The following is a 288,358-nucleotide window of genomic DNA, read 5'->3' on the forward strand; positions in this document are numbered from 1 at the left end:
TTCCTATCTGATCCCTATGATTGTAACCACATGGGTACGTATGGGGAGAAAGAGGGAGCAAGCTATTGAGTTGGATGATCAGCCATGATCATAATGAATGGCGGAGCAGGCTCGAAGGGCTGAATGGCCTTCTCCTGCTCCTAGTTTCTATGTTTCTATGGTATAATTGAATTGATATCAGTATGGCTCACAGGGGGATTTTCCACTGCTACCCACAACAGCCTTGAATTGAGCAGAACAACCATGTTGCCTGCCTGATGCCTGAAGCCAACATCAGGATGTCCGGGGACCAGAGCTCATTTATACCTCCCGAACTAGGTGCTCAAAATAGGCTCAGTGGGTGAGTGTTGTCGGGTGGGGTGGCATGGGTCACACAGGGATCAACTTCAGTTTGCAGTACTTTTGTGGGACCAGGCTCTTATCCCTGCCAAGATATTTTTAGACTCCACAGAATTAATAGGTACTAATTTGATGGTGCGGCAGTTATTAGGTTATGCGGCTGTGACCATAGCAGCAAGGTCAAAATTGGTGCCATACTGCTGATGACATTTGACAGGCCCTGGAAGTTTGAAGTCCTAATAAGAAGAATTACCAAAAATAATTTAAGGCTATGTTAGGCAGCATAGCATTGTGTGCTACTGTGGTCAGTTTTGGATGGATAATTAAAGAGAATAACAATGGGCAGTATTTTTCCAGCTGAAAGCTGGCAGGAGTGGGGGCGGGGGAGGGTCGGGAGAATAGCATTCTCACCGCCGGGGGTATTTCCCTGGGGCCAGCTGGAATGTGGATTAAATGTCGACTGCATTGCATCAGGCAACAAATCTGCATATTTATGATCCAAGTAGGAGACATTTAGAGCGCTCGCCGGCATTTTGCCAGTGGCTGGGCGGCCCACCCACCGCGAGCGTTGGTCGTCAGCTTAATTTAGGCAGCCTCCCTGCAGCAGGCCAGAGGGCCCTCGGAGCCAGAATCTACTCCCCCTAAAGAGGCCTAAACATTGCCGCCAGAGGGAATCCCCCCCTGTCAGAGGGGCCTACCAGCTTGGCCCCTCTAAAAAATTGAATTATTTTCACCCTTTCGAAGGCTCCTCCATTTTGAGGTGCCTTCACATCCTCCTATCTGCCTCAGCATCACTCACCTCTCTCAGTGGGGCTGCCGAGGCTCTCATGCTGTCAGCCCTGTGATTGGGCTAGCAGTATCGGGAGCCCGCCTGCCATCCCTAATAGGACACCGAGCTTGGAGGCGACTAATAGGAAGCCCCTCTGGGAAAACCAACTCCCCAGGTCTGGATCCCAGAAAGCGCGGACTCAGGACCCACATTTGGTTCCGGCGTCGGTGACACAAAGCTCATGGGACAATCCTGCCCAATAAGATTAGACCTGTGTTTCCATATGTTAATTTGTTAAACCTTTGTTATTTTACGATGAAGTTATACTGTGTTGGATGATGATACAGCTTTTCCCTCAGTATCAAATATTTCCAGGTTTATTGGGGTACAATTAAGTGCTTCCCTTACACTGCCCAGAATAATGTCGCTGGCTTATGTTTCGAAGCCGATGCAGTGCCACCCAAAAAGGGGTGAAAATTGCAAAATAAAACTTTCCTCAATCTCCTTGCCATCATTGTATCCAGTGTAATTTTGGAGAGAGCCTTGAAATAGATGGCTCATATTCTCCTGGCAACAGCTAAAAGGGGAAGATATAAAAGGATTTCCCTGAGTTTTTATAAACCATAAGGTTCTGAAATTCATGAATTTTATAAACCAATTAGGTGACACAACTGCCTCCTGAGGCCATTCAGAAACGGCTTTCTTCCTGCAAATGAGGTCCATCCCTTGCTTCTGTTAATATTTATCTTGGTTATAATGCTCCTCAAAGAAGATACAATTGAAAAGATACAGGTTTCATTATTTACTTTATTTACTTTTTAAATATTAAGCCACTGGATTGTGGTCCTTAGATCAGAGAAGGTTAAAGAGAGAATTAACGGAGTCATTAATGAAGAATTTTGATGGAGTAAACAAGGAGAAACTGCTTCCAGTGACAGAAGAGCTGATAACCAGAGGACACAGGCTTAAGGTAATCAGCAAAAGAGCCAGAGATGAGCAGAACATTTTTTACGCAGCGAGTTATTATGATCAGGAATGCACTACCTAAACAGTGGAGGAAGCAGATTCAATAGTAACTTTCAAAAGGGAATCGGATAAATACTTGAAGGGAGGAAAGTTGCAGGCCCATGGCGAAAGAGCCTGAGATTAGGACGAAGTAGATAGCTCTTTCAAAGGGCCAGCACAGAATGGCCTCCCTCTGTGTTGTAAATTTCTATGATTCTATGGTGTAACTCTGTCCCTTTAACTGGGATTATAATCGTGACATGAAAAAATACATTTTTTGTATCACATTTTGACTAGACTCCATGTCTCTAACTCTCAGACTCAAGACTTTCATCTGTAATATTCACATGGAGTCTTCCGGGTAAAAATAAGATCATGGGAAATACGTCTTTCTTCACATTGTGCCTGTATATATTTAACAGAGGATCATGCATGTGCTAGGCATCATAAATCACAGAGACATTCACAGGAAGTATAGGTTAGTTCAGAGTGAAATACAAAATAACACCCCTTTGGGCAATGAAGCTCAGTTCCCCACACAATGTCTGTTATAGTTATTTCTTGGCCTGGGTTGCTTAGGGCATGCTCATGGTCAGCCTGGAAGTATGGTCTGCTCAGAGCAAAGTCACACAATAAAGAAGTATTTGATGTCTACATTGATCAGAGTGCATTGCCAGGCACATATTGCCAAGTAATTATAAACAAATTGCTTGAATTCCCTACAGATTAAAAAGACCAAACTTAAATGACTTAAAAATGTTTTAAAGAAATCCTAAAAGAATAACTGGGTGACAGCATTTCAATGGAGTCTACCACAAAGTCAATAGCCGAGTTTTCCCTGCCCCTTTGAGGATGGCATTGGAGGTGGGGTCTGGGGGAGGGGAAATCATGTGATGGCAGCACTGACCTCCGAAGTCATCACGTTGGGTCCAGGTTGGAAGCTACATATATTAACACACAGGGCCCTGTTCTTTGCAGACAGAAAGAACATGTTCACACAGTGCGCCTGTTTCAGCTAAACAAAATAAGTGATAGCCATTCACTGACTCATTCCCCAGGCCAATGTCTTGACCAATCAGAGCCAAGCTACTAGGTTTAAATTTCAAACTATGCTTGGCAGTGGTCAGTCACCATCAAATAGTGCATACTCCATGGCAACGCCACTACCAATCAGAGTCCACTTGCCAACCAATCAGCACTCTCTTCTCATACAGTATAAAGTTGCTGTTTCCCCCAACATTGTTATTTTCTTGTGAATTGTCCTGACGAGTGCAAGAAAACAGAAAAAATATTTTTCAGCAATACTTAAGTCCAGGGCCTTGGGCAGGGAGGGATTGGGCAGGTTAGGGAGGGGGATGGGGGTGGTGGGTTTAAGGATGCAGGCGGGTAGGAAGAAAGAGCGGGTTCTACCATCAGGATACATCCATCAATCGACAAAGGGCAGCTCCCGAAGATAGAACACCACCCCCCCCTTCCCATCCTTTGAAGAGATTATATAAAAAATCAGGCTGCCCACTCCCGCCCAACTACACACGCCAAACATTTTATGGCGTGGGCAGTGTATTATCAGGGTCACTTAGCCTGGTAACAAACATAACTGACTTTTAATTATCTGTTTAAATATGGCAGGCAGGCTGTCAAATTTCAGCGCCCACCTCGCCCTCATATTATGGGTGTGAGCTCGGGGATGGGTGGGGAGGTGCTGGGTGGGCTCCCACCCTATTTTACCTGTCCCCCCCTGAAAACGCACCCAGCGAAGGCAGGTAAAATGCAGCCCATTCACTCACTCTCACACACACATCACTCACTCTCACACTCACTCACTCACACTGTCATTATTACACACTCACTCACGCTCACACACACAATCATTCACTCACACTCAGGCATTATTACACACTCACTCATGCTCACACACACACTCACTTGCTCACAAACACACTTGCTCACTCACACACACATATACATGCACTCACTCAATCTAACACTCACTCTCACACTCATTCACTCTCATACCCACTCTATCTCACACACACTCTCGCCTGCACACACTCACTCACACACACTCATTCAAACACTCTCACATTCTCTCTCTCACACTCACTCACCCTCACACATACTCACTCACACACTCACTCACTCTCATACACACACTCTCTCGCGCACTCTTACACTCAGTCACTTTCACACTCAATCTCTCACTCTCACAGTTATTCTCACTATCATTCACTTACTTTCATACACAGTCAGACTCACACACATCCACTCACTCACTCAATCTCACACTCACTCTCGTGCACAACCAATCTCTCTTACACTCACTCACTCTCACACTCACTACCCCTTACACACACTCAGTCACTCTCACATAGTCACTCACTCTCACCCACACACATTCACCCAATCACACACTCACTTTCACACTCACTCTCACACATACTCATTAACCCTCACAATCACTCACTCTGCCACACTCTTTCACTCTCACTCGCTTACTCTCACACAAACTCACTCTCACACTCACTCACACACACTCACTCTGATACTCACTCACTCACACACATTCACCCAATAACACATTCACTCTGACACACACTCACTCACTCTCACACAATATCATTAACCCTCACACTCATTCACTCTCACACTGACTCACACACACTCACTCTCACAGACACTCACTCTCACCCTCATTCACTTACTTGCACACTCACTCAGTCACTCACACCTCACTCTCATTCACTTACTCTCACACTCATTCGCAGGCTCACTCATACACTCATTCTCACACAAACTCACTTACTCTCACACACATTCACTCACTCCCTTACACACACACTCACTCTCATTCATTCACCCACACACTCACTCACTCTCTCACACACTCTTACAATCACCCTCACACTCTCTGTCTCACACACACTCATTCTTTCACACATTCACTCACATACTTACTCTCACACACATTCACTCGCTCACACACACTCACACACTAACTCATTCACATACATACACACACACACACACTCATTTTCACCCTCACTCTCTTGCACACTCGCTCACTCTCACACACTCTCACTCATTCACACACTCTAACACTGACTCTCACATTCGTTCACAATCACACTCACTCACTCTCACACACAATGACTAATGCACTCTCTCACACTCACTCACCCTCACGCTCACTCACTCTCAGACTCACTCACTCTCACACTGTCTCACACACACTCACGCTCATTTTCACACACTCTCACAAACTCACTCACATACTTAGTCTCACACTCGCTCACCTTTTCACGCACTTACTCTCACACACACACTTACTCTCACACACATTCACTCACTCACACACTCAGTCACTCTCACACTAACTCACTCACATATATACACACTCACTCTCATTCGCAAAGACTCACTCTCTTGCACACTGACTCTCATGCAAACATTTTCACACTCACTCACTCTCACACATAATGACACACACACTCATTCGCCCACTCTCTCACACTCACTCACTCCCTTATTCTCACACACATTCACTCACTCACTTATTCACACACACCCATTCTCACGTACACTTACTCTCACACACATTCTCACACACACTCACTCTCACTCACTTACCCTCACACATCACTCTCACACACACTGATTCTCACATTCACTCATTTGCTCATACTCATTCGCACATACACTCACTCTCACACACACTTTCACATTCACTCTCCCTCACAAGCACTCACACTCACACAATCTCACTCACTCACTCTCACATACACACACTCTCACATTCACTCACACACACTTTCACATTCACTCTCCCTCGCATGCACTCACTGTCACACAAACTCACTCTGACACTCACTCTCACACACTGACTCTCACACTCACTGACTCTCACAATTACACATTCTCTCACACACTGACTCTCACACACCCTCACTCTCACACACTCATCTCACTCACTCAAACTCACGCTTACTCACTTATTCTCATACATCACTCTCACACACACACTCATTCTCACACACTCTCTCACACAAACTAACTTACTCTTACTCACACTCACACAATCTCACTCACTCGCTCTCACATACACACACACTACTCATATTCACTCACACACACTCACATACTCACACTCACTCACTCTCACACATTCATTCTCCCTCACATGCACTCACTGTCACAAACTCACTCTGACACTCACTCACTCTCACACACTGACTCTCACACACACTCACTCAGTCACTCTCTCACACTCACTCACCCTCACACTCTCACTCTTGCACTCACTCACTCTCACATTCACTCACACATCTCACTCACTCACTTATTCTAATTTTTCACTCACTCACTCACACTGACTTATCCTCAGACATCACTCTGACTCACTCACACTCACTCATTCTCACACACTCTCTCACATGCACTCACTGTTACTCACACTCACACAATCTTAGTCACTCTCACATGCACGCACACATTCACATTCACTCATACACTCACTCCTACAGTCACTCACACTCTCCAACAGTCACTCACACTCGCTCACTCTTGCACACTATCACACTCACACTCTCTCACTCTCACACGCACTCACTCAACTCACTCACTCTGACACTCATTCACTCTCACACTCACTCTCATACTCACACTCTCTCTCATACTCACACTCACTCACTTGCTCTCACACATCACTCTCACTCATTCTCACACATTCACTCACATTCTATCTCACACACTCACTCTCACACACCTTCACACTCACACACACTCTCACACTTACTCACTCTCACATCTATTGGAGGAAAACTTAATGGACTGCTGTTAGACCCCCTGCTTTGAACACTGATATCTGTAACAATGATGACAGTAGTCTGAGCCTGCATGGCAACAAGCATAGATCTCACGACCCCAGTCAGAGCTTCCACTGCAGCACTGAGACATTGAACAGCTTCTGCCTGTGCTGCATTAGAGGTCGAGGCACAGGCTACCAGATGCTGTGTAATGGCTGAGCCCACAAGTGTTCTCATGAAGTTGGTCTCCACTTCCATGGTGGATAGGATGGGCACTGTGCCAAGTTTGAGAGACTCCTCCATGCTCCTTGACAGCGAAACGGTCTGCCAATGCATCAAGCATCTCAGTCTGCATGTCCATCAATGTTCTCCTGCACACTGCCCCATTGAAGTCCTCATCTCAGTCTCCTGTAGCAGAACATGTATGCTACCTTGCCTCTGAACTTTCATTCCCCCAGCCTAGCTGCAGCCCACTCATGTCCAATAAAACAAAACACATAATTTACACAGTGCCTGAGCTGGTGGCTGTATATCAGATCAAGTGATGGTACTTCTTCACGACAACTCAGCTATAACTCTTGCCCTTCCTCAGACATCTGAAAGTAAGTGCACGCTCTGCACATGTGGTGATGCGTCAATGCTCTTCAGCGATGAAGACAGCACTGGTCGAATTCCTCCTGGCGCCCCTTCCCATTGGCTGGTCCTGGCTCTGGCCATGTAGGATGTGAGATGGCCATGTAGCCCATGTTGTGCGACCAAGGCCCTCCTCTGGCAAATACTCTCCTCCACCACCTGAGGTTGCAAGAAGATTGGAAGTATGAGATCCACAAAGTGAACTGCGTGAAGAAGGCAGGCAATGATCTGAGCACCTCTGTTGGCATGGCCTTCATTCTTCAAGCAGCTGCAGTTGACCAATGGGAGTGCATGACCTTCCCATGGACTACACCCAGAACACTTCCCATCCTACATCAACCTCCTCCCACAACAACCTGACCTCCTGTTGGGTAAAGGATTCCCAGCGGCACCTGATCTCCAGCAAGGTAGCAGTTTTTTAGCAACCAAATTGATGGACACTAACACTCTGACCCTGCCACTGGACCTGCCCTGATTCAAGATTGACACCCATTCCATGACTGTACGCCCAGCATGTATGGTGCAGCTGCCTCCCTTGGACAAATAGACCAGACGACTGCAATGAAAGACCCTGCCCTATGGGCTGGAACGTTGCCTCCTTCGCTCACGTCCTCCCCTCTCAAAAGGTTCCAGTGCCTTGCTGTGCTGCCTCTTAAGGATCCGAGCATAAGCTCCAACTTCTTGCCAGCCCAGCTGTTGGGCCATTCGAGGGCCCGAGCACCACACTCTCCACCCCCGTCTGGCCCTTTCCGCTACCTTCCCCTGCTAACGTGCCCTGTGCTGCCAAGTTAGACAAAGACAAAACCTCACCTCAAATCCATATATTGAACAACCTCATCTGGTGCATGCCACCTTTGAGCTGTTGGAAAACAGGAGGAACGGCTTTCCTGTGCCCCTCTGACTTAATCTTGAAGGTAGGACTGAATTTGGTGTGCTTCCCAATTAATGAGTATTCATGGCATTAAGTGTATTATTGGCGGAAACCTGCCACAGGACAACGTGAGGCCCACACGCCACATACACGCTGCCGACTTCACTGCTGCATCTCAATCGCCAGCGGGAAATTGAAATTTCAGCTCCTACCCAATTCAGTCACCCCACACGCCACGTTTCACGTCCTTGCAGGCTCCATAAAATTCATTCCCCATGAGTCACAGAACAAACAAAATAATAGATAGTTTCTAGGCTGGGACCTCAGGATCCCATGCCATTTATTATTTAAACTTGCTAAAAAAATTGCACTCAGGAGATGTAACCACAAAAATTTAAATTACAGAACAGATGTGAGAAAACATGTTGTAACAGATTGGGAAAATCTTTTATGAAAAGGTTAAATGTGGTTTAGTCTTCTTTGTTTGAGTTCTTATTTCATGGTAGCAACCCTGAGTTCACCATTCAATGAACCACCCTTTTAATCAATGGAATATTTTAATGCTGCTCGGAACTGAAATCCTCACATTGTCTGTGTTGTGTTATAAAGGCTAAAGGAAGAGTCAAGTCTACTATGTTACAAGTCAACAGAAAATCGGGGTGACTTTATTAAATGTGGAGGAAGAAAGAAGCCTGCAAATTTTGGGAATCTCAAATGAAAACTGTAAGGGTGGTATTTAATGGCTGCAACAAACAGGCTCTCACCCGCCCGCTGGGGAACCGGCGAGAGCCCTGCGTCATCTGCTTTGGGGAAAACCTGCCACATTAAATGCCCAATCAGGCATTCAACTGGCCAGCAGTGGGTCTTCCCAAGAATCAGGGGGTCCCCTGGGATGGACGACCCACCCACTAAGAACTGCCAGCCAATCAGAGGCCAGCGACTCTTCAGTGATTGTCAGCACCAGCGGGGAGGTGGTGGCTGCTGCCAGTACTACACCCACCCGAGGCTCAGGATCACCACGAACCCAGGCACAGGTGAATAATGGCAGAAGCAGGGTTCACGGGGTAGGGGTCACAAGGGAGCAGTGGGGAGTGGGGTTAGCAGCGAGTGCAGAGGGGGTTGGCTTTCAGTGGGCCTCCTTCCCAATGCTGTGTCTCTCAATCAGGCATTGAGTGCCTTTGAACAAGGGATCCCCGGGAAGCCCACATTTCCAGTCTCCCTGTATGGTGAGTCCCCTGCCCACCATTGGGTGAATACCAGCAGCAGACAGGATGAGGCCCTCAAGTGGACATTAAGGGCCTCAATTGGCAGCAGGGCAGGAAGGCTGTCTTCGGGCTTAATTGGGGCAGAGGTGGGAAGGGGGCAGGGACCCACCCGCCACCCTCCCGGCTGTTTCAATTTCCCCCCGCTACCAAACTTCCCACAGGGGTGGGCGTTAAATTCTGTCCAAAATATGGGAACCGTACAACCAGCTCCTTTTTACAGAAAAGAACGAAGCTATTGTGGTCTTTATAGACCATTGTCTCTGTGTTGGCTTTCTGCTAGAACAATTTAAAACTAATTTTGCAAAAGACCATCAGCACATGAAAAGAGCATTAAAAGTTACTGCTTCATGTAAAGTGCGTGGAGTAAAATTTCACCTCCCCCTGGGCAATAATCTGGCGGAGTGGATCACCCATCTGATTTGCGTTCCATTGGGTGGGTCCTACAAAGGGTAGGCCATCTGCTCCACCAGGTTGCCAGCCAGGAGGTGAGGATGAAAATTTAAGCATAAATAAAAGCAAAATACTGCAGATGCTGGAAACCTGAAATAAAAACAGAAAAAGCTGGAAAAACTCAGCGGCCGGAATTTTACATCTTGTGGGCAGGTGCGTGGTCACCCTAATGGGTGTAAATTGGGCAGGATGACGTTGGGTGAGTGTCCCGACGAGAACTCGCGTGATGTTTCGCTCAGTGGGCGCTGACAATTAAGCCCATTAACGGCCCAATTGAAACCAATTTTTCGTGGCCCGTCCAACCTTACGTTTGGTGGATGGGCCAATCGGCCAAGCAGGCTTTACATTTTTGATGAAACCTCATCCAAGGACGGAATGAAATCTCCGTTAGGATTTAAAATAAAAAGAAATATCTGGGGACTTTTTTTTTAAATGAAGTATGCTTTCAGGTGCTTGATTGTGCTGCATGGACATTTTTTGGAGCATTTTTGCACTTTATTTTATTATTTGGAGGCCTGCAGCTCCCTGAGGCAGCTGTCTGTCTTCAGGGAGCTCAGTGGGAGTGCTCACCAGCACCCACAGTGACATTGGGGCCCGCCCTCTTCCTGCCTTCAATGGCAGTGCTGAACCTTTCTCTGGGCACGTTTCATGCTAGCTGGCTGTTGATTGGCCGGCCAGCGTAGGAGCGCATTCACAGCACAATCTCGGCCGGGAGTGGGTTTTACGTCCGCTTCCAGCTGTGCCGACTTCGGGCACACACCAATGGTAAAATTCAGGCCAGCAGGTCCGACAGCATCTGTGGGCAGAAAAACAGAGTTATTGTTTCGAGTCGGCATGCCACTTTTTCAGAGCTTCCGAGGCTTCAGAGATGAAAATTTTCCCCTGCAAAGTGATCTTAAGGCATCTCTGCCTTTGTAGCCTGTGTAACTCTTGCACAATCAGATTACGTCAGGGCAATAGTTGCACCTGCGGAAGTATAACAGGAACAGAACTTCAATCTTCCACTTTGCTTTGTCATTGACCCCATCCCAAATACCAAGGATGACTTCTTTTAAATATTTAGCTGGGTGCTCATGCCTGTGGTATCATAAAAGGTGCGTTGGACCCATAGAAGAGGCAGAACCTGGAGCAGCAACCTGCTCCTCTGGGAGCGAGGGCCCAGGGCATGAATTAGGCTGAACAGAAAGGTAAATCATTTTTAAAACTTCTCGGTCCTGTAATATCTGGCTTATGCATACACAACATTTAGTACTTCCAAGATCTGTTGCTATTCACCCTTGCAAATGCAGGGTCCTCTATAAACTAATTTCACCAAATGTAGGACCCACTGGGCCTAAGAGGGTTGGGGAGGAGGGAACAAAGGTATCGGGGTAGGGGAGGGAGGGGGGGTGGGTTACGTTGGCAGTGGGGGAACAAAGGTGTTGGGGGGTGAAGTTGGGAGAGGGAACGAAGGAACGAAGGTGTTGGGAGGGTGAGGTTGGAAGGGGGGGAACGAAGGTGCCGGAGTGGGGGTGAGGTTGAGAGTGGGGAAAGAGTACAGGGAGGGATGGGGTAACAGGGGAGAATACGTCAAATAGGGAGGAAGGTGTAAGGGAAGGAGTTCGGAGGGTGGAAGGAGTTCCAAGAGGGGAAGGAGTTGGGGGGGAGGAATGTCCAGGTGACCATGCAAGGGAGGGGTCTGTGGAGCCGATGACTGCATCCTGGGGAGGGAACTGAGGGTGGGCATGGTAGGAGGGAATGGTGAGAATGACAGAGGGCAGAGTGAGGCGGGAGGGAGGGAGGGTCAGTGTGCAATGGTAGCGGAAGAAGGGACAGCGAGGGTGGTTAGTGGGGACTCGGAGGCAGACATGGACTCTGGGGATGGGAAGGAGGATGTTGAGGAGGTTAATATGGATGGGGGTGTGATTTTCTGGAAGACAGGAACATGCACGTTCACCTGGACACCCCCGAAGGAAAATGATGCTGGCTGGTATGTGGCAGTTGGAAGGTGATGCCAGGGGGGGGGCAACAGTAATGGGGGAAAGGACATGGGTGACTGGGGGAGGAGAAAGGATGGGGGAGCTGAAAACATGCTGTACCAGTACCATGCTTGTTAAATTGAAAGTGAGTGAAGCCTCGTGTTGGGTGGGAACAGGTGCAGCATGGGAGTGTGATCATTGAGTGGCGGAGATGCAGGTCAGCTCAGATAGACAACTGAAAGTGAAACCCAGCAGGCAGCATTGAAAATGCTCAGGACATTGAGTTGAGTGTGAACCATGAAGGATTCGCATTGTGGGAGAGTGCTGGTACAAGGCTCCGAAAGGCCCTGTCCAAGGAAAAAATTCTCCCTCCAGAATCACTCATGGGCCGACTACGTGCAGCTGAACTGCTAGTGGAGAGGGGGGGATGCAGGGGGATGACTTGCAAAGTCTGTGGATGAAGCTGAAAGACACCATTACACATTATTTAGTGAAAGTGAATATATTTTCAGATTATAAAGTGACAAAATGTGTTCACTTGTGCAGCCACTTGTGATCAGAATTTCTTAACTTTTCTAGGCCTACCACTTTAAGGTGATGCCCTGACATCCGCAGCAGGGGTGGAGACAGTCTGTGCAATGGTTAGCCCTGTTGCCTCTGATGCCTTCGGTGTGGGTCCTCTGGAGAGCTGAGGCCTTGGGGGCTCTGGTTTCCTTTGACTGTCCTCCTGTGGACCAGCTGCTCCCTCTGCAGTGACAGAGGATGAGGTTGAGGGGGTCACAGGCAAAGGGGGCTTGGAGGGAGAGGACAACCACTGCGATTCCTGAGTGGATGACCTAGGGATGTCCAGCTGCCACTCGTCCTCCCTTCAGATGCCTGAGGGCCCCAGCTTGACTCCTTGAGGGGAAGGAGCACCTGGAGAGACAGTTCCCCCTTGCATTGCCACTGCAGGAACTCACCCATGGCTACCGCCATAGAGTGCAGTTCTGCGTGCATCTCCGCCTTCTGCTGGACCAGGGTCTCTATGGCATCTGCCATCTTTCCCATGATGACCTCCATATGCATACTTGTGGGCACCACTTCATCAGAGAGCAGGCGGACACACTCCTCCAACTCAAGTTCACTCTGTTGAGGGCTTCCAACAACGCTGCATGATGTTTCCCTGTTTTCTGCTGACTCTCCAGGATAAGTTGGAAGGCCAAAACCAGAGGCTCATCATCTGACTTTGTCCTCACAGATTCCTCTTCCCCAGCAGTCCTCCGAGTGCCGGTGAGCTCAGCTACTGCTGTGGACACATGTCCGTGCGGTGACCACCAGATTGTGAAACCCAGCCTGCTCTAGATCTAGGTCCCATTGAGGTGTGTGTCTCTGTGCTGGTGCAGGATGTGGGTAAGCGCGGTGACGGGTCTTCCAGGCTGCTTATTTCCAGCTCTTCAATGGAGGAGGAGTCCTCTTGGCTGGAGGTGAGGACATGGGTGGAGATGAGGGACTGGCTGGCTGAGGATGTCAGTCGCTTGGCAAAGCTCCCTGTGAACCAAAGTAAAGATAATTAGTGCATGGCAGCAGAGTCAAAAGCAGGAGAGAGAGCACTCACAATTGTGTTGAGAGAGGGATGATGTGGTGCAGGATCCTCACGTGACTGTTCACTGCCGACATCACCATCGCCGCAGGCACGGTCCACGACCTCACCAGTCAGCGCGATGGCACACTCCTCAAAGCAAGCGAGGAGCCTAATGTGGACCACTCCACCCCCGGTCTGGGACCTCTCTCTGCTGATGTGTGCAGGCTTGTCCTGCATGAAAACAGATGGAGAATGTATGAGCAGGACTCATGGCACTGCATGGAATGTTTGTGTGGTGAGCGGAGCCATGGGCCAGATGAGGACTTGAGCTCCAGAGGATATGAGTCTGATGGAGATGTGAGGGTGTGTGTGAGAGTTAGTGGTGTTGTCCCTTGAGGTGTGAGATCCTTGTGGATGTGAGATGGGTTTGTGAGTATGTGAGTTGAGAATAATGAGAAGAGTGACTTACCCTGGTGGGACGGAGATCATCATTCATCATCATTTTGCACTGGGTGGTTGTCCTCTTTTGCAGGACGGTGGCACTAACCACTGCTGCCACTGCCTCCCTTCCTGGATTAGTGATGTTGCTGCCCCTCCTGCGGCCATAGCGAGGGTAGAGGACATCATGGCGAGCCTCCACGGCATCCAAAAGGTGCTCGAGGGACGCATCACTAAACTGGAGGAGTCTGCAGTCTTCTTGCCTTTCAGGGCTATGTCTGTTTGCAGCAGTCCTGGTCTGGAAACACAGAGGTGCGCGTAAGGCTGCACTTTAAATATGGCAACCAGCATGATGAAGCAGCGAGGTGACGGCGGGCGAATTGGATGCCGCCCGCCATTGAAATGGCATGTTTCCTGGGAATGGATGATTAATGAGGCAGGACTGGGACAATATGGCGTGAAAAGCTGCCATTGTGGCCGCAGATAAAACATTCTTTTTCCCAAATCTGGGACGATTCTGCCCCTAGTCTCAGTTATTGAGTCAAGAAAAGGAACTTGACAATCAGTTCCAAACACAAAAGGAGAGAAGAGTGAGGATTAGTCACTGCAAGTCACTCTTGCACACCTCCTCAGAAGGGGTCCCAGAACACAAAGAAAAGTACTGAAGCTCTCAGTCGGTGTCGGGGAATTCAAGCAGCATATAAAATTGCATGAAAATAATTATTTAATTCATAATTTCATTGCTACTGCAAAATATTCTTTTTGTTAAATACTAGATCATCTTCTGCAAAAGCACCTAATGATTATTTTTCACAGTTACAGCTGTAAAAATGTTTAGAAACAGATTTAGGTTGGATTATTCAGAACTAAACCCATGAAGATTTTCTTAGGCAATTTCTTGACACAGTAAAAGTCTTTTGTAAATGCTGCAGAGGTTATCAATTTTCTCATTAATTACAACTGAAGACTTTCAGGCAAGGCTGAGTGAAGCTAATAGGCATGTTTGATTTGGGCAGATTTGGTCTGCAGAGACATAGCAGACAGAGATACTCTGTAGCTCCTTCATCCTGAACAAGATACCCACTACATCATATATATTTAATATTTTTTGGCGGTGCCTGGCCCTTGAGAATAGTAAGTTTTGCTTGTGCAGGTGCTCTCCTGTTAAGTGCCTGCCTGTGGATGAAGTAGCATTGGTGGGTGGTAACATTGACCCAGCGGGCAAATCCCATGGAGTACATGGTGGGTTTGCAACCAATGCCAAGAGTCACTTTCACTGGAATAGCTGCAGGTTCACAACTTGATGGTGAATCCTACTGTTATTTCTGCAGGACTGCAAGATGGCACACAACTATTACTAACATATTGACCCCAAATTACCATGGTGGTTTGCACCATTTCTTCAGGGACTCAGATTGAGACAACCCCTGCAGATGTTCACCCTGCCTCTATCCTCTATCAACCCACATTCATAGTTCTTTGTTGGCATAACGTATCAGTGCCAAACTCTGTACCTCCTTTTCACCATCACTGTGATCTTCACTCATTATGTATCTGTGCCACTGGTGCAAAATTGGAGCTGAGATGAATGTTATTCTTTAGGCATCACAATTGTATAAAGAAGCCTAATAATTTGTGTCGACTATTATTATTTACACTATCATGCACAGTCAATCTGTATGGTCACAATAATGTGCCAAACTATCAAAAACACCAAGGGTTTGTTTTTATATGCCATTTTATTGGTGTAAAACAGTCCAGGGCCCTTTAGTGTAACAAAACAAATTTTGACACCAAGCCACATAAGGAAATAAAAGCAAAATACTGCAGATACTGGAAATCTGACAGCATCTGTGGAGAGAGAAACAGAGTTAACATTTCAAGTCCGTATGACTCTGCTCTGAAGTAGAGCCATAAGGACTCGAAATGTTAACTCTGCTTTTCTCTCCACAGATGCTGTCAGACCCACTTAAGGAAATATTAGGTCAGATGACCAAAAGCTTGGTCAAAGGGGTAGATTTTAAAAAGTATCTTAAAGGAAGAGAGAGGGATAGAGAGGCGGAGGGGTTTAGGGATGGAATTCCAGAACACAGATCCTTGGCAGCTGAAGACATGGCTGCCAATGGTGGAGTGATTAAAATAGAGGATATACAAGTGGTGAGAATTTGAGGAGAAAACAGAATTTATGGTTAGGATGGAGCTGCTGCAGTAGCATGTAACTTTCCCTCCAGAATAACTCAAAACATTTTTTGCTCAATTGGAAAAATTGCATCTCATTATGCCCCCTTTCCAAGTGGAAAACAGGGACAAAAATGAATAACTTTACAAGACCATATCCTGCATCTCCAAGGACATGTCCAAGAGCCATAAAAATGTCTGGGATGTACAGCCACCTACAACAGGCATTAGGGTCCCTTGCCTATGCTAATGAGGAGCCTAATGCCTGTTTTTGGACCCCTCAGGAAAATTGAACTGCCCTGAACACTGGACTTTCTCTGCTGAGGTTTTGCCGACATGCATGGATAGTGATGTTAGCAGATTTGAAAGGGAGAGGGTCATTACCAGAGGAGAGGGATTCATTAACAAGAGCAGCTAGCACCGGGACCAGGAAGGGAGTTGGATGGCTGTCAGCTTAATGGGAAAAGGGCCAAGGGAGCAGGAATAGACAAGGTGAGCTCAGAAAGGGCATGAGGGGGCATAGGAGAGAAACAGGGGAAAAATGTGAGTTCACAGTCAGGATGGGGGGAAGCTTGGGGAAGTTTGGCTTGACCTGAACTGTTTCCTCTCCATTGCCTTTGTGCTCCTTATTACTCAATTTTGTTTCTTACCTTCAGGCAGATATGATTAAATCTGCAGCAACTCCGCTGTAGTTCAGTACTGGAAAATTGATGTGCTCTCAAACGAGAACTGTGCTGTAAAGAGATTTTTTTGTAATATTGCTTTCATGTTTGTAGTAACTGAAGGTACAGTCTTCCCTACTGTCTATCAGGGAGTCACATGACTGTTCTTGGAGACTCCAACTAATGAGCCCTAAGCACAGATAATCCAGGGCAGGGGGACAGCGCATGGCTTTCTAGTCGAGGACCTAGATCAAGCATGTAGCTTCTGAAAAATTCTCTCTAATAAAGTTCTCTGTTTCAAGTAGAAACCTGTCCAGTATGTCAAATTATTACAATGTTATAGCCTCTAATGCACTAGTACTTGTGTATCATTACTAGTACTTGTTTATTCAGTTTTACTTGCAAATCAAGGGGACTTATTTCACCAGTCCTTTCAGCCAGAACTATGAGTGGAAGGAGTCTTCCTTACTGAACATGATTTCTAAAACCATTCTTGAGTTATCCCAGTTACATCTATCATAGTTTTTGTTCCAGTACAAAGGCTGTCAGAGTACGGCAGTCACTTTTTAGCAATAATGTAAAGCCAAAGCAATAACATTTTATTTGAAGTAAAACAAAACAGGACAGGAAAATAAATCTGAAATGTGAAGCAGGCAGTTTGTTAAGGTCACTGAAGCTTCACTACTTTTCAATGCTAATTAGTGCCAATTATAAGGCCAGTTTGGTGCAGCTGTGGACACATGCCTGCAGGGAATATGACTGAGGACAGCCAAATTCATTTCACTCAGGACCCTTAATAGCCATTTGAGAGGGAAATAGAAAGATGTTCATATTCATTTGGGCTTGATTGAAACTCACATCCCTGAGTTGAAAAGAATTTTTTTTTCTCGATTTTCCCACTTCTCATATTATCTTCTCATTCCCTCCCCCAAATTATCCTCCCACATGTTGCTGTCATGAGGAAATGAAATAGGACACAGGCATAGCCATGCATGTTACTAAGGCAAGACCTTGATGACTGCACAGGAAATGCACTGTGTAATGGGAAAAGTTAATGCTTCCTCTTTCCAGCTAATAATCCTGTTAAACTGATGACACTACCACAAGGCTAAAAGCTCGTTGTTCAGGCTGGACTCTGGGGTTTGTTGTTTGGAAAGCCGATCAGAAAATCCAATCACATTGATCATCCTGAGGGTCTCCCCGTATGGATAAAGCGTATATCATTGTTCTATAACACTGGGAAAAATAGACACATGCTCACCACAACATCACCAGTGGTTGATTATAAGCCATAACCCAAAGCAATCTGTCTAATGCCAGTCAGTAAATACATACTTCACCCACAGTCCAGCAATTTATCAAATGTTTCTTCCCTAAAACAGCTATGTAATAAACAAAGCCTCTAGGCTGTTTTCAGAAAACAAGGGCTCCAGACAGAACCTGTACATTATCCATTCTGATTGACATACATCCAACAAATGTTTCACCCATGTATTTGTTGAGTGAGGTTGCCTTTTGCCAAAATTGTAACTTTTTGAACTAGTAGTGATCATTGTAGGGTGAGACTCACTCTCCGGTAAGTGAGACACAGGCCTGACATGAGTCTGTAAGAACTGAAAGTCCAGTGAATCATCTGTGATCTCTTGGACTATTATAATAAATTGTTGAATGCAGGAGAAAAACTAGCTCAATGAAATTAACTGTGCACACCCAGACCAACCCAAGAAAGATTAAAAATAGATCAAACTCAGAATGAGAAGGCAAGTTAACATCAAACCCCTCAAATCTTTACAAAAGCCAATGCCCCAAGCCTCCAAGGCCATTCTCTATGTCAGAAGAGCATTTGAAGTCCAAATGGCCCAGTTGAAACCTAGAGACCGCAACCAAGTTAATTGATCCCCAAACCATTGTGCTTAATGATTACACAATCAAACAAACACCCCAATGTGTCAATGTATATTGCTGTGAGTACCATGTACCATACTGTGTAGTGGCCACAAAATAAACAGAAGTATTTTGTGAACTAATGTAATCAAAAACATTTTTTTAAAAAATTGCAACATATCTAAAAATTGGCAATATTTTAACTCCAGCCTTAAATGGCAGCCATTCCAGGAGAGTTATGCTGCGATAAAGAAGATGGCAGCCCACACCCTCAGGATATTTCCATCTCTGTAAACATGCAGCGCTCTTTCGATTCTTCCTCACAATACCACAGCTGGGCAAAATGTAAGTGATAAGAAATTAGCCCAAGGTTCGATCACTTTGAGTTTTGAATTCAGCTCCTCTCTCACTTCAAGTGCCTCAAATTGTAGTTTTAATAATTTGTAAAAGAGATTAAATGACTTCCATATGGCACAAGAACCGTGAGTGTTCCATCATGCACAGAGGGGGGAACATCAGCTGAGCAACAGCTGCTTTCTTCTTGTGATGTCACATCCCCCAAAGCATATTTTCTCTTTTCTAGAGATATTTTTGTATAGAGGCTGTTTCTTGTACAAGTCTTTGGAAGCTGGTTCATATGTTTATCACAGATAAACTTCCGTTGTAGTTTCCATGACAGTCGTGACAAGGATGCTCTTGGCAGCTCCAACACATCCTGAATGAATGCAGCTGAATGATTTTGGCACAAAATAAATGGAAAAAAAGATAACTTAATCACTGGTCTGTGTTCTACTTTATCACCCACTTGGCAACGCATTTGAGCTATTGCACAAGGTTCCTGAAGACCACTGAGCGAAAAAGACTCATTTCATTCTCCAACTGGCCAACGCTAATTACGAACTTCCTTTTGTTAGTATCGCAGCAAAGTACTAAGTACACTAAGCTTTGTATAAACGGAAATAAGAATACATATACTGGGTCACAGGATATTGAATTGATGCAGAAACCTAGGTTTTCCGATTGGGTGTCAGTCTAACTGGAAGTGGGGTGGCGAAAGAATTGCACCTGCTGACTGTTCAGCCCACCTATCTGCCCAGATTCAGCTCCACATGAATAATGTGGACAAGCTCCAGGTATGGGAAATGTTTGTAACTAGGAACTTGCTCTTTGGTGGGCAGGAACTTTCCTGCTGCTGCACAATGCAAAGTTCTACAACAATGGGCCGAAGGACCTGTTTCTGTGCTGTATAACTCTATGACTATGAGTTTAAAGTGGTTGGCATTGAGGTTTGCAAATTTGAATATAATCAGCTTCTAACAAAAATAAACTCATGGGTTCCAAAATCCTTGAGCCCACTACCAAGAAGATGGTGCAGGTTGGAGCACTGAAAGCCCAGTGAGGACAAAAATTGGGGTATGACATGTCTCAAATCCAAAGACTTGTGTCCTCCAATTTTTGCAGAGGTCTGGGCTGTGCAGAATTTCTGATTGCCCAAATGTGGCCCATGATTTTGGAGAAAGCATGGCCAAGGGGAGGTCTTTCCAATGTCAAGAACTTCCTTGAATTTCACTCCTCTAATGCCCACCAATCCAGTTGCTGGGAACAAACACAACATACGGAACATCTTGTGAGGGGTGCGCATGGAGGGAGTAGAGTCCATGTGGGCCTGGAAGACCCTAGAAATGCTGCCTTACAATTTCTAGGTTTAGCTCTCTGATGAAGCTGGCCAATTAGATGGATAGCTAAACTTTGGGGGTGGAAATGCCAACAGCTCTGCCAAGTGGTCATCTGACACTGTATATCTGCTCACTTCTTCTCTAGCAGGTTCCCAAGTTAGAGCAATATTGGCCCAAGCACTCGCTGGCAATATTCTAATCAGCTGATGCCAGCCTGACAATGGATTTTCTCACGGGGTCAGGAGGGTCTGTTCCATTGCATGTACTCCAACAAAACAGGACTGAGGGTTCTTGGCTAATTTCTCAAAGGAGTGCAGGAAGCAGTCCATGTCCATATGCAGCAAGACCTGGACAATATTCAGGCTTGGACTGATAAGTGGCAAGTAACATTTGTGCCACACAAGTGCCAGGCAATGACCAGCTCCAACAAAAAAGAATCTAACCACCTCCTCTTGTCATTCAATGGCATTACCATCACTGAATCCCCCACTAACAACATCTTAGGGGTTACCATTAGGGGAAACTGAACTGGACCAGCCATATAAATACTGTGGCTACAAGAGCAGGTCAGAGTCTGGGAATTCTGCAGAAAGTAACTCACCTCCTGGCTTCCCAAAGCCTGTCCATCATCTACAAGGCACAAGTCAGGAGTCTGCTGGAATACTACCCACTTGTCTGGATGAGTGCAGCTCCAACAAACTCAAGAAGCTCGCCACCATCCAGCACAAAGCAGCCCGCTTGATTGGCACACCATCCACCTCCTTCAACATTCACTCCCTCCATCATTGTCGCACATTGGAGCACATCTACCAGATGCACTGTGGCAACTCACCAAGGCTTCCTCAACAGCACCTTCCAAACTTACAACCTCTATCATCTAGAAGCACAAGGACAGCAGATACATGGGAACACCACTGCCTGGAAGGTCCCTTCCAAGTCACTCACCATCTTGACTTGGAACTATATTGCCATTCCTTTACTGTCGCTGGGTCAAAATCCTGGAACTCCCTCCCTAACAGCACTGTGGGTGTACCTACGTCACATGGACTGCAGCAGTTCACTTTCTCAAGGGCAATTAGGGATGGGCAATAAACGTTGACTTAACCAGCAATGCCCACATTCTGTGGACAAATTAAAAAAAGGAAAGACATACAGCAATTGACAGCCCTTGTTACATCTCTCGCGAGCTTCATTTCCATTGACTTCCATTGGTCCAACGGTAGAAACAAAATGGAGCTAAAAAATCACCTAAAAGAAAGGTGTCTGTCAGATTCAATTGACCAGAAATTTTGATTGAGCTCTGAGTGGAACTGGGACAAATCACCCAAAGGGGAAAGTTGGAGAATGGGGAGGAATCAGTCCCAGTCTATTGGAGCAGCTGAAGAGTTTTCCAGTGGGCAGGATGAGGGAAAATCTTCTGCGTGCACATCATTTCAACTAGGGGCGGGGAGGGGAGGGTGGGTAAATGGTGAAGGTTGGGGTGGTATCTGCAGCTATTCCTGGGATTTCTATCAAAGTTGCCTTGGCAGGCTTCTGTATAACTCACACCTGAGAACTGCCGTAAATCCTGCTGAGGCCCAGGGAAAGGCCCTAGATCTTTTCCAAAGGTGATTGATCCAGGGGTAGAATGATTACATTAACGTTAGCAGCCTAACACTCCCTTAGGAGCAATGCATCAATTCTGATGCCTCCTTACCTTCAGGCCATCGGGTTCAAGGGCCGCCAATCAACCATCCAATTTTCCAGGCCACTGTTGGAATGGGATGAAGTGGGAGAGGTGGTGGAACCAGGAAAAGCATCTACATATACAGTCAGACAATTTTAAAGTATACTTAAGGACAACATGACAGATGCTCAACAGGACAATGGTGCTCTGAGCAATAAATTGTCATTAAAGCAGTTTCAAAATTCCCACAAATCATTCTCAAATGTCACACATGGTATAGATGTCTGCAGCAACTGATCTTGCGCCAAGGAATACCAGCTTTGAATTCTGATTTGTGGTTAGAAAATATTGTAAATAGAACAAAAACCATGAAACAAGTTGACCTAGCATCATAGTTAATGTTGCTGCAGATTACCAATTGTACGTCATTGTCCTTTTCCAAAGGTGGTGATGTCCAGCTGTTGGTTATTTTTCTAATGTTGGCTTTGCTGTGAAGCTTCGGGTTGATCTCAGTTTTTACATTGGCGGTGTGAATAAATCCTGCCTTTGGCACCCTGGGCTCTACCTAAACCATTGCAGATGACTTGCTGGAACTGCTGCAATGTTAGGGAGTAATGAGGAGGGCTGCCCTCCCTAATGAACAGCAATTAGCATGCCTGACATTGATGACACACTACCCGCAGGAGCTTAGAGGAAGCTAGATCATCTTAAAAACACTGTCAGCAGGCTACCTTTTACCAGGTCATCTGGCAAGATGGTACACCCATGATAACCTTCCTGCTTTGGATTCTGGAGGGATCGGGTAACCCTCCAGAAATACATTCATAAACTTGTAGAACAGAAATAACAAGCTGGGCGACTCCTGAACGAAGCTGCTGAGCAATTAAGGCAGTGAAGGGAATAATGAACCACAGACCTCTGTAAGCCCCGGCGGGGGGGGATGCACCTGAGGTGATGGTCTGGTGCCATTTTTCATTTGCCATACACATAAGCACACAAATGTCACAGAACTAGTTTACAGGTACTAACTCCCCAGGCAGATTGCCAGTGAAGCTGAGGCATATTTTGGGCCATTGAATTGCTAGTAGTGCTAATCAGATGCATCCTGGAATCAAGGGAGTGACGATGTGGGAGCAAGAGGAAGGGAGGGGGAGTAGTCAAGAAGGAGGGGGTGATTGGGAGGGAGGGGGAGATCGAGGAAGAATGGACAATTGAGAAGGAAGGGGATGATCAGGGTGGGAAGGGTTAATTAAGAAGATGCGGGCAGGCATGATCAAGCAGGAAAGGGGCACAATTGGAAGCGGGAGGTTTTGCTAGAAAGCCGAGTTGGGGCTGGCAAGGATCTTCAGAACTGCTGAGGGTGGGAGGAACACCTCCATTAGTTGGTTTTCAGTTCCTGCGTTTATTGTGATAATGCTCCTCCCAGTCGTCTAGATTTTATAATCAAACCTGCCCCTGCACTAATGTAAATAAAACAGCTGAGAGTAGAAAATAAGCTGGAGTTCCATTCCATTGGAATTTCACTTAGTTCAGTATTCACCCTAATTCCTGGCTCTCGTGTTGTATTTAAGAAAAACAGTGGATTAGATGAGAGAAAGGCACACAAAGCCACCCAGGGAAAGCACAGAAAGACTATGTTGTTTTCACTTTGGGCCTGTACTGAAATAGAATGTTCACGGTCATGATTATTCATTAGAAGCTACAGTCATGCAGGAAAGGGGACTTATTCACTCCATTCACAAAGGGGCCCGGGCTGGTGTGTTGTTATGGTGGACTGCCTTTATTGGAAAGTGCGAGAGTGGAGGTAAATTGATGGTCAAAAGCAGACCTGACCCTGTTACACAGAAGGGAGGGATTAAGTGATGAGATGTGTAAATCCAACTCTTCTTGAATGGTAAAGCTGTGAAGAACTATAATCATTTGTGAAGCACACTGCAGAGCTCCCCCAGACCGGACCAGGCATGTGAAAACATGCCTTTCAGACCCCAATGGCTTCTCAATGGCCACTCTTGGAAAGGCATGTGGCCTGTTTTTAGAACTCTGCTGCTGTTGGGACAGTCTGGGACAAAAATCATCCGGACCTGGAGATTTGTCCACTTTTAAGCCTGCCAACACCTCCAATACCTTGTTACTCCCTATATCAATTTGCTCAAGAACCTCACAGTCTCTCTCCCCAAGTTTGATACTCCTGCTCCTATTTTCTCTGTTTCCCGCCTGCCATGTCCAGCTGCATTTGGATCCATACTATCGGCTCAGGGAACGTCCTCCGTGGCAGCCTTCCAGGGGCTGCGTGAGCTGCTTTTAAACTGGCCGCCGGGTCGCCATTGGACCCAGCGGCCGACAGGCCCCTGCTCGGCCCTTCCCAGCCAGTGCGGAGCCTCATTTCACGCTGGCTGGGCCTTAATTGGCCCGCCAGCCTGAAATCACGGTCGGGGCCCAATCACAGGCGGCGCTTCGTTTCGCGGCTGCTCCCGGCCCACCCGGCGAAGGGAAAATCCAGCCCCCTGTTTTTATTTCAGGAGGCCGCCTCCTAGAAGATTGTGATGCCGACCCGGGGCTCAGGATCCCCATTTGGGCCCAACGCAGGAAAATTCTGCCCATTAAGTATCTCTTGTCACAGAATTTGCCTGAGCTGCTGAGCATTTCCAGCACCATCTGGTGTAGTACAGGAATACAGGTCACAAAGGTTCTCTTTTAGTTTTAGGTTTTCACCATCCGCAGTCTTTTGTTTCTGACTGAACAGAAACATCTTAGAATTTAAACGCCAAAACACCTGGGTCTGGTGTTCCACTCCTGTGTGTCTGCCACTGATTCTGGGTGCAATCCACTGCCAGGCTGGGGGATATGTCAGGCTCGTGTTCATGGTGGCAGGTGCCGCACATTTTCAAGGACCTCTGGGTGACCAACTCCTGGGGTGGGTGAAGGGGTGGGGGGGTGGGTGGTGGAGGGGGGGTGGTGTTTAAAGGGGGCAGGGGTAGCAGGAATATTGATGTTGTGCTCTTTCCAACTGATTGTTGAGAGAGAGAACTTGTTCCCTAAGTTCAGGCGAGGAACTGAAGGATCCTCGCATCATGAAATGTTCTACCTGAATCAGGAACTGTCTACAATGACAGAGAATGAGATATTCCTTCAGTCTCAATGAATATAACATTCATACATATGAAAGAGTGAGGCATTCTACACAATGAGAGTGAGCAGATGCAGTTTGAATGCTATCCTTAGTTTACAATTTTGTTTGGGCTGAGCTGAAATTATTGCATTTTCTCATTTCTCATGTAAATATCTCAAATCCTTATCCCAAAATAGCAATCAACGCTCTACAATTTTAAGCTACTGGCATCTAGTAAGAATATCTAGCTCACACATGCCTGGTATGTTCCTTACTTTTTTTTTAAATAGACTGGGATGACTATCATTCATTTGTCAGAATGAATATTATACTTTAATATTTTGACATATACAACTGTTTAAATGAATTGAAATATTTTCCAAAGTCTATCTATATCTATCTTTCCCCACTCTGATGTTAGATATCTGATAATCGTCCTTTGTCACTGCCAATAAAAGCAGGAAACAGAAAAGACATGCAGATTTGTTTAGACTGGTGATTTTTTTTGTGTGATTTTAGCCAGCGCTGTATCTGATCTATTTTGCAATAAGTAGATATATGTCCATTTAACAACTAGCTATTCCATGTCTTGAATTCAAGTGGCAATTCACTTTTTAAAAATAAACTGGGTGAAATATAACCAGTAACTGAATGGATTGCAGAAAGCGTCAAACTATCATCATTGTTTGTTACAAACCATTTCAAAGGGGCAATTGTAAAATCCACCATTTAATTTACCACTTAATACAACCTTCCATGTTGAAAGAAGTGCAAATTGTATTCGCTGATGGCTCGACTTTCCAGTGGATGCCACATCTTTGCTGATTTTAGCATGAGCAGCAGCTGGAATACCTAGATCTGCCCCATTGCTTCCATCAAGGTAACACACAAAGACAGGTTCCTTAAGGAATGGGCATACACAACAGTACAGCCTTAACATGTTCCAAATAACGCCCCATCTCCACAAATAGCAATAAAGCAAAAGGGGCAATAAAAACATTTCTAAGAAACAGCAACAGGCAAAATCTGATAGAAGGGTAAACCTTTATGAGAAAAGATACAACAATCTAGAAGTTTGGTTAGACAGGTTTTCAGGCACTAATTTAGAGTGGCAAGTGATCCCTGCGACTGAAGACAGAAGCCAGAGGATCACTAGAAAGTCCTTAGGCCTGACCCGAATCATTGCAGTGAGCTGCAGGCGCTGTTGTCCATTTACAAACAGCTCACTTGATTGAAGAAGCAAAACTCGTGCCACCAGTAGCGATCCTCAGATACCTGCTGGGGTAGGACAGTGGAAGAAGAGGGGGCCAGTGGAGGGAGAGAGATAGGACAGTGGAGGAAGACTGGGAAGATGGAGGAGGAGGAGGAGAGTGCAAGAATGGAAAAGGACATTGGAGGGGGCGCTCCTGTTCCTCATCACTCCATCTGGAGTTTTTAAAACTTAAACTTTTGGTGGCAGTCACTAGCTGGACCCAAATCCATGGCTGGAACCACCGAGTGGACCAAGCCCAATGTCCTCCATTCAGGGCAGCCCAAGTTTCCTGAGGCTTCCTAAATAAAGTGTTTATCCGATGCTCTAGGTGGTTACCCAAGCTGCTTAAGAATTGATCAATCTACTTTCAGGCCTGATGTTGTCTCCCCCCCCTCCCCCAACCCCCAAGTGTCTTTGGGGCACAAAACATTGGTCTGTAAAAATGGGTCTCATCGTGCCCCTTTATACCTGTAAAATGATCAAAGCTCCATTTTTCACTCCCACTTAAGGGAGTCTCCTATGCAGGTGACGAATATCTATAAGTTCTGTTGAGGCACATTGTGGAGAACAATGCTCACTATTCATGTCTAATGCATGATAAGTGCACGGCCTCTGTGCACCAAAGCTTCCTCCGAGATGTATTATTGTGCATTCGGCATGGGGACGTTGAACAGGCCAGACCACAGCACCTCAGCACTAATAGTGGTAACTAACTTGCATCCAAAACCCTCATTTCCAAACAACACATGAAGATCTGCATTGAGGGGCATTTATTTGTATTCTTCCAAACACATTACATGACTTATCACACAATAGTCAACAGAATATTGATATAGCTTTACTACATTGGTCACAATGCATACAATAAAATCAAGACATATGATCATATTGATTCATCATAGAAAAGTATTTGATACATAAGTTTCTAAAGTATAAAAATGTTTTGGAAAAAAGAAAGCACACACCATGAAAAAATGTTTAGCATTATTTTCAAGCATTAGCCAAAACACTGGACACAATACTATAGTTTAAAGTAATTCTTCCTTTTGTACTTTTAAATATAGCACAAAATTCTTGAATGATAATATTAAAACTATTTGAATAAAATCTAGATCTGCATCTGGTTAAGGACCCTGCTAAGTATAAAATATGTAAGGGAACTTGTTGAATCACTGTGGCTAATGCCTAGAGAATAATTTGGGGGATTCAAGTGCCAACAATGCACTCCAGGTTCATAAAATTATCTCCTCCCCTCCCTTCGGGGAACAAAGAGCAATGCTTCTCTTTGAAAACAGCAGGTAGAAATGAAAATTAAGAGCATATGCATTTTTCATTTTATAATCATTGCTACTAAGCTGCCACCTTTGGCAGGTACAATGTTTCTAAGCCAGGGATCATCAATGTAGACTGACAGAATGTTCTCCAGGCCTTTTGTGTGCCTTCTTGCAACCAATCTGTGGGATAACACAATTACTGTCAACTGCTAAATACTGCTGTTCTTTCAAAAACTTTGGCTGCTGGATCCTTAAGGGAGTGACTGCAAGAGAGTAACAAGTGCAGGTTGCATGTTCACCAGGGAGGTATTCTTAAACCAGACGCTGTGTTGGGATAAACAACAAAATTACAATACATGTTGCTTCCTATAAAATGTTAAATTTTAGTTCTCATAATGCCCCTTTTCCTTTCAAATGCTTTGGTGAATTTTGTGCTCGTCAAGGTAACGGAGATTAATGTAGGGAAATGAAACACTTTCTCATTTCAGGCACTCTGTCAGCGTTAAGCACAGCTCAAGATATAAGCATATCCAGCTGCAGAGTAAAGCTCCTTCTATTCTAACCCAGCCATTGTGCCTCAGCACTAATTTTAGCAGAGTACCTCTGCTGCAACAGTAACATTCTTTCTATTTTCTTCATCAGTTTTTCTGGTCTCCCAGAAATGTGCCTAAAGCTGCACTGCTCTTTTCACACTTGTTTACAATGTATCAGTTGTAATTAAGTAAGAACCCATTGTGATATATATTTTAGACAGATGGATCTCGATTTCAGCTCAATCTAAAGGCCCCTGGTTCATTCCCAGGTTTCAGCACCATAAGCGGGAAGTAGGAGCTGGAGTGGGTCCTATTAGGGACAAAGAGGGTGACATATGCTCAGAGTCGCAGAGCAAGGTTAGGATACTTAGTAAACACTGTTATAGAATGCTCATTAAGGAAGAGGAGAATCTGACAAAGTGTCAGTAGAAGCAGACATAGTAACATAGAAACATAGAAAATAGGAGCAGGAGTAGGCCATTCAGCCCTTTGAGCCTGCTCCGCCATTCATTATGATTATGGCTGATCATCCAACTCAATAGCCTGCTCACGCTTTCTTCCCATATCCTTTGATCCATTTCGCCCCAAGAGCTATATCTAACTCCTTCTTGAAAACATACAATGTTTTGGCCTCAACTGCTTTCTGTGGTAGCGAATTCCACAGGCTCACCACTCTCTGGGTGGAGAAATTTCTCCTCATCTCAGTCTTAAATGGTCTACCCCATATCCTCAGACTGTGACCCCTGGTTCTGGATTCCCCCACCATCGGGAACATCCTTCCTGCATCTACCCTGTCTAGTCCTGTTAGAATTTTATAGGTTTCTATTAGATCCCCCCTCATTCTTCTGAACTCCAGCAAATATAATCCTAATCGACTCAATCTCTCCTCACATGTCAGTCCTGCCATCCCAGGAATCGGTGCTGCACTTCCTCTATAGCAAGAACATCCTTCCTCAGATAAGGAGACCAAAACTGCACACAATATTCCAAGCGTGGTCTCACCAAGGCCCTGTATAATTGCAGCAAGCCACCCCTGCTCCTGTACTCGAATCCTCTGGCTATGAAGGCCAACATACCATTTGCCTTCTTTACCGCCTGCTGCACCTGCAAGCTTACCTTCAGTGATTGGTATACGAGGACACCCAGGTTTCGTTGCACATTCCCCTCTCTAAATTTACAGCCATTCAGATAATAATCTACCTTCCTGTTTTTGCTACCAAAGGGATAACCTCACATTTATCCACATTATATTGCATCTGTCATGCATTTGCCCACTCACTCAGCTTGTCCAAATCACCCTGAAGCATCTCTGCATCCTCCTCACAGCTCACCCTCCTACCCAGCTTTGTGTCATCTGCAAATTTGGAGATATTACATTTAGCTCCCTCATCTAAAACATTAATATATATTGTGAATAGCTGGGGTCCCAGCACCGATCCCTGCGGTACCCCATTAGTCACTGCCTGCCATTCGGAAAAAGACCCGTTTATTCCTGCTCTTTGTTTCCTGTCTGCCAGCCAGTTTTCTATCCATCTCAATACACTATCCCCAATCCCATGTGCTTTAATTTTAGACACTAATCTCTTATGTGGGACTTTGTCGAAAGCCTTCTGAAAGTCCAAATAAATCACATCCATTGGCTCCCCCATCATCAACTCTACTAGTTACATTCTCAAAAAATTCCAGTAGATTTGTCAAGCATGACTTCCCTTTCGTAAATCCATGCTGACTCTGTCCGATTCTGCCACTGTTTTCCAAGTGCTCAGTGATTAAATCTTTATAATGGACACTAGAATTTTCCCCACTACCAACATCAGGCTGACTGGTCTATAATTCCCTATTTTCTCGCTACCTCCCTTTTTAAATAGTGTAGTTACATTAGCTACCCTCCAATCTGTAGGAACTGTTCCAGAGTCTATAGAATTTCGGAAGATGACCACCAATGCATCCACTATTTCTAGGGCCATTTCCTTAAGTACTCTGGGATGTAGACTATCAGGCCCTGGGGATTTTTCAGCCTTCAATCCCATCAATTTCTCCAACACCATTTCCCTACTGATACTGATTTCTTTCAGTTCCTACATCTCACTAAACCCTGTGTTCCCCAACATTTCTGGTATGTTATTTGTGTTCTCCTTTGTGAAGACAGAACCAAAGTATGTATTTAGTTGGTCAGCCATTTCTTTGTTCCTCATTATAAATTCCCCTGTTTCAGACTGTAAGACATTTGTCTTCATCAATCTTTTTCTCTTCACATACCTATAGAAACTTTTACAGTCAGTTTTTATGTTCCCTGCAAGCTTACTCTCTTACACTATTTTCCCCATCTTAAATCAATTCCTTGGTCCTCCTTTGCTGAATTCTAAAGTGCTCCCAATCCTCAGGTCTGTTGTTTTTTCTGGCCAAATTGTATGCCTCTTCCTTGGATCTAGTACTATCTCTAATTTTCCTTGTAAGCCATGGTTTGGCCACCTTTCCTATTTTACTTTTGCGCCAGGCAGGAATAAACAATTGTTGCAGTTCACCTATGCGCTCTTTGAACGTTTGCCATTGCCTATCCACCATTATCCCTTTAAGTAACATTTCCCAATCCATCATAGCCAACTCACATCTCATAGCATCGTAGTTTCCTTTATTAAGATTCAGGACCCTAGTCTCAGAATCAACTACGTCACTCTCCATCTTGCTGAAGAATTCAATCATATTATTGTCGCTCATTTCCAAGGGATGATAGCACAACTAGATCGCCAATTATTCCTTTCTCATTACACAATACCCAGTCTAGGATGGCCTGTTCTCCAGTTGGTTTCTCAACTTATTGGTCCAGAAAAACATCCCGTATACACTCCAGGAATTCCTCCTCTACAGTATTGTTACTAATTTGATTTGCCTATAGTAGAAGTAAAGGATGCGGTGAAAACTGAGAGGGAGGAGGTACTGAAAAGGCTGGGCTAAGCTTAAGAGTGGATAAGTCACCTGGTCCAAATGGTTTGCATCCCAACTTGCTAAAGGAAGTGGGGTGGAGATAGTGGAAGGGCTTGTTATGATCTTTCAATCATCCCTAGATGTGGGGGAGATGCCAGAGGATTGGAGAGTGGCAAATGTGACACACTAATTCAAGAAAGGCTGTAAGGACAGTCCTAGTAACTACAGGCCAGTTAGTTTAACATCAAGTGTCTGCTGATTTTTTTTTCTCCTGATTGTTTCTAAAACCTTACCCACTATTGAAGAGGTTCGTGTTAATTAAGGGCAGCCAGCAGGGATTAGTAGTCAAGCATGATCTGCCTTTTAACCTAATTGAAATTTTGATGAATCACAGAATTGTTACTGCGCAGGAGGCGGCCATTAGTCCCATCATGTCTGCACTGGCTCTCCAAATGAGCATCATGACTTAGTGACATTCTCCTGCTTTTTCCCCATGCCCTTACTCAGTTTCTATTCAAATAATCATCCAATGCCCTCATGAATGCCTCAATTGAACCTGCCTCCACCACACTTCCAGGCATTGCATTCCAGACTCGAACCATTCGCTGTGTGAAAAGTTTTTCTTCACATCGCATTTACTTCTTTTGCAAATCACTTTAAATCTGTGTCCTCTCATTCTTGATCCCTTGATGAACAATTTCTCCCTATCTACTCTATCCAGCCTCCTCATGATTTTGAACACCTCTATCAAATCTCCTCTTAGCCTTCTCCTCTCCAAGGAGGACGGTCCCAAACTCTCCAATCTATCTTCGTAGCTGAAGTGTCTCATCCCTAGAGCTGAAGTGTCTCATCCCTAGAACCATTCTTGTAAAGCTCTTCTGCACTCTCTCCAATGCAATCACATCCTTCCTATAGTGTGGCACCCAGAACTGTACACAATACTCCAGCTGAGATCTAACGATTGCCTTTTGAAAAAATTCAGCATAAACCTTCTCTATTATGGAAGGAGGCTATGAAGGAAATGTAGTGGGGGGTTGTTTATATGGATTTTAAGGAAGGTGCTCGATAAGTATCACTTGAAAGGCCGGTTAACAAAATTGAGGCTCAAGGAATAGGAGGGCCAGATTCAGCTTGGATAAAAAAATTGGCTTAAGCAGAGAAAACAGCCAGCCGTGGCAGATGGTTATTTCTTAGAGTGGAGGGTGATCGACAGTAGTGTTTCCCAAGGGTCAGTGCTATAACCACCGCTTATTTGTTACATATCGGTGACTTGGATATTCGAATACAGAGTAACATTTCAAAATTTCCAGATGATACCAAACTTGGAGGATACTAAGACTGCAACAGAACATGGATAGGCCAGCAGAGTGGAAAGACAAGTGGCGAATGGGATTTAATATAGAGTAATGTGAGGTGATACATTTTGGCAGAAGTATTAGGGAGAAACAATATAGACTCAATGGGCTGGATTTTATGCACTGTGGCTATTGTTTTGGAAAGCAGAGGGGCTTCTAAAATCTAGCGGGTGGGCCTTCCCGCTGCCTACCTGCCTGCTCTGGACCTGTCTGAAATTTTACAGGGGGTGGGGGGACAGCATTGGATGGCCCCAATTAATGGCCACTTAAGGGCCTCATCCCTCCCGCACCGATATTTCACCTGCTGCAGGGAGAGGCCTATGCTATGCAAGAGGCCCAGCAGCTTTCACTGCACACGCTGCTGTTGAGCAAGATTTGGGAGGACGGCGGGGTGGGTAACCTCCTTTACAAGTCCCCGAGGCCCAGAGGTGCCCTCCCACCCCAGAAGATCACTCTTTCCCCTTTACCCAGCAATGTGGAAAATTGCCCAGAAATGTCCCATCTACAAAGATCAGGACAGATCCAACCCGGCCAATTACCATGCCATTAATCTACTCTCAATCATCAAAGTGATGGAAGGGGTCATCGACAGTGCCATCAAGTAGCATTTACTCAGCAATAGCCAGCTCACTGACAGTTTGGGTTCTGCCACGGCCACTCAGCTCCTGAACTCATTACAGCCTTGGTCCAAAAACAGACATAAGAGCTGAACTCAAAAGGTGAGCTGACAGTGATTGCGCTTAATATCAAGGCAGCATTTGACTGAGTATGACATCAAGGAGCCCTACAAAACTGAGGTCAATGGGAATCAGGGGGACAACTCTCCACTGGTTGGAGTCATACCTAGCGCAAAGGAATATAGTTATCTGTCTCGGGACAATTTTTAATTAATTAATTTACGGGATGCTAGGCCAGCATTTATTGCCCATCCCTAATTGCCCTAGAGAAGGTGGTGGTAAGCTGCCTTCTTGAACCGCTGCAATCCATGTCATGTAGGTACACCCACAGTGCTGTTAGGAAGGGAGTTCCAGAATTTTGATCCAGTGACAGTGAAGAAACAGCGATATATTTCCAAGTCAGGGTGGTGAGTGACTTGGAGGGGAACTTCCAGGTGATGGTGTTTCCATGCGTCTGCTCCCCTTGTCCTTCTAAATAGTAGCGGTCGTGGGTTTAGAAGGTGCTGTCGAAGGAGCCTTGGTAAGCTTCTGCAGTGCATCTTGTAAATGGTACACACTGCTGCTATTGTGCATTGGTGGTGGATGGACTGAATGTTTGTGGATGGGATGCCAATCAAGCAGGCTGCTTTGTCCTGGGTGGTGTCAAGTTTCTTGAATGTTGTGGGAGCTGCACTCATCCAGGAAAATGGAGAGTATCCAGTCACACTCCTGACTTGTGCCTTGTAGATGGAGAGGCTTTGGGAACTCAGGAGGTGAGTTACTCGCCGCGGGATTCCCATTCTCTGACCTGCTCTTGTATTCACTATGGCTAGTCCAGTTCAGTTTCTGGTTAATGGTGACCCCCAGGATGTTGATAGGGGGGGGATTCAGCGATGGTAATGCCATTGAATGTCATGGGGCGATGGTTAGATCAACCTCCAACAACCATAACCATCTTCCTTTGTGCTAGGTATGACTCCATCCAGCGGAGAGTTTTCTCCCTGATTCCTATTGACTCCAGTTTTGCTAGGGCTCCTTGATGCCACACTCAGTCAAATGCGGCCTTGATGTCAAGGGCAGTCACTCTCACCTCACCTCAGGATTTCAGCTCTTTTGTCCATGTTTGAACCAAGGCTGTAATGAGGTCAGGAGCTGAGTGGCCCTGGCGGAACCCAAATTGGGCGTCAGTGAGCAGGTTATTGCTAAGCAAGTGCCGCCTCATAGCACCGTTGATCATCTGTCCCATCACTTTACAGATGATCAAGAGTAGACTGAAGGGGCGGTAATTGGTCAGGTTGGATTTGTCCTGTTTTTTGTATACAGAACATACCTGGGCAATTTTCCACATTGCCCGGTAGATGCCAGTGTTGTAGCTGTACTGGAACAGCTTGGCTAGAGGCGCGGCAAGTTCTGGTGCACAAATCTTCAGTACTATTGCCGGAACATTGTCAGGGCCCATAGCCTTTGCAATATCTCATGTCTTCTGCAGTTTCTGGATATCACATCGAGCGAATAGAATTGGCCGAAGACTAGCATCAGTGATACTGGGTACATCCGAAGGATGCCAAGATGGATCCACTTGGCATTTCTGGCTTAAAATTGTTGCAAATGCTTCAGCCTTATCTTTTGCTGGGTTTCTCCATCATTGAGATGGGGATATTTGTGGAATAGCCTCCTTCAGAGAGTAGTTCAATTGTCCACCACCATTCACAACTGGATATGGCAGAATTGCAGAGCTTAGATCTGATCCATTGGTTGTGGAATCGCTCAGCTCTATCACTTGCTGCTTATGCTGTGTGGCAAGCAAGTAGCCCTGTGTTGCAGCTTCACCAGGTTGACACCTCATTTTTAGGTATGCCTGGTGCTGCTCCTGGCATGCCCTCCTGCACATACTGAAGCAGCTCATTTCCAAATGCAGCAACACTTGGACAATATCCAGGCTTGGGCTGACAAGTGGCAAGTAACATTTGTGACACACAAATGCCAGCCAATGACCATCTCCAACAAGAGAATCCAACCATCACCCCTTGATGTTAAATGGCATTACCATCACTGAGTCCCTCACTATCAACATCCTGGGTGTTACCATTGACCAGAAACTGAACTGAAATAGCCATATAAATACTGTGGCTACAAGAGCAGGTCAGAGGCTAGGAATCCTGTGACGAGTAACTCACCTCTTGGTTCCCCAAAGCCTATGCATCATCTACAAGGCACAAGTTAGGAATGTGATGGAATACACCCCACTTGCCTGAAGGAGTGCAGCTCCCACAACACTCAATAAGCTCGATACTGTCCAGGACAAAGCAGCTCTCTTGATTGGCACGTCTTCCACAAACATTCACTCCCTCCACCACCGACGCACAGTAGCAGCAGTGTGTACTATCTACAAGATGCACTGCAGGAATTCACCAAGGCTCATTTGACAGCACCTTGCAAACCCACAACCATCTAGAAGGACAAGGGCAGCAGATAGATGGGAACATCTGCAAGTTCCCCTTCAAGCTACTCACCATCCTGACTTGGAAAAATAATCAGCATTCCTTCACTGTCACTGGGTCAATATCCTAGAACTTCCTAACAGCACTGTGGATGTACCTACACCACATGGACTGCAGTGGTTCAAGAAGGTAGCTCATCACCACCTTCTCAAGGGCACTTAGAGGTGGGCAATAAATGCTGGCCCAGCCAAAGCCCACATCCTGCAAACGAATAAAAAACTCTTCATTGAACTAGGGTTGATCCTCTGGCTTGTGGGAGGGTATGCCGGGCCATGAGGTTACATATTGTGGTTACAGATTCTGTTGCTGCTGATGGTCCACAGCGCCTCATGGATGCCCAGTCTTATCTGTTCAAAATCTATCCCAATTAGCACAGTGGTAGTGCCACACAACATGTGAAGATGAGACTTTGTCTCCAAGAGAACTGTTCTGTGGTCACTCCTACCGACACGGTCATGGACAGATGCATTTGCGGCAGGCAGGCTGGTAAGGTAAAGTATGTTTTTCCCTCTTGTTGGTTCCCTCACCACCTACCACAGACCTAGTCTAGCAGTTATGTCCTTTAGGACTCGGCCAGCTTAGTCAGTAGTGGTGCTACCGAGCCACTCTTGGTGATGGACATTGAAGTCCCCCACGCAGAGTACATTCTGCACATTTGCCACCCTCAGTGCATCCTCCAAGGGATGTTCAATATGGAGGAGTATTGATTCATCAACTGAAGGAGGGTGGTACGTGGTAATCAGCAGGAGGTTTCCTTGCCCATGTTTGACTTGATGCCATGAGGCTTCATGGGGTTGGAGTCAATGTTGAGGACTCCCAGAACTCCTTATATACCATTGTGCCGTCACCTTTGCTGGGTCTGCCCTGCTGGTGGGACAGGACATATCTAGGGATGGTGATGGTGGTGTTTGGGACATTGTAAGGTATGATTCCGTGAGGATGACTATGTCAGGCTGCTGCCTGACTAGTCTGTGAGACAGCTCTCCCAGTTGTGGCTTTAGCCCCCAGATGTTCGTAAGGAGGACTTTGCAGGCTCGACAGGGCTGGGTTTGCCACTGTCGTTTGCAGTGCCTAGGTCGATGCCGGGTGGTCTATCCAGTTCCATTCCTTTTTATCAGCTTACTAGGCCATTTCAGAGGGTATTTAAGAGTCAACCACATTATCGCAGATCTGGAATCATACATAGGCCAAAGGGGCATTAGTGAACCAGATGGGTTTTACGACAATCGATTCATGGTCATCTTTAGATGTTTAATTACACAGATTTTTTATGGAGTTCAAATTCCACCATCTGCCATGGTGGGATTCAAACCCGGATCCCCAGGGTATTACTCTGGGTCTCCGAATCACTAGTCAGTGACAATACCACTCCGCCACCACATCAGTTCCTCAGGATAGTGTCCTAGGCCCAACCATTTTCAGCTGCTTCATCATTGACCTTCCTTCCATCATAAAGTCAGAAGTAGGGATGTTTGCTGACGATTGCACAATGTTCAGCACCATTCACAACTCCTCAGATACTGAAGCAGTCCATGTTGATATGCAGCAAGACCTGGACAACATTCAGGCTTGGGCTGATAAGTGGCTAGTAATATTTGTGCCACACAAGTGCCAGGCAATGACCATCTCCAACAAGAGAGAATATAGCCATCTCCCCTTGACATTCAATGGCATTACCATCACTGAAACCCCCACTATCAACATCCTGGGGGTTACCATTGACCAAAAACTGAACTGAACTAGCCATATAAATACTGCGGCTACAAGAGCAGGTCAGAGGCTAGGAATCCTGCGGTGAGTAACTCATCTCCTGACTCCCCGAAGCCTTTCTACCACCTACAAGGCAGATGTCAGGAGTATGATGGGATATTCCCCATTTGTCTGGATGAGCGCAACTCCAACAACACTAGGAGCTCAACAGCATCCAGGACAAAGCAGACCATTTGGTTGGCACCCCACCCACTACTGACGCACAGCAGTAGCAGTGTGTACCATCTACAAGATACATTGCAACAACTCCCCAAGGCTTCTTCAACAGCATCTTCCAAATCCATGATCTCTACCATATAGAAGGACAAGGGCTGCAGGTGCATGGGAACACCACCACCAAAAGCTCTCTCCAAGCCACACACCATCTTGACTTGGAAATGTATCACTGTTCCTTCATTGCCACTGAGTCAAAATCCTGCAATTCCCTCCCTAACAATGCTGTGGGTGTACCTACACCATATGGACTGCAGCGGTTCAAGGCGGCAGCTCACCACCACCTTCTCAAGGGCAGCTAGGGATGGGCAACAAAATGCTGGCCTAGCCATTGACATCTACATGCGTGAGAGAATAATTGAGAAAAAATGTTAGGTGAGGGGATTAAGGGATAGGGAATCACAGTGAATAAATGGAGTGGAAATATAGAGCAACCATGATCTAACTGAATGGTGGAGCAGACAAGGGATTGATGGCCCATGTATCTGTTCCTTTTGGGTGAAAGTAAAAGATCTAAAGCTGAGCTTTTTGGTCAAGCAGGACACCAAAACGGTGCACCTGTGGGTTCAATCACAGCAAGCAAGGAAGGAGGAGGCTAAAGAAGTAATTTCCTCTAGGAGCTAAATGAGATGGTTTTTACCAATATTGCTGGTGAAGGAAGAACATTGTAACCCAAGCTTGTTCAGCAGGCCATATTCTCGCTTGCCAAGGGTTTCCATCTGGCCCGCCAGCCAACGTTCAAAATACACCTAAGTAGCAGTGACAGATTCTGTAAAGAGCTGTTCCTCCAATCACAGGCTGTTTCTCTCCCACATTTGGTGCTGATAAGCTCACTAGAAGCCTCTCAGCAGCAAACGCCAGAGAGAAAAATCAAACAGCAGCGAGCAGCGTGACAATGAGTGACAGCGGTCAGCCAGAGGCCTGGCGCAGTAGCGGTCGTGAGTCTGGTTGGGTTGGAGGTGAAAAAGAGAGGTTACTGGGCGCAAGAAACTGCACGGGGCCATCAGCAGTTTGGGGAGAGAGGCTGCAAGGGAGTGTTTGTCTGCAGAGTGAGGAAGGGGGGCAGAAAGGGACTGCGAGGAGTGTTTGTTTGCAGAGGGGTCGGGGGATGAGGCTGTGAGAGTGATTGTTTGCAGAGGGTTCAGGGGGTGAGGCTGTGAGAGTGATTGTTTGCAGAGGGGTCGGGGGATGAGGCTGTGAGAGTGATTGTTTGCAGAGGGGTCGGGGGATGAGGCTGTGAGAGTGATTGTTTGCAGAGGGGTCGGGGGATGAGGCTGTGAGAGTGATTGTTTGCAGAGGGGTCGGGGGATGAGGCTGCGAGGAGTGTTTGTTTGCAGAGGGGTCGGGGGATGAGGCTGTGAGAGTGATTGTTTGCAGGGGGGTCGGGGGATGAGGCTGTGAGAGTGATTGTTTGCAGAGGGGTCGGGGGGTGAGGCTGTGAGAGTGATTGTTTGCAGAGGGGTCGGGGGGTGAGGCTGTGAGAGTGATTGTTTGCAGAGGGTCGGGGGATGAGGCTGTGAGAGTGATTGTTTGCAGAGGGGTCGGGGGATGAGGCTGTGAGAGTGATTGTTTGCAGAGGGGTCGGGGGATGAGGGTGAGAGTGATTGTTTGCAGAGGGGTCGGGGGATGAGGCTGTGAGAGTGATTGTTTGCAGAGGGGTCGGGGGATGAGGCTGTGAGAGTGATTGTTTGCAGAGGGGTCGGGGGATGAGGGTGAGAGTGATGTTTTGCAGAGGGGTCGGGGGATGAGGCTGTGAGAGTGATTATTTGCAGAGGGTCGGGGGATGAGGGCGAGAGTGATGGTTTGCAGAGGGGTGCAAAGAGGCTGCAAGGGAATGTTTGTTAAGGTGGTGGAGGAGAAAGAGGCTGCGAGGGAATGTTTGTCTGCCAGAAAATGAATTGAAACTGATATGTAATTGCTCTGACAAATCCTGGATTATTCTGTCAATTTCCTATAAGCAACAAGCACTGAATTGAAATGCCGAGTTTCAGAACAGCAGGAAATTCGTAGATTTAATTTTCTTTATTTGTTTTGTTCTTTATTCTTTCTTGGGATGTGGGTGTCACTGGCAAGGCCTGCATTCATTGCCCATCCCCAATTGCCCTCGAACTGAATGGCTTGGTAGGCCATTGCAGAGGGCAGTTAACTGTGTCAGTGTCAATCATATTACTGTGGGTCTGGAGCCACATGTAGGCCAGACCAGGCAAAGATGGCAGATTTCCTTCCCTAAAAGGACCTTAATGAACCAGATGGGTTTTTAACCTCAATTGATGATAGTTGTTATGGTCACCATTACTGAGTCTAGCTTTATATTCCAGACTTATTAACGGAGTTTAAATTCCACCAGCTGCCATGATTTAAGCCCATGTCCCCTGACCATTACCCTGGGCCTCTGGATTACCACTCCAGTGATATTATTACAACATCTTCCCCCATTTGTTTTCAAATTGCTGCTGTGTTTCTTTTTTGCTTACGTCGGACTTGCGCCCAAGTTGCACCTTCCTTTGGGTTGGAAAACTCCACGGGGCTGCAGGGCTGTGAGCCTGGAGTTACCAGGTTGGAGCACTGACTCTCTGGGAGATTATTTGGGCCAACCCTGCTGTTTCCTAGCAGAAAGTGCTCATGCAGAAACGCCGACAGTCTGTCCTTCACTTTAATTCCCATTGAGAGCCACTGATAGTCAGTCTGGGCTATCAGATACAGATCAACAGTTTTAAAATCAACCTTACTGGCTCGCTGTAGTGAGCCAGCTCAAGTGCTGGACCTGTCAGCAGTGAGTAGGGTGTTAACATAAGATATGGCCATGTTAGGCCAGGAGTTTCATTCTTTTAAAGCTTTTAAAATGGAATTAATGTACCAATGCAGTTGGATTCAAATCTAGTGTTAGATTGGTCCAGTCTTTAGAGAACAGCAGAAGAGAAAGAGGAAAATAAAGAACTTGCATTACAGCACCTTTCACCATCTCAGGACTAACTTGTATGAGTCCCACTCACCCATCACCCCCTGCTCTCATTGGCCTACAATCGCTCCCGATCAACCAGCTCTTGGATTTAAAAATTCTCATCAAGCTAATAAATTCATCTTCACTTTTGAAGCTGGTTCATAAAAATGCACATTTTTTGTTATTTTGATCGATAGCAAGACAAATTTCTAATGCCTTATATTTCCAAAATTTACTCACTGGCCCATTAAGTCAGAACAAAAAACTGAAATGTGGCCGCTCATGCAAAAAGATTGGGCATGCCTGTTTATAATTCGTGTACCAGGCAACTGAACAGCTTAGCAAAAACAATGGACATGGAGAATTAAGACTATTAAGACCAGGTCATTGGTACGTACGTGAAAGCTAGGCCCATGTTCGTGAATGATGTCACTGACAGACAGCATATAAATTAGGAATAGGAGGTAGCAGGTGAACCATTGAGGGAGATAGAAAGACTGAAATAAGGCAGTTAAGGGTGGAACCAAAATAGGTTGACTGCCACAGAGGAGCAGGATGGAGAACTCAATGTAATGTAAAAATCTATGCAGCGGCTGAGAAGGGAAAGTATGCTGTGGTCAGTCATGCAGGATACCATTTCAGAGACAGCGGAATATCCTTGATTTGATCCCTGTATGCAGAGTTAACTAGGGTTCGAGAAAGAAAACAAAAATACCTAGGGTTCACGTTCCTGAACAATTCAGCACACTGATGGGATGTCCACATGTGTGGCTATCCAAAAGGATAGGATAGTATTCAGCTCCAAAACCCCAACAACCTGCAGCACCAAATATTAAGGCTTAAACATGAAGGATCACCAATTAATGAGGTAGCAGAGAGCTGGTAACAGCAATAGAATCATAGCCCAGTTGTACGTCACTAACTTTGACAGGAAGAGAAGAGAAAATTATAAGCAAAGTGTAAGGAATTGAACTGTCTGTCCATCAATGGACACTGTGTTCTTCTCCAGATGGAATTGATTTGTATTGTCCCTATATTATGACAGGAGGTTTCTCACTACGAATCCATTATGCTTGCATTGGGAGTATTGGATGTTCTCAGTCAGTTTTGTCACTGGAAGTACTGTTCTAGTGTCTACCTCTGATATGCTCACCTTAACAAGCTTTCCCACACAAAGGGGCAGTCCATCTGTATCTGACTAACACAATGTCGTGACAAAATATTAACCAATAAACAAACAAACAAACAATCTGCAAACCTTCTGCTATGCTGCCTTTGATGTTCTAGTTCATGTTCTGCCTAAACTATGAGAAACTGGCAATTATCTCAATCAACATGTTTCCTTAGAACTCAGTGGTACGACACAAAAGGCAGTTTCAAATGCTTTGGTCTCCAGTTGCACTGCGTGGGGCTTGTGTCTGCCCACATAATGTCTTAAAGCTGCAACATCTTATAGTAAGATACTGTCTGGAATTACACTTAGTGTAACAGTAAGAAAAATATATGGAAAGTGCTGAAAGATTCACGAGTATTTCAGGAAAAAACTGATAGTTAGTTTGCATTCACTTTAGCAGCTCTTTCCATCATCTGCATTCCCCTTTCAAAACATTTTACAAAGAATTATTAGGCCAAAATTCCTGACCAAACACGTGGGAGGACAAGAGGCTGAGCTATATCAGGTGGTTGGGGGAGGTGGCAGAATTTGGTCTGACACCCAGTTTCACTAGGGCTCCATGACTTCTCTTCTACCAATAAACAAACAGTTGAAAGGCATTTCTTGCATCCACCTCTTCCTTCCTGACTTCACTAACAAGAGGCAGGACTGAAGGAAGAACATTCCCTGAAAGAAACCCTGCTAGATCCATGTTTCTGGTGGTCAGTTGGTAGTATGCCCCCTTACACTTTTGCGACCAGGTGATCCTAACGTTGGTTTTCTGACAGGAAATTATTTGCCGCATGAGAGAAATGGCGGCATTTTCGTTTTTAAACCTCCACTCCTCAACCGGGACACACCCTCCCCAGGCTCCAATATTCTTGCTCTCCCACAGGGTGGGGAGCACCATAAGTGCTGTGAAAGCCCATTCCCTTTATGTTAATGACTCCATCCCTGGGATTTGGAACAAAATGCCGTAATTCGGGCAGCAGTGTGATGAATGCACCATTATCATCACCATCCTATTTCCCTCTTTTTAACTCAATGGCCTTACAACTACACTGCCATTATTAGTGCATGAATTCATTGTGGAGAGTGATTTGCAGTCGGATGCTCCCAATGCAGAGCGATGGAGTGACATTTGCAGAGAGTACTGGAAAAAAAGTTGTAAGTGCTGTGGCTCAGTTCATAGCACCCTCGCCTTTGAATCAGAGGGTTATGGGTTCATGTCCCACTCCCAGAAACCAAGAACTGTGATTGTACTCGAAAAGAGTTGCAATCTGTGACTGTTGGTAACTCGAAAGAGTTTTCATCCATTTATATAAAGTCCCCAATTTCTCAGCTCATGCTCCTTACAAGTACCTCTGGCATGTTGATATGAATTGCTTCCCTTGTTGTTTTAACGGGTGTTAAAACTGTTGGATTTGAGTGTTCATTTGCTAAAAATGTGCAATTTCAAGGCCAATCTATCTAGTTCAAGTAAGCTTTGGATTTACCTGATACATGCATGATGCAAACGATAAGGGGCGTGTGATGCAGTTTGATTAGCTGCTTTTTAGTGAGTGGTATGAAAAACACAATATAAGCCACACTCTCAAAAAAACTTCAATTCACAAAATAGAACCAATTACAACCCTCAAAAAAAAACAAATGCGAGAAAACCTTTGAAGGTTATAACAATCCTTCATTTTGATCATTTAATTCTCCACCTTCTCCACCAGCACCTTGGGCAGAATTTTGCTCTTGGCGTATGACTCAGTGGGGGCAGCCGGGAAGCTGAGCACTGCCCGCGATCAGCACCACACCACGATTTCATGCTGGCAGGCCAATTAAGGCCCGCCCAGCGTGAAACGCGGGCAGCAGTGCTCAGCGCTGCCTGTGTGGGCAGGGGGAGGGGGGTGAGCAGGCCAAGCGCGAACTGTGCACTTGCACGCGAGAGAGCGCTGAATAATCCCTCTGAGGCACAGAGCTGCCTCAGGGAGATGAAGCACTCTTTAAAAAAAATAAATAAAAATGTCATAGAGTCACACGAGGGGACATGTTTTGTCACATGAGCAGGGACATGTTTTTAATTCAAGTGTAAAATTTTTATTTGCAAAGGCCTCTTGGCCTTTTCGCCTGCCAGCCAACCGTAAGGTTGGACTGGCAGTGTAAATTTGAATTTAATTACCTTTTTAATGGCCTTACCAGGCCTTTTAATTGTTAGCGGGCAGGCTGCTGACTCTGGCGCGCGCCCGGCGAACAAAATATCGCGGGACTGCACGATGACGTCGGGACGCTTTCCCAATGTCATCATGCGTCATTTTACACTTGGCCAGGTCAGGCGCACAACTACCCGTCGAGCTTAATATTCTGCCCCTTGCAACTATTTTAGGGACTCCTGCCAAGGAGCTGTTGATTTCTCAACCTCCTTGCCATATTTCCTCAGGGGACCATCAATAGTCCTCCTAGATTTATACCAGCCTTGAGCATTTTGTTCCCTTCCCTATACATAGATCGGTGCAGGGACAGCACACCTTGGTTCCCAGCTGCACTGACATAATACAAGAAGTAATTTTACACACACACATGAACCAAACTACTGGCAGAAGTGGTTAAATCGCTTCAATTATTAAATCATATATTCAAGAATAAACCTCTAAACTATTCCATATTGTTGCATTCAAAATTCTTTCACACTTACTGGGACTAATGCTTCATCTGACAGGGGAAGGGCTACGGCTTCGGGAAGACTGTAAAACACGTGATAAAACGTCAGCTCTCAATCTTGCAGCTGCAAAACAGCTGTACACTCTTACTGCATGAAACAAGAAATTATTAATGAAAACACAAGGAGCACAGTCACCCACACAATACAGCTCAAAATTGAGCCAAATGACTTATTATAGTTCTTAGCAACACTCAGTGGAGCTGCCTCAAGGATGCTAGGTGGACAACATTACCAAGTTAACCCAATATTGACTAATCCTATTATTTACACTGGGCATTATGGATAGGCCTGATGGCTAAAAGAGGCGATACTTGATGTAATGTTGAAAAGCTGCATCACAGATTACTACAATCTGCAGCAGAATAATACAGCTAGGAGTGTTGTCTGGATCCATCATTTAACTGAAATGGTTATCTCAAGGATTACAAAATAAAAACAGAATTACCTGGAAAAACTCAGCAAGTCTGGCAGCATCGGTGGAGAAGAAATCAGTCAACGTTTCGAGCCCTCATGGCCCTTCAGCAGAACTGAAGCATAGTTTCAACAAGGGAGAAATATAAATTGGTTTAAGGTGGGTGGGGGGGAAGAGACACATTGAGGGTGTGGTGTGAGCAGATAATCAAAAGATGTCAGAGACAAAAGGGTCAAAGAGGTGTTGAAGGTGGTGGTCTTTGTCTGAGAAAAGTGCTAATTAAGAATGCAAGACAGGATATTCAAAGTACAGCTCTAGTGGGGGTGGGGTGGAAAGACTAAAGGTTTTAGTTTTAGATTTAAAAATAATGGAAATAGGTGGGGAAAGAAGAATCTATATAAATTATTGAAAAAAAAGGCGGGTGGGGGGGGAAAAGAAACGGGGTGGGGATGGGGGGAGGGGGAGTTTAAGATCTAAAGTTGTCGACTCCCACAGCTACCTCGACTACAGCTCCTCACACCCCGCTTCCTGTAAAGACTCCATCCCATTCTCTCAGTTCCTTCGCCTCCGTCGCATCTGTTCTGATGACGCTACCTTCAAAAACAGCTCCTCTGACATGTCCTCCTTCTTCCTTAACCGAGGTTTTCCATCCACGGTCGTTGACAGGGCCCTCAACCGTGTCCGGCCCATATCCCGCGCATCCTCCCTCACGCCTTCTCCTCCTTCCCAGAAACATGATAGGGTCCCCCTTGTCCTCACTTATCACCCCACCAGCCTCCGCATTCAAAGGATCATCCTCCGCCATTTCCGCCAACTCCAGCATGATGCCACCACCAAACACATCTTCCCTTCACCCCCCTTGACGGCATTCCGTAGGGATCGTTCCCTCCGGGACACCCTGGTCCACTCCTCCATCACCCCCTACTCCTCAACCCCCACTTATGGCACCTCCCCATGCCCACGCAGAAGATGCAACACCTGCCCCTTCACTTCCTCTCTCCTCACCGTCCAAGGGCCCAAACATTCCTTTCAAGTGAAGCAGCATTTCACTTGCATTTCCCCTAACTTAGTCTACTGCATTCGTTGCTCCCAATGCGGTCTCCTCTACATTGGAGAGACCAAACGCAAACTGGGCGACCGTTTTGCGGAACACCTGCGGTCTGTCCGCAAGAAAGACCCAAACCTCCCTGTCGCTTGCCATTTTAACACTCCACCCTGTTCTCTTGCCCACATGTCTGTCCTTGGCTTGCTGCATTGTTCCAGTGAAGCCCAACGCAAACTGGAGGAACAGCACCTCATCTTCCGACTAGGCACTTTACAGCCTTCTGGGCTGAATATTGAATTCAACAACTTTAGATCTTAAACTCCCCCTCCCCCCATCCCCACCCCGTTTCTTTTCCCCCCCCACCCGCCTTTTTTTTCAATAATTTATATAGATTCTTCTTTCCCCACCTATTTCCATTATTTTTAAATCTAAAACTAAAACCTTTAGTCTTTCCACCCCACCCCCACTAGAGCTGTACTTTGAATATCCTGTCTTGCATTCTTAATTAGCACTTTTCTCAGACAAAGACCACCACCTTCAACACCTCTTTGACCCTTTTGTCTCTGACATCTTTTGATTATCTGCTCACACCACACCCTCAATGTGTCTCTTCCCCCCCACCCACCTTAAACCAATTTATATTTCTCCCTTGTTGAAACTATGCTTCAGTTCTGCTGAAGGGCCATGAGGGCTCGAAACGTTGACTGATTTCTTCTCCACCGATGCTGCCAGACTTGCTGAGTTTTTCCAGGTAATTCTGTTTTTATTTTGTTTTGGATTTCCAGCATCTGCAGTAGCTTTTAGCTTTTTGTTTTTATCTCAAGGATTATATCAGCAATACAAATTAAAGCCAGATAAACTGTTGAATTGGTCATGGTCCAGGTAATCTGCATTAATGCTTATCCCCTGTGGATATTCTGCCCCCAAGGTGGAGTGCCGTGCCTTTTCAGCAACTATGATTTTGAGGGGTCACACAGCCAAGCAAGTGCAGGTCACAAAATTAGATGCATGGCACTTAGCAGCTAATGAGAATACCTTCATTTTAGAAACTGCGTTGGTGACTAGCACTAACATCAGTAAGGCTCCTTGATCATTTTAAAGATCTCAATTAGATCACCTCTCAACTTTATAAGTTCAAGAGAATATTAAAATTATACACCTTGTCCTGATAATTTAACCCTTTAAGATCTGGTATAATTCTGGGGAATCTACACTGTACCTCTCCAAAGCCCATATATCCTTCCTATCGACTTTGGCAGAAAATGTGTACTTAATGTGGCCACTCAATGGGATATTGGAAAACCTATAGGTAATATGTGAGATTGTTCAGTTGTAATGATACTGATACATTGGCTGGGATTCTGTGGGGTCAACACATGTCTGGTCCACCAGTTGGAGAATAGGCAGGTAACCCCCGTCAGTTCCATGGCAGTGGCCTGATGGAATCAAATGCTTTCAGGCACCTAAGTCATCTTCAGGCCTTCCAAGTGTCTGAGGTCCTCAGCAGGGGAAATCCTGCTTGGCAAGAACTGCCGGCCAGAGACTGACAGCTCCTCATACTACCAGCACCAGCAGGGGCAGATGGCAGCACTACCCCTGCCCGAGGCACATAATTATCGTGGGATCCTAGATCAAAGGTGAGCGAAGGCAGGATGGGGATCAGGAAATGAAAGTTGCAGGGGAGGGGGCAAGGGCGAGGGATTTCTTTCAGTGGCCGCCCCACTATTTGATGCAAGGATTCTCGATTGGGTAGGGTGCCTAGTAGCGGACCTGCCCGCTGCCACCCCGAGGTCTGCTGGCAAACCCAAATTGTGTTTGCTGGACAGCCTTCCTAGGAGGCCACCACTAAATTATGATGGGTTCAAGATAATGGGTGTCAATTGGCTCATTACTGAGCTTAATACACATGCTGGTGGCAGCTGCCAATCCTACGTCAGCTCCTTCCACCCTTCACCTTTATTGGGGTAGCTTTTGGTGCCACCGGGAGACTGACGCGTGACTGGCCGCCATGTTTCCCACCACAACGGGCTACATAAAATCCAGCCCATTAGTTTTTGTTTTAAAAACTGTGTAGAAAAAGCTGTAAGTTATCAATAAAACATTAATAGGTAATGCAATTCTAGCTTTCTTGGTATTTTTAAACACAAAACAGTAAATTTATTGCATTCCAAAAGCAAATAATAGTTTCCAATTCTGGGTTTTTTAATTGCAATATCTTAAAGCTAACACATTAATGGTATGGCACTGCATGTTGGTGCTCCAGCACATTGTGCTGACAATGATGCTTTACATGGTTAATTCCTGATCCCAGTTGTGCTGGCATTCGAGGTACAGAACAGAGATTAGGGGCTCAATTTTTGTGGAGGAGATGGGAAGATTAAGTCAGGGGGCATGGGGCACACGCATGAGGAGGCATTAAAAAGTTGCCATTCTTTGTAAACTTATCTGTCAAAAGGCTCCCAAATCCAGACTATGGTTCACGCTTCCTCCGAGGAGCCGTGAAACACAAGGCCTAGAAAAGCTGGTCAGACTCCACTGGTAATAAGGTGCCTATTCCCTTAATTGAGCCGGACAGGTTGGGAGTGCAGGGTACGGGCTTACCACCCACACCTTTATCCCACCCCAGCGAAAATTGATGGAAATGGAAATGGGTGCAGGAATTCCAGAGTTGGCTCCTGCTTGCCATTTTTAAATCTCACCCCACCTCCATTCAGATATGGATGGAGGCATGAAATCCGGGCCTAAGTCTCTGCATACTGGGGAAGAGGATCCCAGTCCAATCCCTGTCCAAAGCAGTGGTACAATTCATCATCTACCCCCAGCAATAGCCAAAGTAAAATTAAAGAAAATAGATTTAAAATCACATACATATTTGTATTAACCATGGCTGTAATGCTTTAGTTTAAAAGCGGTTAGTCTACTATCACTTTGTATTGTTAGAGTCACAGCTAGAGACATTTCAAAAGAACCTACCAGGCCACGGGTTGGACTGATAGAACGAGAACGAATGGGACTGGAACTTCTGCTTCGGCTTTTACTTGGCGACCACTAACTCAATAAAAAAGCAAAGATTACCAATAGAAATGAAGCCTTTTACCATAAGTTTAGAATAACTCTATCATTCTACAGTAACTGAGTACAATTCCCAAAAAATTACCATTAAAAAGTATGTCAATGTCATATGATTAAAGGGAGTATTTTTATTTTGAGTAATCCCCAATTTTATAGAAAGAAATACACACAAAGATTGTATACTTAAAAATAACTGGGTCTCTTTCCCCATTCCCCCCTCCAAAACTCAATCAAGAGGCGCTACTTTGAACCCAGGGGAATCTATTGAAATAGTAGAGGCCACAGCTTCAAACCAGCCTTAAGAGCTTATTTGGAAAACATACTAAAGATGTGGATGTGGAGTGCACAGTGCAGTTTCCTAGGCTCGCAAGATTAGACTACTAAACAAAATATATTTTAAAATATTCTTTAATGAATGTACTGGATACAAAGTTCTCTAGATTCGGGGAAGGTCTCCTTTAGATTGGAAGATAGCAAATGTAACTCCATTATTCAAAAATGGGAGGGAGACAGTAGTGGGACACTACAGGCCAGTTAGCCTAACATCTGTCATAGGGAAAATGTTAAAAGCTATTATTAAAGAAGTTATAGCAGGGTGCTAGGATAAGCTCAATGTCATCAGACAGAGTCAACATGGTTTTGTGAAAGAGAAATTGTGTTTAACCAACTTATTGGAGTTCTTTGAGGAAGTAATATGTGCAGTGGATAAAGAGGAACCAGTGGATGTACTGTACTTAGATTTCCAGAAGGCATCTGATAAAGTGTCACATCAAAAGGTTCTTGCGGAAAATAAAAGTTCATGGCATAGGGGGTAACATATTGACATGGATAGAAGATTGGCTGGGTAACAGGAAGCAGAGAGTAGGCATAAATGGGTCTTTTTCAGGTTGGCCAGATGTAATGAGTGGTGTGCCACAGGGATCAGTGCTGGGACCTCAACAGTTTACAATTTATATGAATGACTTGGATGAAGGGATGGTTGCCAAATTTGCTGATGACACAAAGATAGGTAGGAAAGTAAGGAGGCTATAAAAAGATATAGATAGGTTAAGTGAGTGGGAAAAGATCTTGCAAATGGAGTATAATGTGGCAAAATGTGAAATTGTTCATTTTGGCATGAAGAATAAAAGAGAAACATATTATCTAAATGGTGAGAGACTGCAGAGCTCTGAGGCGCAGAGAGATCTGGGTGTCCTAGTGCATGAATCACAAAAGGTTAGTATGCAGGTACAGCAGGTTATCATTTACTGTTATCATTTACTGTGAGGGGAATTGAATTCTAAAGTAGGGAGGTACAGTGCACTAGTAAGATTACAGTTGGAGTACTGGTCAGCTTATTTAATGAAGGATGTAAATGCGTTGGAAGCAGATCAGAGAAGGTTTACCAGACTAATACCTGGAATGGGTGGGTTGTCTTATGAGGAAAGGCTGGACAGGTTAGGCTGTATCCACTGGAATTTAGAAGAGTAAGAGGCGACTTGATTGAAACATATAAGATCCTGAGGGGTCTTAACAGGGTAGATGTGGAGAGGATGTTCCCTCTTGTGGAAGAATCTAGAGCTAGGGGTCACTGTTTAAAAATGGGTCGCCCATTTAAAATAGAGATGAAGTGAAATTCTTTCTCCCAGAGGGTCGCGAGTCTTTGGAGCTATCTTCCTGAAAAGGCGGTGGAAGCAGAGTCTTTGAATATTTTTAAGGCAGAGGTGGATAGATTCTTGGTAAGCAAGGGGGTGATAGGTTATCGGGGGCAGGTGGGATGCAGATTTCAGGTTACTATCAGATCAGCCATGATCATATTAAATGGCAGAGCAGGCTCGATGGACCATAGGTCTACTCCTATTCCTTGTTCATATTTGTTTTAAGGAGTGATATCATTATTAGGCTAGCAAGCATCAGATTATTGTTTCAAAAAGCAAAATTAATTGTTTTTTGAAGTTATATGTTGAATCTACTCACTACCTATCAACTATGACAACAGAAAAGTATAGATTAGGTGAACAGCAAGTATGTAGTACATGTGACCTATATTTCATATGGGTCTAAATGTGAGCTGTGCGCCAATTTGGACAAAGAGTAGTTAACCCAGTGAATTAGAGTCATTTCAGCCTCATATTGTTGTTTTTTTCTTCCCCCACCCCCCATTAGACTACTGATAATTTTAAGTAGAGGGGAATTGGCCACTTTATAGTCAGATTGTTACAATGATGCACATTTATATCATGTCATTAACATAGCAAAGTGTCCCAAGGTGCTTTACAGAAACGATTATCAAACAAAGTCTGACACTGATCCATATTAGGGGATATTAAATCATGTGATCAAATCCTTGGTCAAAGAGATAGGTTTCAGTGAGCATCTTAAAAGAATAGAGGTAAAGGGGTGGAGAGGTTTGAGGAAGGAATTCCAGAGCTTAAGGCAGCAGATGGAATAACCAATCATGAAGCAATTAAAATCAGGGATATAAAGGAGGTTACAATTGGATAAGTGCAAAGATCTTGGTAGACTTGCTGGCTGGAGGATATTAGAGATGAGGAAAATGGCCCTGGAGGGATTTGAACACAAAAATGAGAATTACAGCCCATAATCGGCTATTCCTTTTTAACCACCAACATAGGTTTCCCAACTCACCAGAGCTCCTCTTTTTGTGAATGCTTCTCCCTTAGCAATGACAGTGTCATTTTCTATCAGGGCTGGCCAGAGGTGATAGACCACCAGTGGAGCGGTGAAATCAGAATCATAGCTGCGCCGATACCTGAAGGGATCAAAAAAACGTTTTGTCCTTTAAAATTTCACAAGCAGTCAAAACTGTGCAATAAAACAGAATCTTACAATAGATCTACATAATGAGCGCTTGTGAGGAAACTATATTCATGTGTAAATTCGATCTTGTTGTCATTCCGTATGCCTTGTGCTGAATGTTTCATTGCGATTCAATCTTGATCCAGTTATAGCACTATCGCTCAGGTCAGGTGATGGTGCATTCAAACAAGCTGCAGTCCAGAAACTGGAACGTGTAATCCAGGCTGGCACTCCAATGACATATTGAGCGAGTGCTGCACCGTTGGTAGTGCCGATTTCAAATGATATTTTAAACTACCCTAGCAAGATTGAAGAACAGCAGGGCAGCCCCAACCCCCCACTAGTGTCCTGGCTAGATTTATACCCCAGCTATCACCAGTAAAACAGATCATCTGTTTGCAGACCTTGCTATGTGCAAATTGGGTGGTATATTTCCCTACATTACAGTAGTGACTACAGTTCAAAATTACTTCAATGGTTGTGAAGTATTTTGGGATGTCCTGAGGTCGTGAAAGGGCAATTCTTTCTTTTGCTTCCTCACTATTTGAGGTGGTTAACAGCAATTTTAAGAAATGAACTTGCTTCTGTCCAGTTTTGTATAGCTGTATTTGAGAAAAGGCTACTCGATCAGACCAGTTTCGCATACAAATACTTTGCACTGTGTCCTACTTTTGTACAATTTTAATTTCAATTCCTTAAATATTTTACAATTTGTATCTTTTTTTCCATTACACAAATACATAAAAGTGGTCATTTACCAACTGTGCCTTGCAAAAAAAATGCCAGCACATCAGAAAGTTACCTGTCAAATCCCATCATTTTTCACTCATTTCTGAGCAAATGATTAATTTAAAGTAAAGTTGTTAATTACTTTGTTACAATACAAAACAGAGAAAGGTTGTGACTCAAAGTTTTGGTGCACTTCTTAACAAAACTTACTTTTATGCTTAAAAGATAATTACGAATTCTGGGAATCTGAAATAAAACCAGAAAATGACAGAAATGCATGGTATGTTAATTAACATCCAAAAAAGAAAAGGGAAAGATTATATATTGGGGCCTAGAACTTAATAACCTTCCTTTATCTTTCAGGTGTTGATTAATCCACTGTGAATTTCCAGCAGTTTGTTTTGAGTTTTGATTTTAAATTTGGCCTTGCAGTGGCAGAGCAGGAACAAAGTGATACCGAATTCTGTCTCTATCATTTTATTATGGTTGTTAGTTATTTCAACTCCGGAATGATGCTCATGTAGTCATTAACCAAAAGACTAAGCCAGGAGATTTCTCAAGAGTTTTGCCTGCTAGTGTTACTTTTTGCAAGAGCAGAAACCCCTTTTCTGCATGTAAAGGCAAGTAAAGAAATTCAGGTTCATATCACCCATATCTATTTAAACAACTGAACAGGCTCAAATGGCTAAGTCTGCCTATGGCATAAAGGGAACTGGTGACAAATTACAGAGATAAAAACAAAAAACTACTGCCGATGCTGGAAATCCAAAACAAAAACAGAATTACCTGGAAAAACTCAGCAGGTCTGGCAGCATCGGCGGAGAAGAAAAGAGTTGACGTTTCGAGTCCTCATGACCCTTCAACAGAACTGACCTGCTGAGTTTTTTCAGGTAATTCTGTTTTTGTTTTGGATTTCCAGCATCCGCAGTAGTTTTTTGTTTTTATCTCCGTGTTTAATTGACTGCCACTCCTCTTCAACAAATTACAGAGTTGGACAAGTGGCTGTTTAGCCTTGTATAAAGTGAAATATACTTCAAAGAACTTGAGGACTTAGATCATCATGTACAAAAAGCTCATCTGGTGCAGTAGTGTAGCGGTTTTGTTACTGGACTCATAACCCTGAGAGCTGGTCCTAATTGAGCAGCTCCATGTGCTAAACAGCCTACTCCTGTTCCTATCCTCTGAAGCCAGGTCCATGGGATTATTTTTTCAAGGCTCCACAATGCTGTCAATTTTCTGCAAGGAGAGTTTCTCTCTATTTAGCCTACAAGAGAAAGCCTTCAAGTCAGCAGTCCACCAAATTCCAATACGAATTATAACTTGAGGCCATAATTACCAGTATCAGGAAAGACTGCTGCAGGCTGGGATTCTCTTTCTAGGAAAGCAAAGGCTGAGAGGCGATCCCACAGACCTTGGAGAGTTCACAACCAGGCATACATGGAGGATAGTCCAACAGGGAATTCAGGAGAAACACAGGTCGTGTAATTCAATGAATACAATAATAAATTCAAATTTATGTAGCACTTCTAATGCTGTGCAACATCCCAAGAAGATCTGCATTTATTATTTTTGCTGTGATTCGTGATGATAAAATATTTTTAAAAGTGAGGAAGTGGATTTAGATTTTAGAGACAGCAAATTTAAGGGGACAGTAGCAATGTTACTGGACTAGTAATCCAGAGGCCCAACTAATTCTCCGGAGACATGAGTTCAAATCCCATCATGAGGGAACTTAAATCCAATAAATGGAATAAGAAGCTAGTCTCATTAATAATGATCATGAAACTACTAGGTTGTTGTAAAAACCTATCTGGTTCACTAATGTCCTTCAGGAGAGGAAATCTGTTTCCAATATCACTTCTCTCCAGTATCATTGCAGACAAAGTAATAGTTAGGTTAATGCATTGCTTTCCCCTTTTTAGAAGAAATAAAGGCCGAGAAACAATTATTGGCAATATCAGTGGATAAATATTTACATTAATATGAAACTCCTCTGATTGCCATTTTTGGAAGAACACAAGAAATAAGAACAGGAGTAGGCCATATGGCTCATCCAACCTGCTCTGCCTTTCAGTATGATCATGGAAGGGTGTTAACACAAATGAAATAAATGGGTTAACACTTATGTTATAGTGGCCGATAGAGGAATGTCACACAAGTCCATTAAACCTCTGTCTGCTGATATCGCTGGTAGAGAAATATAATTGGGATACGAAACAATGGTGAGTAACTAGGTTAGATACCACTGATTGACCTGTAGCTCAACACATTTAAAGAATTCCCATTGAATGTCACAGCACCGATTGCTTTATGGAACATAAATATAAAAAGCCAAAAATAAAGTTTTAAAGACAGGTTGTTACCATCAGCAAGTTACTGGAATAAATTCCAACTACACCAATACACTAAATATGTACTATGAAAATGTCAAAGTGTCTCAAAACTATCTAGAAGCTTTCTTGTGGTGCCATTGTGGTTAAAATTATGTTAACTCCTCCAGGCTCTCTCCCTCCCAAAATGGGGACAATCCCCCTTCAATTAGGCATTATTCATGATTTATGGATATAAACATTTCATAGGAGCAGGAGTAGGTTATTTGCCCCTCCATGCCTGCTCTGCCATTCAATATAATCATGGGATGATCCTCTATCTCAACACTGTACACCCGCATTCTTCCCATCCCCCTTGATGCCTATAGAAACATAGAAAATGTTGACATTCTTGGACTTCCTACAATTATAACATCTCTGGTATGATATGCTAGGTTTGCTTAAAAGACTTGCATTTATATAGTGCCTTACACAGCCTCAGAATATCACAGCCAATGAGGTCCTTTTGAAGAGTAGCCAGCACTCAACGGTGCGGAAACGCAGTAGCAACTTTGAACAATGCTGGGTTGCTTAGCACACACTTTTTCCAGATGTGTAGGAGGAGGCAATTTGCTCACCACAAACACTAGTTTAGTTCATTGTGATAAAATGGAGGGCACTCTCACTTTTTCTCATTGAAAAGTTCACCATCTGTTGTGAAGGCAACGTCAAGCGGGGGCTCCAGCGTCTGCATGGCAAAGGCTACACGGCACACATCACGGATAAAACTGCTGATCATTATAAAGTCAACCTCAGGTGGGAAGGAAATCTTAGGATTGACACTCATGTTGCGGATCACATCCTGTTGAAACAAGTCTTTTTTTAAAAAAAACAGGCCATCCTATAGTTAAACATGTCTCATCCAGTATTATATCCCACAAAAATACTGGTGAATTAAAGTGAGACTTTCAGCTATAACATCACAGTTGACTTTAAGCTAGTTGAGGTCAGTGGCTGCCCTGCAAGTTTAGAAAAATTCACCAAACAAGTTAGAGATTCAGAACATAAGCCTGAAACTTCTGGTCGGCGTGCGGGAGGCTTGTGTCCCGACGCCACCGCGCGTCATTCCGATCTTCAGTTTGGTAGGCATGCACCGGAGTCGGCTGTGTGTCCGCTAAACAGTCAAAGGCCTGTTAAGGCCAATAATCACCTAATTAAACTGATTGTCTGGGCTGCCCGTCCAACCTTAAGACTTTCATTGGGAATCGATATGGAACTCATTGCCTGAAAGGTGGTAGAGACAGAAACACTCAACGCATTTAAAAAGAACACTTGGATATTCACTGGAGTGGTATAACCTACAGGGCTATGGACCAAGAGCTGGAAGGTGGGATTAGGCTGGATAGCTCTCCTACTGCAACAGGTGAGTGTCCTCCAGCCAGACTATTCAGCCTTCTTTGTATTGTGGGTACAATAGATGCAGCTTTAGTGGAATGGGTGCCCACTAACGGCAGTCTATGAAGTCAACGGAAAAGAAAATCGGCGTGGTATAAAACCGACCGCTAAAGCACTGTCATCTATTTGGCACTACTGCCCAAGATAATTTCACCCCGCCCTGTTTATTCATAAAGGAACTCAAGTCTGCTGCCATACTAAAAGAAGAATCCTCTTGGTAAGGGGAAACACAACAAAGGACAGATATCAGTCCAAATTAAAATCAGAAATAAGACAAGCTCATCATGACTAAATAAACAGGCACTAAAGATTTCTTTTCATTCCCCTTTTCTTTTGTGTGGATCAACCTGTAAAAAAAAAAAAATTCTGCTTCAAGACATTAATTAAAATGTATGAATGCTAAATACTGGCCATGTAAGCAAATCAGGTTAGTATTTGGTTTCGTTTAATGTATTCCAGCTGCAAGTTTTTCTCTTTAAAAATCGAGCTGCATCATTACTAATGTATATGGACCATGATCTGAAAAGGGCTGAGGGTCGATTAAGTTTGTTGTTTGTTTTCAGCGAATTGTAATAGTTACAGACGTGGGTCTGGGTATTCAAGGGTATTCCTGTACAGATATTTTCAGCTCTTGCAAATATCCAAAAATAAATGCTAGGATATAAGTTACCATCGCTGATGTTGCTATATGAGTGCATAACATTTCAAATTCCTCCACTATTTGATGGAAGCAATAATTAACACCTCTGTTAAAATACTGAAGGAAAGCATTAGTTATTCTGATCCTACCTTATGTTCAATAATCACTTCTATTTTCTTAAGCTGATATTTATGAGACCAACATAACAAGCATAAGAAAATTTTTCTGAAATATTTAGGGCAAAATTTTTAGTTCAGTGGGCAGGTGCACGCTGGACCCGACCGAGCGTGAAATGACACGCATTGACATCAGCCAAGCATGCCAAATTCAACACGTAGTCGCATGATAGTTCAGTCGGCGGGCACGTGCCAGAGCCAGCAGTGTGCCCGCTGACAATTAAAAGGACTATTAAGGCCATTAAGTAATCAATTGTCCTGAATTTTTCACTGCCAGTCCAACCTAACAGTTGACGGGTATGCGAAAAGGCCAAGCGGCCTTTGCATTTTTTTGGAAACCTCATCCATGGGCGGGATGAGGTTTCCAAAAGAAATACAAATAAAAACTTCATTTTGTAATTAAAAATATGTCCCTGCTCATGTGACAGAGTCACATGATGGGACATGTTTCACTAATTTTTCTGCTCTTTATCTTTTTTTAATTCTTCACCTCCCCAAGGTAGTTCCGTGCCTCAGGGAGATTATTTTACACTCTCTCACATGCATGTGTGAAGTCCGCGCTAGGCCTGCTCGCACTCCCTCCGCCCCGCACAGGCAGCGCTCAGTGCTGCCACTTGCGAATCACGCTGGACGTCACAGACTGCTGCCGATCATGGGCAGTGGTCGGCTTCCTGACCCCGCCCCCCCACCGCAGATCCCGCACACCAAGAGCAAAATTCTGCCCTTAGTGTTTCTAATCAACATAAATAATAAATATTTTAATATATGTTAAACGAAAACTGAAATTGAAAGATTCAAAACTATTCCAACTCTTTTTGATTTCCAGTATAAGTAAGTGGGTCAAAAACAGAAAATGTGGAAAAACTCACACTCAGCAGGTCTAGCAGCATTGTGGAGAAAAAAACAGAGTTAATGTTTCGAATCCATATGACCCTTCTTCAGAGCTTCCTGTAAGGACTCCATCCCATTCTCTCAGTCCCTTCGCCTCTGTTGCATCTGTTCCGATGATGCCACTTTCCAAAATGGCGCTTCCTTCTTCCTTAACCGAGGTTCCCCACTGTGGTTGACAGGGCCCCCAACCATATCCGACCCATCTCCCACGCCTCTGCTCTCACACCTTCCCCTCCCTCCCAGAACCATTGTAGGGTCCCCCTTGTCCTCACTTTTCACCCCACCAGCCTCCACATTCAAAGGATCATCCTCCGCCATATCCGCCAACTCCAGCATGATGACACCACAAAACGCATCTTCCCCTCACACCCCCCGCCACCCCCTCAGCATTCCATATGGGCTGTTCCCTCCGGGACACCCTGGTCCACTTCTCCAGCACCCCCAATACCTCATCCCCTTTCCATGGCACTTTCCCTGCCCCTTTACCTCCTCCCTCCTGACCTTCCAAGGGCCCACACACTCCTTTCAGATGCACCTCCTTCAATTTGGTCTACTGCATTCACTGCTCCCAATGTGGTCTCCTCTACATTGGGGAGGAGACCAAATGCAGACTGGGTGGCTGCTTTGCGGAACACCTTTGGTCTGTCCGCAAGCATGACCCAGACCTTCCTGTTGCTTGCCATTTTAACGCACCATCCTGCTTTCATGCCCACATGTCCGTCCTTGACCTGCTGCAATGTTCCAGTGAAACTCAAACTGGAGGGACAGCATCTCATCTTCTGATTAGGCACTTTACAGCCTTCCGGACTTAACATTGAGTTCAACAACTTCAGACCATGAACTCTCTCCTCCAAGCTCACCCCTTTTTTATCCATTCATTTTTATTTTTATCCCCTTATTTTCATTCATTTATTCATTGTTTTATCCCCTTTTTTATCTCATCTATCCCATTTTCTATCGTTTTTCCCCACCACTGCTCCCTCCCCCTGTCCCATCCCCTAAAGGGCCATCTGTTACTTGTTCCATGTTGTTCTTTCACACAATGTTTACCCTTGTTCTGCCATTATTGCATTTTGCTTTCTTACCTTTACGCCGCTATCAGCATCTTTGTTAGCACTAACCACTGCCATTAGCACTCCCTTTGTCCTTTAGTTCATGACATCTTTGTCAATCTCTCCTTTGTACCCACCTATCGCTGACCTTCTATCCAGCTTCACCTGCTCCACCCCCCTTAATCAGTATAAATTTCATCACATTTCCACTTCCCTTTAGTCCTGAAGAAGGGTCATATGGACTCGAAACATTAACTCTGGCCAGGATTTTCCCCTCAGCGATTTGGGGGCAGGGCCCGCTCACCGAGGGGAAAATGACGCAGGATGACGACGGGAGGAACCCCCAATGTCATCCCGCCCCATTTAAATTTTTAGGAAGGCGGGCGGACAGCAAAATCAGCTGTCCGCCCGTTGACCTGTCAATGGCCAATTGAGGCCATTGACAGGTTAATTAAAGTAAGTAAAAACCTACCCAGCCAACCTTAAGGCTGGCAGGCAGGCCAGGAGCCCCAGCGGGCTCCAGATTATTCATGAAACTTCATCCACTGGTGGGATGGAGTTTCATGTCCGTTTTGTAAAAAATTAATAAAGTTTATGTGTTCTTTATTAACATGTCCCATCTCGTGTGACATTGTCATGAGGGGGACATGTTAATAATTTTTTAATGTTTCTATTTTTAAAGTTTTTTCTACTGTCAGCCATCTCCCTGAGACAGGACTTTGCCTCCGGGAGAAGTGCACTCTTTCGTGCGCATAGCACTTCCCGTCAGGGATGCCGCTGGGTGGGCCTTAATTGGCCTACCCACTTAAAATGGTGGTGGGTCCCGTTTCAGTGACGGGCGTCAGCTGTCCGCCCGCTGCTGAGCCGGTGGGCCCACACGCCATCCGAGGCAAGATTCTGCCCTCTGTTTCTCTCTCCACAGATGCTGCCAGACCTGCTGAGATTTTCCAGTATTTTCTGTTCTTGCTTCAGCTTTCCAGCATCCGTAGTAATTTGCTTTTATATAAGTAAGTGGATAGCATGGATTATTCAATTTAACTGGATTATTTTAATATGTGACAGCCTTCTGTGTCATAACACGATGGTTTGCACCATGGGGTTGGACATGAGGCCGATAGCCTAGTGGTTATGCTACTGGACTAGAAAATCAAGACATTGCAAGTTCAAATCCCACAGGTTGTGAACCTAAAATTATCTTAAACAGTAGTGAAAAGGCGTACACATAATAAATTGAATCAATTATACAAACAAGAGTCTACAGCGCACTTGACACATTTTTCCAATGTACTTTCATTCATACATACATTAATGCTGGACTGGACATCATAGAGATCCAGGTTGCGAATGATATAATCCATCACAGTTTCATCCAATGACTCTGGCCCAAGGTGAGAGGGAGAAAGTGTTTTCCTTACACGCAGTTTGAATTGTCGGAAAGCCATTTTGGCTGCTTGGAATGCCTCCTATGTTCAATGGGGAAAACAATCAGGTTAGAAACAAGAATTACCCTGTACCTTTTGATGTTTTATAAGCTGTTCCATTTTTGGGATATTTGCCTTAATGGGTTTTCATTGCACATCACTAATTCAAGCTCACAGTCCATTCTGGTCTGTTTGCCACTTAAGTTGCATTTCTTCTGGGGATGATAGCACACAAGAAAAATGGTGTGTGTTTCATTTAAGGAGTGAAAACAATCTTTATAGCATGGCCCAAAATAACTTAAATAGTTGGAGAAGGAATTTTTTCTGCTTATTCCCTCTATGCTCAGTAGGAAAGTGTTTTACTGTGTACATGGTGTGGTACTGAATAACAGAGACCAAGTCAGTCAAGGATTTAATTCCTGGTTTGTGCCAAGTTAACTAATCTCAACTGGTTGGGTACTAAAGGCATGATAAATCACTATCCATCGGCCAGGATTCCAGCTCCTGACTGTTATCCACTGTTGGAAGTGTGTGTGTTGGTAGCGGCATAGAAAAGAGTATTGAGCTTGGCTGTCATGACTTGCACAGAGTGCACTCCATGGACACTCGTGCCTAGACTTAGACAGGGAGAATGGTTACTGGGACGAAGTACTGGAAAGCTACCACCACCCACAAAGCCATATATAGAGTTGCCACTACCAGTGGAGGAAAACGTTTCAGCTCATTATATTGGTTCCAAAACTTGAACACTTCCCTCCGGGTTCGGGAACTCCAGTTCCCGCCAGACCTCGGGATTCTGCACAAGTGCTGGTCGGGAACTGGCCGCACGTGTGCAGAGTCTTTTTCTGTTTCCATGTCTCCTGCGCATGCGCTGGCTGGGGGACAGCCATAGATTCACAGTTAGTGGTTTTTCTCGTCTTCAGGCCGGGAACCAGCCCTGCGCACGTGCACAAAAGGAAGAAAAATTGTGAAATGGCACAAAAAGCAAGTCAGGTGACCTGGAATTGAAGTGCTATTTGAGAGGCAGTGTCTCAGGGAGTAGGACTTAGGAAAGAGACAGAGAGGAGGTCCCAAACCAAGGAAGAGGTCTCAAACTAGGGAGTGGGGCAGAAAGAGGTCCCAGAAGACAGTCAGTTCCTCTGGATTCTTACCTTCTCTTGATCTTTTCATTGAGAACTGTCGGCGTGACGTTAGCCGTCTCAATTTCTCTGCTCCTCTCACCCATTCTAATCTGTCTCTCTCTGAACTCACTGCACTCCGTTCTCTCAGGTCCAACCCCAACATTGTCATCAAACCCGCTGACAAGGGTGGTACTGTTGTTGTCTGGCGTATTGACCTCTACCTCGCGGAGGCTGAGCGTCAACTCGCAGACACTTCCTCCTACCTCTCCCTGGACCATGACCCCACCACAGAACATCAAGCCATTGTTTCCAGGACTGTCACTGACCTCATCTCCTCTGGAGATATTCCTCCCACAGCTTCCAACGTGATAGTCGCCCAACCTCGGACGGCCCGCTTCTACCTCCTACCCAAAATCCACAAACAGAACTGTCCTGGCAGACCGATCGTGTCAGCCTGTTCCTGCCCCACGGAACTCATTTCTCGTTATCTTGACTCCCTTCTCTCTCCCCTTGTCCAGTCCCTTCCCACCTACATCCGTGATTCCTCTGACATCTTACGTCACATCAACAATTTCCAGTTCCCTGGCCCCAACCGCTTCCTCTTCACCATGGATGTCCAATCCCTCTACACCTCCATCCCCCACCAGGATGGTCTGAGGGCCCTTAGCTTCTTCCTTGAACAGAGACCCGAACAATCCCCATCCACCACTACTCTCCTCCGTCTGGCTGAACTTGTTCTCACACTGAACAATTTCTCCTTTAACTCCTCTCACTTCCTCCAAATAAAAGGTGTGGCTATGGGTACCCGCATGGGCCCCAGCTATGCCTGTCTCTTTATGGGGTATGTGGAACATTCCTTGTTCCAGTCCAACTCCGGCCCCCTCCCACAACTCTTTCTCCGGTACATCGATGATTACTTCGGTGCTGCTTCATACTCTCGTCGGGACCTGGAAAAATTTATTAATTTTGCTTCCAATCTCCACCCCTCCATCATTTTCACATGGTCCATCTCTGACACTTCTCTTCCCTTCCTTGACCTCTCTGTCTCAATTTCGGATGATAGACTGTCCACCAATATCCATTGCAAGCCTACCGACTCCCACAGCTACCTTGACTACAGCTCCTCACACCCCGCTTCCTGTAAGGACTCCATCCCATTCTCTCAGTTCCTTCGCCTCCGTCGCATCTGTTCTGATGACGCTACCTTCAAAAACAGCTCCTCTGACATGTCCTCCTTCTTCCTTAACTGAGGTTTTCCACCCATGGTCGTTGACAGGGCCCTCAACCGTGTCCGGCCCATATCCCGCGCATCCGCCCTCACGCCTTCTCCTCCTTCCCAGAAACATGATAGGCTCCCCCTTGTCCTCACTTATCACCCCACCAGCCTCCGCATTCAAAGGATCATCCTCCACCATTTCCGCCAACTCCAGCATGATGCTACCCCCAAACACATCTTACCTTCACCCCCCCTGGCGGCATTCCGTAGGGATCGTTCCCTCCGGGACACCCTGGTCCACTCCTCCATCACCCCCTACTCCTCAACCCCCACCTATGGCACCTCCCCATGCCCACACAGAAGATGCAACACCTACCCCTTCACTTCCTCTCTCCTCACCGTCCAAGGGCCCAAACACTCCTTTCAAGTGAAGCAGCATTTCACTTGCATTTCCCCTAACTTAGTCTAGTGCATTCGTTGCTCCCAATGCGGTCTCCTCTACATTGGAGAGACCAAACGCAAACTGGGCGACCGCTTCGCAGAACACCTGCGGTCTGTCCGCAAGAAAGACCCAAACCTCCCTGTCGCTTGCCATTTTAACACTCCACCCTGTTCTCTTGCCCACATGTCTGTCCTTGGCTTGCTGCATTGTTCCAGTGAAGCCCAACGCAAACTGGAGGAACAGCACCTCATCTTCCGACTAGGCACTTTACAGCCTTCCGGGCTGAATATTGAATTCAACAACTTTAGATCTTAAACTCCCCCTCCCCCCATCCCCACCCCGTTTCTCCCCCCTCCCTTTTTTTTCAATAATTTATATAGATTCTTCTTTTCTCACCTATTTCCATTATTTTTAAATCTAAAACTAAAACTTTGTTAGTCTTTCCACCCCACCCCCACTAGAGCTGTACCTTGAGTATCCTGCCTTCCATTCTTAATTAGCACTTTTCTTAGATAATATCACCACCTTCAACACCTCTTTGATCCTTTTGTCTGTGACATCTTTTGATTATCTGCTCCTATCACTGCTTGCTTATCTCCACAATCATCCCATCCTCAACTTCTCTCTCCCCCCACCTCCCCACCTTAGACCAGCTTATATTTCACCTTTCTCCTAACTATACTCAGTTCTGCCGAAGGGTCATGAAGACTCGAAACGTTAACTGATTTCTTCTCCACCGATGCTGCCAGACCTGCTGAGTTTTTCCAGGTAATTCTGTTTTTGTCCCAGAAGACAGTCCCAGATAAGGGACAAGGGCAGAGATCAGAAACAAATCCTGTTAAGTAAAGTTGAGAGAAAGGAGCAGAGGAAAAGGCTCCAGGTTAAAGAAAGAGCTGCGAGGAGCAGGCTTGAAGTGAAGTGGGCTCGAGAGAAGTCCTGAAGATCTGAGGGGGCAGCCAACCAAAGGCTGGTGACACCATTCTGCAGGCTGTAAGGGAATAGGTACCCTTTTGGAGCAGTGGTGTTCTGCTTGGCACAGCCAGAGATCTGAAAACGTGCTTGGAAGGTGAAGCTCGAGTGTGCTCGGAGATCTGGGGGTAAGGAATCTCAGAAGGTGAGATTGAAACCCTGGAGCTTGATTCTTGTTGAAGCTGACCAAGTGGGAGCGATGTTTGGAGAAAATTCCAAGGCGAGTTCTTCGAACATAGAAATTGAAACCCTCATGAGAAAGATAGAGTTCAGTGAGACCGGTTGGCTCATGGTGTGACAAGCATCAGGGTGGGTTGTTGAGAGATCCATAGAGTTTGCTTTGGTCGCATCTGTCATTTAATTTGGAATGCAGTGCGTCTGACCACATGTACTGCATACTTACCCTGAATATTAGAGTATAACATAGATATGGTAAATTGTTTTATCTTTCCTGATTTGTATGCGTCTTTAAAGAGATAGACTAGTGAATATTTGAATCACATTCTAGTGTTTGTATTAAGATTTTTCCAACCTTTTTTGTCTGGTGTAATATAGTTCATTTTACTTGTTTAATAAAAGGTTTTATTTTGTGTGTTAAAAGCTCATCAGCAAACTCCTGTGAATTCGATCAGTAACTTACCTCCATGGCTTCTAAAAAAAATAAAAGTTAGGATCTATCAAGCCAGGTTTCACTCTTGGATCTGACTTGTCCAGTAGTAACATCAGCTGTGATCATACCAATATAAGTATAGCACTATAGCTGTTTGCCCTTTTATTGAAAGGCTATGGAACAACTGTGTGTTAAAAAGACATTCCTCAGCAACCATAGCGCCTTGACAAGTAGGAGACCCAAATTAATCAATTCCATTAGGAGATACAATATTCTTTCCTCTGTCCCCTGAACCCATCCATCATTATTTTGAGATGACATCCCGGAACTAATGGATGTGCACATCAGTTCTGAAAGCATTAGGAGGCAAATAGTAATGCTGGGTTACTGCTCAGTTTGAACATTTTCTAGGACATACCCAGCAAGGAAACTGCCTGAAAAACATGTTTGCATGGCATGGAAATGGTGCAGGAAGAACAACATCCCCTCCCACTAGGGATTCTGCCATATATATCTGTGCCAGTTAGGAGCTGCAAAGACAGTGCTGCTTCTTATCTGGAAAAGGACATCAGTAACCTTCAGCAATTTCCACTTGCCTCAGGCAAGTATTTTTCCCCCCATTCTTTAATGCAGCAGGGCTGTGAATGCAGTGGAAATTTGGCTTGGCTGCAACTTCTGTCAGCAGAAAGCAGGTCAAAACAGTCATCCACAGACCAGAGGCAGTGCACATGACCTGTCTCTTAATTTAGAGCAAACACCAATTCCCAGCCAGTCATCCACCCAACACTCCCCCAATGTATTAACCTGGAAATATGGCCAGGTTCATCCAGAATTTAAGTCAGGAGTTTGCAAACAGTACACAACCCAATTTATGGTTGAGTAAGAAAAATTGAGGCTCCTCATCTATAATATTTCAGAATATTCCATCTGCCCCCCCCCCACCCCACCAACTTCTTTTTTATGACCCTTGGAAAGAATAAAAATTCTCTATTTATTTTGGTTTATACAATTGGATTGTCATGCATCTTCTATCTTATCCTAGTTAACATATACTTTACATATCAACTACTTTCATGGTTACAAAGCTTCAAACGGTGGCTTAGATTGTGCACTAGTGGAAAACTGTACATTTGGCACAGATCAAAAAGTAAGAGCTTTCCTGTTGCAATGCAAAACAGATATCTTTCCTGTGCTGTTGTCAGTTTAGGATAGAATCCTTTCTTGAGGAAAAATAACTTCTGTTGCACAATTACAAATCTGATCTTTCGTTACAGCAGCACTTTCCTTTCTGCACTATCCCCTTATCTTTACTTTAATGAACAATGAGCTACTCCTGCCTCTCACTAATATACTAGCTCAGGTCCTAGGCTCCAAACTTAAGCACCACACTAGTTCCCTAAAGGCGCAGAGGTGAAAATTAACGTTACCCATACTTCAAAAAAACCAGCGCTGGATGCAGAGAAACTGCTACAAAAACAAAAACAGAAATACCTGGAAAAACTCAGCAGGTCCGGCAGCATCGGTGGAGAAGAGCACAGTTGACGTTTCGAGTCCTCATGACCCTTCAACAGAATTGTTTTGGATTTCCAGCATCCGCAGTTCTTTGCTTTTATCACAGAAAAACTGCTGTCTGCACTGCCATCCAGTGCTAGAAAGTGCCACTGCACTAAATATTATAACATGACCTGAAAGAGGCCATGTCACCCTACACAGTTGTTGGAAAAGATTTTTTTTTCAGCTTATAGACAATGAAGCAGTTACTTGCACCACAAAACCATCGTTATAGCATGTGTCATGAACATCTAAAAGGTGACACTGGGCCTTCCCAATCCCAAACTGCCAAAAAATATAAAATTACACAGGAGTTACGACACAGAAGCATTAAATTTAGTCCAACTTGCCTATGCTGATTTTTTATCCTCCACACAGGTACTAGTCCTAATCCAATGTGCCCAAATCCCATTATTCCCCTTTCCTCCAAACACCTATTTATTCTAGTTTTAAAACTTGTCATGTTCTTGGCTTCAAACTGCTAAATCCAGTAGTGTATTCTACAGCCTCACAAACCATGTAAACATTTCTCCTGCCTTCTGTCCTAAATATCTTTTATTATATCTGTCCTCTAGTTGTAGAGTCAATGGAAACAGTCTTTTTCTGCCTATTTTGTACAAAATCAGTACCGCATTTTCAAGTCTTTCCTCATATTTCTGACAACACAGAAATTCAGCAGGTCTGGCAGCGCCTGTGATAGAGATACAGAGCTAACAATTCAGATCAATGATCTTTTGTCAGAGCACGTTATTTTATGACTTTGGTGAAGGCCGTTTCAGTGCTGTGGCAGGAATAGCAACCTGATTACAGGTTCATTCATGTAATTGCTGGAAAGATGGGCACAGGTTTGGGTGGTAAACCACACATTTAAGAACTTCAGAGAGGAAAGGTAATGAAATCAAGTAGATGAGTTAAATGCAGGCATTTGACAGGTGCCATCTCAAAGGTTACTACACAAAATAAGAGCTCATGGTGTAGGGAGTAATATATTAGCATGGATAGAGGATTGGTTAGCTAACAGGAAACGGAGATTAGTGATAAATTTTCCAGGTATTTTTATTTTTGTTTTGGATTCCCAGCATCCGCAGTTTTTTGCTTTTATCTTAGTGTTTAATTGACTGCCACTTCTCTTCAAGGAATGCCTACCTTGAAGGAGTATTGCTCATCTGTCCGACAGGATTTCCGTCTCTGCAGATGCTGTCAGACCTGCTGAGTTTTTCCAGGTATATTTATTTTTGTTTTGGATTTCCAGCATCCGCAGTTTTTTGCTTTTATCTTAGTGATAAATGGGTCAGTTTTGGGTTGGCAAGATGTGACATGTGGAGCACCACAGATCAGTGCTGTGGCCTCAGCTATTTACAACTTATATCAATGATTTGGATGAAGGGACCGAATGTATGGCTGCTAAATTTGCTGATGACACAAACGTAGGCAGGAAAGTAAGCTGTGAAGAGGACATAAGGAATCTGCAAAGGGATATTGATAGCTTAAGTGATTGGGTGAAAATTTGATAAATGGACTATAATGTGTGAAAATGTGAACTTGTTCACTTTGGCAGGAAGAATAGAAAAGCAGCATATTATCAAAACGGAGAGAAATTGCAGAGATAAGGTACAGCAAGTGATTAGGAAGGCAAATGGAATGCTTTGTTTATTGTAAGGGGAATGGAATATAAAAAGTAGAGATGTTTTGCTACAGTTGCACAGGGCATTGGTGAGACCACATCTAAAGTGCTGTGTACAGTTTTGGTCTCCTTATTTAAGAATGGAGATAACTCCATTAGTAGCAGTTCAGAAGGTTTACTTGATTGATTCCTGGAATGATCGGGTTATCTAATGAGGAAAGGTTGGACCTATACCCATTGGAGTTTAGAAGAATGAGGTGATCTTATTGAAACATAGAAAATTCTGAGGGCACTTGACAAAGTGGATGTTTCCCCTCGTGGGTAGACTACAACTAGGGTACACCGTTTAAAAATAAGGGGTCTCCCACAAGGGTCGGTAAGTCCGTGGAACTCTCTTCCCCAGAGTGTGTTAGCGGTAGGATCAATGAATATTTTTAAGGCAGAGGTAGATAGATTCTTGACTAACAGGGGAGCCAAGGGTATCTGGGGTATGCAGGCAAGTGGCAATGAAGCCACGATCAGATCAGCCATGATCTTACTGAGTGGCAGAGCAGGCTGGAGGAGCCAAATGGCCTATTCCTGCTCCTAATTCGTATGTTCGTATGTCTCCCAAGGTATTTACCAACATCCTACATTTAACTCATCTACCTAATCTACTTTATTACTGTTCTTTCAACATAAATAATAGGGACATAGGGACAGGAATAGGCCATCATAGTACCTTGAGCCTGTCCCACCATTCAATCATATCATGGCTGATCTGTACATCATCTCCATTATTCACTTATCTATACCATTTAATATCCTTACTTAACAAAAATCTCAGACTTGAAAATTCCAATTGTCCCAGCAGCCACAACATTTAGTTGGAGAGGATTCCAAATTTCTACCAGCCTTTGCGTGAAAGGTGGTTCCTGATTTTCTTCTTAAATGACCTCACTCTAACTAAGATTATTTCCCCTTGCTCTCAATTTCCCATTAGAGGAAATATTTTCTCTGCATCTACCCTATTAAATCCTTTTAACGTTTTAAACCCCTTGATAAGATCACCCTTCAATCTTTTCTATGTAAGGGAATATTGAAATGATTGGAATTGTCATGTAGCTGGTTTTGGACTGAGCTTTTTAAAAAATAAATAACAAGATTAGTTATTGAGTAAACAAAGTCCATAATGCAGGGCACTACCTCGGTTGAGAAAGAAGAGAAAATATCATTTGAATCAAGAAGTACTAATCAATGATGCCTAGCTTGGGATATTAAAAGCGGGAATTTGACCCCCAGGTGATTCTTGGATAATCGTTGTTTGTATAAAATCTGAAATGTTACAAGCCTTTAGTACAATATGTATTGAATTATAGAATTGTTACAGCACAGAAGGATACCTTTCAGCCCATTATGTCTGTGCCGGCACTGTGAATGAGAAATTCGCTAAGTGCTACTCCCCTCCACCTTTTCCCGTACTCTTCCTTTCCAGATAATACTGTAAAGTAATTCCCTCTTGAATGCCTCAATTGAACCTGCCTCTGCTCCTGCCCCTTTAGAATTATACACTTCATTTTATATCGTATCTCTGCATTCTTCCTACCAAAATTAATCACTTCACACTTCTCTCCACTGAACTTCATTTGCCATGTGTCCACCCTTCAACTTGTCTATGTCTTTTTGAAGTTCTACACCACCCTCCTCAGTTCACAATACTTTCAACATTTGTATCATCTGCAAATTTTGAAATTGCGTCCTGTACGCCAAGGTATATATCAAGGTATATACATCAAGAAGAGCAAGAGTCCCAACACTGACCCCAGTGGACTACAAACGCTCCTCCAGTCTGAAAAACATCTATTAACCAGTTTCCTGTCACTCAGCCAATTTTGTATCCACATTGCTACTGTCTCTTTTATTCCATGGACTTTGCTCACAGGTCTGTTGTGTGGCACTGTATTAAATGCCTTTTGGAAGTTCATGCACGCCATAAAAACATTACCCTCACCAACCTCCTCTGTTACCCCATCAAAAAAGCTCCAGCAAGTTAGTTAAACACATTTTGCCCTGAACAAATCCATGCTGATTTTCATTCATCAGCCTGTATTTGCCTATTTGGCTATTAATTTTGTTCCGAATTATTGTTTCTAGAAGTTTAACCGCCAAGGTTTTTCTTTTATTATTATTCTTTAAGGGACCTGGGTAATGCTGGCAAGGCCAGCATCTGTTGCCCATCCCCAATTGCCTTTGACCGAGTGGCTAGTTTGACCATTCAGAGGGCAGTTAAGAGACAACCACATTGCTGTGAGTCTGGAGTCTAGGTCGAGGCCAGATCAGGTAAGGATGGCAGTTCCCTAAAGGGCAGTGAACGAGGTGGGTTGTTACAACAATTGACGATAGTTGTCATGGTTACTATTACTGAGACTAGCTTGATATTCCAGAATTATTAATTAAATTCAAATCCCATCAGCTGCTGCCATGTTGGGACTTGAACACATGTCCCCAGAGCATTAACCTGGGCCTCTGGATTACTAGTCCAGTGACATTACCACTGCACCACCATCTCCCCCTTACTGGTCTGTAGTTGCTGGGCTTATCGTTATACATTTTCTTGAACAAGGGTGTAACATTTGCAATTCTCCAGTCCACTGGTGCCAACTCTGAGTCCAAGGAAGACTGAAAAATTATGGTCAATGCCTCTGCAATTCCACCCTCACTTCCCTCAGTATCCTTGGATGTATCTCATCTGGTCCTGGTACCTTATCAACTTTAAGTACAGGCAGCCTATCCAATACTTCCTCCTTATCAATTTTAAACCCTTCAGTGTCTGAAGTACTTCCTCTTTCACCATGACCTGGGTAGCATCTTCTTCCTTGGTAAAGACAGATGCAAAGTATTTACTTACTACTTCAGCCATGCCCCCTGCCTCCATGCGTAAATCCCCTTTTTGGGGCCTCTAATCAGCCCCACTCCTCCTTTTACCACCCTATGCCTATAGAAGACTTTCGGATTTCCCCTTTATGCTGGCTGCCAGTCCCTTTTCATACTCTCTCTTTGTTTCTCTTATTTGCTTTTTCTCTCTCCCCTCTGAACCTTCTATATTCACTCTGCTTCTCAGTTGTATCATCCACCTGACACCTGTCATAAGCACACTTTTTTTTCATCTCAATATCTATCTCTTTCATTAGTAAGGGAGCTCTGGATTTGTTTGCCCTACCTTTCCCCATCATGGGAATATACCCCGTGTTTGAACTATTTCTTCTTTAAAAGGTAACCCATTGTTCAGTTACTGTTTTTCCTGCCATCCTTTAAATCCAAAGGATCTAGCCCAGATCCATGCTCATCCCATTGAGGTTAGCTCTCTCCCAGTTATTATACTCTGCATTGCTTCTTTATCCTTTTCCGTATCCAACCTAAACCTTATGATACAATGGTCACTGTCCCCTAAATATTCTCCCATAGATACCTGATCCATTTAGCCCACCTCATTCCCAAGAAACAGGTCCAGCAATCCCTCCCTTCTCATTGGACTGGAAACATACTGAAGAAAATTCTCCTGAACTACGCTAGGAACTCTTGCTCCCCTGCCCTTTACTCTACTACTATCCCAGTCTATATTCAGATAATTAAAGTCCCCCATTACAACTATTCTACAATTCTTGCATCTCTCTAATTTCCTTGCAAATTTGGGGAGATTTCAGAGAAATAGTCAGTGAAGGTGAGGCAGCACAGAGTTTCGTTCAACACAAATAAATTGGAATTGCATAAAATTTTATAGTACAGAAACAACAAAAAAGGTCTATGCCATTGTTTAGCTTCCTCCCACCTTACCTGCTATCATCCTATGAGCATATTCTTCTATTCCTTTCTTGGATACTTATCTACTGCTTCCCCTCAAATGTATCCATGCTATTTGCCTCAACTCCTCCCTGTGGTAACAAGCTCCACATTCTCACTACTCTAAGTAAAGAAATTTCTGAATTCCCTATTGGATTTATTAGGGTTCTCTTCTATTTTAATGGCCTCTAGCTTTTGACTACCCTACAAGTGGAAACCTCTTCTCTGTGTATATCCTATCGAACTCCTTCATAACTTTAAAGACCTCTATCAGGTCATCTCTCAGTCTTCCCTTTTCTAGGGGAAAGAGTCGCAACCTGTTTAATCTTTCCTGATACTTGTATCCACTCAGTTCTTATACTATCCTTGTAAATGTATGCACTCTCTCTAGTGTTTCTATATCCCTATTGTGATACGGAAGCTGGAACTGTGCACAGTAAACTCTACTTACTGTTGTGGCAATGAATATTATTTTCTGCACCATCTCTAGATCATCAACATAACGTCGAAGGAGATTTTGTGCATTCAGACATTCATTGGCATAAAGATCATTGAAGCGGGAAACCAATCAAGCGTGACGAGAGGCACTAGTCAGTTTAGTACTGGTCGGTGAGTGACTGGTCACATGGGGAAAAAGAGATAGGAGAACGACGTCCTGAGATTCTAAAGGAAAAATAAATCACTGGCATTACTACATAAGTTAGGAAGCAAGTAATTCAAAATATAAAACATGGAACAGAACTTTGGAATTAACATTATAAAACAACTGTACCTATTATTTTCGAGACAATTGCCAACTCTCGACTGTGGATGCAGGAAAAGAAAGAAACCTTAGACAACTTAGTGATCCTCTCCATCTTCTTCCATGGTCCATGGTAAACTGGGAGTGTCTCAGGATGTACATATCATGGGAGCTGCCTGGGTACCGTGCACAGGCTTTCAGAATCTGTATCCTGTAGCCACACACTATCTGGACATTCATGGAGTGAAATCCCGTTTTCCCTTTGGAATTCTTTAAGTCCTTACATTTGGCACAGCAGATGTTCACTGCTTAATTACTGAATTAATTTCTTGTTGTATGTTGAGCAGCTATGTTAATTTCCAGATATCTGTTTGCATCTCGCCAGCTTTTTAATGTGCTTTTGAAGGTTCCTATATACACTGTGGTGCTTCCTTTTACCTTTCATACTGCAGCTTAGTAGAGCTCATTTCATGTTTGTTCTACACTTGCTAATCTTAGGCATGTGTTTAACCTAAGTGCTCAGCGGTGAAGGCTTTCCATTTGCCAGCAACTGTGTCATCTTAAGCAATCCCCTAGCCAAGTCATTTAAACCATCCTCTCAATCTTGAGGCAAATAGCAAAGATACATTTGAGGAGAAGCTAGATGAGTAATAAGAGGGAGAAATGAATAGAAGAAAATGCTGGCAGAAGTTGATGAAGATGGGTTGGATGATGCTTGTCTCCAGCTTTAAAGCCTAGTTGGGCTGATTGGCTTGCACGTTAGATGTCATTATCAGATGGTCGTTACTTCTGTAGCTTCTTTGGAACTTTGTGAACTAACTGGAAACAAACTGTGGCCCATTTTCTGTAGAGGTAGCCCCCAGCAAACCCCATTTTTTAAACAACTTGTTCAAAATATCAATGACTGAACTGGTGGTTATGGAATTTGCTGTAGAAATATCTGGCCATTTGCTATGTAGATTGTCAACAACAAACAACAAACACTGGTTGTTAGAGGCAGTGTGCACTTTGGTCATTGGGTCGTTTGTAGAGGAGTGAGACATGGGTGAATATATTTTTCACTGAGTGTACAAGCTATGCAGTTTCTAATGCATTCTCCTTTGCAGTGATCTATAGCTGGTCACCAGACTGCTTCATGGGATGATTGTTTCACCTTAACAGCACCTGGCTGTCCTTTGTGAGTAAGATGTAACACACTTTGCTGTAGCACTTTCAGGGTAACTGTCGAGTTCCGAGTGCAATATGGTTATCATCAAACAATGCGAGTTCATTCTTACTCTGTAGTACAAGACCAGTTCTTCTTCTATTTTGTGAGGCCACTCAGTTACTGGCTTACTTTCCGCAGAATGCTATCTGTCACTGATTTTGCCTTTAGCTCCGTTCGCGTCACAAGGTTCATGGTCGTACGTGAAATCACTGCAATCATGTCGCAAGTTGCTTCACCATCGCTAATCCTGTCTGTGATAGTAGTACAACTAAGCATGTCAGCCACTTTGTTGTAGTCCAACTAATTTGTGACAGCTTTAAAGCTGGACACAAACATCATCCAACTCCTCTTCATCAACTTCTGTCAGCATTTCCTTCTATTCCTTCTTCCCTCTTTTTAGCCATCTAGCTTCTCCTCAAATGTGCCTTTGCTATTTACCTGCAAGTTACTCGACCTTGAAGTTGTACTGATGAAGACGATCTGACCATATGTAGATAGGTACAGTTCGATGACCAGATCTTGATGTGGCCAACAATGTAATCAGTGCTTAGTGATAAAAGCAGAGAGTGAACTATCGAGCATAGAGGTACATGTGCCAATGTTCACAAGCATAGATGCAGGTTAGTGCTTCCCTCCCTCCAGTAGAGTATTTGTGTTCAGTTTCTGACAATGATCACAATGCATAAGCGATTGGCCATTCGCTTCCTTCAATGTATCACAAGAGTACAGCTCCTATCGCATTTTCTGATGCATCTACTGTGACATACATTTCCCCATGTGGGCTGCAATGTCAAGGACTGATAGAGCTGCTATCTTTGACTGTAATGTTTAAAATGCTGTTTGCTGTGCGCTTGTTCATTCCCATTGTGTATCTTTACATAGCAGTGTTTGAAGAGGCTCCCAAATCTGCGTATTTAGCAATGGATTTGTGATAAAAGTTGGTAGTACTGAGGAATGATGCCAACTCTTTTGCATTAGATGGGGTCAGAAGCGCATGAATGGCTTTGACATTGTCGTGTGTAGACTTTACTCCAGCTGCTGTCACTCTATACCCGAGAAAGTCAATCTCAGATGCCACAAATGCACATTTGACTTTGTTGAGCATCAAATTGTGTGGTGCAAGCAGAGTGAGCACTGTTGATAACCACTGATTGTGTTCTGTGTTGTCCCTTCTATGGACAGCAATGTCGTCAAGTAGGTTGAGCATCCCTGAGGAATCAATCTTCTGGAATGCGCTAGGTGCTGAACTTAGTGCATAGGACATTCTGCGGTACTGGAATACACCTTCATGAATGACAAAAGCTGTAAGATATCAGCTTTGTTCCACTAGTAGCATCTGAAGATAGCTTTGTCACCTACTGAGTTTTGTGAAGACCATGAAGTCATGAAATGATGTTGATAGCTCCTGGATTGTAGGATACTTGTCTAGAATGATTGCTTGTTGACTGCCTTAAAGCCAATGCATATTCTAAGTTTGCCATTTTTGCATCGTGAAATGACTAGGTTCAATATCCATGGCAATGAGTCGGTTTGCTCAATGATCCCATCTGCTTTTGTCACTGTCACTGTGGCATTGATTGCAAATGGCAACCACCTCAAATTATGCAAAATCAGCAGAATTGACATGCCAATGTGCAGAGCATGACACCATCCCCCGATCTCCCCAAATCTGATAAATAAGGAAGGGTACCATTTTGTATAGTCTGTGTCATCGATCACAATAATGTGTGCTTCGGTAGGGTCTTCAAGTTTGAATCCAAGCTTATCGAACAGGTTTATCCCCATAAGGGATTTGCCTTTGGCTATGTGGAACATGAACCTGTTTAGGGTGACATTTTTGTAGTGTACTGGAACTGTGATCATTCACAAAACTGGAATAATAGTCATTGTAAGCTTGAAGAGCATTTGTCGCAGGAGAAAGTTGTGAAAAATAATGATGGGAGAGTTTGTCGCTCAATATAGATACTTTCGTGCCAACATCGATGAGAAGCGACATTGAAATGCCCGCAATCTCGACTGATTGTTCCTTAAAATGACCTGATGCTTTACCATCCGTGATGGTATACACATGCTGTACCTTACTCTCAGGAAGAGGCTCCATCACGTGTTAAACGGATGAAGTCTTCTTCTTTGATGATCTGTACATCTTTGCAAAGTGGTTCCATTTTAAGTAGGAGTTACACTTTTTCCCTCTAACTGGACATGGTGTTGTGCATCGATGACAATTTGGGCACATATTTGAAGATATCTAACCTTCACCTTGTAGCGAAGCACATGCTGATGAGCCTGCTGAGGTCTCTTTATCTGCAACTGAAACTGAACTGGATTAGCCATATAAATACTCTGGCTACAAGTGCAGGTCAGAGGCTAGGAATCCTGTGGCAAATAACTCACCTCCTGAATCCCCAAAGCGTGACAACCATCTACAAGGCACAATCCAGGAATATGATGGAATACTCTCCACTTGCCTGGAGTGCAGCTCCAACAACCCTCTAGAAGCTGATACTGTCCAGGGCAAAGTAGCCCACTTGATTGGCACCACACCCACAAACATTCACTCCCTCCACTACCGACGCACAGTAGCAGCAGTGTGTACCATCTACAAGATGCACTATAGGACCAAGGCTCCTTTGACAACACCTTCCAAACTCACGACTACTATCATCTAGAAGGACAAGGGCAGCAGAAACATGGGAACACCACCACCTGGAATTTCCCCTCCAAGCCACTCACCATCCTGACTTGGAAATATATCACCGTTCCTTCACTGTCGCTGGGTCAAAATCCTGGAACTCCCTCCCTAACAGCACTGTGGGTGTACCTACACCACATGGACTGCAGCGGTTCAAGAAGGCAGTTCACCACCACCTTCTCAAGGGCAATTAGGGATGGGCAATAAGTGCTGGTCTAGCCATGAATGAATAAAAAAAATTATTGCACTTGAGCCAACTGGGCAAACTGTGTCTGTGACTCTGAGTCTAAGGATGCATTTCCATGTAATCTCTTTGAATCAGCCATGGTGGATTTGATTTGGACTGCTAAGGTTGTGGCTTTTTCTAAGATGAAATCATCATCCTCCAGGAGGAGACGTTCACTAATTTATGAAAATGAAGTCTTTTCATTTAGTTCTTCACAAATCAGATCATTAGTTAATCAAATTTCCATGTAGAAGCCAATTGCCACAATGCTGCTGCATATTGTTTTATGGACTCACCATTTCCCTGATATCTCTTGTGGAATGTATATTGTTCAATCAACATACTTTGGCCTGGAGTATTTTTCGAGAGCACCTACTGCCATATTAAGAATAGACGTGTCTTCTGTGAGCTGACCAAATATTCACTGGCCTTCTGCTCTGAGACAATGTATGAGTATCACCTTTTTTCAGGTCACTGAGACATCCAGAATGTCCGTCTCCATAGTTTGAAAGTAGGTTGCGAACTCTGAAACCCATGAACCATAGAAAATAGAAGCAGAAGGTCATTCGGCCCTTCAAGCCTGCTCCACCATTTAATATGATCATGGCTGATCCTCTATCTCAATTCCATACTCTCTCCCCATACCCCTTGATGCCTTTAGGGTCCAGAAACCTATCTATTTCCTTCTTAAGTATATTCAGTGACTTGGCCTCCACAGCGTTCTGTGGTAGAGAATTTCACAGTTTCACCACCCTCTGAGTGAAGAAGTTTCTCCTCATCTCAGTCCTAAATGGCCTACCCCGTATCCTGAGATTGTGACACCTAATTCTAGACCCCCAGCCAGAGGAAACATCATCCCTGCATCCAGTCTGTCCCGCTCTGTCAGAATTTTATATGTTTCAAGGAGATCCCCTCTCATTCTTCTAAACTCCAGTGAATACAGGCCCAGTCGTCCCAATCTCTCCTCATATAACAACCCTGCCAACCCAGGAATCAGTCTGGTGAACCTTCGCTGCACTCCCTCTATGGAAAGTATATCCGTTTTTAGGTAAGGAGACCAAAACTGCACACAATACTCCAGGTATGGTCTCACCAAGGCCCTATACAGCTGCATTAAGGATCCCACGGTGTATGTGGATCTTCCGATGAAGAAGGAAAATGTGCTGCAGCCAGTAAATTTAAACTATTCTCCATCTCATCACCAATTATTCTGTTTTATACCTTGGAGATATGAAGAGATGACAGACCAGTTTCTATGTCTAAACAGGAGCTTTATTTACAGTGCTTTTTAAAATGTCTGCACCACAAGCTTCCAGTTTACTTTTAGTTTCTTCTTCTCAGTAATCACATCCAGACTTGACTAGCAGCATACAGAACAGAGAAGAGTCAACAAACATGCATAATCAAACACCAAATGATTGAATGCTATGTCTGGAAATATGTTGTCAAGATAACACTGTTACTTTCACTTATATAGCAAGCTAGAAAAATGGCAATAGTTAACAAGAACGTCAAAAACTCTTCAAAATAATCCTGAATATGGGTCTCATGGTGCTTGAAGACATGAGTTACACTGAAAATTCAATGAAATGTAGGTTTGTCATAACTTAAGCTGCAGGTGTTACCATTTTAATTACAAGGGAAGAGACGAAAGTACACACAAGTGCAATTTGCAGCCATATAAATTACAGAAAGGTGAAAGGAATGAGATTCATTTTCTTGGGGACTCTGGAGCATGGACACTGACAACATTTTGATTTTTGACACTTTAATTGGTGCATTTCCCAGATTTTGGAGCCAACTTTAATTCTGCATTTCAAATATGAAAATGTAAATAGTTACATGGATGTCTCCAACATTACAGAGCCTTTTTCATTGGGAGCCTCACCCTGGATACATCATGTTAATTTGTGAAATGAAACCTCTTACAACACCACTTACAGCAATTCTAGCCAGTGATGCATTGTGCATTCACAAGGCAAAAGTGGCTCATTATTGCATCAGTCCCTGGGCTAATATCTTTTTTATTCAGCCAAGGAATGTGCGCAATACTGACAAGCCCAGCATTTATTGTTCATTCCTAATTGCCCTTGAGAAGACAGTGGTAGCCAAATTGAATACAACTAAGTGGCTTGCTAGGCCATCTCAGAGGGCAGTTGTGAGTCAACCACATTGTTGTGGGTCTATCTTTTACTCGTTCTTGGGATTTGAGCATCGCAGGCAAGGCCAGAATTTATTGCCCAGCCCTAATTGCCCATGAGAAGCTGGTGGTGAGCCACCTTCTTGAACTATTGCAATCCATGTGGTGTAGTACAGCTGCAATTTTCCTGTACAGTCGAATATCCTTCACCCGTATATCCAAAAACCAAACACATCCAAAAACTGAACATTTTTTTGAATGGACCCTAACATGAGCCAACATGAACCTCACCGATCTTTAGCGTGGGAAGTCTGTGACCCGAGCCAACACGAACCATGACACAAAAGGAATGTAGTATTATTTTACAGGTGTAATAAGTATTAACAAGTAAGAAGTAGAGTGTGTGAGAGTTGGCACATGAAGAAAAAAAACTAGCATTTGTAGACTATAGCTAGCCTAGGCTTAGGCTATTGTAATGGAAGTAGGCCTAGGCCTAGCATATGTGCAGCAGCTTTCTCACATCCGAAAACTGAGAATATCTGAATACCAAAATGCCATTGGCCCCAAGGGTTTTGGATGAATGAAACATGACCTGTATCAGTTTGATACAAGTGAGTTGCTTGCTAGGCCATTTCAGAGGACAGTTAAGAGTCAACCACATTGCTATGTGACTGGAGTCATGTGTCAATCAAATTTCCTCCCCTGAAGAATACTAGGATCAGCAATAACCAGTATTTTATTCCAGATTTATTGAATTAATTGAATTTAAAATCTCATGTTGGGATTTGAAGTCATGCCTCCAGATCCAGGACCCTAGATTACTAGAGAAATAACATTTGGCGGAATCATCCCAGATTTGCACAAAGTGCAGAAGCAGGCGGGAAAAGGGATGTCTTACCTGCCAGCCGCAATGGCGGGCTTTTACGCTGTATGGTCCCATTCCCGGTTGTCCTGCCTCATTAATAATACATTCCTGGGAAACACGCCGGATTACTGACAGGCAGCCCCTGATTCACCGGCTCTGCAGTTACCTCAGGCCTTCAGTAATCTGAGCACCGCATTGAAAGGGTGCCCCTGCACAGAGCTAGCACTCGCTAAGGGATTGGAAGCTGCTGCAAAGTTATGGCTGCCAAAGGGAGGAAACATGCTGCCCCAAAATTTAGCAACGCCTCCCTCGGGAGGCCCGCTGCGAAATCATCTACCCCTGCTCTGGGCAAAGACCAGCAAGCAAGGTGACAAATGCAGCAGGGGAGTTGGTGGGAACCATGGTCAGTGCCAATGCCCTGCAAAAGAGAACAGCCACCCGAAAGAGGATCAATGATCTCCTCCATTCCGCCAGGGTAGGTCACTCTTCTCATCACTCTCAACTCACACACTCACAACCCATCACATGTCCAAAGGGATCTCACTCACTGCCAGTTCCAGGGACATCACGATTCACTCCCTCACACGCATCCTCACCTGCCCTGTGCATCGTGTCTTCTTCCCATCCATAGCACCACTCACCACCCATAGATGCCAGGCATCCTTTTCATCTGGCCTGGCAAGCGTCCTGCTTACACTCTCTCCATCTGTATTCATGCAGGTCAAGCTGACACACAAGAGGGAGAGGTCACAGACTGGTGGAGGAATGCCTGACATCAAGGTCCTCACAGACTTTGAAAATAGAGTCATCCGGCTGGCGACGATCTGGGCCATTCCTGTGCTGACGGTGAGGTTGGCAGTGCTCAACTCAATGAGGATCCAGCAGAGCAACATCCATCAGACAACCATGCTGTGAGTGAGTTCCCCGTTCCCCAATCCCCTGCCATAATTATCTCTCCTTTCACAGGCACATCTGGGAAGCAGCCGAGGGGGTCCATGAGCTAGGCCCTCAACTCAAGGCAATAAGATACCTGGGAAGAAGATTCTGATGACACCCTAATTGAAGTCCTGTCACAGTGCTCACCAACACCCTCCACCAGCGCAGAGACACACGCCTCAGTGGGACCTAGTTCTACAGTAGTCCTGGGGTCACAGTCTGGTGAGCACATCACACTGTCTGATCCATAGCAGGTGGAGGCAGGGACTTCCCAGGTTTTTGGCACTCGGAGGACTTCTGGAGGCCAGAAATTTGCTGAGTCTGAGTCAGATGATGAGCCTCTGGACTTGGTTATACTTCAGTTGCTGGAGCTGCAAAGGCAAACTCAGGAACCGCTGCAAGGTCCTCAGATATTGCAAGGCACGGTGGAGGAGACCGTCCGCCTTCAGTCTGAGGTGATGGCATGCCAACGCACTGAGGTCAACACTGGTTGGGTGGTGGCCGCCATGGAGACCTTGGTCCAGGACATCAGCCCTGCACTGCTGCGCAGACTGAACTCCGTCACTTACGCCATAGTTGGCCTCCAACTGTATCCACGTGAGATAGTTGTGGGGTAGCTTGATCTCACTCCAGCTACCCCTTCTCCTCAAGGGGTCAGCCAGGGGTCCTCGGGCACCCATAGGGAGGAAGATCAGCAGGTGCACACCATGGAGCCATTCACCCAGGTGACTCTGGGAGTGTCTGCCCAATTTGAATCCCCTGTTCCTGTGACCCCAGCAGCTCCAGCTTCACAGCCCGAGCAGGGTGCCACTGCCACACAACAGGTCCCAGAATATAGACCAAGGCCGTCCAGGTCTCAGCCCTCCATAGGACCCCCACCAAGATCATCACTGACAGGGCGTCGCAGTCAACAGGCTTCCTCCACCCCTGCTGTGGATGTCCAGGGAGTACCAAGGTGTAGCAGCAGGATTAGGAAAGTTAAGAAGATGTAGTTGTACAGCCTGGACACGGGTGTTAATCACTTTTACTTAATGTTCACTATTGCAAATAAACTCCCAAGAATGTCTCCTTGCCTATGGCTCCTTGTTCTGATGAGCAGTGTTCGTGTCACTCAGATATGAAACCTTGGTCCCTGTACAAGTTAAAGGCAGGCGTCTCTCAGTCCAGGGCCACTTCCCTGAGCAGAGTGTAATCTTCAGACCAAAATGATGGCCCGGCTTCACACTCACTGGACACATTACTGGTGCTTGGTTTAAAAAATTTTAAAAAATGGCCACAGCTGCCTGGCCGTGATCTTGAAGGAGACAACCCCTCCATGTGATGGCCAGTGGCTGCAGCTGTGATCGGGCGGTCATTACCGGTGCCAAGCGTCCCTCGTGGGTTCCGTTTGCGGGTGAGAAGCCATTTGTGACCGGACCAGACCTCTCTGAAAATGGCCCGGGGTCAGGATCGTGGCCCCACACCGACACAACTGCCAGCAGCACCGAATTGCGGGCCCGCCCATTTTCAATCCCAACCCCGACCTTTGCAAATTCAGCCCCAAGTTGCTAAATGTAATGCACGGCTGCTTCATGACTCAGTGCGTAGGAAAGTTGCATGCAGTCTGTCCATCTTGACCTGGTATTTGTAAATGATTCAGATACCAAACAGGGAATTGAAGTATATTACTTCAACAGGTTAAATCTAAAGAAACGAGAGAACAGCGAAAACTGATGGATTAGAGAAGGTTGTTCATTAGCGAAGAAACGAAACATCTTTATTAAAGAATGCTGAACAAAAGCTCTCCTTCACTTAGTCTGAACCCAGGAGGTTGTTGGTGCTGAGCTGAGTTTAGCTGATGTGTCCTGTGAGGAGTAAACAACCCACAGTGCCCTTGTATGATTTCTCAATTTGCTCCAGGTCTGTTTGTGTCAGCTGATTTTGCTGTGAACGGATACTCCGACAGAGACACTCATTTCAGAGTTGTCAACCTCCCACAGAATCTTTATCAAAACCAGAATCCAAGGAGATAGAGAAACAGGTAAGACCTGACTACACGAGGTGACATACACTGGATTTCTGACTGTAATTACATGGCAAATATCCGTTACAGGCTAGTACAGATTGCAGGGAGCTTGTGGCAGGTTTTGTGGTGCAGTGGGTAGTGGTCCCTGCCTCTGAGCCAGAGGGTCTGGGTTTGAATCCCACCTCAAGACTTCCATCCAGTACACGCCAAAGGCAGGTAGTAGGAGCAGGAGAGATTCTTAGTCAGCCATGTGATAGAAAGAAAGGTGGAGCTTCTATCATCACTATCCATTGCTCCAGACTACAACATGCATTTAGAGTGCATGTTGCCACAAGCAACTCAGATTCCCTGAGTAAACTATAACACACTACCTCCACTATAGGGATTATATTGGGGCATTACACCTATTGCTATAAGGCCAAACAGATTGTCAGTGGCCTAGTCCTGTTGTAACAAGAAGATTCTGAGAGCTATCAGGGCGATTAGTTACAGTGTAGTTTCAATAAGTTATAATTAGTTACTGGTGGAGTCAAATTTCCCCCTGCTTCTGGATTCCTGTGTCTCCCTCCCCCACTATTGGTTTCTCTCTCTGGCTAGGATTTTACTTATGGTGGACAGGCTGTTCAGGAGTGGGTGTGGGCGGGCGCGGAGTTGATCGCTGCCCATGATCGGCTCTGTGCCGCCATTTGACGTGGGTGGGCCATGAATTGCGGCTCCCAAGAGCAGCGGGAAGGGGTGAGCGGCAGTGGGAGTCCAATGACCGCCGGGCCCAATGGCGACCCGGCAGCCTATTCAAAAGTGGCGCAGGCAGCCTTCCAAAGGCTGCCACCGATGCCGCACAGGAAGATGTCCGAGAGCGCTCTTGGAGAGCTGCCAGGCAGGAGGGAAGGACGGCAGGGCAGTATGCCCCGAGATTTTCAGATGAGTGCCTCACTGCCCTCCTCAAGGAGGTGGCAGCATGCTGCAAAATCCTTGTGCCAAGGGACGGGAGGAGGAGGCATGATGAAATGTGCCTGGGAGGAGGTGGCAGAAGGAGTCAGCTCCCACGATGTGGTGAGACGCACCTGGGTTCAGTGCCGCAAGTGGTTCAATGACCTCCTGCAATCGGGAAGGGTGAGTACCGGGTTGGCATGGGTCACTTAGCACAGCAGTTAGGTTGGCCCCCCGGCACACCCCCAAACTCAGAATTTTGTAATTGCGTTCAATCATTCACGGCATGTGGCCTTCGCTGGGTGGGCCAGCATTTATTGCCCACACCTAGTTGCCCCTGAGAGGGTGGTGCTGAGCTGCCGTCTGTATCCGCTGCATATGGTGCAGGAACACCCACAGTACTGTTTTGGGGGCGAGCTCCAGGATCTGTACTAGGCACAGTGCTGGAACGCTGAAACATTTCAAAGTCAGGATGCGGAGTGACTGGGAGGGAAACTTGCAGGTGGCAGGGCAGCCACCCATCTGCAGCCCTTGTCCTTCTAGGTGGTAGTGCTCATGGGTTTGGAAGGTCATGCAGTGTGAGTGGCAAATGTGGTGGAGGCAGAATCTGGGCAAAGGGGTCAGCCCTGGCTGCTTGGAGTGAGTGTATTGCGGCTCCAGGGTTACGAATCGGATGAGCTCTGCAATGTTTCACTCAGGTGGGGATGGCAGGGCTGCAATGGCAATGCAGGTAAAGGGTGGGCTAATCAATGCTCCTCTCTCGTTTCAGGAGAAGACCACACACAATAATGCTGAACGGATGCAGACTGGTGGAGGGCAGGCACAATTGCTCATTCTCCCCAGATACGAGCAGGAGGCCCTCGAGCTGGAGAGGTGCCATGCACCCAGGTCTACCGGCTGTGGTGAGGTTGAGGTGCCAGTGGGAGGTAAGAGTGCCGTGCACAGAGGTCAATGTCTGTCAGGGCAAACATTCCACTGTTGACTGTATATTGATTTCAGCATTCAACATGGGATCCCCATTGATAACGGAAGGAGGAGTGCATCCTGATCTGGGTGCCAGGCATGCACATTAACAGTGCAATGACTTCAGCTAATCAAATGTCCTTATTCTTCCTATTAGACTCTCTGGAGTACGCCCACACTCAGGAGGCAGAGGGACTGCCACTGACCCCTGAGGGCCCAGAAGAGATACACATTATCGTCACACCCTCTCAGCCAGGCAGGCACCAGCGCACTCGGTGGGGATAAGATTGTTGGCTAGTGTCTCGGTGCACAGTGGTGACGGCATTTCACCTCCGCTTGAGGTGCAGGTGGAGACAGAAAGTGCCCATGGCACCGGCAGTCAGAGGACTGCTGGGGACCAGGAACATGCTCAGTTGGTGGCTGATGATGAGCCTCTGGAGTTGTACCTGAGGCAGCAGATGCTGGAAGTCCAGCAGGGTGTGTGGGAGGATCTGGCAGAGGTACATGAGGGAATGCGTGCCATGGTCTCCGTGATGGGAGAGTCCATGTGGATCACGAGCAATGCAATGGCCCTCATAGCCGTGCACAATGTCTCCACAATCAGGGCTTCCTGGGGATGTGCTCGGACCTGCAAGCCCTCACGCCGGCATTGACCTCAGCTGGTCAGTGTCAGAGTGGGCACCCAGTATCCCAGCTAGGTGTCCATCCATCAATGATGAGTAGGGAGGTCTGAAGTGACCTCATGTTGGTGCACGAGCTGCCTGTCGTCTCTGTGGGCTCCTCTCAGGGTGCTCCAGATGAGGGCAGCAGCTCCTCCGCCCCTCTGCCAGTGACTGTGGCATCTAATGAGGCTGCGGTAACTGGGGAGATGCCAGCTGTGCCACTGACTGCTCCCTCCCAGGTGAGGCCAGCACAGGCTCCACAGGCCAGAGGATGCTCGCCGAGGTCATCAAGGCCAACAGGACAGCAGAGTGAGCAGGCTGTCCCCAATGCCGGTGCCAGCGACAGGGGAGCATCTAGACGTAGCACCTGCAAACGTAAATTTAAAGCATCTTAGGCACAACATGGGCTTATCATGGGTGGTTTTCTTTTGCCCACGTTTCAGTTGTTTTTCATTCGATGTGCAGCTCAACACGTTTTAATGCACTTTCATTTCTGTTTTGCAGTATGCAATCATTAAATGTTTTAGTTCTCAACAAGCCTCTGGGTGCTTCATGACTTCTGCAGGTGTACAGGAACCCATGATGTTATGAGTGATTTGTTTGTCATTGAGCTTTATTGACAAGGCCCATAGTTAATGTTCCTAACCATGCAAATGTTGCTCTCAGGTATCGAGTATGGAGCTTGTAGCCCTGGCATGTGTTGGAGGTTCATCTTCAGTAGGCTAGCTGAAGGATCAGTGGATCAAAGCCTCCTGGCTGTCCCTGCCTCCCTGGTGGTTGCCCAGGTCAGCATCTATCCCCTCAGCATTCTCCTGAGTGTGCTCGTCTTCAGACTCACCACTGAACTCATCGCCTGCAGCCAGAGCATTTGCGTTTACGTCTTCTTCCTCCACTGCTTCCCCCTTTCCAGCGCCAGGTTGTGGAGAGCGCAGCATGCAACCACTATCAGTGACACACGATCTGGGGTGTATTGCAGTGCACTCCCTGAATGGTCCAGGCATCAGAAGCGCATCCTGAGAAGACCAATGGCTCTCAACACTACAGCCCTTGTGGAGGCGTGGCTCCTATTGAAGCGCTGCTCAGCCTCTGTTATTGGATGGCGGAGAGGCGTCATGAGCCACATTCTGAGGGGATAGCCCTTGTCACCCAGCAGCCATCCATCCAGCTGGGCTGGAGCACTGAAGAGCCCTGGCACCTGGGAACATCTCAGGATGTAGGCGTCATGGGAGCTGACTGGGTACCTTGCACAGACTTGTAGAATCAGCATCCTGTGATCACACACCATCTGCACGTTCATGGAGTGGAAGCCCTTCCTGTTGACGAAGGCACCGACTCACCTGCTGGTGCCTTGATGGCCACATGTATGCAGTCTATAGCACCCTGGACACGGGGGAAGCCAGCAATGGCCGCGAAGCCTCTGGCTCACTTCGCCTGGCGGCCTCCAAGTGGTAGTGATAAAAGTCAATGCACGCCTGAACAGAGCGTCTGTCACCAGCTTTATGCAACTGTGGACAGCTGATTGGGATACTTCACAAAGATCACCCACCGACCCCTGGAAAGAGCAGGAGGTAAAGAAGCTAAGGGCAACCATGACCTTCAGTGCCACTGGCATGGGCTGTCCACCCACACAGTTGGAGCTGATCTCAGGGCCTATCATCTGGCAGGTGGAGGTCACAGTCTTCCTTGAGCGTCAAAGCCTCCTTCAGCACTGCAGCTCAGACATTTTGAGGTAGCTGCATCGCCTGTCTACCCTGGCAGCAGGATAGTGGCGCCTCCTGCGGCCCCTTCCGCCTTGGACATCCTGTTGGCCCTGCGCCCCTTGTGCCTGCGCCTGTCCTCCCACAGGTGGCTCCCCTGGAGGCTGAATATGGACTCTTGGCCTCCTCCCACTTCTGCTCCTCTCTTCTTCCTCAGAGGAGGAGCCTCAATTGGAGAGCACAATCCCCATTCCCAGGGTAAGGGAAGGCTGCATGAAACCTGAAAGGCCCCAAGAATTATGTTTCCTCCAGAGTCCTGACCTGAAGCCTGTTTTTCCCGTCAAAGCAGCCCTGAAGAGATTTGAAGTTGCCCTGTTCACACAAGCAAGTAAGCTTACAAAGTAAATTAGTAACAACTCATATTTGCGAGCCCACTCACCCCTCTTATCCCGCCTGTGGGTGACGTTTTTAAAAATGTGGCCTAACCACCTGCCAATAGCGCCTGTGCGATGCCTTGAAAATGATACAGGCTGCTAGAAATCGCTGCATATTACTGCCTCAAGGGCCTTAAGAGGCCCATTAATTAATGGCGGGTGCGCCTCATAGCACCCGCCCTCCGAAATATCGCGATGGCGCGTGGTAATGTCGGGACGTACACCCCACGTCATTTTACGCGTCGGGCCCGCCCCTGCACGCCGATGGCAAAATTCTGCCCCCTCTGTCCAGCTGCAGCTACTGGCTAATCACATTTCGTAGCTGGAGCTGTGGGTGGATTCACTGTGGAGCATCCGCGATGCTGAGATTTTCGTGGACAGCACATTTAGTGAGGTGGTCACACCGCAGATAAAGATTGAACAGGCAGAAAGGGGATGGGTGACCGTCCCCTCTCTAACAGTTATATTGTTTTGTATACTGTTGGGGGAGACAACTTCTCAGAGGAATGCAGCAGGAGCCAAGTTCATAGCACCACGGGCGGCTCTGCTGCACAAGAGAGGAGGGAGAAGAGTGGCACGACTATAGTGATAGGGGATTCAATAGTAAGGGGAACAGACAGGCGTTTCTGTGACTGCAAAAGAGACTCCAGGTTGGTATGTTGCCTCCCTGGTGCCAGGGTCAAGGATGTCTCGGAGAGGCTGCAGGGCATTCTGAAGGGGGATGGTGAACAGCCAGTGGTCTTGGTACATATTGGTACCAGTGACATAGATGAAAAAGGGATGAGGTCCTACAAGCTGAATATAAGGACTTAGGACATAAATTAAAAAGTAGGACCTCAAAGGTAGTAATCTCAGGATTACTACCAGTGTCACATGCTCACAAGAGTAGAAATAACAGAATATATCGAATGAATACGTGGCTGAAGAAATGGTGTACAGGGGAAGGATTCAAATTCCTGGGACACTGGGACCTGTTGTGGGGAAGATGGGTCCAGTACAAACAGGGTGGGTTGCATCTGGGCGGGTATTTGCTACTGCGGTCGGGGATGGATTAAACTAGAATGGCAGGGGGGTGGGTACATGAGCAGGGAGACACAGAAGGGGGAAACAAGGATAGAAGCACAAGGCGGAAAAATAAGAAGCAAAAGTAGAAGGCAGAATAAACAAGGGCGACAAACAAATGGGGTCAGAGTGCAAAATAAAGCTAAGATGACTAACAAGGTTAAAAAGACAAGTCTAAAGACCTTGTATCTTAATGTACAGAGCATTTGCAGTAAGGTAGATGAATTAACAGCGCTAATAGATATAAACGGTTATGATATAGTTGCAGTTATGGAGACATGGCTACAGGGTGACCAAGGATGGGAACTGAACATCCAGGGGTATTCAATATTTAGGAAGGACAGACAAATAGGGAAAGGAGGTGGGGCAGCATTGTTAGTAAAGGAGGAAATCAATGCAGTAGTGAGGAAGGATATTGGCTCGGAAAATAATGATGTGGAATCTGTTTGGGTGGAGATAAGAAACACCAAGGTGGATAAAACATCTATAGGCCGCCAAGCAGTAATGGGGATGTAAGGGGAGGCAGTAAGCAGGAAATTAGAGATGCATGCAATAAGGGTACAATTGTAATCATGGGTGACTTTAATCTATATATAGATTAGACAAACCAAACTAGCAATAATACTGTGGAGGAGGATTTCCTGGAGTGTGTACGTGATGGCTTTTTAGAGCAATACATTGAGGAACCAACTAGAGAGCAGGCTATCCTAGACTGGGTATTGTGCAACGAGAAAGGATTAATTAACAATCTTGTTGTGCGGGGTCCCTTGGGATAGAGCAACCATAAAATGAAAGAATTGTCCATTAAGATGGAGAGTGAAGAAGTTGAATCTGAAACTAGGGCCCTGAATCTAAATAAAGAGAATTAGAGGGTATGAGGCGCGTGTTGGTAATGATGGACTGGGGAACCTTACTAAAAGGGTTGAGGGTAGATTGGCAATGGCTAATAATGGAAAGCTAAGGAACATGTGCATGAATTACAACAATTATTTATTCCTGTCTGGCGCAAAAATAAAACAGGAAAGGTGGCTCGACCATGGCTTACAAAAGAAATTAGGAATAGTATTAGATCCAAAAAGGAGACATATAAAATTGCCAGAAAAAGCAGCAAGCCTGAGGATTGGGAGCAGTTTAGAATTCAGCAAAAGTGGACAAAAAGATTGATCAAGAGGAGGAAAATGGAGTATAAACTTGCAAGGAACATAAAAAGTGACTGTAAAAGCTTCTATAAATATGTGAAGCGAAAAAGATTAGCGAAAACAAACATGGGTCCCCTTACAGTCAGAAACAGAGGAAATTATAATGGGGAACAAAGAAATGGCAGAAGAATTGAACACATATTTTGGATCTGTCTTCATGAAAGAGGATACAAATAATTTCCCAGAAATGTTAGGGAACCAAGGGTCTAGTGAGAGGGAGGAATTGAAGAAAATCAGCATCAGTAAAAAAATGGTACTAGAGAAATTAATGGGGTTAAATGCTGAAAAAAATCCCCAGGGCCTGATAATCCCAGAGTACTAAAGGAAGTGGCCTTGGAAATATTGGGTGCATTGGTGATCATCTTCCAAAATTCTATAGAGCCTGGAGCAGTTACCACAGATTGGAGGGCGGCAAATGTAACCCCACTATTTAAAAAAGGAGGGAGTGGAAAAACAGAGAATTTCAAACCAGTTAGCCTAACATCTGTAGTGGGGAAAATGCTAGAGTCTATTATAAAAGACATGGCAACAAAATACTTGGAAAACATTAACAGGATTAGGCAAAGTCAGCAGGGATTTATGAAAGGGAAATCATGCTTAACTAATCTACTGGAGTTTTTTTGAGGATGTAACTAGTAGAATAGGTAAGGGAGAACCAGTAGATGTGGTGTATTTGGATTTCAAGAAGGCTTTTGATAAGGTCCCACCTAAGAGGTTAGTGGGCAAAATTAAAGCATATGGGATCGGGGGTAATATACTGGCATGGATTCAGAATTGGTTGACAGACCGGAAACAGAGAGTGGGAATAAATGGGTCTTTTTCTGGGTGGCAGGCGGTGACTAGAGGTGTACCGCAGGGATCAATGCTTGGGCCCCAGCTACCCACGATATATATAAATGACTTGGATGAGGGAACCAAATGCAATATTTCCAAGTTTGCTGATGACACAAAACTGGGCAGGGTTGTGAGTTGTGAGGAGGATGTAAGGAGGCTTCAGGATGATTTAGACAAGTTATGTGTGTGGGCAAACACATGGAAGATGCAGTATAACGTGGATAAATGTGACATTATACGCTTTGGTGTGAAAAACCGAAAGGCAGAGTATTACTTAAATGGTGATATATTGGGGAATGTGGATGTGCAAAGGGATCTGGGTGTCCTTGTACACTAGTCAATGAATTTAAACAGGCAGGTGCAGCAAGCAATTAGGAAGGCAAATGGTATGTTGGCCTTCATTGCAAGAGGATTTGCATTCAGAAGTAGGGATGTCTTACTGCAGTTATACAAGGCCTTGGTGAGACCACACCTGGGGTATTGCATGCAGTTTTGGTCTCCCTACCAAAGAAAGGATATACTTGCCATAGAGGGAGTGCAGTGAAGGTTCACCAGGCTGAAACAAGGGATGGCAGGACTGTCGTATGACAGGAGATTGGTTCGACTGGGCCCGTATTCACTAGAGTTTAGAAGAATGAGAGGGGATCTCATTGAAATGTATAAAATTCTAACAGGGCTAGGCAGACTGGATGCAGGGAGGATGTTTCCCCTGGTTGGGGAGTCTGGAACCAGGGGCCATAGTCTCAGGATACGGGGCAGACCATTTAGGACTGAGATGAGGAAAAACTTCTTCATTCAGAGGGTGGTCAATCTGTGGAATTCTCTACCACAGAAGGCTGTGGAGGCTGGTTCACTGACTATATTCAAGAAAGAAATTGATAAATTTTTGGATATTAGGGGCATCAAGAAGTATGGAGAGAAAGCTGGAATATGACGTTGAGATAGAGGATCAGCCATGATCATATTGAATGGCGGAGCAGGCTCGAAGGGCCGAATGGCCTACTCTTGCTCATAGTTTTTATGTTTCTTTGCTCTGCCATTGGTTTCCCTTCTTCTGTAATCCTGGTTTTCAAGGCATCTTGCACAACAGCTGTTGGCATGTAATGACATGCCAAGGTACTCAAATATAGCCAATTTGACCTTCATAAAGTGAAAAGAATAATAATTATAACCATCTGATTACACCCTGTCACCCAGGCTGTCTTGTTTAGTTTCAACATGATGGGAGGTCAGGTGAGTAGAGCAATGATAGAGGCCATCACTTTTCTCATAGCTGCTCCCACGCAGATTAGTGGATGTGTTGAGGGAGTGCCCAACTGCATAACTGGAGTAAGCAGAAATGAGGCTGGCTGTCACCCAACATTGCAAATTCACAACTGGGTTATCCAGGTCCCCTTTCTGAAGTGGCAAAATGTGTGCAGGACCAGCCAGCTAACTTGACATTGGGTATGGAGGCACCAAATACAGCACCATTGATTCATTGACTCAGCACAAGAAGATACAGGGTCACTTCAATCCCACTGATCCCCAGCAACCAAACCCCATCATTCATTCTGGCCACTGGACAATTTCCTCGAAGGATCACAAGTTTAGGATATAAGGCACATGCTATCATCCAGGGGAAGCACCAAGGTTAAAAAAATAATATACATATGTACTGATCAACTTATGGCAATTAAATTTGATGGAACTTTATTTCATTCGTGTCTTAGACAGATTCCTACTGACAATGTGGAATAAAATATTCACTGACTCTGTGGTTCACACCGATATTTTGAGACAATGTACATGTAGAGAGGACCACTAGTAAATTGGGTGGACAATTCATCAGTAAATATGAAGATCTTGTCAACATGTTTAATCATGTATTAAACAGAAGATAAAAGGCATTCAGCTGGATTGAATCTAGCACGTCATGGTGTGAAACATGGTGGCCAGGCCCACTTAATCATTGGACAGGTCAGATGTCAGTTTCCCAGCTGTTGGAAAACCTCCGCAATTAAGATGGAGGTGGGAATGGTCCAATGTGGGAAACTCGCCCCCTCGTGGAGGGATTGACATGAATTATCCCAGAGTCCATCGGAGTTTAATGGGATCTGAGGGATTAAATGCGAGTGGCACTGCTTTCCTGTACCTGTCAGGTTTGCCTGTGGTCTGAAAGAGGCGGTCCCTCTTCCATCAGCTCTTAAGTGCCTGATTGAGGGACCCAGCACTGGAATTAAGGGGGGGGTGGTCATTGAAAGTTACCGCCCTGCCTTTGCCTCTGACTCCCCCGCCCTCCTCAGGCAATCCCCTCCCTGCCAGCACATCCTGCCCTCAGTCACCTGAGTCCAGGATCCACTGATGGTCCCTGGTGAAGTCCCTGTAGCACTACTGGCAGCCACTGCTCCTCTGCTGCTGGCATTGGAGAACTGCTGGCCTCTGATTGGCTGGCAGCTCTCGGCAGCCGCTATTTATGCCCTGAGGTCCTAGAACCTGGGGAAGGCCCGATGCTGGCCTGTTACATGATATTTGGTTGGGCCTTCCCCACAGAAGTGATGTGGGTATCCCAAGTTCTCCAGGTAGGGCTTATGTCAATGCCATTAAATTCTGCCTGTTGTCTATAAACTAAAACAAGATATCCGAAAGGGGTACTCTTCTGTGGATTATCACAGTCCTCTGGTGTAATTTTTGAGGACAAATTGTGGAAACCTGGGAAAATGATGTCAGAACTGTGTAACTTTTCTGGATTTTCTAAGAATTTTCCACAAAAAAAAGCAGATAGGCAGGAGAGCTCCTTCAAAAATTCAACCGCTGTCAAATGGGCAAAGTTATGGACTATTTTTAGTACTGTACCCAAAAGGATATTGATGATATTGGAAAGGGTTCAGAGTAGAACCATAAAGGTTCAGGGGCCTAAGTTTGTGGACAGTTTTGTAGTGGCATGTCTTTAATGAAATTATCCCTTCTGTTAAGGTATTCAAAATTCTTAAGTAGATCGATGAGTGGAACCCTGAGAAACTGTTTATTCTGACTCTGAGAATAACACGGGACCCCTGAGAGGAAAGATGAATGGACAGATTGACTCAAGTTATTTCACACAGAGTGTAGTAATATTTGCAATAGACTGACCAGGAGGTAACTGAGATTGATAACATAAGTAATTTCATTTAGCTGTTGGACAGGCATTTCATGAGAAATTTTGTTGAGGGGTATGAGGAGGAAACTGTGCACTCTGTGTTTGAACACTGAGATAAAACAGATGCAGCAAAATGATCTTCTTTATGTACATTCTTGTGTTCCTAATACACGAACAGCAACTTCCAAACCCACAACCTCCACCACCTAGAAAGACAAGGGCAGCAGACGCATGGGAACACCATCATCTGTGAGTTCCCCTCCAAGTTACACACCATCCTGACTTGGAAATATCTTATTGTTCCTTCACTGTCGCTGGGTCAAAATCCTGGAACTCCCTTCCTAGCAGCACTGTGGTTGAAAGGTGAATAAAAAATGACCAATTTTCAGGAAAACTGTGTATAATCTCAGCTTTCTGTAGACCACATAGATATGAAAACCAGTCAGGAAGGGGAATTAAGGGACACAGTTGATAAGCAGGTGTACTTTCATCTCTGCAATCTGTTTTGGAACCCAGCATAATCTTCTCAACATCCTTAGCTGTAATGATTCCATGTGAAACAAGCTTGGAATATGTAACCAATTTCTAGTAGTATTTGGCTGTAACATATAACTGCATGGCCGCATTATTCCTCCAGTTCCCTGCAACTGAACAGGCACTTGCTTAGAGAATCAGGCAGAAAGTCAGCCTTTCTAAAAGTACAGTAGCTGCTCAGGGCTCATAAGCGCAATTGTCAAAATCGAATTGCTTCAACGAGTTCTGATTCTCAAAAGGTGTTTCAATGCAACATCCAAATATTAATCTCAAAGTTCCCCACCATTGGTACCTAATTAGAAAATCTGTCAATTTGTTTCGGAAAGTCACCTCTAGTGCTGGAGGGGTCTAATTGTCATGCAGCCAGGAAGTACAAGACTAATGTGCTTATTTAATTTCTATTTGTGAATTTGTTGTTTTCTGTTGCATGAAAGCCTGGTTTCTTTTCTGTATTGAAAAATAGACATGAGCATAGGGATGAATAGGAGAGTGGGAAATGGTACAGATTCTGTAAGTACCTTGTCACTTAAAAACAAATACCTCCCTCTTCACAGCTTGTTTTGCTCATCAACTGAATATGCATTTATTGGCTCTTTTTCCAGAAAATACCACAGTACTTGAGTAAAAAAAAATTTAAAAATTGCAGCTTACATGTAATAGCAAACTGCTACCGGTTTTTTAGGTCTAACAAGTATGCTGATTGTTCCTTTGTCTGTTTCACAACCACTTTGTGCTTGGTAAATTACATTTAACCCCTTAGCTTCGATAGGCAATTATTACATTCATTTCTCTAATTAAAATACTATTGGGGACAACATTTGAAACTTGATTACAGTCTGTATGATGTTAGTTTCAAAGTCTGCAGGATGGGCCATTAACCCAGAGCTAATAGAACCTTATGATTTGTGCCATGAGGGCCCCAATGTATCATCAATATCTGTGCCCGAATGTATCATCAATACAATTGGGTAGGTTGGGGCAAGTATGAAGCAAAACATGATTGGATGAATTCTGTTGCATGGTCCTGTTTGTGGGGTATGACCATTGGACATGGATTCACTCTCAGTGTAGAAAATTCAATGGGGAGCATCAAGGGAGGACTGCACAGAAGGAATATGGAACAGGGTGTCACGGCTTCTACCCAAGGAAAACCAGGGTAATATAATTTTACTCTACCTGAAAACAACTGCTCAAATACTGTATTACCTGGAAAAACTCAGCAGGTCTGGCAGCATCACCGGAGAAGAAAAGAGTTGACGTTTCGAGTCCTCATGACCCTTCAGCAGAACTGAGTAAAGTTAGGAGAGGGGTGAAATATAAGCTGGTTTAAGATGGGGGGTGAGGTGGGGGGAGAGAAGTTGGGGGGTGGGTGGTAGTAGAGACAAGCAAGCAGTGATAGGAACAGGTAATCAAAAGATGTCACAGACATAGGAACAAAGATGTGTTAAAGGTGGTGATATTATCTAAGAGAATGTGCTAATTAAGAATGGATGGCAGGACACTCAAGGTACAGCTCTAGTGGGGGTGGGGTGGAAAAACTGACAGGGCATTACAGGTATAGATTTAAAAATAATGGAAATAGGTGACCACTGCCTCCTACTGGCTGACTCACTTACAGGACGACCAGAGGGTTGGCAAGGAGGCATGGAAGCTGAATGTGCAACTGCTGACCCCAGAGAACATTGAGGAGCTCAAGAGGGATTACAAAGGTTGGAGAACTGTAAAACCCCTCTTTGAGTCCCTGACACACTGGTGGGAAGCGATCAAGGAAAACATCAAGAGGTTTTTCATTCTCAAAGGTGCCCAGAAAGCTAGAAAGGAGCAGAGGGAAATGTCCCGACTCTAGAAAAACATGCAGAACCTGCTCCAGCTGCAGTCGATGGGGGTCGATCTCAAAGAGGAACTCCAACAGGTGAAGAGCCAGCAAGCCTCGCTCTTTGCCTCGGAGGCCTCCAAAATCGTCTTCCGGTCCAGAGTCTGCTCCGTGGAGCAGGATGAGACGTGCTCATGTTTCTTCTTCCAAAAGGTGCACAGAGAGAGCTCTGTGATCAGCAGCCTGAAGGAAGGAGGCGGCTCAGTAAAGTCATCGCATTCTGATATTTTGAGGATCAGCAAATCCTTTTATGCTGGATTGTATGACGTGAAGCCCACAGACAGCATGGCCTCCCAGTCCTTCCTGTCCTCTATCACAGAGGTCTTAAGCGACAGTACACAGGAGAGCCTGGACAAACCGTTAGCTCCTGACGAACTGACTAAGGCCCTTGAGTCCTTCGAGAAGAGTAAGACTCCCGGAAACGACAGCTGGCCGGCTGAGTTGTATTCAGCTCTGTGGGACTGGGTCGGCCCAGGCCTGCTAGAAGTGTACGAGAGTATGCTTCTGGCCAGCAGCATGTCAGAATCCATGAGGCAAGGCATCATCACCCTCATCTACAAGCACAAGGGGAAAGGGAGGAAATTAGAAATTGGCGACCCATTTCACTGTTGAATGTGGACTATAAGATTCTGTCCAAAGTCATTGCCAATCGGGTCAAGTCCACTGTGGAATTGGTGATCCACCCGGACCAGACCTGCACTGTGCTGGGCAGGAAGATCTCTGACAGCCTTGCCTTACTCAGGGATATGATTGCCTATGTGCAGGATAGGGGTGTGGACACCTGCCTTATCAGCCTGGTTCAGGAGAAGGCCTTTGAAAGAATATCGCACACTTACATGGTGGATGTGCTCTCCAAAATGGGGTTTGGGGAGGGAATCCGCAACTGGATCTAGCTGCTCTACGCTAACATCAGTAGCACAGTCTCAATCAGTGGATGGGAATCGGATAGCTTTCCTATTAAATCTGGAATCAGGCAGGGCTGCACTCTCTCCCCTGTTCTGTTTGTGTGTTGCATCGAGCCCTTTGCTGAGTCCATCAGGAAGGATCCGGGCATAGGAGGAGTGACGATCCCAGGCAGTGAAGGCATTCAGGTCAAAGCCTCCCTGTACATGGATGAGGTCGCCGTCTTCTGCATGGATCTGCTGTCGGTGCGCAGACTGATCCACATATGCGACCAGTTCGAACTGGCCTCGGGAGCCAAGGTAAATCGTGGTAAGAGCGAGGCCATGTTCTTTGGGAACTGGGCTGACCGATCCTTTGTCCCTTTAACTGTCAGGGCTGACGGCCTGAAGGTGCTGGGGATATGTTTCGGAGGGACCAGGGCATGCGTTAGAAACTGGAAGGAGTGAGTATCTATGGTGCAAAAAAAACTGGGCATGTGGGAGCGACGCTCCCTCTCCTTGCGGGTAAGAACCTGGTCATCAGGTGTGAGGCACTCTCGCTGTTGCTGTACGTGGCGCAGGTCTGGCCCATTCCACACTCCTGCGTGGTGGCGATCACCCGAGCCATCTTTCGCTTTATCTGGAGGTCGAAAATGGATCGTGTCTGCAGGGACGCGATGTACAAGCCTCTTGATAAGGGGACAAAAAATGTGCCCAACATTGTCCTCATCCTGATGGCCACCTTTGTGTGCGGCTGCATCAAGCTGTGCGTAGACTCTTGGTACGCAAACACCAAGTGTCACTACGTGCTGAGGTTCTACCTGTCTCCAGTGTTGCGAAGGATGGGTCTGGCCACGCTGCCACGGAACGCTCCAAGTAGTTGGACTGTGCCGTACTCCCTGTCCCTCGTGGAAACATTTATGCAGAGAAACACCTTTGACCACAAGTCCATCAGGCAGTGGTCAGCACGTAACGTCTTAGAGGCCTGTGGGAAAAGATGGATCCTGTTGGATGGTTCCCCGAGCAGACTGTCAAAGTCATTTGCAGAATGCCTCATCGCCAGAACTTTCCAACAAGCATCAAGATGTAGCTTGGCTGGTGGTGAGAAAGGCCCTGCCCGTCAGATCCTTCCAACACGCCAGGAGTCTCACCCCCTCTGCACATTGCCCTCAAGGTGGCTGTGGTGGGGACGAGGCCGTTGTTCACCTCCTTGTGGAATGTGCCTTTGCAAAGAAGGTCTGGAGAGAGATGCAGTGATTTCTGTCAAGGTTCATCCGGTGCAGTTCTGTGACACAGGAGTCTGTGCTCTATAGGCTGTTCCCAGGGACTCACACCAAGACAAACATCAACTGCAGCTGAAGGATCATCAACTCGGTGAAAGACGCTCTTTGGTCTGCCCGAAACTTGTTGGCCTTCCAGTGCAAAGAGTTGTCCCCGACCGAGTGTTGCAGACTGGCACATTCCAAGGTGCAGGACTACGTGCTGAGGGACGCACTAAAGCTTGGGGCAGCCGCTGCAAAGGTGCGATGGGGAAAGGCCGCTGTTTCCATGTCCACAGATGCTGCCTGCAGATGGCTTATTATTCCTTAAAAACCAAGTCAGCAAAAAGCACCAAACAACAGCAACTTACAACATAACGTTATATATCAATAGTTCACTATGAAGCATAGAATAGATGCGTTTAGAAACGCGAGGGAGAAAGGAATAAGTAGAAGGATATGCTGATATGATAAGATGAAGAGCGGTTGGAGATGGCTACTGTGAAGCATAGACACCAGTATGAACTGTGCATTCAATGTAGAGCTTTCACTAACACGCCTAGAGCCAGGGGAATCTCTGCTGTAACTGCTATTTGTAATATCAAACTGGTGTAAGCGGTTGTTCGTGATGCCGGCGAAACAGGTCCAGTGCAGCCTGCCGGTGGGAGCGCCCCTCGCAAGGCTCTCCATCTCAGCTCAGATGTCAATTTTGCTATAGTGCGCCAAGGGGCTGGGAATTGTATACACCTCTCGGGCTGTAGGGCTCACAATGAAAATATGCATTAAATACTAATTGTATTATAATTGTATTGAAGCACCTCAGAGTGCAACATGATGTATGTCGATAACTCCAATCCAATGCACAGTCTGATTGTCTGGAATGACCATATTGAAATGATTGTAATATTCATTGATTGTATTGATGCACCTCGTGATCCATGTATAAAAGTTGAATCTGATTGCACTTTTTGTGATGGCGATTCAGAAATGTTTTGTAATGTTCTACCAGATATTTTATGAATAAAGTATATTTTTCAAAAAAATAATCAGTTGGGTTGACGCTAGTTATGGAAATGACGAGGAAAGGAATGATAAACCGGTCATGTAGTTAATGCAAAGTGCCTGGGATAACTTGCACTGAAAAGGCATTGTGTAAATGCAAACCATTGTTGTTTCCTGCAAGTAACCTTAACACCTCCATCCAGAAATACTCGGAAATCCGCCGAGTATTATATCCATATATATATATCCAACTGGATCTTAAATAATTCTAGAATTTTGTCAATATTATTCTATCTGGGAACCCGTTCCACCTGACCATCCTCCGTATGAAGAACTTATGTTAAATAGTCAAGTTCAAAACAATTTTTAAGGGATTGTTAACGCTGCGAGGCGGTTATGCAAATACATCTACAGCAACAAAAACAATAGTGTCAGAGTCAACGAACGAAGTGTTGCTCCAGTTAGAGTTAGGGAGAAAGGGGGAAGCGCGTCAGAGGCACCACAATGTAAAACTGGTGTGGGTAGACCCAGGCGGATCAGAAGGGTGCGCGGCTGGGATTTAGCGAGGTCGCCGAGCTCCGCGTTTAACTCCAGCAGGTGATTCAATAGAATAGAGATTCATTCGGGCTCCGGCTAACATGGATCAAAACTGGGCTCCTGCTCTACTGCTCGTTCTGATTGTGCATCAAGGTAAAGAGGCGATTGTTTCTTACTTTCGGAATTATTGAGCAATTTAATTTTTTTTAGTGAAAAGTTTCCCTACCCTTTGATTGTTTGAGACGGACGTGTTTTAGTTGGAGAGCAATGAAAGTAGCGGAGGTCCAGATAAACGAACCCCCACATGGCGACCATAGAAGTTAACAGGGGTTCTTGCCTTTGACATTTGAACAAGTTTGTTGCAGTTACTTTTAGGTAACACACTTTTAACAGTGATTTGAGAATCGTCTGCAGATTGTGCTCTTTGAATCTAATGTCCCCGACCATCCCTGTCCATCTCGCATTGACTACCCCTAACTCTGACCATTTCCAATCCTGCCTCTGTCTGCATCATGTCATCGCAAGAGCTTTCCGGAGTTTATTGCAGGCTGTGCCGAAAGCTGGACATAGTTTTCGCTGAGAAGTTACTGCGGATCTTTTTTATCAAACAGACGCACTCAGGGACTGGGGAGAATTGTGCTTTTGATGCATCTCTGATCATTCTGATGTTGCAGGGATATTTCGAAATAAAGCACTTGAAGTTGCTGAAGTAAAGTGGATAGAATACCCGGTGCAAAAAGAGAAAAAGAAAGCGGGACATTAGATACAGAATGAATCATGCGGAAAACAGAGGTGACAAACACATAGAGGAAGCTGTCGGCAGTGATTGAAGTTTGTTGCCTTTTGATAATCAAGGAAACAGGGGAGCCTTGCGGCAGTTGGGTGATGTTTAGGAAAGGAGTGTGTTTGCAGCTTGTTTGGTCGGTAAATTCCGGTGGGTTTAAGCTTGCAGGTGCTGCGTTTTGACATCTGAGCTGAGATGGGGAGCCTTGCGAGGGGAGCTCCCGCCGGCAGGCTGCACTGGACCTGTTTCGCCGGCATCACGAACAACCGCTTACACCAGTTTGATATTACAAATAGCAGTTACAGCAGAGATTCCCCTGGCTCTAGGCGTGTTAGTGAAAGCTCTACATTGAATGTACAGTTCATGCTGGTGTCTATGCTTCACAGTAGCCACCTCCAACCGCTCTTCATCTTATCATATCAGCATATCCTTCTACTTATTCCTTTCTCCCTCGCGTTTCTAAACGCATCTATTCTATGCTTCATAGTGAACTATTGATATATAACGTTACGTTGTAAGTTGCTGTTGTTTGGTGCTTTTGCTGACTTGGTTTTTAAGGAATAATAAGCCATCTGCAGGCAGCATCTGTGGACATGGAAACAGAGTTTAGGTTTTCTCTTCGCCTGACCTGTTGAGTTTTTATTCAGCATTTTCTATCTTTATTTCATATTTCCACCAACTTGATTTTGGGTTATATGCAAGTTAGTTGAGCATTGGGCACAGTGAGTGATGACACTATCCCTCCTAGGCGTCAGTCCAGCTCGTGTAGATGGTTTCAAAGTCTGGTCGCTTTTTTGCTGCCTGTCAGGGTCCCATTTAATAGATCATAAAACCATAAGACATAGGAGCAGAAATTAGGCCATTCGGCCCATCGAGTCTGCTCCGCCATTCAATCACGGCTGATAAGTTTTTCAACCCCATTCTCCCGCCTTCTCCCTGTAACCTTTGATCCCCTTACCAATCAAGAACCTATCTATCTCTTATATACACTCAATGACCTGGCCTCCACAGCCTTCTGTGGCAATGAATTCCATAGATTCACCTCTCTCTGGCTAAAGAAGTTTCTCCTCATCTCTTTCTAAAAGGTCTTCCCTTTACTCTGAGGCTGTGCCCTCGGGTCCTAGTCTCTCCTACTAATGGAAACATCTTCCCCTCATCCACTCTATCCAGGCCTTTCAGTATTCTGTAAGTTTCAATCAGATCCCCCCTCATCCTTCTAAACTCCATCGAGTATAGACCCAGAGTCCTCAAACGTTCCTCATATGTTAAGCCTTTCAGTCCTGGGATCATTCTCGTGAACCTCCTCTGGACCCTCTCCAGGACCAGCACATCATTCCTGAGATACGGGGCCCAAAATTGCTCACAATATTCTAAATGTGGTCTGACCAGAGCCTTATAAAGCCTCAGCAGCACATCCCTGCTTTTATATTCTAGTCCTCTTGAAATAAATGCCAACATTGCATTTGCCTTCCTAACTACTGACTCAACCTGCAAGTTAACCTTAAGAGAATCCTAGACTAGGACTCCCAATTCTCTTTGCACACCAGATTTCTGAATTCTCTCCCCATTTAGACAATAGTCTATGCCTCTATTCTTCCTACCAAAGTGCATGACCTCACACTTCCCCGCGTTGTATTCCATCTGCCACTTCTTTGCCCATTCTCCTAACCTGTCCAAATCCTTCTGCAGCTTCCCCGCCTCCTCAATACTACCTGTCCCTCCACCTATCTTTGTATCATCTGCAAACTTAGCCAGGATGCCCTCAGTTCCTTCACCTAGATCATTAATGTATAAAGTGAAAAGTTGTGGTCCCAACACTGAGCCCTGCGGAACTCCACTAGTCACCGGCCGCCATCCTGAGAAGGACCCCCTTATCCCCACTCTCTGCCTCCTGCCAGACAGCCAATCTTCTATCCATGCTAGTACCTTGCCTCTAATACCATGGGCTCATCTTACTGAGCAGCCTCCTGTGCGGCACCTTGTCAAAGGCCTTCTGGAAGTCCAAGTAGATAACATCCATTGGCTCTCCTTTTTCTAACCTACTCGTTACCTCCTCAAAGAATTCTAACAGACTTGTCAGGCATGACCTCCCCTTGATGAAACCATGCTGACTTTGCCCTATTTTATCATGCACTTCCAAGTATTCTGAAATCTCATCCTTAATAATGGACTCTAAAATCTTACCAATGACCGAGGTCAGGCTAATCGGCCTGTAATTTCCTGTCTTTTGCCTCACTCCCTTCTTAAACAGGGGGGTTACATTAGTGATTTTCCAGTCCTCTGGGACCCTCCCTGACTCCAGTGGTTTCTAAAAGATCACCACTAATGCCTCTTCAGCTATCTCCTTCAGAACTCTGGGGTGTAATCCATCTGGCCCAGGTGATTTATCCACCTTCAGACCTTTCAGTTTTCCTAGCACCTTCTCCTTGGTAATGGCCACCATACTCACCTCTGCCCCCCGACTCTCTTGAACTTTGGTGATGTTAATGTTTGGCCAAGGTGAATCTGTGTCTGAGTGGGCAAGACAACCAAATGTTGGCACATTTCCTTAAAGAGGCCAAAAGATGGCCTGGGCTGGGAACATTGCAAGAGTGTTCTTCAGAGCTTGGAATGAATTTTCATGAACAGGAAAGAGGGTAAGGAGATTTATTCTGCATTGACAAATTCATACTGCACCTCACCTAGGAGCAATTGTAATTGACAGTATGAAAGATAGAAACATGTTCCATTCACTAGAGCAGAGAAGGTTAAAGGGAGAACTTATGGAGGTCTACAATTATAAAAGGGTAAATGGTGAAAAATTATTTCCGCAGGCTGATTAATTGGCGTAAATTCAGCATTTAATACTGGAGATAAAATGGAGAAGGCAGGAAGATTCTCTTCAAAGGAGAAGCTATTATGGGGTGAAATACATTATCACGAGTGACAGATGAAGGCAAATCAGTAACAACATTTACAAAGAAATTAGGTGAACACTTGAAGAAGGAAACTACTAATGAATATGAGGAAAGGGAAGGAAAAATGCAATGCAAGTAGATAGATACTGCAGGAAAGCTAGCTCTGGCATGGACATGATCTGGGTGACTGACCCTTTACTGTTCTGAAATTTCTACCATTCCACAACATTAACATCTATCACTTTAATGAGCACAGGTTTTCCCTGTCCCCACCATAAAGCCCAGTCATCTGGTTTTCAGTATCACACATACCCATCAGGACAGACCTGTTCCTTTACTTGCAGAGAACATGGCAAAGGCATCAAAGATAAAGTATAACTTTCCAATGATGGACATCGAAAATAAATAATTTTCTTGATTAGGCTTCTCAGACTTCAATCTTCCCTAGCTCAGTTTTCATATCCAATTTTACCTGGGCCACATTTAGTCCTCCATAAGCAGTTTCATTAACATCAATAAACTGCATTGATAGAGCACAGTTAATGGAGAAAACATCCTTGGCCTCTTCACAAGCATTGAGGGAGGGAATTTTAACCAACAAAAGGATGGGTTTGTGTCAGGTTTTGGTCTTTTAGTCTCAAAAATCAGAATTCCGACTCTAATCCAACTCCAGCATGTTCACTCCTAGTTTTAACGATGGTGGGAAGATGGTGAGTGACCAGTCCGCTCCAAGGATGCAGGTTGGCAATTGTCAATTAGCTTCTCAATTTTATTTGTTGTTGGTCAGGTTTCCTGAGCCTCAGAACATCCAGCAGCCACATCTAGACAAGAACTTGCTGGCTCCAGGAGGTGAGCGCCTTTACACCTACCTTCTGGATCCAGCATGTGTGCCTCAACAACCCATACAAATGGGCAGCCCCTGCTCTGATCTTCCCCCTAAGGCCTCCAATCCCACCAGAGATACCAAGCTCTCCAGACCTCCAACCTTGCCCTTAGGCCTCTGATTTACTCCCCCATGCCCCATCCAGCCTCTGATCTTCTTTACTAAACTACCCTTCAGGTCTCTGACCACCCCCCTCCCCCCATACCCCATTAAGATCTCTAATCCTCTTCCTTTGCATCCTCACCCCAAACAATGCTGATCTCCCACACTGAGGTCTCTCACCATCACCACCCTGGACTCTGGGATGGTCACTGTGATCAAACCCCAGGGTTTCCAGGGAACATTTCTTTTATCCGATCCTCAGTGAAGATCAGTGTGTTTGTGCTGTATCCGTTTCAGTAAAGAGGTGGTTGCTGAAGCTGCTCTGTTGTAGACAGACCTGCAGTCTCAGAGCAGGGCAAGAACAACATTACTAGTGGTTGTTGACTGTAGAAGCGATCTTAGCCTTTAACTTCATTGTGCCAAGCTCCTTCCATGTTGGAGCAAATTATATCCCTAACATATTGCAGCTTGCCATTCAATGTAAGGGAGATCACTGTGGCCCTGTATGCAAAGGAGGCAGAATACATTGTATTCCCTCTTTCGAGAGGGAAGCTGGAAGAGTGAGCATACAGCATTGCCAGGAGAACAGGCTGCCCCACATTGCAGGATGCCATTGACTGTGCTAATTTCACTTTGCAGCTGCCGCATATAAACTCAGAGATGCAACTGCATGGGGATTCATTCCCTCAAAGTCCTACTGGTGTGCCACCAATTTCAGTGCATCATATAGATGAATTCTGTCTTCATTTTGCACCAGTCCGCTGTATCATTTGCATTTGAACCAGCACACAAAACCAGATGATGACTACTGGGTGATGAAGGCTATCTGCTGACCACTCAGCCCATGACTCTGTTGCGTAACTTGGATCCATACTGCCACTCACAATTTGATCGAGCAGACCATTGGGGTTCTTACCAATGCTCCTGCTGCCTGTACCACACTGATGGAGTCCTACAGTACTCTTCGGGGTGCATGTCATGATTTGTCATGGTCTCCTGAATCTCACATGACCTCAATATCATGGGCCCTTCCCACCAGGTACACACCAGCTGAGGAGGAAGAGGAAGAAGAGGAGAAGGAAGGAATTAGGCAACCAATACAGTCGCTTTCTGGCCAGACAGTCTGTGATCAGTTCATCTGGCTGTGGTTCCACTGAGCACAACCCCAACTCTGCATTCACCAACTGTCTCACACCTTACCTTCCCTCTGTTACCGACCATCGCAATGTCCTCTTGGTCACAATGTTAAATTAAAAACCACCACACAATGAACGCCCCATATCAATTTTATCAGTCAAGCCATCTAATATTCCATATAAAATTCAACTAATCATCCTTGTGTATTCCCTTACTACCTGCCTTTCTGTGCCTTTCCCTGGCCTGGTGCTCCTACACAATGCTATCCCAGTGGCCGCAGCATAGCTGGTGAAGGCTGCTGACTTTTAGGGGGTAGTTCGCAGATGGCTTTGGAGGATAACCTGAAGCAACTCTGGCCCTAGGCATCTTGGCCGGCAGCAGTCTAAGAACCAGCAGCAAGGGCACTCGCAGAGTGGCAGTGGCGGGAGGACGAATGCTGTCATCCTGCGAGATGTCAGCAGATTCATGTTCCATGGATCCAATGCCATTTTCCTGTAATCCTCATAATCTGTTGGATTACAGATTGCTGGACTGCCGTGAGACTCTGAAAACCCCACTGACCACATCCACAGCCATGATGGCAGCAGTCTGAGCAATTCATGGCAGCAATTGAATTTGTACGGGGGAGGATAAGGCAAAGTGTTTTGTCACTAGATTAGTATTCCAGAGACTCAGGGTAATTCTCTGGGGTCCTGGGTTTGAATCCTGCCACAGCAGACAGTGAAATTTAGCTTAATAAAAACCTGGAATTAAAGGTCTGATGATGACCATGAAACGATTGTGGTAAAAACCCATTTGGTTCACTAATGCCCTTTAGAGAAGGAAATCTGCTGTCCTGACCTATATGTGACCCCAGACCCACAGCAATGTGATTGACTTATTTAAAAAAGGGATGGGCAATAAATGCTGGCCTAGCTAGCAACGCCCACATCCCATGAATGAAGTTTTAAAAAATTACTCCTGTTGGTGCTTCCACAGCTGCACTCAGACATTGAGTGGTTTCTGGTTGTGCTGCAAAGAAAAGTGAGACATCAGCCATCAGACGCAGCATCATGGTTGGGTCTACAAGTGTAGTGATGGAGTTAGCCACTACATATAGGCTCCAAGCTCAGTGCAAAGCCACATTCCTCCATGTTCCTGGACAATGACAGCAAGCATTCTAGCAGCCTTGCCAATGCATCAAGCATTCCTGTTTTCATAACTATTCTGCCATCCATGTCCTCAACCGAGTTCTCAGCAGCAAAACCTGTGTGTGTTGTATAATGGAGTATGTTAGACAAAGTCACACAAAGGGTGAACTGTAACAGTTTGTGATGTTTTAGAAGGAAGTGACATATACTCATGTGATCTGAGAGAGTCTAGCAGAAAGCAGCATGGAAAGAAGCTGGTGTAAGGGTTCTCATAACTAAATATGTTACAATAAAGTTAGAATATTTGCATTTGGCAGTCTTTTGGAGTGATTGAAACTACTCCCAACCCAACAACACAGTGATAAAGTGTGAACCTTGCGGTCCTTTAAATTAACACCTCTGCCACCCATACTGTCCATCCTGGCTGCATGCCACCTTTCCCAGTGTCTCATCCCGTGGATTCCAATCTACTGTCTAAAGTACATGCAGTGTCAAAATATGAGCTGGTGGCTGGAAGACTGAGTGACGGTGTTTCGTCATCACTAGTTTTTCCTTTCTCTTCCACATTTTGCTTCTGCACCAGTCCCTGGTCTGGTGACAATTCTTGAGTGTCTGAAAGGAGAAAAGTACAAGCATAGGTTTATGGTGAGGGGAGAGGGGATGGGAACCAAGCAGTGTATACTTTAATGTTTTCAGGCCCACCACTGGCTACAGACTCAGTTGTGGCTGCTGCAATACTGGTGAACACCATATCCTTCATTTGGGTGAGGGCTTGGAGCCAAGTCTACCCCCACCAGCTACCTCTGGTTGTGTGCCAGCTAGCCCTGTAAGAGAGCGGGAAGTGTGTCCGTGAGTGTGGTGCAATCTGTTTGGGTGATGTGGCTGTCATGGTTACATAGCCGACAGTTTGTGCAAGCTCTGAGATGTGGGTGTGAGGCTTGCAGCAGTGCTAGATGTGTGAGGGTGAGGTGAAGCTATGAATATGGGGTATGAGCCATGATTGGTAGAGATCGTTGGTAGGTAAGTGAAGGGGAGTATGAGACTAATGGTTCAGTTGTAAGGACATTGCATTTGAAGGTGCATTGACCACTTGTGTGAGGACATTGAGCGTCTTGCACCACTCCACCCAGGCCCTCGGGATTGACTATGATGGCTTTCTGCTCCTACTGTCTTCACAGTGTCTGCCTGGAGGGTGTCTTGGATCTCTGTGGTTTGAAAACCTCTCTTTTCCTGAACACTCCCTTCACTAAGGCCTTCAGTGTTGCCTCAGAGAAACTTGGAGCCATTGTCAGCTATGCTGTGGCATCTTGTCTCTTTCTCAGGGGAACTCACTGAAAGAATGACTTCAAACACATGTTTTAGTGTACCTCCCCTTTAAGACGTGTAGACTGGCGTTAAATAGTGCAGCGAAGCTTGTACTTGTGCTAGCCTCCCATGATTTTTTGCATGCAGCCACTCAACAGCTTGCTTAGTGCTGACTATATGCTGCAATCATTTACTTAAACAGGCAGCATGAAGTTTGCATACTGCCTTCATTGAAAGTGATGGGCACCGGTTAATTGCACATTGTAATCCCTGCGCTTGTTTGTAAGACTTATCAAATTTCAAAGTAATCCAGTAAATTTTAGGAGGGTTGAAGTGCTGCATTTCATTTCTTAAGGCTGCAGTCTTATCAAAGTTGGCCTGGGACGGGTTTCTCAATCCAATGTGAATGAGAACCACCTGATTGATGACATCCAACATTTCAAGCGGTTCAGTGACTGGGACTGATGGAGAATAGATCCATGCACAGTACAGTGTGTATAACGGCTGTGTAGACATTCTGAATCCTTGCATGTGTTCAGATATTTTGTATTTTTTTATTTGTTCTTGCCATGTGAGCAGTCCTAGCTAGGCCAGCATTTATTGCCCAAACCTAATTACCCTTGAGAACGGTAAGTGGTTATGAGTTTCCTACTTGAGCCGCTGCAGTCCATTTAGTGTAGGTATGCCCACAGTGCTATTGGGACGGACTTATAAAAAGCAAGAAAAGACACTGACTTAAGATGGCTGTCACAAATCACCTGATGTCTGGTGTTTTAGGTTGGCCAGTATCCTGGAAAGTCCCAATTCAGACATGTCATGGCGCCCTCATGGAATTTCACACCTGCTGATGTCAAGAACTCCTTCAAAAGGATTTACTGAAAACAGTACTGTGCCTCACATTAGCATTTCTATAAGGCTACCTCTCATAAGGCTCCCGCCGATTTGGTGGGTTGTTATGCCGGATCATCCACTTTTTAGCTCATTACATGTGCATAAATGTGCAGCACGCCATGTCTTGTGGCAGGGCAGGCTTGGATTTGTCTGCACCGCCATTACCTCATCGGCTCATATTTCCAGGTGTCATATTTAAATGGCGCCTGCACACACATTCTCTCTGCAGCACAGAAATTGTCATGGTGAGTAATGGGCCTGAGAAGAGACAAACGCTGTGCACCCAAGCTCAGCGACAAGGCACTGGCGGCAATCCTCCAGGTAGTCGAGGGCTGGTGCGAAGTTGTTTACTCCCGTGATGGGAGCCGGAGGTCCACCAACTTCACTACCAAGGCTTGGGAGGAGGTTGCCAGTGCGGTCAGTGCCAGCGCAGTCCAGAAAAGGGCCGCTATCCACTGCAGAAAAAGGAAAAATGATCTCATCTTCTTGGCCAGGGTAAGTCAAACTTCTCCTCCGTCTCTACTCACACTCTCATAAGGTCATCAGGCATTCACAGTATTACAGTCCACAGGGATCTTATACACTACCAGCACAAGGGACATCATCACTGATTCTCTAACACACACATTTACCTCTTCATCTCTTGTCACATCTTGCAGAAGTCATGTCTTCAGTCTTTACATAGGTCCACTCAGCACCCATAGCAGACAGGCATGCTTATCATCTGCTTTTCCATCCCTCCTGATCACAATCTGTCCATCTGTCATTATACAGGAAAAGATCACTCACAACATGAGAGAGAGATCCCCGACCGGACAGGAGTTGCCGGAGCTCAGGCCACTCAGCCCCTTTGAAGAGCAGGCAGCAGAGCTGTCTGGTGAGGACCAGGACTGTGCCTGTGCCGAAGGCAAAATCTGTACCCCCCAACAAGCTAATGAGGCCCCATCCACTCGTCTTCGTCACCTTCCAAAACTGAGTGCTCTTTAATGTAGGTGACTATCCAGCCAATCATTAATTATCTCTCCTCTCTATTACAGCCACCAACAAGAAAAGGAGGAGACACACCCCTGGCCAACTCATCAGCCCCAGCCCCCGGACCACCTCGGATGAGGATTCCGAGGATCCACTAGGTATAGAGTCACCATCGCAGAGACACACACCTCGGATGGGACCTAGTTTTAGAACAGGCTTGGGGTCACCATCTGGTTAGCACAGCATAGATTCTGGTCCACAGCAGTTGGAGTTAGTGACAGCCAGGTTCACTGACACTCGGGCCAGAATTCTGCTGAATTCGAGTCTGATGACTAGCCTCTGGACTTGGCCCTTAGAGAGATGGTGGAGCTGCAAAGACAGGCAGGGGCACATCAGGCAGCATTGTCAGGGGCCAATTGGAAAGAGGGTTGAGGAGCCTGTCCATGTTCAGTCTGCTGTCTTGGCACCAACATGCCAGTGCATTGAGGTCAACGTTGGAAGGGTGGCAACTGCCATGGAGGCCTTGGTCCAACAGCTTCAGCCGGAAATGGGCGAGGACGAGCACATCATCGCTTCATCCATGAGAACGTTCTAGCAGTGGCTAGGTGAGAGGAGGACGGGGCAGCGCGATCTCGCTTCAGGAGCCCCTTCTCCTCAATGAGTCAGGGAGGGGCCCTCGGGCACCTACAGGGAGGAGGAGCATCAGCTGGACACCCTGGGGCCATCCACCCAGGACACTCCAGTGTTCTCCAGCCGCTCCAATTCTAGTCTGCCTGTGACCTCATCAACTCCAGCTCCTCAGGCCGAGGAGGGTGTACCTGGATCACAGCAGGAGACCCTTAGCCAGCTGGGGCCATCCAGGACTCGGCCCCACAGAGGACGCCCGTCAAGGTCAGCACACACAACAGAGCCTAGCAATCAGCAGGCTGTCTCCACCTCTGCTGTGGATGTCAGGGATGCACCTAGACATAGCAGTAGGTAAGAGAAAATAAGAAATTTTGAGAGCACAAAGGTGGCAGGGTGTTCACAAACTGTATATCCTTTGCCCATATGTAAATATATTTTGGTTCTGTGAACTTCCCGTCTGGTGAATGGCTTTTCTATCTGATGTTCTGAGGTCATACAAGTGTAGCAGATGCTGACCCTCCTCACATATCTCCCATCGTTTGCTTCAGGTATATGGTGTCTCACACCAGCTCATTACAGTGCATCGCCTTTCTGTGCACATCAGGGACATGAGCAAGACCCCTGGCTCCAGCAAAATGGTGGTTGGGCAATGCCTATCTGAGACTTGAGTCAGAGACTATACTCATGAGTATAGATGTCGCAGTCTGGTTTATTCACTTGATGCTTCTGCACTGAAGAATGGTCAATGTGGATCTTATAAGTTTTACTGGCAAGCCGCATTGCAGTCAACCTCACTTGCTGCATTTTTCAATGGCCTTCATGTAATGACTGTCAGGTTTGAGTGTGGGTTACATACCTACCAATATTGGAGGATCTTATGCACTCCTGTGGCCTGCAGCATTATGTCATGTCCATATTGACACCTAGACATCAGCCCTATAGTAGTTCTTATTGGTCCACCTGCATATTGCAGAGCTATTGACCTAGCTAACACTTGATGACTCCTGAAATGTCTGCTAGACGGCAACAACTATGCGATACCAGAGATGTGTGTTAAGGCCCCAGATGCCGGACTGTTGCCTGGGAGGATGTTGCTCTGGACCTGAAAGTTTGGCTAGTGTGGCTTGCCCAAATCTCTGAGCCAGCTCCCCGATGGGCAGTTGACATGGTTAGCTGATTGCGAGAATGCCAGCAGTGTGCCTGGTTTCCATGTGGACATCTGAGACTTCTCGAATGAAAACGTTGAGGGCTGAAATGGAATCAGAGCAAAACTCTATTAACATTTGATGTGTGCTCTTTATTTTCAATAAATTAGCTAATTAATGGCTAGATACGGTGTCTGCATTCCAGGCCCACGGACGCAAAGCCTAGGCTGCACGGGAAGTTAGGATACTCTAGATGAAGGCAGGGTCATGAGTGATTGTCACTGATCAGACGATGCTACTGCTGAAGCTCTCTCTGTGCACACAAGACCTGACTCAGAAGCTCGCATTCATGACTGAGAGTGACAGATCACTACACCCTAAAGAACGACCTCATGCTGTAGACTCAGTATGATGACAAGGCCTAAACATTAATCTTGCATGAGGGATTGCCTGTTGAGAGATGCCGCAGTCCGGAGTCAGGTTAGATCTCAGGCATCAAAGCAAAAACCAACAAGTGATGATTGTCCTCCTTGAAGTGCCTAGCAACACTTCAGGCATACTGCTACAAGTGCAGTGAGGATTGCAGTGCTGCTCCTGCCTTTTGAAGGCTGCCATAGGCAGTGGAATGTTTGTGAGATGCTAGAAGAGACTACACCATGTCTACTCTGTCTACAATGCATGCTGGTGGAGTTATTATCCCATACAGGGCAGTGCCATGCTCCAGAGGCAGCCTAGCATTCCAAGGATGAGGCCATTGTCACGCAAGATTGTTTTTTTTAATTCGTTCATGGGATGTGGGCATCACTGGCTGGGCCAGCATTTATTGGCCATCCCTAATTGCCCTTCAGAACTGAGTGGCTTGTTGGGTCATTTCAGAGGGCATTTAAGAGTCAACCACACCTCAGAGAAGGCACCCAGCCATTGAGTTTGGAAAAAAAGCTGCTGCTCAGTTAAAAATATATACAGGGAAACAATACACGTTTTTTAAATTCATTGAATGTGGGCATTGTTGGCTAGGCCAGCATTTATTGCCCATCCCAAATTGCCCTTGTATTTAGGAGTTAACCACATTGCTGTGGGTCTGGAGTCACATTTGGGCCAAACCAGGTAGGGATGGCAGATTTCCTTCCCTAAAGGGCATTAGTGAACCAGGTGGGTTTTTACGAAAATTGACAATGGTTTCATGGTCATCATCAGAATTTTAATTCAAGATTTTTTATTGAACTCAAATTTCATCATCTGCCATGGTGGGTTTCAAACCTGGATCCCCAGTGCATTACCCTGGGTATCTGGAGTGCAAATCCAGTGAAAATACCACCAGGTAGGCCACCAACTCCCCACTTGTTCTACTCATTCGGAAATTGATGTCCTTGATTGAGGTGCTGAGGATAGCAACGAAGGTGTTACTGTCATGGCAGCATGGAGGGCACAGGTGAAAGAGGCTTGCGTGAGCTAGTCGTCTTCATCGTCCTGGAACCTTGTGGCTATAAGCATCTCACGGGCATGGCTGCCACTCTGGCCTGCGCTATGGCCTCCTACTCTGGAGCCCCAGCTTCCTCACCCTCATCGAGCTCAGCCCTCTTGACATCCTCCTCATCGGAGAAGTGCAGCTCCTCCATCTCTTGATCTGGCAAGTCACCCCCCTTTGTAATGCCAGGTTGTGGAGCTCGCAGCAAGCCGCGATGATGTGGGATACCCTCTGGGGGGAGTTCTGGAGATTGCCGCTTGACTGGTCCGGACATCTGAAACACATCTACAACATGCCAATGGTCTGCTCAATCAAGGAGCATGTCGAGGAATGAGACACATTGTACCTATTCTCTGAAGCACTTTGTGGCCGCCTAACGGGCCTCATTAGCGACATCTTTTGCGGGTAGCCTTTATCACTGAAGAACCAACTCTGGATGTGCCGAGGGCCCTCAGAGATCTCTGGCACCTGCGAGTGGCTCAAGGTGACAGAGTCGTGGGAGCTCCCAGGGCACAGACCTGCATAATCTGCTTTTGGTGGCTACAGACTAGCTGTACGTTGAGAGAGTGGAAGCATTTTCTAATGATGTGGTGGCTGCTGCCAGGGAGCTCTTCAAGCCACATGTGTAGCCGATGGCACCCTGCACCTGTGGGAAGCCGGAGATCATTGTAAACCCTGCTGTTCTGGCAGCCTGGCTGGTTTCGTCCAGGGAAAATTGTCCAGGGATGTAATTGTGTGTCTTACTGAATAGGGCAAGAGTAATGTCTCGCATTTATGAACAGGTGCTTGGGATGTGCTGCAGAGGTCCCCAGTGGAACCCTGGAATGAGCCACTCACCAAAAAACTTCAGTGCAGTTGTCACTTTTAGAGCCACTGGTAATGGCTGGCCTCCCAGTCCCTGCAGAGTCAGATCGTCCCGAAGCATTTTGCAGATGTGAGCCACCACATCCCTTGACAAGTGAAGGCATCTACGTCACCATCTCTCACTCATCTGTAGGTATGAGAAGTGTCTTCAGTACACCCCTGGTTGAGCCAAATGCCTCAGTTGAATGGGTCTTCAGCCTTAGCTTCTGGGTCTTCATGGGGCCCACACTGACCCATGTTCCTCAGGGTGAGGTGCTTCCTTTTGCCCTGCCTGAGAGCGATGGGCCCTTTCTTCTCCTCCATTTCCTGACTGCCAGGAAAAAGGCAGCGTTTTTTGCTGCATTATTCTCTTATCCTGCTCGGCTCTGCGGAAACATTGAACAGATACATGATTTAACATAACCCTGCAATGATCACCTTCCAGTCTCAAGCTAGTTAGTCACTGTGAAGCCCATGGATAGCCCTCATTCCAGGTATTCCCTCCCCAGATCGTCCCTTGCATCTATAGCATAGCCTTGAGCATCAATGGAAGGGCCTCCCCACCCGGCCATACTCGTCCGCCCCCTCCGCCCCACCCCGCCCCGCCACACTGCCCCCCCACCAAACTCCGCCCCCCCCACCCCCCCCCCCCCCCACCCCCAAAGGCCCAAGGCATGATAGCGCTTTTAGAAATGGGGTTGAATCTGGATGAATGCAGCCTGGCGCTGACAGTCGAAGTCAGGGCTCTGTCAGACTGACTCTTTTGGATTAGACTAAAGTTCATACTTGCGCTAAAGTAAAGACTTTGCACGGATGTAATGAGATAGTGTGCGAAGCCTGGACCTGTCAGCTCTGAGGTGTGGACGTCTTTGGGATTAGGCATATGCAGTTTAACTGTTGTCCCTTTACAGTTGGATCCTTCTGAGGGTTATGCTTTCCTGTTGGAGGAACAAATGGTCATTGGAACACAATCAAAACCTGACCCCAGGGTGGAAGGGAGTCTCGCTGGAATACGCACCATGAATTCTTCAATTGGCATTTGAGTCTTCCCAACATGTCTCAGCTGTGCAGTGATCTCCATTTGGTAAAGTGCTAATTAGTAGGGTGCCCCTTCACTCAGCCCAAAAGTGCAGTATTTGACTCCTCTCACAAGCCCTTAGATCCCTCCCCTGGTGATTTATTTCATATCTTACTTTTGCACTGTTTCATTGGATCAGCTTGCAAAATGGTGGCACTCAGGATTTATGATGAGACCAGCTACCAACCACCACCCCCCTATCACCATTGAAGTTCCTCCCATCGTGCTAGAAGAGCATAATGTGCAGGTTTCCCTCCCTCTGATCACTCTCCTTCCTCCCCCTCTAATCCTGGATCCCATCCTGATTGTTGTTGATACCCCATGTCCCCCCTGAACTGTTTGATGTTGATGTCCCAATTCCCCATGTCGACCTGACCCCTCCCCATCTTGAGGCCCTATGCAAGTGACATGCCGAGATCTTCCCAAGAGACCATTGAGTGCTTCCCCCCCACCACACTGTATTACCTGTTCCCCATCGAAAGGCTGTAGATGCCTCCCCTGACTGTGACTGTGCCATCTCCATCCCAATACCAATCCAACAACCCCAAGGAGCGACTTGTGTGAGGGACAGACCACGCCTTGAACACTATGCTGGGCACAACTGACACAGAATGGACAGGCCCTTTCCCTCCCCATACTGGGCCTGGGACAGATTTGCCAAGCACAGCTCTCTAAATTGGCGCACAATTGCCCAGAACCGTCTATACTTTCTGGCTCTGACTAGCTATTGCACTAAAACAGCAGTCCAGAAAAATCTGCCAGTGGGCAGCAATATTCTTCTCCCTCAGGTCAAGGCCCTATCTCTAATAAAGTTAAAAACCTAGCACAGAGATGGAGAATTTTTCATCGAAAGGAACCTCAGCTGCAAAGATCATCGACTTTTTGGAAAAGACAGATTATGTTTTTAAAAAAATTGTCTCCGGGTTTCAACTCCACTCCTGGAACTTCAAGATCACTGTGAAAAATTTCTGCTGCAGCCACAGATACCAGCAAAGGACTCATAAAATGTGAACTCTCAAGTTTTTTACCTTTCATCATTGAAGTTTAATTTGGCTACGAAAGTAACTACCAACAATATAACTTGTAAATTTTGCATGCTTTTGTGTGTGTGAATGTAGGTTGCAAAGATTAAGATGCGAGTTTACCTTTTTAAACATGTTTTATATCTTTATTTGGGTGAGTTTTTAACTCAATAAAAACTAACCCATCTGTTTTAACCTCAAGAAAGTCTGCCAGACTTGTTTCTTTGCAATCAGCACGTAAATGGTTAAGCATAAATATTGACTGAATACCGTCACACTAAATTCACAAAAACACCTTTTACGATTAGTTGTAAACTAGGGTAGTCATTTTGACGACTCCTCACGTAGCCATAACATCTATCTAATCTAATCTTGAACGTTGACATGGTTCCTGTCTGAACCACTATCCTTGGAAGTGAATTCCACAGTCTTACAACTGTGTGCAATTAAGTTTCTTCTGCCCTTTGTTCTAAATCTCTTACATTTAATCTTGTCATTCTTGACCCTTCAACAACATGAATCAACCTGCTTCTGTCCAACCTGTTCCATTATTTCCTAATTTAAGCACTTTTGCCATATTGCCCTGTAATCTGGATTGTTCTAATTGAAGAAAGAACAATTTTCAGCCTTTATTCATATAATATTTCCTCAAAGCAGACAGAATCTTAATGAATCTGTGTTGTACTTGAACATTTTTCGAGGGTAGATTATATTACTAATCACATGTTGCCACTTTTGACCAGGAACATTAAAAGTAGTGGACATTTCCAACTGGAAGAAACTACTTGGACTGGAACTTCTGATGTTGACGTTCATGGCTGGAATCATGCCTACAGGCAATAAGCAGATAGACTGTTGCTGAGACACAGCTTTTAGATAAGAAAATTAAATGACGTATTTAATGTTGATGAGGCAAGAACTGGAACAGTGTACCAAAATGTCTGGTTCCATTCAGGAGCTTATCTGAGTTTGTAATCCAGTGATGTGAGAGATTGAATCTGTGGCCTGCGATTGAAAAAAAGACTTGCATTTATAAAGTGCTTTTCACGATCATGGAGCTCTCAAAGTGTTCTACAGCCTATGTCTCGTCTAATTATTGTAATGTACAAATGCAAAGTTCACTGTATTTGTCTGTTTTTAGAACTGCCAGTCAACTAATATACTGTTTATGTTGTCAGATGGAGATAGGATTGAGCACAATATTGGTAATAGGAGTTGGTCGATTAAACATTTGAGATGGTGCTCGTTTCAATTGAACCAATCTCAATATTTTATTCTGGAATGATTTGGGTGCATGCCAGTAGAATCTGGAAGCAAACCAAACCAAACCAAATCTTCCCTCGTCCTGTTAGAGCAACATACTAACATAACCAAAAACAAAAATACCTGGAAAAACTCAGCAGGTCTGACAGCATCTGCGGAGAGGAAAACAGTTAATGTTTCGAGTCTGTATGACTCTTCATCAGAACTAAGAAATATAGAAATGAGGTGGAATATAAGCTGGTTGAAGGCGTATGGGACAGGTAGAGCTGGATAGAGGGCCAGTGATAGGTGGAGGCAAAGAAAAGATTACCAATGATGTCAAAGACAAAAGGACAAAGGCGTGTTGATGGTGGTGATATTAGCTGAGGAATGTGCTAATGATGACATTAAGGGTAGAAAGCAGGACGAGCAAGGTACAGATAGCCCTAGTGGGGGTGGGGTGGGGGGGAGGGATCAAAATAGGCCAAAAGGTAGAGATAAAACAATGGATAGAAATACATTTAAAAATAATGGAAATAGTTGGGAAAAGCAAAATATGTATAGAAAAAATATATATTAAAAGTTATAAATTATTGGAAAAAGGGGGATCGGAAAGGGGGTGGGGATGGAGGAGAGAATTCATGATCTAAAGTTGCTGAACTCAATATTAAGTCTGGAAGGCTGTAAAGTGCCTAGTCGGAAGATGAGGTAACCATGTCTTTCCTCGTCCAAATTAGTTATTCAGTTGGAACAATCTGACTTATGTTAGTTTAAAGTGCCTTATGTGTGTATGTGCCATGCATCTAAAAAAAATTACCACCATTTCGCTAACTTGATGAAAACCAACAATATAGATAAGTCAGTACCGAAGGCACATGGTGGGTCAAGGACCACAGACTGATATCAGATTGGGACCTGTGAACACAGTAATCCCCAAAACTTTACATAGCTGTGTTGCAATGTTTAACAGAAACAGAGGCAAACACAACCTTCACCTAGTGCTAATAAAAGTAAAATCATATCTAATAGGTTGCCTCATAGCCAGAAATATTATAAATTTATCTAAATTCATCCAACTCCATCACAGTGTTAGCTGTGGCTAAGTTGGTAGCACTTTTGCCACTGAAGCACAAGGTTCTGAATTCAAGTCCCGCTCCAGGGCTTAAAACCAAAATATCAAGGATGTCACTCCCGTGCTGCACTGTCAGAGGTCGTGTCTTTTGGAAACACGCTAAACCGAGGCCTTGTCTGTTTTCTCAGGTGGATGCAAAAGATCCCAAGACACTATTTCAAAGCAGCACAGGGGAGTTATCCTGGCCAATATTTATCCCTCGATCAAGATCACAAAAACAGATTATTTGGTGTAATGATTGTAAGTTACTGTTATGGGGGTCATGTGACTGTATAGACCGATTAGCCCTAAGCGTGGGGAATCTGAGGTGCAGAGCGTTTTAGCATTGGACTTGGAACAATCATATAGCCTCCCCTGAAGTCTGTTAATAAAGTTCACTGCTTCTTAGAAGAAACCTGCCCTGCACTCTCCAAGTAGTTATTGCCCATCCCTATCAGCCCTTGAGAAGGTGGTGGTGAGCTGCCTTCTTGAACCGCTGCAGCCTGTGTGGTGTGGGTACAGCCACAATGTTGTTAGGAAGGGAGTTCTAGGATTTTGACCCAGCGACAGTAATATATTTCCAAGTCAGGATGGTGAGTAACTTGGAGGGGAACTTCTATGTGGTGGTGTTCCCATCTATCTGCTGCCCTTGTCCTTCTAGATGGTGGTGGTCGTAGGTTTGGAAGGTTCTGTCGAAGGAGCCTTGGTGAATTCCTGCCGTGTATCTAGTAGATGGTACACAAAGCTACTACTGTGCGCCAGTGGTGGAGGGAGTGAATGTTTGTGGATGGGGTGCCAATGAAGCGTGCTGCTTCGTCTTGGATGGTGTCGAGCTTCTTGGGTGTTGTGGGAGCTGAACTCATCCAGGCGAGTGGGGAGTATTCCATCACACTCCTGACTTGTGCCTTGTAGATGGTAGATAGGCTTTGGGGAGTCAGGAGGTGAGTTACTCATCACACTATTCCTAGCCTCTGACCTGCTCTTGTAGCCACAGTATTTATATGGCTAGTCTAGTTCATTTTCTGGGCTAGATTGGTTGAAAGAAATCAAACTAAATTGGTCATAAATTTTTCAGGTCAGGACTGCAGGAATTCCAGAGTTGCTGAAAAAGTATGACAGAGTATTCTGAGATGAGTTGGGGAAAATCAAAGGTCTAGAAGCTAAAATATCTGTGGACCCTGAAGCAACGCCCTGGTTTTTTAAGGCAAGACCTGTGCCTCAAATTCTGAGAGAAAAGGTTGATATGCAATTATGTCATTTGGAGAAATTAGGAATAACACTGCCAGTCCGGTTTTCAGAATGGGCAGCACCCATCGTCCTTTTACTAAAGCCGGACCAAACCATTTGCCTCTGTGGGGATTATAAACTAATGGTAAACAAGGCTGTGAAATTAGATAAATACCCAATCCCAAAGACTGAAGATTTGAATGCTAAACCTGCAGGAGAAAGATCCTATACTATACATGCTTACCCTTCGGTGCGTCCCCGGCCTGTGCAATTTTACACAGAACTATGAAAAGCCTACACAAGGACACCCTGAGTTATAGTGTACCTGGACGACGTCTTAATCACAGAAGCAGAGCACGTGGCAAACCTGGAAGAGGTTTTGAAGAGATTATTTGAGGCTGGTCTTATGGTCTTATAGGTTACGGGGAGAAGGCGGGAGAATGGGGTTGAGAAACTTATCAGCCACGATTGAATGACGGAGCAGGCTCGATGGGCTGAAAGGCCTAATTTCTGCTCCTATGTTTTATGGTCTTATGGTGTTCATTTAAAAAAAGAACAGTGCACCTTCCAAGCAAAGGAAGTTGCATATCTGGGTCATCGAGTGGATTCTCAAGGGTTACATCCATTAGAGGAGAAAGTCATGGAAATCAAGGAAGCACCCTCTCCTACCAATGTCACAGAGCTCAAGTCTTTTCTCGGCATGGTAAATTATTACGATCGGTTTTTGCCTAATCTATCCACAGTGTTAGCCCCTTTGCATTTATTATTGAAGAAGAACCACAGATGGTCCTGGAAAGAACAGCAAGAGGAAGCCTTCAGTAGAATTAAGAAGCTTTCAAACTCATTGTGCCTGCTAGTGCACTATGGTCTTCTAAGAAATCTATACTCACTTGTGATGCATCTTCCTACGGAGTGTTATTGTCACACAAGATGGAGGATGGATTTGAAAGACCAATAGGATATGTATCCAGAACCCTTTCTGCAGCCGAGAAAGGTTACTCGCAAACTGTAAAAGAGGGCTTATCTTTTGTATTTGGAGTAAAGAAGTTCCATCAATATTAGATGGTTGACACTTTATCATAGTGTCAGATCACAAACCACTGTTAAGGTTGTTTAGTGAAGATATGGCAATCCCACCGATAGCCTCTGCTAGAATTCAAAGATGGGTTTTCATTTTGTTGGCATACAAGTACACTTTTATGCACTGTCCGGGTGTACATATAGCAAACGTAGATGCCCTCAGTCATCCTCCTTTGCTTGACAGTATTACATACATACCAGTACCTCAAGAGGTAGTACTGGCATTAAGTTTCCTGGCTTCCTCACTAGTCTGCGCTAGACAGATAAAATGTTGGATGAATCAGAATCCAATTTTAGCAAGAGTTCACGAACAAGTGTTACAAGGATAGTCAAATGCACATGTTCCCAAAGAATTGAAACCATTCCTTGTACATAGATCCGAATGGAGTTGTTAAGATGGTATCTTGTTATGGGGAGCAAGAGTCACTATCCCTGTGCAGGGAAGAGAACCATTATTAGAAGAACCTCATAGTGCGCATCCTGGTATTTCGAAAATGAAGGTGCTCACACAAAGTTATATCTGATGGCCAGGTACAGACAGTGATATAGAAAAAATGGTGAAACACTGTCTCCGGTGTCAACAACAGCAGAAGTTGCCCGTTTCAGCTTCATTGCATCTGTGGGAGTGGCCTGGTCGGCCCTGGGTTAGACTACATATAGACAGTGTAGGTCCATTTCTATGTACCATGTTTGTCATGATTATCGACGCACATCCCAAATGGATGGACGTGAAGTGAGATCACCGACATCATCTGCCAACCTTTGAAAAACTGCACGAGAGTTTCAGTGTTCATAGTTTACCTGAAGTTATTGTGTCAGACAATGGTACTGCTTTCACTAGCAGTGAATTCCAAAGATCTGCGAACCTAAATGGGATTAAACACGTCAGAACAGCATTGTGCCATCCCTCTTCTAATGGCTTGGTGGAAAGAGCAGTACAAACCTTTAAAACAGGCATGAAGAAACTATTAGAAGGAACATTAGAAACAATAATTTCAAGATCCCTGTTCAGCTATCCCACGACTCATGCAACCACTAGTTTAACACCTTCAGAATTGTTAATGAAGCACCGACTTGGTATAAGATTGAGTCTAGTATTCCCTAATTTAGAGCGGAAGGCGGAGGGAAACCAGGGGAGTCAGAAAGTAAATCATGATGTTCACAGTAAAGGTAAAGAGTTCACTGTGAGAGATACAGTTTTTGTACGAAATTTTGCAGCTGGACCAAGATGGGCTCCTGGTACAATTGTCTTTGAAACAGGAACTTTATCTTATCAGGTAGAAGTGGAAAACAGGATTGTTAGAAAACATGGTGATCATCTCAGAAGTCAAGAAACCCTCCAACAACTAGTTAATCCAGCTGAAATCAAAGTCGAAACTTTGAAGCCTGAGGAGCCAGATTGACAAAGAATAGACATACCCGATGTCTCTGTTGAAGTAAATAATTCCGAACTGCCATTGCCTAAGGATGTCCCTGATGCTGCGTTCCTGGTCAAGTCAATCCAATGGAAGAATCTCCAGTTGAAGAGTTGCATCGCTTTACACGAATCCGAAAACCTCCTCAAAGACTGAATTTAGAATGGCATGAACTGTAAATAATTGCATCTGATATGGGTTAAGATGTTTTGTAAATAAGAGGGTAAAAACAAAAGTAAAGGGGGAAGAATGTAATGATTGTAAGTTAAACCACTTCTTACTGTTATGGGAATCATGTGACTGTATAGACCTAATCGCCCTAAGCGCGGGGAATCTGAGGGGTGGAACTTTTTAGCCTTGGTCTTGGAACAAGTATGTAGCCTCCTCTGAAGTCTGTTAATGAAGTTCACTGCTTCCTTACAAGAAATCTGTCCTGCACTCTCCAAGTTTATTACAATTGGCTGTTATCACATTACTGTTTTTGGGAGTTTGCTCCCCACTAATTGGCTGCTGCATTTTCTATAGTACAAAAAATGACTACACTTCATGAAGTACTTCATTGGCTGTAAAACATGTTGGGACATCTGGTGGTCACAAAAGTCATTAAACAAATGCAAATCTTTTTTTATTTAGTTATTCTTTTTTTTTAATGATTTAAAACAGCCAGTGAGTGGCATGTGAGTGTCACATTTGGAGGGTTGAAAATATGTGGGATTAATAGAAATTAGCCAGATATGTTGAAGGCTGGTTTGGCAATGGAAATTAGAAGGTGATGATAGATGTTGAAGCCTTTGCCAAGAAGGCAGAGTCAAGTAGAGTTCCACTTTGGTTCCTCTGATACCTCTACTGATGAGAAATATTATGGAGGGAGAAGGAATCTTATTTTGAAATTTGTGGTTGGCACAAAGTTATGTAGCCAGTTGAGCAATGTTACAGAGATCAATGCCAGTCAAATGACTGTGATAAAATTAAATTGTTATGGTACAGATTTGGAAGTTGGTTTCTAATGTGGGCAAATGCAAGTTAATTAGGCAGCATAAAATGTGTATATAATGAATAAGTGTTCAATGATAAATTCCAAAAAAGAAAAAAGGATTTGGGTGGAATGCAAGTTTCTAATCTGTGGGAAGTTGTTTTTAATCTTTTTTTTTGCAAAAATATACTTTATTCATAAAATATCTTCAATCACATTCCAAACCATTTCAAAAACAACATTACAAAGGTACAATCCGGTTCAACTTTTACAAAATGTATCACCAGGTGCATCAGTACAAACAATATTACAATCATTTACAGCCTTTCATTTTGAGCTGTACAGCCCGAGGGGATTTAAACAGTTCCCAGCCCCTCGGTGCACTGTGGCAGAAAGGTCTTAGACAGCGACCCTTCCCCATTGCGCCTTTGCGGCAGCTGCCCCAAGCTTTAGTGCGTCCCTCAGCACATAGTCCTGGACTTTGGATTGTGCCAGTCCGCAACACTTGGTCGGGGACAACTCTTTGTGCTGGAAGACCAACAAGTTTCGGGCAGACCAAAGCGCGTCTTTCACCGAGTTGATGATCCTCCAGCTGCAGTTGATGTTTGTCTCGGTGTGTGTCCCTGGGAACAGCCCGTAGAGCACAGAGCCCTGTGTCACAGAACTGCTCGGGATGAACCTCGACAGCAACCACTGCATCTCTCTCCAGACCTTCTTTGCAAAGGCACAATCCACAAGGAGGTGAACAACGGTCTCTTCCCCACCACAGCCACCTCGAGGGCAACGTGCAGAGGGGGTGAGACTCCTGGCGTGTAGGAAGGATCTGACGGGGAGGGCCTTTCTCACCACCAGCCAAGCTACATCTTGATGCTTGTTGGAAAGTTCTGGCGATGAGGCATTCTGCAAATGACTTTGACAGTCTGCTCGGGGAACCATCCAACAGGATCCATCTTTTCCCACAGGCCTCTAAGACGTTACGTGCTGACCACTGCCTGATGGACTTGTGGTCAAAGGTGTTTCTCTGCATAAATGTTTCCACGAGGGACAGGGAGTACGGCACAGTCCAACTACTTGGAGCGTTCCGTGGCAGCGTGGCCAGACCCATCCTTCGCAACACTGGAGACAGGTAGAACCTCAGCACGTAGTGACACTTGGTGTTTGCGTACTGAGGGTCTACGCACCGCTTGATGCAGCCACACACAAAAGTGGCCATCAGTATGAGGGCGATGTTGGGCACGTTTTTTCCCCCTTTATCTAGAGGCTTGTACATCGTGTCCCTGCGGACACGATCCATTTTTGACCTCCAGATAAAGCGGAAGATGGCTCGAGTGATCGCCATCACGCAGGAGTGTGGAATGGGTCAGACCTGCGCCACGTACAGCAACAGCGAGAGTGCCTCACACCTGATGACCAGGTTCTTACCCGCAATGGAGAGGGAGCCTAGTTTCCTTTTCACCATAGACACTCGCTCCTTCCAGTTTTTAACGCATGCCCTGGTCCCTCCGAACCATATCCCCAGCACCTTCAGGCCGTCAGCCCTGACAGTGAAGGAGACAAGGGATCGGTCAGCCCAGTTCCCAAAGAACATGGCCTCGCTCTTCCCATCAGCGCCATTTGAGATACAACTTGTGATATTTGAAAACAAGTCAAACCAACATATTTGTTACTTTAATCCATAACTATACATTACAGTCATGATGACACAAACAATCTGGGAATGCAGCTTTGTGCTGCGAATGAGCATCTGAAGATTTTCCCTATGTACAGTTTCAGCATCCTGCATTCAAAAGGACATAGATGCATTTCAGAATTTAAGGAGAAGTTCAAGGAGGATAATTTCAACCCCTAAAATTCAAAACTGCCCATCTATAGATTAGCAGTAAGTGCATCATTCACTCAAACAGTGCCAATCAGTAAGCAGCCGCTGTTCTGTTTGCCAGGTTTCATTTTGACATCAGTTCAATAGTCCAAATCTTTGGATTAGTTTTGGAACAATTCCCACTGTGCTAATCACAGGGAAAAAATAGACACATTCCTGCAAGCATTGTTTAAGGCCAGACTTCCAGTGCAGGCCACTCCCTGAAGCCGCCATTATAGAAAACCAGGTGGACCTCAGCGCAGCGCGAGGCCAAGCCACGCCCCCTTTTTACACCACTAATCGCCGTATTCTGGGAAGTGAGAGTTTAAATATCCCAAACCTGGTGTTAATTTTGTTTATTTCCAGCTCTGTTTCACAGTAAAAAAATGTGATTTTTAGTTTCTACAATTATTAAATATCCCATGAGCGGCATTTTGTAAATCAAGTACTTGACAATACTTTGAATGAACATGATGGGACTGAGGGAAAAACTTGTGAGTTGAAGATTGCCTGAAGCTGACAACCTCCAAAACTGCATCACCCTCACCCCCTGACAGTACAAATCCCCCCTCACCTCCCGACAGTGTTCACCCTCCTCCCTCACTCCCGACAATGTCCACTCCATCCTCACCTCCCGACAGTGTTCTCCCTCCTCCCTCACTCCCGACAATGTCCACTCCATCCTCACTTCCCGACAGTGTTCTCCCTCCTCCCTCACTCCGACAATGTCCACTCCATCCTCACCTCCCGACAGTGTTCTCCCTCCTCCCTCACTTCCAACAATGTCCACCCCATCCTCACCTCCCGACAGTGTTCTCTCTCTTCCCTCACTCCCAACAATGTCCACCCCATCCTCACCTCCCGACAGTGTTCTCTCTCTTCCCTCACTCCCAACAACGTCCTCCCTCCTCCCTCGTTCCCTGACATTACAAATCCCCCCTCACTCCCAACAATGTCCACTCCGTCCTCACCTCCTGACAGTGTCCTCCCTCCTCCTTCGTTCCCTGACAGTACAAATCCCCCATCACTCCCGACAATGTCCACTCCATCCTCACCTCCCGACAGTGTTCTCCCTCCTCCCTCACTCCCGACAATGTCCACTCCATCCTCACTTCCCGACAGTGTTCTCCCTCCTCCCTCACTCCCGACAATGTCCACTCCATCCTCACCTCCCGACAGTGTTCTCCCTCTTCCCTCACTCCCGACAATGTCCACTCCATCCTCACCTCCCGACAGTGTTCTCCCTCCTCCCTCACTCCCAACAATGTCCACCCCATCCTCACCTCCCGACAGTGTTCTCTCTCTTCCCTCACTCCCAACAATGTCCACCCCATCCTCACCTCCCGACAGTGTTCTCTCTCTTCCCTCACTCCCAACAACGTCCTCCCTCCTCCCTCGTTCCCTGACATTATAAATCCCCCCTCACTCCCAACAATGTCCACTCCGTCCTCACCTCCCGACAGTGTCCTCCCTCCTCCTTCGTTCCCTGACAGTACAAATCCCCCATCACTCCCAACAATGTCCACCCCATCCTCACCTCCTGACAGTGTTCTCCATCCTCCCTCACCCCTGACAGTACAAATCCCCCCTCTCTCCCGACAGTGTTCTCCTACCACCTTCAGGGGTTGAAAATGCTCAGCTCCCTTACCCCTTCCCCTGACAATGCTGACTCCTCTGATATTGGCTGGACAGGGGCCAGGGATTCCGGAAGGTATGTTAGGTGAAGGGGTGCGGGAGGGTGTGAGCACTTCCCAGGGGTTGGAGTGAGCACTGACCGGGGGTGGGGGTGGGGGTTGGGGTGGGGGAATGAGCACACTGTCTAGTTTGGGGTGGTCGGGTGGTGGTTAACACTGATGTAGGTTCTGGAGTGCATTGATATTCCAGCCAATTTATTTGAGTTTTGCTGGTTTTATTTCGACTATGAAAAGATCTAGGTAAATCCGTGTAAAAACCAGGGTAAGTATAGGGCAAATAGCCCAAGTTTCTGTGGTTTTAGCCAGTCACAGAGCAATCAGGGCAGGGTAAAATCGGCAACCTTAAGTTTAAACTTCCATGTAAGTACTGGGAATGCCCTTACATCAGGACTTACGAGGGGTTATGCATGTATTCTTCTGTTATCACTGCTCTCTTACAATCGGGAGACCAGAAGATTTAGGCCAACATTACTATAGAGATTTAGTTACAGAACTGGGGCACAGATTTACCACTCAGTCCTGATTTTCTGCATCATAAGGCCACTTCAGACCTGAAAGCATTGACTGGAGTCACATGTAGGCCAGACAGAGTAGCCTTCATTTCTTTCGATTGGGAGAGACCTGGGCTAGGGTTTCTACAATAATCATAATTCAATAACTCCTGTTGAAAAGTGTATGCACATGGCCTGTACATAGGACAGGGTTAGTTTCAGCTGTAATGTCCTTCGTGGTTGAATAAGGCATACTGGCTCAGTATGGACAGAAGATGAATTATGAAAGGTGCCGAGCTGTCTATTGAACAATATCTCAGCATGAAACGGGACCTTCAGGGAAAGATGGATTAAAATTTGGAAAATGATGAAAGGCTTGTTTAGTTGGTCACACAGAGTAGTTATTTAACATTGAATGTGATTACAGAATTAGAAGCCACAAATAAAATGAAAATGGCTCAATGTTAACCAGACATGACATGAAACTCCAATCTCCTGGAGTTCCACCTGCAGCATAGAGCCTAGCTGGCCGTGAATGTGGGTCCTGACATTGTGCATCCAATTTACCTTGCATCCGATTTCCCAGCCAATGTGAATGGGCCTTATGTAATTTGTATAATTTAAAAATTAGTTCCATAATAAATCTCTTGATTCTAGTTAAGACTCCACCCACAAAGTAGAGGTGGTTAACATTTTTAAAAAATAATTTGAACTTCCAGTTAATAGCTGAAAGGTTGACATGACAAGATTTCCCATTTTAAGACATTTATTGTAAAACAAAGTCTAAAAACAACAATGACTAAGCAGTATCTTTGTAGACAAGTTATACTTTAGTCTACAGAACATAACTTTTAACACAACCCAAAAAAGCACAATCAGGTATACGTTACTCTGTCCTTTAAGGAGACACTCAATGCTCCCACAATCACTCCAAATTGATTCTTAGTTCATGAGGGTTTATTTCCAATCTTTCCCTTTCCCAGCCTGGAAACTTTCAATTTCAGAATTGTCTTCCAGGGTGTTGGTTATCCTGGAGATTTTTCCCTCTAGCTAAAGCTAGACAAATCTCCCAGCCTTGTTTTAATTCACCATGAATTTTATCTTTTCAATCTGTACGCGAGCTTTCATCTGCATTCCAGCGATGAACCATTGAAGCTTTTGGCTTCTAACTTCTCTCTCTCTTGAACTCTCACTCTCGTGCTCTCTCTCTCTCTCTCTCCCCCCCAGACCCCGGCAGACTATTCAGAGATATTTTAGGAAAGCCTATAACCTGATATCACAACGGGTTCCTCTGTATGCGTCCTGTCTCGAAATGCATCACATGGCAACTTAAATCATGTGGTTTAGGTACAGATGCTGGTTAGCTATCCTTGAGAGCACAACTCTCTTTCATCTTGGAACTAAATGGACAGTTTAAAGCACAGCTGTTTACAATCCGATGTTCTCAACACTTTTCTGGGACTTTGGAGGCGAATAGTCTATCCACTGTTTGACAGGTTGCTGCCATTATTGCCATCTTCTTCCCAGTAAAACAATTTGCCTTTGATCTCTAACAATCAAACCACCCAGACCTGCTGTCAGGCATACATCAGAACAGGTTACATGACCCTTTCATTTTACGTAAAAGACACAGTTCCAAAACTCAACTATCTTATAAGCCTCATAATTGTAGCAATGTTATTCTGGGGACTTAAGTTGCTTCTTAATTACCTTCTGTGCCATTTGCTGCAGGCATTTGTTGGTTTTGCTCAGCACACTGCCATCTGGAGTATTGTGTACAGTACTGGTCTCCTTATTTAAAGAAAAATGCAAATGCATTAGAAGCAGTTCAGAGAAGGTTTACTAGACTAATATCAGGAATGGACGGGTTGTCTTATGAGGAAAGGCTGGACAGGTTAGGCTTGTATCCATCGGAATTCAGAAGAGTAAGAGGCGGCTTAATTGAAATCTTTAAGATCCTGAGGGGCCTTGACAGGTTGGATGTGGAGAGGATGTTTCCTCTTGTGAGAGAATTTAGAACTAGGGATCACTTTAAAAATAAGGGGTCACTCATTTAAGACAGAGATGAGGAGAATTTTTTTCTCTGAGGGTTTTGTAAGTCTTTGGAACTCTCTTCCTCCAAAAGGCGATGGAAGCAGAGTCTTTGAATATTTTTAAGGTAGAGCTAGATAGATTCTTGATTGACAAGGGCGTAAAAGGTATCGGGGGTAGGCAGTGATGTAGGGTTGAGGTTACATTAATATCAGCCATGATCTTACTGAATGGCGGAGCAGGCTTGAGGGGCCGAGTGACCTGCTCCTGCTCCTAATTCGTGTGTTCGTATTGTTCTTCCTGTCAATGTTTTCTTTAATCTGTGCTGCTGCTGCCAGTAGAGTCACCATATAAAGTGATAAGGATGGGTATTCCTTTGGGAGTTGACAGCATGATTTTGGAGCGGAAGAAAAATCCACAAGGGGCCAAACATGATTAAGTTTAATGACACAAGATATTTGGTCTGCCGTTAATCCTGGGATCTGTATTTCTTGACCACTCCACACCATCAGAGGTCTTTGTTGCTTCCACTTCACAACAATAACTGCTACAGAGTAGTACTGTCTGCTGCAGGACATGTTGCAGACAACATCTGGATAAAGGACAATTCTCCCAATAGAAGGAAAAGCTATCGCAGTATGAAGATTTCATGTTGCTGTATTCTTCTAATCTGGATCAAGGGATATCTGCCACATCAGGCGGTGTGGAGCACACACCTGTGTGAAGCAACTCACAAACTTTTATGTTTGCAAGGGACAAATTCTTCATCACTTTTCCTGTGGAAAGGGGGCATTGTTGGACAGGACTCTCAATTTTCATTGGTGATGGAGTTCCCTTGAGTGCAGGACATTACAGATGACACCAAGGTATACGTTAGGTCTCTTCATTCCAATTCCATGGCCCAGGTGCCAACTTTGGCTCAGCAGTAGCTGTTTTGTTACAATTAGTAGGTTGTGCTTTCAAGGCCAATTCTAGTAATTGAGTGTGCATTCTAAGCTGCTGCATCATTGCAGCACTGAAGGAGTGCTACCATATTGGAGGGCTGTCTTTTAGATGAGACATTAAATCAAGACCTGTCTTTTTTCTCAGATGAACATGAAATAATGCATGGGATTATATGAAGAAAAGCAAGAACGTTCTCCCATGCCAATATTTATGCCTCAACCTATAGAACAGATGATCTGGTCGTTTATCTCATTGCTGTATGTAAAACCTTGTGTGCAAATTGGCTGCCATGTTTCCCTACATTGCAACAATGACCATACTTCAAAGGCTTTACATTATAAAGCATACTAGGATGCTCTAAGTTCATGAAAGGTAATTACATAAATGCAAGATCTTTCTTTACATGAACTGAAATTTCTATGATATTTCTCCTGAGTGCTGGGCCTAACCTTGACAAATGATTGCCCAAAAACCTCCAGGCTAGCCGTCAACAGTGGTTTATACTGTTTCTACATCACTTCCCTGGGGTCTCCATTGATCTTCTGCCAAAGTTTTGAGGGAAATTGGGCAACATGCTGCATAAATTCTAATGCAAGAGATTTATAGTCAATTCCTCTTTGTCTGGTATCTAATCACAGAAACATCATTCTGCATGTCAGTGGCCTTTTTCCAGAAGACAGTCACAATGCCTTTACTGTGCTCCAAACAACAGAGCCAAGAAATTGAAGAAACATTGGGTGATGATGCTTACATTGTGGACCAGAACTTCTCTCTGCATCCACAATTGCTGATCCCACTGAGATATTCCTCAATTCCATAGGACTTGCTCAGCCTCGATAAATCAGCATCTGTTTGTTGCTTCTCTCTGCTACCTCCAACTTCAAGAAAAATGTGCTACGTAGATTAGGTGCGATGATAGATTGTGTTCAAAAGTGCAAAAGTCTCACAAAATGTTTCAAATGGTGCTTCACATAGAGGTGTGGCAGTTCAAAACTTAGGTCTGTACAATGGTTAATGGGCCCCTTAAGAACCGTGAGCAAAACTGAGTTATACGGTTCCTGCTGTCTTCTTCCTAACACCAGTAACCTATTCCATCATTTCCTCACTGCAACAACAATTGTTGAGTGTGTATTTGTTTATATTTTCAGCTATATTGCAACATGGGCTGCACTGAATGTAGTTCATAAAATTTAAAATAGTGTACACTATAATGGGACAGTTAGGACTCACAACATTAATGTAAACATATAATTTCTGTTCAGATATCCACTTAAGAGCAGGGTTAAAGGGTATATGAATATGTACAGCAGCAATGTCATCAGACATATTTAGCATTTTGGTACTGATCCTCCATAAGTAAAAACATGCTTAACTCATTCTGCGTTAATGTTGCATGATGCTCTTAATTTATTACCTCAAATTACTCCCACCAACCACAACTCGTAATGGACTTGCAACCATCAGTACTTGCGTTATACAGCTCAAATGATTTTCGCTGGGCATGCTCCATATTTGGAAGGCCAAAGTCTAGATTTGCTTTTTGTTGGCTGCTCTTCTCAGTTTAATTGGACACAGTAAAAGAAAATGTCATGTTTCGTAGCCTTTAGGAAATCCTAGTGACAACATTATGGATTGAAATGAAGTTGAAGACAGTGAAGATATGGGATGAATAGTTATTATGGAGTTCACCTTTAGAGATCAGGAAGTATTTATGCTGAACTTTCCCTCAGCAAATGAAATACTCAGGGTCAAGTTCATGTTAGGATAAATTGAACTTTATTTGTGGGTTAAGCAGGTTTGAGAGCCAAGTGACCTTTCCCATCATATGCTTTCTAATTTTCAACAATTGAAGAACAGAAATGGTCATTTGTATTGTACATAATATCAACCTAAGCATGATGTGCCAGAATTGAATGTGTAGCATGCTTGCTTAGCTACTTCGCATTTAAGCATGAAGTTCTATGGATGTCCTACTCTGTACTAATGTGAACAGTGTTAATAAGCCACTTGTAGATACATTGTTTGCTCCCAGGGAATTGATCTAAGCCTGTGTGGCATCATGGCATTATGTGAACACATTTTTCCTTCTTAGAGATTAAATAGTGGGGAGCAATATATTGTTTTACATTCTTCCTTCTGTCAAAAAATGTCCTACAAATCCGCTGCTAAAATATTTGCAAATAATAGTGGTTAAACCCACGCAAAAGTTACCACAATATTCATTAGTCTTTATTTTAACAAGTAAATGCTCCTCTTGATTTATGAGGGTCGATTTAAAACCCTCCCTCCTTGCTTGGCGGGAACAATGTGTTCAGTCTTGGGGAGATAAGATGGTAGGAATTTCACGTGGCATTCCTGTGCCTCACCATTTGTACTTGTCTTCAGCCATGAGCTCACCCCAGAGGAGAATAGGTTTAATATAAATGACAATGGCACATCCCAATGCCATCAATGGTGTACATATGCCATTTTGACCAAGGGCCCAACTATGACCCCATGACATTTGACAAATGCCTGCGACAAAAACCTCTCAGGCCCAGGTAAGTACTTTGATCATAATTTTTAAAGTTTAATTTTTAAAGTAGTCCAGGAGGAGCAGGATACCTTCCCCCCACCCCCCAACCCCAGCTCCAGCCATCCTCATTCCACACTCCACCTCCCTCACTTGTGCAATTACCAAACTGCTCCCCTGCTTCCAAATGCTACTTACCTTGCTGGGGACCTTGTCCACCCTGGTGGCAGCCTGACCCTTCACTCATTTTGACTTGTGTCCGCTTGGAGTAACATCATTTCCTCCAGCTGTGGGCAGGAGTCAAGTGTGAGGGCATGAGACCTAGGATTTAACATCTGGCTGGACAGTTCTCCACCAACTTCAGCCCCCACAACCCTGATTCGGTCCTGATTTAAAAGCAACCCTATCTTTTCACAGCAATCAGACTCAAATGTTCGCTAGCCTTGAGCTGTAAGTACTATTGTTGCCAATTACAGGTTTCAAAATGTGCCAGCAGAAAGATTTGGGCCACTGTAAAGAGCTAAACTAGGTTAGGGTTGTTGTGCATAAGACATTTGTAATGGGTTGTACATTACGTTTATATAAACCAAAAGAAAAGGAAACTGTAATCCTCAACTGAGTATTATAATGTTTAAAAAAAAACATTGTGGCAAGACAGCCATAACAAAATGTTAATGACGTATATGCTTAAATATCATGTGGAAAGCAAAACCATTTATCAGCACTGATCACATAATGTTAGTCATGACTATACATTGCTCAGTATATTAAGAAACTGTTTGGAAATAGCACATGGGGCTGAACTTTCACCTCGGCGTGCGGGCATGTACCCGACCTTACGGTTGGCGGGCGGGCAAAAAGGCAAAGCAGCCTTTGGATTTTTGAGGAAACCTCATCCACAGGCGGGATGAGGTTTCCGATGTTAATTAAAAATAAATTAGAAATTTTAAAATCTAATTTCTAACACGTCCCTGCTCATGGGCAACGTTTTCCCCCCGTCGGGGGAGAAGTGCGGGAGCGGGCTTGAGCGGATGGCCTTCTGACCTGCGCACCAGATTGGGGGTGCGCCGCCATTTATCATGGGCGGGCCAATTAAGGCCCACACAGCGTGATGTCTGCATGGAAGCGCTGTGCGGTTCCTGTGTGGGCTGGGGGGGGGTGGGAATGCCAAATGCGGATGTGTGTTCTTTCACGCATGTGCGCGAAGGAGTGCTCCGATTTCCCTGAGGCTAAGTGCTCAGTGCTAAGGCACTAGGTGCTGCCTTAGGGAGATCGGTTCCCAAAGTGAAAAAGTTATTCTTTCGAAAATTTCATTTACCATCCATGTCTCCTCATGTGACAATGTCACATGAGTTGGGACATGGACATAAAAGTGAATCCTGCCCGTGGATGAGGTTTCATGCTTTTTCAGGTGGCCGTCAGCGCTCCCGACCTGCCCACCAACCTTAAGATTGGGCGGGCATGTCCACTAATTGGTTTAATTGTTTTTTGCATGGCCTCAATAGGCCGTTGACAGGTTGGCGGGCGCACAGCTGACCCGCCCGCCGACCTGAAAATGCAAATGACACGGGGTGACATCGGGAGTTCCGCCCGACGTCATTCTGCGTCATTTTACGTGTCGGGGGGCGGGTGGGAAAATTTTTCCCCCTGTGACAGAGTGGACATGTTTCCCTTTTTTTAAAAAAACTTTATTTTTAATGTGGAAAATTTTCAGCTCCCTGAGGCAGCTCTGTGCCTTCAGGGAGCTTTCTGTGAGCGCACCTGCGCCCATGCGCTGACTTCCACGCTCGTTCTGCCGGCCAGGGGGGGTCTCCCCCAACCCGGCACCACTGAGTGTTGCAGCGCGTGATTCACGCTGTTAATTGGCCGGCCAGCATGAAATTGTGGTCAGGGCCCGATCGCGGGCGGCCTCTCATTGCACGGCCGCTCCCAGGCCTGTACGCTGTCCGTCAGAAAATACTCCCCATGAAATCAAAGCCAAGGAGAATTTTCTATGGGAAGAATATCTGCCTACATGTGCCTCTCTAATAATCTGTGAAATAAAAAAATACCGATCAGAAATAAAACATCTGTAGAATATTAAGGAGCTGGTAGAAGTAACAACGTTCTTGTATTTCTTGTGCAGGTGCATCTGTACCTTTGATTGAACCAATGAATGGCACGTTGATTAAGAAAAAGGGTGATCGCATTAGTCTTCGATGTACAGACCTGCCTGGCGTCAGGTGGATAACTCCATCAAGTGCAAAAAAAGCCATCGACCAAAACAGAGTCAATATCAAGTCAGCAGACCCAAAGCACACGGGCCGATACATATGCCAAAATCGCATTTCTTTTGAGAACAGCTCCCTTTACATATTTGTGGAAGGTAACTAGGTCCTATTAATAACAGTCTTTTATCAAGATGTAGTGAGTTGATTTTCGTCTGCCAGTGTTAGTTGAAAATGTTGAAGAAATCCTGCTAATCTTATCAGAATGGTAATGTGTTAATAGCACCCAAATTTCATGGGCAGACCATTGGTATAATTATCTACAAATCCAGGTGCTGAATTGGTCAGGTAAAGGGAGCATACCAATGATGAAAGCAGAATACTGCAGGGAAGTGAAATTAAGGAGATGGGGACCGTTCAAGGGAATTGTGACAATGGGCGGAATCGTCCCAGATTTACACAAAGTGCAGTAGCGGGCAGGAGAAAGGACGTTTTACCCGCCTGCTGCAATAGCGGGTTTTTGTGCCGTGTCGCCCCATTCCTGGCATGTCCCGCCTTATTAATAATGATTCCTTGGAAACATGCTAGATCACTGGCCGGGTGGCCTCTGAATCGCCCGCCCCGCTGTCACCTCAGGCCTTCAGTAATCCGGGCGCCATATTTAAAGGGCACCCCTGCACAGAGCTAGCTCTCTATAAGGGATTGAAAGCTGCTGCAAAGTAATGGCTGTCAAAGGGAGGAAACATGCTGCCCCCAAATTTAGCAACACCTCCCTCAGGCATGAACTAGACACAGTGCACGCCCGCCGTGAAGTTCCCTGCTCCCGCTCTGGGTGAAGACCAGCAAATAAGGTCACCAATCCAGCATGGAAGGTGGTGGCAGTGGTGGTCAGCGTCAATGCCTGCAAAAGAGGACAGCCACCCAGTGCCAAAATAGGGTGAATGATCTCTGTTCCGCCAGGGTAAGTGACTCTTCTCATCACTCTAAACTCACACATTCACAGGGACCTCACTTACTGCGAAGGGACATCACCAGTCACATACACACCTTGATCTGCCCTGCAGATCAGCTCCTCGTCCCGTCCATGGCACCACTCAGCACCCACAAATGTCAGGCATCCTTATTATCTGGCCTAGCAGGTATCCCGCTTACACTCTCTCCATCTGTATTCATGCAGGACAAGCTGGCACACAACAAAAGGAGGAGGTCGCAGACTGGTGGAGGAATGCCTGACACCAAGGTCCTCACAGACTTTGAAAATAGTCATTTAGCTGGCCGGTGACTGTCTGGAATGTTCCTGTGCTGAAGGTGAGGTCGGCAGTACTCAACCAAGTGAGCATCCAGAGGTGCAACATCCATCAAACAACCATGCTGTGAGTGAGTTCCCCTGTTCTGCAGTCCCCTGCCATGCACTAATTATCTCTCCTTGTTTTAGCAGGCACATCTGGAAAGCAACCGAGTGGGTCCGAGAGCCAGGTCCTTGACTCAAGCCCCGAAGACACCTCAGAAAAAGAATCTGATGACACGCTAATTGAAGACCCGTCACAGCGCTCATCCACACCCTCCACCAGCACAGAGAGAAACACCACAGTGGGGCTTAGTTCTAGAGTAGCCCCGGGGTCACAATCCAGTGAGCCCATCGCTTGGTCAGTGATGTCGCTCCTGCACTGCTGCGCGGGCTCAACCCCATTGCAGATGCCAGTTGGCCTCCAACAGTGTCAACACGAGATGGGTGCGGGACAGTCAATCTCACTCCAGCTTCCCCTTTTCCTCAAGGAGTCAGCCTGGGGCCTCGGGCACACATAGAGAGGAGGATCAGCAGGTGCACACCCCAGCACCATCCACCCAGATGACTATGGGAGTGTCCAGCCCATCCGAAACCCTCCTCTGACCCCAACATCTCCAGCTCTACAGGTCGAGGAGGTTCCACTGCCACATGACAGGACTCCGAAATCAGGTCGGGGCCCTCCAGAGGATGCCTGCCAAGGTCATCACAGACAGGGTGTAGCAGTCAGCAGGCTGCCTCCACCTCTGCTGTGGATGTCGGAGGAGAACCAAGAGGTAGTGGCAGGGTTAGGCCCCCCATGTCTTCAGCATCTGTGACCAATGACACTGTGCTCCTGAAGGGTCAGGTGCTGAAGGTGGACAAAGGATCAGGTGCATTTAAAGTTTCAGGCCTGCGTCTCCATTGATCTTGATCACAGAGCGCAAGTGAGCTGCCCTCAGCCAGACAAGAATCTGACATTCACAGAGGCAATACGAAGACCTATGGAGTGTCCTTACTGCACATCATTATCATCCTCCTGGAATCTAGCAACTATCAGGGCCTCCGCTGCATCTCCATGTCATGAGCCTGATCACTGAGTTGAGGGTATATGCGCTGTGAAACATTCACAGCTGCAAAATGAGGATGTCAGGACTGCCCTCACTGCATCTCATCATCCCCCTACACAAATCCTGCGGCAATGAGAGCCTCTCGAGCGCACCTGCCTCGTCTGGCCAGTGCAATGGCCTCATTGCAGCATGCTTGCCTTCGAGGATCTCATCACCGTCATCCCCTTCGACGTGCTCCTCATCAGAGGATACATGCAGCGCCTCCATCTCCTCCACAGCCATGTCCTCCCCCCCATTGCAGCATCAGGTTGTGGAGAGCGCAGCAAGCGACAGTGATCTGTGACACTCTCTGGGTACTGTATTGCAGTGCTCCACCAGACCTGTCTAGGCACCGGAACCACATTTTCAAAATGTCTATTGTTTGCTCCACCAAAGTCCGGGTTGCTGCATGAGCCTCATTATACCATCGCTCTGCTACAGTCTGAGTCCACTGCACAGGCGTCATCAACCGCGCCCTCTGTGGGTAGCACTTGTCCTCGGAGAGCCATCCCTGCAGCCTCTCTGGACACTCCCTGAGAATTGTGCGCAGACTTGTGGATGTGTTTGTGGTGGTTGCACACCAGCTGAACATCCAGTGAGTGGAAGCCTTTGTGGATGACGTAGTTGACTGCTTGTTGCCACGGAGATCAAAGCGCCATGTGAGTGCAGTCGATGGCACCCTGCACCTGTGGAAAACTTGGGATCTGCACAAATCCCAGTGCTCTTGCTTCCTGGCTTTCCTGATCCCAGGCGAAATGCACAAAGTTCTTAGCCTTCGCAAAGATGGCATCCGTCACGGACATCCTGGATACACTTGTGCATGGAGGCTTGCGGGATCCCGCACAGGTTACCTGTGGAGTCCTGGAAGGATCTACCAGTGTAAAAATTGAGTGCTGCAGTCACTGTCACGACCACTGGCAGTGGATGCCCTCCATGTCCCCATGGCGCCAAATCCTGCAGCAGGTGGCACATATGACCGACCAGTTCCCTGGACACGCGCAGTCTTCAGCGACACTGGTTCTCGGTCATCTGCAGGAATGACAAGCGCTGTCTATAGACCCTGGGCCTAGCGAGGCGCCTATGAGCGATGACACGTTGTGGATCACCAGCTGTGTACACGGCAGGCCCTGCCGCCCCTTCATCCTGAGGGAGGTACTCCTCCCTTTACTGAGCCAGGCACCTCCACTACTCCCTTCTTCCACAAGTATCCCATTCAACTAAGGTACGAGCACACATGTAGGCCTGGAGAGTTATGCTCACACTCTGTTATCTTCTGATGGTGATTCTGATGATAATTGAATTAGGAATCAAATAAAACAAATATTTAGCTTTAAGTTTTTACAATATAGCTCTAGCAGTGTAAATCACATTTGGTTTACACTATACATAAGTGATTTGGGCTAAGACATTGGAGGTATGGTGTAAAATTTTCAGATAGTACCAGATTGGGTAATATAGCTAATAATGTGGAGGACTGAAGCAAATTGCATAAAAGACTTGCAGAATTGGATAAATGGCAAATATGATTCAATGTGGCAGATTGTGAGGTAGGAGGAATGTGAAGGTCATTGAACATAAGAAACTAAATAGTTGAGGAGCAAAAAGATCTGCAAATAGATACATAATTCAGCAAAACTATCAGTACAAATTGATAAAGCCGTAAAGAATACAAGCAAAGTACAAGTGCTCTTTTCTAGAGGAATAGAATACAAATGTAAGGAGGTAATGTTAAATTAATATTGTTTTGAATACACTCAGGGTACTGTCTCTAGTTCTGGTCCTCACATTACAGAAAGGACATTATTGAAGCAGAGAAGATTTACAAGGATGTTACCAGAATTGAGAGGATACGTATGTCAGGAAAGATTGAATAGGTTGAAATTCTTTTCTCTGGAACGGAGAGAAGATCTGTTAAGGATTGCCAAAATTATAAAGGGGTTTGATAAGGCAGACATGAGAAACTGTTGCCACTTGTGGTAAGACCAGAACAAGAGGCAATTAAGATAAGAAATCCACTAGCAAATCAAATGTAACATTTCAGAAGAATTATTTTATATGGAGAATGGCGACAATGAGGAACTTTCAAGGAGCAGATAGCATTGATGCATATCAGGGGAGGCTTGATGCACATATCAAACCATAGAATTGTATATCACAGAAGGAGGCTATTTGGCCCATTGACTCTGTTCTAGCTGTTCTGAAGAGTGATCCAGTTAGTCCCACTCTCTGCTCCTTCCCTATATCCCTGCAGTCTTTTCTTCAAGTATTTATCCAATTTTCTTATGAAGGCTGTTGTTGAATTTGTGTCCACCACTCTATCAGGCAGTGCATTTGAAATCCTAACCATTGGTTGCCAATCAACTTAGATATGTGCCCAGTGGTTATCAACCCTTCAGCTATAGGAAACAGTTTCTCATTATTTGCTCTAACTAAACCGTTCATGATTTTGACCACATATATGGTGGAGAAGGGAATAGAAGGACACGGGTGGACCGGGTGGAAAAAAGTAATTAGAGTGGAAAGAGGCTCCTGTGAAGTATAAACACCAGCATAGACCAGTTGCACCAAATGTCAAGTTTCTTTGTAATTCTAGGAATCACATTACATTCGGAAAAGCACAAAATGTATTAGAAAATCACATTTTCTGGGCAATAACCAAGAATTATTCAGGTAATAAAATGCCCCTATTCATAAATTTCTCGATTCAGCACAAGAAAAAATGCATATTTTACATTTTTGTCGTTGGCAACAATAAAAGCAATGGGATATTGGGCAACTTAAGCGATAAAAGACACATGTCCCTTTGCACTCGCTGCATGACCATCTCATTTAATGCCATAGACAATGCTTTTAAGTTCCATGTATTGCAGAAAAAGTATCTGAATTGTGAGAAATGATCCCAACTCTCCTATAAATCATGGAATCAAATGTAATAAATCATAATTTAATGTATTCAGTCACCTTAAAATAATGACTCTAATTAATGACCCATATTCAGGGCTGTTTTTAAGTCACTGATTGTTATTTGAGTTGTGGAGATAGTGTCAGTTTTTTTTTGGAGCTGGTCATCTTCTTTTGCAAACTATGAGGTTGACCTTCTATGCACCCTGAACATATCCCTCATTGACATTACAGACAAAACCTGCTGCATCAATAACATAAATGTTCTGTTCCTGCCTGATTTTTATACTGATGAAGAAAACCTACATTGCTGCCAACAGCATGTGAGAATAAAGTTCACTGGTTGGAGAAATCTTTCATTGGCAGAAAGGCTTGAATTTAAATCATAAAGGCATAAGAAATAGAAGCAGAGTAGGCCATACAGCCCCTTGAGCTTGCTGCACATTTAATAAAATCATGGCTGATTTTATACCTCAACTCCACTTTCTCATGCCCCTCAGTGAATAAAAATTTGCCCATCTTGGTCTTGAATTAATGACTAAACATGTGCAGTCCACTGGGTTAGAGAATTCCAATGGTTCACAACCCTTTGAGTAAAAATTTTTTCCTTCATTTTATGGCTTAAAGCATTTTTGTTTTCCTATAAAAGAAAGATTTTATGCATAAACCACCTGAAAGTGCATTGATTTTTGTCAAGTAGTAGGGCCTCTGCCTTTCGCTACTGCTTCAGATGGGATAGCCCAACCCCAATAGCATTTCCTTGTTTCGTTCTTTCAAAAGCAGAGGGAAGAATGCTGCCCCAATCCTGCCACCAACCATCTGGGTTGAATTTAATACAGAGGCAAAGAAACAAAGAACGAAAATGGACAGAGGAAAAGAAAAGCGAGATACATAAAGAGAGATACCGAGAACTGATATGGAGGAAAGAGACAACAAACAGAGAGTAAATTGAGACACACTCGATAGCATAATTCCTCTTCACAAATAATCCATTTTTCTAAAGGGTGATGACAATCTGTGAACTGAAGTGTTCTTTTTCTGATAGTGTGTGCCAGTTTATTTAAAAAAAACAGATTTTTGAAAAGTAAACTGTCTCAACTTTATCAGAATTTACTTATTAGGAAACTTGGGGAGGGAAAAGCATTGACAAATCACTATGTATTATCTTCTGCGCTCATGAGTCTTGCCTTGCTCACAGTCTGTCAACTGCCACTTCCAAACAGGGTGTTCGGATATTTAATAAGCCTTTGGCTCATGATCAACCTTCTTTAACCTCTCCCTCTACTCCTTAAAGCACCCTATTCCTTTCAATCGCTTGTTTCAATAGACCTATTACTGTTTTTCTTGTTTCATTGAACAAATAGCTTTTCAGTTTCCAAGTTACTAGAAACCTGACAACTGAACTATATTCTGTTAAACAATTGCCGGCTGACCAATATGTGATTCCTGTTTAACAGCAACATGGTTGATCCTTCCTTTCTCAATTAGGGAAGAGCAACAAATAACAGCCAGAGAGTAACACTCATACTCATATCCATTGCTGCAACTTTAACGCAACTCGGTATTTTGTGGCTGTAAAATGCAGCATAATTCCTCTTCACAAATAATCCATTTGTCTAAAGGGTGATGACAATCTGTGAACTGAAGTGTTCTTTTTCTGATAGTGTGTGCCAGTTTATTTAAAAAAACAGATTTTTCAAAAGTAAACTGTCTCAACTTTATCAGAATTTACTTATTAGGAAACTTGGGGAGGGAAAAGAATTGACAAATCACTATGTACTAAAATTCTCCACATGCCTGTGGCTGATTTGCCACTTGTGTTGAGCGGCATGTATAGCAGACAGGACTGCATCAGATCATCCTGAGATACAATAGGGCAGACTTAGGGAGATGGCATATAAAGCTAAAACTGCTGGCAACTAAAACTCTGTGATTAATATATCTTTCTGAACCATTTAATTTCTTTTCAATTTACCTATTCATAAAATAGTTCCGTAACTCGGAACACTGATAGCATTTCATATATTGCTGATGAATAATGTTTACTTTGACAGCTACAGTTTAATGATAACATTGTGAAAGACATGAAACCTGAGTGCTTATGCTTTGCCGCTTTACATACCTGAGCATTTTGAAACCATTTTCTATTTCAAATTTAACATTTTCTATGTTTTTTTTAAGACTCGAAGAATTTGTTTGTGACTCCATCACTGCGACAGATGTTCATTAGTGGAACAGAAGGGGCTGAAGCTGTCATTCCTTGCCGAGTTACAACCCCTAGGATTGAAAACCTCAGACTGGAGAAAGATAAAGGAACATCTATGCCCAAAGACCTCTCCTATACTGCTGACATCTACACTGGCATAAGCATCACTAATCTGAAGAGACATTTTGAAGGGTATTATGTGTGCACTGCTGTACGAAATGGAATAGTGAAAAAATCAGTAAGATTTAAACTGCAGATAATACCAGGTAATTAAGACTTTAGACTCATGCAAATAGCATTAATGCAACAAGAAACAATCTAGGATAAAATTTTTAATTGAAGAAAGGCCAATTTCAATGGGCTGAGAATGTATTTGTCTCAGGTAAATTGGAATCAAAGTCTGGCAGATAAAATGGTATAGGAACAATGTGTTGCCTTTAAAGAGGAGATGGCTCAGTTATGGTCCAGGTACATTCCCACGAGGGGGGAAGTAGCGCTCCCTGGATGATTAGAAAGATAGAGAGTACGATGAAGCATAAAAAAGGTGCGTATGAAAGACGTCACGTTGACAATACAAGTGGGAACCAGGTTGAATATGGAGAGTTCAGAAGGAAAGTGAAAAAGAAAATAAGAGAGACAAAGAGAGAGTATGAGAAGAGACTGGCTGCTAGCATAAAAAGGAAAACAAAAGTCATCCGTAGACATATGAACAATAAAAAGGTAGCATAAGGAAGAGTGGGGCCAATAGAGACCAAAAATGTGATTTAAGCCTGGAGGCAAAGGGCACGACTGAGGAACTAGATATAAGTCCTTTGCATCTGTCTTTACCAATGAAGAAGATGCTGCCAAAGTCATAATGAAAGAGGAAGCAGCTAAAAATTGTTAAAGAGGAGGGAATTGAAAGGAGACTGCACTTAAAGTTGATAAGCCAGCAGGACCAGATGGGATGCATCTGAGAATGCTGATGAGAGTAAGGGTGGAAACTGTGGAAGCACTGGCCATAATCTTCAATCTTCTTTAGATACGGGGTGGGGGTAGATCGGTGGTGATGGCAAAGGACTGGACAATTCCAAATGTTGCACCTTTGTTCAAAAGAAAAGGTGTAAGGATAAATCCAGCAACTGCAGATCAGTCAGTTTAACCTCAATGGTGGGAAAGATTTAAGAAACAAAGTTAACAATCATTTGGGCAAGTATGGATTAATTAAGAAAATCAAGTATGGATTTGTTAAAAGTAAATGTGTTTAACCAAACTAATTGAGTTTCATGATGTGATAATGGAGAGGGTTAATGAGGGTAATGCGGTTGATGTTGTGTACACTGACTCCCAAAAGGCGTTTGATAAAGTCTCACATAATAGGCTTGTCAACAAAGGTGAAGCTCATGGAATAAAAGGGACAGTGGCTGCAAGGATACCAGGTTGGTTGAATGACATGAAATATTTTCCTTAAGACTGGAGAAAAGTATTCAGTGGTATTCCCCAGGGGTTGGTACTAGAACCACTGCTTCTCTTGATATATGCAAATGATCTGGACAAAATTTGTAGATGACATAAACTTGGAAGTATAGTGGATTTTAAGGAGGATAATGATAATTTCAGAGGACATAGGCTGGTGGAATGGGCGGGCAAGTGGCAAATGAAACTTAATGCAGAAAAATGTGAACTGATACATTTTGGTAGGAAGAACGAGGAGAGGCAATATGACCTAAAACGTGCAATTCTAGAAGGAACATAAATCATTGAAGGTGGCAGGGCAGGTTGAGAAAGTGGGTTTGAAGGCATATGGGATCCTGGCTTTATAACTAGAGGCATAGATTACACAAGTAAGGGAAGCTATGATTAGCATTTATAAAACGCTAATTTGGCCTCAACTGGAGGCCAGACAGGTCAGCGTGAGATTAAGGTGGAGAATTAAAATGAGGCGATTGGATGTCAGGGTCATATTTGCGGACTGAATAGAGGTGATCCACAAAGTTGTCACACAATCTATGTTTGGGTTTTGGCAATGTAGAGCAGACTGCACTGTGAGCAGCGAACACCGTAAACTAAATTGAAAAAAGTACACCTAAATTGCTGTTTCACCTTGAAGGAGTGATTGAGGGCTTGGACGGTGAGGAGAGAGGAAGTAAAAGGGCAGGTCTTGCATTTCCTGTGCTTCATAGAAAGATGCAGTGGGAAGGGGAGGGGTTTTGGGGGTGTGATTGAGGAGTGGACGTTGTGGAGGCAACAATGCTTCAGAATTCTGAAAGAGGAGGGAAGTGAGGGGATGAGTTTGGTGGTGGTATCGCACTGGAGATGGCAGAGATCACAGAGAAGGATTCGTTGAATACAGATGGTGATGGGATGGAAGGTGAGGACAAGAGGCACCCTATCATGGTTCTGGGTGGAAGGGAAAGGGGTGAGAGTGAAGTATGTGAAGTAGAATAGGGATGGCCGAGGGCCCTATCCATCATGGTGGCAGTGGGGTTGGGAGAAAATCACTGGATGAGGAAAAGGAAGACAGATCAGAAGTGCTGGTATAGAAGATGGTTTCATCAGAATAGATGTGATGTTGACGGAGAAATTGGGACAACGGAATGGAGTCCTTACAAGAAGTAGGGTGTGAGGAAGTATAGTCGAGATAGCTGTGGGAATCCATGGGCTTATAGTGAATATTCGTTGTTAGCCTATCTCCAGAAACCAAGATAGAGAAATTGAGGAAGGGAAGGGAAGAGTTGGAGGTGCATCATATGAAGATGAGAGAAGGGTGGAAATTGGAAACAGTTTGATGAAAATTTCCAGTTCAGAGCGCAAACAGGAAATGGCACCGATACAGTCATCAACGTACTGGGGAAAAGAGTTGAGGGTGGGGGGGGGACCTGAGTAGAACTGGAACAAGGAATGTTCCACATAGTCCACAAAAAGACGGGCACGGCCCATATGGGCAGGCATAGAAACACTTTTTATTTGGAGGAAGTGAGTGAAATTAAAGGAGTTGTTCAATTTGAGGACATGTTGAACCAGGCAGAGGTGGTGAGTCGGAACAAGTTAGGCCCTTATTCAAAGAAGAAGCAGAAAGCTCTCTTGGTCTTGGTGGGAGTTGAGGATGTAGAGAGACAGAACATTTATGTTAAAAAGGAGATGCTTAGGGCAGGAAATTAGAAACTATTAAGGTGATGCAGGACATCAGAAGAGTCACAGATGTAAGTGAGAAGAGATGGGTCAAGGGCATAAAGAAATAGTATTTTTATAGGAGATGATGGGTCTATCAGGGCAATCCAGTTTGTGGACCTTGGGACTGAAGTCAAAGAGGGCTATTTGGGATTGGGGGGGTTATGCGGTGGAAGGTCATGGAGAGAAGATCTCCAGAGGAGATGACGAGATGACGAGAACGGTTTGATGTTCCGTGGTGATGTCACGTTCCTGGGGCGGTAGGCAGAAATTTGGCAGTTGACATTTGGCTTCTGCAAGTAGCAATCGGTTTGCCTGACAGCAACAAAACCACCCTTGTCAACAGGTTTGATGATGTTAGTGTTGGACCTGAGAGAAAGGAATGCAGCAAGTTCAGAAGGAGACAGGTTAGAGTGAGTGATAGAAGCAGAGAAATTGAGACAGCTGATGGCCCTCCCACAGTTTTAAATGAAAAGATCTAGAATGGGTAAGAGGCCAGGTGGGTTTGGGGAAGGGGGAGGGGGGTTGCTGGTGGGGGGGGGTGTTGCAGGGAGGTGGGGTGGTGGGAGGGTTGTCCTTGTAGAGGGAGAATACTGGAGTTAAAGGTTAAAGGTTCAGCTGAGGTGGGAATTAGGGGGAAGACTCCTGGCCAACGATCTCATATCGTCGTTGTGGGTCTTAGCTTGGGCCGTCCTTGGTCAGGATCAATAGAGGCTGCTGGAGGCAAAGCTGTTGGTAAACTTTACCTCTTATTAAACATTCTAACTATATACAGGATAAGGCTTAGCACGAGGCTTCACCTAGAACTATCTCTCAGCATGCCCTGTTGATTTGTGATCTTACATCACCAATGATGTAGGTTGTTCTAGTTACATATTTTACATTAACCATTTACACCACTTCTCCCCCAGCTTTCGGACCCTATTAAATACGTTATTTACCTTATCCTACATTTACCCCCCCCGCAGTCTCTGCTTTCATCCCTGGTTCACAGAGATAACCATTGTAATGGTTTCACCAATCTCCTCGACCTTATTCTTGGCTCTCTCAGGGGATGGGGTAGTATATGAATTACCAGAGGTACCGGTTCTCTATTCAGGCAGTCTTCTTTTATATATGAAGACACTTCTGTTTCTTCTCACTATCCCATTTTCAGTCTCTACAAGATAAGATCGTGGATGTAGTGTTTTATTCAAAACCTGGCCTTTGCAAATCTGGTCATGAATCTATACTGTTTCCCTCAGCTGGACTTCTGATCAGTGATGTACTCTAGGATGTTGATTACAGTTTCTGGTCTGATTTGCAGGATACTCATCCTCCTTTTCCCTTACTCTCTCTATACCTGCTGCTTTGAGGCATGGCACAAGCATGTATGGAAGAACAGGAAGTTGGGTCCGAAGTCATCTTCCCATTAGAAGTTCAGGTGGAGCCAAACTATTCTGGTGTAATAGTCAACAACTATGAGGAATATTTTCCCTTTGAACTCAAATAGATCCATTCCAAGTAATTCCCACAGCCTGGACGGAAATGAGGGTACTGTCAGTGGTTCTCTTTACTCCTGGCGATGGATTGCACAGGCGATGCAATTTGAAATCATTTCCTCTGATGATTTTGAGATTCCTGGCCACCAAACAGAATTTCATGCTCTAGCACGACATTTTGTAGTGCCCTGGTGTCCCTGGTATATTCTCTGAAGGATATCACGTCTGAGGAATCTAAGTATGACCAATCTCTCATCATAAATCAGCGAGTCATCCATGACACTGAGATTTCTTTGTTGCTTGAAATATTGCTTCAGGATAAGATTATCTGGAACGTATTCTGGCCATCCTTTGATGCTGTATTCCCAAATTTTAGCACATTCTTCATCTTTCTGTGCCTTTCGAATTTTATTCAACCTCTGTGTTGCTGGTAGAAAGTTGTGGTCAATGAAGTATCGGACTCGACACCTTCGACAAATCTATGTCCCCTTGTTCAGGTTTTTCAACAGGAATGTGTGACAATGCATCTGCTGTAGTTTGTTGTTTTCCTCGGACATCTTCGGTTGTAGCATTGAATCTCATCAATCTCAAATGAAACCTCTGGACTTTTGGTGACATCTTTGCTAAATCTTTAGCATTTAATAATGTAACCAACAGTTTGTCGTCTGTCTCAATGGTAACCTTTAGGCCTAAGATGTGATCAGCAAACTTCTAACAAGCCCATGTATCTCTTAATACTTCTTTTTCAATCACACCATATCTTTATTCCATTTCAGTCAGTAATCGAGATGTGTCGTACACTGGTCTGCATTTACCATCTCTCTGAATTTGAAAGAGTGCTGCTGCCAGTCCATTTGATAGATGCATCTGAGGCAACAATTGTAGGCAGTTCTGGATCATAGTGAGCCAATATGCCTGGTGAAAGGAGCAGCTCTTTTATCCTTTCAAATAAAATTTGTTGATTTTCTTCCCATCGCCATGCTTGGTCTTGACTGGGCAGTTGTTGCAGTAGTTCATTTACATATGCCAGTTTAGGTAGAAACTTTCCTACTTGATTGACCATTCCCTTGAAGTGTTGAAACTCTGTGATGTTGCGAGGTTGTGGAAAACCTTTGATTGCCTTCTATTTTTGAGGATTAGCCCTGATGCCTGATGTGTGAACGATGCGCCCCAGAAAGTTGGTTTATTGCGAGAACTTATTAAGAATTAGCCCTGCTTCTTGCAACACTGCTCTCACTCTGTCATCAATGTCTGATGTAATGGACCTGTGGATCAAGATGCCGTCCATGTGGCAGATGACCCCTTCTAATCCTTCTAGAGTGCTCGTCATCATCCTTTCAAAAATCTCTGGTGCTAATGTAATACCAAAGAATAGTTGATTGAAACAATATCTCCCAGGTGGTGTGATGAATGTTTGGATTCCTCATCTAAAGCTAGTTTCCAAAAGCCACTGTTTGCATCTAGTTTGGCGAAAAGTGCAGTTTGCTAGCTTTGCCAGACTCTCATCCACAGGTGCGATTGGGTGGATCTCTGTTTCCACAGCTTTGTCTAACTGTGAAATCAGCACAGATTTGCAGTGAGCTGTTTGGTTTCAGTACTGGAACCATACCTGAATACCAACTTGTAGATTCTGTCACAGGTGAGATTACCCTCTGGTGCAGAATTAACTCAATTTCATGCTTCACTACTGTAAAACTGGGTGTGGAACTTTCCTTGGGGTGAACAAGCACACTGGTTTGGCATCTGGTCTCAGTGTGATGTGATAAGTTGTTTTCAGATTCCCAAGACCTCTGAACAAATTTGGAAATTCTGACCTGAATTATTTTGATTTGTCTTGGTTTCCCAATTCGTCGACTTTAGAGATGAGTTGTAGATCTGTGCAAGCTTTTTGGCTTAACAGTGAACACGGTTTGAGATCATATACAAAGGTTTGGTGATTTGTACTGAAGTGTAGCAGTTAACTATCCCTTGAACCTCAGTCAAATGCCTTCTGGACTGTGGAGTCATATGGTCGATGGTTGGAGGAAGCCTTGTTTTAGCCACTGTTCTGTGTCTAAAAGAACAGAAACCACTGCTCCAGTGTCTAATTTGAAATTTGTTTTATGTCTGTTGACCAGAATGTCTGTGCTCCAATAGTTCCCATTAGATCCTGTAATTTCTCCCAAGAATAGTACTTCATTGTCTTTTGCACCTTCAATTCCTTGAATGCTACATGTTTTAATTGGTTTCTCCTTAAATTTCTGAGTTGGGATCTTTTTGCTGCAACGTACAGATTCAAAATGGCCTTTCCTCTTACAGGAATGGCACACCACATTTTTGGTGAGTCACTCTTCGTGCCGATGCAGCCTTTTCACGCCACACCGGGAATACTGATTAATGGTGGCTACTGCATCCCTCTTCGTTCTTTCCCTGTTTTTGAGTGGGTGCCCTGCTACTTCTGTGTGCTACAAACTTCACTGTGTCAGTCATTTTTTTTCCATGAAATCTCTTTACCACTTCCAATGAATACATGCTTTTGCTTTCTCACTTCTGCCTGCCTTGTTAACTGTACAGCCTTTGGTAGCATTAAACCATCCCTCAACTGTTGAAAATCTGATAAAGTCTCCTCTAAGACCCCTACAACAATGCGATCCTGAATTAATTTGCCTTTCAGGGTTTCAAAAATTTGCAATTCTCAGCTAGTCGATATAAATCATCAATGAAGGAATCTATGCTCTCTCCTGGTCTTTTCGGATGTCTATTGAACTTTGCCCTTTCTATGACTGTGTTCCTTCTAAGGCTGCAACATGTATTAAAAACTTTTATAACATCTTTGTATGTCACCGTTGCTTCATTTATTCCCTGTTTGACAATTATGTTTGCACTATTTTTCTATGGCATAGAGAAGGGTACTGACCTGTTCCTTGCTAGGCTTCTCTGCTAATCCCGAAGTGGTTCTGTACCTGCTAAACCTATGATGCCAGTTCTGCCACTTCTTGGCTTGAACTGGGCCTGTCACCTGTTTGAAGTACTCTGGTAAGGATAAGGTTTTCTCCATACTTTCCTTCATTCTATCCTTTCTTCAAGTTCTGTTGGCATTTTTCCCACTCTGTCCTTTTCCTCAGTCATTTTTCTTGCTGCTTTTTCAGTCACTGGACTCTTTACTTGGGGCTTTTTCCATTGTATTTTCCACTGTCACCACCTGTTATCACCATTGTGGGTCTTAGCTTAGGTTGTCCTTGGTCAGGATCGATAGAGACTGCTAGAGGCAAGGCTGTTGGTAAATTTTACCTTTTATGAAACATTCTTCTAACTATATATATATGAACATAAGAACTAGGAGCAGGAGCATGCAATTCAGCCCTTCGAGCCTGCCCCGCCATTCATTACGATCATGGCTGATCTCATTTTGGCCTCAACTCCAATTTTCCGCCCTCTCCCCATAACTAATTACTAATAAAAAATCTGTCTATCTCCTCCTTAAATTTATTCAGCGTCCTGGCATCCACTGCACTCTGAGGTAGTGAATTCCGCAGATTCCCGACCCTTTGAGAAAAGTAATTCCTCTGTATCTCTGATTTAAACCTACCACCCCTTATCCTAATGGCCTCTCGTTCTAGAATGCCCCAGAAGGGGAAGCATCCGCTCCACATCTACTTTGTCTATCCTCTTTAGCATCTTATATACCTCAATTAGATCTCCTCTCATCCTTCTAAACTCTAGCGAGCATAGGCCTAAACTGCTCAATCTCTCCTCATAAGACAAGTCCCGCATCTCTGGAATCAACCTAGTGAACCTCCTCTGAACCGCCCCCAGCGCAACTACATCCTTCCTCAAGTAAGGGAACAGGATAAGGCTTAGCACGAGGTTTCACATAGAGCTGTTGTTCAGCATGCTTTGTTGTCATGTGATCTTACATCATTGATAATGTAGACTGTTCTAACATTCGCCCTTTACATTACAAAAGAAGTGACTGTGAAGGTGATTGAAGAAGAGTCCAGTGCTGTGTCGAACATGAAATTCATTAAGGTGGAGGTGTAAGGGGGTGAAACTGAGGTCTTTGCTAACGACAGATAATTAGAGTGTAAAATTGGAAGGTATTGTGACTAGATGTCAGGGGATGATATTGGAAGAAGGAATGGTGTCAGAGGGAAGAAATATTCGGAGGTGTGTTAGTGCCCATGAGTTGTTGAAGTTTGCAATCCTTCCCACCTGAAAGGTAGAAAATAAATTTTTATAAAATGTTGGATGAAATGAAGGGTGAAATGAATCTGCGGACCAGGGCAGCTTTGAGATAGAGTGAGGTGTACTGTAGTCAACTACATCCTGTAACCCTTCCAAATATCTAGGGAATAGAAGCCCATTGCTCTCCTCCAGTCCTAGCTTAAATCACCTAAGTGAGCACTGACCAAGAATTAAACCAATGACTTTTCTGGTCTTTAGGATCTGCAATACTCAAATTCACACTGTACTTTGAGCGATCAGGGTGAGGAGCACATTAGATCTATGTGCAGCATTGATTGAAGCATGTGAAAATGCTAGACAAAAAATTTTATAGAAACGTGCACGTTACTAAAATATCAAAATGTGAGCTTGTGTATGCAAAGTGTTAGCACCCTAGACAGATTATGTATGCCCAGGGCTCAGTGTTGGTGCCCTGTGTGTGTGCTTGTCAAGTATAGCGTGAGTGGGTGTTGGTGCCCTGTGCTTGCATGTGGCTAGAGAGTTAGGTCCTGTGCAGAGTTTGTGAGCACTTTGCAGAGACTGGATGCCCTGTGTATGGGTACTCTGCGTGTGTATGTGTGTGTGTGTGTGCACCGTGCATTTGTGTGCATATGTGTGTGTGCGTCAGGGCAGGAAGGAGGGGGGTACTTTTGTACAGAGAATGTGTCCCTAGTGTGTGAGTACCCTATGTGTGTGTGTCTTGTGTGAAGGAGTCCTGCACAGAGTGTGGGTGGAAAGAAAGAACAAAATTTCATTTATGTACCTCCTTTCTTGACCTCATGATGCCCCAAAATGCTGTACAGCCAATGAGCTACTTTTGAATGGTAGTCACTGATTTAATGCAGGTTTATAATATGAGTTAGCTGATCTTTGAAACTGGTAAACTTACAGCGATGGCATTGCCACCAAACCATTTCTCTTCTGAGATCTTAATCAGATCCTGAAAGTCAGGCAATCTGCAAACTACAGTTTTATTAAGATAAAGGTGGGCAGCAGGTGGAAAAGGAAAAGAAAATCTGAAGCAGGTATCAACTGTCATTTTTTAAGGAAGTATAATATAGCTGAAGCTTTCACTATTTAGTTTGGGGCTATTTACATACATGTGATGGGGAAAATAGTTCAGTAACAAGCAGTTTAGAATGGTGATTTCTCTGCTGCTTATATTCTGCTCTTATGTAATAAGTGCACCCAGTTATATGCAGTATTCCACAGATCAAACATGTTGGCATCATCAGACTTGTCTGAAATATTTAACATAAGTCTTCATTTCCTCTCGCAGATTTTCCTAGCCCTTGTTTATTCTTCATGATCTATGTAAGAAAAATGCCATTATCCATCTTCCGATACTGGTTATGGTACATAGGGGAATAAAGACAATTCAGGTTCTGTTTTTTATTTAACCTTCTCCCCCACCCCATGTTCCACCAGGCAATTTCTGTTACAAGTTATATGCCATATAGAACAATGGTTAGCCCAGTGTCGAATTATTGCTTGCTCTCTACTTCTGTTGATGTCTTTTGTTGATGAGAAGCTGATTTAGAATTGAACTTACGCAACTGAAGGCATGGAGAAAATGGGTTGTTTACTGACTTCTACAGCAGAACAGAAAACACAGGATCAAATCAGATTCCATCTGGAGTCTGAAACAAACGCTTGCAAGGGCTGCAGTTTGTCCATGGGCCATTTATTAAATGCCTGTTTTACCCTAATGGAGTGTGTTGATAATGGAGCTGGCATGAAAAAGGTAATCGGATCTGATCTACATCCCATGCAGGCTTCTGGTTGTAATTCACAACTCTGTTGCTCTTGCATTTTAAGTCCATCCCACCTGTTGGTTACCTGTTCCATTGCATGGCTCCTCATCGTTATTCTCTGTACAAATTAAACCATGGTGGACATTGTGTAAAACTGTATTCTTAGCAAAGGCTTGCGTGGGATATTATTAGTGGAAGCAACGGTGCAGAGAAATAGCATATGAGATAGTTATGCCATGCAGTGCCAGGAGTAGGGTAGAGATGGCCAGAAGTAATTTTGTGAAGATAAAGGATGCGTTACTAACAAGAAAACACAATCTTGTAGCAAGGAAAATATGCTAGATTCTATCCACTTTCCTGTATACCTCAGAACCTAGACAATAAAGATCTGTGGAAGAAAATAGAAGGTTTTGAAATGTGGATGTTAAGACATATGCTAAAAGTTCCATATACAGAGCATAAGATCAGTAAAGAGGTGCTTGAAATTCCATGAACAAAAAGAACTCTAAAAAGTGACATCCAGAGAAGAAAATGTCAGCATTTTGGCCATTTGATCTGAGCTGAAAAGTTATAGAGATCTCTTCTAGAGGGCAAAGTGGTGGGCAACAGAAAGAGGGGTCTGCCTAGACGTAGTTGGATAATGAAAATCATAGAGTGGCTGCAGATGAGCTACATTGGATATGTGAGGATGGTGCAAGATAGACAAGCATGACATACTATGACAGCAAGATAAAAGCAAAATAACAGCATATCCCCTGGCAGGAGTAGCTACAAGCAGCAGCAGCACAAGCAGTGTGTAATGACTTGACGGACCAGACAGTTTTCAACAAGAAACAGATAAACTTTATTACAGGGAGCTTTTCAAGTGCTACATGCATGATCAGGACCCTTATCAGGAAGCCCCCCCCCCCCCCCCGGCTCCACCAGATTACCCGCACTTAGGGCTTATTGGTCAGAGTGTCCAACAGCATCACGTGACCCCTGATAGACAGCAGTCGAGGCTTCAGTTACTACATTTCCTTCCCCTTTAGTTTTTTGCAGCTTCTATTTACAAATAACATTTGACTTTCCAACAACGTATATGTATATACAACTTCAGGTGATTGAAGATGAAGTCTCTGAGGTGCTTTCCTTATTCGGTTAGAGCAGCGTAGCACAAACGCTTGAGATTCCTCCACAGAATTGACCAGATCAGGAACTGCAGCACAAGATACATCATTAGAAAGTGGCAGGCCAGGGCTTGGCAACTCTACAGAGACATCAGGCATGTCTATTCTACGTTGATCTGTCACCTCAGGAATTGATGGCTTGACGTTAATCATAGGTGGAATAGTTGGTTGCTATAATGTCTCTCAATCACGAATATGGTCCATGTGTTTTTGAAAAATTCTGTCTTCCACTTCCACCTGGAAGGATAAGGGACCAGTACCTGAGACAATGGTTCCAGGAATGCAACAAGGCCCACTTCGAAATTCCGCACGAATCCTGTGTCTCTTACAGTGAATCTGTGGGCTTTGCTATGAATATCGTGATTCTATTTTTGATTACCCTGATTCCTCTCCACCTTCCCCTCTAAGTTTGGAAGCACTAGACTTAACCTTGTGCATAGGTGGTGTTTCATCAATAATTCAGATGGTGTTGTACCCGTAGTCAAATGTGGTGTTGTACAATAACTGAGAAGAAAGTGGGAAAATCAAGTTTCTTGAGCACCTTCAGATAACCTCTTCATTCCAGATTTGAAAGCTTGCAGTCAAAGCATTTGATGACGAATGGCATGGGACTGTTTTAATTTACCTGGTTCCATTTAAATTCACGAATCTCTGAAACTCTATACTGGTAAAGACTGTACTGTTAACAGAAACGATGATTTCCGGAAGGCCATGTATGCTAAAATAATGATGCAGCTTCTCGATAGTTGGCTCAATGTTGGTGATCTGACTTCGCATAACATCCATCCATTTAGAATGTGCATCTACGATCAACAAAAACATGGTACCTAAGAATGGTGCCACATAATCAATATGTAGTCTAACCCAGGAGTGACCTGACCGCTCCCATGGATACAGTGGAGCTGAAATAGGCAACTTCTGTTGTTGCTGACAATGGAGACAGTGCTTGACCATGCTTTCAATGTCACATCAATGCCTGGCCACCAGACATAGTTTCACGCATGCATTTTCATCTTTGATATGCCTGGATGCGCACTGTGAAGCTCTGTCAAGAGTGGTCCTCTTCCTTGCGAAGGGATGACAACTCTTAATCCACACAACAAGATTCCGTCTTGACAACTTAACTCTGTGTTTCAGGCATGGAATGGTCTCATCTCTTCAAATACAGATAAGTTTGACCACCCTTGCAAAACAAGGCCTCGGACTTTTGAGAAAATTGGACCTCTGTTCGTCCAATTTCTCATTTGCTTCGCACACACAGGTGAAGAATTCAATAAATTCAGTACTGTGGGAACTTCTTGTGGCACTGGAGCATGTTCAATGCTATCTAGTAACCGGAGATGACTGAATGCATCAGCATTTGTAATATGTAAGCCAAGATGGTGCATAAAGGTATACCCATATGCAGATAATATCCAAGCCCAATGTTGAATTCTTGCTGATGCTGGAATGGCCTTATCCTCACTGAATAAACCCATTAATGGTTTATGTCGGACACAATGGTGAAATGTCATCCATGCAGGTACTGGTGGAATTTTCTCGCTCTGAATATCACCGATAAACCTTCCTTTTCTAGCTGGGAATAACCCTTCTTGGCTGTGGAGACGGTTCTAGAGACATAGCCAATGGGCCTTTCTGTTCCATTTTCCATTCTATATGATAACACAGCTCCCACACCATAAGGAAAAGCATCACATGTTAATGCCAATTCTTTCAATGGGTCGAGTGTACCAATAAACACGATGAATGCAACAGTTTCTTTACTTTCACAAAGGCTTCTTCCTGTTGTGAATTCCATGACCAATGGCGATTATTTTTTAACAACAAGTGTAATGGTGTCAACAAAGTTGATAAGTTAGGCAAGAAGCAGCTATAGAAGTTGATCATACCCAGGAAAGACTTAAGTTTAGTTACGGTGGACGGTGAGTGTGCATCTTTGATTGCTCTAACATTCTCTCCTACCGGGTGCAAACCCATGGCATCCGCCCTGTGACCCAGGTAAGTAATTTCTGGCATTTGGAATATACATTTTTCTTTCTTTAATTGTACGCTGGCTTCCATGAGGCTTCTTGGCACCTCCTCCAGGTTTACTCCCACCCGGGGAAGTCCTTGCAAAAGACTCTCCATTGTCCTTTGGAAGATTGCACATGCAAATGACACTCCAAAGAGCAGATGAGTATATTGATAAAGACCCTTGTGTGTGTTGATGGTTACATATCCTCTAGACGCGCTGTCCAGCTCTAATTGTTGGTAAGCATGGCTCATATCCAGTTTTGAATAGGATTTGCCTCCAGCTAGCTTTGCATATAAGTCATCGACCCTTGAAATAGGGTACTTATCTAGTTTGGCTTCCTTGTTCATGGTCAATTGCATATGGTTTGGTCAGGCTTAACCACTGTAACTATGGGTGCTGCCCATTCTGAGAATTGGACAGATTGGATGATGCCTAGCTTTTCTAACTGGCACAATTCTGCATCCATCATCTCCTTCAATGCATAAGGCACTGGTCTGGCCTTAAAGAAATATGGTGTCGCCTGACATACCACATATATTTTTGCTTGCAAGCCTTTTAACTTCCCTAATTCGTCCCTTAGCAGTTCAGGAGCCCCTCCTGTTCTCAGATGAAATATTTCAGACCAGTCAAGCTTGATTTTCTGTAACCAGTCTCAGCCCAGAAGACTATGTCCTTTTCCTGTCACTATTATCACTGGAAGCCGGGCTGTCTGCTGCCTATAAGACATTGATACTGTGGAGATGCCCTTTACCTCTATAGATCCTCCAGTGTATGTCTTCAATTGAGTGGTTGTTCGCTCCAGATTCAGTGGCTGGGTACCTTTGTTTAAGTATTTAAATGTGTGCTCTCCCACCACTGTGGGTGGGGCTCCCATATCGACCTCCATTATTAGTGGCATCTCATTGGGGAGAATTTTCTCCCCATTGGGCAGGCCGCTCAGGAGCAGTTGTGGGTGGGTATCTGACCAAACCATATGCATGCGCGCAAAAGAGTGCAGAAATCTCCATGAGGCACGGAGCTGCCTCAGGTAAATTAACTTCAGTTTCAAAGTTGGAAAAAATAAAAACATAAAATTATTCAGAAATACCCCCTCATGTGACAGTGTCACATGAACTGGGAAATGTTTATGAATTTTCATAAAAACTTTTGATTAAGAAAACCTTCATGAAATCTCATCCCGCCCATGGTTGAGGTTTCATGAAAAATGCGAAGACTGCCTGGGCTTTTTGCCTGCCCGCCAACCTTAAGGTTGGGCGGCAGCTTTCTCAATTGCGTTAATTGTTTTATTAATGGCCTTAATAGGCCTTTGACAGTTTGGCGTGCTTGCAACCGACTCTGGCGTGTGCCTGCCAAATGGAAGATCAGAATGACGCACGGTGACATCAGGATGCACGCCCGATGTCACCACGCGTCATTTTATGTGTTGACGTCCGGGGTCCTCCCCTGCATGCCAAACAGTAGATTCTGGCCACTAACTTGAGTTGTGGCAGTGTTAGGTTCAGTTTTTATAGCGGTGACATTGTACAGGGAATAGATGTCGGCATCGGCAGCTTCAGGTTCTGCTGTATTTTTCAATTCAATCATGTTGGTTTGCTGCTTTACGGGCTGTTTCAACTTTGCCCTGCGTTGCCTTACCATGTGACCTTTCTTATGGCAGTAATGGCATTCTGCCTCCTTGAATCTGCAGGTGTCTGGTCCATGGCCACCCCCACATCTATAACAAATTAACCTTGGAGTCACTGCTGAAGTGTTTCTACTAGGCCTTTTCATTTCTCTAACAGCAGACATTGCTTATCACTTCGCTGCTGTGTCTCTGGTTTTCACGTCACAACTGACGGTCAGCTCCCACCCCATATGAAGAACTGCGCCATGTTGTATGTGTTGCAAAGCTTGTGAATGTCTCGCAGCACCTTCCATGGCGAGGGGTATTTCCAGGGTGTGCTTCAAATCAACGTCAACCTTTGCGAGTAAACAGTGCTGAATAGCGTCATCGTGAACTCCACAAACTAATCGGCCCCGCAGCATATCATTTAGTGTGTCTCCGAAGTCGCAGTGTTCTGTCAACTGCTTCAGTTGCACTACATAGGTTGTGATGGACTCTCCTGGGGCCCTAACTCTGGAGTTAAACTTAAACCGCTGCATTATTACGGATGGTTTTGGCTGGAAATGCGTTTTCACGAGGTCCACTAATTCATTAAAGGACTTAGAATTGGGCATGTTCGGGGCTATCAGGCTGCGGATGAGTTTGTATGTCTTGCTACCACATACACTCAAAAGGGTGGCTTTCTGCTTTTCCTCGCGGTAATTTCATTCGCTATGAAATAAAAACCAAGGCGCTCTGCATACTGGCTCCAGTCTTCCATAATTGCGTCATAGGGTTGATCCTGTTGAAGAGTGGAATGACTGGTGAGCATTCTTTTCTTTTCTCTCGAGATTCAATGTACTCACAGTGACAAGGCGAGGTGCAGCGTCAGAGCTGTTTTAACCTCGTCACCAAACGTAATGACTTGACGTAGTGGACAGGTTTCAACAAGAAACAAATAAACTTTATTAAAGAGAGCGTTTCAGATGCTACATGCTCGATCAGGACAGTCAACAGGAAGCCCCCCCCACCCCCACTGGATTGCCTGCACTTAGGGCTCATTGGTCGGAGCCTCCAAGAAATCACCTGATGTTCTTGGATAGACGGCAGAAGAAGCTATACCTTCAGTTACTACACAGTGCCAGGCAAAAGTGAGGGCCAGGACTGGGATATGTATTCTAGTGAATTTAAAAGATATTTTGAGTTTGTGGGATACATATTTACTCACAGAGTTATGGTGTAATATTACAGACTTCTGCTTCTCATTTGCCTATGAAATTTTCTTTGGCATCCAGTGTTGATAACGGAATCACATTGTATATTTTGAGATATGCAAAATAATTAAGGCTTCCTGATTTGGCCTTGACATCTTTACAATGTTGCATAATTGACAGGTCTCTGTTAAAAATGGGTTTCACTTAGCTTTAAAACATCTACAGAATAGGTATTAATTTCCAACTGCCAATAACATTAGCCTGTTTTCTCTAAAAAATATCTTACATTCATAAAATTTGTTAAAGTACATCACAGTTCAAATTTGACACTACACAAAGATTGGTTTATTTCAATATAGAACATGAGGTGCCTCACAACACTTTTATTATATACGTACAATGTACATTTTCATTTCATTTCAAACATTCTCTGGTGCATACAGCCTGAGAGGTTTCGCACAGGCTCCAGCCCCTCAGTGTCCTATGGTGGGATGGCCTTAGGTAGTGACCTTTCCCCATTGAGCCTTTGCAATGGCTGCCCCAAGCTTTAGTATGTCTGTCAGCAGGTGGTAATGGACCATGGAATGTGCCAGTCTGGAACACTAGGTCATCACCACCTCTTTACACTGGAAGACAAGTTTGTTTAATGCTGTCCTGTACCATACTGAGGAACAGAAATAGGCAGGTGAAATGAAACATGAGCCCACAGGATATGTAATCTAGTGTCACAGTTCCCTGTTACAGTGCAGCTAGTCTCTGTTGTTGCTATTCAGCCTTAACTTTGCACATTTTGGAGAAAACCCAATTTTATTTGTTTTTCTTTTCCTGCTATTTTTCTGTCATTAGCATTCTAAGCTGATACTCCCCAATCTCACTGGCACTGGAAGTGTTTCCTCAATCAGAGCCCTGAGGTTGGATGAGGACTTAGACATGAAATATGTGCCCACAAATTGGGAAAACATTGTAAATTTATAAAATTATTCTATCCAGGCTCAGTGCCTCTCCTTGACAGCCAGTCTTGTCTACTCAGCATCGTGACATTGTTTTTTTTTTTGCACAATTTCTTGCCAATATCTTAAACATTAAAGCCCTAAAGTATTATGGTTTCTGCTTTGTTTGGGACAATGCCGACAGAGTGGGATTCCAAACCACCTGAAGCCAAAGACACAAACTCCGTATTCCTAGCATAGGTAATTTTCATAGGCAGGGTGAGCAGGCAGTTCATCCAAATGATAGAACCTCCAACAATACACCTCTCTTTCATTGCTAGCCTAGAATGTGCTCAACTCCACAGTGAGGCTTCATGCCACAGCCTTCTGACTGTTGTAGGAGTTGTGGCAGCTAACAAATAAGCCAAGCTAACTTTGTAATATCAAAGAGATATTCCAATTGCAATTATTTTTTTTCTGGAGCCCATTAGTGAGCAATATAACATTTTAGAAAAGGAACATTTGTGGGAGATTGCAGGTTTGATCTATTGGACATGATACTGGGAGGACCCCTCTGCGTGTAAAAAAGTTGTTGCTGCCTTGAGGTAAGGATAGAAAGAAATTTGTATTTTTTTGCAGAATGAGAGACATTTCTTTGTATTTCCTCACATATGAGAAGAATGTGTGAAACACAGTATTTCATTAAACCCTACAAAATCCCTATCAGAAGGAAACACAATTCCTGTCAGACATGTCTGCACAATGCTGAGTTAAGGAAGTTTGCTCTCTTGTGAATTTTTCAGTAAAATCAGCAAAATGTCTTGTGGAATATGCAGGCTTTCAATATTTTCAACCTTAAACTTTGATTTCCAAATTTGAGATGCAAAGCATATTTTTCAGCAAATATCAGCATATTTTCTATTAATTAAAATAAATATTTAATTCCATTAGTTAAATAAATATTTAATTGCATGAACTAAAAGGTGAAGGCTCACAGTACTTTGCAAATTCAAGTATAAAGTGCTTTCTGTTGGTTCCCAATGGGATGTATATTCACTGTTTTGGAACAGAAAGAGGCAGTTATTGGTGCACTATTCTATGTCAGCAATAATAACTCATAAATAAAGTGTTCATGTAATGTTTTAGTCCCCAAGAGAGCCCCAGAGATCACCGTGAAGATAAATAAGGAGTTGCTGAAGGAAGGAGAGGAGTTTCAGATGACATGCACAATAAAAAATATAAACCATGCAGTAACCGTCAATTGGATTCATCCACAAAGTTCAGTAAGTAAATTTAACATTTGCCTGTAATAAAAACAGAGAGCACTGGAAAAACTCAGCAGGTCTGGCTATATCTGTGGAGTGAGAAACAAAACAAAATCAACCATTACCCAAGTCTTGCTTATAAAACAACATTGTTGCTGCTTGCGCTAATGACGACTCGTGCCATGCACGTGGGAACCAGTCTAGTTGTGTGAAATCACACAAGTGGTGGGGGTGAGGGTTCTGGCCTCGGCCGTGTTGTGCATTAGTGACTTGCATTTTGGTTTAGTCCCCGGGTCAGTAGTGGTCGCGAACCTCACTGGGTCAGACCACATCTGGAGTACTGTGTACAGTTTTGGGCACTATACCTTTGAAAGGATGTATTGATCTTGGAAGGAGTACAGCTGAGATTCACCAGAATACTTCCAGGGCTTGAAGGGTTAGATTAGGAGGAGAGATTACATAAACTGAGTTTATTTTCTCTGGAATAAAAAAATGCGTTAATAGGTGTTAAGATTGAAGTTATTATGATTTTGAAAGAAATTGATAAGCTAGATAAAGAGAAACCTTTTACACTGGTTGGGGTATCTAGGACAAGGGGTCATGACCTTAAATTCAGAGCCAGATCATTCAGGAGAGAAGTTAGGAAAAACTTCTTCATACAAAAGAGTGGTAGAAGCACGGGGCTCTCGCCAACAAAAAAAAGCAATAGATGCGAGCTCAATTCTCAATTTTAAATTTGAATTTGAGAGATTTTTTCTAGCCAAGGATATTAAGGGATTTGGTGGCAGCCTAGGTAGATGGAGTTGGGGTACAAATCAGCCATGATCTCATTCAATGGTGGAACAGCCTCAAGAAGCTGAATAGCTGTCTCCTGTTCCTATGTATTATTAACACAAATAGATAAACTGCCTTTTTCACTCTGTATATAGATTGTTAAAAACACCAGCCCATCTTGAATCAATTACTTCATGTGTTGACCATGTATTAATATAAAAATGATGATATGAAGAAATGAGGTTTGCTGCAGTTGGGAAAAAAACAGGATGGTCTTTGCAAGTGTGGAAATGCAGATTATCACAGATTAATGATACAGGCTGTAAACATGAAAATGAAATAAAACTAGATTGGGGGAGGGGATGGAAAGCACTGGATGTTTATGTGAATAAACTCTCATGAATTTGACTCATTTGATGCCTTCGCTTTGGTCTCTTTCATTTTGTTATTGTTGTTGGCTGTCTTGACCATAGTCACAGGGCTGCAAAGTAAACGAGGCAGCAATGGAGTTACTGAGCTGAACCGAGAGAGATGGGACACAATTTTAACCTACCTACCTGGTTTATGTGGGCTTGTGTTGGACAGCCTCTTTACACCCTGCCTGATATTCTCCACTAACTTCAAAACAACTTATGCAACTCCTTTTATGTTGTTCTGCTGTTATGAACTTCCACTTCCTTCCCACAATGAAAAAGGGAATTACTCAGCACCAAGAGCTTCAGGCAATATTACAGAATTGTTTCTTAAAGGAACTTTGTTATATAACTAGTCAATGATGACTGAATCTCATTCTTTTGGTATCTGAGCACCGTTCCTCCAATCTTTACCGTGTCACCCTCATTCATGGCACCTCATCCTCAATGGCCAGGCTGATGTTCCCATTTTGAAGAGAAATGCTGTACTGCTATACTAATCATACCCTATAGATAGACTAATAGTATTCCATTATTAAATGTAGATTCTTCACTGCGGACCAATTGCACAATCAGCTTAAACCTCTAGCTAAGCTACTAGATTCTCATGAGGTGATGCAGTTTAATGAACTGAACATCTGTAAGCTAGTAGAGCTCAGGCTGCTATTCTTAACTGAAATAATTAGTAAGTTACAACATTATCATCTTGTTACAATCTCCATAGAGATTGAAAACTTTAAAAGTGAAATTATAACTTCCAGTTGATAGCTGAAAGGATGACATGACAAGATTTCAGGGTTTAAGGTTTTTACTGTTGCAAGACTAAAATCACTATTGACTAAACACTACTTTTGTAGGCAAATTATACTTTGAACTAAAGAACCAGTGGGCTGGCAGTACAATTTCGCAATCCACCATCTCCCTGATACATGTTTCATATTAAAATCAGATCCATTGTATGCATTATTAGTTTATGAACAACTAACATATTAATATATTACTTTGTGATTTTAGTGGAGAAATTAAACCAAGTATGTTAATGACGCCAATGAAAAGTCTGACCATATCAACTATAAAAACAAAAAATGCTGGAAATACTCAACAGTTCTGGCAGCATCTGTGAAGAGGGAAACAGGGTTAAAGTTTCAGGTCAATGACCTTTCAACCGTATTGACTCCCAGGCTACTATCTTCTGTTTTACTCTTTCAGTTTGTACCTTCCTTTGCTATATTTTGTTTAAATTTAAATCTACGAAACTAATAGAGAAGACATGCAGTAAAGCTCCTGGACTAATCACTCAATTACCTTCAGTTTCCAAGAGTTTAATAAAGTTAATGACTTAGGCTACCAGCCTTATCTGGAATTCCAGTTGCCATGATTTAACACACTGTAGAACTACATGGATTTATGAAAATTATCCATCAATTAAGCAAAGAAATTCTGTAAAACAGAATATAGTAAAGAATTATGTTTTTGAGGACAAGCTTTGTCAGAGGATGTTAAGTGTACTGTTCACTGTTATTCTGTAAACAACTGATTGCATGAAATAAAACTATTCTCTCTCATATATTACTTTCAGGCAGCTAAAGTGACAACGTCATCCAACAACTTTCCTAAATACTATCAAACTATACGTACATTGTGCATTGATTCAGTGACAGTCAATGACACCGGAAGTTTTACATGTTTCGCCAGAAATGATTTTGGCATGTCAAATGCTACAGTGTTTCTACAGGTTGTAGGTAAAATACTTTATTACAATTCAGCAAAAGATAAATGGTTATGAAATATTGGCATTTGAGTACTTGGGATATGTTTAAAAAAGGTCCATGTAAAGTGGCTTCTTCTTTGCATGAAAGCAAATTAAGTAATATAACTTAGATATGAAATTAACCAAAGTCCATTTGAAAAGTTATTCTGTCCAATGTTATCTAAATGAAGTTCTAAGTCACAAACTAATGTCTGATGAATGTCTGATGCAAAAAAAGGCTGTATTTTGTAACAGCTAATTGTTATTCTGTGGGTTAATGTAGCTTGGATATAACTGTGACTGGTTAGATTGAGTCTATAGCACAGTAACATGAATTTGACTCAACTGGTCTATGCCTTCATTTATGCTCCACACGAGCCTCCTTCCATCTCTCTTCATTTAACCATTACTGTTCTCTTATATTCCTTTCTCCCCTATGTCTTATCTAGCCTCCCGTTAAATCATTTAAGAAGAAGCTAGATAACCACATGTACAACAGCTTCATACACCAGTGTTAAATTTCTCTTTGATATTTAATAGTCATCAACTCTGTGAGTGTTAATAACTTTTATAAAAAAACGGAGAGAAAAAGTTGATACAAGCGCATTAAATGTTCGTACAAAGATATCGCTTACAGTGCTTGCTTATGAAATTTAGAAGTGACTCACTCTTAACCTCTTCATATCTCCTTGCAGCCTCTTTGTGTCCTCCTCATAGTTTTCATCCCCGCCTAGCTCTGTATCATCAGCAAACTTGGATACTTTACCCTCGGTCTCTTCATTTCAGCCATTAATATAAATTGTAAATAGCTGGGGCCCAATTTAATGCTCCTGCGCTAGTGATCCAGAGGCTTGGACTAATGATCTGGAAACATGAGCTCCAATCCCACCATGGCAAATGGGGAAATTTGAATTCAAATAATTAAGAAAAAAAATCTAGAATAAAATGCTAGTCTCAGATTGTGAAACTGCTGTATTGTCATAAAACCCATCTGGTTCACTAATGTGTTTCAGCAGAGGAAATATGCCACTATTACCCGGTCTGGCAAAAATGTGACTCTAGATCCACAGAAACGTGACCCTTAACTGTCATTGTCTTCTGAAATGGTGCAGCAAACCACTCAGTAATATCAAACCCATACAGAAAACATTGTGAGTGCACCTAGACCACACGGACCGTGGAGGTTCAAGAAGGTGCCTCACCACCACCTTTTCAAGGGCAATTGAGGATGGACAATAGACGCTGGCCTTGTCAGTGACTTTCACATCCCAAGAACAAAGAAAAACAGAATTGATCCTTGCACAGTTCCATTGGTTACAGTCTGCCAACTTTAAAATATGTTGTTCATCTCAACTCTCTTCTACCTGCCCATTAACCAATCATCCAGAAATGCTAAGATGTTACCCCAACCCCAAGAGCCCTCATGGATATAGACCTTTGTTTAACACCTTATCAAATGTCTTTTGGAGATCCAAAGTATACTACCTCTACTGGCTCCCCTTTATCCATGCTGCTAGTTACATCCTCTAATAACTGTAATAAATTTGTGAAATGCAATTTTCCTTTTGTAAAATCATGTTGACTCTGTCTGATTATACTATGGATTTCTAAGTGCATTGCTAGGATTTCCTTAATAATAAACTCCAGCATTTTCCCAGAGTGATATCATGCTAACTGGCCTGTAGTTCTGTTTTCTCTCTCCCTCCTATCTTGAATAACGTTGTCACGTTTGCTAACTTCCAATCCAGCGGGACCATTCTAGAATCTGGGGAATTTTGGAAAATCATAATCAGTGTGTCCACTATCTCTGCAGCTACTTCTTTCAGGACCGTGGATGTAGGTCATCAGGTGCAGGGAATTGTTGATTTTCAGCCCTTTGTAGCAATACGTAATTTATTGTGACATCAGCACTCTGAACTTCAGAAACCAGCAGCTCTGTTCTTATATTGTGTTTTATAATTCTACAGAATCTTTTGTGTTGGTGCTAAGTAAATTCAGTTGTTCACTGGTGCAAACAGGACAATGTGATTAGGAATCAAATAGTTAAAAATTCTGCTCCAAGAAATGATGCAGTGGACTGTTTACTGCAAAGCTCCCACTTGACTCCGAAATTCCCGATTGTACTGTCCTGAGACCTTTTTTAAAATTCATTTTATAGGATGTGGGCATCGCTGGCCAGGCCAGCATTTATTGCCCATCCCTAATTGCCCTTGAGAAAGTGGTGGTGAGCTGCTTCTTGAACGCTGCAGTCCATGTGGTGTAAGTACACCCCGAGTGCTATTAGGAAGGGAGTTCCAGGATTTTGGCCCAGCGACAGTGAAGGAGCAGCGATATATTTCCAAGTCAGGATGGTGTGTGGCTTGGAGGGAAACTTGCAGCTGATGGTGTCCCATATGCCTGGCACCCTTGTCCTTCTAGGGGTAATGGCCGTGGCTTTGGAAGTTGTTGTCTAAGGAGACTTGGTGTGCTGCTGCAGTGCATCTTGTAGATTGTACACACTGCTGCCATTATGCATTGGTAGTAGAGAGGTTGAATGTTTGTAGATGGGGTGCCAATCAAGCCGGTTGCGTTGCCCTGAATGGTGTCAAGCTTCGAGTGTTTTTGGAGCTGCACTCATCCAGGCAAGTGAAGAGCATTTCGTCACACTCCTGGTTTGTGCCTTGTAGATGGTGGACAGGCTTTGGGGAGTCAGGAGGTGAGTTACTCACCACAGGATTGCTAGCCTCTGACCTGCTTTGGTAGCTACAGTCTTTATATGGCTAGCCCAGTACAGTTTCTGGTCAATAGTAACCCCCAGGATGTTGATAGTGGGGGATTCAGTGATGGTAATGCTATTAAATGTCAAGGGGCGATGGTTAGATTCTCTCTTGTTGGGAGATGGTCAATGCCTGTCACTTGTGTGGTGCGAATATTACTTGCCACTTGTCAGCCCAAGCCTGGATGTTGTCCAGGTCTTGCTGCATTTGGAAATGGACTGTTTCAGCGTCTGAGGAGTCGCAATCATCAGCGAACATCCCCACTTCTGACCTTATGATGGAAGAATGGTCATTGATGAAGTAGCTGAAGATGGTTGGGCCCAGGACGCTACCCTGATGAACTCCTGCAGTGATGCCCTGGAATTGAGATGATAGACTTCCAACAAGCACAACTATTTTTTGTGCCAGTATGACTCCAACCAGTGGAGAGTTTTCCCCCTGATTCCCGTTGACTCCAGTTTTGCTAGGGCTCTTTGATGACACACTCAGTCAAATGTCAAGGGGAGTCACTCTCACCTCACCTCTGGAGTTCAGCTCTTTTGTCCATGTTTGAACCAAGGCTGTAATGAGGTGAGGGGTTGAGTGACCCTGGCGGAACCCAAACTGAGCGCCTTGTTCTTGTTCTGGTTGGCACTGGGTGCAGTACAGTTAAATAGAGCTAGAAAGTGATCGTATGTCATTGCGCCATCATAAGCAAATATTATTAACACAATACCTGTGTGCTTTTTGTTAAATATTTGTCATTTAAAATAGCATTTATTTATCTATTATAATTAGTGCAGAAAGATTTTCAAAAGTTGCTTTTATAAATATTATTAAATGTTTTATGTGATCATTTCTCTTGTCTTTCCTTTGTATGGTTTCAACCAGCTGAAGGATATATAAAGTTGTTACCTCCAGAGAGCAGTGTGCTTCATGTAAACATTGGAGAAAACCTTGTGCTAAATGTGGAGTTTGATGCCTATCCAGCCCCTGATCAACAGTACTGGATTCACATGAATGAGACATTACTTAACACGTCGGACCATTTTATTAAATCCGCAAAAGTGGGAAACAGGTACCTAATATCCAAATGTGATTGTACACAAGTCTGCAGTACTTAATAGTTGAAATGTTTTTATCATGAATCACAATAGTTCACCTTGGTTTTCCAGTTGTTTTATCTTTATGCTGTTAGATGATACTGACAATGAGCTGAATTTTCCCAGTTGGGTCGTGATCCTGACGTCGGTCTCAAATCTGGGTCGGGAACCTGGAAGTGGCCATGGCAGGACGTCACTTCCAGGAGGCACCAATCAAGGAGCCTCTTCTGACAGCCAAGTCCAATTAATGATGGTGGGCAGCCCAGTGAAATGGGAAGCCCAATAGGAGGGCTCGTAGTGATGCCCGGTCAGCAACCCTGATGCGAGAGGTGGATGTTCCTGAGACAGGCAAGAGACCTTAAGGATGCCTCACTTTGGGGCACTTTGCAGGTTTGCAAAAGTTTAATGGTCACAGCTGTGACCATCATTGAAGAGGCGGTACCCATTGACAGGATGGCTTGTGGTTAAAGCTTTGGCCATCGCATCCCAGAGGTACCATGCTGGGCTGATGGAGAGGAGGCATCTGTGGCCCTTTAATCTGCCATGGAGAGTCCAGCTCAAGTTAAGTTGATGGGCTCCGGCATCAATGGGGCCCTGGGCACTATTGGGAAGATCCTGGTGTCAGTGACATCTCTCTTTCTATTAGCCCAATAATGGGACTGATTGACTACCTGCCAACTGACCCAATGTGTTTTTTTACAGATTTGCTCCTGGTCACATCTCATAACCCGCTTCCATAGGAGTGGGAAAGTTCTTTCCGATGAATGAGTGATCACCCCTCTCATTTTGCAGTGTGCTGTTAATCTGATCATTCAAACTGAGTGGGATGGATTTTATAATCAGTAGCAAACAAATAGCACCAGCCATTTGTTACATTTGCACTGGTCCATTGACTTTCTACAGGCTTTTGCAGTCTAAGTTCCTCTTAGCTAAACATCCAAGAAATGCAGTATGCTTTATAGATGATGAGAGCCCTGTGTGAACAGGACAAACAACTGTTCACCTCCTTATCCAGTCAGATTGAAGAATCATTATCTAGCAGCACAATCTCAGATAAAGAGAGTAAAAAAGATTGGAATAAGAGAGAGATAAAAGAGACAGAAAGAAAAAGTTTAAAAATTGATCTATATTACAAAAAATCATCAATAATTCAAATATGAAGGAATGAGACTCCACATTTAATGTGTGCCAGCAAGGCTGTTTGGCAGTATCCTCATTGTTACTTCTGTTGCAATATCCGATCCATTAATTCACAATCATAAGTTTGTGTGGACATTATTGAGAGAAATTTGTGTGCCATGCTCGCTACAAATATAAAGTTGTTTCTATCCTTGTGTTTTGATCTAACAGTCACTGTTCTATTATTACCATATATGTCATTCATAGATACATTAGTGAACTGCATCTGGTTCGAGTAAAGGGAACAGAAGGTGGAATTTATACATTTTTTGCTTCAAATTCTGATTCCAATTCATCAGTTTCATTTGACGTGCACATAAACAGTAAGTTGAAGATTACCTGTAAATTGTCACGTGACATATGTTAGGAAGAGATGATTGGTTCATTTAGGCCTGAATTTTCGCTCCTGTGTCAGGAGCGCTGAGTCGGGACAAGTCGGCTTCGGTGTGGGCGGGGCAGGTTGAGGTTGCAGTGGGCACAGGATGGAGTTGGGCCATTCCGCTGGACGCAGATTGGAGGTGGCAACAGGGGCTGCCACGTGCTGAAGCAGGCTGTTTAAAATGCCTGCCGTTGTCTTCTGAGACACCGTCCCACTTCTTTCCTTAAATGTTAGGCCCTCTAGCCCTCACCCCTCACACTCCATCAAACCTTCGCCCACTCATCATGCTCCCATGCCACCCCCATGGCCCCTTATAGTCCCATGTCAACATAATGCCAGCCTATTCCCCCTCCCACCACCCTTTGCCCTTATGCCTTCCATGCCAACTCACCCAGTATCCACCATGGGCAGACCTCAGGAGCCATGTTTAAATAAAATAAAATGAAGGACTAAATATCTATTACAGAATTTACTAGGGTGAAAAAACACATCCATTCATGAAAGCCCATTCAAAGCTCTGACACTTATAAAAGCAAATAAGAGTTGTATTCATAACTGCACTCAAAGACAGCTAATCTTCGAATAACCTCTTTGAGCTGTCAATCAAACTGTTATGTTAGGACCGCTGCTTAGGTAATTATAGGTTGTGGGAAGCAGCCAAGCATTAATAATGACATAATGATAGCCCTTGGAGAAATTTCAACAAGCAGCTCTTGTATCTAATAGAACATATTTTTATTAAACTCTCGCTGACACAGGCAGGCTGATTTGTTTTAAATTTTTAATGGGTTGGGGATTTAAATAAATTCACACCTTAGGGCAGAAATTTGCGTTCGGTGAGTGGGCGCGTGCCCGACCTGCTCGAGAGTGAAATGATGCACACAATCAAGGTTAAGGCTCAAAAGTCTGAAATTTAAGAGTCCATCTCTTGCTTCTTTTGTTAAGATAGGAGTCCCATTTGCTATTTACCAACCCATTGGAAAATTACCTCATTCCACTTGAGCTTTGAAAAATACAAAGGAGCAAGTTTGAAATTATTTTAGCTAATTCTGCCAGCGTCCTTCAGCTGAAAATTTCAAGGCCTGGAATCTTGTCTACCTTAACTTTTTAAACTTTTTCTATGATACATTCTCTGCTGACACAAAATATTTTGAGTCTATCTTCTTTATACTGTTTCCTCAACTCTGATATCCCCTTTCCCTTCCAGTGGTTAAAAAAGTTACAAAATAATGAATTAATAATCCTACAACTTTGCTGTCCTAAGGCCCCACATCCCACTACCAGTGATAAATGATCCAACTATCATATTCACTCTTCCTTCCGCCTGGTAGAGTTAAAAACGCTTCATTTTTATGTCTGAAGAAGAGTCATATGGACTCGAACCGTTAACTCTGTTCACTCTCCACAGGTGCTGTCAGACCTGCTTGAGTTTTTCCAACATTTTCTGTTTTTATTTCATATTTTCAGCATCTGCAGTATTTTGCTTTTATCAATTTTATGTCTCATGAGATTGCTCTCATGGCTAGGATTTTCAGCTCGGCAAGCGGGGCCGGGCCCTGCTCGCCAAGGTGTAAAATGACACAGGTTGACGTCGGGTGTGCATCCCAACATCACCGTGCATCATTTAGATTTTCAGTTCAGCGGGCGCACAGCCAACTTGGCTGCATGCACGCCGAACTGTCAAAAGGCCTATTAAGGCCATTTAAAAACTAATTAAAGCAATAAACTGAGCTGCTTGCCCAACCTTAAGGTCGATGAGCGGGCGAAGAGCCCAGGCGGCCTTCGCATTTTTCATGGAACCTCATCCACGGGCGGGTTGCGGTTTCGTGGTGTTTATAAATTGAATAAAAATTTTTATAAGAATTCATTGACATGCCCCAGCTCATATGACACTGTCATATGAGGGGACATGTCTTTAAATGTTTTTTTTTTCTTTATTTACCTTTTTAAAACTTAAACTAATCTCCTTGAGGCACAGAGGTGCCTCAGGGAGATTTCTGCGCTCTTTTGCGCACATGCCCTGACTCAGGGAATTCCCCCCACCCGCACAGGGAGTGCTTAGTGCTTCCGGGTGCGCAACACGTTGGGTGGGCCTTAATCGGCCGGCCCGCGTAAAATGGCGGCCCGGACCCGATCGGGGTCACCGATCGGGTTTGCGCCGCCCCCGCACAACCCCCCACAATGGGAAAATTCTCCCCCATGTTTCCTCTGCATCTCATCAGTTACTGGTGTTCATCCTTCTGATGTTATGATCCTTATTCCACTCCTTCCTTGTACATTTCATCATTTTATGTACAGTTTCTTTCACCTTAATATCTTCCCTGACTTTCTCACATATGAAGACAGTATATGGTGAATATGATAATAGATATTATTTTATATAATATAAATATATATATTTACTGCATCGTCCTAATCTTGCTTTGTAATTATCTAGTTTGCAAAATGACTTAACTAGAAGCTGATTATGTACAACATATCTGTCTCAGGCAACAATATTGGTAACAGTTAAAAATATTGTGATTTGATCCTCACCATAAAATTTTACTGTTCATTAATATAATACGCAACATTGACTTTCAGATATCTTCAATGTGCTGTCAAGAACACCAATAATGTTGTTTATTGTACTATATTGCAGGCAGCCCAGAGATAATTACTATTGAAGAACCCAAGCCAGGCAACGTTCGATGTGTAGCAATAGGATTTCCAAAGCCAAAAATAAAGTGGCTTAATTGCCCTGGACCACAGAAACGGTAAGGAATATGGCTTGTAGTTCGCCTTATTTAAATGATGGAAATGGAGGTTAAGGATGTCCTTGCATTTCTGTTCAGAACAATAAAATTTGTAATAAAGTTGTCCTTGTAGTGTCCAATGTTTTGGTGATGTTACTGTTAGAATGTTCTGGGAGGCTCGAGTTGCGTCTTGTTAGTGTATCTGTAATTGACTTATTGTATGAAGTACATTAGCAGAGAGAACAGAATAAAACAAGTAAATTGTAATATTAGTGCAAAAAAGCATGAAATAAAAGATTCAAGTGTGCAATTTTTATGGTAATATTTTTCTTGAAAATACACATACAGGCCGGGATTTTCTGGCCCTGCAGTGCAGGAACTGCTGTGTGCGGGATGTGGTGGACCAGCCAAAAGACTTCTGGCAGGACTGGAAAATCCAGGCGGCGGGGGAAGTTGGAAAATCCCGGCCACAGATATTAATACCATAATGGTGAACAGCAATCACCATGTTCTATCCCAACTGTCCCATTTAAGTATTTACAAACTCGCTGAAAGCTGCATTGTCCATTTTCCTGATAGTAACAAACTGACTTAGGTTTGTAAATGGATCAGGGAAAGAGTTATTACAGTCTGAATTAATGGATGTTTTCGTTACGCATTTTGTTATGACTTTTCTGCCTTTGTTAGCCGAGATCCTTAAGATTACCCTCATCGGTGTGTAGCCAGCTCCTTACAGCTTTGACAATATCTTCATTTGCCCTGATAGCTAGATAACCAAGATAACAAATAGAGAATTTTTTTAATACTATTGCATCTATCCTGTGCCTCATCTACAATATTTTACTCACACCTTCAAAAGAGATGTGTCACACATCAGAGTTTCAAACTTCAGCTAAGTAAATTTATTGAACAGCAAGAAGCTAAGTAACAGTAATACAAGATTAATATATTTAGAGTAGATGTACTACACATCCTTCTGAAAAACAAAACAATAAATGTCCCTGATTTTTATCCAAAGGTATTATTTTATAATTAACCTTTACATATGCAATTTTTATAGTTTTACTACCAGTGCAATCTAACTACCCTATCCTACCTCTTTGAACAGCCCAGACTGACTCAGTGATTTAACAATCCACAGTCACAAACACGCACCAAATAGTTGTGCATTTGAGTTGCCGTCACTTAATTTTGAAAGTAGCTGCCAGTCATACATATAATTAAATATGTGATGCAATAGGTTTTTGTTTGACTTGCCCTTTTCCAGCTGGCAACCTCGAAGACAATTGAACAATTTTCACAACATCTGTATTATGTTAGGTTGTGGACTTGTTTTTGAATACAGGCAGTTTTTAAATTGCCTTGCCTGGCATTTCTGTCGCAGTTCTTTGGTGAGAGCCGCTGCAGAGAAAAACACAGAAAGGCCAATTTAGCTATTTTCCCAGGTTTTCTGCTGACCTTTCACCTAAATTAATGGGTGAGGTTAGGGTTAGGAGAGGGAGATCATGAGGACCTAATGAAAGTCCTCCCCCTTACGTATTGTCACTCAATTAAAGGAAATGTTATCCAAGCTAAAATTAAACAACAATTCTTCATTTTAGCAGATTGTCATTGGCCATATTATTAGAAATCTTTGGAATACTCTATCCCAAAGAGCTGTGGATGTTAAGTCATTGAATATATTCGAGACAGAGATAGATAGATTTTTGGATACTGAGGAAATTGAGAGAAATGGCGATGGAGCAGGAAGGTGGAGTTGAGATCAACCATAATCTTGTTGAGCGGTGCAGCAGGCTTGAAGGGCCAAATGGATTTACTGCTGCTCCTATTTCTAATGTTCTTATGTTCTTTACAGGTGCTCAGACACACCCATGGCAACAGCAGAAGAATTACACTGGACAAACAGAATAATACGCCAGCCCCATTTTGGAAGGATTGAAGTAGAAAGCATTCTTAACACCAAGGAACTGAACAGTAACATTACGGTAGAGTGCCTGTCATCCAACAGTGTTGGCGAGAATCGTGCAATCTATCAGATGAAAGAAGGTAATAATATTCTAAATGAAAGTACAGATCAAACCCAAGTATATAGTGCTTTTGCATTAAAATACTGAGAATATGGCATGCCTTAATGATTTGTGGGTTGAAATTGCACTTTATGATATTAGCAACAAGGTGAAGGATGAAATTTCTGTGTTATTTTAGCACAATGCAATTTTGCAGTGTCTGGAAAATGCCTGAACAAGTTAACACAGTACATTTCCCTGCCACTTAACTCTTCTGCTCTGTGGACCTCCTGATTTTTTCAGTCCCCTCCTTTAGGGTGTTGTTGCAGACCCACATCAGCATTTGACTTATCAGATTTCTCACCCTCTGAAACAGTACATGTGAACATGATGATTAGTGCAAACTGCTTATTCCTTCTATTTAAATGAGGTTGTCTGCTGGCACCTTTGGGTGGATCAGTGCAGTGGTCACACTGCCTGACCAATGTATGCCAGAGATGAAAGTCAACCTGTTGCGTACTATAAACAGTGCAGAGTACAAGCATTGTCAGGCTTTATGTTTGTCATTGGGTTTTGGAGAAAAGTTCACCGATGATTAACCTGAATTAAAAAATAAATGTCTTGCTAAACTCCTTGAGAATACGTAAGCATTTGTAACTATTCACTAATATTTTGATGCTCATCTTCTGATGGACTGTTGTTCTTTGATGAGGTTCAAAGCCTCAAAATTTGTTGAAGTATGAGTTACCTATCTTCTCTTTATTTTTCAGTTTATTTTAGGTAGGGGAGAGCTAAGAGTTTAGGGCTGTAGGGTTCTAGTATGAGTCATTGAGTAGTTTGGGAGAGATTTAGAACTGGATTTTTCCATGGATGTCAGAACCCGACATTGGGCCCATGTAAAAGTGCTGAACCCCCCAATGTTGTCAGCGGACCCAATGGCACAACCTTCCAAGAGGTGAACTCCTAACTGGCCACCTCCATACTCAATACCCTATTAAGGATGATGAGCAGGCTCCCAATGCTGCAGGCCCAAACAGATGGCCCACGGTGATGTCAAGCTGGCAACCCCACTAGAAGTTATATATTAGAGACGCCTGAAGCCAGTAGGGCCAACAGGTTTGAGGAAAACCTCCTCAGCAGGCCCTTTCATTGATGTGGTTGTGACCTTTTATTCCCGTCTGTTGGGACAGCTCCAATGGCCCCTGGCCTGCCGCCACGAGGCCATCTCGATTGAGCTGATGGCCTCCTGGCATGGTGTGGCGCTGCTCCGACATCAATAAAATACCGGTGCTAGTACAAATTGGTCTCCAAATGAGGTCTTATTGAACTAATTGACTGCCTGCCTCCATGGAGCAGGCAGCTGAACTGGTTCCCCATAGTTGCTAATGAATTCGAGAGCTGCCCCAATGTGGCTTCCATCTTTTTCCATCACCACCACTCCCCCAACCATCACCAACTCCAACTCCAGAGTGCTGGGAAAATCCAATCCATAAACACCAAGCCAGTGACACTTTTACAAGTCTAATATAACTCACAAGCCAACCTACATGAATGTTACTACCGCTTTTGGCTCTTTAATAGCATTAAACAAGCTTGGTTCCATATTAGTAGTTTCTCTTCCAGTTTTTCAATACGGCCTCAAAGTAAATAACCTAAGTTGATTAAACCTGGACTTCTGCTCAGTAGTTCACTAGTGGCTGAGGTAGATTTTCATGCTTGCTCCTTGCTGACCTTTGTTTTAATGCACGCAGCCTTAAAGTGACAGCAGTCAAACAGATTTGATTGCGGATATTCTAGAATTAACTAATGAGGGTTATTTTCCCAGAATATCAAAAGTGGTAAAGCCATTTTTCTTTACTTCTTACAGGAATACCAAAGACACATCATCTCTTTACTCCACTGTTGACCCTGTTCGCAGCAGCAGCAGGCTTACTCTGTGTTATTTTAGTAATTCTGTTTTACAAATATCAACAGGTAAAGTGCAGCAAAGTCTAAGATTCCTAATACTTCGCTCACTGAGTTACTGTGTACATTATAAAAATAAACATTAACATGATCACAATTGTTTTTAGAAACCCCGGTACCAAATTCAGTGGAAGGTAGTTGAAGGAATACACGGGAATAATTACACGTACATTGACCCAACACAGTTGCCGTATGATGATAAATGGGAATTCCCCAGGGATAAGCTGCGTTTTGGTTAGTTGATACTTTGCTTGGTTTACATGGATTATTCTCATATAAGGAGTTCAATTAACCTGTGTTTAATTAACAATAAACCCAATAAGACAATAAATCTTAAATAAAAAAAGCTAAACTAATGTTTTGCTATTCAGCCAAAATATAGACCTTGTCTTAGAAATGGTAGTGTCTAGAATGTTCAGACCATTTAACCAGGACTAGCACGTGAATAGATTCCCTGGATTGAACGTGGAGAACAGGAGTTTGGGGAAGATGTTATCAGGATAGTTTGCCTGCAGGGGTTTATCAGCAGACATTCCACAAGATCATTAAGGCAGAGTAACAGGAGAATGTGTTTGGTGCTATTAGGACAGAACATGTAGAAAGGATTATCAGCATGAGATGAGTGAAGCGTACAGTTGAGTGAAGGAAGAAATGGAAAAGACTCAAGCAACAAAATAAAAACACCAAACAGGATGGAGGCAAAGGTTTTGATCTCAGGTTAACTCAACGTTGAGCCCAGAAGGCTATTGAGTGAGGAGATGGAAGATGAGGTGCTGTTCCTCAAGCTTGCATTGAGTTTCATTGGAGCACTGTAGCTGGCCACGGACAGAAAAGTCAGAATGGGAGCAAGGTGGACAATTAAAATGACCAAATCACTGTTTCACTTGGAAGGAGTGTTTAGAATCTTGAATGGTGAGAAAAGAAGAAGTAAAAGGACAGGTGTTGCATCACCTGTGCTTACATGAAAAGATGCCGTAGAAAGGGTGTTGGACGTGATTGAGGAGTGGACCAGGGTGTCGTGGACAGAACAGTCCCTTCAGAATACTGTAAGGGTGGGGATGGGGAGATGTGTTTGGTGGTGGTATCACACTGGAGGTAGCAGAAATAGTAAAGGATGATCCATTGAATAAGGAGGCTGATGGGGTAGATGGTGAGGACAAGGGGGTTCCGATTGTGGTTCTGTGAGGGAGGAATGGGGTGAGAGCAGAGGTGCAGGATATAAATTGTACATGGGAGGGTCTCGTCAACCATAGTGGAGGGATGATGCTCGGTTGAGGAAAAAGGACGACATCTCGGAAGAACTAGTATCGAAGGTTGCATTATCTGATTAGATATGACAGAGAGCAGATTATTAGGGTAAAGAAGGTTATTGGAGCAGAGTGGGTGGAGAGGCATCACAGGACAGAATATTATCAGCACAGACTTCACAAAGGAGTTATCAAGGAAGAACACATGGAGCACATCATAGGATATTGGCTCAGGATTCAGGATGAATGGGTTGCAGGGTGTTATTGGGATATCTCATAGATTGGCAGGAATAGGATTATCAGTCATTTTGCAGAATGATTGTCAGATCTGGCACATAGAGATCCAGTAGGTAATTTCTATTAATTTCAGTATATTTTCAAAGATTAGCATTTGTTTAAACTGTTGTAATATCTCTGTTTATATTACATTAAATTCAGTTTACCTAATCAACAAAGATAAAGGGCAGAACTTTGCCCTCGGTTGGCGGGCGGGCTCCACCGGCTCGGTGGCAGGCGAGCAGCCGAACTCCGGCGCCGAAGTGGGCCCCGCCCCCATTTCAAGTGGGCGGGCCAATTAAGGCCCACCCAGCAGCTTGCCCAATGGGAAGCGCTATGCACTTCCTGTGCGGAGAGGGGAGGGATTCCCCATCTATCAAAGTGCGTTCTTTCGCACATGTGCGCGAAAGAGCACACTGCTCCCTTAGACTAAGTGCTGTCTCAGGGAGATCAGTGAAAGTTTTACAAACTTAAAAAATAGAAAAATAAAAAAATTATTAACATGTTCCCCTCATGTGACAATGTCACAAGAGATGGGACATGTTAATAAGTACCACATAAAATTTATTAAACATTTTTAAAAACAGACATGAAACTTCATCCCGTTAGTAGATGAGGTTTTATGTTTTTTCTATTGCCCACTGGGGCTCCTGTCCTGCCCACCAACCTTAAGGTTGGATGGGCAGGGCCTTTAACTACCCTAATTATCCTGTCAATGGCCTTAATTGGTGAGCGGGCCCCGCCCCCAAATTGCCAACAGAAAAATTCAGGCCAAAGTTACTGTCTTGTGGATAAAACAATACACATTTAGGTTTTTATGACTTGATTATTCTGCATACTGACAATTCACATATGAAGAAAATGCTTCTTATTCCTAGGCAAGACTCTTGGTGCTGGAGCCTTTGGAAAAGTTGTGGAGGCTTCAGTTTATGGAATGACTAAGGCTGACTCCATTATGACTGTGGCAGTAAAGATGCTTAAGCGTAAGTATATGTGATATATGTTTTGTGTGATATGTAAATTGATGTGCCATCATCTGCAGAATGACAACTATAAATCTTCCTTTGCAGCAAGTGCCCACTCTACAGAGAAAGAAGCTCTGATGTCAGAGCTCAAAGTCTTGAGTCACCTTGGGCAGCACATCAACATTGTCAATCTGCTGGGAGCGTGCACCATAGGAGGTTAGTTCATATAACTCAACTGAACTATATTTACACTTTTTACCTGAATACAAAGTTACCTTTTAGGGTAGTGAAATTGTCAGCTGTGGTTCAGTGGTAGCATTGTCGTTTCTGAGTTCAATGGCTGTGGATTCAAGTCCCATCCTGGCTGACATTCAAGAGCAGGACTGAGGAATGCTACACTGTTGGAGGTGCTGTCTTTGAGCTGAGATGTTAAAGCGAGGCCCTTGTATGCTCCCCTGCCCCCACTCTCCCCACCCCCTCAGGTGAAGGTAAAAGGCCCCATGAACTTATTCAAAGAATAGCAGAAGAGTTCACATCATGGTGTATGGGCTAATGCTTTATCCCTTAATCAACATGACTACAGCAGATTATCTGGTCATGATCACATCATTGCTGCTTGTAGGGAGTTGCTGTGCCCAAATTGGCTGCCACGTTCTCTGCATGACAACAGAATCTACACTTCAAAAGTACTTATTGGCTGCAAAGGACTTTGTGATGTTCGGAGGTTGTGAAAGCTGCTATGCCACCGCTCGAACCTGGCGCTGCTGGAACTACAGAGCTGCTAGCCATCCGATTGAATGGCAGCTCTCTAAGGCTTCTTTCCCAGGAGGAGAATCTTTCCTATGGTGGGCAGGCTGGGCGGGAGTGGTTGAGGGTGGGCACGGAGCCGATTGCTGCCCGTAATCAGCTGCGCACTGCCATTTTATGCGGGCGGGCCAATTAAGGCCCACCCAGCGTAACACGCGGCCGGTAGCACTCAGCGCTACCTGTGTGGGCGGGGGCTGGAGGTAGAGTTGGGGCCTGCACTCCAAGAGCGCAGCATGGAGCTGTCTCAGGGAGTTCAAGTTGATAAAACATTTTTAAAAATAAAGTAAAAAATTATTTAAACACGTCCCCCATGTGACAGTGTCACATGAGCTGGGACCTGTTTGTGAAGTTTGCAAAATTTATTTCATTATTTTATAAAATGTTCAGGAAACCTCATCCCACCCGTGGATGAGATTTCCTGAGAAACGCGAAGGCCTTTGGGCTCTTCACTGCTTGCCAGCCTTAAGGTTGGACGGGCAGCATTGTTAATAAGTGAAATTACTTTTTTACTAGGCTGTTGACAGTTCGGGTGGTGCACAGCCGCCTCTGGTGCATGCCTGCTGAACAAAATATCGAAATGCCCCATGAAATTATTCAAAGAATAGTAGAAGAGTTCCCATCATGGCGTATAATCTAATGCTTTATCCCTTAATCAACATGACTACAGCAGATTATCTGGTCATGATCACATCATTGCTGCTTGTAGGGAGTTGCTGTGCCCAAATTGGCTGCCACGTTCTCTGCATGACAACAGAAACCACACTTCAAAAGTACTTATTGGCTGCAAAGGACTTTGTGATGTTTGGAGGTTGTGAAAGCTGCTATGCCACCGCTCGAACCTGGCGCTGCTGGAACTACAGAGCTGCTAGCCATCCGATTGAATGGCAACTCTCTAAGGCTTCTTTCCCAGGACGCATGCCTGATGTATTCACGCATCATTTTACGCGTCAACATGTTGGGCCCTCCCATGCATGCCAACCAGAAGATTCAGCCCCAGATGTGGGGGAGGAGGTAATCCTCACCCTAAGCCAGTTAATGCTCCAGCGTATGGTAAATGGCTGCAGAGCGGGGATGCATGACTGCATTGGGCATTGACTGTGGATTTGTACAATCAGAATACTGTTAGTTATGAAGCAAGAAATCATATTGCACGACTGTTATAAGTAAATGAACCCACAGCCTTAACTGCTAAAGCATAACCCTAGCTTATTTGCACCATCTAAAACATTTTAACTTGAAGGTTTAATAAGAAGATCTATAAAGAGACACCTGTGCACAATTATTCCAAAAAGGCCTTGGGTGGGTAAACTTGTTTGCAGCGCTATGCAGATTACGTCAATTCATCGGGGGCAGGTGGCACCATGGGCTGTTATCTGCATGGCCGGCATGTTTTCTCCAATGTTATCAGCAAAGGAATGTGCATGTAAATGGAACACTACTCTTTAGTTGTTAGCACAGTAATAACACAGAACATGATTTTCCTAATGATGGCAATGGGTATGAATAGGTATTGCAGTCCCTGGGAAAAAGCACCCACTGATGTCTCAAAGGTATTGTTACTGCAACCACTGCTTCTCCTTTTTAACTTGAACAAGTCTCTAATGAGCAAACTGTGCTGCCCAAATTTTGGTTTGGCTGGGATCCTAGATTATTTGGTTAACATTTGGTGGTTTGCTGGATGTCAAATTCAAAACCTTGCAATGGACGTCTTCAGTACATAAGAAGCATTAAATCAGTTTGGCGTTTTAGATATGTTTATTCTAGTTTTATCTAGTTTTGTGTTTACACTTGTGCATCCTTCACCCAGCCACAGTCAATCTGTAACTGGATCAATACTGAAGATCAGTAAGGTAAAGATGTGTGTCTGCTAGAACAAGAGGGAGTGGTGGGAGTGCAACAAATTTTCCAAATGTGACATTGAAATTTTGGGCCGTGACTTTCGAGCTTCCGGGCAGTGTACCTGGGGGGGTACCCCACAGATGCGCTGGGGAATCACCCTCCACAACCCCCCTGGAAGTTTCCAGGTAAGGATTGCACAGCAATTTCCCGGGAAGTTCAAACTTCTGATGGCTTCTCAATGGCTGGACCTTTAAACTTACCTGCTTTACAGCAGCTAGTGCCGTAAAAAAGGGACGCTGCATGCCTGGACAAAAGGCCGTGGGAACGCGCTGCACCGCACAGATCTTGTTTGGCCTGAGTTGGAAGGTTGGGTGAGAGAGGAGCAGCTGCATTTCCTGGTAACTAACTATGAGCGGAGTGGCAATCCGATTCAATTGTCACTCCACCAGAAGTTACGGTCCATTCCCGATTTCCTAGAAGATGCAGCCTAACCAATGATTGTCTAGATAGCCTCTCCTGCTTGTATTTTTATTACTGTCAGAGCATGGCGCCTATTGTATGTGCCCAAGAAAAAATGTTTAGATTTGAAGTAGGAGAGTGGCTTTTCTATGGTGGAACATCTAAAAGAATTCACACATTCTCCCGCCATAACTTCAAAAGAAGATTATCACAAATGCCTGGAGAAATAGTATAAATGGCTAAAAATCACCATTTACTTTGTTTATCCAGAATTTTCACCTAACTTATCATGGGAGATTGGGAGAATGTTGTGGAAATTGTCCTTCATTGTGTTAATACTATATCATTTCCACAATCCGTTGGCTTTCTGTATGCATTTTGATTAATTATTATTAAAACTTTAAAATCTAACTAAAAGAGAACTATAGTGGTTGACCAGTGCACGCACTGCACAGTTAGCCTGACTTTCATGAGACTTACAAAATTTATGACTTGCCAAGTGAGCTGAAGGGTACTTTGATATCCGACCCCAGCACACAGCACACAGGCATAGAGATCCACATGCCACAAGACCAGAAAACGTAGGAGCAGAAGTAGGCCATTCAGCCCATCGAGTTTGCTCCGCCATTCAATGAGATCATGGCTTATCTGATAATCCTCAACCCCAATTTCCTGCCTTTTTCCCATAACCCTTGATTCCCTTACTGATTAAAATCTGTCTATCTCAGCCTTGAATATACCTAACAGCCCAGCCTCTACAGCCCTCTGCGGTAAAGAATTCCACAGATTCATTACCCTCTGAGAGAAGAAATTTCTCCTCCCTGTCTTAAATGGGCGACCCCTTACTCTGAGATTATGTCCTCTGGTCCTAGATTCTCCCACAAGGGGAAACAACCTCTCAGCATCTACCCTGTCAAGCCCCCTAAGAATCTTATGGCAGAATATTGCCATTGGCAGGCGGTGGCGGGCCTGACAAACCGACACGTAAAATGATGCGCGATGTCGTCAGGCTTGCGTCCCGGCGCCATCCCGTGTCATTCCGGTATTTTGTTCGGCGGGCACACGCCGGAGGGGGCGTGAGCCCGCCAAACTGTCAGCGACCTATTAAGGCCATTAAAAAAGTAATTAAAGTTGTTGACAACACTGCCTGTTCAACCTTAAGGTTGGCGGACAGGCGAAGAGCCCAGGCGGCCTTCATGTTTTTCAGAAAACCTCATCCACGGGTGGGATGAGGTATCCTGAAGCTTGTATAAAGTAAATAAATAATTTTCCGTGACTTCACAAATATGTCCCAGCTCATGTGAAGTCACATGAGGGGACATGTTTAAATAATTGTTTACTTTATTATTTAAAATTTTTTATGATCTACTTAATCTCCCTGAGGCAGCTCCATTAAGGGCGTTACATTGGCAGTTTTCCAATCTTCTGGGACTTTTCTGGGATTATTGGAAGATTGGTACCAGCGCATCCACCATTTGTGTAGCTACTTCCTTTAATATCCTAGGATGCAACCCATCAGATCCAGGGGACTTATCAGCCTTTAGCCCCACTAGTTTTCCTAGTACTTTTTCTCCCGTGATAGTTATTGTATTTATTTCTTCCCCCACTTTTGCCCCTTAATTATTTAGTATTTTTGGAATGCTATTTGTGTCTGCTACCATGAAGACTGAAAACTATTTATTCAATTCCTCTGCCATTTCCTGGTTCCCCTTTATTATTTCCCCAACCTCATTCTCTAAGGGGCCTATGTTCACTTTGGCCTTTCTCTTCCTTTTGATATATTTGAAGAAGCTCTGACTGTTCATTTTTATATTACATGCCAGTTTACCCTCAAAGTTTATTTTCTCCCTCTTTACTTTTTTTTGGTTGTCTTTTGTTGGTTTTTAAAACTTTCCCAATCCTCTGCCTTACCACTAATCTTTGCCACATTGTATGTTTTTTCTTTCAATATGAGACTATCCTTAGCTTCCTTGGTTAACCATGGTTGGTTTATCCCCTTCCTAGAATCCTTCTTTCTCACTGGGATATATCTTTGTTGTGAGTCATGAACTATTTTCTTAAATGTCTGCCATTGTTCATCAACCATCTTTTCTGCTAAACTCCTTTCCCAGTCCACTGCAGCCAACTCTGCCCTCATTCCTTTGTAACTACCCTTATTTAAGTTTAGTACAGTTGTTTTCGACCCAAGTTTCTCACTCTCAAACTGAATGCTAAGTTCTATCATGTTATGGTCACTGTTTTCTATGGGATCTTTTACTCTGAGATCATTTATTAAACCTGCCTCATTACACATTATCAGATCCAAAATAGCCTAATCTCTGGTTGGATCCACAACATATTGCTCTAGGAAACTGTCCCAAATACACTCTATGAATTCTTGCTTGTGGCTACCTCTGCCAATTTGATTTTCCCAATTTACCTGAAGATTAAAGTTACCTTTTTACGTGCCCTTATTATCTCCTGATTTATTCTCTGTCCTGCAGTATAGCTACTGTCAGGGGGCCTATAGACTACTCCTACCAGTGGCTTCGCCCCCTTGTTATTTCTTACCTCCACCCATATGGATTCTACATTTTCCGATCCAAGATCCTTTCTTGCTATCGTACTTATTCCATCTTGTACTAACAAAGCTACCCCACCATCCTTTCTTTCCTGCCTGTCCTTTCAAAAAGTCACATACCCCTGAACAAAGCCTTGTGTGCCTCTCCTCTAGGTTCATGATTAGTTGTGTCTCTGCTCCTGAAGCAAACCTCCCCAGTTAAACTGGAGACCAATAACAACTTGTGTGACCCAATAAAATTTGATTTTTTTATTTGGTTGGGATTCTGGAGGTCACCAGTCTTTTGCGGGAGATCCATGCACTTGTCATCAATAGCTCTCCTTTTGTGTAAAACCACATGAGAAAATTGCAAAACCAATTTCTAAACTAGGAAACTAATATTCTATTTAAATGGAGTACAAATTGGTCATCCGCCTTACTTGAGAACGATCGAAAAGGCTAATAGTCATTTTTGACTCTGAATTCCTTGATTTAAGGGAAGTCAACTGCTCTGAAACGTCTGCGGTTATTTTGGATGACCAATCTTCCTTGGTTGACCTCAAATTAGTCAACTCGCTAGCTTCCACAAATAATGCTGGCCAACTTGCCCATTTGCTGCCATTATTTCATGACTGCCAGATTTACATATGTCTGCAAAAGCAATTTTTCACATATACATATATTATTCTTCACCTGTTTCCCTGCTAACCATCCTGGCTGCTAAATTTATAATACCTATGCTTCAGTAGGAAGTGAGGTATTGATAATTTTGAAACATGAGAATGCAACAATGGGCTGAATAAAACTTGGGTGGTGGGAGGGGTAGATGGCTTGCCCACTCCCCCCCCGCCCCCAACCACTGGAAGCAAAGTCGCTGTTGAGTCGACCTACTCCAGGCCGGGCCGGCCCACCCCGCAGCTATGATGAGCTGTGGGTGGGCTTAACAAGGGCCAAGTGTGACTTTCACCCCTCACTGGGCAGGGAGTCCTGATTGGCCTGCAGCTCCATCAGTTCCAACAGCACAAAAAGCATGTTAGTGTCCGCTGCCGGGACTGCAAGAAGAGGAGTAAGAAGGCCCATGGATCTCCAGAGCCAGTAAGTCTGTGGTCTTGGGCAGGAAGGATTTAGGCAGGACCACGAGGGGGCTGGTCGGGGATTGAGGGAGTGTTGGGTTTAAGGCTGTGGGTAGGTACGAAGATAGGGGGGGCTCCATCTTGGGTGGGCAGCTCCCTGATCTGCAAAGGCAGCCCCTGAAGGTTGACCCTCCCCCACTTCCTTGCCACCCTTTGATGAATGTAGTTAAAAATTCGGGCTGCCCATTCTGCCTGACTGTCCACGCCAAAAGTTTTATGGCCTATGCAGTGTATTAACAGGGTCATTTGGCTTGGTAACAAGCCGAATTGACCCTTGATTACCCTTTTAAAAATGGCGGACGGGCTTCTGATTTTGGTCCCTGCCCACCATCCCGCTCTCTATATTATTGGGGTGAGCTTGGGGGTGGGTGCAAAGGTGGTGGAGTGGGCACCTGCCCTATTTTACATGCCCCCCATCCCCGCCGGAAGCACACCTAGCAGGGGCACGTGAAATGCAAACCAGTAAGTTGGGGTTAGACAAATTCTGGGAGCTTCAGTTAACTCTGAAAAATTCTTCTGTAAATTATAAATAGATTTACCATCATGTTCCAGGTCCAGTTCTGGTAATCACTGAATATTGCTGTTTTGGCGATCTTTTGAACTTTCTGAGGAGGAAGCGAGATTCATTTATTTGGCCAGAAAATGGAGAACAGAATCTGGAGAAGACACAATATAAGAATATTCCAAACCTGAGGTAAATAAAGAAACTCACACTATTAACTTAGTTCTCTGATAAGTTATTAGAAGTGCACATTTTATTGTTGTCTGCCATATTTGCAGTAAGTGATGTTCTACAGGATCCTATATTCAAGTCCTTATGATAATATGTTATTTTTTTGAGGTTGTCACACAGAAATTTGAAAAACCTCCACTCTCCATATATTTTCACATCAATTGTGTCCCATTTTTGATTCCCTTTCTATTTCAGATGTTTTAATGTTGAGGTTTTTGGGTGAGTATTATGTGAGTCCCATGAAGTCGACAGCAACAATATGTAAGGGATCTAATGCTTGATTTAGATAGCATCCAGGGATGCCTGAAAAATGACCCAACCTAATTTTGGGCCTGATGAAAGGTTATTGATTTAAAACATTGGGCAGAATTTTGCCCTTGATGGGCGAGAGGGCCCGACTGGCTCGGCAACGAGTGGGCAGCTGATCGCCACCGCCGAAGCGGGCCCCGCTGCCATTTTGAGTGGGCGGGCCAATTAAGGCCTGCCCAGTGGGCCGCCCAACGGGAAGCGCTATGCGCTACCTGTGCGGCGGGGGGAGGGATTCCCCAACTGTCAAAGTGCGCTCTTTCGTGCGCATGCGCGAAAGAGCGCACATCTCCCTGAGACTAAGTCCTGTCTCAGGGAGATCAGTGAAAGCTTTATAAACATCAAAAATAGAAAAAAAAAAATTATTAAAATGTCCCCCTCATGTGACAATGACGTCGGGGGTTCCTCCCTGACATGATCCCATGTCATTTTCCCCTCGGCGACCAGGCCCCGCCCCCAACTCGCCGACGGAAAAATTCTGGCCATTAACTCTGTTCCACTCCCTTCACATATAATGAGAATTTAATTGGTCCACATGAGGCAGGATCATGGCAAGGAGGGTGGTAGGTAAGACTGGAGTGAGCAGTGGCGGATTGGGTCCCCAACTATGTCCCACCATCGAGGAATTTTACTGACAGTGGGATTCGCTTCGGGTAGGTTTCACAACACAAGGAGGCAGGAAGCAAATTTAAAAATTCAAATGCCCTATTAAGGGCCATTTTGCCAGACTGTGAACATGTTGCCAATGACATATCAACACCCACCCCTGCCGGTTGAGGATACCATCAGCTGAATGCAGGCACCCACCCAGCAGCTGCCCCGGGGAGGTTGGGGGGAGGTGCTTGTGGGGAAGTATTTCTTTATTCAAGGAGAGGGTTGCGGGCAGGCTCCGGGCTTCACTTCTATCAATCTGAATTTTCAGTTTTTCCAAAGTTTCTTCAGCTGATCTGCCTTAGGCAGCAGGCCCCTGCCTTCCTCAGCAGTTACCACTGCTCCTGGCGGCACTGCTGAGGCCACTGAGCTGCCGGACCTCTGATAGGGCTGGCAGCTCTAGGGTATGGACAGCAGTCCTGAACCGGACAGCACCCATGGCGTCAGCTTATTCATGAGCCGCCGCCCAAAAAAATCAAGGCGGAAGTTCCATTGGCCGGTTGAACAAAGAACAAGAACAAAGAACAAAGAAAAGTACAGCACAGGAACAGGCCCTTCGGCCCTCCAAGCCTGGGCCGATCATATTGCCTGTCAACTAAAACATTTTGCACTTCCGGGGTCCGTATCCCTCTACTCCCATCCTATTCATGTATTTGTCAAGCTGCCTCTTAAACACCACTTTCGTACCAGCTTCCACCACCTCCTCTGGCAGCAAATTCCAGACACTCACTACCCTCTGCGTAAAAAACTTGCCCTGCACATCTCCTCTATAGTTTTCTCCTCTCACCTTAAATTTATGTCCCCTAGTAATTGACTCTTCCACCCTGGGAAAAAGCTTCTGACTATCTACTCTGTCCATGCCACTCATTATTTTGTAAACTTCTATCAAGTTGCCCCTCAATCTCCGTCGCTGTAGTGAGAACAATCCAAGTTTCTCCAATCTCTCCTCATAGCTAATAACCTCAGACCAGGCAGCATCCTGGTAAACCTCCTCTGCACCCTCTCCAACGCCTCCATATCCTTCTGGTAATGTGGCGACCAGAATTGCACGCAATATTCCAAGTGTGACCTAACCAAGGTTCTATACAGCTGCAGCATGACTTCCCAGCTTTTATACTCAATACCCCTGCCAATGAGGGCAAGCATGCCATATGCCTTCCTGACTATCTTATCCACCTGCGTTGCCACTTTCAGTGACCTGTGGACCTGTACACCCAGATCCCTCTGCCCATCTTTGCACTTAAGGGTTCTGCCATTTACTGTATAATTCCTGCCTGTATTAGACCTTCCAAAATGCATTACCTCACATTTGTCCGGATTAAACTCCATCTGCCATTTCTCCGCCCAAGTCTCCAACCGATCTATATCCTGTTGTATCCTTTGACAATCCTCTTCACTATCTGCAGCTCCTCCAACCTTAGTCTCGTCTGCAAACTTACTAATTAGTCCAGTTACATTTTCCTCCAAATCATTTATGTATACCACAAATAGCAAAGGCCCCAGCACTGATCCCTGCGGAACTCCACTAGTCACAGCTCTCCATTCAGAAAAGCACCCTTCCACTGCTACCCTCTGTCTTCTATGACTAAGTCAATTCTGTATCCATCTTGCCAGCTCACCTCTGATCCCGTGCGACTTTACCTTCTGTACCAGTTTGCCATGAGGGACCTTGTCAAAGGCCTTACTGATATCCATGTATATAACATCCACTGCCCTTCCATCGTCGATCATCTTTGTCACTTCCTTGAAAAACTCGATCAAGTTAGAGACACGACCTCCCCTTCACAAAACCATGCTGCCTCTCACTAATACGCCCATTTTCTTCCAAATGGTAGTAAATCCTGTCACGAAGAATCTTCTCCAATAATTTCCCTACCACTGACGTAAGGTTCACTGGCCTGTAATTTTTGGATTATCCCTGCTACCCTTCTTAAACGATGAAACAACACTGGCCATTCTCCAGTCCTCTGGGACCTCACCCATAGCCAGTGAGGATACAAAGATTTCTGTCAAGGCCCCAGCAATTTCCTCCCTTGCCTCCCTCAGTACTCTGGGGTAGATCCCATCTGGCCCTGGGGACTTATCCACCTTAATATTCTTCAAGATGCCTAATACCTCCTTATTTTTGAACTCAACATAATCCAGGCTATCTACACACTCTTCCCTAGACAAATCGACCGCTAATTCCTTCTCTTTGGTGAATACTGATGAGAAGTATTCATTTAGTATCTCTCCCATTTCTTCTGGCTCCACACACAGATTCCGACCTCTGTCCCTGAGTGGGCCTACCCTTTCCCTGGCTACCCTCTTGCTTTTTACATATGTATAAAAGGCCTTGGGATTTTCCTTAATCCTGGTTGCCAGTGACTTTTCATGACCCCTTTTAGCCCTCCTGACTCCTTGCTTAAGTTTCTTCCTACTTGCTTTTTATTCTCTACGGGCTTCATCTGTTCCCAGCCTTCTAGCCCTTATGAATGCTTCCCTTTTCTTTTTGACTAATCTCACAATATCCTTCGTTATCCAAGGTTCCTGAAACTTGCCATGCTTGTCCTTCATACTAGCAGGTAACATGCCGGTCCTGAATTCTTATCAACTGACGTTTGAAAGCCCCCCACATGTCAGTTGTTGATTTTCCCTCAAACATCCGCCTCCTGCCTAATATTGTTATATTTAGCCTTCCCCCAGTTAAGCACCTTAACCCGAGGATTCCTGTTATCCTTATCCACCAGTACCTTGAAACTTACTGAATTATGGTCACTTTTCCCGAAATGCTCCCCTACTGAAACTTCGACCACCTGGCCGGGTTCATTCCCTAATACCAGGTCCAGTATTGCCCCTTCCCTAGTTGGACTATCTACATATTGTCTCAGGAAGCCCTCCTGGATGCACCTTACAAATTCTGCACCATCCAAACCCCTAGCACTAAGTGATTCCCAGTCAATATAGGGAAAGTTAAAATCACCCACCACAACAACACTATTGCTTTTACATCTTTCCAAAATCTGCCTACATAACTGTTCCTCAATCTCCCGCCGGCAATTGGGAGGCCTATAGTAAACCTTCAACATTGTGACTGCACTCTTCCTATTCCGGAGCTCCACCCATATTGCCTCGCTGCATGAGCCCACCGAGGTGTCCTCCTGTCGTACAGCTGTGATATTCCCCTTATCCAGCAGTGCAACTCTCCCACCTCTTCTACATCCCTCTCCATCCTGCCTGAAACATCTAAATCCTGGAACGTTTATCTGCCAATCCTGTCCATCCTTTAACCAAGTCTCTGTAATAGCAATAACATCATAGTCCCTAGTACTAATCCAAGCTCTAAGCTCATCTGCCTTGCTTGTTATACTTCTCGCATTGAAACAAATGCATTTCAGACCCCCAGTCCCACTGTGTTCAGTAATTTCTCCTTGCCTGCCCTTCCTCTTAGTCCTACTGGCCATATTCACTGATTCCCAGTCATTTATTTCACCTACAGACCTATTGTTCTGGTTCCCACCCCCCTGCCACACTAGTTTAAACCCTCCCGAGTGACACTAGTAAACCTCACCGCCAGGATATTGGTGCCCCTCTAGTTTAGATGCAACCCGTCCTTCTTGTACAGGTCCCACCTGCCCCAGAAGAGATCCCACTGATCCAGATATCGGAAACCCTCCCTCCTACACCATCTGTTCAGCCATGTGCTCAGCTGCACTATCTTCCTATTTCTAGCCTCACTGGCACGTGGCACAGGGAGTAATCCTGAGATTACAACCCTAGAGGTCTTGTATTTTAACTTTCTGCTTAACTCCCTGAACTCCCGCTGCAGGACCTTGTCACTCTTCCTGCCTATGTCGTTAGTACCAATGTGTACCACGGCCTCTGGCTGTTCTCCCTCCCCCTTCAGAATGTCCCGTACCCAATCAGAGACATCCTGGACTCTGGCACCAGGGAGGCAACATACCATCCTTGTGTCTCTTTCACGACCACAGAAGCGCCTATCTGAGCCCCTGACTATACAGTCCCCTATGACAATTGCTCTTCTGTGCTTTGACCCCCCCTGCTGAACAACAGAGACAGCCGTGGTGCCACTGCTCTGGCTACTGCTGCTGTTTTCCCCTGATAGGCCATCCCCCCTAACAGTATCCAAAACGGTATACCTGTTAGAGAGGGGGACAGCCACAGGGGATTTCTGCACTGACTGCCTGCCCCTTCTAGCGGTCACCCATCTATCTGTCTGTACCTTGGGTGTGACCACGTCTCCAAAACTCCTGTCAATGACGCTTTCTGCCACCTGAATGTTCCTAAGTGCATCCAACTGCTGCTCCAACCGATCCATGCGGTCTGTGAGGAGCTGCAATTGGGTACACTTCCTGCAGATGTAGTTGTCCAGGACACTTGAAGCATCACAGATTTCCCACATCCCACAGGTGAAGCACTTCACCCCAGCAACTGCCATTTCTAGAACTATTTAATAAATTAATTTAAATCAAATAACTGCTTATTAACTCCTTATTAACTATACATTCCCTGGGGCTGGATTTCTACTATAAATGCTAAATTCTAAGAACAGTAATCCCCTGATTCTGGTCTAGATACCCTCTACTTATTAATTAAGTGATTAATTTATTTGGTTTAATTAGTTTAACAATGTTTTAGTTTCAAATTCAGTGTAGAATCTTTCCCAGCCAATCAGGTCACAGATTTACCGTGACCCCACTTTTAATTTTTTTTTAAGACCCGAGGTCCGCGAATCCCCGAGGCCAGGTTTTTATACTCACCTCTCTGGAACTCCGCCCTCTGACTCTGCTCCCTGGAACTCTCCTCACGCTCTTTTATCCTGTGTCTCCGCTCTCCTCGTGCTCTTTCATCCTGTGTCTCCGCCGCTCTCCTCACGCTCTTTTATCCTGTGTCTCCGTCGCTCTCCTCGCGCTATTTTATCCTGTGTCTCCGCCGCTCTCCTCGCGCTATTTTATCCTGTGTCTCCGCCGCTCTCCTCACGCTCTTTTATCCTGTGTCTCCATCGCTCTCCTCGCATGTTGCCAACACGCATTTCTGGTTACTCTTAGGATCCAACCTTTTTGGGGAAATTCTGCCCATGCTGTCTGACTTGCTGCATGCTTTCCAGCATTTTCTTATTTTTATTTCTAACTTTGGGTTGGATATTGTTTTAGGCGTCCTTGGGTGTAGGATACTGGTCACTAAATTTGGGCAGTCATTCTGTACCTCTATGAGCTGTTAAAACAGAGATATCAATAGGAGTTCATTAGAAAGAATTATTCTAATAAAATTGTGAATAAAAGTATTCACACTAAAAGCTGCTGCTGTTTAGAAACTACTGCTTCACAAATATAGTGAGTGACCCATATCAAAAGCATTTTATTGTGAATAATCGTGATGTAGTATATTCACTGGCCCCACTGACAAGGTGTAATATTGTATGTAGCCTCTTATCATCAAATTGCAATATGTTTAAAACTAACCACCCAGATTTTATGATGTTTCTCTCAGTTCTGCTAGATTTATTTGATAACTTCACGAAAACCATAACTTTGTTGAGGGCAACTTGAAGTAAAAATAAAACTAAACAGGGATTAATAGAAATCTTTTGTGCTTGCTACTTGTAACAGCATTCATAACATTAGCGATTTGTATAATTCAGCTTCAAAAGGTGGTTAGTGTCATACTAACTCGCTTTCCACTGAATCAGTCACTCATCATTGCGTGTTTGTTGCATGCAAATTTCAAAATTAGGCGCTGACTCAAGATTAGTTCTCATGCTAACAAATTTATTATTTGCAAAAATAATCAGATGAATTACTTGAGACATATTGGTAAGGTAGACAAGTGCAACTTTTATTTCTGCTGACTCGAAAATTCAGGCTATATATTGCTATTAAAGTAGCCATTTGTCAAGATAGATGAAGAGCAGTGTCACTGTGAATTTGTTCAGTTGCTTATAAAAATTGCATTGAGCCCTGTTGATATTACATTTAATTTTAATGACATCCTGGGGTCAAACTGCTGTTTCACAGCAGAAATTCAGCAAAACTGTTGCCAATGTGAATGGAATTGTTTGCACAGGACACCAAATCAACTTCCATGAAGTGTGGCCCCATAGGATTGCTCCCTAATGCAACAGACCATCCTGGAATGGTCCCCTCCATGACTGAAAGTGCCGTTAGTGGCAAATATAAACAACAGCTGCCTGCTTAGATAGGCTTACTCAGTTGTTTTTGAGGCCTGGTCATGGGCAGAGTGAGCTCTGAGCCTGTGTACAGGACAACAACGTTAATTGGCCAGCCAGCATGAAATCGCGGTCAGGGGCCGACCGTGATCGGTGGTCTATTGCCTGGCCAATCCCAGACCTGCCAACCGCGCCTGCTCACCGAACTGAAAATTCTGCCCCAAGTTTCACTTCTATTGGCACTCAGCAGTGCTGACCTAACAATTGGGAGAGCTTTTATATACTTTATGAATGCAACCAGATTTGCTGTGCACTCTTTGGCTCCAAGGAAAGGGCCTGAGTTATGCCAAAAAAAGCATTATTAAATTAGATCTATGAACATTGATTGGAGCAATGCTCTGACTGAATGCATCCATTCCAGCACCTCGCTGTTCCCAGGACTGGAACACACAAATTAGGAGCAGGAGTAGGCCATTTGATTCCTTCAGCATGCTCCACCATTCAATAGGATCATGGCTGATCTGACTGTGGCCTCAACTCCACATTTCCACCTAGCCTGATGTCTTTTGATTCACTTGTTACGGAAGAATCTATCTACCTCTGCTTCAAAAACATTCAATGACCCTGCCTCCACCACTCTACAGGGAAGAGAATTGCAGAGACTCAAGACCCTCTGAGAGAAAAACATTCTCCTCATCTCCGTCCTAAATGGGAGACCCCTAATTTTTAAACTGTGTCCATGACATTCCTGATTAATAATTGGAAATGCTGGTACTTTTTAAAGGTTTTCTCTGGTTAACCTATAAATTATGATTGTTGTACTTATCTGTAATTTAAAATAACATGTTGAACTTTGTTTAGAAACACTGAAAACTTTACAGCTTTCTAGATAGCATGACATTCATTCCTTTGCACAAATACATTTGGGAAACATGTGGCTTTCCAATAATCTGATGATATAATTCCCCTGTTGTCTGTTCACAACCCAGGTCTGAGTCAGATTTAGCATTCCATCTCATAATGAGACCCTCCCATCTTTCAAAGCAACCTCATGGAAACATTGCTAGCTCACAAAATTTTAATTGCATTCACTTCCAAACAATTCCTTTTTTTTTAATTGTAAAGAAATCTATTTCATTTGTCCATTTGACACTTCAATCTCCCCCATCCCTTCTTTCAACTATTTTTTTCTTCATTAAATCATAAATTTTAGACCACTAGAATTTTGATTCACTCTATATTCATTACATCCTGATTCTTTTTTTTTATTTGCCCGTGGGATGAGGGCATCACTAGCTAGCATTTATTGCCCATCCCTAATTGCCCTTGGTCCGAGTCATTGCTATGGGCCTGGAGTTACATGTAGGCCAGACCAGGTAAGGACAGCAGATTTCCTTCCCTAAAGGACATTAGTGAGTGTCTGTGGTGGGATTTGAACATTACCAGACTAGTTACAATACCACTATGCTACCGCCTCCTGCAGACATTGTTCACACTTTGCAGGCTGGTTTGTGTACTCTTTTTTTCTGGTTTTCAGACTTTCTTCACAGTTCACAAACTGTGTTGTATACACTTTTGAATAGGCAAACCATTGCGTAAGATGTCAAAAGCCAAGCGATCCTTTTTAGCGCCTGAAACAAAACTACTATTGATTTGCTTCATCGTTTGTTTGAAGTTCATAACATCATTTTATTTCAATTTATTCTTTGTTTACCATAGCAACGGTTCTGGATCATACATGGAAATGAAGCCAAGTAGTATATCATCTCCACAAAAAAATGTGGACAAAAGAAAACCCTTGAGGAAGGGTAAGTTATCTGTGTGTGCGGGTGGACTACTTGTCATTATAATATTTTCGCAAAGCATTTCAGTGAGTTGTGAATGTGCAGAGCAAAACAACAAGTTAGCAGCCAGGCATGAAGTTCAGTGTCACGAAAAGAAAATGGTTTGTGAGTGATGCAAGATCCCTGGACGCAGGAGCTGAGAATATCTAGAACAAAAACAAAAATACCTGGAAAAATTCAGCAGGTCTGACAGCATCTGCGGAGAGGGATACAGTTGATGTTTCGGGTCCGTACGACCCTTCATCAGAACTAAGACATATAGTAAATACCCTGAGAATATCTACTGGTCTTGTTTCATAATTTTCCATGATGGAGGTTGTTCTAAATGAATGGGGATATGACTGCAGGCTGATCAGCAGTGCATAGTGGCCAGAACCTGGCCTGATACGTATTTCACCAGCTCACTGCTGCTTGCCATCACTTTCAGAATTGTCTATCAGAATCTGCTCAAATACGATGGTGAAGGTGGACTCACATCATGCACTACATTTTCTGAGGTTAATGCCTTAGCAACGATGAACATAAGCATATTTCCAGCATCCATCATTTTGGAGATAATTGAAATGTTGAAAGCTCTCCTAAAGGAGTGTGCAATCTCCCAACCCATGAAATTTTGGATTTATTTAAAAAGAAACACCCCTTTTCTTCAACAAACCCACCAACAATTTTCCTTATCCAGCTGCTGCAGGTTCCCAGTACCTGAGGCCTGCAGCTGCCATTTGTCTGTCTTTCCAGGTTGCCTATAGCAGTAAGGAATCTAGTTGGAAAACTGCCAGAATTATGGCAAATTTAACTGGGTCAGGAGAGGGGAGGTTGGATGGATGCTGACTTCAAGCTGCATTTTCACCAGAGCAGATAGTCTCATCTTCTAACTCAAGGTCTGATTCAAACTTTGAAGGATTTCAATTAAAGAAGAGAAAAAAAAAGCAATATCTGCATGTATAGCAATTTTCACGATCACCAGACATCTCAAAGCACTTTACAGCCAGTGAAATAGTTTTTTGAAGTAAAATTGCAAATGTGCAATATATGGCAGCTAACTTGAGTTCTGTAAACTGCTACAAACAGCAAAGTTATAATGACCAGATGATCTATCTGTTTGCTGTGATGTTGACTGAGGGATAAATATTGGCCAGAAACTGGGAATAATTCCCCTGCTCTTCTTCAAAATAGTGCCATGGGTTTTTTCTTACATTCACCCAAGGAGGCAGATGTGGCAATGATTTAACATCTCATTCAAAACACACGCCTCAAAAGTACAGTGCTCCCTCAGTACTGCACTGGAGTGTCAACTTTGGTTTTTGTGCTCAAGCCCCAGATCGGGACTTGAAACCAGAAAACCAGAAACTCGTGACACAGAGGCAAAGTGTGCTAACAACTGAACCACAGCTGATACATAAACTGTAACAGGCAGGTGGTGGTGCAGTGACATTGTCACTGGGATAGTAATCCAGGGGCCCAGGCTAATGATCTATGGAACCTGGGTTCAAATCCCACTAACAAATATGGAATTGAAAGCTAGCCTCAGTATTGAAACTGCTATCGATTGTCGTTAAAAACCCAATAGGCTCTTAGAGAACAAAATCTGCCATCCTTACCTGGTCTGGCCTACATGTGACTCTAGATGCACAGTAATGTGGTTGACTCTTAACTGCTCTGTGAATGGTGTGGCAAACCACTCAGTTCAAGAGCAATTAAGGATGGACAACAGATGCTGGCCTTGTCAGCAACGCTCACATCCTTGGAAGAATTAAAACAAAGCACTTTACCAGCTGTGTTGCAACAGCAGCAAAAAAAAGCAGTTTTGAAAATTTCAACATTAATTCTTTTCGTTGTTTCTACTGCACATGCTTTGCTGTAATATTGACCTTCCTTTTACACGTAGATCATGGATCTATGAGGGCAAAGTTTGGTTTGAAAATAGTGATCAAGTAACTTATACGGTCGATGAAACTGATATTGGAGCTGTCAAAGAATAACTAAATGTTATAATTCCAGTTCATGACCATGCATAGGATTTATTTGAATACTATGGAATTACATCTATGTGACACGCAAACTGTACCTTTAAATTTAAGAGTTATGTAAAGAAACTAGGATATTAGAAAAGTATGCAAAGAGCTGATATTTGCATGTATCTGATTTGTAAATAAGTGGATTTCACTGTACCTATATTTCCTTTGCTGGAAAAACTCACATAGACTCACAAATTTGCTGCTTTGTTACCTGCTTTACAACAGTAACTGCACTTCAAAGTATTTCATTGGCTCTAAAGTACTTTGGGATGCCCTGAGGCTGTGAAAGATGCTATATAAGTTCAATAAAGGCTGTTTTCCCGATGTTGCCAAATCCCAAGACCAAATGTAAAAAAAAACCTGGTAAATTATTGCAATCTTTATTTTAGATTATGCAGTATATGCATTTTTAATGATTATTTTGAATTAACATCAAATACTTTATTTACTAGAATCATACAGTGATAAGGAAAACAACAATGAAGTCACTGAAGAGTATAACTTGGCTCTGGAAATTGAAGATCTTCTCATCTTTTCCTATCAGGTTGCAAAGGGAATGAACTTCCTTTCCTCTAAGAATGTAAGCTTATATTATTCAACAGACTGTTCGTTAAAGACCATTCCAGATTCATAGTTCCCTTAAGTGTAAATATTATTGATTGTGTTTGTTTTACTTTACAGTGTGTTAAATTACATATTTCATTTATTACAGTGCATTCACAGAGACTTGGCAGCAAGAAATATTCTTCTAACTAATGGACAGATTGCAAAAATATGCGATTTTGGACTGGCTAGAGATATCAGGAATGATTCCAATTATGTGGTGAAAGGCAATGTAAGTCATTCTGGAGAGTTGACCACAGGTGTCTGAGACTCAACCAACAGGATATCCAACACATACAGCACTTGGCCATCAGAACATTTGAAACATAACCGTGGGGAGTCAACCACATATCAGCTCCTGACTACCAAGAACTCAGATAGATGTCTCTGCTGGACCATCAGGGACTCAAACACATATCACATTTGGTCCTGCTAGGCTTCTACATAGCCATGTGTTAAATTGTTTGCTGGTATCAAGTGACCTTGATCAACTTGTCCTCCCATTCTTTACTCCCACAAAGTACCTTGCCATATCCACGATACCCTTTAAAATGGTCTGGTTGGAATGAGCATCTCAACTTGTCAGAAATCACTAGGAATAATTTACACACTCCGTATGCCAATGCATTAATATATGAATAATCTGACAATTAGATTTTAATTATATTTTGTGCTGATGATCTTGAAAATATGATGATTGTATCCTCAGATTGGCTTTTAGTTGAATGATCCTTTTTAAATCCAGGCTCGTCTTCCTGTGAAATGGATGGCTCCAGAGAGTATTTTTGACTGTGTGTACACATTTGAGAGTGATGTCTGGTCTTATGGCATTTTATTGTGGGAAATTTTCTCATTAGGTAAGATTGCATCCGTTCTATCTTTTCATTTTAGTACTAATTGCATTAATTGTATGTATGTGTATACAAGTCTGTAGTAAATGGTTTTACATCCTTTCACTATAGGGAGCAGCCCTTATCCTGGCATTCCTGTGGACAACAAGTTCTATAAAATGATCAAGGAAGGCTATAGGATGCTGAGTCCTGAACTTGCATCTACTGAATTGTAAGTAATTGATTTTCTCGAACTGGTTACAGCACAAACTGCCTTTTTTATGGATATCCTTTCTCTTTGTGTGTAAGGGCTTGCTCAGACAAAAGCTTGATATCTTGCCAGACTTCAACAGTAACCAGTGTCCAATTTAGTAATACATTGTCAGTAAGCCAAAGTATGCACATGTGTGATACTTAATTGTTTGGTGTTGGAGATTAGCGCTTTTGTTTCGGTGATGGGAAGTCATGGTGCTATGCATCAATTTAGTCAGGTGTTACAACCTCAGCCTCCAGCCAGCTGTAATTTACAGTAATAGTAAAGTATGCTTATGAGTTGTGCATGTGATTTTTCTGACCATGTAAATGAAGTGACAGTTGACTACAAATGCTGTACATAATTTTCCTTTTGCTTGTGTTCTCTTGTGATCATTGCAAATGTAGGCAGGCTGAAGATAAAATATACAAAACAATGGCTAACTTGTCCAACTGTCTAAATCTATGTAACGTGATAATATTCTTACTACAATAAGTGCCATACTAATGGGAACATTTAAATGTTATTTTGGTTAAGTAGTAGATTCTCTAATTTAAAAGGTTATGGTTTCAAATCCTGCTCCAGGACTGGAGCACATAATTAATGTAGTACTGAAGACTGCTCTGTTATTGGAGTCAGATGTGCTGTTACAATGAGGCCCCTCTGTTCGGCGTATTCGAAAGATAGCAGGTAAGATGCACCCATTGTCGTCACTTACATTCATCCCTGAACCAATGCAATCAAAAGCAGATTAACTGCTTAAATTTGCTGCCACATTTACCTACTTAGCAACAATGACTATGCTTCAAAATAACTAATCAACAATTTAGAATGCCCTGTGGATACGAAAGCACAATATAAAATAAATACAATTACAATGGAATATTTATCATCACAGAATCACAGAATTGTTATAGCGCAGAAGGATGCCATTTGGCCCATCGTGTCTACATCAGCTCTACGATTGAGCAGCTCACCTAGTACCACACCCCCGCCTCCTCCCCGTAACTCTGCACTTTCATCATTTTCAAATAATAGCCTAATTTCCCTTTGAATACTTCAATTGAACCTGCCTCCACCACAATCTCAGGCAGTGCATTCCAAACCCTAACCTCTCGCTGTGTAAAACAGTTTCTCTTCATATCATCTTTGCTTCTTTTGCTAATTACTTTAAATCTGTACCCTCTCATTCTCAATCCTTTCACGAGTGGTAACAGTTTTTCCCAATGTACTCTGTTTAGACCCTTCATGATTTTGAATACCTCTATCAAATACCCTCTCAGCCTTCTTTTCTCTAAGGAAAACAATTCTAACTTCTCCAACCTTCATAATTGAAGTACCTCATCCTGGAATCATTCTCGTGAACCTCTTCTGCATCCTCTCTAATGCTTTCACATCCTTCCTGAAGTCCAGCGCCCAGGACTAGACGCAATACTTCAGCTGAGGCTGAACTAGTGATTTATACAAATTCAACATAACTTCCCTGATCTTGTACTTTATGCCCCTAATAATAAAACCCAGGATACTGTATACATTATTAACTGCTCTCCCAATCTGTCCTGTCACCTTGAATGATTTATGCACATATACACCAGGTCCCTCTGCTCCTGCACCCCCTTTAGAGTTGTACCCTTTATTCTGTATGTTCTCTCCATGTGCTTCCTACCAACATGAATCACTTCACACTTCTCTAAATTGAACATCATCTGCCACGTGTCTGCCCATTCCACCAACCTATCTATGCCCCTTTGAAGTTCTGCACTACTCTCCTCATCGTTCACAATTCTTTCAAGTATTATAACATCTGTAAACTTTGAAATTGTGCCCTGTAAACCAAGATCTAGGTCATTGATATATATCAAGTAAAACAAGAGTCCCAACACTGACCCCTTGGGAACTCCACCACAAACCTTCCTCCAGCCCGAAAAACATCGATTAACCACTCCTCCTTTTACCACTGTTATACTATTTATGTGCCTCTACAAGACTTTAGTTCTGTTTTATGATAGCTACCAGTCTCTTTTCATACTCCCTCTTTGTTTCTCTTATTTGCTTCTTCACTTCTCTCCTGAACTTTGTATATTTAGCTTGGTTTCCAACTGCATTTTCTACTAGATACCTGTTATAAACACACTTTTTCTTTTTTATCTTAATTTCTATCTCCTTTGTCACCCAGGGGGCTCTAGATTTGTTTGCCCTACTTTTCCCTTTCGAGGGAATATACCTTGACTGTGCTCAAATCATCGCTTGTTTGAAGGTAGCCCATTGATCTGCTACTGTTTTCCTGCCAATCTTTGACTCCAATTTATTCAGCTCAGATCTGTTCTTACCCTGCTGAAGTTGGCTTTCCCCAGTTAATTTTTCTTACTCTGGACTATTCTTTGTCCTTTTCCATAGTTAGCCTAAAACGTATGATATAATGATCACTGATCCCTAAATATTCACCTATGATATTTGATCTACTTGGCCCACCTCATTTCCAAGAACCAGGTCTAGCAGTGCCTCCTTCATCATTGGACTGGAATCGTACTGCTGTAGAAAATTTTCCTGAACATACCCTAGGAACTCTTGTCCCTCTCTGCCCATTATATTGCTGCTATCCCAGTCTATATTTGGATAAATAAAGTCCCCCATTATAAGTACTCTAGAATTTTTGAACCTTTCTGTAATGTTTTTGCAGGCTTGTTCCTCTACATCCTTCCCGCTTATTGGTGGCCTATAGATTATGCCAAGCAATGTAATTGCACCTTTTTATTCCTGAGTTCTTGCCAAATAGATTGCACGTGGCACTGGGAGTAATCCAGAGATGAATATCTTTGAGGTGCTGCTTGCTAATTTTCTACCTAGCTCCCTAAAATCAGATGACAGGACAACATCCCTCTTTCTACTTATATCATTGGTACCAATGTAGACCATGCAGGGGCGGCAGTGGCGTAATGGTATTGTCACCAGACTAGTAATCCAGAGACACAGGGTAATTCTCCGGGGATCTGGGTTCAGATACTACTATGGCAGATGGGTGGAATTTGAATTCAATCTGGAATTAAAAGTCTAATGACGATCATTGTCGTAAAAACCCATCTGGTTCACTAATGCAAACTTGCTATCCTTACCTGGTCTGGCCTACATGTGACTTCAGACCCACAGCTTAAATGTCCTCTGGAATGGCCTAGCAAATTGTATCAAACCCCTAAAAAGTCTAAAAGCAATAAAACTGGACAGACCACCTGGCATTGACCTAGGCACCTGAACCATCAATGGCAAACTCAGCCCTGTCGAACCTGCAAAGTCCTCCTGACTAACATCTGGGGGCTAGTGTCAAAATTGGGAGAGCTGTCCCACAGACTAGTCTAGCAACAGCCTGACATAGTTATACTCATGGAATTGTATCTTACAGATAATGTCCCAGACACCACCATCTACACCCCTGGGTATGTCCTATGTTGTAGCTCTGTGTTGCAGAGGTGGTGGCACAGTGGTATGCAGTCGGGAGGGAGCTGCCCTGGAAGTCCTCAACGTTGACTCTGGACCCAATGGTGTCTCATGGCATCAGGTCAAACACGGGCAAGGAAACTTGCTGCTGATTACCACGTACCGTCCCCCCTCAGCTGATGAATCTGCTCCTCCATGTTGGAAACCACTTGGACGAAGCACTGAGAGTGGCAAGGGCACAGAATATGCCCTGAGTGGGGAACCTCTATGTTCATCACTGAGAGTGGCTCGGTAGCGCCACTTCTGACTGAGCTGCCGAGTCCTAAAGGACATAGCTGCTAGACTGGGTCTGCAGCAGGTGGTGAGGGAACCAACAAGAGAGAAAAACATACTTGACCTCATCCTCTCCAACCTGCCTACCACGGGTGCACTTGTTCTTGAATGCATCGGTAGGATTTACCACTGCACAGTCCTTGTGGAGACGCAGTCCCGCCTTCCCATTGAGGATACCCTCTATCGTGTTGTGTGACACTACCACCGTGTTAAATGGGATGGATTTTGAACAGATCTAGCAACTCAAGACTGGGCATCCATGAGACCCTGTGGGCCATCAGTAGCAGCAGAATTGTACTCAATCTGTAACCTCATGGCCAGGCATAGCGCGCACTCTACCATTACCACCAAGCCAGGGGATCAACCCTGGTTCAATGAACTGCACAGGAGGGTTGCTGGGAGCAGCACCAGGCATACCTAAAAATTAAGTGTCAACTTGGTGAAGCTACAACATAGGACTACTTGCATGCCAAACAGCATAAGCAGCAAGCGATAGATAGAGCCAAGCGATTCCATAACCAATGGATCAGATCTAAAATCTGCAGTACTGCCACATCCAGTTGTGAATGGTGGTGGTAAATAACTCACTGGAGGAAGCTCCACAAATATACCCATCCTCAATCATGGGGGAGCCCAGCACATCAATGTAAAAGATAAAGCTGAAGCATTTGCAACAATCTTCTGGCTGAGGTGCCGAGTGGATGATGCATCTCAGCCTCCTCCAGAAGTCTCCAGCATCACAGATGCCAGTCTTCAGCCAATTCTATTCACAACACGTGATATCAAGAAATGACTGAAGGCATTGGATACTGCAAAGACTATGGGCCCTGACAATATTCCGGTAATAGTACTGAAGACTTGTGCTCCAGAACTTACTGTATCCCTAGCCAAGCTGTTCCATTACAGCTACAACACTGGCACCTACCTGGCTATGTGGAAACTTGCCCAGGTGTGTCCTGTACACAAAAAGAAGGACAAATCCAACCCAGCCAATTACTGCCCCATCAACCTACTCTCAATCATCAGTAAAGTAATGAAAGGGGTCATCAACAGTGCTATCAAGTGGCACTTGCTTAGTAATAACCTGCTCACTGATGCCACGTTTGGATTTTGCCAGGGCCGCACAGCTCCTGACCTCATTACAGCCTTGGTTCAAACATGGACAAAAGTGCTGAACTCCAGAGGTGAGGTGAGAGTGACTGCCCTTGACATCAAGGCTGCATTTGACTGAATGTGGCATCAAGGAGCCCTAACAAAACTGGAGTCAATGGGAATCGGGGAAAACTCTCTGTTGGTTGGAGTTATATATAGCACAAAGGAAGATGGTTGTGGTTGTTGGAGGTCAATCATCTCAGTTCCAGGACATCACTGAGGGGTTCCTCAGGGTAGTGTCCTAGGCCCAACCATCTTCAGCTGCTTCATCAATGACCTTTCTTCCATCATAAGATCAGAAGTGGGGATGTTTGCTGATGATTGTACGATGTTCAGCATTATTTGCGTATGTTCAGTATCATTGGATACTGAAGCAGCCCAAGTCTAAATGCAGCAAGACTTGGACAATATCCAGGCTTGGGCTGACAAGTGGCAAGTTATGTTCGCGACACACAAGTGCCAGGGAATAACCACCTACAACAAGAAAGAATCTAACCATTGACCCTTGACATTCAATTGCATTACCATCACCGAATCCCCCACTATCAACATTCTGGGGGTGACCATTGACCAGAAACTGAACTGGACTAGCCATATAAATACTGTGGCTACAAGAGCAGGTCAGAGGCTAGGAATCCTGCAGTAAGTAACTCACCTCCTGACTCCCCAAAGCCTGTTCACCATCTACAAGGCACAAGTCAGGAGTGTGATGGAATGCTCCCTACTTGCCTGGATGAGTGCAGCTCCCACAACACTCAAGAAGCTTGACACCATCTACAACGAAGTGGTCCTCTTGATTGACAGCCCTTCCACAAGCATTCACTCCCTCGACCGCTGATAAACAGTGGCAGCAGTGCTTGCCATCTACAAGATGCATTGCGGGAACTCACCAAGGCTCCTTAGATAGCACCTTCCAAACCCACGACCACTACCATCTAGAATGACAAGGGCAGCAAATAGATGGGAGCACCACCACCTGGAAGTTCCCTTCCAAGGTACACACTGTTCTGACTTGGAACTATATTGCCATTCCTTCACTCTTGCTGGGTCAAAATCGTGGAGCTTCCTCCCTAACAGTACTGTGGGTGTACCTACACCACAGGGACTGCAGTGGTTCGAGAAGGCACCACCTTCTCAAGGGCATTTGGGGATGGCAATAAATCCTGACCTGGCCTGCGATGGCCACATTCCATAAATAAAACAACTGCTGGTTGTTCAGCCTCCCTCCTCAGCTTGCTCTGCAGCCGTTCAGTTTGGCACTATGCAGACAACGTTCCATCCTGGATTGACGTCTAGGGCTACAGAAACGCCTATCTATAGCCCTAACTGTCAAATCACCTATCACTATTGCTCTTCCAGACTTCTGTGTGCCCTCCTGTGCAGCTGAGCCACCTGTGGTGTCATAGACTTGGCTCTGGCTGCACGCCCATGAGAACCATCATTCTAATCAATATTCAGAACTGAATGTTGGCTGGAGAGTGGGTGGCACTCGGGAGACTCCTGCTCTTCCTGCCTGTTCCTTTTTGATTGACTGGTGGTCACCCCTTCACTCTCTCCCTTCATATTCTTAAGCTGCAGGGTGACCACATCTATAAACGTGTTATCCACGTAGCTCTCAACTTCACATAGGCTCCGCAATGACCCTAGCTACTGCTCAAGCTCCATACCTGGAGCTGAAGCTGCTGCAGGGAATGACACTTCCTGCACAAATGATAATCTAGGACATGGGGGGCATCTTGAAGTCCCCACATAGCACAGGATGGATACACTCGAGGTTGGAGAGGCCCTGCCTTTTCTCTATTAACTGATAACCTTGTGACTGTGACTAAACCTTACTGCTGGTAATAAACTTTACTAATATTAATAAAGACATACCAATACCAGTAACATTTACTATTAATAGACCTTAGCAATATTGATAAACCCTACCAATACTTAGTACACCTTAGTCGTGGTCACGAGTCTTAACTATAAACCTTATAAAACCTTACAATTATAATAAAGTACCTGAATTTTGAAAGATAAACAAGGAAAATACTCACCAACCAATCACTCGCCTGTTTCCCTGTGATGCCAGATTTTGGCTTTTCTCAGAACCCGGTTGGTCCTCAGACTTGCTGCTTTCCTTCCCCTTTTTGAGCTGAAGTCTCCACCGCTCTCCATCCCTTTTTTGAACAGAAGTCCCCATTTCTCTCCATTCCCTTTTGAACTGAAGTCTCTGCTGCTCTCTGTGCCCTTTTTGAACTCAAAACAGTTGCTCTTTCAATTTGGAGGAAGATTTAGCCAGGAGTCCAAACACCCTTTAAGAGATTGCCTAGGAATCTTCTTATAAATATGGCTACTATTTCTTCAGCTGAGCAGCAATGCCCTGCCACAGCACTGTGTGACATGTCCACTTTCCCACTGCTTCCCCCCACCCTAATCATTAAATATAGATGTTACTCTTTCTATTTGCTTACAACCAACATCAATGAACTCCAATTTATTCTGCAAGCCATATGCAATATTTGTCAGGAATGAACAGATAAAAGGTACCCTTATTATTATGCTTTGATCTTTAATCGGAGGTTTCCAAACTGTGTTTCACAACTGCTGCTGGACAACTCTTGTATCCCCCAAATTTTCACTCTGGGATCACACCAAGCCTGAGGCATTAAAATGGGGTTACACTGAGAAAATGTTTGCTCTCTCCCCCCGCCCCCCCCACCTTAGACCAGTTTATATTTCACCTCTCTCCTAACTATACTCAGTTCTGCCGAAGGGTCATGAGGACTCGAAACGTTAACTGATTTCTTCTCCACCGATGCTGCCAGACCTGCTGAGTTTTTCCAGGTAATTCTGTTTTTGTTTGGGAAGCACTGCCTTAATTAAATATTACTTTGTGTATGAAAATGGCTCTGTGCATTGGATATGGCTTTGAAGAACTGAAGGAAACACATTTGATTCTGCTGCATGGGGAAGCAATGAGTGGAAGGGGAGCAGTTGCATAGATAGAGAGAACCCATTTCTGTTTGTTGGTGGGTCTAGGCCGATGGGGAATAGCCTAAAAATTGTAGCCAAACCTTCCAGCAGTGAAATTAGGAAACACTTCTACAGACAAAAGGTAGTAGAAGTTTGAAGCTCTCTTCAGCAAACAGCAATTAATGTTAGATGAAGTGTAAATTTTAAATCTGAAATTGATAGCTTTTTGTTATCCAAAGGTATTAAGTGATATGAGACAAAGGTATGTGTATGGAGTTAGACAATCCGAAAATGCAATGTTTCAACTCATTCTTCCTTATCACCAAGAGGCTGATTCAGAGTTGTTTTGGAGGAGGAGAAAGAAAGTAAATGCAAAGGAACATATAGGCAAGAATGATTATAATATAATAAGGTTTCAAATAATGACTAAGAAAGACATAAATATGACAAAGATGAAAGTAATAGGAAAAAGTTTTATAAAAATTAGGAAGGCAAAACAGAACTGTGAAACTAAATTATCAAGGAAGATAAGAAGAAGCAGTTGTTTGGTAGTACAGAACATGGGTATTACTGAAAAAAGAGACATGCTGTCAAAGCTTTTCATCTTGTACTCTTCAGGACAGATTCGCAAGAATACCAAATCTTAAAAGAAACAATTTATGCTGCATGTACTGCAGTATAAATTGTTGTTCCCTTTGAGATTTGGTATTCTTGCATATCGGTCTTGATGAGTGCAAGACAAAAAGCTTCGACGGCATGTCTTTTTTATCAGAAGTAAAAAGAAATGGAAAAGTATACAATAGATTCATAAATAACGAAAGTAAAATCAGAACGGGATAGGGCAATGACAACAAATGGCAGAAATATTAATTCATTACTTTGCCTCAGTGTTTCCCATGGAGACTACAAGGAGAGCATGATATTAGAAGAAGAGTTCAAAAAGAATATAAATAAATTTAAGATGAAAAGGGATGACAATTGACAAGCTAATCAAACTTAGAGAGGATGAAACCAATGTCCAGATGGATTGCACTCATCCATATTAAAAAAAATGTTTGGGAAGAAAGAGTAGAGGCACAATTACATACATAAAATATTCATTAGGAAAGGGAATAGCCAAATGGGACTGGCAGATAACTAATGTTGTTGCCAGAAGAAGCCCAGAGTACCATAGAGCAGTTAACTTGGCAATGGTAGGAAAGATTGTTGAATTTTTACTCAAAGTCGTAGTAAAAAAAAAATTGAGAAACCAAAAATGCAATAATGAGTAGTCAGCACCAATTTCAAAAGTGAAGGTCGTGCTTGACCAGCTTTATTGAATCCTTTGAAAACGTATCAATGGGTATACAATGGTAATGTAGTAGATGTAATATATTTGGGTTTTCAAAAGGCCTGTTGAAGGCAGGACGTATTAGACTCATGGCTGGTCAAAGCATATGGAGAACAAGTAGCAGAGTGGATAGGAAACTGGCTACAAAATAGAAAAACAGGGAGTAGAAGTTAAGGATAACTGTGGAGACTGGCCAAAGTAGGAAGTAGTTTTCCACAGAGATTGGAGTTGAGACCACTGTGCACCATTTATATTAAATAGTTTGGACTCAGGAAGTGGGAGTACAATTTCTAAACTTATGAGCAACATCAGATATGGGGCTATAGTTAATATTATGCAGCAAATAGGACAAAATACAAGAAGGTATTAATAAACTTACAGAGTGGATACTTTATTGAAAAATGAATTTCAATCTAGGTGAGAGGTGGTGTATTTGGGTAAGAAGAATAAGGACTCCACGTGCTGCTTGGGTTGTAAAAGTATGAAAGAGGTAGAGGAGCAAAGAGATACAGATACACAAATTACCAAAAGTAGTGACATTAAATACACCCATTAGCAAAACAAGCACCAAGATTCATTTCTAGAGGGACAGAATTAAAAAGCAAGGAAGCCATATTAAGCTTGAATAGAACATTCGTTAGACCACACTTGGAGTGAAATTTTGTTTGACAACTTTCCTGTGATGTGCCTTGGCATGTTTTACTATGTCAAAGGCACTTTATAAATACAAGTTGCTCTTGTTTTATTATAAAAATAATATGGAGCCAATGGAGAAGGTGCAGAAAAGATTCTCAATGTTGATACCAGAACAGAGATTGGGCTGTAACTTCCGAGCTCCAGGGTAGTGTATCTGGGGGAGGAGCGTCACCCCAATGATGCGCTGGGGAACCACCACCACCCTGCTCCCCTGGAAGTTCCCAGGTAAGGATTGCATGGCAATTGCCGGGGAAGTTCAAAGTTCCAATGGGCAATTGTCCTATGCTGGAAACCATCCGATAATGCAATTTAAATTGCAAAGTTCCAATGGTTCTGACTGCGTTACAGTAATAGTTACCCAGAAAAAAGTTAGAAGAATTAAAACCACTTCTAGATCCTGGGTAACAATAGCACTGACCCACCCCGACTCCCTGTGGGACTTCCCCACCCTCCACCTGGCCCCCCTGGGACTCCCCCGACCCCTGACAGTCCCTGGGGTTAACCTCCGAACCCCCATGGGTCTTCCCCAAACCCCTGACCCACCCCCCCCCCCCCCGGAGTACCCCCCCAACCTCTCCCCAACCTGGGACTACCCACGGAATTCCCCCTATCCCTGGACTACCCCCCACAATCCCCTGGGACTATGCCCCCAACTGGACTCCCCAGCCCACCCCCCCAATACCCGCCCAACTCCTGATATACCACCCCCACCCCAACAAGTCCTAACCACTTACCACATACACTTACCTTTTCACTGGCTTGTCAAAGACCTTTAAACCTGTTTGGACCTTTAAACTTACCTGGTTTATAGCAACTAGTGCTGTAAAAAGCCAGTATGGTTTACCTACTTCGACTGAGCCGCCCTTGACTGTAGGACCCGGGAGCGCACTGCACTACACAGATATCACTTGGCCTGAGTCAGAAGGTCGGCGACATAGGATCACCTGGATTTCCAGGTAAGTAATTTTGAGTGGAGTGCAAATGAACTCAATTGCTACTCCATCAGAAGTTATGGCCCATTATAACTATAAGATCTGTACAGTCCCTCCTCTTCCAGAACCAGTCCCAAGAATCTGTAGCCCTCCCTTCTACATCAAATTTCCACCCACACATCCATTGTTTCTATCCTCCTCTTTCTATATTCACTAGTACCTGGCACAGGAAGTAATGTGGAGATTACTGCCTTTGAGGTCTCATTTGCCAGTCTACTTCCTAAAACTTGCCTGTAGCACCTCATCTCTATGTCATTGGTACTGGTATGGACCATGACTGCCGGCTCTTCACCTTCTCCCCTGAGGACACTCTGCAGCCATTCGGTGACATCCTTGAACTCGCACCTGGGAGGTAACGTGCCATCCTGGATTCAAGTTTGCTGTCAGTTGTTTGTTCCCCTAACTATGGAATTCCCAATCTCAATTGTTTTCCCAATCCTCCTCCTGTTCCCACTGTACAGCTGAGCCAGCCTTGGTGCCATGAACTTGGCGCTGGCTGCACTCCCCAGATGAAGCATCGTTCTCAACAGTATTCAGAACTGAATATCAGTTGGAGAACGAGATGCACTCAGGAGACTCCTGCACTACCTGCCTGGTCCTCTTTGAAAAACTGGCAATAACCCATCCCCTCTCTGCCTACACACCCTTAAGCTGCAGGGTGTCCACATCCAGAAGCATGCCATGCACAAAACTTTCAGCTTTGCAGATTTATCATAGGGACTCCAACTGTTGGTGTAGCTCTGAAACCCCTCCAGCTGATAACACTTCCTGTACATGTGGTTGTCCAGGACATGAGAAGTATCCTGTAGTTCCCATGTAGAACAAAATGTACTGTGTTGCCCTGCCATGCCTCTAATTATTAGGCTATTAACTGGCTTAACAGAAATGCATTGAAGACTGAAATAAATTCTCATCAATCAGCTGCTGCCCCTGTGCTGAAATAATTTTATTTTATAGGCAGGTTAACTTAACTATTTTTTACTTAGCTCTTATTATTTCTCAAATTTTAAGTTACTGAAACACGGGAACCTTTTAATGTTACTACCCTTGTTATTTAATTTTAACTTTATTCCCCAGAACTGATTAATTAACTAAATACTAATTATATTATATGATAAATTATCAAAATGGCTTTAGTTTTTTATGCTAATTAATTAATGTAGTCTTACGTTATAATTGATTAATTTAAATTAAAATTAAATAAAAAGTTTACTAGTATCCTGTTGACCACACTCTGCATGAGTTCTTTCTCTAGAGAAGAGAAGGCTGAGGGGTGATCTGAAGATAATGGAAGTTTATGATAGGGTCGACGGGGTGAGCATAGAGAACTTTTCCACTTTATGGAAAAACTAGAGGCCTTAAGGTAATGACTAATAAATCAAATAGGGAATTCAGGAGAAACCCCTATACCAAAGAGTGGTAAGATAGTAAACACGATACCACAGGGAATAGCTGAGGTAAATAATATAGATGCATGTAAGGAGAAGTCAGACAATGTGAGGGAGAAGGGAACAAGAAGGATATGTTGAGAAGGTTAAGATGAAGAAGGGTGGGAGAGGCTCATGTAGTCATTTCCCCCTTGGACCTGTTGGGCCAATGAGGCTCTTTCTGTGATGTGGACTTGATGTAATTGATTTAATTCAACGAGCCTTGAAAACAGGTCCCATATCCTCCTCTTAGCAAATAGTTGGTAATCTGACAAAATCAGAACAACAGGAGAGGAAAATAAAACATTTAAAATGCTAAATACTTCCATAATAAAATCAAAAACCCTGTAGCTTTTTCCCCTCTGACCTTTCTCAGGTACCTTTCCATCATTGTTTCAATGAAAGTTTTTTCTCTCAAGATTCAAGAGTTAACATCTAAACAAATGAAAAACCAAAATAAAAACTTACATTATGTCCTGTGCAAGAACTTGAGTTATGCCAACTACTGTCTTTCATGAATTTGTTTCCCCTTTAATGTTACTGTTTACAGAGTAATATTTCAATCTCACAGGTATGAAGTCATGAAAGCTTGCTGGGACTCTGATGCTTTAAGAAGACCTACATTTGCACAAGTAGTGGGGATGATTGAAGAGCAGCTGTCAGACACCTCAAAACACGTAAGCAGCTGAGTGTGTGGGCCCAGCAGTGTGGTGGCTACAGTATGTGTGGGCAGATATCACCCAGAGTGGTTGGTTATTTCCTGAGTGTGGTAGCTGCTAGATAAGTTATATCCAGCCACAGCCTGTTTATGGAACTCTGCCATCAGCAATAAATTAAAGTTACAACTTCTAATTGCATAAACAAAGCCAACAATATCAAGCTAAAAAAACAAGGCTGCATGGAAATTCGAGAGTGAACTGATACCTGCAGGGTCACTACAATGTGAGAAAGGACTTCTAAGTATCGAAGACTGTAACAATAACTTGACTTTCTAGTATCATAGATTATAAACCTTCTGAAGTGTTTCCTGCTTTCATTCTGTAGCTGCTAGTTGACAAATATTGGCCTTGTAGCAAATCTTGAATTTACTGTTAAGTAATGTATTTACTTGCCCACTTGAGACAGAGGGCTGATGTTAACTGTCACTGTTTAAAAATAAGGGGTCACCCATTTAAGACGGAGCCCTGCCTCTGTGGTCGAAAGCGAGAGGCAACCCCACTTTGGTGAGCGTTGGGAGCCGGGGCGACACATTGCCAGCAGTGAGGCTGCTGATGGGGCAGTCACCCACGTAAGGATGGCAACCTGCCCCCTAGAGCTGCTGACCCAATCAGTGGGCCGAGTGGCCTCAGCAGCACGACTGGCAGCAGTAGCCAGTATTGAGGGTGCAGCTGCAGGATGAGGGTGCATCGATGGCCAGGCACCCTTTAGATAGAGGCAGTCAAGCCTAAGTGACCAGGTGGTTGTGGTGCACTGAAGGTGCCATTGCTGTTGGGGCAGCTATGGCGTGTGCATTAAGGTGGGTTGTGGCCCATGCCCCTCACCCCCTTGACTCTTAATTTGCTACTTAAGTGGCTCATTTTGCCACCTGGCAGACTCACTTTGCCACCTGGCAAACTCACTTTGCCACCTGGCAGACAGCCAATCCACCAATTTTCCTGCCACTGGCAATATGGCATGACAGCAGGAAGACATCAGCAACCCCACCAACTGCCTTCCCCTGCCATTTTGCCAGTGTTCCTGCCTCCAGGCCAGTCGCCAAAGGGCCTAGAAAATTCCAGCCCAGGATTTCATGCCTCCAAGCTGAACAGCATGCGTGATGCACACCTGCATGTTGTGATCTCAACTTTGAGATGGACAATGTGCAGTTGGAAATTGGATGTGTCCATGACGGATGCTGCACATAGAGCAAGGGCAGCCCCAAGATGCAATAACACTACGCTGGAATTACTGCTGGGTGCAGGAGCGAGATTGAGCATCATTCGTTTCACAGAAGTGGGAGAAAGAAACCTGCAGCTCACACCAAGAAGGCATGTTCGGAGGTTGCTGAGCGGCAGAAGCATTGTTCCCAAGTCATGCATGCAATACAAGAAACAGTTTAATGCCCTTTCCAGGTCAGGAGAAGTGAGTACATTTACTGATTCAACCCATCCTGTGCTTTAAGCCTTCCACTTTGTCTTGCTAAGTGTGCTCCATCACATCAAATCACTCCTCGCATGGATTCAACATTCAATTGCACCCAGCCTTCACTTTCTATTCATTTCTTCATCTCTCTATTTATTCATCCACTGTTGTGACTCACCCGAATCCTTATGCATTGTGAATATCTTCACTCACTCATGGTCTGTTTCTCCAAAGAGAGAACAAAACCACAGACAGAGGAGAAGGCTGGGAGTGGATTTCACAAATAATCCATTACAAATAGGTCAGCTAACAGGTGTGGAGGAGATGCCCTGAAGGCAAGTAGCACATCTCTGTCCCTCTCAGTCAGAGATGGAGTGACAGGAAACTTACAGATGGCTGGTGACAGAATTAAAATATCTCTGCCACAACTTTATTTCAACAATGACTGAACTACAAAAAATCTGAGTATGGTCATTGTCTAAATTGTGACTTTGTCATGACTAAAACATATCCCCTTCTTTCCAAACCTTCACATGTAAATCAGGTGGCACTGGACATATATGAGAGCAATTCCTCAGCTGGCAGCATTCCTTCTGAGTGTGCACTGTCACAGGACATACAGCCTTACACCAGTACAGATACTTGAGGGATCCCCTTAGATAGTTTGCGTTTTCACCTGGTGATTCACACATCACAAGTGAGCAAGAGCAGATACTGGTGGCAATGTTGTGGTCACTTCTCTTTCCAAACTTTGTTCAGATGAGCACTGATACCAGATCCTGGGTTTATTGTTGACAAGGAGATTGGTAGAGGTCCATCAGATACTTAGCCAGAACTAACAGACATATAGGCACACTCTCCACAGTAGCGGAAAGGATGGAGGAGTATAATTTGATCACTAGTAGATTGGTGAAGCAGGGAATTGTGAGCATGTCTGCCATGGAGGGAGAGGCCGCTGATATAGATCTTCAAGAACAGCTCACAAAAGAATCCTCACTGAATGGAAGAGCAGGCTTGAAGGGCTGAGGGGCCTACTCCTACTCATAGTCCATATATTTGTAGGTATGTATGTCCCCCTCAGCCAGATCCAAAACTGCCACTTCATCTCCTGATGGTCGAGTCTGCTCCCTCCTTCCCATAGGTGCAGGTGGAGCTGTCTTTGATGGAGCTCTCAGAGGCTGCAAAATCAAGTGAGTCCAGGCCAAAAGTACATCAGTAGTCAGGGCAGGAATCTGCACAGCCTGCCTCCACTTCTGCTGAAACCACATGGGATGCAACATGTCGAGGCATTAAGAAGCTCAAATTCGAGAAATTGTAACTCACCAACTGCTCATACGTGACAAAGTATTTTGTTGCTAAGATTCCTTTTTTTATACCACATAAAGTTTACTGATTAACATCACTTCCATTTCTTTGCCATGATTGTGTCTTGAGTGTCAATTCTCCCTTTCACTTGTTTGTTGATGAGTGTTAAGAGATGATGGAAATCATTGAGTGGATGTGCAAAGGGTGGATCAGTGGTTGAAGAACTATTTACTGCAAAGGAAGGGGAAGGTGAATGGCCCAAGTTGCAAACTGCAGGATTTCAGTTATTGTGCTTTACATAAACTTTAATGACATTAAAGCATCCTTGGCATTCGGACAGTCATGTAAATGGCTGGTCTGGCAATGTGTGCTCTATCTTCATCCTCTAAATTCTCCTCAACTGAAGCTGAGTGATGAGCCCTATTATCTTCCTATACCTGCAATCCTCTCTGCTGTGCAATATTGTGCAGAACATAGCTATTATTTTGAACACCTTTGTTGATGAGTACTGAAGGATGCCCCCAGACCTATCCAGCACCTAAAGCATATCCTTAACATTCCAATGGTTCGATCTATGACACACCTGTTGGTCATGTCGCTCATGTTAAAATGCTCCTGCAGCTCATTGATGGGATTCCTTACAGGTGTCATGAGCTAAGTTGAAGTGGGTATCCTTCATCCCCTTCAAGTAAGACCGTAAGTCTGCTTCCTGGAATGAAAAGTTCTAGCATATGTTGGACTGCTGCAGTATGAATGCATGATGACAGCGCCGAGAGAATATGGTGCAGACTTCCATGAACAACTTCTTGTGGATTTTCACCAGTAACACATGGATGGAAGGTGGTTTATAAAACTCCTGGGGGTGAATTTTCTGTTTGTCAGGCAAGTGGGCCCGACCTAATCGGCGGCGGTTGTGGAGCTTATCGCCGCCGGCGAAATGGGTCACGCCACCATTTTGCGCGGGCGGGCCAATTAAGGAAATTCAAATCTGCGTGTTCAGACCGGCGGTTCCAATGGGGAACCAGCAGTCTGTATAAAGAACGGCCAGGCAGCCTCCTTTAGGCTGTTCACCATGGCCAGCGACTGGGCTCCAGAGGAGTTCAGGGCAGAGGAGGAGGGGGGCAGACTGCAGGGGAGGCCGCTGGACACATACTCAGAACTCCAACACATGTCTTATTGATGGTGATGAGATGGTGAAGGGGAGCCTCAAGGTGTCGTGGCCAAGAGCCATCTGCTGGCCTTGGCGCCGCACCTAGTTGCACCTCCTTGTCATGGGCGCTAAAACCCGTGTGTTATTCAAAAATGATGGACGCCAAATGTGTCCAAGGTGGCTGTTGGGGGAGGGGGTTGGGAGCAACCGTACTATCTCCTGGTGACTGATCACCAGTAGTGTGGACAGGAACCGCTGGAGGCCTCAGATGGGCCACTGTGGTTGGGGTGTGGCGTGCGCGTGCAGACTACATGAACGATCAGCCCCAATAAATGCTCATCTCTGTTCTACAGGCAAAAACAGAGCACAATAGCCAGGAGCGTCGGTGGACTGGTGGTGGGAATGCCATGCTGCAGCACCTCACCACTTATGAGGAGCAGACCATGGAGCTGGGGAGGAGGCAGGCGGCCAGGTCGGCAGGTGCCGGCGAGGCTGGGGTGCAGCGGCCAGGTATTTGAGGTCCACAGTCCCATCCACTCTGTCTCCCCACCATCCAAAGCACTGATGATTGCTGCAATTGTTAATGCAGCAACACTGCTCATTCACAGACTAATACAGTCAGACGTGTGGGTCATACACAAAGGTCCCTTGGCCCTTTGAGGATGCGAGTCTCTAGCACCTTCCAAAGTCATCTTACCCCATTTGTGACCACTATCCTCGTGGCCTAACATGCCATGGCATCGCTGCTGCACATCCAAAGACTTAGTGCATCTTAGGACGGTTTGTACCTCCACCACCCTTTCAGCCAGTGCGTCCCACATTACTCTGTCCAAAAGGTCCTCAGCACCTCAACTTAAATAAATGCCACCACGTTAGTCACACTTGCACCAAGGGGAAAAGTTGCCTTCTGTCCACCCAGTCTATGCCCCTCATAACGGTATGAAGGTCAATAATGTGACCTGTCAATCTCCTGTGCTCCACAGCAAATGTCGCAAGTGTATGCAATGTTTCCTCATAACTCCAACTCTCCAGGCCAGCATGCATCCAGGTCAGGAACCTCTGCACTCTCCCCACTCCAATGCCATCCCTCCCATGAAGCGCAGGTCACAACTGAACGCAGAAGTGTAGATGTGGCCTCAACAGCGTTTTCTGCACTTGCAACATGACCTCCCTTTTCCTACATTCTATTCCTCGGCTAATAAAGGCAAGTTTGGCTTTGACCTTGTTAAATGCCGAATGTTCCTGTTCTGCTACCTTAACGGGTCTGCCCAGCAAGGTCCCTATAATTGTCGTGACTTCCCATGGTCCTACTATTTCTCCTGTATACCTTGTTTGTGTTGCCCAGGTGCTTAACCGCACACTTATCCACATAACATTCCATGTGGCATTCCTTAGGCCATCTGACCAGCCTGTCTGCATGCGCGTGTAATGTTTGGGCCTCCTCTTGACTATTTACCACCCCACCAATGTTCGTCCCCTTAGGTTCTTGAAGGTTGAGTGCATTATGAGGCTGGGGGGGAAAGGGATGAATGGTGTTACTGACGGAACGCTAACTGATGCACTGTCCTTGTTGTTAATTTCAGCATCACCACCGCATGGCCGCCAGAAACAAGGCAAGAGCCCCCGCTCCACGCCTGAGTGCCAACACTTGCAACTTGTGGCACATCATTTCAGTGAGCCAGGCACCAGCGCAGCGACTACCACATCAGTGGGAATTATGACGTCGGCTAGTGTCCCAGGGCACAGTGGACAGGGCACTTCACAATCGCTGGAGGAGATGACACGGACAGAGAGTGCCGATGGCGCCAGCAGCTGGAGGACTGCAGGGCACCAGGCACATGCTGAGTCGGGCCGTGATGATGTGCCTCTAAAGATGTCAGCCATGAAGCAGCTGCAGGACAAGTGGCAGGGTGCACGGGAGCATCTGGCAGGGTTGCATGAGGGTGTGCCTCACTTGGACTCTGTGGTGGAGGAATCCAGGCAGAGCATCAGTGATGGCATGAACCTCAGGACAGAGCTTCAAGCTTCCTCCATTGAAAGATTGGCGACTCTCATGGAGAGGAGCTTCCAGCAGATTGAGAATCTTCTGATTGGGTAACGCTCTGACCTGCAAGCTCTCACAGCGCCAATAGCCACAGGTGTGGGAGATATTCTGGGCACCAAGTGTTGCCGCTCGGTGCCCATCCATCTACGGTGAGCAGGGAGGTCCGAAGCGACCTCACGTCAGCGCAGTAGCTGCCTGTCGTCGCTGCAAGCTCCTCTCAGGGCGCTCCGGATGAGGGCAGCAGCTCCTCCGCCCCTCTGCCAGTGACCGTTGCATCCATGGAGGCTGCGACAACTGGGGAGGTGCCAGTTCTGGAACTGGCCACTCCCTCCCAGGCAGGGCCAGCACAGGCTCCATGGACCAGAGGACATCCGCCAAGGTCATCGAGGCCAACAGGACAGCAGAGTCAGCAGGCTGTCTCAGATGCCACTCCAACCGATGAGGCGGCACCAAGACGTAGCACCCGCAAACGTAACCATAAGGCACGTTAGAAACTCCACGGGTTTGTCACTAGTGATTTTGTGTTGGCCCTAGATTAGGGAATGTTTCATTATCTGCGTCAGAATGACGTCTGTTGTTAATTTTGGTGGCAGTAAAGACCACTTTTCTGACCATGGCTGAGGGTGTTTCCTTTGTGCTGCATTTGTATGTTTCACAGACATATCATGAGTGTTTGAGTGGACATTGATGTTTCTGTACTAAGCCCTTAGTTGCAGCTGATGAGATGGAAGAGGTAGCACCTAGGTGCCACGTGTGGAAGCGCCAGGCAATGCTGGTCCCGCAGGTTCATGTGTGTGGAGCTAGCTGAATGTTCGTTGGATTAAAGTGTCCCGGATGTCCCTGCCTCCTTGGTGTAGTAGTGGGTCAGCGTGCTGCCCCTCATCATCGCCCTGTGCTTCCTCATCCTCTGAGCCATTGCTGGATTCATCGTGTGCAGCCGCATCCACTGCGTCAAGGTCTTCATCGTCAACTGCATCCCCCCTTTCCAGCACAAGATTGTGGAGAGCGCAGCATGCAACCACTATCACAGAGACGTGATCTGGGGGGTACTGGAGTGCGCCCCCTGAGTGTTCCAGGCATCGGAAGTGCATCTTGAGAAGACCGATGGCTCTCTCCACCACAGCCCTTGTGGTATCGTGGCTCCTATTGTAGCGCTCCTCAGCTTCTGTTCTTGGATGGCGGAGAGGAGTCATGAGCCACCTTCTGAGACGATATCCCTTGTCACCCAGTAGTCAACCATCCAGCCGGGCTGGAGCACTGAAGAGCCCTGGCACCTGGGAGTGTCTGAGGATGTAGGCATCGTGGGAGCTGCCTGGGCACCTTGCACAGACTTGTAGAATCAGCATCCTGTGATCACACACTATCTGCACGTTCATGGAGTGGAAACCCTTCCTGTTGACGAAGGCACCGGGCTCACCTGCTGGCGCCTTGATGGCCACATGTGTGCAGTCTATTGCACCCTGGACGCGGGGGAAGCCACCAATGGCTTGCCTGGTCGCAGAGGAAGTGGATGAAGGTCAATGCCCGTCTGAACAGAGCTTCTGTAACCTGCTTGACACAAGTATGGACAGCTGATTGGGAGACACCGCAAAGATCACCCACTGAGCCTGGAAGGAGCCAGAGGCATAGAAGTGGAGGGCAACTGTGACCTTCAGAGCTGCTGGCATGGGGTGTCCGCCCACACAGTTAGGGGAGATCTCAGGCCCAATCATCTGACAGATATAGTTCACTGTCCCCCTTAACAGTCGGAGCCTCCTTCGGCACTGCGTCTCAGTCATATTGAGGTAGCTGCTTTGCCGCCTGTAAACCTAGGAGCAGCGACCCCTTCCACCTTGGACAACCTCTTGGCCCTGCGCCCCTTGTGCTTGTGCCTGGCCTCACAAAGGTGGCTCCCCTGGAGGCTGATTGTCCACTCTTGGCCTCCTCCTTATTCTATCTCTCCCTTGCTCCTCAGAGGAGCTGCCTCCAGTGGAGATATCAGAACCCATACCCAGGCTAAAGGGAGGCCTCCGGAAAGCTGCAGGCCTGATAAAGATTACTGTCTGCAGAGTGCTGAGCTGAAGCTTCAAAGTACAGAGAAAGCTGTTGGAAATCGATCTGAACTGGTACCAATAACAATCACACAGGCAAGTTTAAAACACTTTCTGCAATAAATACTTCAGATAAAACATTAACAACCCCTCTGAGCCCACATATCCCACCCGTGGATGAGTTTTGTTAAAAAGTCATTTAACCGCCTGCCCGTTGGGCCCGTGCGCCGAGGCGAAGATCGCACGGGCGCCTCAAAATCGGCGTCATTTGCTGAGTTAAGGGTCTTAACAAGGCCTTTAATTAATGGCAGGCGCACGTCGCGCTTCATCGCGCGCCCGCCCAGCTGAATATCGCCATGCCGGGCGCTGACATTGGGACGCTCGCCCGATGTCAGCGCACGACATTTTAAGGGCTGAAGTGCGGGCTCTGCCACCCGCATGTCAGCCATAAAATTCTGCCCCTGGTTACTGTGATGGTGCTCAGATTGTCATATATGTGTCATCAATGGTACCCATTCAGCCAAAGAGTTGAATCTGAGTACCTTGTCATTTTAATTTTTATCACAAGAGAAGTTTGAATAACTTCCAGCCCTGGTAAACAATCCATACATCACTTTATGCATTTATCTGTAGCCATCTTCAAGATGGCTTGAGATGTCTCTAGTGGTGCCCTGGAAAGAAGCAGAGACAAAGACAGTGGTCACCTTCAGAGCGAATGATATCACACGTCCACTAGGCCCAGCAGGGAACAGGCCACCTTCTACAATTAAATAAAATCCTGCACTTTAGGCACATTAGAATAACGTGACATTGTCCACTGCCAAGTATGAAATTTGCAAGTGTATCTCATTAAAATTCTGATTTTACCTAGACTTTGCAACAGGCACTTATGCATGATCTACATGTCATTCCATTTCTGACCCTGTTCTTTTAGAAGTCATTTACACTATGTGGCAACTCACACACTTTCAGAATTTTAGAATTTTATATGGGGAATAAATTGGTGTACTGAGTGAAAACACTGTACTTTACTGAAACCAGAATTTGACTATAGTACTGATTAGTTGATGTAAATTGAATTTCCCCCTGCCTGTAGCATTTCCAAGTCAACACAGTTCCTAGTTGGCGTGAATCTACACTGGAAATGTGCCAAGAATTTGGCACTAGCTTAAAATTAATGATGTCACTCAAACAGGCTATAAAGATGGTTGGTGTGGAAAAGCAGATGTCACACTTGGTTTGGAGGGTACATTCTTGGGGCGCAGTAGCACAAACCGTTCTCTGTACCCAGCCATTGCTATAACTGGTGAAAATGTGGTTTGTTAACCAGTGATGATATTTCTCACCTCAATGACAACATAAGTTGATAATTGGCCATTGGATTATAGAGTTTTAAGTTGAGTAAGTATTATGAATACAGAAAAGCAGGTAACTTTAGCCTGAATTATTCCATCGTTGGGCCCGGGAGCATTCGGGAAACGGCCCCCCGACAGCGATTTCACGCTGGCTGGCCAATTAACGGCCAGCCAGCACAAAACGCACGCTGAATAGCTCAGCGCTGCTGGGGTGGGGTCGGGAAGAGGGCAGGTGATGACATCACCGTGGGCGCAAGTAAGTGCTTCCGCTGAGCTCCCTAAAAGCAGACAGCTGCCTCAGGGACCTGCAGACCTGCAAGTAATAAAAGAAAGTTCAAAAAAGCTCCAAAAAGTGTCCATGCAGCACAATCGAGCACCCGAAAGCATACCTCATAAAAATGCTGCCCCCAGATATTTCTTTTTATTTTATTTCTGAACAAGAGATTTCATCCCGCCCTCGGATGAGGTTTCATCAAAAATGTAAAGGTTGCCTGGCCTATTCACCCATCCGCCAACCATAAGGTTGGACGGGCCATGAAAAATTGCTGACAATTTTGCCATTAGTGGGCTTAATTGTTCACTTAATTGTCGGTGGGCGCGCTTTCAACTGCTGCACATGCCCGCTAGGCAAAATAATGCACTCGCCCGACTTCATCTCGCACGATTTTATGCCCGTTCGGGTCGGGCGCGCGCCCGCCTGTGGAACGTAAAATTCTGCCCTTTTAAATTCAGTTCTGTGGCTCTCTTCCTTTGTTTTCCCATGTGGATCTGAAAGCTGTATGCTACTGTAGGTGAGTCAAATTGTTAACAACCAGGGCTTCTTTTACCCATACATATTTTCAGGATTGGAACGGACGCAAAAGCTTAGTGTACTGACAGCAAGACACACACATAGGGCAGCATTTTCCCCCTGTCGGGGGGGATGTGCGGGCGTGGGCAGGCGGGTTCCTGATCGGTGCCCCCAGTTGGGGGCATGCTGCCATTTTATGTGGGAGGGCCAATTAAGGCTGCACTCCCTATTTGGGCAGGAAGGTGGATTCCCTGAGCCGGGAGTGCACTCTTTTGCACGTGTGCGTGGAAGAGCGCACAGATCTCCCTGAGGCAAAGTGCTGCCTCAGGGAGATCGGCTCAGATCCGAAACTTCAAATAAACATGAGAAAAAAATTTCGCTGCCATGTCCCCTCATGTAACACTGTCACTTTATTTTGAAATATTCCAAGATTTTCAGTCACTCATGAAATCTCATCCTGCCTGTGGATGAGGTTTCATGCTTTCTCAGAAGCCCACGAGGGCTCGCAGTCTGCCCGCCAACCTTAAGGCTGGACGGGCAGGTCTATTAATGATTTCAATTAGTTTTTTAATGACCTTAATAGGTCGTTGACAGGTATGCGGGTGTGCAGCCGAGTCAGCTGTGCGCCCGCCGACCTGAAAATCTAAATGACTTGGGGTGATGTCGGGTCGAACGCCCGACGTCACCGTGCGTCATTTTACATATCGGCGAACGGGTCCCGCCTCCGCTCGCCAAACAGAAGATTCTGCCCATAGGGCAGCATTTTCCCGTCGGCGAGCGAGGTTGGGGGGGGGCGGGGTGGGGGGGGGCGCGGGCCCCGCTCGCCAATGCATAAAATGACGCGCGGTGAGGTCGGGTGTGCGACCTGACATCACCCCACGTCATTTAGATTTTCAGGTCGGCGGGCGCGCAGCTGTGTTGGCTGTGCGCCCATCGAACTGTCAAAGGCCTATTAAGGCCTGTTGAAAACTAATTAACTCAATTTAATGAGCTGCCCGTCCAACCTTAAGGTTGGTGGGCAGGTGAAGAGCCCAGGCGGCCTTCGCATTTTTCATGAAACCTCATCCACTGGCGGGATGAGGTTTCATGAACTGTTTTAAAATCTAATAAAAAATTATACATTTATTCTTTGACATGTCTCAGCTCATGTGATAGGGTCACATGAGGGGACATGTTTTAAAAGTTTAAAAATCCTTTATTCAAAACTTTAAGACAGAAACAAATCTCCCTGTAGCACCTCTGTGCCTCAGGGAGATCTCTGCTTCTGGGCTCGCGTCACGATGGCCTTAATTGATCTGATTGGGCTCATGCCCGCCCCCGCCCGCCCCTGCACAACCCCCCCCTGCCACGGGGCGAAATTTTTGGCCATAAAGAAACAGACATGCACCAATTATACAAATACATGTTATCAATGGATGATCCATTTCCCTCCTTGTTTTTACAGAAGTATTCCAACTTGGAGTCTAATTTTACCACCAGACTTAAATTCTCCAGCCACTCCTCACGCCTTAATTCAGCCGGCAGCAGCAACGCTTCTGACCAACCGCTACTAATGAACGATGATGTGTTCTTTGAAGATGAAAACAAACAGATGTAAAATTGATCTCGAACAAAATCCAAAATACTTGCACCCTGCTGAAACTAATATACAGACAAATGACTGAATGTGTATTTTATTAACATTTTTATGTATGTTGGAATCATGAATTTCCTTGGACTGTGGTCCTGTGTGGCTAAGTTACATCCTCTGGGATACCATACACCAGAGTGATTGTTTATTATTGTTAGAAGGCTCTTTGAGGGCATATTCCAGATAGGTGACGTATCCTAATTTTTTAGAAAATGCCATTGGAAATTTTATTTTTGAACTATATGCAATTGTGTTTATCATTTATTTTGTTACAACGAGTACTTGCATCAAAGCAAGATTCTATTGAACTAGCCAATTTACCCGGTGAATAATAAATAAACAAACTGAATTTATAGGATGCGTTAAGCAACCAGCTAGCTCTTTAAGATGGATGGATCAGTACCAGTGATGGAATGGAACCAATTGCCTCTTCTAACTGCCTAGCTTTTATTTTCTGCATTATGTGCATTTTATTTTTGTATTCTAACATGTTCTATTGCTGAGTTGGTGCCAGAGCCAATAAATTCCTCAGTTCACTGCTGCACCTAACCGTGTAAGTGAAAAAAGAATGTGCCAAATTTCAGACATGACTTTTGTCAATGTAACTTTCACAGAGAACGTTCATTGGCATTATTATTACAAGGACACAATCATATGTAAATAGAATGCTCTGAGCCCAACATTCTACTAGTGGATTGATAAATGTTCATGTAGTCCTATTTTACTTGGGTGTTTGGCTACAGTGAGTGATTCTAATACCTAATTGGAAATCTCACATTAATGCAATAATTTGGAGGAATGGCAAACAAGCTTTTTTTATTTGTTCATGGGATGTAGGCGTCACTAGGCCAGCATTTATTGCCCTTCCCTAATTGCCTAATAAATGTGGAATTCCCATTCCAAAAATCTAACCAATTATCAATGTTGACAGCAACTATCATAAATTATCAAGCTCAACAAGGAATTAGAGTGAAGGATGGTGTAAATCCTGTCCAGAGGACTTTTTTAACATAAACTTAATCCCACACCATTAATAGACGCAACTATATAACATACATGTTTGCTGATAATCACTAAGGGTATTTTCATGACAGCAGAAATTAAACTTTAAAGCACTTTTTGTCAATTTTTCTTTAGCTATTATGCCAATACTGATGGTTTTTGATTAAGTTGTTTTTGTTTAAGGAAGTTAGCTGGAATCCAGTCAGCCCAATCTTTGTTTGAAATCAGTTACAAATACTCAATTTACTTGATTTTGTTTTACTAAACTTTCACTGTACAAAATATATAACCATATTTCAATTAATTAAACTGGTAAGGTTATAGGAACTTTAGAGAAAAGTAATCACAATACATGCCTGCAGTGGAAAACTATTGCTGAATACAGTAATGCCATTGTACTGTTTGCATTTGTTTTAAAGTGTTACTAAGTCAGTAAACAGTGTATTTTGTTTACCCAGTGATGTAGGTTGCTCCATGGAATTGTAGAGTAATCACATTACAGGCCACTGTACTGATATCTGACATATGTGAGTGTCATATTTCTGACTTGGGAAGCAAATAACAAATCATCAATAACCTTAAAAAAGAGATAAATTATCTAAAATAGTAGAAAATATTTAATCAGTTTTGACTCTTGCTATTAAAATGAATGAATGGAAAATTTTACAGGGTTCATTCACCTTGATGCCCATAGTACCAATATGAGCTCCTAAAAGGCAAAACTCCATACCTGGAACATGAATTCATAAGCTATACCCTTATATTCTTGAATTCAAACTTAAGGCTTAATCTAAATGCGAATTGCTGCTTTATAGGTGAGGTTGTAGAGCACATGCATGAATATGCATGATGTATGTTTATGTTTACTGTTCATTGGACTAGTCGAGTAAAAGTGATTAATGCTGGCTTTAAAGATGCAAGTCTCATTACAAAGAAGTTTAGTAAAACTTTGTTTTAAATGTGGATCATTGTACCGTTTATAAATATCTGTGTAACAAAGACTGACCTAGCAATTTTGATGCGTCAATCACCTGAATGGTGAGGCCGAGTCAACCCCTTTATTAAGCCTCTATGGCAGCAGTTTCTATGGAACCAAAAAAAAAATTGCAATTTAGAAGAATGAGAGGTAACCTTATTGAAATATACGAGGTCCTGAGGGGACTTGACAGAATGGGAGAGACTGCAACTAGGGGACACAGTTTAAAAATAAGGGGTCTTCCATTTAAGATGGAGATGAGAAGAATTTTTTTCTCTTAGAGGGTTGTAAGTCTTTGGAATTCCCTTAGAGAGTGGTGGATTCAGGGTCATTGAATATTTTTCAGATAAAAGTAGATATATTCTTCACTAACAAGGGAGTCAAAGGTTATCAGGATTAGGCAGAATATGGAGTTGAGGCAACCATCAGATCAGCCTACAGTCTTATTGAATGGTGGAGCAGGCTCGAGGGGTTGAGTGGCCTATTCCTGCTCCTAATTAAGATGTTCATATGTATAGAGTGAGCTGCAGAGAGTTGCCTGGTAAGTTAAGATTGGGTTGGCTCTTTGTTATACTTTTTTATTGCACAGGTGATCAGAAAAATAACTTGTATACAATATGTCTCATTTTATTTCCCTTTACAATGACACCTTATTAAGTGGGTGCTGTTGCAAGGTTCAAGAGTTTTTAGGCCACCTATTTTTCTAGAATGAGCAGTAATAGCCTTTCTGGAAATTCTAGCACAGATCTGCCATTCCAGAGTGTTGCAGCAAGTTAATGATAGCTTAAAATAATATATTATAGTACCAGGTATCAGTAGTGATGCAGTGATGTGTGCTGTTGCTCCTTTAAAGGTCATTTTACAATGTCCTACTTAAGTAGAGGACTCCTGTTTTTTTTTTCATATTTGTGTATGTAACGATGATTGGTTTAGATTACAGCCTATTAGAAAATGTCCAAATTCCTAGCTTAGAAAATGTGTCAGGTAAACTATTGCTGTGTAGAATTCAAACATGAGTGTGCTAATAGGTTCAGAATCTACTTTTTCACAGTACAATTTTGTTTGCATTAACACATTTGTTTGAAAAATGTTCATCAAAAATATTTAATTTCTTTGCTAAGTAACAGTCAAAAGATGACTGATGAAGCACCAACAGATTTATGTAGTAGCACCGCACAACCCAAAGTTTTTAGATGGTTTCTTTGAGGAAGAAAGCATTAAAAAGTATGAGGAAAGTTGCCTGAGGTAACTGATGCTTGCTACATATTATGGAAATATGTCTTGGGCACTAGTGCAAAGCAGGCTAATAGCGAATCAGTCACCTGTTTTACATATTGCCCGATTTTCTTTTCCACTGATCCAAAACTAGTTTCATTTTGTGTACCTTTCCTTCTGTAACCTGATGGCTATATTACTAATAGTACTGTGTGGCAGCTGAAGTGTTAGGATATTGCACAAGCATTTTTACTAGGAGCAGTGTAGCAGATTTTCCTTTGATAGTTCTGGCTGAAAATACATATTATCTAAAATTAATATTTCCTGCAAATCAAAATCTAAACATTTAGGACTATGGCGATCATTTGGCTCAATGGTTGCCAGCATATGGATTTCACTTTCTCCCTTGCTTTCCTTTTTATTACTGATTGGCACAGGCATTGACCTGCTGAGAGCCGGCAGCTGAGTGGTGTGTTCAGTCTGCAAATGTACAATGGTGTCAGGGAAATTTTGCAGTTAACTGATCTGAACATCCACTGCCAGTTTCAGTGCCCCAGTACAAGCATGTAGTCAACTAATAGTTGTGCCAGCCTACACTCTGTTAGGATAGCCCGCTGGTCCAGAGCCCTGGTGCTTAAGACCAGAAAAGTCAGAGATGACGAGTACTCTTCACAAAAACACAATTTTACTGCTGCTGCTTGATGGGCAACCAGTGTACCAACCAGGCAAAGAACTTCTCCCAATTATTGCCAATAATAAACTATGGCCACTGATCAAGTCTGAGGCTGGTGCCTGGTTAATGTTAGTCACTGTCAACAGAAATAAAAGTGTGACTGGTTCAATGACAAAGAAATATTTGTTTCTGATGGATAATTTGACCTTTGTGTATATATTGGTTATTGCATTCTTAAAGCTTACACAGCTACTGTATGGTTATCTGAAACAAAAACAAAAATTGCTGGAAAAACTCAGCAGGTCTGACAGCATCTGTGGAGAGAAAGACAGACATGTTATACGGTTATACATGATATAAATTGGAATATTGCTTTCACAGAAATGTTTAAATAAAGGATGCTGTTGTTGTGAAGGAAGTATGTTGTATTCATTAAACTTGCAGTTTTTGTTAGACTAATGTGTCACAGCTTTGTTGGTGTCTAGTTTTACTTCACTCAGGTGTTGAAGCTGATGTCAGGACAAACCTCAGAACCCTTGGCAAAATTCCTCGGTACGTGCAGTCTCTTAGAAGCAAACAGATGGTTTGTGAATCGGCCATTGGCTCTTTGGCAGCTGTATATTTTATATGGAACTGATTTCTGTGACTTCACATGACCCTGAACTAATTCACAGGCACCATTAAATGTGTCCATTTATATATTTTTAAAAAAATCCTTGTTCCAGACATTATTCCTTGAATCAGAGAGCTGACATGCATTCTATCCCCATGATTATACTGAGGCTGCTATTGAACATGCTGCTGGCAGGCATACTAGAGTAACACACAGAGGTTCATTTTCCCATTTTGTCACTGTGCAGCAGAGACTGGCCTCTGCTTGCTGAATTCCTTGGACAATTTGGTACGGAACCTGGAATTTGCCATGCAGCAAAATACTGCTGAGATGGTATTTTCTGACTTTGCCATTTAACTGTGCTATTTTTTTCAGTAAGACTGTGTGAAGAAGTGTGTCAGGCACAGTTTGATCACTCCCTCATTTACTTTAAATAATGTGAAAACTCCACCCAAGATTATAAATGTTGTGTGAAACATGAATAGCTTCCCATCAGACGGGCTCTGCCTTATTCCAGTACTTATAAATTTGGATGTTAATTTTCTTTCGAAACTCATGAGTGATCATCATGTGAGCAGCTGTAATATTTTAGGCGGACCTGCAGAAAACTGAGACCAACCTAGTTTGCATTAGATTGGCCTGGTGTCATTGGGGCAATTTGAACTATTATTGCTGGGTGAAAAATAGGTGATTGTGAATTGACAGCCCATTTTACACCTTGCCTCATTTTCCATTGAAATCAATCCCCCGTTGCTAGGTTCCTGTATATCAGAGTATCATAGACTGCATACACTTAACCTAGACACACAGATGGCCCATCAGCATAAAGGATTTCTAGGAATGGATTATAAATGTCAGCCTTGCCAGCAAAGCCCACAATTGGAAAGAAAGAGCTGGAACAGGACTTTCAGGGCTATTTCTCACCAGGAAGAGATCCTATTCAATCAAATGTCCAACCTGTTTGTGGCCACAGACAGCTTGTCATTGGCATGCAATAGGCATATGTCACTTTCAAACTGCAGCAGTCCTTAAAACCTCTTTCCCACCTAGGCTGACAGACTAACTGCTGGGAGACAGAGGTTATCCCATCACTAATGGCTCACAACTCTTGCCAGGCACCCAGATATGGGTATTGAGCACCAGCATAATTAGGGGCACAACCAGGGCTCTGATGGGAGCCAAAGGGACGGATTTGGGGCATTAGTTGCTCCTATGCGTCAGGGGGCTAAGAATTCACACTCTATATTTTTATAAAATATATATATAATACATATACATACCTTCATGCCTAATTTCTAAATTTTTAAAAACTGGACAATGGCCTTGTAAAATGGCTGAAGCTGTATCTGTCTGTGACCCTGAACAAAAGGGGCTATTTGGCAGTATCAAAAGAAATTTGCACTTCATTATCTCTAAAGAGACCCTAACAACTGCCTTTAGGCTGCAGAGAAAAAATTCAAAGGGAACTCTACAAAGTCCATGTGCATTTCATAAGTCAGGCCTGGCCAACTGGAACCAATTCATCTTCTAGGGCAAAGGACTATGCAACCACCCTTTTAAGACTTAATGGTTGAAACATAAATAAACTCAGGGACCCAGACAAAAGGATGCACATGCTTTGTTAAAGCCAGTGTGGAGAGGTGAGAGTCATGTAACATGAACCCTTAGCTGGGGGAACCAGTAATATTGCCTTGTGGAGCTGCAAAACTCAGTCTGTCATTTTCCCATCTACCAAGCAGCAACACAGAAAAGAGGCTCTCTCCAGGTTTGAATGTCTGGCCCAATCTACACTGTCTCGACTGGAACCTCTGTACCATCGCCTCCAAGACTAATTCGTCTCGGTGTGCCTATCTCATTGTGGAAGCCATCTCTACTGGAAAAGTGAATTATCCAGCGTCAGTTTTCTGCCTGCCTGCTCTGTAAAGGAATACACCATTAGACTTTGATTCTGGACACACATGAAACAATAGTTCTTTTCTCTGTGGTTTTGCCCTGTAAATCTTTCTTTTCTATCCTTCCTTTACTGTATGAGTGCACAGGGGGTTACATAGCGACTCCCTCCCACATTTTGAGTGTGTGCAAATAAACTAACCATCTGATTTCATCCTACGTTAAGTTTGCTGTGGGATTATTAATAGAAAATTAGATCACACCAAAATTGAGGGGTTGGGAAACATGCCACTGCTAATAGAGGGGGAAGCAAATCAAAACACTTTTCCGTTTAGGGACAGGTGGTGAAAGGAGAAATCAGGGCTGTTTAAATTAACCACCCTCCTGTCCGTAACATGTCTGTTTGGGCATGTGTTAAGCACAGTGCCTAATCTGCACCTGAAAACTGATTTTAACCCTCTTTGTCCATTTCTAAAGAATAAGACAGTTGCTGTCAAACCAATTCATCATCACACAATTCTTCAACAAAATGGTTTTACATTCTATACTTATTTATCGCATTGTCCAGAACTCTGTTTACTTCAAAGTTGCTTAATGATCTGATAATTCCATTTTTTCTAGTGTCAAAAGCAACTTTGAATTATCAGAAGTAGCCTGCATGTTTACAGAAATCAAACTTATCTCAGAAACACTTCCAAGTTAAGTTGTTAACTTAGAGGGTAATGAACCAGTCTTAATTCAGATCTACGGGTCAGCACAACCCGAACTGCAGCTAACTTTTTGAACCTATCCCTCATTTTTACCGAACTCAGTAGTATGGGTTGAAACTTGAATTTGTTGTTCTTTGTTACAATTGAATTGAAAGTTCTGAAAAAAAACCAAAATGTGAACCCAAAGCTTGGAGAATTGATTTGGTATGGCATAAGTAGTGTCTTTTAACTATGTCCAACCAACGCATTGCAGGAATCAACAAACCCCATACAATACTGAATTAGATAGCCGAAGTAATAGAAAAAGTAATTAAAAATCATGCTCAAAATGTATGGTGATCTAATCAGACTGCACTTTCCGTTCTCTGTCCAATTCCGATCACTGACAATGCAAATGGTTTAAATTGAGTACCATCAATTCCTAGGAAGTCAGATGCTGGCTAGACATCACCTGAACGTTTTTTTTTCACTTGGAGCCTTAAATGCATTCATCGGATTAAAAGCCTCGCACAATATGCTTACTATATAATCGCCCCAGATTTGAACTAAGTGCAGCAGTGGGTGTAAAAAAAGAAATTTTACCCACCGGCTGCAATGGCGGGTTTTCGTGCTGTATCATCCCCTTCTTGCCTCATAAATTATGCAATCACGGGAAACACACCGGATTGCTAGTGGCAGGCCTCCGATTGGCCCACCACACCGTCACCTCACCGCTTCTTCATGCTGAGCGCCATATTTAAAATGCAGCTGCGCACACAGTTCACAATTCTTGTATCCCAGGGCTGCTTCGGTTAAGACATGGCCCCAAAAGCTGAGAAGATTGCAGCCCCATGATTCAGTGACACATCCCTGGGACACCCTCTGGACACCACTGGAGCCCGTCATGAAGTCATCTATCCCCAATCTAGCTGCAAGAGACCCATCAGTCTTACCACTCCAGCTTGGGAGGCGGTGGCGGAGGCGGTCAGTGCTAATGCGGCACACAAGAGGTCGGCCATCCAATGTAGAAAGAGGATGAATGATAAAAACTGTGCCGCCAATGTAAGGCAACCATCTTATCACTCTAAACTCACACACACAAGGCCATCACACATTCACTGGCACCTCACTGCCAGCTCAAGGGACATCACCACTCACTGTCTCACACACACCCTCCCACCACCATCTGGCCTCATCTCCTCTGGAGACTGCTTCCTCATCCTATCCAAGGCTCCACTCAGCACACATGCACATCTGGCATCCTTCTTATTTGGCCTGGCATGCCATCTCTCCATCTGTCTTTATGTAGGACAAGATCACTCACAATCACTGGGAGAGGTCCCAGACTGGGGTGCAGTGCTGGACATTAAGGTCCTCACTCCATTTGAGAGTCACACGTTGGAGCCAGCCAGAGAGCACATTGACCTGCGGCAATGGTGAGGTCAGCGGCAAATACCCGCGTTTGGATTCTGCACCACATCATCCCTCTCTCAACGCTACTTTGAGTCCACTGTTCTATGTCTAGCATGGCTGCAAAACACTAATGATCTCCATTTTCTCTCCTAGGTACATCTGACATGTTGCCCTCAGGCAGCCTTGAGCCTGACCCCAGCGCCAAGAGCGCCTCAGATGAGGACCCTGAGGGCAGTACCATTGAAGACCTATCATGGCGCTCAAACAGACCCTCCACCAGCGCAGCGACAGACACCTTGGTGGGACTTAACTGTAGAGCAGCTTCGGGATCACAGTGTGGTAAGAACACCACACAATCTGTTCCACAGCAGGCTGAGGCAGAGGCATCCTTGGCCGTCGGCACTCGGAGGATGGCTGGGGGCAAGGAATCTGCTGAGTCTGAGTCAGATGATGAGCCTCTGGACTCAGCCCTCAATCAGTTGGTGGAACTGCAAAGACAATCATGGAAACATCAGGAGGGGATGTCTGGTGCACTCCTTAGATTGCGAGGGATGATGGAAGAGTCCGCCCACCTTCAGTCTGAGGTGATAGCGCCAGTGCAAAGCATCGAGGTCAACACTGGCGGGATGGTGATTGCCATAGAGACCTTCGTCGAGGACATTAGTCCTGCACTGCTGTGCGGGCTGAACTCCATTGCCAATGCCATAGTTGGCTTCCATCATTGTCAATGCAAGAAAGTTGTGGGACAGTTGAATCTCACTTCAGCTTCCCCTTCTCCTGAAGGAAGTCAGCCAGGCACCATTGGGCACTCATAGGGAGGAGGACCAACAGCTCGACACCCCAGGCCCGTCCACCCAGGTGACTCCAGGAATATCCAGCTAACCCAAATCCCCTCTTCCTGTGACCCCTGCAGCTCCAGCTCCACAAGCCGAGGAGGGAGCAGTTGGCTCACAGAAGGACACCCAAAGCAGGCCAGGACAGTGATATTCAAAGTGAGTTTTCTTAGCTTCAGTTCCTGTAGACAACAATTTGATGCAGAGAGGCTGGAGGCTTTTCATACTTGTGTTAGATCTTAGAATGCGTTCCCCTCTGATATCGAGGGAAAAATTATCCCCCGTCGGGCGGTGAAGTGCGGGAGTGGGTGGGTGCGTCTCCGATCGGCGCCCCCAATTGGGGGCGTGCTGCCATTTTACATGGGTGAGCCAATTAAGGCCTGCCCATTGTGAGGTCCACCAGGAAGCGCTATGCGCTCCATGTGCGGGCAGGGGGGATTCCCTCAGCCGGGGGTGCGCTCTTTCGCTCATGCGAAAGAGACATGGCTGCAGGAGGACATGGATTGGGACCTGAATATTAAAGGCCTGGATTTTTCCTATGGCAGGGGGGCTGAGCGGGAGTGGGCGGGGGCGGCTGTGGAGCTAATCACTGCCCGTGACCGGCTGCGCGCCGTCATTTTATGTGGGCGGGCCAATTAAGGCCTGCTCAGCGTAACGCATGGCCGGTAGAGCTCAGCGCTACCTGTGCGGGCAGGGGGAGGAGGGAGAGTCGGGATCTACGCTCTGTTGTGCTTGCACGCGAAAGAGAGCAGCAATCTCCCTGAGGCACGGACCAGAAGATGCTGCCCATAGACTGGAAAAGTCAGGTGGGCAAAGGTAGCCTAGATGAGAAGTTCATAGAATGTTTCCCGGATAGTTTCTTAGAGCATCATGTTCTGGAGCCAACCAGAACGCAGGCAACGCTAGAACTGATATTATGCAATGAGATCGGATTAATTAATGATCTCATAGTGAAGGCACCCTGAGGTAGCAGCGACCATAATATGATTGAATTTTACATTCAGTTTGGGGGAGAGATGAGTGGGTCTGAGACTATATTTTTAAACATAAGTAAGGCCAATTATGAGGGCTTGAAAGCAGGATTGGCTAAAGTGAATTAGCAAATTAAGTTAAGGGATAGGCTAATAGAGATGCAGTGGCACGCATTTAAGGGGATATTTCAGATTACACAGCATAGAAATATTCCAACGAGTAAGTAAAAGTCCAAGGGATGGGTACACCATCCGCGGTTAACTAAAAAGTTTAAAGATAGTATCAAACTTTAAAAAGACACATCTAATTGTGCAAAGACACGTGGAAGGTCAGAAGATTGGACAGAATATAAGGCACAGCAAAGGATGACTAAAAGACTAATAAGGAGGGGAAAATTAGAGTGCTAGAAAGCTAGCCAGAAATATAAAACTAGATCGTAAGATTTTTCTATAAATAATTTAAAAAGAAATGCGTTAACAAAGTGAGTGTTGGCCCTGTAGAAAGTGAGTCTGGAGAATTGACAAAGAAATGGCCATTCAATTGAACAGGTATTTTGCATCAGTCTTCGCTATAGTGTAATAGCCCAGAAGCAGCTACAAATCAGGAAATGGAAGGGAGGGAGGAACTCAGGAAAATTACAATTGTGAGAGAAATGCTGCTGAGTGAATTGTTGGAGCTGCAGGCTGACAAGTGCCTGGGACATAATGGACTTCATCCTAGGGTCTTAAAAGAAGTGGCTAGTGAGATAGTTGATGCATTGGTTTTAATTTTCCAAAATTCCCTAGATTCAAAGAAAGTCCTATTAGATTGGAAAATAGCAAATGTAACTCCATTATTCAAAAAGGGAGGGAGACAGAAAGCAGGAAACTACAGGCCAGTTAGCTTAACATCTGTCATAGGGCAAATGTTAGAAACTATTATTAAAGAAGCTATAGCAGGGAACTTGGATAAGTTCAAGGTCATCAGGCAGCGTCAACATGGCTTAGTGAAAGGGAAATCATGTCTAACCAACTTATTGGAGTGCTTTGAAGAAGTAACATGTGCTGTGGATAAAGCTAGGATGTACTGTACTTAGATTTCCAGAAGGCATTTGATAAAGTGCCACATCAAAGGTTATTGCGTAAAATAAAAGCTCATGGTATAGGGGGTAACATATTGGAATGGATAATTGATTGACTGGCTAACAGGAAGCAGAGGGTAGGCATAAACGTGTTTTGGTCACGTGAGTGCTGAGTGGTGTGCCACAGGGATCAGTGTTGGGGTCTCAACTGTTTATAATTTATTTAAATTACTTGGATGGAATGGTTGCCAAATTTGCTGATGACACAAAGATAGGTAGGAAAGTAAGTTGTGAAGAGTACATAAGGAGGCTATTAAATGATATAGATGGATAAGTGAGTGGACAAAGACCTGGGAAAGGGAGTATAATGTGGGAAAATGTGAAATTGTCCATTTTGGCGGGGAGAATAAAAGAGAAGCATATTATCTAATTGGTGAGAGATTGCAGAGCTTTAAAATGCAGAGAGATCTAGATGTCAAGTTGCATTAGGAAAGCTAATAGAATGTTATAATTTATTGCGAGGGGAATTGAATACAAAAGTAGGGAGGTTATACAACACTTGTGAGACCACATTTGGGGCAGGATTTTTGGGTGGTCGGGCGGGCACAGTGGGTGGGCCTGGGAGCAGCCGGGTAATGGGCCATCGCCCATGATCAGCCCCCGACCTCGATTTAATGCTGGCTGGCCAATTAACAGCCAGCCAGTGTGAACTGTGCGCTGAAAGGCCCAGCACTGCCGGGGTGAGGGCGGGAAGAGGGCCAGTGCTGAAGTCAGCGCGGGCATGGGGGAGCACGCAATGAAAGTTCCCTAAAGGCCGAGAGCTGCTTCAGGGAGTGAAAGAATTTTAAATCCAAAAATAAACATTATGAAATTCCGAAAAAAAAATTACCACCCATAAGAATCACTTATAGATGATATATATATAGATGATAAAAATTCCGCCCCAAAATTTTTAATTTTTATAATTAATATCAGAAACCTCATCACGCCCTTGGATGAGCTTTTCTCAAAAATCCAAAGGCCTCCTGGCCGATTCACCCGCCCACTAATCGTAACGTTGGACGGCCAGCAAAGGTCCAGATTAATTGCTCTCGCACGCCGACCGGAACATCGTGCGAGTGCACGATGACGTTGGGATGCTCACCTGTTGTCATTGCGCACTATTTCATGCACGGATACCTGGAATGGGCGGGTTGTCTTATGAGGAAAGGTTGGACAGGCGAGATTTGTATCCGCTGGAGTTTAGAAGAGTAAGAGGCAATTCGATTGAAACATATAAAATCCTGAGGGGTCTTGACAGGATGGATGTGGAGAGGATGTTTCATCTTGTGGGAGAACCTAGAACCAGGGGGTCACTGTTTAAAAATGAGAGGTCACCCATTTAAAACAGAGATGAGGCAACATTTTTTCTCACAGACGGTTGTGAGTCTTTGGAACTCTATTCCTGAAAGGCAGTCTTTGAATATTTTTAAGGCAGAGCTAGGTAGATTCTTGGTAAGCAAGGGGGTGAAAGGTTATCTGGGATAGGCAGGATGCAGATTTGAGGTTCCTATCATGTCAGCCATGATCTTATTAAATGACGGAGCAGGCTTGAGGGGCTGAACGGCCTACTCCTACTCCTTGTTCGCATGTTCGTATAATATTCACTATTGTAAATAAACTCCCAAAAATGTTTCCTTGCCTGTGGCTCCCTTATTATGATGAGCAGTGTTTGTGTCACTCAGATGTGAAACCTTGGTTCCTGCACAAGATAAAGGCAGGTGTCTCAGTCCAGGGCCTCATCCCCGTGCAGTGTGTAATCTTCAGACTAAAGTGATGGTCCAGCCTCACATTCCCTGGACACATTACTGATGCCTGCACCTCGGTGGTGCTTGTCATTGCTGCCAGAATGTTGTGGGCAGGTGTCACAGAGTTCCATTATTCTCTCTGTGCTCTCAGCACCTTTGAGGTGGGCCTGGCCCCCATCTCATCAGCATCTGTGACCAGTGATGCTGTACTCCTGAAGGGCTCAGGTGCTGAAGGCTGACAAGGGATCGGGTGCAGTTAAAGCCTCACAGCTGCGTTTCCATGATATGCCCCTGATCACAGAAGCAAGCTGCCCTCAGCCAGACAGGAGTCAGACATTCATAGAGGCTGTGTGAAGATCTATGGAGTGTCCTCACTGCGCATCGTAATCATCCTCCTGGAATCTAGCGACTCTCAGGGCCTCCACTGCATTTCCATGACATGGGCCTGAGCACTAAAGGTATGTGCGCTGCCATCAGCCACACAGGAGTCAAACATTTACAGATGCAAGGTGAGGATGTCAGGAGTGTCCTCACTGCATCTCGTCCTCATCCTCCACAAATCTTGCGGCTATGAGGCGCCCCCCCCCCACCCCCAACCAAGTGCGCCTGTCTTGTCTGATCAGTGCAATGGCCTCATCACCGACATCCTCGACTTCGAGGGCCTCATCATCATCATCTCCTTCGACATCCTCCTCATCGGAGGAGACGTGCAGCTCTTCCATCTCCTCTTCAGCCAGATCCACTTCTGTTGCAACGCCAGGTTGTGTAACGCGCAGCAAGTTACAATGATGCGCAACACCCTCTGGGCACTGTATTGCAGTGCTCCACTGGACCTGTTGAGGCACTGGAATCTCATTTTCAAAATGTCTATCATTTGCTCCACAAAAGTTCTGGCATGGCATAAGCCTTGATATACCATCTCCCTGCTGTAGAAAAACTTTTTTACCCAGAGGGTGGTGACGCTCTGGAATGCACTGCCTGGGAGGGTGGTGGAGGCGGGTTGCCTCACATCCTTTAAAAAGTACCTGGATGAGCACTTGGCATGTCATAACATTCAAGGCTATGGGCCAAGTGCTGGTAAATGGGATTAGGTAGGTAGGTCAGGTGTTTCTCACATGTCGGTGCAGACTCGATGGGCCAAAGGGCCTCTTCTGCACTGTGATTCTGTGATTCCTACAGCTACTGGGCCCTGGAGGAGCACGTGCATCACATGCTGGGTGGATTCTCATGCACATGGCTTCACCACGAAGCAGCTCTTGGAAGGTGGGAGGTGTCCATGCAGTGACTTTGACTTTTCTGAGGGTTAGGACCTTCATGGACTTCACCATGGGCTCGCACCATCTTCCATGACCTCTGTTGATGCATCAGGCCTGCTTCAGAACTTTACAGTTTTTGCCATGGGCTGGTATGGATGATCAGCAGAAACTCACCAAGGCTCCTTAGACAGCATCTTCCAAACCAAAGACCACTACCACCCAGAAGGACAAGGGCAGCAGATAGATGGGAACACCACCACCTGGAAGTTCCCCTCCAAATCACTCACCTCCCTGACTTGGAAATATATCGCCATTCCTTCATTGTCGCTAGGTCAAAATCCTGGAACTCCCTCCCTAACAGCACTGAGGGTTCACCTACACCACATGGACTGCAGCGGTTCAAGAAGGCAGCTCACCAACACCTTCTCAAGGGCAATTAAGGATGGGCAATAAATGCTGGCCTAGCCAACGAAGCCCACATCCCGTGAATGAATATATTAAAAAAAAGTGAAGTGGGGTGGGGGAGAGGAAGATCTAGGTGTGAGTGGGAGACAAAGGTGCATCAGGGAGAGGGGGTGAGGTTGGCGTGGGGGGAGGAGCAAAGGTATTATGGGAGGTGAGGTTGGGGGGGACAAATATGTCATGGGCGGGTGAGGTTAGAATGAGGGGGTGAAGGTGTTAGTGGGGGATGATGTTGGAAGTGGGGGGTGAGGTGTGTTGGGGGGGTGAGGTTGCATGTGGGGGGACAGAGGTGTCAGCGGGGGCTAAGGCTGGAAGTGGGGACGAAAGTCTCAGAGGGGGTGAGGTTGGAAGTGGGGGGATGAAAATATCAGAAGGGTGAGGTTGAGAGGGGGAAGGAGCATGTCTTGGAGGGTGTAACGGGGGAGAATACTGCAAGCAGGTAGATAGGAGTAAGGGAGGTGGAAGGTGTAAGGTGTAAGGGAGGGAGTTTGGAGAGGGGAAGGAGTAAGATTGGAGGAGGGATTTGGTGGAGGAAGGAGTAAGGGTGAAGGAGGGAATTCAGAGGGGGAAGGTGTCTGAGGGGAGGAGGGAGCTCAAGTGGGGGAAGGTGTCTGGGGCAGGAGGGAGTTCGAGGCAGCGAATGTGCCTGGAGTAAGGAGGGGGTTCGGTGGAGGGGAAGGTGTTGGGGGAAAGGAGGGATTTCAGAGGGGGGAATGCATAAGGGTGGCGGAAGGAATTAGTAAGGGGGAAGGAGTAAGGGTGGAGGAGGGAGTAAGGGTGGAGGAGGGAGTAAGGGTGGAGGAAGGAGTAAGGTGGGGTAGAATGGCCAGGTGAACGTGCAAGGGAGGGGACTGTGGAGTCAATGGATATCTCCTCAGGTGCGAACTAAGTGTGGGTGCAGTAGGAGGGAATGGTGAGTGTGAGAGGGGGCAGAGGGAGCTGGTAGGGTAGGAGGGTGAGAGTGCATTGGTTCTGGTAAAAGGGGCGGCGAGGGGTGGTAGGGGTGGCGATGACATAGTGGTATTGTTGCTAGACTAGTAACTGAGGTAATGCTCTGGGGACCCAGGTTCAAATCCCACCATGGCAGATGGTAGAATTTGAATTCCATTAAAAAAAATCTTCAATTAAAAGTTTAATGATGACCATGAAGCAACTGTTGTAAAAACCCATCTGGTTCACTAATATCCTTTAAGGCAGGAAATCTGCCATCCTTACCTGGTCTGGCCTACATGTGATACCAGACCCACAGCAGTTTGGTCGACTCTTAAATGCCCTTTGTATTAAACTGCTATAAATATCAAAAAAGGAATGAAACTGGACAGAAGACCTAGCACCGGAAATAACAGCCCCAAACTCAGCCCTGTCAATCCTCCTTACTAACATCTGGGGGGCTAGTACAAAAATTGGGAGAGCTGTCTTATACACTAATCATGCAACAGCCTGACATAGTCACCTTCACAATATCATACCTTACAGTTCATACCTTACAGGTCATGTCACAAACACCACCATCCCTGGGTATGTCCTGTCCCACCAGCAGGGCAATTAAAAAGAGGTGGCGGCACAGTGATACACAGTCAGGTGGGAGTTGCCCTGGGAGTCCTCAACATTGACTCTGGACCCCATGAAGTCTCATGGCATCAGGTCAAATACGGACAAAGAAACCTCCTGCTGATTACCACATACCGTCCCCCCTCAGCTGATGTATCAGTGTTCCTCCATTTTGAACACCATTTGGAGGAAACACTGAGGGCGGCAAGGGCGCAGAATGTACTCTGACTGGGGGACCTCAATGTCCATCACCAAGAGTGGCTCGGTAGCACAACTACACACCGAGATGACTGAGTCCAACAAGGACATAGCTGCTAGACTGGATCCACGGCAGGTGGTAAGGGAACCAAGAAGACGGAAAACATACTTGACTTCATCCTCACCAATCTGCCTGCCACAGATGCATCTGTCCATGACAGTATCAGTAGGAGTGACCACTGCACAGTCCTTGTGGACATGAAGTCCACCTTCACATTGAGGATACCCTCCATTGTAATGTATGGCACTACTGCCATGCTAAATGGAATAGATTTTAGACAGATCTAGTAACCCAAGACTGGGCATCCATGAGGCGCTGTGGGCCATTAGCAGCAGCAGAATTGTACTTGAACACAATGTGTAACCTCATGGCCCAGAATATCCCCCACTCTACCATTATGATCAAGCCAGGGGATCAGCCCTGGTTCAATGAACTGTGCAGGAGGGCATACCAGGTATACCTAAAAATTAGGTGTCCACCTGGTGAAGCTATAACACAGGACTACGTGCATGCCAAACAGCATAAACAGCAAATGCTAGACAAAAGCTAAGCGATCCAACAACCAATGGATCAGGTCTAATCTCTGCAGTGCTGCCACATCCAGTTGTGAATGGTGGTGGACAATTAAACAACTCATTGGAGGAGGAGATTCCACAAATATCCCCATCCTCAATGATGGGGGAGCCCAGCACATCAATGCAAAAGATAAGGCTGAAGCATTTGCTGCAATCTTCAGCCAGAAGTGCCGAGTGGATGATTCATTTTGGCCTCCTCTGGAGTTCCCCAGCATCACAGATGCCAGTCTTCAGCCAAATCGATTCATTCCTCGTGATATCAAGAAATGGCTGAAGGCATTGGATACTGCAAATGCTAAGGACCCTGACAATATTCCGGCAATAGTACTGAAGACTTGTGCTCTAGAACTAGCTGCTCCCCTAGCCAAGCTGTTCCAGTACAGCTACAACCCTGGCATCTACTTGATTATGTGGAAAATTGCCCAAGTATGTCCTGTACGCAAAAAAGCAGGACAAATCCAACCCGACCAATTACCGCCCCATCAGTCTGCTCTTGATCATCAGTAAAGTGGTGGAAGGGGTCATCAACAGTGCGATCAAGCGGCACTTGCTTAGCAATAACCTGATCATTGATGCTCAATTTGGCTTCCACCAGGGCCACTCAGCTCCTGACCTCATTACAGCCTTGGTTCAAACATGACAAAGAGCTGAACTCCAGAGGTGAGGTGAGAGTGACTGCTCTTGAGATCAAGGCAGCGTTTGACTGCGTGAGGCATCAAGGAGCCCTAGAAAAACTGGAGTCAATGGGAATCAGGGGGAAAGCTCTCCACTGGTTGGAGTCATACCTAACACAAAGGAAGATGGTTGTGGTTGTTGGAGGTCAGTCATCTCAGCTCCAGGACATCACTGCAGGAGTTCCTCAGGGTAGTGACCTAGGCCCAACCATCTTCAGCTGCTTCATCAATGACCTTCCTTCCATCATAAGGTCAGAAGTGGGGATGTTTGCTGACGATTACACATTGTTCAGAATCATTCGTGACTCCTCAGATACTGAAGTAGTCTCTGTCCAAATGCAGCAAGACCTGGACAATATCCAGACTTGGGCTCATAAGTGGCAAGTAACATTCGTGCCACACAAGTGCCAGGCAATGACCATCTCCAACAAGAGAGAATCCAACCATCGTCCCTTGATGTTCAATGGCATTACCATCACTGAATCCCCCACTATCAGCACCCCAGGGGCTGGCATTGATCAGAAATAAACTGGACTAGTCAAATAAATACTATGGCTACAAGAGCAGGTCAGAGGCTAGGAATCCAGTGATAAGTAACTCACCTCCTGACTCCCCAAAGCCTGTCCGCCATCTACAAAGCACAAGTCAGGAGTGTGATGAAATACTGTCCACTTGCCTGGATGAGTGCAGCTCCCACAACACTGGAGAAGCTGGACACCATCCAGGACAAAGCAGCCCACTTGATTGGCATCGCATCCAAACATTCACTCCCTCCATCATCGACACACACTAGCAGCAGTGTGTACCATCTACAAGATGCACTGCAGGAATTCACCAAGGCTCCTTTGACAGCACCTTCCAAACCCACAACCGCTAACATCTAGAAGGACAAGGGCAGCCGATAGATGGGAACACCACCACCTGGAAGTTCCCTTCCAAGTCCATCCTGACTTGGAAATATATTGCTGTTCCTTCACTGTTGCTGTGTCAAAATCCTGGAACTTTCTCTCTTCCTAACAGCACTGTGAGTGTATCTACACCACATGGACTGCGGCGGTTCAAGAAGGCAGCTCACCACCACCTTCACAAGGGCAATTAGGGGTGGGCAATAAATGCTGGCCCAGCCAGTGAGGCCCACATCCTGTGAATGAATAAAAAAAAATACATGGAGGCAAACACGGACCCTCGGGGTGGGAAGGAGGAGGTCGAGGCGGTCAACGTGGGTGGGGGTGGAATTTTCAGGAAGGCAGGGAACATGCACGTTCACCTGGACATCCTTGAATGACAATGGTTTGGGTTGTAGGATAATGCTGATCAGATGGAAGCTAATGCCAGGAGTGTGGACTGTGATGGGGAGAGGACATGGGTGACTGGGGGAGGGGAAAGGAAGGGGGAGATGATCAGAAACTTAATGACTACCATGCTTTTGAAATCAAAAGTGAGCAGAGCCTCATGTTGGACGGGCACAGGTGCAGCATGGGAATGTGGTCAGTGGGTGGGCAGAGATGCAGCTCAGCTCAGATGGACAACTGAAAGAGAACCCCAGCAGGCAGCATTGAACATGTTCAGGAATTGAGATTAGTGTGATGGGGGAAGGATTTGCATGTGTGGGAGAGCACTTGCATGAGGCTCCAAAATGTCCTGCCACACACACTTCCCCCTCCAGAATCACTCGTGGTCCAGCTGCGTGCAGCTGAACTGCTAGTGGAGAGGGATGCAGGGGCAGGACTCGTCAAGTGTGTAGGTGATGCTGAAAGACAACTTTACATATTATTCAGTCAAAGTGAATATATCTTCAGGTTATAAAGTGAGAAAATGTGTTCACCTGTGCAATCACTTGTGATCAGAATTTCTTAAACTTTCTAGGCCTACCACTTCTTCTAGGTGCTGCCCTGACATCTGCAGCAGGGGTGGAGACAGCCTGTGCAATGGTTGGCCCTGTTGCCTCTGATGACTTTGGTGTGCATCCTCTGGAAAGCCCCGGCTTGCTTTGGCTGTCCTCCTGTGGGCCAGCTGCTCCCTCTGCGGTGACAAAGGACGAAGTTGAGAGACACAGACAAATGGGACTCAGAGGGAGAGGACAGCCTCTGAGATGCCTGAGTGTATGACCCAGGGGTGTCCAGCTGCTGCTCCTCCTCCCTCTGGGTGCCCAAGGGTCCCGGCCTGACTCTTTGAGGTGAAGGAGCAACTGAAGGGACGTCATGGTGCTCCATTTCCCCCTCGTGTTGCCACTGCAGGGACTCATCCTTGGCTAACGTGATGGAGTGCAGGTCTGTGTGCATCTCTATGTTCTGCTGGACCAGGGACCATGGCATCCATCATCCTGCCCATTCCCCTCCATGCATGCACATTTGGGCACCACTTTGTCAGGGAGCAGGCGGATGCACTCCTCCGACTCACGTATCACTCTGTTGAGGGCTTCCAACAGCTCTGTGTGATGTTCCCATGCCTTCTGCTGACTCTCCACAAAGAGATGGAAGCCAAATCCAGAGGCTGGTCATTTTACTCAGACCTCACAGATGCCTCATACCCAGCAGTCCTCCGAGTGCCAGGGAGCTTGGCTGAACCTGCCTCCTCCTGCTGCAGACACATGTCTGTGTGGTGATCACCAGATTGTGAATCTCAGCCTAGATCTAGGTCCGATTGAGGTGTGTGTCTCTGCGCTGGTGGAGGGTGTGGGTAAGCACTGTGATGGGTTTTCCAAGCTGCTTATTTCCAGCTCTTCAATGGAGGAGGTGACTTCTTGGCTGGAGGTGAGGACCTGGATGGAGCTGAGGGACAGGCTGCCTGAGGGTGTCGGCTGCTTGGCAGAGCTCCCTGTGAACCAAAGTAGAGATAATTAGTGCATGGCAGCAGAGTCAAAAGCAGGAGAGAGAGGGATGATGCGGTGCAGGTTCCTCACATGGATGTTCGCTGCCGACCTTGCCATTGCCGCAGGCACAGTCCACGTCCTCACCAGTCATCGTGATGGCACACTCCTCAAAGGGCCACTCCTCATATGGGCCACACCACCCATGGTCTGGGACCTCTCCCTGCTGTTGTGAGCCAGCTTCTCCTGCATAAAAACAGATGGAGAGAGCATGAGCAGGATGCATGGCACTGTGTGGAATGTTTGTGAGGTAAGCAGAGTCATGGATGGGATGAGGACACGAGACCCAGGGGATATGTGCCTGATGGAGATGTGAGGGTGTGTGTGAGAGTTAGTGTTGTTGTCCCTTGAGGTGTGAGATCCCTGTGGATGTGTGTTGGCTTTGTGAGTGTGTGAGTTGAGATGATGAGGTGTTTGACTTACCCAGGCAGAATAGATGAGAACATTCATTCTCTTCCTGCACTAGATGGCTGAGCTCCTCCGTTCTCCAGTGGTGCTGACCGTCACTGCCACTGCCTCCCAGGCCAGATTGGTGACTCTGGTAGACTTCCTGCAGCCAGAGGAGGGGGGCGGGGACAGAGGACATTGCTGTGGTCTTCCACTTCGTCCAGCAGGTGCCCAAGAGAGGCGTCACTAAATTTGGGGGCTGCCGTCATCTTTGCTTTTGGAATCATCTGTCGCTTAGAGCAGTCATGGTCTGAAGATATGAAGTAGGCTGTGCTCTGGTGCGTTTTAAATATGGCGCCCGGAGCGAAGAAGAGCTGAGGTAGCGGCATGGCACATTGGTGGGATATGGCATTTGAAGATAAATTTACCAACCTAGATCACTGAACGTTTTGTGGGACTGGATTCGGGATCTCAGGGCTTGACCCCTGACAATGACATCCATGGCTATCTGCTCCCACTGCCTTCTGAGCAGAGTTCAGGGACACTATAATGTTCATTGTAATCTTGAATAACAAACAGGCAAAGCACGCACCATGTACCCCCCTCCCCATCCATTTTTCCCCAGAAATGGCCCCGAACCTTTTTTTAAATTTCATTTTTGCGAAGCCAGAAAGAGCAGGAGTTGCCCTTTGGCTCTGATAGAATATTGTGGACTGCTGCTGCTCTAGGGTTCACTCCCTTCCATAGTCTCCTTTGGACCGAACTGCCCACCAGACAGCTTGGCATCCTTGCCAACCAGAATGCTTCTACTGTCCAATTGGAGACCTGTGTTGGGCTGCCCATTCAGGGCTTGCAGCTCACTTGGAGCAATATTAATGAGGCCTGAGCATCAAAATAGTTCAGGCCTCTCTGTTGGTCATATGGCCAGACAACTAAAGCATTCCTCCTAAGAGTGGACACTTCAAGATGAGTTTCCTTTATATCATGCATCTAAATGCTGTTTCCTGCCTGTTTCCATTATTTCTGGTGAGGCCACCATCAACACCAGCTTAAGTATTTAAATGTAGTTGTGGATATTTCAGTTACAATGTGTGTCAGCTGTAGCTCAGTGGGTAATGCTGTTACCTCTGAGCCACGATGATATAAGTTCAAACCCCACTATAGAGGTGGAATTTTTCACTCGGCAGGCAGACTTGAGCATGGAATGATGTGTGTTGAAATCGGCTGAGCGTGCCAACATCAATGTGCACGTGAGTGAGATGGAGGTTCCCCTGCCATTAATTAAGTTTTTCCAGCATTTTTCTGTTTTTGTTTCAGGTTTCCAGCATCCGCAGTATTTTGCTTTTATCTTAGCACAAAATAACATCTCATTTGATTGAGCATGTGAAAGGTATCTGAAATGAACATAAACCAGTGTTGTTAATCACACCATTAAAAAAATTAAAGCAAAATGGGGGGACAAAATATCACCCGTGATAAGACTGTCTTGTGCTTAAGGTGATTTATGTTTACGTTTTTGGGTGCTACGTCTAGGTGCTTCCTCCTCGCTGGCACAGGCATTGGAGACAGCCTGCTCACTCAGCTGCCCTGTTGGTCTCGATGACCTTGGCGGGTGTTGTCTAGCCAGTGGAGCCTGTGCTGGCCCCGCCTGGGAGGGAGCGGCCAGTGGCACGACTGGCATCTCCCCAGTCGCCGCAGCCTCATCAGGTGATAGGTGACTGGCAGAGGGGAGGAGGAGCTGCTGACGTCATCCAGAGTGCCCTGAGAGAAGCCCACAGAGACAACAGGCAGCTCATGCGCCAACGTGAGGTCGCTTTGGACCTCCCTGCTCACCATTGATGGACGGGCACCTATTAAGGATACTGGGTGCCCAATCCATCTCCCATACTGAGGTCATTGCCGATGTGAGGGCTTGCAGGTGCAAGCACATCCCCAGGAGCACCTGATTCTGTTCCTGGAGTAGACTCTCCATGAGAGTTGCCACTCTCCTCCTGGAGGAGGCATTGCACTCGGCCAGGAGAGAGAATGCAGTGGCCATGCTCCGCATGGACTCCTCCCAAACGGAGACCATGGCACGCAGTCCCTCATGTATCTCCACCAGATCCTCCCACACACCCTGCTGGACATCAGCATCTGCTGCCTCAGGGATAACTCCAGAGGCCCATCATCAGCCGTCGACTGAGCATGTTCCTGGTCCCCAGAGCAGTACTCTGACTGCCGGCACCCTGGGCACTTTCTGCCTCCACCTGCACCTCAAGTGAGTGTGAAGTGCCCTCACCAATGTGCACCAAGATGCTAGATGGCGTTCTTATGCCCACTGAAGCGTTGGTATCTGCACTGGTGCCTGCTTGACAGAGAAAGTGTGATGTAGGTGTGTGCTAAGCATGGTGGTCCTCTGGGGTCAGGGGTGGGCCTTCAGGGTCCTCATGGTGAGTGCCTGCTGGGGAGCCTAAAAGGTAGAAGAAGGACATGTCATTAGTTTAAGTTATGACACTGCCACTGTGCATGCCTGACACCCTGGTGAGACAACAGATACCTGCATCATGGTGCCCTCATCTTTCCATTATCAATGGGGATTCCAGTTTCGAGGCTCACATCAATATAAAAACTATACTACAATGGTTGCAATAGCCGACAATCTCACATCGGTGCACTGTACTCTTAGCTTCATCTGGTGTCCCAAACTCACCGTGGCTGGTTGACTGAGGTGCATGGCGCCTCTCGAGCTCCTGTGCCTCCTGCTCATAGCGCGTCAGGATTAGGAGCTGTGGGGATCCCCTACCAGTCCACAACCTCTCAATATTGTTATGGGATGTCTTCTCCTGAAAGGATAGAGGAGCATTGATTAGTCCACCCTGTAGCTGTATCGTCATTGCAGCCTGGCCAACCCCAACTGAGGAACACAGGGCTTAGCCGAGTCATGGCTCTCGAACCACAAGACACTCAGTCCAAGCAGTCAGGCCCCTTGGCCAGCTCCGGTGTGATTGACAGTTGCCACTCACACTTTAACACCCCTCAGGTCCACGGTGGGGGATGGTCAGCCCTTAACTGTACTGCACACTGACCCATGCCAAAATGGTACTCACCCTTTCCAATCGCAGCAGGTCATTAAAGCGCTTCCGGCACTGCACCCATGAGCGCTTCACCATGTTGTAGCTGCTCATTCTGGATGCCACCTCCTCCCAGACCTTTTTGGTGAGGTGTGGGGACCTCCTCCTTCCGTCTCTGGGGACAAGGGTTTTCCTTCCTGGCTGCCACCTCCTCCAGGAGGGCTGCGAGGCACTCATTGGAGAAACGCGGGGCCAATGGCCCCGCCGACCTGCCCTCCCGTCTACCGTGTCCAATCGCATTGGAATCCATCTTCATTTCAGTGTCCTATCGTGGCAGCCTTTCAGGGGCTGGCTGGTCTGCTTTTGAACTGGCCGCCGAGTCGCCATTGAGCCCAGCGGAAAACCATGCCCCTGCCCCTTCTCGGAGCTTCCCCAGCCGCCTTTCATACTGGGCCAGCCTTAATTGGCCTGCCAGCGTGAAATCACAGTGCCGTGCCGATCGTGCATGCCAAGAGCAAAATTCTGCCCCATTATACAAAGCAAGGCTTACACTCCAGTGCAGTACTGAGGAATGGCAGCACTGTTGGAGGTGCTGTTCATTGGATGAGACATTATGCTGAGTCCTCTTTCAGGTGGATGTAAAGGAACCAATTGCACTATTTTGAAGAAGAGCAGGGGTGTGTGTGTCTGCCATGTGTCCATGATCAATAATTATTGCTCAATCAACATCACAAATACAGATTATCTGGTCATTATCACATTACTGTTTATGGGAGTTTGCTGTGTGCAAAATTAGCTGCTGTGTCTGCTACATTGCAACAGTAACTACACTTCATTGGCTGTAAGGAACTTTGTGATGTCCAGGGATTGGGAATGACACTGTAAATGCAAGTTTTCCTCTTTTCCCAGCTGTTTCAGGTAGGTGCCCACGCTTCCTTTGAGAAGGTCCCAAAGGAAATGGTACCAGACAGATTGTGAATGGGAACAAGGTAATTGCACTGCAATTTTCAGGACTCTGTCCTGCTTAGCAGAGGCAGTCAAAATCAGGCCTCTTATCTGACTGACTTTTTGTGACAAAACCATGGGCTTCCCGAGTCACAGCTCGGTTTACAGTGGGATGACAAAATTGTGATGTTAAGTACTGTTTTTTCTATACATAGCAACAACTCCTGAAGTTTGCAACAAGTGATGGGGAAATGTGTCCCTTCCTCCCTGGGGTCAGCTGTCTCCGTTTTAACTGTAATCGAATAACTGCAGCTTTAGGGTTAGTACCACAAATAGAAAACCAAAGTATTTCAACACTAAAAAACAACAAATCTGACCAATTGACCAATAAACCACCAAACGGCACTTAATAAAAAGAAAGCTAATGGGCATTAAAGGCCACAGTGTAATCCCAGTGAGAATTACGATTGAGAATTCGGCTTTGAAATAGAAAAATGGCCTCGAGTTCTGGCTAAATGACTCTAATTATCCATTAAGCTTGAGAGCCACTGTTGGTGTCACAGTGGACCAACCTTCAATTCTGCTTCACTGAGATGTGACTTGCTTTCTGCAGCTCGCTGGTTTGATGGAAATGAGCTTCGAGGCCCATAATCAAGGCTGCCTCAGGTCTGTCCATTCAAGCAAAGAGATTTGTTCCTGTGCTCCCCCATGCACTGAAAAATGGGTCCACCCAAATATCTAAGCTGTGGAGTTTCTTACTACTAGAGATCTAGAGATATCGCTTTAATAGCACTGAGTGAATACTGTAATATAATCATGGAAACAGTTTATAAAATAATAGGTGTCTTTGATTGGGCTATAAGGAGTGATGATATGAACAAGATTTTAGCTTCACTGTTGGCTTGGAGGGTAAATGCTCCTGTCCACAGATCCAGCTGGACTTCAAGATACGATCATCAGCAAAGTGGTGGAAGCGGATCTTCGACAGTGCGATCAAGCAGCACTTACTTAGCAATAACCTGCTCACTGATGCTTGGGTTGCACACCGGCCAATTAGCTCCTGATCTCATTACAACTTTGGTTCAAACATGGACAAAAGAGCTGAACTCCAGAGGTGAGGTGAGAGTGGCTGCCCTTGACATCAAGGCAGCATCTGAGTGTGGCATCAAGGAGCCCTAACAAAACTGGAGTCAATGTGAATCAGTGGGAAAACTCTCTACTCGTTGGAAGATAGTTGTGGTTGTTGGAGGTCAGTCATCTCAGCTTCAGGGCATCACTGCAGGAGTTCCTCAGGGTAGTGTCCTCAGCTCAACCATCTTCAACTGCTTCATCAATGACCTTCCTTCAATCATGAGGTCAGGAGTGGGGGCGTTCACTGATGTTTGAAAATATTCAGCACCATTCACGACCTCTCAGATAATAAAGTAGACCACGTTCAAATGCAGCAAGACCTTGAATTGATAAGTGGCAAGTAACAGTCGCATCGCACAAGCGCCAGACAATGACCATCTCCAACAAGAGAATTCAGCCATCTCCCATCAACATTCAATGGTATTAGCATCTCTGAATCCCCCACTATCAACATCCTGGGGGTTACCATTGACCAGAAACTCAACTGGGCCAACCATATAAATACTGTGGCTACAAGAGAAGATCAGAGGCAGTAAATTCTGTGGTGAGTAACTCACCTCTTGACTCCCCAAAGCCTGACCACTGTCTTCACGCCAAAAGTCAGGAGTGTGATGGAATACTCCCCACTTGCCTGGATGAATGCAGCTCCAACAACACTCAAGAAGCTTGACACCATCCAGGACAAAGCAGCCCACTTGATTGGCACCCTATCCATAAACATTCACTCCCTCCACCACTGATGCACAGTGACAGCCGTGTGTACCATCTACAAGATGCACTGCAAGAGCTCACCAAGGCTCCATCGGTACCTTCCAAACCCACGATCGCTATCATCTAGAAGGACAAGGGCAGCAGATGCATGGGAACACCACAACCTGGAAGTTCCCCTCCAAGCTACACACCATCCTGATTTGGAAATATATCACCGTTCCTTCACCTTCGCTGTGTCAAAATCCTGGAACTCCTTCCTTAACAGCACTGCGGGTGTAGCGGTTCAAGAAGGAGGCTCACCACCACATTCTCAAAGACAATTAGGGATGGGCAACAAAATGCTGGCCTAGCCAGCGACGCCCACATCCCATGAAAGAATAAGAAAAAAAATAACAAATCTGCCCTGAAAATTGCTGTTCATTTGACTTGGAGGGCTAACTGAGCATTACTTTGGTTTTTTTTAGGGTTACAGAGAAATTTGCTTATTATTTTCAGTACATGGGCTAAAAGAAAGAAAGCAACTTGTGAAACAGCAGAATCAATAATTCTGGTGATGTTGGGAAAGGTGATTTTAATTAAGCAAAATTCATGAAGAATGGATTATTATTCAGAGAAGAAAGACAGATTTACTTTCCAGGTGTTAATAAATCTTTTGCAAGAAGTTAGGGAACAGAAGGACACAGTTTATGACAATGAAAATTGGCTAAATAAAACAGCAGGGATGTCATAGATTATGGCCGACAAATACGTAGCACCCTCAGTCTACACCCCAGAGGTGGCTGGCAGATTTCCCGCAGGTTGACAGCCAGTCACTTCTTGTCTGTACTGCTGGTGTACTGGCTGCTGTCATTTAGGAAGGGGCTTTCCAACAGGTATCATTGTGTCCACAGGTCTTTGCCAGCGTTTATACTTCACAAAAGCCATACCCACCTTACTTCTTCCACTCTTTTCAACATAGCCTTCTATTCATTTCTCCCTCACGTAATTATCTGGCTTCCCTTTAAAGGCATCTGTGCTATTCATCCCAACTGCTCTGTGTAGTAACAAGTTCCACATTCTAACTATTTTGTGAGTACAGAATTCTCCTGAATTCCACACTGGGTTTATTAGAGACTATCTTTATGGCCCCTGGTTTTGGACTCCTCCACGAATGAAAATAACTCTACATTTCCCATATTTAACCTCTTTCATAATTTTCTAGGCCTCTATCAGTTCACCTCTTAGCTTTTTCTTTTCTCGAGAAAGGACCCTGCCAGCCTGTTCAGTCTTTCCTGATAGCTATAGGCTAATGTCACCAGTTATAATGGGCTGAGTATTTTGGCGAGCGTGGGACACGGATGTTGGGCCCTTATGGAGTTCTGTAGCCTGCCCATGTTGTCAGGTTGTTGGTGTGCCCCCGGCATAACCTTCTGAGAGGTAGGCTTAAATTCTCACCCCCGAGTTGGGAGTGCAGAGTCTGGAAACTCCACAACCCAATTTGGGAAGAAGTGCGCCAGGCAGTCTAATTTTCATTCCGGAATTGGGGGGAGGGCTGGAGGAGGCAGAGTGGGGGTTGGTGATGGAGTGGCAGCTGTTGGCTGTTAATGGGAGTCAAGTCCCTAACCTTGGAAACAGTATGGAGGCGGCCACAGGGGCTGCTGGATGTGAAGGCCGGCCTGGGTGCTCCAGCACTTTGTCCCAGGTGTGTAAAACACAAGAAAGCAAAAAATATTCCTCTAGCCCTCAATCTTTACATGCCTTTGCCTCCCTATATGCTCCCCAGGCCCTATCCATGCCACCTCATGGCCCCCACCCAACCCCATGGCCCCTCATTCTCCTTAAACTGGGTCATTGAATTTATTCAAGGCTGAGTTATATAGATTTTTGATAGACAAGGAAGTCAAAGGTCATGGGGGGTAGGCAGGAAAGTGGAGCTGAGACCACATCCAGGTTAGACATAATGGCAGAATTTTCTGCCTGTCAGGCAGGCCGGTCAGGAGCGGGCACGGGCGGGGAGCTGATCGCTGCCCGCAATCAGCTGTGCGCTGCCATTTTATGTGGGTGGGCTAATTAAGGCCCACCCACTGTGATGCATGGCCGGTAGCGCTCAGCGCTCAGTGCTACTTGTGCAGGCAGGGGGGAGGAGGGAGAGTTGGGGCCAGCGCCCTTTCACGCATGCGCGTGAAAGAGTGCAAAAATCTCCCTGTGGCATGGAGCTGCCTCAGGGAGATTAAGTTCATATTGCAGGTTTTAAATAAAGAAAGATAAAAATTATTTAGACATGTACCCTCATGTGACATTGTCAAATGAGCTGGGGCATGTTTATGAAATGTGTAAAAAATATTTATTAATTTAATAAAACCTTCATGAAACCTCATCCCGCCCGTGGATGACGTTTCCTGAAAAACGTGAAGGCCGCTTGGGCTCTTCGCCTGCCCGCCAACCTTAAGATTGGACAGGCAGCATTGGTAATTACTTTAATAGGTTTTGTAATGGCCTTAACAGGCCTTTGACAATTTGACGGGCGCGCAGCCGCCTCCAGCACATGCCCACCGAATGAAATATCTGAATGATGCACGGTGACGTCAGGACGCACGCCTGACATCACCACGCGTCATTTTATGTGTCGGCATGCTGGACCCGCCCCCATCCGCCGACCTGAAAATTCTGGCCAATCTTATTGAATGGCAGATCAGGCTCGAAGGGCCCAATGGCCTACTCCTGCTCCTATTTCTTATGATGTTATGATACAAAGATTAGTAAAGGGTGGCAAAACAGGTACAAGAAGGACGAGTGAGAAGAAACTGGCAAGGAATATTGAAATTAACACAAAGCATTTTTACAATTATATTTGGAAAAAGAGGTTGGTCAGGAGCAATGTGGGCCCACTGAAAGTTAGTAATGGTGATATCGCAAATGAAAATAAGGAAGTTACAGATATGTTGAATAATAACTTTGCATCAGTATTTACAGTAGAGGAAGAGATCAGCAAGCAGGAAATCCCAGGAAAACTAGTACTGAATCAGAGATTCAGGGACTCAGCAAAATTAAGATAAGCGAAATAACAGTAATGAAGAAAATAATGGCACTAAAGAGTGACAAATTCCAAGGACCAGATGGTTTTCATTCCAGGGTTTTAAAGGAACATTGAAGATGCTATAATCTTCAAAAGTTCTCTTGATTTGGGACCTGTTCCTCTGGATTGGAACATAACACATTTCACTCTGCTATTTTAAGAAAAATGAGAGAGGAAAATCAAGAAATTATGGACTAGCTAGCCTAGCATCTGTTGCTGAGAACCTACCAGAGTCTGTAATTAAGGATAAACATTCTGAGCACTTTAAAAATTCATGCTGGCTCTCTCTGATCAGCTGGAAATCTTTAAAGAGAATAACATGTGTGCCAAACCTGGCAATTCTTTTCTAGAGGTGACTAGTAACATCTATAGTTCAGTTGGTTTCACTCTGAAATCTGAATCAGTAAGTGATGGATTCAAGTTCAATTCCATCACAGAAAAAAAACCAAGGCTGGCACTCCTGTACAGCACTGAGGGAGTGCTGTAGTGTTAGGGCTGCCATCTTTCAGATGAGACATTAAACCTCAGGTGGACATAAAAGATGCCATGGCACCACTTTGAAGAAGAGCAGGGAGGTATCCCTGGGCCAGGATTTTTCAATCGATATGCGGGGGCAGGCCCGACACGACAGCACGTAAAATGACACGTGATGATGTTGGACGTGCATCCCGACATCATCGTGCTGTGTCACGATGTTTCTTTTGGTGGGCACGCGCCGGAGTCGGCTGCTCACTCGCTGATAATTACATGGCCTATTAAAGCCATTAAGGAATTAATTAATTTCAAATTTACACTGCCCATCCAACTTAACAGTTGGCTGGCAGGCGAAAAGGCCAAGCGGCCTTTATGTTTTTTAGGAAACCTCATCCACGAACGGATTGAGGTTTCCTAAAGCTTTTACAAAGTGAATAAAATTTTTTTCTGAAATATAAAAGCATGTCCCATCTCATGTGACACATGAGCACCTGCCCCAACTCTACCTCCTACCCCCGCCCACATAGGTAGCGTACTGCTTGCGTATTACGCTGGGCGGGCCTTAATTGGCCCATCCACATAAAATGGTGGTGCGGAGCAGATTGCAGGCGGTGGTCGGCTCTGCGATCGCCACTCCCTGCTCCCGCTGAGCCCGCCTGACGCGGGAAAAATTCAGGCCCTGGTGTTCGGGCCAATAAGTGTCACTTAATGAATATCACAAAGATGGACATCTGGTCGTTATCAAATTTCCAATTTTGGGAGTTTGCTATGTGCAAATTAGCTACTGCGTTTCCTACATTACAACAGTGATTACACTTCAAAAGCACTTCATTGGCTGTAAAGAATTTAGGAAGACTCTGTGGCTTTGAAAGGCACTTCATAAATGCAAATCTTTGTTTATTTCTTTTTAAAGTGCTGGACAGGGGAACGCCTGAATGTTATTTGTATGGACTTCCAGAAGGCATTTGATAAAGTTCTCATAAAACGCTTTTAGCTAAAGTTGAAGCTCATGGAATTGAAGACAAATTGTTGGCCTTGTTATGGAATTGGCTGAGCGTAAGGAGACAGAGAGTAGAGATAATGGGCAGGCATTCTGATTGGCAGAATGTGACTAGTGGTGTCCTGCAAGGGTCTATGTTGGGACCTTGGCTATTCACATTATTTATTAATATCTTAGATTAATATCCAAGTTTTCCGATGACTCAAAGATAGCAACATTGTAAATAGTGTAGTTGGAAGCATAACTACAAAGGTGCACTGATAGATTAAAGAAATGGAGTAGAAGTCATCCTTCACCTATTCAAAGCCCTGGTAATACCACACTGAGAGTACTGCGAGAAGTTCTGGCCACCACACATAAGGTAGGATATATTGCCCATGAGGGGACTGTATTGTAGAGTTACCAGAATGATACCTGGATTCCAAGGCTTAAATTATGAAGAGAGATTATGAAAAACAAGGTTGTATTCCCTGGAATTTAGGATGTTAAGGGGTGACTTGATCAATGTTTTCAAGATATTACGAGGACAGATAAAGTAGTTAGAGATAAACTATTTATGTTACTTGGGGAGTCTAGGATTGAGGCATAGTATAAAAATTAGAACCCGATATTTCGGGAGTGATATTAGAAAATGCACCTGCACAAAAAAGTTGGTAGTAAATCAATTGTAAATTTTAAAACTGAATTTGATAGACTTTTCTTAACCAAAGGTATAAAGCATATAGGCAAAATGTGGATGTATGGATTAGGTCCCAGATTAGCAATGCCTTCATTGAATGGCAGAATAGGTTTGAGGTGCTAAATCGCCTACTCCTGTTTCGATGGGCAGAATTTTACACACTCTGGCTGATGGGTTTACAGACAGGGCAGCAGCATGTAAAGTGCCATGGTGGCCTTTCCCGATGCCTACACACCCACCCCTGCACCTGCCACAATTTTAAGAGCCACTTAATTAAGGGCCACATCCTGCCTCCGCCACTACCTCCCAGTTGGCGGGTGGGTTGAGGCAAGCATTGGGTCAGAAACCTGGTGTGTAACACTGCTTGAGCTTTGGGTGGGAGAGAGAGGGTGCGCCTCCTTTATTGGCCCCCTACTTTGATTGGAGACCACCCCCCTCCCCCCCCACCCCTACAGCCGCAAACCAAGCTCCATACATCCCTGTGAACCCCTTCCTCCCCTGCCCTGTCCCAGGTGGGTGTGGGAGTCTTGCCTCAAGGTAATTAACATCCCAACAGATGTTAAGTAGCTGCATAGCCATGCGAGTGGGCAGGAGCAGAAGATACGTGCACTTCTGCACCCATGGTTCCCGCTCGCTGGTCATAAAATCCAATGCTATGTTCCTTTGTTTCTATACATCCATGTTCCATTAAAGAGGAGATCCCTTCAAAATTTCAGCATTCAGTTGAAGTACAATAGTGATACAACGATGATCTGAGACTAACTAGTTCAGCCATTTAATAATAAATAGTTTTACAGCCTGCAGATTAAAAACTTGATGAAAAATAATTGTATCCTTTTAAAACTCAATAACAAATATTTTGGTATAGTGATGACAATGCAAATTTGTTCCCTTAATTGATGAGCAACTGGATCTTGTGAAACAGTGAGCTTCATTTCCAGTTATGATTTATTAGTTTACTCCTTTTCACTGTGGCAGTTTCTGGTTTGTGGCTTCTTTAACATTGCACTCTTTGCGCTAGCAAAGGAAAAGAGCAAGAAAGGCTGACCACAACATGGAACAGAGACTGTTTACTATTCCATAATGTGGTTAAGAGTTTTAAAAAGAAGGAACTAAAATCACCTGGCTTGGTAAGTTTGGAAACAGAACTCCATTTATTTAGTTGCATTATAACTATAAGGGCCAATGTTATCTTAATAGTAAATAAAAGGAGTATAGTTCAAAATGGAAAACAAACCAGTGATTAAAATAGGTGCACAGCACCATCATATAGCAGAATCACAGAATTGTTACAGTGCTGAAGGAGGCCACTCAGCTCATGGTGTCTGTGCCAGCTCCCTGAATAAGCATTTCACCTAATGTCATTCTCTTGACTTCTCCCCATAACCCTTCAGGTTGTTCTTTTCAAATAATCATCTAATTCCCTCTTGAATGCCTCGATTGAACCTGCCTCCACCACACTTTCAGGCAGTGTATTCCAGACCTTAACAATCTGCTTTGTGAAAAAGTTTTTTACCATTCCACTTTTGCTTCTTTTGCCAATTACTTTAAATCTGTGCCCTCTTATTATTGCACCTTTCATGAGTGAGAATAGTTTCTCCCTCTCAAATCTGTCCAGACTCCGCATGATTTTGAATACATCTGTCAAATCTCCTCTCAACCTTTTTTTCTCCAAGGAAAAGAGTCCCAACTTCTCCAATCTTATTCATAACTGAAGCTCTTCATCCCTGGAACTATTCTCGTAAACATCTTCTGCACTCTCCCAAATGCGTTCACATCTTTCCTAAAATGCAGCACCGAGAACTGCATGCAATACTCCAGCTAAAGTCTAACTAGTGTCTTATAAAAATTCTGCATAACTTCTTGCTCTTTGACTCTATGCTCCTATTAATAAAGACTAGGATACTGTATGCTTTATTAACTGCTCTCTCAAACTGTCCTGCCGCCTTTAATCACTTATGAACATATGGACCCAGGCCCCTCTGCTCCTGCACCCACTTTAAAGCAGTACTTTATTTTATATTATTTCTCCGTGTCTTTCCTACCAAAATGCATCATCTCACATTTCCCCATATTGAACTTCATCTGCCACCTATCTGCCCATTCCACCAACTTATCTATGTCCTTTTGAAGTTCCACACTATCCTCCTCACAGTTAACTTTGCTTCCAAGTTATATGGAATTTATTCTTGAATTTTGATGCCAATTTATTAAATCAAGGCTTCATTTTAATAAGAATCTTTTACTGGTGGAGGAGGACAAGCTTTAGTGGTACAAGCTTTTAACAGGCATGTTTGTAATTGATTTCCAATTTGAAATACAAACTGGAAACAACAGATTGTGGGCTATGTAAAATATGTATGTGCTAAATAAATTAAGTGTTCTCAGGTCGGACATTTGTTTGACCTAGAGGCATTATATTCTGCTGTGGAAAGATATTTTTCAGTCACAACCTTAATTTATATTAAACTGTTACTTCTTGTTACTGTCAAGAAATTTGTGCTCATTTGATGTTGCCTCATTCAGATGTGATTTTGCATCAGAAAATGTTCTTTTATCACAAACCTGGAAAATCCACACCTAGGCAGCCAAAGCTGTTTACCCAAGGCTGAACGACAGTGATTTTCATTGATAATGGTTTCAGGTTGGATTCCATGATTCATCCTTCTGTAAGAATACTGGCCTTGATCATATTATACCTAGGGCCAGAATATTGTCGTCGACGTGCGGGGGCGGGCCCAACACCCCGATGCATAAAATGACGTGAGATGACATCAGGCATGTGTTCCAGCATCGTCACAGGTCATTTCAATCTTTTGTTCGGCTGGTGTGCTCCGGAGTCGGCTGCGCGCCCGCGAACTGTCAACGGCCTATTAAAGCCATTAAAAAAGTAATTAAACTCATTAACAATGCTGTCCGCCCAACCTTAAGGTTGCCAGGCAGGTGAAGAGCTCAAGCGGCCTTCGTGTTTTCCAGGAAACCTCATCCACGGGCAGGATGAGGTTTCCTAAAGGTTTTATAAAATAATTTAATAAATTTTTCCACATTCACAAACATGTCCCAGCTCATGTCACTGTCACATGAGGGGACATGTTTAAATCATTTTTTACTTCATTTATGGCAAAGTTTACTTCAACTTAATCTCCCTGAGGCAGCTCTGTGCGCATGCATGAAAGAGCGCAGACCCTGACTCACCCTCCTCCCCCCATCCGCACAGGTAGAACTGAGCGCTACCGGCTGCGCATTTTGGTGGGCAGGCCTTAATTGGCCTGCCCGCGTAAAATGGCGGCGCGCAACCGATCATGGGCAGCGGTCGGCTTTGCCCCGCCCACGCCTGCTCCCGAACAGCCTGCCTGCCAGCTGAAAAATTCACCCCTAGAAGAAAGTTGAAGCTAAAAACAAGTTAGGAACTTTTGACATTAATAACGTTGGTTTTATTTGCTGAATGAACGCAAATCTCATTTTAAAATTACAGAGAAATAAGACAACAAGTATCCCATTTTAGCTTTTGCAGAATGCATAATTACTGTCAATAGCCAATATTATGGGAGTCAATCAATGGTTGTAATTTTTCCCAACATTATTTGTGTCAGTCAATAGCTGAATTCTTTACTACTCATAGTCAATTGACCAAAATCTTATTGAGTGTCTTATTTATATCTTTCAAATATGCTAAATTCAAATGACTCAAGTGTTGGATAATAGTAAGACAAAAAGATTCTCATGAGAATGCACCTCCTTTCCAATCATCAATGGTTTTGGGACATTGGCCAGGATTTTGACGTCGGCATGTGGGAGTGGGCCCAACACGCTGACATGTAAAATGACGCGCGGTGACGTTGGGCGTGCGTCCCGACGTCACCGCATGTCAGTTAGACCTTTCGTTCAGTGGGCGCGCACCAGAGGTGGCTGCGCGCCCACCAAACTGTTAAAGGCCTATTAAAGCCATTAAAAAACCAATTAAAGTAATTATCAATGCTGCCTGTCCAACCTTAAGGTTGGCAGGCAGGAGAAGAGCCCAAGTGGCCTTTGAGTTTTTCAGGAAACCTCATCCACGGGCGGGATGAGGTTTCCTAAAGGGTTTATTAAATAAATAAATAAATATTGCATAATTCATAAACATGTCCCAGCTCATGTGGCACTGTCACATGAGGGGTCATGTATAAATAATTTTTATGTTTCTTTATTCAAAAATTTCAATATGTACTTTATCTCCCTAAGGCAGCTCCATGCCTCGGAGATTTCTGCGCACTTTTGGGCATATGCGTAAAAGATCACAGGCCCTGACTCTCACATTCTCCCCCCGCCTGCACAGGTAGCTGAGCCTTAATTAGCCCGCCCACATAAAATGGCGGCGCGGCGATCGGCTCCGCGCTCGCCCGCGCCCGTTCACAACTGGCCCGCCCGACGTGGGGAAAATTCTCCCCATGGATATCTGCCAATATGATCATTAACAGGTAGTTCAACTACAAATGTGGCTGCTCTGATGTGGGTCATTTGAAAGTTGGCTTTAGAAGGCAGCTGTCCATCTGACATTTCTACCTTGGCCAGCTCCAATCATTTATTGAATTGCAGGAAGCTATTGAATTCACAATCACTTCACAAAGCTCAGCCTCACCTATGATTGCGCTCAAATTATGTAAGAATCTATTATTACTCATTTTCATAGTTTGTCGGTTTGGCTCATTTTGCATCGGAAGGTCAATGCAACAATACAGAGTTGGTATATAATCTGTTAAATCTTTAGTTTCTATCAATGTTAATGGGCATTGAATAAGTTTATTTTGTAAATTGTAACATTAGCTTGTTCAATACTTTGGCTTATGTTAGCCTAATGATAGCTTGAAATGTCAAACCTTTCCTCTGCAACTAAAAGGTAAAATCCCGAAAGCAAATTTAAGTGGGATTATTGGAAAATTGGACTATTTTGCAGCTCTTCTCAACCAATCTTTTTCTTGGTAGTTTTCCAATGCATTTTCATGTATTTAGTTTTAATGGAAAAAATCTATTCATAAATACAACACTGCACTGACAAGCACAGAAGTTGTGTTTAGTTTACAAATTTGACAAATTAGTGACGTATTTCCAATGAGCAAAGCATATTTCCAGTGAGTTTTTAATAAATAGCCAAGCCCTTTGAGACAAAACCTTTCAATGGGACTTGTATGTATCTGCACCTAAAATCTAAACTGCGTTTTTCAATAGTTATCACGTTTGTGTTATCTTGAGCACTGGGGCATGACGAGTGTGGTGACGTAATAGCCAAACCATTCTTTCATGCAAGTCAGTACAAGAAGCTGTTCTTTTATCTTGTTGTAAAATCTGGCTACTGCACATGTAAATACAGTATCATTAGTCATATAAGTCATAGAAAAGCAAGTAAAATGGTCAAACAGCTTAAGTGTTCTAAAATTAATCTCTTCCGCAGGCAAGCAGAAAGATGAGCAGGCCAAGTATTTTCAAAGATTAAAAATAAATATTTCAGTTTGAATCACATGACATTTATCCTATTACCAATCAGCTTAAATGTCATCCTTGTCTTCAAATTTCTTCCTGGGAATCCTTAAATATCCTATCTATTATTTTAGTTATTATAAAGGCTATTAGGTCTTGTGGCGCAGGGGCCGTGTCCCTAACTCTGAGCCAGAAGTTCTGGGTTTGAGCCCATCCCAGGACTTGGTGGCCACAGGAGCTGCATTTAAAATGTGGCCAAACTGGTTGATTATCAACCTATAAATCCTTCCAATATGCCAATGGCAGGTGGTAAAAGTGGAAGAGTTTCCTGGTCAGCCAGAATCGTGTGGTAGCTGCAGTGCAACAGCCACCCGCACCAGGTTAATTTCATGTGTAATTTACTGATTCTTGTTAAACTAAAAATCACAAAAAGTGGAATCTTGTTGGCAATTTCTTCATTTGGAGGTCATTCATTAAATTTGAAATCGTCCATGTCCAAACGCAGTAAGACCTGGACAATATCCAGGCTTGGGCAGACAAGTGGCAAGTAACATCCACACCACACAAGTGCCAGGCAATGACTGTCTCCAACAAGAGAGAATCTAACCATCACCCCTTGACATTCAATGGCATTACCTTCACTGAATCCCCACTATCAACACCCTGGGGATTACCATTGACCAGAAACTGAACTGGACTCATTTAAATACTGTGGCTACAAGTGCAGGTCAGAGGCTAGGAATCCTGCGACGAGTAACTCACCTCCTGAGTCCCCAAAGCCTGTGCACCATCTACAAGGCACAAGTCAGGAGTGTAATGGAACACTCTCTACTTACCTGGATGAGTGCAGCTCCCACAACACTCGAGAAGCTCAACGCCATGCAAGACAAAGCAACCTGCTTGATTGGCACCACATCCACAAACATTCACTTCCTCCGCCACCGAGACTCAATGGCCGCAGTGTGTACCATTTACAAGATGCACTGCAGGAACTCACCAAGGCTCCTTAGACAGCACCTTCCAAGCCCATGACTACTACCATCTAGAAGGACAAGGGCAGCAGACATATGGGAACACCATCACCTGGAAGTTCCCCTTCAAGTCACTCACCATTCTGACTTGGAGATATATCACCATTCCTTCACTGTCGCTGGGTCAAAATCCTGGAACTTCCTCCCTAACAGCACTGTGGGGTGTGCCCACACCACATGGACTGCAGCAGTTTAAGAAGGAAGCTCACCACCACCTTCTCAAGGGCAATTAGGGATGGGCAATAAATGCTGGCCTAGCTAGCGATGCCGACATCCCATGAGTGAATAAAAAAAAATTGGTCTACGGTTTCCCTCCAGGGAACATAACACAATTTTAACAAAACTTACTTCAGAGAGCAGACAGAAACCAAAAATCTTCATCTGAAAATGTTGAAAGGTACAACAAGAAAGTGGAAATGTTAGGAATTTCCATCAGCATGGGGATAGATCACATCTTGTTAACTGAATTCTATGCACTAAATCTACACTACTATTATTGCTATTGTAACTGTCTAATTACCCCCAACATTCAGCTCTCCTTCTCCTCTGCAGTATCAGGCCTTATTTGCTGGCAGGCTGTCACCAATAGCTGTCTGGTTTTACTTATGAAAAGACCAAAAGCTGCTGTGAAGAATTTGACTGGCAGCTCACTGAAGAAATGAAAGTGATTTGGAACTCCTGACCACTGTAGGGCAGGTACCATGAGTTCAGACCCCAAGTATGGTGTCATTTTTGAGCCCAACCCAAAAGGTTCCACTAATATTTCTAATCCATGTAAATGTCTCACTTTACACAGCTACTGCTTGTCTTCCCTTCAAAGCTGCCATCTTGCTTAAAAAGCCTTGACTCTCTCTGAATCTCCCCAACTACCACTCCATATCAAAATTTCCTACCCAGCCTAATTCTTCAAATGGGCTAATACTATCCAGCTGCATACTCACTTTCACAGTTCACTGTTGGGATTGCTTGGGTCTGGCTTCCATGCTGCTCAGAGCACGGCAGCCATCCAGGTCAATGTTATTTGTGGCTGAAACATTATCCATCATTGCTCACATTAATCTCTTCACAGAGTTCAGTATAATCAATCACTCTTTTCTTTTAAATTGCCGGTTCTGGCCCATTCATCTCTGCAGGATTGTCCTTTTCCAGCTCCATTCCTACCTGTTCCAAAGTAGTCAGCACATCTACAGCAAAGGCACATCCTCTCATTCCCATGTGGCCAACTCTCCTGTGCTCCAAGTTTTCATCCCTGGCTCCCTCCTTTTCCTTGTTACTTGTTGCTCATTCCTAAAACGAGAATATCATACTAGATGATACAATATTAAAAATTAAACTGAGTGACACAGAATGAATCACTTCAATGTGAGTATACTTGTCTGCACAAAGAACAAAGAACAAAGAAAAGTACAGCACAGGAACAGGCCCTTTGGCCCTCCAAGCCTGCGCCGATCATATTGCCTGTCAAACTAAAACATTTTGCACTTCTGGGGTCCGTATCCCTCTGTTCCCATCCTATTCATGTATTTGTCAAGCTGCCTCTTAAACACCACTATCGTACCTGCTTCCACCACCTCCTCTGGCAGTGAATTCCAGACACTCACTATCCTCTGCGTAAATAACTTGTCCCGCACATCACCTTTATAGTTTTCTCCTCTCACCTTAAATCTATGTCACCTAGTAATTGATTCTTCCACCCTGGGAAAAAGCTTCTGACTATCTACTCCGTCCATGCCACTCATAATTTTGTAAACTTCTATCAAGTTGCCCCTCAATCTCCGTCGATCTAGTGAGAACAATCCAAGTTTCTCCAACCTCTCCTCATAGCTAATAACCTCCAGACCAGGCAGCATCCTGGTAAACCTCCTCTGCACCCTCTCCAATGCCTCCATATCCTTCTGGTAATGTGGCAACCAGAATTGCATGCAATATTCCAAGTGTGGCCTAATCAAGGTTCTATACAGCTGCAGCATGACTTCCCAGCTTTTATACTCAATACTCCTGCCAATGAAGGCAAGCATGCAATATGCCTTCCTGACTACCTATCCACCTGCGTTGCCACTTTCAGTGACCTGTGGACCTGTACACCCAGATCCCTCTGCCCATCAATGCACTTAAGGGTTCTGCAATTTACTGTATAATTCCTGTCTGTACTAGACCTTCCAAAATGCATTACCTCGCACTTGTCTGGATTAAACTCCATCTGCCATTTCTCCGCCCAAGTCTCCAACCGATCTATATCCCGTTGTATCCTTTTACCATCATCTTCACTATCTGCAATTCCTCCAACCTTAGTGTCGTCTGCAAACTTACTAATTAGCCCAGTTATATTTTCTTCCAAATCATTTATGTATACTACAAACAGCAAAGGTCCCAGCACTGATCCCTGCGGAACTCCACTAGTCACAGCTCTCCATTCAGAAAAGCACCCTTCCACTGCTACCCTCTGTCTTCTATGACCAAGCCATAGAACTTTTTTTTTCCATCCAGTTTTGAGTGGCTAGTTTAGAATTTCTAAATATAAGCCATGCACCAAAAGTTTGCATTTTAAAAATGATTTTTCTCTTATTTCAGTGTCTTGTGATATGAATGCATTAACAAATAAATTTATTCATGTACTCAGTTACTTCACATCAGGGGCGAAGACAATTCTGAATTTGGACTGTCGACCCATTCCAACCTTTGTCTGCTCTCTGTTTAGTTTTGGACTTGATAAATGATGGCAGCCCTTTCTTCTCCCTGTTGGTAAAGTACAGAACTCCTGCATCATTGATAACTGCGGGATGACAAACCAAATGCTTTCTCATGGGCTTTTAGCACGTACATTATAATTTTGACTTATTCTGTAATGTTTCTTGACACTTCTGTGTCATGAAAAGAACAGACCAGACTTTGTATGGCCAATGTGTTTGCAAATAAAAGCTGTAGCCGAAACTGAAATCAGAATCTGTGAAGATTTGTAATTGAACATTTCCTTCCTAATGTTTGCTTTGCCACATTGTTACCCTGTTGAAACGCTTTAAGGATTGTGGTAAGACAGCTGAATCACTGCACATACCTTCTGTGATGTGGATGAAGTCATTTTCATTGAAGCTTTGTTTGCTGGACCTTATCTCCTGCCAATATCCTTTTGAGGGAAATGAAAAACCTGCATAATTACAACACAAGTCTTTGAAAACTATTTTGGTTTAACCAATATTTGCTGAAGTGAGGAAAATGCTCAATCTATTCTGAAATCGATAAATAAATTGTTTTCACAAATTCTTCAAAGCAACTCGTTCTATTTATTGCCAGTAGCCTTGTGTTTTTGCTATTTACCAATTAATTATTCATGAAATCTTGAGCCTACTTAGAAAACCCCTTCCATTAATATTCTTTTCTTATCTCTTATTTCCTGACCTTGTGCCTGGGGTAGTATAATTCCATGGACAGCAGCACCTCTTTAAAACCTCACAGGAATGTTGATTTAAATAGTGTGCCTCATTAATGAGTGTCCATGGGCTATTGGATGTGGGCTTCATTGCCTAATATCTGCTTACAGCAGAGATAGTTATAAAGGAACAGTGAGGCTAATTCTAAGACCCATTCAATGCATAATTTGGATTGGTAGTTCCCTTTGGTTGTGTGCAACATGTAGCGTTTGAAGTCCAAAGTGGTGTGCAAGAGACGCACACACTTCTGGAGCAAGTTGCCCCGAACATCACATTGGTGAAGGTACCATCACGTGTACAGTTAATACTTATCCCAAGTATGCAGAGTAGACAGATCATGTCAATCAGTGTTCAATGTTGATTTGCCATAGCATTAACATTTTGAAGCACAGTGTTCCAGATAATGCAATCTCTTAATCAGCAGCAGGAAGAAATCCAAAGAGCGCTATTTAAGGGGATTATCAACTACTTTCATGTTAGTTGCTGGTTGATTTCTAGTAGGCATTCCTCTTAGAATACAGCATAGATTGAAGAATAAGCATAACAGATTTAGAGCAGGACAAGCTTCTTGAAGAGGGAGGAGGAGGAGGAAGAGAAGGGCTCTCAGAAGGAGGACATATCTATCGAATATTCAGGGAGAAATTCTCCTATACGGACAGCAGTGACGAACAGTGTTTGAGATGCCTGCAGTTTGATAATACATCCTCACTAAACCTTCCACTTTTTGCAGCTGCAACTCCATCCTCAAAGCAGAGCAAGGACCACATTGCCAGTGGCTATGAAGGTGTCCGTGGTTATTAACTTTTATATACCTGGCTCTTTTCAGGCTGGTGTTGGAGGCATATGCAACAACTTGCAGTTTGCCATCCACTTTATGTGAGGGAGACCGCAGAGGTTTTTTATTCATTGAGAGCTGAATACATTTTATTCCCTCTTTCCCTCTTGCCAAGAATGAGCAGGTATCTGTATGTGTATTGCAGGCTTACTCATGGTGCAGGGTGCCATTGGCTGCATGCACATTGTTTTGCAGCTGCATTTGCACAAAACTGCTCTATACTACAATTGAAAAGGATTTCTCTCACTCAACACCCACTTGATGTGTGACCATAGGCAGAGAATCCTACAGGTCAATGTCTGTCATCCTTGTCCCTGCCATGATGCTTTCAGTCTATGGCAGTCTATTGTACCAGCTGCATTTGAGCCACCATGGTAAATTAAAGGATGGTAACTGAGTGACAAGGGCAATCGGCTGACTACATGGCTGATGATTCTGGTGGGACCCATGCGCACATAGGCTGCATGCATACAATGAGAGCCATGCTGCCACACAGTATGTGAAATAGAGCTGATATTGGCATGTTAAAACAACATTTACGCCTCCTGGTTTACCCTGGAGGAGTCCTGTGTACTTGAAAAAGCAGGTGTCCAGATTCATCACGGTCTTGTGCGCTCTGCATAACCTTACTATAGTGAAGGTACAGCTCTTGACACTAGATATACAGTGAGCAGCTCAGGAGTGGGAGCATGAGGAGGAAGGAAAGGGGAAGAAGAAGGAGCAGGAGGAAGAAGATGAAGAGGAAGAGAAAGAGAAGTGGCAACTTAGTGTGTTACCATTAAGCAGAACCCCAATTCCCTAAGCACCAATGGTCCCATCCATTACCTTCCCTCTGTCATTGATCATCGCAGTCTCCACTTAGTCACAATGGAAAAATAAAAGGCAGGACAACAACAATCATTCCAAACTAAATTTATAAATGAAACCATGTCATATTGCCATAATCATCCTTGTGCATTCTCTTTTTATTTGTCTTCCTTGTGCCTTTGCCTGTCCTAGTGCTCCTTTGCAATGTTATCCCAGTGGCTGCAGCATGACTGGTGGAAGGTTGCTGACTTTCACTGCCAGAAACTGCAGATGGCCTGGCAGGGCAACCGCTGTGGTATTGTCACTGGACTAGTAACCCAGAGACCCAGGGTAACACTCTGGGAACCTGGGTTTGAATCCCACCATGGCAGATCGTGGAATTTGAATTCAATAGGTGCCTGATGATGACTATGAAACCATTGTCATAAAAACCCATCTGGTTCACTAATGAAGGAAATCTGCTGTCCTTACCTGGTCTGGTCTGGTCTACATGTGACTCCAGACCCACAGCAATGTGGTTGACTCTTAAATGCCCTCTGAACAAGGGAGATTAGGGATGGGCAATAAATGCTGTCTTAGCCAGAAATGTCCACGTCCCATTAATGATTAAATCTGAGAGGACAGCATATAGACAGGATCCACAATGATGAGATGTGGAGAATGAATGGCCTGCAGCCAGGGCATAGGGCAAGTACACCATAGATGTCAGCATGCCAGAGGTGCATAGTTCTGCTACAGAGGGCTCAGATGATGCCTTCAATAGACCAAGGGGGAGAATTTTTGGCTGAGCGAGCAGGGGCAGGGCCCACTTGCCGAGGTGTAACATGACGCGGGGTGACGTCAGGTGGGAGCCCCGATGTCACTGTGCGTCATTTAGATTTTCAGTTCGGTGGGCGCGCAGCCAACTTGGCTGCGCGTCCATTGAACTGTCAAAGGTCTATTCAGGCCATTTAACTTTCAATTCAAATAATTAATGGAGCTGCCCGTCCAACCTTAAGGTAAGGGCGGGATGAGGTTTCATGAATGATTAAAAATTTTTGTAAAAATTTTCAATAAAATTAATGCACATGTCCCAGCTCCTGTGACAGTTTCACATCAGGGGACATGTCGTTAAAAAATTTCCGAAACTTTATTAAGCTTTTTACACTTAAAACTTATCTCCCTGAAGCATCTCTGTGCCTCAGGGAGATTTTTGCACTCTTTCATGTGCAGGCGCAGGCCCCAACTCAGGGAATTCCCCTCCCTCCCACCCACACAGGGAGCGCTCAGCGCTTCCGGGTGTGCGTCACGCTGGGCAGGCCTTAATTGGCCCGTCCACATAAAAAGGCGGCGCACACCCAATCGGGGGCGCTGATCGGGTCCCTGCCCACCCGTGCCCATCCCCGCACAGCCCCCCCGAAGGGAAGAAAATTCTCCTCCTGAGGTACAGAAAAGGTTCATGGGTATATACAGCAGAATGAGGCTGTGAACTACACCACCTCAGAACATGCAGCTGCAGTGACAGGCAACAGCAAGGGCACTGGCAGTGGTGGGAACAAGAATGTTATCATCTTGCAGAAGAACAGCAGGTTCATCCTCCACAGAGCCACTGCCACTTCCTGCTGCTCAGGAATTCTAGCAATCTTTTGGAGGACAGGTTGATGGACTACTGTGAGACCCTGCAAACCGCTTTTCACACTGTAACCCACAGCCCAGATGGCAGCAAGCTGACCTTGCATGGCCTCAGTCGGAGCTTCCACTCCAATGTTCAGACTTCAGGTGGCAGCTTCTTGAGCTGCAATGGAAAATGAGACATCGGCCATCAGGCAGCGCATCATGGTTGGGTCCACTCATGTGCTGATGGAGTTAGCCATCACTTCTATTTTGGAAGCCTGGGCTCCAAGCTCTGTGTAAAGGGCTGTGCCAAGTTGGTGCCATACTCCTCAATGCTCCTTGATAATGGAGGCAGGCTTTCTGACAGGCTAGCCAATGTATAACTCATTTGGCTGTGTACACCCATCAACATTCTCGTAACCTGGCCCACTGAAGTTGACATCTGAGTCCTCTGCAGCAGAGCTCCTATATGGTCTTGTCCTCTGGCATGCTGATATCTATGATATACTTTTCCTGTGACTGTAGGTCATTCATTCTCAATGTCTCACTACATATGGATCTGCCAATATGCTTTCCTCTAAGATAAGTGTAGTGTCAATACTCGAGCTGGTGGCTGTGAGGGTGAAATCAAGTGACGGTGCTTCTTCAGCATCACTCTCTTTTAGGTGCTCCTCTACTGCCTGGCCCGCTTGCAATTCTTGGGTATATCAAAAGAGAAAGGTATAAGGGTAAGATTGTGGTGCAGGAAAGACGGAGGTGGGGAGTGGGGTGGGGGGAAGTGGAATGAATTAAGAGGTGCATGCTTACACCATCTTCACCTTGTAAATTAGATGTGTGGTGTGAGAAAGATAATTAGTCATGAGCATACCATAGCTTTGATGGTTTCAGCCCCAACACTGGTCATGGCCACAGTCACAGCCACAGCCATTGTGACAGCCACAGAAATAGGCATCCAAATAATGTCCAGTACCATCTCCTCCTAAAGGGTTAGGACCTGCAGGGTCATCTTCTCCCTCTGGTTAGCTGCTGCTGCTTTTGGTTGTGTGCACCTTGCCCTGCAAGAGGGGGATGTATGTAGTAGTGAGTGTTGAGATGATGTAGCTGTCATAATTCAATAGCTTGCAGCCTGTGGATGGTGTGAGGTGTTGGTGTGAGATTTGCAGCAGTGCTAAATGTGGGAGGGTGCAGTAGAGTATATGGATGTCAGATATGAGTCCTGATTGCTCGGAATTGTTGTTAGGTGAGTAATGAGAGTGCCATGAATTGGGCAGTTGTGAGGCTATGGTGATATGGCATTTGAAGACGCATTCACTGACCTTGACCACTCATGTGAAGTCATTGAACCTTTTGTGGCACTGCAGCCAGGCCATGGAGACATTGGAGCCTGCTCTCTGCCATATTGCACTGCTCTTCTGTCTTTCCGAGGTTAGGAGCAGTTGCAAAATGACTCTAAGCACTTGCTCCAGCTGCAATTCACCTCCTCTTTAAAAGGTGGGCCTGGCTTTAAGTAGTGCAGGCTAGCTTGAACTTGTGCAGTCACTCCACAACACAGTTAGTGCAGGTTGCATGCTGCAATCATATTAAGCAGTACGCAGCACAAAGCTGGCATGCTCAACCTCCATTAAATTGAATGGGTGTGAGCTAATCATGCATCCCAATCGCTGCCCCTGTTTCAGGGCTATCAATTTTAGGCCTCATTAACAGAGCAAAAAACTCTGGTTCAAATGTAAGATTTTATAGGTCTGTATGCCTAAGCATCTTAAAAATTATAACACAACTGGGTGATAAGTAGTATGTGGTAAGATGCTCACTCCTTAACCAGACTCCAAAATTACCCTCCCTTTGTTTTTTTTTATTCATTCATGGGATGTGGGTGTAGGCCAGCATTTATTGCCCATTCCTAATTGCCCTTGAGAAGGTGGTGGTGAGCTGCCTTCTTGAATCGCTGCAGTCCATGTGGTGTAGGTACACCTACAGTGCTGTTAGGAAGGGAGTTCCAGGATTTTGACCCAGCGACAGTGAAAGAACGGTGATATATTTCCAAGTCAGGATTGTGAGTGACTTGGAGGGGAACTTCCAGCTGACTGCGTTTTAATCAGCTCTCACACAACTGCTAGCTTGAGGGACATTGAAAGTTAGCGGCTTCCTCTTTGATGGTAGAGAAAACAAAGAGGATGAATTTCTCTTGGAATTTAAAAACAAAAAACTGCAGATGCTGGAAATCCAAAACAAAAACAGAAATACCTGGAAAAACTTAGCAGGTCTGGCAGCATCAGCGGAGAAGAGCACAGTTGACGTTTCATGAGGACTCGAAACGTCAACTGTGCTCTTCTCCGCCGATGCTGCCAGACCTGCTGAGTTTTTACAGGTATTTCTGTTTTTCTCTTGGAATTTTCCTGCTCTGCTGCCTGAACTTTGGTCAAAAAACAGTTTATGCAGTAACATCAAGAGAGCGGGAGAAGCCCTGAGGAAATTCATAACCGAAGATGGCTCATTAGTCCTGAATGGTTATCACTGTTGTACTGGTGGGTGTGGATGTTGTCTGTGATACGGTTCAGCCTTTGGGATGGGTGGTGAGGGGGTGGGGGTGGGATCAGGATTTGGTGGTGGTGGTGGTGGTATTTTAACCCCCAGTTTGATTCCAGTGGGAGCCTGCATGTTCCAGTTCGATTCATGCCCGTCTGTGCCAGAGGTTTTAGCAATGCAGCGAAAGGGAAATAATGTGGCTTTACCATCCTGTAGGAGAATCTGGCAGCAATTCTGACTCCTCCATTGTGCCTCATGCATGCACTATTCATTTCATAGCCCTGGCAGGAAAGAAATTCAGCCAAGGTATTGTTATGGTTCCTTTGGCATTGCACCTGCTGGTGCCCTCCAGTGCTAACTGCTGGATTTATAGGGGTCAGGGTGCAGATGTCAATTTGCACACCATGGGTATCTCTGATAGCTACCAGTCCCATTTCCACATACCCCACAACCATTGCACCCCACACATGCCCCTGAAACACATTGTAGAAGCCCAATCCACAAGTTAAAGAAAAACCTAACAATCTTTGGGGATCCACATTACCTGCTTGGTCTGCACTCCTGCCCACAATGGAACACATATCAGCACAACTCAGGTATAGTACACTTCATGTCACTGCTTATACTGGCATCCAGTACCATTCCAGATCCAGATTGAGCCAAGTTAGTAGGAGCTTTCGTCATACGGAGTACTCTATTCTAACTCCACCCACACAGTGACATTTGTTTACAACGAATGGGAGTATGTTTCAACCAGGAAAATCTTACAAACATCACAGCAGCTCTGGCAAAGGATCATTGAAGTGGCTCAGTGGGCAGCATACTTGCCTCTGAACTGCAGAGCCCCTTGGAGCTTAAGCGCAAAAGTCAAAGCTGACTCTCCAGTGCAGTACTGAGGGAGCATTGCAATGTTGGGGGTTCCATTTTTCAAATGAGATGTTAAACTGAGGCTCCATCTGGCTGCTTGGTGGATGTAAAAGATCCCATGGCACTATTTTGAAAACGAGAAGGGGATTTCTCCCTGGTGTCCTGGGATATTCATCGCTCAATAAATATCACAAAAAACGGATGATCTGGTCATTGTCACATTGTTGTTTGTGGGAGTTTGTTGTGTGCATATTGGCTGTCACATTTCCTATATTACAACAGTGACTAAAGATCAATAAGTACTTCATTGGCTGTAAAGCGCTTTGAGACGTCCAGTGGTTGTGAAAAGCACTATATAAATGTAAGTCTTTTCTACTTTCCTAGCTCCACAGATTATGCCTTGCCTGTTCAACGTTGCCAACATTTTCTGATTTTATTGATAGCATATTTGGAGTTTAGGAGCAACCGGAGAGGAAGGTTTGGAGGAGCATTGATTAAAACAACACTGATAAAATCGAGAAGGTCATGAAATGCTGGAACTTGGAGGGAAAGTTTGGAGCTTAGAGGTGAGGCTGGGATTTTCTATTAAACAATGAGCCCTTTCTCGTAAATTGTCCAGGAGCATGAGAGAAGTGCTGTTAAAGCTTCCACAGACACCGAGCAGTTTATAATTCTTGAATGGATTAACGTTTTATAGAGAGCTTTTGAGGGGAAAAAGTGCTTGGCATAAAAGAGCAACAATGTAGGATATCTGGGAATTGCAAGTGAGGCCAACAATGTTAATGGATGGTGGAAGTATGAAGGCAAAGCCTTGAAGATAAGAGGTCTGGGCTAGCTAGTGAACTTTGGTTTGTAGTGCTAAGAATTATATTGTGAATCTGGATCATAAACCAAAACTTACCTACAACTGTGGAACAATAAAAGCCTAAAGCAAAGTGCATAATATACCCTCTCAAATTTGAGGCTCATTAGTGAATCATTGAAATGTAAAATACATTCATGTAGATTAAGTTCCAGACCATTATGAAATATTCTTAACGCAATAGTTGAAAATACTTTTCTTGGTTAAAAATATTTATTCTGCAAAAAACTTATAAGACTTTGGTATGTAATGAGGGTCGATTAGCAGATTATTGCTGAGTAAATGCTGCTTGACAACATTTTCCATCCCGATTGGATTAATAATGTTAATAGATTGCTAATTTCCCTCGTCAAGTAATTTACATGGTGTGTCCTTTTCCAGAGACCACTTCAACAATTTAAAGTTATTAAACATTTGTAACTGTAGAAAGATTATTACTATTAAAAGCCTTTCTTTATCTGAAGACTATAATGTGATATTCTGTATAAGTTAAGTGCTAGTGTATTTATAAAATGGCTACTCTGCAATATATTCCTGTAACAATTTCTGAATTTTTTTAAGGGAAGTGTGAACGCCTAGTTTTGGGCATTTAATCTATTTAAGTAATTGTCTAAAATAAACCTAAAGTTTTTATTTGTTGCATTTATTACTTGGTATGTGATCCACAGGCAATTTTTCATCAAATATTTTGTTAACATACGGAAGTTTTGTTTTGTAAAGTCAGAACAGGAATGAGATTCTGAAAGAGTACATCTAGAATTTTTATAAGCCATTTATTACTTTTACGATTAGTTTATAATGAATTAATTCACAATATACTGAATCATCCAAATGTAATTTTTTGCATTGATTATACAAGGAATGCTTAATTGATCTATTGCCATTGCCAATAATGAACCCAAAATGACAGTCTATGAAGAGTAGACATTTTTGAAACATCAGTTTCATCAGATAATGACAGCTACAATGATCAATGTTAATTAGGCACGAATAAATATTAATCCTTTGATTTGACACCTCCCAATGAATAGATAAGGAGTGGTTTAATGACCTGATGCTTCCAGCAGGATGTCATTCTCAGAGAGAGCACGGCACTGTGGGCCATCAGCAGCAGCAGAGTTGTACTCGAACACAACGTGTAACCTCATGGCCCAGCATATCCCCCACTCTACCATTACTATCAAGCCAGGGGATCAATCCTGTTTGAATGAAGAGGAGGGCATGCCAGGAGCAGCACCAGGCATACCTAAAAATGAGGTGTCAACCTGGTGAGGCTATAACACAGGACTACTTACGTGCCAAACAGCATAAGCAGCAAATGATAGACAGAGCTAAGCGAAGCCCAAAACCAATGGATCAGATCTAAGTCCTGCAGTCCTGCCACATCCAGTTGTAAATGGTGGTGGACAATTAAACAACTCACTGGAGGAGGAGACTCCACAAATATCCCCATCCTTAATGGTGGGGGAGCCCAGCACATCAGTGCAAAAGATAAGGCTGAAGCATTTGCTACAATATTCAGCCAGAAGTGCCAAGTGGATGATCCATCTCGACCTCCTCTCAGGGTCCCCAGCAACATGGATGCCAGTCTTCAGCCAATTCGATTCACTCCACGTGATATCAAGAAACATGATATGAAGGCACTGGATATTGCAAAGGCTATGAGGCCTGACAATATTCCAGCAACAATACTGAAACCATGTGCTCCAGAACTTGCTGCGCCCCTAGCCAAGCTGTTCTAGTACAGCTACAACACTGGCATCTACCCGACTATGTGAAAAATTGCCCAGGTATGTCCTGTACACAAAAAGCAGGACAAATCCAACTCGGCCTATTACCGCCCCATCATTCTACTCTCGATCATCAGTAAAATAATGGAAGGGGTCATCAACAATGCTATCAATCGGCACTTGCTTAGCAATAACCTGCTCACTGATGCTCAGTTTGGGTTCCTCCAGGGCCACTCAGCTTCTGACCTCATTACAGCCTTGGTTCAAACATGGACAAAAGAGCTGAACTCCCGAGGTGAGGTGAGAGTGACTGCCCTTGACATCAGGCAGCATTTGACTGCATGTGGCATCAAGGAGCCCTAGCAAAACTGGAGTCAATGGGAATCAGGGGAAAACTCTCCACTGGTTGAAGTCATACCTAGCACAAAGGAAGACGGTTGTGGTTGTTGGAGGTCAGTCATCTCAGCTCCAGGGCATCACTGTAGGAATTCCTCAGGGTAGTGTCCTTAGCCCAACCATCTTCAACTGTTTCATCAATGACCTTCCTTCCATCATAAGGTCAGAAGTGGGGATGTTCGCTAATGATTGCATAATATTCAGCAGCATTCACGACTCCTCAGATAGTGAAGAAGTCCTTGTCCAAATGCAGCAAGACCTGGACAATATCCACATTTGGGCAGACAAGTAACTTTCGCACCACAGAGGTGCCAGGCAATGACCATCTCCAACAAGAGAGAATCCAACGATCGCCCCTTGACATTCAATGGCATTACCATCGCTGAATCCCCCACTATCAACATCCAGGGGATGTTCATTGATCAGAAACTGAACTGGACTAGCCATATAAATACTGTGGCTACAAGATCAAGTCAGACGCTAGGAATCCAGCAACGAGTAACTCACCTCCTGACTCCCCGAAGTCTGTCCATCATCTACAAGGCACAAGTCAGGAGTGTGATGGAATACTCCCCACTTGCCTGAATGAGTGCAGCTCCAACAACACTCAAGAAGCTTGACACCGTCCAGGACAAAGCAGCCCGTTTGACTGATGCCACACCCACAAACGTTCACTCCCTTAACCACCGACGCACAGTAGGAGCAGTGTGCACCATCTGCAAGATGCACTGCAGCAATTCACCTTTGACAGCACCTTCCAAACCCACGACCACTACCTTCTAGGAGGACAAGGGCAGAAGGTAGATGGGAACACCACCACCAAATCACTCACCATCCTGACTTGGAAATATATTGCTGTTCCTTCACTGTCGCTGGGTCAAAATCCTGGAACTCCCTTCCTAACATTACTGTGGGTGTACCTACACCACATGGACTGCAGCAGTTCAAGAAGGCAGCTCACCATCACCTGGTCAAGGGCAACTAGGTATGGGCAAATAAATGCTGGCCCAGCCAGCGAAGCCAACATCCTGAGAGTGAATTTTAAAAAAACAGAGATATGGGCAAACAGTATAGCCTCAACTTTCTAATCCTTGTTCTTTGCAAGTGCACTTCCCATAAAGTCATCCCTGTGATGTGTATTGTTCTGGATTCTATGTAGGTTAATTCATCTGCTGAAGGAGGCAAATGAATATTACCAAAACTAGCAGAATGTAAGACTCAGTGCAATTTCTCCCTGACTAATTATTATTGAGTGAAAGCTCCATATAACTGAATGACTTCCTTCCAACTCCGTGAATTGGTCAATTTTGAGCTCCGTGAAATTGTAGCCAAAATAATTTTAGCCTTGGTCCAATATTTTAAGTTTCAGTGTAGTTGCTGGGGTACTTCTGTCTAATAATTGGAATTTCCCTCAAGTTACTCAGTTTATCAATCATCATATTAAGTATTGGGCAAACAAAGTACCATCTGTGAATGGAGCTAGAACACCATATAATCAACTATATAATTCTCCCTAAATCAAATACTCTGCAAATGCTGTGTTAGTCTTGGTAAAAGCAGGTAGCAGAAGCTCAGAAAGGGATTAGACTGAAGTTAGAGTTTGAATGGCTGATTACAGTAGTTCAGCAGTTACAAAGAGGAAGCAAGAAGCTTGTTGAAATGGCAGAAAAATGTATCCAAACTTCCATGAACCACAGCTGCTCGGGAAATGGGCATCCTTCTGTGGTTTGATGTTCTCTGTTTTAGGGAAGTGCACCACTGCACACTTTGTAACGCTCTCTTACATTGAGATCACCCATCTGCAATCTGCACAAACATGAAGACCACAGCCACCCTAAGAATAACTATTATCTTATCTGGAGAGTTACAAGGCTTCCTTCTACCTTGTATTGCTATCCAGCTTATTTGCGCAACAAAGAAGCCTTGCATCAATCGTGTAGAAAAAAACAAGCAGTTAGAAAACAATTCTTCTTCAACATTTTTGGATTAGCACAAATCTTCATTTTTCTGTAATCAATTTAAAGCCAGGTTTTAAAATAATATGCATCTTCTCCCTATACATCAGGCATTTTCATTCTTTATGGTGTTTCACTTTTCATTACCTTGTAATCAATCAATCAAAGTGACTATATTCGGTTCAAATATTCCATACATTCTACTTTTTGGTCTTGGAAGGAAAATGTCACACATTCTTGACATGGAAACAAAGGGCTTCTACATCTGAGTTGCATATATTTTGGAAAATAATGGAACAAAGTTTTAATGGTCGGGCAGATTCACTAAAAAGCTGTGATTTCATAGAAGAGATGTGGGTTTGTGTTTAATCAATAGAATTTTACCGTGACTCACACATCTTATCACTCACCCTCCCCCATCATGATTTTATAACTTACAAAGAGGAAACACTATGAATCCCAAGCATACTGTCTAATCCCCAAAGGGACTGACACATATCTTAGAACTAAAGACATGAGAAAGTTATTTCAAGCTGAAAGACACTTAGTAGTCACATGGAAAAATATGGGTTGATAAGGAAGACCTAGCTTGGATTTCTAAAGGGGAAATCATGTTTTACTAACTTTGGTGGAGTTTCTCGAAGAGGTAACAGAAAAGGTTGATGAGGGTAATGCTGTTGATGTGGTGTACATAGACATTGAAAAGGCATTTGATACAGTGCCACACAATAGACTTGTGAAAAAAATTTATTGCTCAATAGAAACAACGTGGATACAAAGTTTGCTGAAATATAGGAAACAGGGAGTAATGGTCAATGGATATTTTTTGGGCTGCAGACAGGTTTGTAGTGGAGTTCCCCAGGGGTCAGTATTGGGACCCTTGCTGTTCCTGATATATATTAATGATCTAGATCTGGCTGTGCACAGACAATTTCAAAATTTGTGGATGATACGAAACTTAGGAGTGTTGTGAACTGCAAGGAGGACAGTCAAAAGGGCAGATAGGTGGCAGATGAAGTTCAATGCGGAGAAGTGTGAGGTGATGCATTTTGGTAGGAATAACATGGACAGACAATATAAAATAAGGGGTGAAATTCTGTAAGGGGCACAGGAGCAGAAAGGCCTGGGTGTATATACGCATAGATCATTGAAGGTGGTAGGACAGGTGGAGAGAGCAGTTAATAAAGCTTATAGTATCCTGGGCTTTATTAATAGGGACATAGAGTACAATAGCAAGGAGGTTATTCTAAATTTATATAAGACACTCGTTAGACCTCAGCTGGAGTATTGTGTACAGTTCTGGGTGCCACATTATAGGAAGGATGTGATCACATTGGAGAGAGTGCAGAAGAGGTTTACAAAAGAGGTTCCAGGGATGAGAAACATCAGTTACGAAGGTAGATTGGAGAGGTTCTCCTTGGAAAGAAGAAGTGCTGAGAGGAGATTTGATCAAGATGCTCAAAATCATGAGAGGGCTGGACAGAGTAGGTAGGGAGAAGTTGTGGCTCATAAAAGAATCAAGAACGAGAGAGCACAGATTTAAAGTGATTTGCAAAAGAAGCAAATGTGACGTCAGAAAAAACTTTTTCACACAACGAGTGGTTCGGGTCTGGAATGCACTGCCTGGAAGTGTGGTGGAGGCAGGTTTAATTGAAGCTTTCAAGAGGGCATTAGATGATTATTTGAATAGAAACAATGTGCAGGGGTACAGGGAAATGGCAGGGCAATGGCACTAGGTCATAATGCTCATTTGTAGAGCCGGTGCAGACACAATGGGCGGAATGGCCTCCTTCTGTACCATTAAAATTCTGTGATTCTGTTTAAGGACTGCCTCTTGAAACTGCGCTGCTCTGAATCAACAGTTCTCAAAGGGACCGTTGATATATGCTACCAAATGATAAGCTATGCACTAAACACTCACCTGACTTTGGGGCCAGGAAGCGTCATCCTTCCAGCCTTACAGCAGTCCCAAAGGCTGTTACCAGCCCAGGATCCATTCCAAACCATATATCCCATCTCATGACCACCTGGCGCTGGTGTTGCAGCAGCCTGGAATTGAACAATAGGCAGCCGCAGCTCATCAGTCTAATTTAAATAACACTGGAAGTCCTATTTCAAGTGGGTCTCAGGCCTACCTGTTCCAGTAGAGGAATTGTCCAATCAGTACAAAGGAAACTGGAAATCCTACTGCTTACCCACTTCTGCTGACCCGTGGCTCTCTGTCCAGTGAAGAATGGGTTGCGGCACAGGAGAACGTAAATAAAACAAAAAAGAAAGATCTTACTCACCAATTGAGCTGACAATAAATATCTTCTAACAATTCAAAACCACGGGCAGAATTTTACATCCCCCGGGTGGGTGTGCGCCCAACCCGATCGGGTGTTAAATCGCACAAGATGGCATCGGGCGAGCGTCCCGACGTCATTGCGCACATGTGTGATATTTTGCTCAGCAGGTGCGTGGGGCAGCTGATAGCGTGCCCGCTGACAATTAAGCGGGCAAATAACCCAATTAACGGCAAAATTGAACGCAATTTTTTGTGACCCGTCCAACCTTACAGTTGGCGGACGGACCAATCTTTACATTTTTCATTAAACCTCATCCAAGGGCGGGATGAAATCTCCATTAGGAAATAAAATAAAAATAAATATCTGGGGACAGCATTTTTATGAGATATGATTTCAGGTGCTTGATTGAGCCGCACGGACAATATGTTGCAGCATTTTTATGCTTTATTTTTGTTACAGAGTTGATTTTCCAGGCAAGTTTTCTTGGCAGAAACATTGAACTTTATTTACAAGACAGCAGCAGCAACAACTACATGCGCACATCAAAATCTATAACTAAAGAACTCCCTCCCCTAGAGATTCCCCCTACTGCTAACCTATTGGTTTACACAGATCATGTGATCTTACAACACAAGATTATTCATAAAGCTACAGTCCTACCTTTATCAAAACTATAATTACTACAATTTTATTATTTGCAGGCCTGCAGCTCCCTGAGGCAGCTGCCTGCCTTCAGGGAGCTCTCTCGCAGCGTTTATCTGCGCTCATGGTGATATTGTTTTCCACCCTCTTCCTGCTCCCACCCCGGCAGCTCTGAGCTTTTCTGCGCGTGTTTCACCCTGACTGGCCGCTAATTGGCCAGCCAGCGTGAAATCGCGGTCGGGGGCTGATTACAGTCAGGGGCCCATTTCCCGACCGCTCCTGGACCTGCCGATCAAGTGCGCCCGACGACGCAAAAATTCAGGCCCACATTTCATGCACTGCGTGTGTGTGTGAGCGAACCTTGCCTGCTCATCACTCTAGGGTAAAATTGTAGGGCATACTGGTGCAGTTGGACTGAGGCCCAAGAGATGACTAATGTTTCTAAAAGAAAAACTGAAAGTTGGCATTGCTAGGGTGGTGATTTGACCCTGCTTTGAGTGTTGATTTGTTGGCTGCAGCTATGGGGTGTCCTGAAAACAGACAAAACAAAGCCTTTCCACATTGGGAGAATCAATCCTGAGTCAGCTTGGTGAATTGTGAGATTGCAGTGTTACTGGAAAAACTGAAATAATGTGACTTAACACCCTCAGTCTCACACACTCACACACACACACACACACACAAAGGTTGGATACAGATTAAGATAGTGCACTTTTACAGATTACAGTTCAAATCAACTGATTTACGATTTCTGGTCTCCCATGTGGAAGGCCTGTGGCTTCTTTCTTAGATCATCCCTTTTGTCTGGTATGAAAAGAGGTTGAATTTTACCTGCTCCGAGCGGGTGTGTTTCCCACGGGAGGAGGTATGTAAAATAGGGCAGGCACCTATCCCACCACCTTCCCGCCCAACCCCTAGCTCTCTTCCATAATGCAGGGGGCAGGTAGGTGCTGAAATCAGCAGCCCATCTGCCAAATTTAAATGAAAATAATCAAGGGTCAATTCGACCTGTTATCAAGCCAACTGACCCTGGTAATATGCTGGCCATGCCATAAAACGTTTGGCAGGTGGGAGCGGGAAGCCTGATTTTAAAAATCAAATGCTGGTTAAAGAGTGGGAAGTAAGTGAGGGATTCTCTTTGGGGGCTGCCCTTTGCTGATTGTGGGGTGACTCCCCACTTAGGTTGACCCTCCCTTCTTTCCTACCCACTCCTTCCCTTAAATCTACCCTCTTCACCCCCCCAGTCCCTCTTCCTAACCCACACAAACCTTCCTTTTCAAAGACCCTGGACTTAATTGCTCTGGGGATCCATGGGCCTTGATCTTCCTCTTCTTCTGCAGTCCGGACAGTGGTCTTCCTGGAGCTGATGGGACTGAGCATGTCAGCTCCACGCCATTGTGGTTTTCAGGGGGGTGATTCAATACCCAAACCCCCACCCCGTGATATTCAGCCCATGGTGACAGGCAGTCTGGAAACTCCATAGTCCTTTGGCATTGGCCAATTCTTAAGTAATGAGATTTGTGAGGTACCTTTGTCCATAATTAATTATTTGCTAGAGACTTGACGCTGTCTGTCGTCCAAATATGTAAAGTCACGTGATTTGTGGTAGCAATATTGACAGCTTATTTAAGTCCAATTTTTTTACAAGTATTGCCTGAAAGCTCATAATATGATGGATGGAATTTTCCATTTTTGAAACTAAGTGTGGTGGCAGGTGGACATGGCCCATTTCCCGCTGGGTGGCGTGGGGGGAAATTGCACCCGATTTTGAGCTCGTTTGCCCATTAATTGTGCATAGGCAAGTTTCAGTCCAAAACATGTGGTGGGTTGGGACGGGGATACCCTCTACACCAGGAATGGCTGCAGGAAGGCCATCGGCCTCACCTCGCCAGCCTGGGAGGGCATTGCGAGGGCGGTGAGCGCATCCGGCAACATCCCTCGAAATGCAATCCAGTGCAGGAAGAGAATGCATGATCTCATTCGCTCTGCAAGGGTGGTTAACATTCTCCTTAATCCAAGCTTATGCGCTCGTCAAGGCATCAAAGTGTTACACTGCCCAGGGATCTCACAATATTAGCAGGGGGCACATCACCACAGATTGTCTCACGGGCACTTTAGCATCACCAGCATCTCATCTATCGTGTTTCACAAACTCCATCCTCACCCTTTACTGGGGAGGGCTCAGCACACACAGTAGGTATGCATGCTTCCCACCCTCTCCTCCATCTCTTCTCATCACATTCCATCTACTTGTCTTCATCCAGGCCAAGCTTGCCCACAACAAGATGGAGAGATCCAAGAACAGAGGAGAAAGGGCAGATATTGTAGGCCTCACTGAATTTGAGGAGGATGCTGCCGAGTTGGAGGGGAGGACAGGGACTGCTTCTGTGGGGAAGGTGAGGTTGGTTTCTTCTGGAAAACTGGCATGGATGTGCCCTCCATGAGATGTTCGCATCCCGACATCCTTAGTGAGTGACTTGCAAGGTTGTATTCAGTCTGTTTCTGAACTAAATCTATCTTCTCTCTCTTACAGACACCAACAGGTCCACATACACATTGAGACCCAAGATAAGCCCCAGACCCCAAGCCATTTCAGATGAGGGAGCTGAGGATCCACTAGAAGAAGACCAGCCAATCCATTCACCTGCACTCCCCACTAGCTCAGAGGCACACTCCACAATGGGTTCCAGTTGTAGAGTAGGCTTGGGGTCACATTCCGGGGAGCACCTCATAGTCACATCGCCACAGCACTCAGAGGCAGTGACAACCCAGGTCTCTGTCACTCAGAGGACTGCTGGAGAACAGGCCCCACTGAGACTCTGGAAATGGCAGTCTCTAACATGTTGGTGATGCAACGGTAGGGGACGGAAAATCAGGTAGAGTTGCAAGAGGCAGTAAGCAGGCTGGAGCGAAGGATCAAGGAGTCCCTCTGCATTCTGTCTGATGTCATGGCTTTGACATGCAAGCAACTTGAGGTCTCCATGGGAAGGATGGCAGCAGCCTTGGAAGCTTTCGTCCAGCAGATCCTGCGGGATTTGTGCTTGGGCCTTCACTCCATCTCTATGGGCATTGGTGGGATCCATCTGTGGCTAGGTGAGTGGGGTGGGGGGTGCACCTTGACTTCCCTCTAGGCGCTCCTTTGGCTCAAGGAGTGAGGCAGGGGCCCTTGGGCACCACAGGGATGAGGACCAGCAACTATACACCCTGGGGCCACCTACCCAGGTGACTCCGAGAGAGTCCAGCCAATCCCATTCCTCCCAGCCTGTGACCCTATCAACTCCAGCTGTACAGGCCGAGGAGGGTGCGCCTGGCCCACAGCAGGAGATCCAAAGCAGGCCGGAGCCCTCCAGCTCCTGGCCCTCTAGAGGCCGGCCGCCAAAGTCATCAAAGACAACAGGGCGGAGCAGTCAGCAGGCTGTCTCCACCTCTGCTGTGGATGTCGGGGATGTACTTAGACATAACGGTCGTGTTAGAAAATTTAAGAAACGTTGCCATCGTTTTTGAGTCACGGGTGTTCAATCACTGTAAATATCATACATTTAATGTAAATACATTTGCTGTTCATGAGAATGATGAATACGTTTGAAAGTGTCCTGCATATGCATCTATGTGCCCTCTTATTGCAAGGGTGCTCCATGCTCCCACTCAGTATTTGCCTCCCTTTGTGAGCCTCACATTCATGTGATGTGCAGCTGATTCATGATAGTTTCTCTACCCTTCTGTTCGGTCAGAGAGATGTGTGAAACTCTTTACAAGGTCTGCAAAGTGTGCTAGCAACCATACCCCTTACAAGATAGGATGGAGTTAGACATCCTCACTAACCTCGGAAGGTTAGCTCCAAATGAGAAGGCTGCCTTCATTGGTATTGCTAAAGTACCAGGCCTGCAGCTATGATGCTCTCTGCAACCATGCACGCATCTCAGTGTCCGCTAAAAGCTTCTCATAAAGATGGCAGCAACTGCATCAAGTCTTTTGATGCAGCGTCCGTGCAGTTGTGGAGACTATCATTTCCCAGAGTGCACCGATGGAGGGATTGCCACTAACCTTTCCAATGAACAGGGCCTAGTGAATCATGAGGTTTGAAGGTGCAAGGCCGAATGCTGAGATTTCTCTCGATGTCATTGGTTTAAAGGCCTTTCAGGCCACTGGTATGGTAATAGGACGGGAAGAATGTGGATGTGCCCCGTTGCCTGTTCTTAATCATCCTGGAATTGTGTGGCCATCAGTGTGTCATGGGCATGTCTTCCATGTCGTACTTCTTTGAGGGCATCCTCACGTGGAAGCGGACCCTCATCTCCCAATTCAGGTCCCTGCCCTACCTGCCCTTCATCGCCCAAGGAGCTCTCAGCCTCCTCTATGTATCCTTCCGGCAAGGGATTACCCCTTCGAAGTGCCAGGTTATGAAGGGCGCACACACCACGATGATGCGGGGCACCCTCTCTGGAGAGTACTGCAGAGCCCCACCTGAGCAGTCCAAGCATCAGAAGTGCATCTTCAGGACGCCAATGGTTTGCTCTATGATGAGTTGTGTTGCCTTATGCGCCTCATTGTGTATCTCCTCCAAGTGATTCAGAGGAATACGCAGAGGTGTCATGAGCCATTGTTTGATCAGGAACCCCTTATTCCCAATCCTGTATTCACTAAGGCCCTTCAAATACGTGAATCACCTGGGAGTGACGCAGGATGTATGGAGTGACTGCAGGAATCACTGGCTAGATAATGCAGTCGCTCGATTTGAGTTTCAACAGAGAGGTATGTGAGAATGTATTTGAGGGCATGCGTTTAGGAAGCACAGCTGCTGTATATCTGCCAGATCATCAATGAAAGCCTGTAATGTGCTTCATCTAATTGACATGGATGATGGGCCAAAGGGCATCTAGTCATTGCTGATGTGCAGGTTAAGGTTAATCAACATACAAGATAATAGATTGCAGGAGTTCCTTTGTTAAGGTCTCACAATTCACAATGTGTCCAAAGCTCTAGGTGGGCACCTAGATATGTGATTGTGTGCCTCAGCTGCAAATCTGTATCAGCGGAAAGGAACTCCTGCAATCTATTATCTTTTGTGCTGATTAACCTTAAATTGCACATAAGCAATGAATGGATTTTCTTTGTTATGGCACAGCCGATGGTAAATGCTGATTTGTTCAAATCCCAAAAGGGAAACTTGAAACAACTACCACAACTTATTTTGCAATTTGTATAAATTTTGGGATGCATGCCTTGAATTCCATAGTAATAAGACCACCGCGTCTTATAGGTTTCTTACAGAACTAAATTAAACCTTTATTAAATAAAAGATTATTTTAAGCATGTACATAAGTTTACAAATTATTACTATAATAACTTCTACATCCCCCTAGTTAATCTGACTCCCAGTTACACTTTCATTAAGGCAACAGTAAGAGACATAGGCCAGGATTTTGCCCTTGTCAGGCAGCCACGGTGGGGGCATGTGGGAGCATTGCGATTGGGCCACGACCACAATTTCACACTGGCAAGCCAATTAAGGCCCTGCCAGCATGAACCAAATGCTACAGCGCTGCCTGTGTGGTGGGGAGGAAGGCAAGCAGGGAACTTTGTGCATGCGTGTGAGTGCACGCAGGAAAAGCTCCCTGAGGCACAAAGCTGCCTCAGGAAGCTGAACATATAAAAAAAAACAAAAAAAAAATTTAAAAATGTTAAAAGACATGTCCCCTCATGTGGCTCTGTCACATGAGCAGGGGCATGTTATTAATGAAAAGTTAAAATTTTTATTTTATTTTTAATTGCTGTTGGAAACCAGATCCCACCCTTGGATGATGTTTCCTAAAAAATGCAAAGGCTGCTTGGCCTTTTAGCCTGCCCGCCAGCCATAGGTTTGGATGGGCAGCGAAAAATTACACTTAATTGGTACTTTAATGGCCTTAATAGGCCTATTAATTGTCGGCGGGTGCGCTGTCGACTCCCAAGCGCGCCGGCCGACCGAAATATCACACGAGTGCGTGATGACATTGGGACGCTCGCCCGATGTCATTGTGCATCATTTGGGTCAGGTACGTGCCCGCCTGACGAGGTGAAAACTCTGGCCATAGCTTTTAAAAGACCCAGGCAAGGTGACAAACAATACCCTGAACCAGTTGAATTCAAAGTAAGTTTTCTTAACTTCAGTTCTTTGAAGACAGCAGCTTGAAGCATAGATGCTGAAGGCTTTTCACACTTGTTAGATCTTAAAAATATCTACCCTTACACACAGCCTTCGCTCCCTTATAGATATTTTCCCCTTTGAAAGCAAATTCCCATTGTTTCACTATGGACAGAATTTTACATTCGGCATGTGGGCATGCACCTGGCACGCTCAAGCGTAATATGATGCACGATGACGTCGGGCATGCGTCCCAACGTCACCGCACACTCACTCGATATTTTGTTTGGTAAGTGCGATAATTGAAAGGCCTCTTAAGGCCATTAACAAGCTAATTAAAATCAAATTAATGCCACCTGTCCAACCTTATGGTTGGCAGGCCAGCAAAAAGGCCAAGCGCCCTTTACATTTTTTAGGAAACCTCATCCACGAGCAGGATGAGGTTTCCTAAAACAAATAAGCATTAACTGAAAACTTTATATTTGAATTAAAGGCATGTCCAGGCTCATGTGACAGAGTCACGTGAGGAGACATGTTTTTTAAATTTTTACTGACTTTATTAATTATTTTAAAAAGCTCTTCAATCTCCCTGAGGCAGCTCTGTGCCTCAGGGAGATTGAAGTGCTCTTTCACACGCATGTGCGAACTGTGCGCCAGGCCCGCTCTCCCTCCTCCCCCCACCCGCACAGCTAGCGCTGAGTGCCGCTGATTGCTATTGACGCAGGGCAGGCCTTAATTGGCCCGCCTGCGTGAAACCGCAGAGTGGAGCTGATTGTGGGCGGCGGGAAAAATTCTGGTCCATGTCTTTGGACATTACCGTTCTGATAATAAAAATCTCCCATAGTGTTAAGTTTTACCAGTAATCTTTGGGAAAAATAACACACTGGGCAGGATTTTCCCCTTGTCGGGCGGGTGCAGTGGGCGGGCCCGAGAGCAGCTGTGAAACTGACCGCCATCCACAATCGGGCCCCGACCGCCATTTCACGCTGGCGGGCCAATTAAGGCCCAGGCAGTGGAAGCGCATCCTGAGAAGACCACCGCCCTTGTGGAGGTATGACTCAATATTGTAACGAATCTCTGCGTCTGTTCTTGTGTGACGGAGAGGCCACACAAGGATAGCCCTTGTCGCCCAGCAGCCATCCACTCAGTTAGGCTGGAGCACTGAAGAGCCCCGGCACCTGGGAGTGTCTGAGTATGTAAGCGTCGTGGGAGCTGCCTGGGTACCTTGCACAGACTTGTAGAATCAGCATCTTGTGATCACACACTATCTGCACGTTCATGGAGTGGAAGCCCTTCCTGTTGACGAAGGCACCGAGCTCACGTGCTGATGCCTTGATGGCCACATGTGTTCATCTATTGCACCCTGGACACGGGGGAACCCAGCAATGGCCGCGAAGCCTCTAGCTCACTCAGCCTGGCTGGCCTCATCCATATGGTAAAGAATAAAGGTCAGTAACCACATGAACAGAGCTTCTGTCACCAGTTTGACGCAACTGTAGACGGCTGATTGGGACACTCCACAAAGATCTCCCACTGAGCCATGGAAATGGCCAGAAGCATAGAAGTTGAGGGCCATTGTGACCTTCAGAGCCACTGGCATGGGGTGTTCGCACACACAGTCAGAGCTGATCTCAGGCTCAATCATCTGACAAATGGAGGTCACGCTCTCCCTTGAGAGGTGGAGCCTCCATTGACATTGCACCTCGGACATATTGAGGTAACTGCAACACCGCCTGTAAACCCTGGCAGCAGGATAATGGTATATGCCCCCCCTACTCACAGGATGTATTTTTCTGCCCTAGGATTCTTGGAAGATTACTACCAGTGCATCCACTATCTCTGTAGCTGCTTTCTTTAATATCCCAGGATGCAACCCATCAGGTCCGGGAGACTTATCGACCTTTAGCCCCATTAGTTTCCATAGAAATTTTCTCTAGTGCTAGTTACAGTATTTATTTCCTCCACCGCCCCGCTTTACCCCTTGATTATTTAGTATTAGAATGCTATTAGTGTCTTTCACCGTGAAGACTGATGCAAAGATTTATCCAACTCCTCTGCCATTCCCTGGTTCCCCATTATTATTTCCCCAGCCTCGTTCTCTAAGGGGCCGATGTTCACTTTGGCCTCTCTCTTCCTATTTATATATTTAAAGAAG

The 288,358-nt window shown here is 44.6% G+C and overlaps 2 protein-coding genes across 3 annotated transcripts; one reads left to right on the top strand and one right to left on the bottom strand.

The window, feature by feature from the left end:
• Positions 1 to 491: 491 nt before the first annotated feature.
• Positions 492 to 74,070, bottom strand: LOC144695542 (mitochondria-eating protein-like). The gene is given in 7 exon segments (XM_078566806.1): positions 492 to 575; positions 48,980 to 49,054; positions 51,707 to 51,830; positions 55,602 to 55,777; positions 60,434 to 60,592; positions 72,354 to 72,519; positions 73,973 to 74,070. Coding segments are annotated over 7 exon segments (882 nt in total).
• Positions 74,071 to 99,648: 25,578 nt separating this feature from the next.
• On the top strand, positions 99,649 to 227,785 carry LOC144684305 (mast/stem cell growth factor receptor Kit-like). Of its 2 annotated transcripts, XM_078547929.1 has the most exons (21): positions 99,649 to 99,853; positions 134,689 to 134,928; positions 142,226 to 142,516; positions 160,893 to 161,029; positions 163,778 to 163,940; positions 167,575 to 167,761; positions 169,173 to 169,288; positions 171,986 to 172,100; positions 173,935 to 174,125; positions 175,953 to 176,059; positions 176,158 to 176,284; positions 178,452 to 178,556; positions 178,644 to 178,754; positions 185,868 to 186,009; positions 194,891 to 194,979; positions 197,483 to 197,610; positions 197,743 to 197,865; positions 198,379 to 198,490; positions 198,596 to 198,695; positions 211,611 to 211,716; positions 223,279 to 227,785. In XM_078547929.1, exons 1-21 carry the CDS (start codon positions 99,802 to 99,804, stop codon positions 223,429 to 223,431), a joined length of 2,895 nt encoding a protein of 964 aa, XP_078404055.1. In that variant the 5' UTR covers positions 99,649 to 99,801; the 3' UTR covers positions 223,432 to 227,785. The 2 variants fall into 2 exon arrangements, with proteins under 2 accessions (XP_078404055.1, XP_078404064.1); XM_078547938.1 differs by lacking the exons at positions 160,893 to 161,029; positions 163,778 to 163,940.
• The last annotated feature ends 60,573 nt before the right edge of the window (positions 227,786 to 288,358 follow it).

This window comes from Cetorhinus maximus, chromosome 1 (assembly GCF_964194155.1).
Source record: "Cetorhinus maximus chromosome 1, sCetMax3.hap1.1, whole genome shotgun sequence".
NCBI lineage: Eukaryota > Metazoa > Chordata > Chondrichthyes > Lamniformes > Cetorhinidae > Cetorhinus > Cetorhinus maximus.

Bases quoted from the DNA above. Each gene is read 5' to 3' on its own strand.
- LOC144684305 (XM_078547929.1), top strand. From the start codon at position 99,802: ATGGATCAAAACTGGGCTCCTGCTCTACTGCTCGTTCTGATTGTGCAT. The intron at 178,557-178,643 runs GTAAGTATATGT...CTTCCTTTGCAG, and splicing joins GGCAGTAAAGATGCTTAAGC to CAAGTGCCCACTCTACAGAG. The intron at 198,491-198,595 runs GTAAGATTGCAT...CTTTCACTATAG, and splicing joins GTGGGAAATTTTCTCATTAG to GGAGCAGCCCTTATCCTGGC.